Below are 260,122 nucleotides of genomic sequence, written 5' to 3'. Positions count from 1 at the left end.
GGGAGAGACTATGGACACAGTTTACGCTTAAACCAACTACCAAACACGTAAAAATCACTCTTAACCTAACCCTGACCCTAGCACCTAATTTTAATACATTCTTAAATGAACTATCGGTTTGGGCATCAGGCGTGTCCTTGTAGCCTTTTCTGGTCCGAAGCAGAAACACGTGAAGTTGATCGATCCCGGTTGAGGGAGTTGATTTTTTAAATAACTGGTCGCAGGATTTGAGAGAAGGGTGCAATCGCGTGATTGTTGGTAGTCTTAACAAAGAAACGTTGAAACAAAAGTATTCACCTCACACACATGATTAAGGGACTGAAAAAAAGAAGACACGTACCATGTCCAGCAGGATAATTACTTTGTTTGCTCTAACCTTACAAAAAAAGATTGCCGTTTTGAAACTGCAGTAAAAGTGCAGTAACTGCACCCGACTGTGGTATTTTCGACGCAGATTTGCGGAACTGTAGTTATACAACACTCTAACTGCAATATTTTTTTCGTGAGGGTATTCCCTGTTTATACATATACCTTGCTCCCATGATATACAGTGCATTTGGAAAGTATTCAGACCCCTTGACTTTTGCCAGGTTTTGTTGCGTTACAGCTTTCTTAAAAAATAGATTTTTTCCCCCCCCTCGTTAGTCTACACACAATACCCCATAATGACATCACAATACCCCATAATGACATCACAATACCCCATAATGACATCACAATACCCCATAATGACATCACAATACCCCATAATGACATCACAATACCCCATAATGACAAAGCGAAAACAGGTTTTTAGATGTAAAAAAAATATTACAGATAAAAAACAGAAATATCACATTTACATAAAAGTATTCAGACCCTCAATCGAAATTGAGCTCAGGTGCATCCTGTTTCCATGGACGCCTTAACCCCCAACACAGTCTCTGCTTCAGTTCACAGGGGTGCAGAGACAACAGATCAAAAGGACTCTGCACCACCTCAACACAACTAACCACTGGGCCCTTGCTACAAGGACAAGTCTCCACCCTGGACTTCCCAACCATGTGTTAGTTTGTCCTTAACCACATAAGTGTACTTGTAACGGTTAGAGTTCAGTTGATGTATTTTTCATCTGGACATGTCATAGGTTCTTATTGCTATGTCAGTACATGCCGATACATACCAGTTTCAGAGTATACAGTGCATTCGGAAAGTATTCAGATCCCTTTACTTTTTTCAATATTTTGTTAAGTTATAGCCCTATTCTAAATTGGATGAAAATATTTTTTCCTCATCAATCCACACACAACACTGTAATGACAAAGCAAAAACAGGTTTTTAGACATTTTTGCTGATTTATTACAAATAAAAAGCAGAAATACCTTATTAACCTTAGGCCTTCTACATCTAGCTACAGTACCAGTCAAAAGTTTAGACACACTTACTCATTCAAGGGTTTCTTTATTTTTACTATTTTCTACATTGTAGAAAAATAGTGAAGACATCAAAACTATTACATCTACTTTGAAACAAAAGTATTCGCCTCACACGCATGGTTATGGGCTTAAAAAAAGAGACCTGTGCCATGTCCAGTAGCAGTGCGTGGGTAAAAAATATATATATAAAAATTCTATGGGGATAATTGCATTGAAACTGCACTCGACTGTGGTATTTTGGACACAGTAATTGCTGAACTGCAATTATACTACACTCTGACTGCAATATTTATTTTGTCAGGCTCGACAATGGAGATCGGGAGAACATTTAATAAATAATAGACATGAAACAGGACAGGAACAGTGTCTGGAGTGGACAAAGTAACAACATCAATGCTGACACAGGGAACAAACAGACAGATAAAGGGGAAGCAATCAAATAATGATAGAGTTCAGGTGGGTCCAATGAGGCGCAGGTGTGCGTAATGATATATTTAAAAATATATATTCTGGACATTGTTCTACACGACCTCCACCAGCTGAAGCTAAGTAGTAACATTAACATGATGCCTTCTAATTGCAGTCGCTGTACTCATAATATACAGGAGAACGACCAAAATTATGGCGAGGATAGAAGTGCTGCAAGCCCAGCTTCAGACGCAATCGTTAGGCAAGGGTGATTTCAGTGTAGAGAAGGATGAAACACCGTCTGTGCCACCAGTAAGTACAGATAGTAGTATAAATCCCCTCACACGGTCCCCGCAGCCGGACAACTTTCTCATGGCTTCTGGGGGGAAATGCTGAAGGAATGCTCAACCGTTCTGGCCTTTCTAGGGAGTTTTTCCTAGCCACCGTGCTTCTACATCTGCATTGCTTGATGTTTGAGGTTTTAAGCTGTGTTTCTGTATAGCACTTTGTGACATCGGCTGATGTAAAAAGGGCTTCATAAATACATTTGATTTTGATTGATGAAAAAACACATGGAATCAAATGTAGTAACCAAAAAAGTGTTAACAAATCAAAATATATTTAAAATTCTTCAAAGTAGCCACTTTTTGCCCTAATGACAGCTTTGAACACTCTTGGCATCCTCTTAACCAGCTTCATGAGCTGCAGGGTAGCCTAGTGGTTAGAGCGTTGGACTAGTAACCGCAAGGTTGTGAGTTCAAACTCCTGAGCTGACAAGGTACAAATCTGTCGTTCTTCCCCTGAACAGGCAGTTAACCCACTGTTCCCAGGCCGTCATTGAAAATAAGAATGTGTTCTTAACTGACTTGCCTGGTTAAATAAAGGTAAAATTAAAATGAGGAATGCCTTTCCAACGATCTTGAAGGAGTTCCCACTTATGCTGAGCACTTGTTGGCTGCTTTTCCTTCAGTCTGAGGTCCAACTCATCCCAAACCATCTGAATTGGGTTGAGGTCGGGTGATTGTGGAGGCCAGGTCATCTGATGCAGCACTCCATCAGTCTCCTTCTTGGTCAAATAGCCCTTACACAGCCTGGAGGTGTGTTGGGTCAATGTCCTGTTGAATAACAAATGATAGTCCCACCAAGCGCAAACCAGATGGGGAAAGCCCATAAAATTGTCAGAGACTCCAGCCACCAAAGTCAGACTGCTTTCTCTGCTACCGCACGGCAAGCAGTAACGGAGCGCCAAGTCTAGGTCCGAAAGGCATCCTCAACAGCTTCTATCCCCAAGCCATTAGACTGCTGAACAATTCATAAAAATCACCACCGGACAATTTACCTCATTATTCTTGTGTTACTTTTTATTACTACTTCTTATTTTAGCCTACTTGGTGAATATTTTCTTCTTCTTGAACTGCACTGTTGGTAAAGGGTTTGTAAGTAAGCATTTCACGGTAAAGTCTATACTACGTATTCGGCGCATGTGGCAGATAAAGTTTGATTTGATGGCGTATCACTGCAGAATGCTGTGAAGCATTTATTTGGGCTGCAATCTGAGGTGCAGTTCACTCTAATGAACTTATCCTCTGCAGCAAAGGTAACTCTGGGTCTTCCTTTCCTGTGGTGGTCCTCATGAGAGCCAGTTTCATCATAGCGCTTGACGGTTTTTGCGACTGCACTCGAAGAAACGTTCAAAGTTCTTGAAATGTTCCAGATTGACTGACCTTCATGTCTCAAAGTAATGATGGACTGTCATTTCCCTTTGCTTATTTTGAGCTGTTCTCTCCATAATATGGACTTGGTCTTTTACCAGATAGGGCTATCTTCTGTATAGCACCCCTACCTTGTCATAACACAACTGATTGGCTCAAACGCATTAAGAAGGAAATAAAGTCCACAAATTAAGTTTTAACAAGGCACACCTGTTGATTGAAATGCATTCCAGCATTGCTAATTCAGAGAGATCCTTAATGAAAACCTGCTCCAGAGCACTCAGGACCTCCGACTGGGGTGAAGGTTCACCTTCCAACAGGACAATGACCCTAAGCACACAGCCAAGACAACGCAGGAGTGGCTTTGGGACAAGTCTCTGAATGTCCTTGAGTGGCCCAGCCAGAGCTCAGACTTGAACCTGATCAAAAATAGCTGTGCAGCAACGCTCCCCATCCAACCTTACAGAGCTTGAGAGGATCTGCAGAGATTGGGAGAAACTCTCCAAATACAGGTGTGCCAAGCTTGTAACATCATTTTATTATTTATTTATCTGTTATTTTACCCGGTAAATTGACTGAGAACACGGTCTCATTTGCAGCAACAACCTGGGGAATAGTTACAGGGGAGAGGGATGAATGAGCCAATTGTAAACTGGAGATTATTAGGGGATAGTGATGGTTTGAGGGCCAGATTGGGAATTTAGCCAGGACACCCCTACGATAAGTGCCATTGGATCTTTAATGACCTCAGATTCAGGACACCCGTTTAACATCCCATCCGAAAGACGGCTCCCTACACAGGGCAGTGTCCTGGGGAATTGGGATCTTTTTTTTTAGACCAGAGGGAAGAGTGCCTCCTACTTGCCCTCCAACACCACTTCCAGCAGCATCTGGTCTCCCATCCAGGAACTGACCAGGACCAACCCTGCTTAGCTTCAGAAGCAAGCCAGCAGCAGTATGCAGGGTGGTATGCTGCTTGCATGTAGGGCGGTATGCTGCTGGCATGTAGGGTGCAGACAGCATGTTCTGCATCAGCTGGGGGTTCTCAGAGATCTGCTGCATCAGACTCTGCATGCCAGGGCTACCAAACACACCGTTGCCCAGCCCAGAGACGTTGATGCTCAGGGGGTTGGAGGCACTGGGTGCAGTGGGTGCAGGGTCTGACATACAAATCATTAAAATCCAGACAGAAAATATTTACACAAGAAGCAACCTAACATAACAGTCAAACTCTCAGTCATTTAGTAAATTCACCATTCTGCGATTCTCACTGTTAAACATAAGATCATACCCAGGAAGACTCAATGCTGTATCAGTAAAGGGTCTGAATGCTGTATCAGTAAAGGGTCTGAATACTTATGTAATTGTGATATTTCAGTTTTTTGTTTTAATAAATTAGCAATTAACATTCTAAAAACCTGTTTTTGCTTTGTCATTATGGGGTATTGTGTGTAGATTGATGAATAAGGCTGTAACGTAACAAAATGTGGAAAAGGTCAAGGGGTCTGAATACTTTCTGAAGGCACTGAGTGTACACATTCGGAACACCTTCCCAATAATGAGTTGCACCCCATTTATAAATGCCAGCAATAGCATTGAAGTACTGCATTAAAGCTGACTGAGAATTTTAAGGGCTGCAAAATGAGCAGCAATACTCCTCTGTGTTTTGGAAACTAGAAGAGCACCTGAGTAGACTGTACCACCCCCCACTTTTTTTTTATATGACACAATGTACATAATTGTTTACGGTGCAGTATGTATTTCCAAGCGGGGAAAAAATAAATATATTATTTAAGTTGATGGGCCACTATATAAGGGCTGCAGAATGAGCAGTGACGCTCCTTGTGTTGTACACTTTGGATTTGGGAACTAAAAGGTACTCCTGAGTAAAATGGACCACCCTTCACTGGGACACAATGTACAGATTATTTTGTCCGTTACAATACTTATGTCCAGTATAAAAAAAACTATTGGATTAAGGCTGATGGGTTTGTGAGAGGACTTGAATAAAGGAACACCACATTCCATGAGAGTGAAAGGTTTATTAAACCAGTGTCAGTAAGGGTCTGATAACCTCTAGTTGTTTTTCTATGAACACTGATCCTCTCTTGACAAGACGTGGAATATCACCGGGAGGCAAACACATGTGCAATGATCTGGCACTTCACTGCCAAAGAAATACTGGCATACTGTCGGACAAAGTCAAGACTTCATAAACCTGTAGAGACTGTTCAGAACTTCATTTTTCACCTCTAGACATTGGAGATTTTCAGCAAACTTAACGTGTAAACATTTGTATGAACATAAGATTCAACAACTGAGACACAAACTGAACAAGTTCCACGGACATGTGACTAACAGAAATGTAATAAGGTGTCCCTGAACAAAGGGGAGGGGTCAAAATCAAAAGTAACAGTCAGTATTTGGTGTGTTCACCAGCTGCATTAAGTACTGCAGTGCATCTCCTCCTCGTGGACTGCACCAGATTTGCCAGTTCTTGGTGTGAGATGTTACCCCAATCTTCCACCAAGGCACCTGCAAGTTCCTGGACATTTCTGGGGGGAATGGCCCTAGCCCTCACCCTACGATCCAACAGGTCCCAGACGTGCTCAATGGAATTGAGATCTGGGCTCTTCGCTGGCCATGGCAGAACACTGACATTCCTGTGTCCAGACCTCGGTGTTATGCTCATTCCTTCAACGATAAATGTGAATCCAACCATCACCCCAAGTGAGACAAAATCGCTACTCGTCAGTGAAGAGCACTTTTTACCAATCCTGTCTGGTCCAGCGACGTCCAGCGACGGTGGGTTTGTGCCCATAGGTGACGTTGTTGCCTGTGATGTCTGGTGAGGACCTGTCTTACAACAGGCCTACAAGCCCTCAGTCCAGCCTCTCTCAGCCTATTGCAGACAGTCAGAACACTGATGGAGGGATTGTACATTCCTGGTGTAACTCAGTAAGTTGTTGTTGCCATCCTGTACCTGTCACGCGGGTGTGACGTTCGGATAAACCGATCCTGTGCAGATGTTGTTACACGTAGTCTGCCACTGCGAGGATGATCAGCTGTCCGTGCTGTCTCCCTGTAACACTGTCTTAGGTGTCTCACAGTACGGACATTGCAATTTATTGCCCTGGCCCCATCTGCAGTCCTCATGCCTTCTTGCAGCATGCCTAAGGCACCTTCACATAGATGAGCAGGAACCCTGGGTATCTTTCTTTTGGGGTTTCTCAGAGTCAGTAGAAAGGCCTCTTTAGTGTCCTAAGTTTTCATAACTATGACCTTAATTGCCTACTGTCTGTAAGCTGTTAGTGTCTTAGCGACCGTTCCATAGGTGCATGTTCATTAATTGTTTGTGGTTCATTGAACAAGCATGGGAAACAGTATTAAAACCCTTTACAATGAAGATCTTTGAAGTTATTTTAATTTTTACGAATTATCTTTGAAAGACAGGGTCCTGAAAAAGGTATGTTTTTTTGTTGTTGCTGAGTTTATAATTGGATTGTCACTGGTGTAAAGAGGAGTCAGTCGCAGATTTAGAACTACTGAATTTATTTAAGCACCATAGATCAAAGCGGGACGAAACCCAAACGCTGTTGTGCTCAAAATGTATCTTCATTAACAAAAAGGCACAGGGCGAACCCAAAGTGCAAAATATAATGTACTCGGGAAATAGTAGGAGAGACTCCTTTCAGGAAAACAAGTAACATTTACAATGACCTACAAATGGCAGAGGGAGTGTGTGTGTGTGTGTGTGTGTGTGTGTGTGTGTGTGTGTGTGTGTGTGTGTGTGTGTGTGTGTGTGTGTGTGTGTGTGTATATATACAGTGCCTTGCGAAAGTATTCGGCCCCCTTGAACTTTGCGACCTTTTGCCACATTTCAGGCTTCAAACATAAAGATATAAAACTGTATTTTTTTGTGAAGAATCAACAACAAGTGGGACACAATCATGAAGTGGAACGACATTTATTGGATATTTCAAACATTTTTAACAAATCAAAAACTGAAAAATTGGGCGTGCAAAATTATTCAGCCCCTTTACTTTCAGTGCAGCAAACTCTCTCCAGAAGTTCAGTGAGGATCTCTGAATGATCCAATGTTGACCTAAATGACTAATGATGATAAATACAATCCACTTGTGTGTAATCAGGTCTCTGTATAAATGAACCTGCACTGTGATAGTCTCAGAGGTCCGTTAAAAGTGCAGAGAGCATCATGAAGAACAAGGAACACACCAGGCAGGTCCGAGATACTGTTGTGAAGAAGTTTAAAGACGGATTTGGATACAAAAAGATTTCCCAAGCTTTAAACATCCCAAGGAGCACTGTGCAAGCGATAATATTGAAATGGAAGGAGTATCAGACCACTGCAAATCTACCAAGACCTGGCCGTCCCTCTAAACGTTCAGCTCATACAAGGAGAAGACTGATCAGAGATGCAGCCAAGAGGCCCATGATCACTCTGGACGAACTGCAGAGATCTACAGCTGAGGTGGGAGACTCTGTCCATAGGACAACAATCAGTCATATATTGCACAAATCTGGCCTTTATGGAAGAGTGGCAAGAAGAAAGCCATTTCTTAAAGATATAAAAAGTGTTGTTTAAAGTTTGCCACAAGCCACCTGGGAGACACACCAAACATGTGGAAGAAGTTCTGCTCTGGTCAGATGAAACCAAAATTGAACTTTTTGGCAACAATGCAAAACGTTATGTTTGGCATAAAAGCAACACAGCTCATCACCCATCCCCACTGTCAAACATGGTGGTGGCAGCATCATGGTTTGGGCCTGCTTTTCTTCAGCAGGGACAGGGAAGATGGTTAAAATTGATGGGAAGATGGATGGAGCCAAATACAGGACCATTCTGGAAGAAAACCTGATGGAGTCTGCAAAAGACCTGAGACTGGGACGGAGATTTGTCTTCCAACAAGACAATGATCCAAAACATAAAGCAAAATCTACAATGGAATGGTTCAAAAATAAACATATCCAGGTGTTAGAATGGCCAAGTCAAGGTCCAGACCTGAATCCAATCGAGAATCTGTGGAAAGAACGGAAAACTGCTGTTCACAAATGCTCTCCATCCAACCTCACTGAGCTCGAGCTGTTTTGCAAGGAGGAATGGGAAAAAATTTCAGTCTCTCGATGTGCAAAACTGATAGAGACATACCCCAAGCGACTTACAGCTGTAATCGCAGCAAAAGGTGGCGCTACAAAGTATTAACTTAAGGGGGCTGAATAATTTTGCACGCCCAATTTTTCCGTTTTTGATTTTAAAAAAAAGTTTGAAATATCCAATAAATGTCGTTCCACTTCATGATTGTGTCCCAAGTGTTGTTGATTCTTCACAAAAAAATACAGTTTTATATCTTTATGTTTGAAGCCTGAAATGTGGCAAAAGGTCGCAAAGTTCAAGGGGGCCGAATACTTTCGCAAGGCACTGTATATATATATATGTGTATATGTGTATATATGAGAGTCAGTGAAGGGCGTTTGCCAGCAGTAGGTTCGGCAGGACAGAAGGGGGAGCCAAGGCGAAGGCTTGTGTGACGGATGGTCAATCCTTGAATCCATAGTTCTATGAATTTGAGAGTAATTACATTTCTCCAGCCCCAACACTCAGATTTTTACGACCCAGGGGTGGGGAGGCCACTATGTTTTCTCGTGCTGATTGCCGCTTTAAATACAAAATGTATTCTAAATGATCATCAGTCGGGTTTCAGACCAAAGCACCAATGATGTTATTAAATTGTATGAATAGGAAGAAACATTGTGCAGCCATTTTTATTGACCTGTCTAAGGCTTTTGACACAGTGGGTCACTCATTACTTATTCTGAGGATTTCCTCAATTGGCAGAATCAGCCTGCGTGTAGCTGGTTTGAAAACTATTTAACGTACAGAATGCAGTGTGTATTTACCGATGTACAATAAGGTTTTCTGGACATAACAAAGGGTGTCCCCAGTGATTGATTCTTGGTCCAGTGCTTTAAATTTTTTTATTTTTTTACATAAACCAATATTGTTCATCTGTAAAAAAAAAAAAAATTTTTTAAAGATGACAGTATTGCGTATGCTACTGTCCCCACGGCTGACCAGGCTAGTTCAGAGCTCTAATCTGCCCTTATTGCTGTGAGGAAAGCCTTTGATGAACTGAAATTGGTACTTACTGTAGGTAAAACCAAGCATATGTTATTTCCAAAACATGTACAAATGTATCTGATGATTAGTGCATACAGTTGAAGTCAGAAGTTTACACACACTTAGGTTGGATTCATTTAAACTTGTTTTTCAACCATAGTATAAAAACTATAGTTTTGGCAAGTCGGTTAGGACATCTACTTTGTGCATGACACAAGTCATTTTTCTAACAACTATTTACAGACAGATTATTTCACTTATAATTCACTATCACAATTCCAGTGGGTCAGACGTTGACATACACTAAATTGACTGTGTCTTTAAACAACTTGGAAAATTCAAAAAAATTATGTCATGGCTTTAGAAGCTTCTGATAGGCTAATTGACATAATTTGAGTCAATTGGAGGTGTACCTGTGGATGTATTTCCAGGCCTACCTTCAAACTCAGTGCCTCTTTGCTTGACATCATGGGAAAATCAAAAGAAATCAGCCAAGACCTCAGAAAAAGAATTGTAGACCTCTACAAGTTTGGATCATCCTTAGGAGCAACTTCCAAATGCCTGAAGGTACCACGTTCATCTGTACAAACTATAGTACACAAGAATAAACACCATTGGACCATGCAGCCGTCATACCGCTCAGGAAGGAGACGCGTTCTGTCTCCTAGAGATGAACGTACTTTGGTGCGATAAGTGCAAATCAATCCCAGAACAACAGCAAAGGACCTTGTGAAGATGCTGGAGGAAACAGGTATAAAAGTATCTATATCCACAGTAAAACGAGTCCTATATCGACAAAACCTGAAAGACCGCTCAGCAAGGTAGAAGCCACTGCTCAAAAACCACCATTAGAAACGCCAGACTACAGTTTGCAACTGCACATGGGGACAAAGATTGTACTTTTTGGAGAAATGTCCTCTGGCCCCATGAAACAAAAATAGAAATGTTTGGCCATAATGACCATTGTTATGTTTGGAGGAAAAAGGGGGAGGCTTGCAAGCCGAAGAACACCATCCCAACCGTGAAGCACGAGGGTGGCAGCATCATGTTGTGGAAGTGCTTTGCTGCAGGAGGGACTGGTGCACTTCACAAAATAGATGGCATCATGAGGGAGAAAAATGTGGTGGATATATTGAAACAACATCTCAAGACGTCAGTCAGGAAGTTAAAGCTTGGTCGCAAATGGGTCTTCCAAATGGACAATGACCCCAAGCAAACTTCCAAAGTTGTGGCAAAATGGCTTAAGGACAACAAAGTCAAGGTATTGGAGTGGCTATCACAAAGACCTGACCAAAATTTGTGGGCAGAACTGAACAAGCATGTGCGAGTAAGGAGGCCTAAAAACCTATCTCAGTTACACCAGCTCTGTCAGGAGGAATGGGCCATAATTCACCCAATTTATTGCGGGAAGCTTGTGGAAGGCTACCCGAAACGTTTGACCCAAGTTAAACAATTTAAAGGTAATGCTACCAAATACTAAATGAGTGTATGTAAACTTCTGACCCACTGAGAATGTGATGAAAGAAATAAAAGCTGAAATAAATAATCTCTCTACTATTATTCTGACATTTCACATTCTTAAAATAAAGTGGTGATCCTAACTGACCTAAGACGGGGAATTTTTACTATGATTATATGTCAGGAATTGTGAAAAACTGAGTTGGAATGTATTTGGCTATGGTAAACTTCTGACTTCAACTGTACATTGTACAAAGGACATCCTAACATGCAGATATATGATGCAGGTTATTATTATTATTATTTTTTTTTTTTATCTGAGCACGTTGACATCAAAGTTTAGAACAATGTTAGATTTCACACTGCAGTACATGGAGTAATAAATGTGATGAATACAATATCAAACGCATTAGAAGTTAAATACTTTGGCATAAAACTAATATCCAAACGTTGGGGGAAAAATGTAACAGTAAAATGGCGCCACATGGTGGCATTACAAATACACTGAGTAAGTATTTATGGATATTATAGTTTTTGAAGTATTACTTTAGTGCCTTGTTGCAAACAGGATGCATGTTTTGGAATATGTTTTATTCTGTACAGGCTTCCTTCTTTTCACACTGTCAATTAGGTTAGTATTGTGGAGTGACTACAATGTTGTTAATCCATCCTCACTTTTCTCCAATCACAGCCATTAAACTAAGTAACTCAGCGTTTCCCAAACACGGTCCTGGGGACCCTAAGAGGTGCATTCTTTTTCTTCACTCAAATGGATATTCAATGTCGGCTTTTTTTTCTTCAATTTAAAAAAAAATGTATCTGCCAATAGGTGCCCTTCTTTGTGAGGCATTGGAAAACCTCCTTGGTCTTTGTGGTTGAATCTGTGTTTGAAATTCACTACTCAACTGAGGGACCTTACAGATAATTGTATGTGTGGGGTACAGAGATGAGGTTGTTATTCAAAAATAATGTTAAACACTATTATTGAGACATTTTTTACTCCTGAACTTTTTTAGGCTTGCCAAAACAGGAGGTTGAATACCTATTGACTCAAGACATTTTAGCTTTTAATTTTTTTTATTAATTAGTAAAATGTAGAGAAACATAATTCCACTTTGACATCATGGGGTATTGTGCTTAGGCCAGTGACAAAAAAATCTCAATTTAATTCATTTAAAATTTAGGCTGTAATACAACAAACAACATTTGGAAAAAGTCAATTGGTGCGAGTACTTTCTGAAGGCACTGTGAGAAGGGAAAACACAAATAGAATATGATGTCCATCTAAACTGCTGAAGGAAAATATTGTCCAAAAACTAAGTGGCACTGAGCCAACAATGATAAAGAGTGAATATGCGCAGTGTGCGCACTTATCGGGTAATGGCCGATGGCTCTCAACTGGTGCCAATAAGATATACTGTTGCTCGCTGAATTAAGTTGAGAATTTTGATTACTAAATTTAATTGTCTTCTCTTTACAGCAATAGCCATTTGCTTTCCAAACTATGCTATCCAGCGATTGTATTTTGAAATATTGCGATATTCCTGGCTAGGCCTCTACTTTTCACTGACAATCTATTTGGTATTTGCCGTGCTCGCTGCCTTTCCCTTTGACAGTAGGCAATGTGATTTAAAACAACCCACAACTTATTTTAAAGGGGGGGGGGGGTGGATGGGCCACGTGGGGTGTGGATGACCGGGAAGTTGTTTTGTTCTGCAGGCTGGACCTCCAGACAGGGTCTCTCCTCTAGAGAAGCTCCCCAACTCTGCTCCAATGGGCCACTGGTGCTAGAGGTGCTGGTGGAAAAAATGGGAGCAGGCCGTCTGTACTCCTCCCGGCTCATCTCTGCAACGGTGACGGGGTGCTTCTTGCCAGGTAGGTCTTTGGAGGAGGTGTCAATGGAGCTGGGTCCGGGCAGGGTGGAGGTCTGGCTGGAATCCAGGTGGGGTGTCAGTGGGCCATGCTCCCCTCTCCCCCGGACGCTGAGCTGGGCGCTCTCTCCTGGGACTGTTCCCCCTGAGTGTGGGGCTGCTCGGGGGTCTGGATGGCCATGGGGATGATGGGAAACTGCTGTGACGGGGTGGTGATGTTTCCTAGGGCTGGGGGTGCCTCTGGCTCCCTCTCTTGGCTAGTGCAGTTCCTCTGAAAGGAACATTGGTGGAGGAGATACTTCTGGAGGGAGGCTGAGCAGGAGCAAGAAATGGGAAGACAGGCCACGGTAGTCAAGGCTTTCTTGGGAAATGGTGCATCTCTCCCTTCCTTTTCATCCTCCAGCACGGTAACTATGGACCGGACCTACCTCCTACTTATCCTCCTCTATATTAGTGACTACCTGCTCCTGTGGTGGAGGGTTTCGTCTGGGTTCCTCTGTGGTGAGGGTGTCTGGAGTAGGGGTTTCTGCTTTGGGGGCTTGTGTGTTAGTGATATACACATAAGACACACACATACACATGGATGTTGTATTATAAATATGTGATAGTGGAGTAGTGGCCTGAGGGAACACACTAAATGTATTGGGTAAAGTGTTATGGAATGTACTGTAATATTTTTTATTGTATATAACTGCCCCAGGAAGAGTAGGGATCCTTGGGGAAAATGAGGATCCTTAATAAATACAAATATTAGGGTCTTCTGATACCTCAAGCTGCTCCACCTCTACAGTGTCATGATTAAGTAATAAAGTAGACAAATAATTTGCCTTCATTATGCATAGCTGAGGAAAGCTCAACTCCGTTCTCTTATAACACTATATCTACAAAGGTTTGTGGACAACCCTTCAAATTAGTGGATTTGTTGCTGGCAGGTGTAAAAGAAACACAGCCATGCAATCTCCATAGACAAACATTGGCAGTAAATGGCGTTACTGAAGAGCCCAGTGACTTTCAAAGTGGCACCGTCATAGGATGCCACCTTTCCAACCAGCCAGTTCGTTACATTTATTCCCTGCTAGAACTGCCCCGGTCAACTGTAAGTGCTGTTATAGTGAAGTGGAAATGTCTAGGAGCAACAACGGCTCAGCCACCGCGAAGTGGTAGGCCATACTATCTCACAAAACGGGACTGCCGAGTATGTGTGTAAAAATTGTCTGTCCTCGGTTGCATCACCCACTACTGAGTTCAAAACTGCCTCTGGAAGCAACGTCAGCCCAATAACTGTTAGTCGGGAGCTTCATGAAATGGGTTTCCATGGTCGAGCAGCCACATACAAGCATAAGATCACCATACGCAATGCCAAGTGTCAGCTGGATTGGTGTAAAGCTCGCCGCAATTGGACTCTGGAACAGTGGAAATGCGTTCTCTGGAGTGATGAATCACACTTCACCATCTGGCTGTCCAAAGGACAAAGCCGGGTTTGGCGGAGCCCAGGAGAACGCTCGCTGCCCGAATGCATGGTGCCAACTGTAAAGTTTGGCGGAGGAGGAATAATGGTCTGGGGCTTATTTTCATGGTTCGGGCTAGACCCTTCAGTTCCAGTGAAGGGAAATATTAAGACTTCAGCATGAAATGACATTCTAGACGATTCTGTACTTCCAACTTTGTTGCAACAGTTTGGGGAAGGCCTTTTCCTTTTTCAGCATGATATTGCCTCCGTGCACAAAGCGAGGTCCATACAGAAATGGTTTTTCGAGATCAGTGTGGAAGAACTTGACTGGCCTGCTCAGAGCCCTGACCTCAAGAAATTTGGCTTGTCACCAAAAGCACTCACAAACTTCTACAGATGCACAATCGAGAGCATCCTGGCGGGCTGTATCACCGCCTGGTACGGCAACTGCTCCGCCCACAACCGTAAGGCTCTCCAGAGGGTAGTGAGGTCTGCACAACGCATCACCGGGGGCAAACTACCTGCCCTCCAGGACACCTACACCACCCGATGTTACAGGAAGGCCATAAAGATCATCAAGGACAACAACCACCCGAGCCACTGCCTGTTCACCCCGCTATCATCCAGAAGGCGAGGTCAGTACAGGTGCATCAAAGCTGGGACCGAGAGACTGAAAAACAGCTTCTATCTCAAGGCCATCAGACTGTTAAACAGCCACCACTAACATTGAGTGGCTGCTGCCAACACACTGACTCAACTCCAGCCACTTTAATAATGGGAATTGATGGGAAATGATGTAAAATATATCACTAGCCACTTTAAACAATGCTACCTAATATAATGTTTACATACCCTACATTATTCATCTCATATGTATACGTATATACTGTAGTCTATATCATCTACTGCATCCTTATGTAATACATGTATCACTAGCCACTTTAACTATGTCACATTGTTTACATACTCATCTCATTTGTATATACTGTACTAGATACCATCTACTGTATCTTGCCTATGCTGCTCTGTACCATCACTCATTCATATATCTTTATGTACATATTCTTTATCCCCTTACACTGTGTATAAGACAGTAGTTTTTTTGGAATTGTTAGTTAGATTACTTGTTGGTTATTACTGCATTGTCGGAACTAGAAGCACAAGCATTTTGCTACACTCGCATTAACATCTGCTAACCATGTGTATGTGACAAATTAAATTTGATTTGATCTCCATCTAACACCTTTGGGATGAATTGGAGCGCCAGGCCTAATCACCCAACATCATTGTCCAACCTTACTAATGCTTGTGGCTGAATGGAGCATGTCCCCGCAGCAGTGTTCCAACATCTAGTGGAAAGCCTTCCCAGAAGAGTGGAGGCTGTTATAGCAGCAAAGGGGAGACCAACTCCATATTAATGTCCATGATTTTGTAATGAGATGTTCAACGAGCAGGTGTACACATTATTTTGGTCATGTAGTGTATCTGGCGCTAATAGTGTGAGGTTCTGTATTATGCACTATAGCCCGTTACCATATATGTGATTGAATATGATCTGCTGTTGGCTTGTGTGGATGTATGTGTTATGCAACATTGCTGACTTGAGACACTGTTAACAGTTTCAGGGCCATGGGCCTTTCTCATGATGGAAAAATACAGAATAACATGAAGACAGGAACTGTGCAATGAGTTGGGGGGGGCACATTCAGAACGTAGTGTTGCGAGAACAAACAGTCTTTTGTTAGATAACAGGAGCCAGGTGCCTGATAACTGTATATTCTACACAACTACGACTGGCCCCTGAAGCGCCCCGGGGGCCGGGACCAGCTCTGCGCACACAAACAACGATAGTCTAAACCAAGCCCAGTCTCTACTCTGACAGGCCGGCTCGGAAGCAGGAACTACCTCTGTCAGAGTATATTTATAATATCTTTGTCAGGAACAAGTCAGTTCTCTGTTTGCCCTGCGAGGTGGAACAGAGAGCCCGTATATACGAAAATTGCATTTACCACTTATTGCTTAGCTAGTAAAAAATACATAGTATACAATCGGTGACTCAGTGTCATACTTATCCTGATACCAGATTCGAATTGACGCAACCCTAACAATAGTGGAATGAGATGTTCAAATAGAAGATGTCCACATACTTTTGGTCATGTAGTGTATCTCAATGTAAACAGTTGCAGCAATAAGATCGCCCAGCATGAATCGCTAACAAATAAAACATTATAGAAATGAACATTAGCATCCAGCCTGCAGAATATTAGCGCAACAAGGGCACAGCCAATTTCACCTGGCACATTCAAGTTTAAAATGTCAAAGTTTAAGCATAACGTTTTCTACAGATCATGTCTTGCAAACACAGACACTGAAATGTCTTCACATCGATTAACTACTAGAGCATTCAATCAAATGAAACTTCCTCCGAAGTCCCTTCAGGAACAAAAATAATGGCCATTTACAATGCCAGACCTGCCGTGTGGTACTGGCACATGACGTGGGGCGCTATTGAGTCTCGGCAGCTAACCAAGCGAGGGTCATTATATACAACAGTTAGATCGATGGATATGTTCCCCTGACCAATTATAACGATGAACAAAATGTTAGGATTGTTTACGGTTGAACATTTGGAACTTGCTCCAGTGTAGGACCTTTGCGATTTGATATAGCGCTGAGCGTCTATTTAAACAATGAGGTCCAAGAGGGTGTGGTATATGGGTTATATATACCAAAGCTAAGGGTTGTTTTCACGCCGCAACGCGGAGTGCCTGCATACAGCCCTTAGCCGTGGTACATAGGCCATATACCACTAACCCCCAAAGTGCCTTATTGCTTTTATAAACCGGTTGCCAACACAGTAAGGCAAGAAACTACACATCTTTATTGAAAATGTTGCTTTAATAAATACATTCACAATAAATATATACTGCCAGAAAAAGTAGTCCGGACGAAAGTCTCAACGCTAAACTGGTTGCAACATAACCACAGGCTAGATGGCAAGCTTACATTAAATGCATGCAAAAACCGAGCATTAGCGCCCCTTTATAGAATGACTAACACATGACAATTAATTATTAACGTTGATCTGAATGTTGTCATTTATTGTGCACAAATGATTTTTTTTCCCCATGTTTGTTGGCTCCACGCTACTGTAAATGGATGACGGAGGTAGTAGTTTGTGTACATCTGTGACGAGCCAGCTATTTTTCAGGATTTTGGCAGCATTGTTGCGAGGGTGTTCACTCCTATCGGCTCTTGACATGTGTACCTTGAAACACAGGGGAAAACAACGTTAGCTAATAGTTAGGACTACAAAACGACCGGTTATATTGTCAGGGTACATTTAGATTGATGTAACTTGCTAACTAACAGTTACATATCATACGTATCCATTCACTGCTTTGTCGCACCCCTCTTCCTCAACTTTTTAATTACGCTGAGAGACGACACATTGTTGCGCGTTGTGATTTCGGTGTCATGTATATTCCATGCCAGACTGAGAGGTGTCATTGATATGTCGGTTCAAATCCAGCGGCAGTTTATCTGCTAATCCCATCTTTTTCGCCATTCATGTTTCTCACTTAACCATAAAAGTCCCGTAGAATGACTTTCGGCTCCATTTTGGTTGTATTCACAAACTCAGTGTATCCCTGTCAGGATACCGCACCAGTCAGTGAAACGGGTAAGTGCCCACTTTGTTTGTTTCACAATTCGTTTCGATTTCTCTCAAATTCATTTTAACGTTTATTTTCTACATCGGCATGTGGAACTATTGTTGCTGTATCCATTTTATCGAGGTGAAAAGGCGCAATGATATCATGGTGACCGTATACAGTCTCACATTCACACGGCTAAATGCTGTTTTTAGCCAATCAGCATCCAGTATGCAAACTACCCGGTTTATAAAGAGCTCTATACTAAGAATAACGCTTCTGACCGAGAGTGTCGCTTCTGACCTGTAAAGTTTCTGACTGAGGGTCCCTTTTATTCAACACCTCAGTTCAGATGAGGACAAGGAGTCATCCTCCAGTGAAGATGAGAGGACGATCGGGACAGACCGGACATCCTGGTACCTGGTCACATCCAGCTGTGACCTGTCAATCAAGGCAGGTGGGGCGGAGCTCCACCTGTTTTGAGGGAGGCCCAACATGTTTTGCATGTTATTCTGACATTAATACCTGTCACATATCAGTTTAAAAAAAAAAAATGAATAAAATAATTGACTTAATATAGCCACATACAAACTTGGTCTCTTTTTTGCTTTCTTGAGTAAGGCAGCTCCAAAATGCAGGTGTTTCAGCCTAGTTCAGTGCTTTTTGTGGTGGTGGGGCAGCCAGCGGAAAATGCGGAGCGAAGGGGTTGGTAATGTTCTCCAGTTGCACCGTGATTGGGGAATGTTCTCCAGTTGCGCCGTGATTGGCTCAGTGTTCTGTCTCATAGGGACACGACATCACCGCAAAATCTAAGTACCCATCCAAGTAGGCTCAAGGTTATTGGCCACAGATACAATGACGTCAAATTACATTATATCTACAGTAGCGTGGTTTTCCTATAGGAGGAAGCAGAATGCAGAGTACCTTTAATTTATATATATATATGGACTGGATTATATGTATATATATATATATATGTTGAGACTGGTGTTTTGCGGGTACTATTTAATGAAGCTGCCAGTTGAGGATACTAGAGGATACTCTTCTCATACTAGACACTCTAATGTACTTGTCGTCTTGCTCAGTTCTGCACCGGGGCTTCTCTTCTGGTTAGAGACAGTTTGCTCTGTTCTGCGAAGGGAGTAGTACACAGCGTTGTACAAGATCTTTTTAGTTTCTTTGCAATTTCTCACATGGAATAGCCTTCATTTCTCAGAACAAGAATAGACTGACGAGTTTCAGAAGGAAGTACTTTGTTTCTGGCTCTTTTGAGCCTGTAATCGTTTTGAGCCTGTTTCAGCTGTGCTAACATAATTGCAAAAGGGATTTCTGATGATCAATTAGCCTTTTAAAATGATAAACTTGGATTAGCTAACACAACGTGCCATTGGAACACAGGAGTGATGGTTGCTGATAATGGGCCTCTGTACGCCTATGTAGATATTCCATTAAAAAATAATCAGTTTCCAGCTACAATAGTCATTTACAATATTAACAATGTCTACACTGTATTTCTGATCAATTTGATGTTATTTTAATGGACAACATTTTTTGCTATTCTTTTAAAAACAAGAACATTTCGAAGTGACCCCAATCTTTTCAACGGTTATATATATTCATTCATTATTTCCCCCTAACCCTACCACCCCTCCTCTAATTGGAGTAAACTAATGGATAACTACACTTAGGCTTCTACTTCCAGCTTATACATACCATAGACATTTTATGGACACAGTATATTTTACAATAGTTACCTTTTTGTTTGTTTTTAGTCCCCTCCCATCTACAGTATCTCTGAAGACCAGCCAGTTTTGACTTCTGGATATTTTTCAACTGTGCTATTTCACAAAAGTTCTGAACCTTTCTATTCTCATCGTTTCCACAGATTGTAAAAACATTTTTTTTACTATAAGTAATATTATATTATTGATCGATTTGACTTTTTAAATCACCCAGCCGTACTATTTACAGAGTTAGCTCCAGGTAAATGTTAAAATTCTTCAGCCGTTCCTGAACCTGTGACCAAAAACCAGCTATATATGGACTCAACAACAAATGATCTAACGATTCTGTGTCTTCGCAGCATAATCTGCAGATCTGGGGTGGTTGTATTCCACATGTATAACATGTGGGATACAACCATGGTTGGACGGGACAGTGCATTTCCTCAAAATCAAGTTGATCCCTGACAGTTGGATGATGGACATGAGTGAGATCTTAGAATCATCCAGCAGCGAGGAGGACACGGAAGGATAGGAGAGTGAAGAGGAGGTGCTAAGGGTGGTTACACCATTGTGGTTTCCTACCTCCTCAACTACCCCAACAACATCCTGTTGGTCCCCGAACCAGACCTATCGCAGCTCATACCCCCCTCACATGACACCTCTCAGGTAGGGACCACTGATTTAATAAAAGACAAACAACTATTGTACTTCTACAAACACGTTTGTTTATTTGTCTGGATGGAGTTGTATTGACACCACATATTGATACCAAATATACTTTCGTAATATCTCCTTACATCTTACCTAACCCAAACAGGCTCCACAAATTACATTCCAAGCCCTGGCCATGGTGGTGCCTCGCTATCAGCCAGACAGAGTACCATCCAACATCGCAGCACCTCCACCCATCATCGCAAAAGTTCAGTCCAACAGTAAATATAGGTCTAACCCTGACCAAGTTGACAACTAGACACCAGCTGACTGCACAAGACATCAAAGCGGTACAGGTCATGTCCACTGTAATATTGTAGGGTAAAGCCTTGGCTGTTGTCTTGTTGGCTGTCAGGCGGCTCCAAGCAGAGGCTAAGCCCACTACAGGGGGGTAACTCCGTTGCTGCAGATGGTCCAGACTAGAGGTCGACCGATTATGATTTTCCAACGCCGATACCGATTATTGGAGGACCAAAAAAGCCGATACCGATTAATCGGCCGGTTTATTTATTTATAATAATGACAATTACAACAATACTGAATTAATACTTATTTTAACTTAATATAATACATCATAAAATCAATTTAGCCTCAAGTAAATAATGAAACATGTTCAATTTGGTTTAAATAATGCAAAAACAAAGTGTTGGAGAAGAAAGTAAAAGTGCAATATGTGCTATGTAAGAAAGCTAACGTTTCAGTTCCTTGCTCAGAACATGAGAACATATGAAAGCTGGTGGTTCCTTTTAACATGAGTCTTCAATATTCCCAGGTAAGAAGTATTAGGTTGTAGTTATTATAGGAATTATAGGACTATTTCCCTCTATACCATTTGTATTTCATTAACCTTTGACTATTGGATGTTCTTATAGGCACTTTAGTATTGCCAGTATAACAGTATAGCTTCCGTCCGTCTCCTCGCTCCTCCCTGGGCTCGAACCAGCAACACACCGACAACAGCCACCATCGAAGCAGCATTACCCATGCAGAGCAAGGGGAACAACTAACTAGCTAGCCATTTCACTTCGGTTACACCAGCCTCATCTCCGGAGTTGATAGACTTGAAGTCATAGACAGCGCAATGCTTGACACACAACGAAGAGCTGCTGGCAAAATGCACGAAAGTGCTGTTTGAAAGAATGTGTACGCGCCTGCATCTGCCTACCACCACTCAGTCAGATACTTAAATACTTGTATGCTCAGTCAATTATATGCAACGCAGGACACACTAGATAATATCTAGTAATATGATCAACCATGTGTAGTTAACTAGTGATTATGATTGATTGTTTTTTATAAGATAAGTTTAATGCTAGCTAGCAACTTACCTTGGCTTACTGCATTCGCATAACAGTGGAGTGCAACGAGAGAGAGGCAGGTCGTTATTGCGTTGGACTAGTTAACTGTAGGGTTGCAAGTTTGGATCCCGAGAGCTGATACGGTGAAAATCTGTCGTTCTGCCCCTGAACAAGGCAGTTAACCCACCATTCCTAGGCCGTCATTGAAAATAAGAATGTGTTCTTAACTGACTATAAAGGTATAAAAAAATGTTTTTTATCGGCACCCAAAAATACCGATTTCCTATTGTTATGAAAACTTGAAATCGGCCAAAATTAATCGGCCATTCCGATTAATCGGTTGACCTCTAGTTGAGAACCATGGCCTCAGGCTTAAAGATGAGCTTGGAGGGTACTATGGTGTTGAATGTTGAGCTATAGTCAATGAACAGCATTCTTACATAGGTATTCCTCATATCCAGGTGGGATAGGTCAGTGTGATGGTGATTACATTGTCTGTGGACATATTTGGGCGGTAAGCAAATTTAAGTGGGTCTAGGTTGACAGGTAAGGTGGAGGTGATAGGATCCTTGACTAGTCTCTCAAAGCACTTCATGATGGCTAGGGATTCCGTCTGGACCGGCAGCCTTGCGAGGGTTAACACGTTTAAATATCTTACTCACATCGGTCACAGAGAAGGAGAGCCCACAGTCCTTGGTAGCGGGCCGCATCGGTGGCACTGTATTATCCTCGAAGCGGGCAAAGAAGGTTTTTAGTTGTTCTGGAAGCAAGATGTCGGTGTCCGTGACGTGGCTGGTTTTACTTTTATAGTCCATCAAAGTCTGTAGACCCTGCCACATACGTCTCGTGTCTGAGCTGTTGAATTGCAACTCCACTTTGCCTCTATACTGACATTTCGCTTGTTTGATTGCCTTGCGGAGGGAATAACTACACGGTTTATATTCGGTCATATTCCCAGTAACCTTTCCATGGTTAAATGTGGTGGTTCAGGCTTTCAATTTTGCGCAAATTCCACCATCTATCCACTGTTTCTAGTTAGGGTAGGTTTTAATAAACACACTTGTGTCACGTTCTGACCTTTAGTTCCTTTGTTTTGTATTTATTTAGTATGGTCAGGGCGTGAGTTGGGTGGGCAGTCTATGTTGGTTTTCTATAATTTGGGTATTTCTATGTTTCGGCCTAGTATGGTTCTCAATCAGAGGCAGGTGTCATTAGTTGTCTCTGATTGAGAATCATACTTAGGTAGCCTGGGTTTCACTGTGTGTTTGTGGGTGATTGTTCCTGTCTCTGTGTTTTGCACCAGATAGGGCTGTTTAGGGTTTCACACGTTTCTTGTTTTTTTGTAATCAGTTGTTCATGTGTACGTTTACATATTAAAAGAACCATGGACACTTACCACGCCGCATATTGGTCCTCTGATCCTTTTCGCCTCTCCTCTTCGGAAGAAGAGGAGGAAATCCTTGACAACTTGGTACAACATCTCCTATACACTTCCTTATAAACCCAATCAGCGTATACGTCGATACTATTCTCTGAGGCTACCCAGAACATATCCCAGTCCGTGTGATTAAAACAATCTTGAAGCGTGGATTCCGATTGGTCAGACCAGCGTTGAATAGTCCTTGGCACGGGTACTTCTTGTTTGAGTTTCTGCCTATAGGAAAGGAGGAGCAAAGTGGAGTCAGGGTCAGATAGAAAACTATTAACTTTAAACTTAGAAAAAGGAATGAAGTGTGGAAGTATCATAATGTAAGGTGTATGTAAAGTGCATGGATGCGTGAATCTGTGTGTGTGAATGACTGAGTGAAAACTATGCAAAACCGGATGTACCTCTAAGCCAGATGCTTGATGTAAGTATGTGACAGATGCTGTATATAACTCTCAGCAGGTTTCTGGATATAACTCTCAGCCGCCTGCTGGATGTAACTCTGTGCCAGATGCTGGATTTAACTCTCAGCAGGATGCTGGATGTAACTCTGCGCCGGATGCTGGATGTAAGTCTTAGCCGGATGCTGGCTGTAACTCTCAGCAGGATGCTGGATATAACTCTCAGCCAGATGCTGGATGTAACTCTCAGCCAGATGCTGGATGTAAGTATGTGACAGATGCTGGATATAACTCTCAGCAGGATGTTGGATGTAAATCTGAGCCAGATGCTGGATGTAAATCTGAGCCATATGCTGGATGTAAATCTGAGCCGGATGCTGTATATTTCGTGAAGCAAAAAAGTATTTAGTCAGCCACCAATTGTGCAAGTTCTCCCACTTAAAAAGATGAGAGAGGCCTGTAATTTTCATCATAGGTACACTTCAACTATGACAGACAAAATGAGGAAAAAAACCCAGAAAATCACATTGTAGGATTTTTTATGAATTTATCAGCAAATTATGGTGGAAAATAAGTATTTGGTCAATAACAAACAAGCAAGATTTCTGTCCTCCACTCGTTACCTGTATTAATGGCACCTGTTTGAACTTGTTATCAGTATAAAAGACACCTGTCCACAACCTCAAACAGTCACACTCCAAACTCCACTATGGCCAAGACCAAAGAGCTGTCAAAGGACACCAGAAACAAAATTGTAGACCTGTGCCAGGCTGGGAAGACTGAATCTGCAATAGGTAAGCAGCTTGGTTTGAAGAAATCAACTGTGGGAGCAATTATTAGGAAATCGAAGACATACAAGACCACTGATAATCTCCCTCGATCTAGGGATCCACGCAAGATCTCACCCCGTGGGGTCAAAATGATCACAAGAACGGTGAGCAAAAATGCCAGAACCACACGGGGGGACCTAGTGAATGACCTGCAGAGAGCTGGGACCAAAGTAACAAAGCCTACCATCAGTAACACACTACGCCGCCAGGGCCTCAAATCCTGCAGTGCCAGACGTGTCCCCCTGCTTAAGCCAGTACATGTCCAGGCCCGTCTGAAGTTTGCTAGAGAGCATTTGGATGATCCAGAAGAAGATTGGGAGAATGTCATATGGTCAGATGAAACCAAAATAGAACTTTTTGGTAAAAACTTAACTCGTCGTGTTTGGAGGACAAAGAATGCTGAGTTGCATCCAAAGAAAACCATACCTACTGTGAAGCATGGGGGTGGAAACATCATGCTTTGGGGCTGTTTTTCTGCAAAGGGACCAGGACGACTGATCCGTGTAAAGGAAAGAATGAATGGGGCCATGTATCGTGAGATTTTGAGTGAAAACCTCCTTCAATCAGCAAGGGCATTGAAGATGAAAAGTGGCTGGGTCTTTCAGCATGACAATGATCCCAAACACACCGCCCGGGCAACGAAGGAGTGGCTTCGTAAGAAGCATTTCAAGGTCCTGGAGTGGCCTAGCCAGTCTCCAGATCTCAACCCCATAGAAAATCATTGGAGGGAGTTGAAAGTCCGTGTTGCCCCGCAACAGCCCCAAAACATCACTGCTCTAGAGGAGATCTGCATGGAGGAATGGGCAACAGTGTGTGAAAACCTTGTGAAGACTTACAGAAAACATTTGACCTCTGTCATTGCCAACAAAGGGTATATAACAAAGTATTGAGATAAACTTTTGTTATTGACCAAATACTTATTTTCCACCATGATTTGCAAATAAATTCATTACAAATCCTACAATGTGATTTTCTGGATTTTTTTCTCTCATTTTGTCTGTCATAGTTGAAGTGTACCTATGATGAACATTACAGGCCTCTCTCATCTTTTTAAGTGGGAGAACTTGCACAATTGGTGGCTGACTAAATACTTTTTTGCCCCACTGTAACTCTCAGCTGTATTCTGGATGTAAATCTGAGCCAGATGCTGGATGTAAATCTGAGCCAGAAACTGGATATAATTCTCAGCTGTATTTTGGATGTAACTCTCAGCCAGATGCTGGATATAACTCAGCAGGATGCTGGATGTAACTCTCAGCCAGATGCTGGATGTAAGTATGTGAATGATGCTGGATGTTAATGTAACTCTGAGCTGGATGTAACTCTGAGCCGGATGCTGAATATTGTAACTCTGACTTGGATGCTATTCTGGATGGAACATCCAGCTAAGTGTTACAGCTCCTACTGGATGTCAGGGCAGAGTGGGACGTATAATAATTTTTGTCGCCCACAACCATTTTACATTTCCACGTAGAGCCAACTGGCTCCTTCAGTTCGGGAAAATTTGATTTGATCTATAAACATTGAATTTGGAAAAGCAAAAAGTGGGATGATTGATAACCAATGACCGTCGCGATCTGTGGTAGTTTCCACGTACATTTCCTCTCCATTTGTCATTTCAGTCGGGTTGTTTATTCCACGAGCCTCGAAACAGGATCATTCCGTCGACATTCTCCTGCGTGGTGCGCAGTAAGTCAATGATTTATTTTTCTGTAGTTTTTAAAAACATTATTATCACGATCATCAATACAAGTCATAGCACTACGCTTTACGAAACCATTGTCTTATGTTGCCTGTTTGTATTTATTATAGCCGCACAGGACTCTTTTGTAGTCTTAAAGTTTGATACAGCCTATGCATTTGTGAACGTCAAATGCGCTCATGAATTGGTTGCATATGATAAAGACACAGTCGCCACACTTTTGTCAGAATTGGGAGCTAGCCTACTTTCATTTCGTGTAATAGACTCGTCTACTCTTTCTATATGCTGACGATTTAAAACTTAGGCCTACTCTGTGCCGTTTTTGATCATTTAAATTAGCCTAATGATATACCCATTTTGATTATTGAATAGCATACTAGATAATGCTCGATGATTTTAGCTCAACTGTTTAACCCCACCATTATACATTCCCCATGGTCTTAGTTCACCCCATCATAACCCAAATATTATGGCTTAGAAAAAAATAAAAACGAACTACCCACTGGGCTAACACTGGCTGAATCAACGTTGTTTCCATGTCATTTCAATTCAATTACGTTGAACCAACGTGGAATTGAAGTTGATTTGATGTCTGTGCCCAGAGGGTAGTTTCAAAATATGGTTAAAACTTTCATGTTTACCTAATGGACTGCTAGTCCTTGCATTCATAGCCATCTATGCATTTGAGATCGGTTACATGTTTTCAGCTCTATCCCTCAGCTTTATGGCAAATCAAGTGGCGAGGCTGCTCTTTTTTGTTTTTCGAGTTAAGGAGCCGGCCTTAAATTGAAGTTTCCAGCAGGAGGTCACTAGTCAGGCATGCCACTTTGTGACCGTGATGATATAATAGCTTTGGCTACTACACATAGACTAATGCATAGCCTACTTGGCCTTCTAATTTGCATGGTTGTCTTGCGTTGTACTTTTGCGTTAGTGGCACCTTGCAAAGCGGTAACACTTTTCTTAAAACTATTCTTTATCATTTGTTATAAGCAGTATGAGCCAATTATTATAAGGTTCATGATATGTAAAGTATCTATGTATCAAGACACAGGATTATAACCACATCATAATGCATAATACCTGCAGTAAAGTGTTACCATCTTGTAGACCCTAAGATTATTTTTATTTATCTCAGTGTATAGACAATGGCAACTGCTCTAAGTGGCCATAACCCAGGTGGACGCGGACCAAACCAACGCAAAGGTCGGATTTTAGGCATTATTGATGCCATTCAGGATGCAGTCGGACCCCCAAAACAGGCTGCTGCTGACCGCCGAACAGTTGAAAAAACGTGGAAACTTATGGACAAAGTGGTACGTTTGTTTCAATTCGATTGCATAATTTATGCTTCGAATGAGCTTATACCTGCAGTAGACTGACTTTTCCTCCCTATTTGATCGAATGCTTTCCAGTTTCAATAACGTAAACCTAAATTGCCTTTCCCCCTATGTGTGCAGGCAAATTAGGAGTTGTTTAATCATTCGGTTTTAAGCATTGGTCAAAATACAATGTTGTTATTTTAGTTAAGATTTAATATATTGGGATGAACATGAGTCAAAGGGAAATTGCAATTGTAGCTCAGTTAGGCAGAATGCAACAAACAGAATTAACATGTCTGAACTATCCTCCTAATAACTCATGGTATTGCAAACTTCTCTCTGCAGGTTCGTCTCTGTCAGAACCCTAGACTACAGCTGAAAAACAGCCCCCCATACATCTTGGATATCTTACCTGACACGTACCAGCATCTGCGGCTAATTCAGTGCAAATATGAGGAGAGCCAGAGACTGACTCAGCTCAGCGAGAATGATTACTTTAAGGTCTACATTGAAAGCCTAATGAAGAAATCGAAAAGGGCTATCCGGCTTTTCAAAGAAGGCAAGGAGAGGATGTATGAGGAGCAGTCCCAGGACAGGTAAGGAAAAGAAGGTCTACGTGTGTTTTGAGTATAAGTTTACCTTGCCTCTGTTTGGTGAATATCCTATGTTACTGTTGCTATTGGTGTTGTTTCCATCACTTGAGGCAGGCGCACATGGTGTAAATACAGAGCATTCAGAATGTATTTACACACATGGACTTTTTCCACATTTTGTTGTGTTACAAGGTGGGATTAGAATGGATTTAATTGTCATTTTTTTTGTCAACGATCTACACAATACTCTAATATCAAAGTCTAAGAAATTCTAACATTTATAAAAATAAAAATAAAACACAAATATGCAGTATCTTGATTAGATAAGTTGTCAACCCCCTGAGTCAATACATGTTAGAATCACCTTTGGCAGCGATTACAGCTGTGAGTCTTTCTGGGTAAATCTCTTAAGAGCTTTGCATACCTGGATTGTACAATATTTGCACATTATTAATTCAAAAATTATTCAAGTTCTGTCTGGTTGGTTGTTGATCATTGCTAGACAGCCATTTTCAAGTCTTGCTGATTTGACTCAAAACTGTAACGAGGCCACTCAGGAACATTCAATTAGGTTTCGGTAAGAAATTCCAGTTTATATTTGGCCTATTTGGTTTTAAGTTATTGTCCTGCTGAGAGGTACATTTGCCTCCCAGTGTCTATTGGAAAGCAGACTGAGTCAGGTTTTCCTCTAGGATTTCCCTGTGCTTAGCTCTATTCCATTTATTTTTATCATAAAAAAAACTCCCTTGTCCTTGTCGATGACAAGCATACCCATAACATGATACAGCCACCACCATGCTTGAAAATATGAAGAGTGGTACTCAGTGATGTGTTGTGTTGGATTTGCTCCATTCATAACGCTTTGTATTCAGGACATAAAGTTAATTTCTTTGCCACTTTTTTTTGCAGTTTTACTTTAGTGCCTTGTTGCAAACAGGATGCATGTTTTGGAATATTTTTTATTCTGTACAGGCTTCCTTCTTTTCACTCTGTCTGTCAATTTGGTTAGTATTGTGGAGTAGCTCCAATGTTGTTGACCCATCCTCAGTTTTCTCCTATCACAGCCATTAAACATTAACCTAATGGTGAAATCCCTGAGAGGTTTCCTTCCTCTACAGCAACTGAGTTAGGGAGGATGCCTGTATAATTGTAGTGACTAGGTGTATTGATACACCATCCAAAGTGTAATTAATGACTTTACTATGCTCAAAGGGATATTCAGTGTTGGCTTATTTGATTTTTTACCAATCTACCAATACAGTAGGTGCCCTTCTTTTCGATATCCAGCATCTGGCTACAACAATATGTAGAAAAAGTCAAGGGGTGTGAATACTTTCTGTAGGCACATTATATGTATGCAGTGTGATTAACACTAGCAGAGCTCGTGCACGTGTTTATATCGTGTGCGCATGCCTCAGATGATAGAAAGAAACCAGTAAGTGCCAGCGTTTTGAAATGTTGGTTTAATGATACTTTCCTGTGGATATTTTGTCTTAAATGTAGAGTAAGTTCTATGGACAGTGACAGGGAATATAGGCCTAAATTGGGAAAGGAAATACTGGTTTGAGCCAGTGGTCCACCACGTATGAGCAGTGTCAGCCACATGAATTGTTCTTATGGTATGTGCTATGCAAAAACAGCTCATTTGTGCATCGCACTGGGCACACATGGGTTTAATCAACGTTGTTTCCACGTAATTTCAATGCAATTATGTTGAATCTATGTGGAATAGACGTTGAATTGACATCTGTGTCAAGTGAGATGTTACCTCCCATAAATACTAAATTATTTAACTGGACTTCACTCCATGATCTGCAGTTACTAGTGAAATAATTGACAATTGTGTGGTGTAGGGGTTGACCGAACACACAGGGACACACAGGGACCATAAATAGGCAGGATGATAACTGCACAAATGCTATTGAGACAGGTTTCAGTAAAAAAGGCTTTAAATTAAAAACATAGAAATACACTACATGCTCAAAAGTGTGTGGACACCCGCTCGTCAAACTAATTCCAAAATCATGGACATTAATATGGAGTTGGTACCCCTTTGCTGCTACAACAGCCTCTTATGGGAAGACTTTCCTGTCTTAGGTCTCTCTTTATGTAGTGTTGTGTTGTCTCTCTTGTCGTGATATATAGATTTATTTTTAAATCCCAGCCCCCGTCCCCACTGGAGGCCTTTTTGCCTTTTGGTAGGCCGTCATTGTCAATAAGAATTTGTTCTTAACTGACTTGCCTAGTTAAATAAAGGTTAAATAAATAATGGGCACTGATGTTGGGTGATTTGGCCTGGCTCGCAGTCAGCGTTCAAATTCATCTCAAAGGTATTCGATGGGGTTGAGGTCAGCGCTCTGTGCAGGCCAGTTCTTCCACACCGATCTCGACAAACCATTTCTGTATGGACCTCGCTTTGTGCATGGGGGCATTGTCATGCTGAAACAGGAAAGGGCTTCCCCAAACTGTTGCCACAAAGTTGGAAACACAGCATATAGAATTTCATTGAATGCTGTAGCATTAAGATTTCCCTTCACTGGAACTAAGGGGTCTAGCCCGAACCATGAAAAACAGCCTCAGACCATTATTCCTCCTCCACAAACTTTACGCCAAACACAGATTAATCCGTCGGACTGCCTGATGAAGTGTGACTCATCACTCCAGCCGACGCTTGGCATTGCGCATGGTGATCTTAGGCTTGTGTGCAGTTGCTCAGCCCTTGAAACAGTTATTGTGCTGACATTGCTTCCAGAGGCAGTTTGGAACTCAGTAGTGAGTGTTGCAACCAAGGACAGACGATTTTTACGCGCTACGTGCTTCAGCACTCGGCGGTCCGGTTCTGTGAGCTTGTGTGGCCTACCACTTCGTGGCTGAGCCGTTGTTGCTCCTAGATGTTTCCACTTCACAATAACAGCACTTACAGTTGACCGGGGCAGCTCCAGCAGGGCAGAAATTTGATGAACTGACTTGTTGGAAAGGTGGCATCCTATGACGGTGCCACGTTGAAAGTCACTAAGCTTTTCAGTACAGGCCATTCCACCACCATTGCTTGTCTATGGAGATCGCATGGCTGTGTACTCGATTTTATACACCTGTCAGCAACGGGTGTGGCTGAAATTGCCGAATCCACTAATTTGAAGGGGTGTCCACATACTTCTGTATATATAGTGTACATGATTAAACTTCCCTTAAAAGGCCTAGCTCTGTCTGGGTATAAAATGACTTAATCATCAACACTTGACTCAAACACTAAAGTTAATTGAGCTGTGGAGAGCCTTCAGCAGGCCATGCTAGTGTTCTGGTGCCAAGCTCTCAGTGTTGCACAGGCACTGCCAACTTAGCCCATAACTAGGTCAGGTGACCTGTAGCACAAAGGATTATGGGAGCTGTAGCTGGTGGCCATCTTTGGTCAGACCCCCCCCTTGTGACACCACAATTGAAAATACTGAGAAAACAAGTGGCTTTTACTATGCACTTCAACCAGTCTTTACATCAAATAGACTTGTATCAATACAATTTCTTGCGGAAGAATACAAACTGTGTGATTGTATTGATCATATCGACCCTGATAGTCGTTACATTTTTTTGGGGGAAAACCAGGAGCAATTATTTTGTATCGGGGTCAGTGTGCTGGTAACTGTCCCATATGGCGCTCAAACCAGTGATCCTATGTTTCGCAACACACGTGACCTCCCTCCTTGACAACGTTCCAACTGGTTGAGCCACGCAAATTCTGCTTTGCAATTGTAACACCAGTGTTCCATTCCACTGGGCGGCAAATCTGTATGCAGACAAAACAGGCCTTTCGCAATATTTCAAATACAATCGCGGGAAAACTAAGGTTGGAAAGCAAATGGCTCCTGATGAGAGGTAAGACTCTAATCAGTGTGCTGTAGGCGATCAAAATATTTGATCAACTTCCAAATATTGTTTTACAAAGTAAAACAGGAGAGAGAGAGAGGCTTTTGTTTCGAGTGCATCGGCCATCACCAGCGAGTGAGCTGTGCATCACTGGAAAGCTTTTTTAAGACAATCATTTCCTCCTCATATTGTAGCCTACAATGTGTCTCCACACACCTAGGCCTGGGCTATTGATGGATTCAAGGCCACGTCGTTTTCATTGATCTCAGTTTCTTAGTGTCAAAGTTGTCTGTCATTTCGATGTGGGATATTGAATAAGATTCTGCGAAGGTCTCCAGTCGTGTAATATGACATAGAATTGCATGAAATGTGTTTAAAAAAAGATGTTCCCCGTGGTGTGCAACTTCTGGAAGTGCCACTATTCTATTGCTCTTTGGCACTACGCAAGTTTAATTACATGTATGCAATGTTTTATTATAAAGGCGATTTTTATCATACATTCCGGTACCTCAGAGCTCCCCAGGTCACCCCCTCTCACGCTCACCTTTTGTTCCGGCACCTACCGATTTACAAATTAAGCACTGGCTGGGTGTTTTTTTTTAAACGGTAACATCAACAAGCACTATTGCACACCTGTTCAGACCCATTTAGAAGTGCAACAGTAAGAGTAATATTATTTTGTTTTCTGGGGGGGTTCAACCAAGGTGCGCTTTGAAGAAATAGGTTTTCAGACATTTTTGGATGCTACTGTTCAAACCTGCAGCTTTCAAACATACAGCAGCCCTGAGTCTGCCTAGTGAGTGCATCATCTTGATCGCTAGGTGCTCCGTTACAGGGACATGAAGTCGGGTCTAGTATATTTTTAACCTCAGCAAACAAGATCCAATCGTGAAACAGGAAGCACCTGGCTGGCTGGGTAGAGAAAACTCCCAGCTAGCACATATCGTTCTGAGAACCATATGTTTCTTAGAGCTTGGTGATTGTCGGCTGTCTCATCATTGTTGGTTGTGGGTAATCTATGGTTCTATTTAAAGTTAAATTGTTCTGAGAACGTTAAGAAACAACATTCTGTGGGAATTTCAGTACTTCCACAGAACATTCCACACATGTTCTAAAGTGGTTTTAGTTTTATGTCATATTGTACTACATTCTGGGAATGTTCACAAAAATGGTGTGACTTAAGCAATGTTCTCAGAATGTTCAGAGGTTGTATGATTCTTGTTGGCAATATTCTGGGAATGTAAAAAATATATATATTCCACACAATTCACTTTAAAACATTTCTCAGAACATGAAGAAAACTTAATAAAAAATCACAAGAAAACTTTAATGATGTTCAAAAATGTTTAAGGATGTTATTTAAAAACATATACATTCCATTCTCAGCGTCAACAAAACTGTTCCCCTCATGTAATTTAATTCCTTTGTAAGGATCCCCATTCGGCAGCAGCTTCTCATCAAATCAAATTTCATTTTTCACATGTGCCGAATACAACAGGTGTAGACTTTACCGGGAAATGCTTATAAGAGCCCATTCCCAACAATGCAAACTTAAAAAGTATAAAAAATTTACCAAAAAGGAAGTCGTAACAAAATAACAATAACAAGATTTTATACAAGGACTACCAGTACCAAGTCAGTGTGCAGAGGTGCGAGGTAGTTGAGGTAATTGGTACAGTACCAGTCAAAAGTTTGTACACCTACTCATTAAAGGTTTTTCTTTATTTTTACTATTTTCTACATTGTAGAATAATAGTGAAGACATCAAAACTGTGAAATAAGTGTTATAATATATATATAATTATAATATATAATAAAGAATCAAAAAAATATATTTTAGATTCTTCAAAGTAGCCACCCTTTGCCTTGACAGCTTTGCACACTCTTGGCATTCTCTCAACCAGCTTCACCTGGAATGCCTTTCCAACAGTCTTGAAGGAGTTCCCACATATGCTGAGCACTTGTTGGCTGCTTTTCTTTCACTCTGCGGTCCAACTCATCCCAACCATCTTACTGGGGTTGAAATTGGGTGATTGTGGAGGCCAGGTCATCTGATGCAGCACTCCATCACTCTCCTTCTTGGTCAAATAGCCCTTACACAGCCTAGAGGTGTGTTGGGTCATTGTCCTGTTGAGAAACAAATGATAGTCCCACTAGGCGCAGACCAGATGGGATGGCGTATCGCTGCAGAATGCTGTGGTAGCCATACTGGTTAAGTGTGCCTTGAATTCTAAATGAATCACAGTGTCACCAGCAAAGCACCCCCACTCATCTGTTCACCTACTTTGCGTCTCACAAACACACAGCGGATGGAACCAAAAATCATCAAATCAAATCAAATGTATTTATATAACCCTTCGTACATCAGCTGATATCTCAAAGTGCTGTACAAGAAACCCAGCCTAAAACCCCAAACAGCAAGCAATGCAGGTGTAGAAGCACGGTGGCTAGGAAAAACTCCCTAGAAAGGCCAAAACCTAGGAAGAAACCTAGAGAGGAACCAGGCTATGGGGGTGGCCAGTCCTCTTCTGGCTGTGCCGGGTGGAGATTATAACAGAACATGGCCAAGATGTTCAAATGTTCATAAATGACCAGCATGGTCAAATAGTAATAAGGCAGAACAGTTGAAACTGGAGCAGCAGCACGGCCAGTTGGACTGGGGACAGCAAGGAGTCATGATGTCAGGTAGTCCTGAGGCATGGTCCTAGGGCTCAGGTCCTCCGAGAGAGAGAAAGAAAGAGAGAAAGAGAGAATTAGAGAGAGCACACTTAAATTCACACAGGACACCGAATAGGACAGGAGAAGTACTCCAGATATAACAAACTGACCCTAGCCCCCGACACATAAACTACTGCAGCCTAAATACTGGAGGCTGAGACAGGTAGGGGTCAGGAGACACTGTGGCCCCATCCGAGGACACCCCCGGACAGGGCCAAACAGGAAGGATATAACCCCACCCACTTTGCCAAAGCACAGCCCCCACACCACTAGAGGGATATCTTCAACCACCAACCTACCATCCTGAGACAAGGCCGAGTATAGACCACAAAGATCTCCGCCACGGCACAACCCAAGGGGGGGTGCCAACCCAGACAGGAAGATCACATCAGTGACTCAACCCACTCAAGTGACGCACCGCTCCTAGGGACGGTATAAAAGAGCCCCAGTAATCCAGTGACTCAGCCCCTGTAATAGGGTTAGAGGCAGAGAATCCCAGTGGAAAGAGGGGAACCGGCAAGGCAGAGACAGCAAGGGCGGTCCGTTGCTCCAGAGCCTTTCCGTTCACTCAATCAGACTACACTCAATCATATGACCCACTGAAGAGATTGGACTCCTCAGTCCAAAGGACATATTTCCACCAGTCTAATGTCCATTGCTCGTGTTTCTTGGCCCAAGCACGTCTCTTCTTCTCATTGGTAGTGGTTTCTTTAGTAGTGGTTTCTTTTCAGCAATTTGGCAATGAAGGCGTGATTCACCCTGTCTCCTCTGAACAGTTGATGTTGAGATGTGTCTGTTACTTGAACTCTGTGAAGCATTTGTTTGGGCTGCAATTTCTGAGCCTGGTAACTTATCCTGAAGAACAAGGAACACACCAGGCAGGTCCAAGATACTGTTGTGAAGAAGTTTAAAGCCGGATTTGGATACAAAAAGATTTCCCAAGCTTTAAACATCCCAAGGAGCACTGTGCAAGCGATAATATTGAAATGGAAGGAGTATCAGACCACTGCAAATCTACCAAGACCTGGCCGTCCCTCTAAACTTTAAGCTCATACAAGGAGAAGACTGATCAGAGATGCAGCCAAGAGGCCCATGATCACTCTGGATGAACTGCAGAGATCTACAGCTGAGGTGGGAGACTCTGTCCATAGGACAACAATCAGTCGTATATTGCACAAATCTGGCCTTTATGGAAGAGTGGCAAGAAGAAAGCCATTTCTTAAAGATATCCATAAAAAGTGTTGTTTAAAGTTTGCCACAAGCCACCTGGGAGACACACCAAACATGTGGAAGAAGGAGCTCTGGTCAGTTGAAACCAAAATGGAACTTTTTGGCAACAATGCAAAACGTTATGTTTGGCGTAAAAGCAACACAGCTCATCACCCTGAACACACCATCCCCACTGTCAAACATGGTGGTGGCAGCATCATGGTTTGGGCCTGCTTTTCTTCAGCAGGGACAGGGAAGATGGTTAAAATTGATGGGAAGATGGATGGAGCCAAATACAGGACCATTCTGGAAGAAAACCTGATGGAGTCTGCAAAAGACCTGAGACTGGGACGGAGATTTGTCTTCCAACAAGACAATGATCCAAAACATAAAGCAAAATCTACAATGGAATGGTTAAAAAATAAACATATCCAGGCGTTAGAATGGCCAAGTCAAAGTCCAGACCTGAATCCAATCGAGAATCTGTGGAAAGAACTGAAAACTTCTGTTCACAAATGCTCTCCATCCAACCTCACTGAGCTCGATCTGTTTTGCATGGAGGAATGGGAAAACATTTCAGTCTCTCGATGTGCAAAACTGATAGAGACATACCCCAAGCGACTTACAGCTGTAATCGCAGCAAAAGGTGGTGCTACAAAGTATTAACTTAAGGGGGCTGAATAATTTTGCACGCCCAATTTTTCAGTTTTTGATTTGTTAAAAAAGTTTGAAATATCCAATAAATGTCGTTCCACTTCATGATTGTGTCCCACTTGTTGTTGATTCTTCAAAAAAATACAGTTTTATATATTTATGATTGAAGCCTGAAATGTGGCAAAAGGTTCGCAAAGTTCAAGGGGGCCGAATACTTTCGCAAGGCACTGTATATTTAGATTTGTTTAACACTTTTTTGGTTACTACATTATTCCATGTGTGTGTTATTTCATAGTTGTGATGTCTTCACTATAATTCTACAATGTAGAAAATAGTACAAATAAAGAAAAACCCTTGAATGAGTAGGTGTGTCCAAAATTTGACTGGTACTGTACATGTAGGTAGGGGTAAAATTGACTTGGCAATCATGATAGATAATAAAGAGTAGCAGAAGCTTATGTCAATATGCCTATGTGTGCATGTTCTGTGTGTGGGTTTGTGTGTTGGAGTGTCAGTGTAGCATGTGTGGGTAGAGTCCAGTGAGTGTGCATAGAGCCGGTGCTAGAGAGTCAGTGCAAATAGTCAGGGTAGCCACTTGATTAACTGTTCAGGAGTCTTATGGCTTGGGGGAAGAAGCTGTTCAGTAGCCTTTACATGATTCTCCGGTACTGCTTGCCGTGCGGTAGCAGAGAGAACAGTCTATGACTTGGGTGGCTGGAGTCTTTGACAATATTTAGGGCTTTCCTCTGACACCGCCTGGTATAGTCCTGGATGGCAGGGAGCTCAGCCCCAGTGATGTACTGGGCCGTACACACTGCCCTCTGTAGTGCCTTACGGTCGGATGCTAAGCAGTTGCCATTCAAGCGGTGATGCAGCGGTCAAGATGCTCTCAATGGTGCAGCTGTATAACTTTCTGAGGTTCTGAGGGCTAGGCTTGGGCGAAATAATGTTTATACCCTATACCGGTGTATTTCGAAATACCGACGATATGATTTTCAATACCACAGGCTGTGGGGGTGCGTGCTATGCCACTGCTTCTAACTATATATTAAATATAACTATAAGAAGTCTAAGATAAATACATTATATCCAGCCCAGGGCTCCAGCTATGCATTTGGTTTGCTAACTTGCTAGATTAGTGTCTAGATGTCAAAATCAAGCTTCTTGTTTACAGGAGAGACCTTCAGTCCTCTCCTGGATCAAGATCCCTGTTGCTTAAACACTTTTGTCCATAAAAGAAAATGGTGAACCTTGTGTGTACATTTGGTAATACCGTATACCTGGTATGGTACAGAAACAGAATGACAATCTGGATACCGCCCAAACCTACTGAGAGTCCATGCCAAGTCTTTTCAGCCTCCTGTCGTTCCCTCTTCCTGACTATGTTGGTATGTTTAGAACATGATACATCCTTAGTGATGTGGACACTAATGACCTTAAAGCTCTCGACCCACTCCACTACAGCCCCTTCGATGTAAATGGGGGCGTGTTTAGTGCTGTTACGGTGACTGTATTTCCTCCACACCGGTGGTCACGGGTCATGATGGCAGTCAAATTCCATGTGACCGTTTAGTCACGGTAATTAGTCTTCTCCAAGCTCTGATGCTGCTGATGGTCATTAGTAGACTGCCAAACTTGCTAACTGCCTTGTACTCAGCACTCTATTGTCCCTTTAATCACTCTGACATCAATGCAAATGTAATCAAAAATCTAATCAAACACTTCATGAAAGCCCATGAATTCATGTTGCGCAACATTTCTATAGGCTATACAATTGTGTTAGGAAACAGAGTGATGGCCTCTTAAAAAGAGGAGGATCCTATCAGCTTTCTATAGGCTAGGCCTACTATATTTATTTCTCAACTTTCCTAATATTAAGCACATTGCTGCTTCTCTTTAAAACAGGAGTATAGCCTACCTGGCTGGCATGAAAATTAACCACGGGAACAGCGTCCTCCTTTCGCTATGGATTACACATCTTTTTTTCCCTCTGCCCCTGATTCGAGATACGTGCATGATAATGGTCCATTCAAAATCAAAACAAACTTCACACACATATTAATTAGTATGTGTAAAGACAAGATTCAATCAAGAATAGTGTAATTGGTGACAATATTAGCCTATCACTTGTGAAGGCAAACAGCGCATGCTTTTTCAAATCATAGTTTTCACACTAGCCCATAGGCCTATATGTTTTGATAAGGTTTGTATCAAGTGGCCAAATAACTTCTTAAAATAGAGCCCATTAATCCGGTTTAGAACGGGTGTAGAGTCTAGTCTGGCATACATACGCAGCGCGTGAGTTTCAAGTTTGGGCAAGATAATTTTCACCATAACAATGCCCCTTTTATAATAAAAGCATTACATGCATAATCACATTTGTGTTCATGGTGTTTTCCTGCTAATAGAACATTTTCTCTTATTGCTGTGTGGACATTGCTGCGCCTATTAGTTTATCAACATTTTAAGCTAAACGTTCCCATCTGTTGCGTCAGGCTCATTGCTTAAAATCGTTTTTTTTTATGCTAGTGGTTGTATTAATTCGGGATCTATCGGATCCCACAACTGTCCTGGACTATGTTCAGAATGTTAATTGTGTTCAGCCTGCGCAAAAAGCAAAGCAGAGCTCATGCCTTTCATGCAACTTTCAGATCATCATTAGAGTCGCATCATGCAGCCTTGCAATGTATTAAAAATCAGAAAATATAGCCCAGTGTTTGCTGAACAACTAAAGTTACATGAATAACTCTACATTAAGCATATAGGAGCATATAGCTCAATATACATATATAAAATAATGCCATGGAATTCTAAGCAAATCTGACATAGCCACATCAGGGCCTAGTATAAGGACAACTGTTCTTCTGAATTAGACTACATTTTCTTCGTATCATGTTTCTTTAGACCTGTCTAAAATAAATAATGGATTTATTGTGATGGTGTAGGCTATATTACATGGATTTATTAGAGTGCGACAGGCCATTTGTGACCTTCAGCATGTGACCTTCAGCATCAATCCAAAAATCACTTACTGATGTTAAACTGAGTTAAATGCAAATAAATGCAAGTTTATGCTGTACTCTAGGTCTTGCAAATAAATTAATTGAAAATCCTACAATGTGATTTTCTGGATTTCTTTTCTCATTTTGTCTGTCATAGTTGAAGTGTACCTATGATGAAAATTACAGGCCTCTCTCATATTTTTAAGTGGGAGAACCTTCACAATTGGTGGCTGACTAAATACTTTTTTGCCCCACTGTATCTACATATCGACAATACATAATTTATAATATCACCATACATAAGTGTGTGTAGAGTGCTTGTGCTAGCATGTGTGTGCCTGTGTGCTTGTCTCTTCACAGTCCGCGTTGTTCCATAAGGTGTAGTTTTATGTTTTTTTTAAATCTGATTTTACTGCTTGCAGGAGTTACTTGATGTGGAATAGACTTCAATATCAGGAAATATTTAGTCACGGCTCTGTGTAGTACTGTGCATTTCCATAGTCTGTTCTGGACTTGGTGACTGTGAAGAGACCCCTTGTGGTATGTTTTGTGGGGTATGCATGGGTGTCTGAGCTGTGTGCCAATTTGAATGGACAGCTCGATGCTTTCAACATGTCAATGTCTCTCACAAAGATAGGTAGTGATGCAGTCAATATCTCTTCTACTTTGAGCCAGAGAGATTGACATGCATGTTATTGATGTTACCTCTCTGTGCACATTTAAGGGCCAGCTGTGCTGCTCTGTTCTAGGACAACTGTAATTTGCCAATGTCCCTATTTGTGGCACTTAACCATATGATTGGGCAGTAGTCCAGGTGCGACAAAACTAGTGCCTGCAGGACTGTTTTGTTGACAGAAATATTGAGAAAGCAGAGCCGCGCTTTATTGTGGTTTGGTGAATAATTTGTCCCTAATATCAGGGCAAATGTTTTTCGTTTTTTAAATAATTAGGACTAGCTTATTACTTGCCACCCATTCTAAAACTGACTGCAGCTCTTTGTTAAGTGTTGCAGTGATTTCACTTGCTGTGGTAGCTGACATGTATAATGTTGAGTCACCAGCATACAGGGACACACAGTCTTTACAATAATTTTCCAAACCAGCAGAGATGTCACAAATAATGATAAAATAAATCACTTACCTTTGAAGATCTTTCTCTGTTTGCAATCCCAAGGGTCCCAGCTACACAACAAATGGTCGTTTTGTTCAATAAAGTCCTTTATATCCCGAAAAGTCAGTTTAGTTGGCGCTTTTGATTCAGTAATCCACCCTTTCCACTAGTTCAACATGCATACAAAGGAATCCCAAAAGTTACCAATAAACTTCGCCCAAACAAGTCAAACAACGTTTCTAATCAATCCTCAGGTACCCTAAATGTAAATAAATGATAACATTTAAGACGGAATATAGTATGTTGAATTCCGGAGATAAATAACGAGGTGTGCACCCTCATCCATGCGCGCCACAAGACTACAGTCAAAATGAGAGCCACCTTGAAAAACTACAACTACTAATTCATTTTTCAAAAAACAAGCCTGAAACCCTTTCTAAAGACTGTTGACATTAGTAGAAGCCATAGGAACTGTAATCTGGGAGCTATTTATTTGTATATCCCATTGACAAGCGGTGAAATGGACAGTGACTTAAAAAAATAAATTCTGGATGGATTTCCCTTGGGTTGTTGCCTGCAATATCAGTTCTGTTATACTCACAGACATTATTTTAACAGTTTTAGAAACTTCAGAGTGTTTTCTATCCAATGCTACCATTATATACATATCCTAGTTTCTGGGCCTGAGTAACAGGCAGTTTACTTTGGGCACGTCATTTATCCAAACTTCCGAACACTGCCCCCTAGCCCTGAGCGTAGAAAACCATCTGAGTTCCATTAGATAGCTCTCAATCCATGATACAGCAAAGTTACTCTGGGTTTTCTAATGATCAATTAGCCTTTTAAAATTATAAACATGGATTAGCTAACACAATGTGCCATTGCAACACAGGAGGGATGGTTGCTGATAATGGGCCTCTGTACGCCTATGTAGATTTTCCATAAATAACCTGCTGTTTCCAGCTACAATAGTCATTTACAACATAACAATGTCTACACTGTATTTCTGATCAATTTGATGTTATTTTAATGGACGAAAAAATGTGCTTTTCTTTCATTAACAAGGACCTTTCTAAGTGACCCCAAACTTTTGAACGGTAGTATATGTGTGTATGTATGTGTGTATATCTATCGATCATAAGCATTCCTGTCTATTCTATAGATGTTATATCCTTGTATTGCTACTGCTGTAGGAATGATCTAAGTGAGTCTCAGAAATGGCTAATATGTTAATGTTATCTCATTTGGTCAAGTTATTGATTATGAACCTTATTTCTGAGGCTACATATATTATGAGCTATTTTCAGCCCTTTCCTGGGTAGCTTCTCAGAGATCAACATAATATGGAAAAGAGCAAACAAAACAAGAGAAAATAAAACATACATTCTGCAGTCCATTCATCCGTTGGTGTGTGTGTGTGTGTGTGTGTGTGCAGCGGGGTTAAAGCTACAAACCCATAGGCTTGGCTCTCTCATCCCTTCCAGGCTTTTGGGAAGAAGGGTAGACAATGAGCCTGTCATATCGGATGGAAGTCTCATGTGGAGATTCTGCAATTCCGTCTACAATAATGTTGTTCCGCATTGATCGTTCCTCGAGATAATCGAATTACTGTCATTGTCATGTATTCACATACAGAACTGATGTCCTCTCTCAATGACTTACAGATTGCTGTCATCTTTCCGTTCTCCTGTTTAAACTCATTGATATGACCCTGGGAGAACTGCATTCTGTTCTTCAGGTCCTGGACCTCTCTGGTCAGGTCGTCCATTCTTTTATTAGTTGACTCCATCAGTATTTAAACAAAACACTATGTTCTTGTTGTTGTAACAACTGCTTGTGGAACTATTTTTGTTTGTTTAAAAGATCCTTCACCTGTGATAGAGAGACACCCCTGGGTACACACTTTCCTGTAGGCTTAGATTTAAGAGGTGGTAATATAGTCTGCAATCATCCTCAGAAATTGTCCATCCAAGTTGTCAGACCCAGTGACTTGTCATTGTTGATGGACGAAAAAAAATTCAGCTCTTCCACATTATACAGTGCATTCGGGAAGTATTCAGACCCCTCAACCTTTTCCACATTATTAAAAAATGGATAAAATCATTCCCCCTCATCAATCTACACACAATACACCATAATGACTGAGCAAAAACAGATTTTCAGAACATTTTGCAAATGTATTCATCTGGTAAAAATACACCTTATGGAACAACAGGGACTGTGAAGAGACACACACAGGTATGGACACATGCATACACATACAATGTGATATTGTTGTATGGTAGTGATGTAATAATGTTGCACTGTTTTATCTTTTGTCTTATATGTAATGTAAGTGCTTTATTATGTTTGGAACCCAGGAAGAGTAGCTACTGGCAGGAACTAATGGGGATCCATAATAAATACAAATATGCTATAGGACCACATGCCTGTCACAATCAACATGGATTAGTCTATTTGAAACTTTTTAAATAGCTAAGACAGAGGTTTCATAAGATTTCTGTTTTTACAATTTGTGCTGTTTTTCATTCTTCTTTAATATCTCAGAGACAGAAATGGAGTTAATGAAGGGGGAGAGTAGAAAAGCCGTAGTTACATCCTGTTCATGTGTTTCCTTTTTGCATTCACTCTCTTAATGATCACATCACAAAGAAGGGGCTGTACTGGGCCTCTGATCTGTCTCTTCTTCTAGAGTCTGAGGGACTGGTGCCTTCCTCCCCTGGCAGACAGAGCCAAACACCTCCCCCCTCCCATCATCAGCCACCCACCCGCTTATTTTTTTCTCCCAAAGGGCTATCTGCCTTTTGCGGAAGCCATCTAGATTGACCACAATACAAAAGCTCACACTGTAGACACATTTTGAAGAATGTATATGTATATCCCGTTAAGTAATGATTTATGTTGAGGTTTATTTGTTTCATGCTGGTGGGTTTTTTGAGTGTCATGAACATCGGTTCTCATGTCCTGCCCTCTTCCTTTTCGGGCTTTTCTAGCCGTCTTTCTTTCATTATCTTACTCCCCCCAACCCGCTAATCTATCAATTTCTCTGTGTCCTCAGTTTCAGGTACTCTGGGTTCCTCTTGTATTCATACCTCATGTGGGCGGATGTCATCATTATTTCCGTAGCACTCCAAACGTTAGTCTTTGAAACCTGAGAATACCTTCTTTTGTCTCGTGGGCCTTCGGTTAAAGCATTATCGCGACGTGTGTGCGCTCACTGGAATGTACAGTATGTTGGGGGTGAAGAAAGATGTCATTTTTTTATTACATTTCTAAAAACATATTTACACTTAGACATTATGAGGTATTGTGTGTTGAAAGTGACGACAAAATCTAAATGTAATTCGTGTTAAATTCAGGTTGTTACACAACAACATGTGGAAAAAGTCTAGGGTTGTGAATACTTTCTGAGGGCTCTGTTAAATGTTGACTGTGTCATCCATTCTTGTTGTAATTTTGTGGAGGGCTGTGAACCAGATTTATACATATACTTAGGAATTAACAATATGGTCAAAAATACTGCTCAACCTAAATCAAGGTCATGGGGACCAACTGTTGTCAAATAGACGTCTAGATGTGTCTGAGAACAATTAGCTCACTTGTATTTTATGAATGTTTAGGCTTGATGCCTTTAATGTTATAGTTTTCTCTCCCTCTCTGATGGAATGATACCCAACCAAGATCAGCGTGGCTTTTAGAATGTATCTTTAAAGTCTAAAGCAGGGGTTCCCAACTTTTTATTTTCCCGGGACCGGGATGTCCAGATCACCGTCAAAAGCTTTTGAGGTCCGCCATGCGCAGTTGGAATCGTGTAATCTTTTAAAATAACAAATCTTAAAGGGAGTCAAATTTACCAGTGAATTTACAAGATGAAAGGCCTATTATTACAGATCGATGTTTGTTAAATATTTTGCATTGTGAAAAGTAATGTATAAAATTGGTCATGATACCATTACTAATCCCAACTTTTATAGTTTTTCACACAAAAAAACTACTAATTTGTGGACCACCTGCAATAGTGGTCCGCGGACCACTGGTTGGGAACTGCTGGTTTAAACAAAAAGAAACTTGCAACAAGTGGACTACACAAAACGTTTGTCCGACATACTTTTGTATATATAGTGTATGTGGACACCCCTTCATATTAGTCGATTCGGCTATTTTAGCCACACCCATTGCTGACAGGTGTATAGAATTGAGCATACAGTCATGCAATCTCCATAGATGAACATTGGCAATAGAATGGCCTTACTGAAGAGCTCAGTGACTTTCAACCTGGCACCGTCGTAGGATGCCCTTTCCAACAAGTCTGTTCGTAAAATTTCTGCCCTGTTAGAGCTGCCCCGGTCAACTGTAAGTGCTGTTATTGTGAAGTGGAAATGTCTAGGCCACACAAGCTCACAAAATGGGACAGCCGAGTGCTGAAGCACGTAGCTTTACACTCACTACCGAGTTCCAAACTGCCTCTGGAAGCAACGTCAGCACAAAATCTGTTCGTCGGGTTCATGAAATGGGTTTCCATGGCTGAACACAAGCCTAAGATCACCATGTGCAAAGCTTTGGCTGCAGTGGTGTAAAGCTCGCCTCCATTGGACTCTGGAGCAGTGGAAACGCGTTCTCTGGAGTGATGAATAACGCTTTACCATCTGGCAGTCCGACGGGCAAATCTGGGTTTGGCGGATGCCAGGAGAATGCTACCTGCGCAAATGCATAGTGCCAACTGTAAAGTTTGGTGGAGGAGGAATAATAGTCTGGGTTTGTTTTTTATGATTCGGGCTAGGCCCCTTAGTTCCAGTGAAGGGAAATCTTAACGCTACAGCATGAAATGACATTCAAGACGATTCTGTGCTTCCAACTTTGTGTCCACAGTTTGGGGAAGGCCCTTTCCTCTTTCAGCATGACAATGCCCCCGTGCACAGAGGGAGGTCCATATAAAAAGGCTTTGTCGAGATCAGTGTGGAAGAACTTGAGTGGCCTGCACAGAACTGACCTCAACCCCATCGAATACCTAGGGGATGATTTTGAACGCTGACTGCGAGCCAGGCCTAATCGCCCAACATCAGTGCCCGACCTCACTAATGCTCTTGTGGCTGAATGGAAGCAAGTCCCTGCAGCAATATTCCAGCATCTAGTAGAAAGCCTTCCCAGAAGATTGGAGGCTGTTATAGAATCGTCTGGATTTAAAGTGCTGTGTTTTTGACTGGAAGTAGAATGTTGCTGTGGGGGAACAGGACTTGCTCTCTGTTTTGACCTCTCTCAAGGCTGACTGTGAAATGGCCGTATACAGTATAAACCACCCCCTACTCTGTGGCTTCAATAGGGAGCCAGTGGAATTCCAGTGTTTTACTGATTAAGTATGGGTCCAGGACTTTGTGTGACTGCGTCTATCTGTAAGGTTTCAACTAACACTAGAATTTTGAGTTGCAAATACGCTACTTGAAATAGCCTGCTAGGAATAACCCTTTGAAGTCTTGACAAGTTAATCCTTTTATTTTTTAAGTCACTGTCACAAATATAGGCAGTAGCCACATTTAGGAGAATGTCCACAGAGTATAATTTGTCAATTTTAAAGAGAGCCAGTGCACACTCATGAAATAGTGGTGTGGAAGTGATGGCAAAACACTCCTTTTAAGGATATCCCTTACATCAGAATATCCTCAGAATGGATGAATATTACTCTCTTCAGTATACTGGGCTTTCAGATATTCTAATTTGTAATCCTGAGAGGACTGATGTCATTTCCTGTGTTGTGTCCAGCTGATTCTCAATTACTTCATTGCAAAGTAGTTTATATTTAAGCTTATTAGCAAAGCTGTGTGCACAAGAGAACACAATATTTTACAGCAGCAAGGATTGTTGTTTGAATGCTGACAAGAATAGTAGGCAGAATGTATTGATGACATTCACCTATCCTAACAGTCTCTTGAAATGTACTTTACCTGTTGCTTCTGGGGAGATATTGTGGGACCAGAAGTGGAAGTGAGCGAGCCCAGCCAGGGCCCAGGATGCATAGGGGCGGAGACTCTTCTTACTCAATCCCTCCCTCGCACTCTGACTAAGGCCCCACGGTCGCAGTGCACTGTCTCAGAGTAGACAATTGCTCATAAATGCTGCACATAGACATTTTACTCCTACTCTTATGGGTAAAAATAAAAGCTATGTACGAAGCCTTTAGTCATAAGAGTCACACCTAGTAGACAGATATTTAGGACATGTCATGAGCTGTTCTAACCAGTTAAGCGTTACCAGCAGGTGTCTTGATTATAGAAAACGACAGCGAGTCAGTGGTTCCTGCACCATATACAGGAAATTGCTTTGGAGTTGGAAGAATATTTAGATATTTCTATATGGTCAACCCATAATTAATCTAGACCTACATGCAACAGTACCTCTTGCGCTTAGCCTCTTGCGCTTAATTCCTAATTCACATGATATATGCATAGATAACTTATAACCACTAGGCTAACAGATAACTACATTTTTCTTTCAATTATTTCATTAACCTACAGTACATCATGTTATCTTAAGCAGAATATCACCTTGTTAAAAAAGAAGCCTAAATTGGTTATTCCCAAGTGGGCATTTAAAAGCATTTCATTGTGTTCTGTAAAAATCTTATACCTTTCAAATGTTTTCTGCAACATTATCTGCAAGTAACTACTGTGTCAATTCAAAGTATTTTAGAGTTGTTTAACGGGAGTGATGAGTGTGTGGATATAATGGTAATATTATAAAAATTCTACTGTACGATTCCGTGCAAAATGCAGATCACATTATTCAAAATATCAGAATTGGTAACAAAGGTTATGCATGCCATATTAGGCATGAATTAAGAGTAGGCAAAATTAAAATGATATCCAACATTTTACCATTGCAATATTTGATTCACCATGGTTGTCTGAAATGTGATATAAATTTCACAGCTGGCGATGCCTCATTGCGATTGGTTATTCCCCATCATTTGCAAAATGTCAATGAGCGTCATCACTATCTTTCCTTTGCGGTACCTCAAACTGTTGTGATTACTAGTTAAGATAAACTTTTATGAGTTGATTTTACTTCTGGCTCAGTTTGTCTGAGCAGTGTCTTAACGTCATCCTAAAACCTATTCTGAGCTGGGAGTTTTTGTTGTTGTCTTAAAACTGGTTTTAACAGGATTCCTAGGACCTTTTCTGATATGCTTTGTGGATACGGGCACAGGCCTAAGGAATGAGTATCCCAATTCCCTCCAGCCATGTAGGAAACAGCAGGACTTTACCAAACATTCCCACTTACTCACTCTCACCAAAGCCATCTGATGACAAAGCAGTGGATCACTGCAAGCAGGCAATCCTAGCCTCACTCCCCACTTCACTGCTTTCCACCTCCTCATCCTCCTCTTACCTTTGCACATCATTGCAAATGGTCACCTATCCATTCATACCCCTAGACCAGTGGAGGCTGGTGACTTGAAAAATTGCGGACCATGGGAGACTGAACGCACGGAGACGACAAAGTGTGTTTAAAATAATTCGTCTTTGACCATTTTTGAATCTAAAACATTTATAGTACAATATTATGGGAACTGGAATGAGAGGGCTACTTACACCGTGTTGGAAAGGGATCACAGCAGTGATTGAACGAGGGTATGAGGCATGAGTTGAGGGGTTCAGAGGCTTGACCAGTGCAGGACAGGATTTGACTGGGAAGACAAAAAACAATAACACAACACACTATACAGTTAGACAAAAGAGCTAAGAATGAGTCCAAACAACGAGTAAAATCATTGACGTGTAATAATGACTGTGTTTGTGATTGACTCTACATACATTAATGAGAGATGATAGGTGTACTTACAGTGCTTGGAGGGGAAACATTCAATGTGCCAGTGGATAAGCGGGCACATGAGACGTGGCTTCAGTTCATGTCAGGAGAAAGTTGACAATGGTAGTGGAGGGGAGTAGTCATCACCTCTTAATCAGGAAACAGGAGGGGTCTTAGCTGTAAATACAAATCGCAGATACATTCCATTACAGTTGCGCCATCGTAGTTTTGGACAACAATTCTCACTTTGAAGTTAAACTCAAACATCTCAAAATTCATAAAGTCCAACACAGACCTCGCGTCTCGTCCACTTGACACATCAAAGTATCCCTAGAAATGTTCCTGAATAAAGCCCTGGTCATCCACATACCCGATGATAACTGACAACGGCAAGCAGACTGGTGGCACCATAGGTCCCAAAGCAATTTTTACCCCCTGGTGTCTGGATGTTTTCTTATGTTAACCTAACTAGGAAAACTCTGGACCCTAGAAGGCAGTGAGTAATGAATTGTAAAAAGGTTTTATATGGGCTATAACGGGACCAGTTTTTCATGATCAGGTCAAATGGTTTTAAAAAACTCCTGGCCCTGACAGGGATGAAAACCCTGTCAAACTACAGCTACCTTATATTTGTTCGTATAAATTATATTTAGACTAGATTAGGAAGGGGATTTCCTCTACCCAGACACATAGACAACAACTGACAGACAATAGAACCCACAGGGCTGAGCTTGCTTTATGCATGTTTGCATCATGCAGGCCGATGAAACTTTAGGCCTTATAAAACATTTACTCACATCTGTCATCACTATTATGTTGATTGATTAATTCCAGTTAATAATTTGGTATTAAAAACGTATAGGCAGTCAAGCCAGACCAATTTTGACATTCACATTTTCTCCTGACACACAAATGGACTATAAATACATAACGTTACCAATTAGTTACCCTGACCAGATGGACAGCGTGCATAGGCTGTATGCAGCTGCTCTTATTAGTAACCTACGGTTGATCAGACTGAAAAAATTGTATTATTTTCAACACATACAGAGCGTCAGATTTCTAATGTTTAGGTGTCCTAGGCTGCCGTAACATTTATGTCATGAGTTTTTGCTGGTCTCTGTCCAGAGTGATTGTGTTATCATATAAATAAATAGCAAAAAAAATGCTCCGCGTCAACCTCTCTCTTTAATCTTTTTAATTTTTTTAATTTAATTTTTGAAATTTTCTCCCCAACTTCGTGGTATCCAATTGTTAGTGGCTACTCTCTTGTCTCATCGCTACAACTCCTGTACGGGCTCGGGAGAGACGAAGGTTGAAGGTCATGTGTCCTCCGATACACAACCCAACCAAGCCGCACTGCTTCTTAACACAGCGCGCATCCAACCCGGAAGCCAGCCGCACCAATGTGTCGGAGGAAACACCGTGCACCTGGCAACCTTTGTTAGCGCGCACTGCGCCCAGACCGCCACAGGAGTCGCTGGTATCCCTACCGGCCAAGCCCTCCCTAAACCGAAAGATGCTAGGTCAATTGTGCGTCGCCCCACGGTCCTCCCGGTCGCGGCCCGGTTATGACAGAGCCTGGGCGCGAACCCAGAGTCTCTGGTGGCACAGCTGCGTCACCCGGGAGGCCCTTCTCTTTAATCTTTTAATGGATGATGCCTGGAAGCTATCAAATCATTCGGAATTGTTTTTGACAGAAAAGGCAGTCGAAAATTTGATATGTTCAGCAAGTAAAGCATCGTGACGTGCATTTACCTCTGCAAGCTCCTTGTATGTTGCCCTTGTCGGCAGAACTTTCCCTCTCGTCGTGTCCTCTAAAAGCAAATTATTGCATGCACAAAAACGCAGTGGTGTTGATAAGACGCTTGAGAACATCCCTGTTTCTTCTTACTTTCTCGTTGCGCAGTTTGAATACACAGACCTTCGTCATAATCGATGCACCTTTTTCCCAGAAGCTTGAATTTGATGTGAGCATTTTTATGCTCCATGCTTTTGTTTTGCCATTTAGCTGAACGATCGATGTTCTTCAGGTCACTGTACCCACCTTTCGACCAAGGCTTTCCAAAAAGCAGGCAAGGCCAGCAATACAGGTGGCTTGATGAAAGGTTCCCTGTTAACCAGATATACCTATATAGTTTTGATACCAGTTGGTATTGAACACCCTCACCTTTTCATCCTTCTTCATGAAACTGATCTCAGGCAGAGGTCGACCCTCGCTTTTAATTCACACCTTTTCCGTGTACCCCAGAGAATGAAAGGGGTTCTTAAACAAAAAGTCCACAACATTTTCGGCAGTGTTGACCATTCTGCCGGAGAAAACTGCACACTCGCACTGGTAGCTAGCTAGCTACTGAAGTTAGCAGGGCAAATTTCAATAAATTGCACTAACTGGACACAAAAATGAAGTTCTAAAACCAAGAAAATAATTTATAATATACCTCCTCCATCTCCTGTAATTTGAAAAAATTCATTTGAATGTATAATATCCAAAAAAAGGCTACACTTTCACTCTTAATCTCTATTCAACAATGTAAACAAGCTTCTCAACACATAGAACCCCCATAATGGTCTGTGGCACAATCCCAATACAACACACTAGGTTCATTCTCTGATCCTAAATATATGATTGGATGGACAACATATCAGTTCATACTGAAAAAGCTTTGATTGGTTGGAGGAGGTCCTCCGGAAGTGGTCCTAATTACCATGTATCTCTATAGAAGGGGGTCAGGCCTACGAGCCTCCTAGGTTTTGTATTGAAGTCAATGTAGCCAGAGGAGGACGGAAGCTATCTGTCCTCCGGCTACACCATGGTGCTTTCCCAGACAGTGCTGTTGAAGTTACTGTAGACCTTTAAACCTCTTAACCTGTTGAATCTAGGGGACACTATTTTCATTTTTGGAAAAATAACGTTCCCAAAGTAAACGGGCTATTTTGTCAGGACAAGATGCTAGAATATGCATATAATTGACAGCTTAGGATAGAAAACACTCTAAAGTTTCCAAAACTGTAAAAGTATTGTCTGTGAATATAACAGAATTGATATTGCAGGCGAAAGCCTGAGAAAAATCCAATCAGGAAGGGACTCTTATTTCAAAAGCTCTGCGTTCCTATGCGTCCCTATTGAGCAGTGAATGGGATATCAACCAGATTCCTTTTTCTATGGCTTCCCTAATGTGTCTAGTGTCACAATACATCATTTCAGTCTTTTATTTTGAAAAAATTAGCCTGAACGTCAACATTGCGTCAGTGGTCAGCTGGAGTCTCTCAGAGTGTTTTGTGTGTAAAATACAAATGCGGCCATTGTTTCTCTCTTTCCTACTAAGAAGCCACCTGTCCCGGTTGATATATTATCAAATAGATATTTGAAAAACACCTTGAGGATTGATTATAAGCAACGTTTGCCATGTTTCTGTCGATATTATGGAGCTAATTTGGAATATTTTTCGGCGTTGTCGTGACTGCAATTTCCGGGCGAATTCTCAGCCAAACGTGAAGAACTACAAAAATACTTGGCTACAAAAATAATATTTTTGGAAAAAAGGAACATTTGCTATCTTACTGGGAGTCTTGTGAGTGAAAACATCCGAAGCTCATCAAAGGTAAACGATTTAATTTGATTGCTTTTCTGATTTTCGTGACCAGGTTGCCTGCTGCTAGCTAGGCATAATGCTATGCTAGGCTATCGATAAACTTACACAAATGCTTGTCTTGCTTTGGCTGTAAAGCATATTTTCAAGATCTGAGATGACTGGGTGATTAACAAAAGGCTAAGCTGTGTTTCAATGTATTTCACTTCTGATATCAAGAATATTAATATTTTCTAGTAATATTTATGTCCGTCGCGTTATGCTAATTCGTGTCAGTTGATGACAACGCTCCCGGATCCGGGATGGGTAGTTACAAGAGGATCAGACCCTTTAAAAAAAAAATTGGCCTAAAATGACATACCCAAATCTAACTGCCTGTAGCTCAGGACCTGAAGCAAGGATATGCATATTATTGATACCACTTGAAAGTAAATGTAGGAGAATATAACACATTAAAAAGATAATACAAAGTAAAAAACATGCGTTTTCAACTTTCTGTTTTGTTCCAGTCATGACAGCTTCATTAAATAGTACCCGCAAACCACCAGTCTCAATGTCAACAGTGAAACAGGAGGGGTCTTAGCTGTAAATACAAATCGCAGATACATTCCATTACAGTTGCGCCATCGTAGTTTTGGACAACAATTCTCACTTTGAAGTTAAACTCAAACATCTCAAAATTCATAAAGTCCAACACAGACCTCGCGTCTCATCCACTTGACACATCAAAGTATCCCTAGAAATGTTCCTGAATAAAGCCCTGGTCATCCACAAGCCCTGGAGGCGACTCCGGGATGCTGGCCTTCTAGGCAGAATTCCACTGTCCCGTGTCTGTGTTATTTTGCCCATCTTAATCTTTTCTTCTTATTGGCCAGTCTGAGAATGGCTTTTCTTTTTCCTTCCAGGATACCCGGGCCAGGTCGATTAGAAAGGCCTGCTCGCTGAACTGTTTTAGGGAGAGTTTGACAGTGATGAGGGGTGGTCGTTTGACCGCAGACCCATTACGCACACAAACCCATTACGCACGCAGGCAGTAATCGCTGAGATCCTGGTTGAAGACAGCAGAGGTGTATTTGGAGGGCAAGTTTTTCAGGATGATATCTAAGAGGTTACGAATTTAGGGTTTGACCTGGTAGGTTCCTTGATAATTTGTATGAGATTGAGGGCATCTAGCTTAGATTGTTGGACGGCCGGGATGTTAAGCATGTCCCAGTTTAGGTCACCTAACAGTACGATCTCTGAAGATAGATGGGCGCAATCAATTCATATATGGTGTCCGGGGCTAACACAACGTGCTATTGGAACACAGGAGTGATGGTTGCTGATAATGGACCTCTGTACGCCTATGTAGATATTCCATAACAAATCATCCATTTCCAGCTACAATAGTCATTTACAACATTAACCATGTATACACTGTATATCTGATCAATTGTATGTTATTTTAATGGACAAAAAATGAGCTTTTCTTTCAAAATCAAGGCCATTTCTAAGTGACCACAAACTTTTGAACGGTAGTGTATGTGAGAGTGGAAAACTAAATACAGGCGCAGACTGTGTGGAAAATGATTTAAGACTGAGACTCTCTCCAATACCACCCAATATTGCAAAGTTATGTGCATCCTTTCAAGCACACCCTTCTAATTAACCTGTGGTGAGTTGTTCACAAAGGTTTTATATGTAAGATGGCTAAATGAAGAGCAAAAGGATTGATTATTATTATATTATTATTTATTATAAGAGGTCTTTGTCACTTCCCATGAGCCGGGTTGTGACATAACTCACACTTATGTTCTTATGTTTAATAAATGTATCATATAGTGTGTTTGTGGCAGGCTTGCAATGATGGCAAAAACAACATTTGAGAGTGCGCTGACCCTGGTGCTAGAGGGGGTGCCCAGCTGGAGTTTGAATGTTTGAAGGGGTACGGGACTATAAAAAGTTTGGGAACCACTGCCGTTAATTGCAAAACAGTGTATTTTAATCAATTATTTGGTGACATATGAATATATTTAGTATAGTTTTATCTAAAAAGGATCACTTTTTTAATGTTTCACAATAAAAAAAAAAATGAAAAATTGGATGGTCCTCCCCTTCCTCCTCTGAGGAGCCTCCACTGCCCTAGACCTTGGCTTTCATGAACTTGTTGAAATAACTAATATTTTTCATATATCATTAATATTGTAACCAAAAATACCATTCATGTATTTCCCATACATTCTATCAACATGATTATCACATATTTCATGGTCCCATTACGTCACTATTTTCTGCACTGTTGTATTGTGCTACACTGGTTGACATGGTATTTGACACCTGGCTTCACTTTTGATTAACTAACCAACTTTATGTTTTTTTTTTATCAATGGAGTGAACTACAATTTACCTCCTTCTCAAGGTAATTATGTGTTGGGGTTTTGAAGAGAAAATAATAGTATTGTTTCTAGATCTCTTACGCAAACTGAAGACCTACATTACCAAACAATAATTCACAGGTCTTTCTGGCAGGCGCATTATTGCTTTGGAATATGAACAGAAGTTGATTTCCTATCACATCAAGGCAGGTGGAGGTGTTGTTTTCTTTGCGACTTCAAGCTGTGAAAATGATATCCTGTTAATTCCCTACACTTCCTAATGCCCTCTCTCTCTCTCTCCTTTGCATTTGCAGTAGTTGCATTTCCTCTTGAAAAGCCATGAAAGCTTCCCCCTCAGTGAACATGAACTGATTCCCTACCCCCCTTCCCTGGAGTATTGTCAGAGGAAGAAGAGACTATATATTGTAGGATCCAGTGGAGCCATTTCTCTTGCAGACAATTAGCCTCCTATAAACGGTCATCCTCTGTGTTTGAATTAGTGTTTTTACAGCTCAGTCACAGATGAATATGTTGATAAAAGAGAGCAATGAATGAATAGTTCTCAATGAATACATAGTCCTGAAGAGTCCTGAATGATTCAAAGACAATAGTCCTAGGTTAAAGAGGTGGTTGAGTCAAATTGCTACTGTAAGCAGTGATGTAGTCAAGTCATTAAACCTCAGGTCCGAGTCGAGTCCTAAGTCCTTAGTATTTGATTCCAAGTCCTTTATTATTATTATTTTTTTAATTTTACCTTTATTTAACCAGGCAAGTCAGTTAAGAACATATTCTTATTTTCAATGACGGCCTGGGAACAATGGGTTAACTGCCTGTTCAGGGGCAGAACTACAGATTTGTACCTTGTCAGCTCGGGGGTTTGAACTCGCAACCTTACCGGTTACTAGTCCAACGCTCTAACCACTAGGCTACGCTGCCTCCCCAGCAGAGTGCGTGAGTGACGAGTCGAGTCATGACTCGCTTGAACCCGCCACAGATTCCCGCCACAGATTCTATATTTCTGTGTGGGTGGCTCTTGAAGGGATACTTTGCTTTTATTCAAATCAAATAAATGATGAATACAGCGGACTGGAGGTATGCACCCGGACAACCCAACAATATGGGGCTTGTTAGCATTAGCATCAGCTTTTTAGGAAAGGCTGGGAACATAATGAGACACATGAACATCGCTGAAAATGGTATATGACCTACATCATTGTCCGATTTATTTCCGTCAAAAGTACAAGTCAAGTCAACTATTGTTAGATTAGCATACATGAAAAGGTGGACCGTTTTTACAAATTTTGTATGACAAACGTCATTTGTTGTCATTCATCTGGCAACAGATGACTCCCAATAAATAAATAATTGTCTCATCCTCTTTAGTCGGAGGTCTGCAATATGACAGCCCTGTGTTTTCTGGGTCCTTATAATTTGGGGGTAAAAGTCAACATGGCCACACACGATGAATACTGGCTTTCTCCTCTTCGTTGCGAAAACAGTAGCCATGTTTTTTTTCTTACTCTCTCTTTCTCTCAAGCTTAGTGGGGTCACCTAACCTAACCACCATGTATTTATTCATCTTAAGTTCATGTTCACATTGACCAAAATAACTGACAGAGGCCCTTGAAGTATATCTGATACAGAAATGATTAAACCATGCACATCCCCCTGCAGATAGCTAATTGCTGTGGTGGCGTAGTGACTTTTCATTAATTATTCATATATAAAGGCCTGGTTTCTTCATTCACATTGATATTCTCTCATTCACAATTCTCTCTCACCCTTGTCTTTGTCTCACAACTGTCGTCACTTCCTGTTGACCGCTGAACGAGGGAGACCTCGGTTTGTTGTTTTGGGAAGTTTTGTAAGTCTATTGAAAAAGTTTGGTTACTAGCTAGCTACCTTTTGAGTTTGTATCCCGTGACGCTGCCTATCAAGCTGCAGGGTTTTGTGGTGGGACCGTGGACTATCTCTGGCTTGTGGCTGTCTAGATCCCTGCTGTTTGTTGTTGTTTTCAATCTTGCTTGCGACATGCCCTGTCTGGAACTGCGAGGAGTAGCAGCGTAACCTACATTGTTACCATGATAAAGACCAAAGCTGGGGAGAGTACCGTTGAGGACAGTGGGGTCTCTCGATCACAGGTGAAGGATATTTTAAACAAACAAAAATAGTTCTACAAGCAGTTGTTACAACAACAAGAACATAGTGTTTTGTTTAAATACTGATGGAGTCAACTAATAAAAGAATGGACGACCTGACCAGAGAGGTCCAGGACCTGAAGAACAGAATGCAGTTCTCCCAGGGTCATATCAATGAGTTTAAACAGGAGAACGGAAAGATGACAGCAATCTGTAAGTCATTGAGAGTGGACATCAGTTCTGTATGTGAGTCCATGATAACAATGATGGAGAAATCAGATTATCTCAAGGGATAATCAAGGTGGAATAACATGGTTGCGGACGAAATTGCAGAATCTCCACGAGACCTGGATGGACTTATCTCAGCCATCAAAGCTTCTAGAGCGCATGGGGACATTGCTTACATCCGCTATGACAGGCTCATTGTCCACCCTCCCTCCCAGAAGCCTGGAAGGGATGAGAGAGCCAAGCCTATGGGTTCGTAGCTTCAACCCCACAGCACACACACACACGTACACACACCAGGAAACTAAAAAGATTTGGCATGGGTCCTGAGATCCTCAAAAGGTTCTACAGCTGCAACATCGAGAGCATCCTGACTGGTGGCATCACTGCCTGGTACGGCAATTGCTCGGCCTCCTCGGCAAGGCACTTCAGAGGGTAGTGCGTACAGTCCAGTACATCACTGGGGCAAAGCTGCCTGCCATCCAGGACCTCTATACCAGGCGGTGTCAGAGGAAGGCCCTAAAAATTGTCAAAGACCCCAGCCACCCCAGTCATAGACTGTTCTCTCTACTACCGCATGGCAAGCGGTACCGGAGTGCCAAGTCTAGGACAAAAAGGCTTCTCAACAGTTTTTACCCCCAAGCCACAAGACTCCTGAACCGGTTACCCGGACTATTTGACTCCTGAATGGTTACCCAGACTATTTGCATTGTGTGCCCCCTCCCCCCAACCCCTATTTTACGCTGCTGCTACTCTCTGTTTATCTTATATGTATAGTCGCTTTAACTATACATTCTTGTACATACTACCTCAATTGACCCGACCAACCAGTGCTCCCGCACATTGGCTAACCGTGCTATCTGCATAATTTGCAAATAAATAAATAAAAAATCCTACAATGTGATTTTCAGGATTTTTTCCCCTCATTTTGTCTGTCATAGTTGAAGTGTACCTATGATGACAATTACCGTCCTCTCTCATATTTTTAAGTGGGAGAACTTGCACAATTGGTGGCTGACTAAGTACTTTTTTGCCCCACTGTATATGTAGCCTTAGAAATAAGGTTAATGAAATCAATAACTTGCTAACATCAGATAACATTCATATATTAGCCATTTTTGACACTCACTTAGATAGTTAATTTGATGATACAGCAGCAGCAATACAAGGATATAACATCTAAAGAGACAGGAATGCTTATGGGGGAGGTGTGGCTGTATATATTCAGAGCCATATCCCTGTAATGCTTAGAGAAGATCTTATGTCAAGTGTTATTGAAGTGTTGTGGTTGCAGGTTCACCTGGCACATCTAGAGCCTTTTCTTTTGGGGTGTTGCTATATGCCACCAAGTGCTAACTGTCAGGATTTGGCCAGGGTTGTTCCGGTTTTGGTCACTAGATGTGCTTTTGACCCTTTTGTTTTCCCTTGTTTCCAGTTATTATTTGCACCTGTGCCTCGTTTCCCTTGAATGTATTTAAACCCTTAGTTTTCCTCAGTTCTTTGCTCTGTGTTTGAATGTTAGCACCCAGCCTCAGTGATGCTGTGAACATTTGTTGCGCCTGTTGGACTCTCTTGTGGTACTCTGTTTTTGTTCTTGTTTGTTTATTTTTGATTATCTTTTGAGGCTTTTTTCTGCTGTACCTACCACCTTGTGGATTTACCTTTTTGACTTTGAGGATTACCTTTATTCTCTTGGAATTACTTTTGACGTTGTGGATTTATATTTTTGCCTGAAGAACTTTCCTTTTTACTTTATTAAAACATCGTCTCAAGTACTGCTGTGTCTGCCTCATTTTCTGGGTTCTGCCGACTATTCGTGGCTCAGTTTGCTAAGTGACTGTTTCTCACACCGGAGACCCGGGTTCACAACCGGGTCCTTAACAGTCAGTATCTAAATAATATGTGTGGGGTGTGTGATTTAAACAGAGGTCTACTTTCTTGGTGACATGAATATTGACTGGTTTTCATCAAATCCGCTCAAGAGGAAACTTCTCACTGTAGCCAGTGTCTGTAATCTGGTTCAGGTTATTAATCAACCTACCAGGGTGTTTACAAATACTACAGGAACAAGATCATCCACATGTATCGATCACATTTTTACTAACACTGTAGAACTTTGTTTTAAAGCTGTATCCATACCCGTTGGATGCAGTGATCACAATATAGTGGCTACATCCAGGAAAGTTCCAAAAGCTGGGCCTAAAATAGTGTATAAGAGGTCATACAAAATATTTAGCTGTGACTCTTATGTGGATTATGTTGAAAATATTTGTTGATGTGATAAGGAGAATCCAGACGCTGCACTTGATGAATTCATAAAAAAAAATCTTCACATTTTTGGTAAACATGCACCTGTTAAGGCTCCATGGATGATGAGCAATTTAAAAACTGTATAGTTGAAGGTGATGCGCAAAAGGAGTGGCTAATTATTCTGGCTGCACATCTGACTGGTTGACATACTGCAAATTGACAAATTATGTGACTAAACTCAACAAAAAAGAGGAGCTCTATTATGAAGCCAAGATCAATGATAAAAAGATTGATGGAAAAAACTTTAGAATACCTTAAATGAAATTATGGATCAACTCCATCTTTCATCCAATCAGACGGCTTATTCATCACAAAACCACTTGATGTTGCCAATTATTGTAATGATTACTTCATTGGCAAAGTGGGCAAACTTAGGCAGGAAATGCCAACAACAAACAGTAAGCAGTCATACTCATGTCTAAAAAAAAATTGTAATGAAAAAAAGCATTGCAAGTTAGAATTTTGTGAAGTTAGTGTGGGAGAGGTGCAAAAAGTATTGTTATCGATCAATAATGACAAACCTCCTGGCATTGACATCTTAGATGGAAAGCTACTGAGGATGGTAGGAGTGCCTATAGAGTCAGCTATCTGTCCTATCTTTAATCTGAGCCTAGAGGAAAGTATTTGTCCTTTGGCCTGGAGGGAAGCCAATGTAATTCCTTTATCCAAGAATGGTAAAGCGGCTTTTACTGGTTCTAACCGCAGATCTATCAGCTTGCTGCCAGCTCTTAGCAAAATTGTGTTTAATCAAATACAATGCTACTTCTCTGTAAACAAATGAACAACAGTCTTTCAACATGCTTATAGAGAAGGGCACTCAACCTGCACTGCACTGACACAAATGACTGTTAGATTTCAGTACAGCCTTTGAAATGATTGACCCTTAACAATAAGTTGCAGTCAGTTTGGAAATGGGTGGCCAGTAATAAACTGGTCCTAAACATCTCTAAAACTAAGAGCATTGTATTTGGTAGAAAATCATTCTCTAAATTCTAGACCTCAGCTGAATCTGGTAATGAATGGTGTGGCTGTTGAACAAGTTGAGGAGACTAAATTACTTGGTGTTAACTTAGATTGTAAACTGTCATGGTAAAAACATATAGATTCAATGGTTGTAAAGATGGGGTGATGTCTGTGCATAGTAAAGAGATGCTCTGCTTTTTTGACACCACACTTCACAAAACAAGTCATGCAGGCTCTAGTTTGGTCTTATCTTGGTTTATTGTCCTGTCATATGGTCAACTGCTGCAAAGAAAGACCTAGTTAAGCTGCAGCTGGCCCAGAACAGAGTGGCACATCTTGCTCTTCATTGTAATCAGAGGGCTAATATTAATACTATGCATACCAGTCTCTCTTGGCTAAGAGTTGAGGAAAGACTTACTACATCACTTCTTGTTTTTTTTAAAGAAACATTCATGTGTTGGAAATTCCAAATTTGCATAGTCAACATACATACAGCTCTGACACACACACTAACCCCACTAGACATGCCACCAGGGGTCTTTTCACAGTCCCCAGGACCAGAACAAATTCAAGGAAACGTACAGTATTAAACAGAGCCATGAGTGCATGGAACTCTCTTCCATCTTATAGCTAGCTGTCTCCATTGGCTTCAGCTAATAGGGATCCTAATAAATCAAATCAAATATCCTGTTTCCAAGGGTTCCCCAACTGTGTTTTATTTGAGCCCCTCAAGTTCTCTTTCATTGTTGGTCATAAAAGACTGTAAAAATACCAGGAGATCAGCTCCAAGTGATTTTGTTTCCAAGTATTCCCTTGCATATTAGAGAGACGTGAATGTGTACACTGTTCCAAAAGTTGTTCCTAACGGGTTCTTCGGATTTCCCCATAGGAGAACCCTTTTTGTTTCCAGGTAGAACCCTTTTGGGTTACATGTAGAACCCTCTGTGGAAAGTTCTATCTGGAACCAAAATGTTATCATAAGGGTTATCTTATGGTGACAGCCGAAGAATCCTTTTTAGGTTCTAGATACACTCTTTGAAAAAGGAGCTGTCAGGTTTTTAAGGTAAGACCCAAATGCAGACTGTTGAAGTAACAATGTTTATTACAGCAACAGGGGCAGGTCAATGACAGGTCAAGGCAGGCATGGGTCGGTAATCCAGAGTAGTGGGGCAAAGGTACAGGACGGCAGTCGGGGCCAGTGGTCAGGAAGGTGGGCTCAGAGACAGGACAGGCAAGGGTCAAAACCAGGAGGGTGAGAAAAGAGAGACTGGGAAAAGCAGGAGCTGAGACAAAAATGCTGGTTGACTTGACGAACAAGACGAACTAGCAACAGACAAACAGAGAACACATGTATAAGTACCCAGGGGATAATGGGGAGATGGGCGACACCTGGAGGGGGGTGGAGACAAGCACAAGGACAGCTGAAACATATCTGAGTGTACAAATGTAAGCAAGGTTTGAAATAATTATGTTTTAGCCAAACATATATGTTTGGGCTTCTTACGGTCAATTTGCAGTCTACAAATGATATGTAATTATGCTCCGGCCCCCTGACCATCTGCTCAGGAAAAGAAATTGGCCTGCGGCTGAATCTAGTTGATGATCCCTGCTCTATCCAATTGCCTCTCAAGACAGTATCGAGAGCACTCCTGATTATGTTTGGACAGTATTCAGTTATTTAATCAATGAAGCCATGAGCATGTAGTGTTTATGACATGTCTTCCCCTTTTGTGTTAATGAATGGAGAAGCAAATGAAACGTCAACCAATGTCTAAGAAGGCGTACAGTGAGCAGTCCCAAGCATGCCTTTCATAGTTGCACTCTCTGTCACAGCTTATGTAATGAGCTTGAAATGTCAAACATATGGTGAGTGTTGGACAGGGAGCTGTGGGGCAGCCAGCATCATCCATCCATCCATCGCCCTTGGGGACCATCCTACCTTCTCCACGTCTTCAATTAGGATGGCATTTAGCATGGTTTGGCACAAATAGCTTTAATACAAACACACACATAAGCAAACTAGCCCCATTTTGTTTCAATGTGATTGATTAAGCCGTCTTGCCAAGTGATAGTCATGTTGTTGCGGTTGTTGCAGAATTTGACAGTTAGTATTTGGGATGTGTTTGTATTCAACGTTTTATTTACTGTGACACGGTCGTGACCAAAATGAGGGCATTGTTTTTTAGACAAAACATTGGTGTGTGGATGAATATGTTGAAAGGATTTGCATATTTCTTGATATGCTCTGAGCATCTGAGGCATGTTATTTGCACGAGACGGAAATGGGTGAACATATTGTGTTGCCATGTGTCCGTAATCACCCAGATGTCTTCATGTTGTCAGAACTCCACAATGATGGACATCTGAAATGCCTGATCTGCCCACCAATAATACACTGTTGATGATAATGCCCATTTGTACTGGGGACTGGATTTCCCTAAAATGCAAGGGTAAGACTTATTTCAAGGTGTATCTATGAGTTATCCAGCTGACACGTGGCACAGTATCACTGAGAGAGGGAGTGTATTCGTCTGGTCTGGTGGAGGTGTATTGTTTCCAGCAAGAGAGAACCCAATGATTTCCTCTTCATACCCCCATTAATGGTCCAATGGTCCAGGCAGAAAATGTTTCCATTTCTCCCTCTTTCAAACTTGCTTAATATTTATTACAGTGGGGCAAAACAGTATTTAGTCAGCTACCAATTGTGCAAGTTCTCCCACTTAAAAAGATGAGAGAGGCCTGTAATTTTCATCATAGGTACACTTCAACTATGCCAGACAAAATGAGAAAAAAAATCCAGAACATCACATTGTAGGATTTTTAATGAATTTATTTGCAAATTATGGTGGAAAATAAGTATGGTGGGTTTGGCGACGAGTATGAAGCGAGGGCCAGCCAACGAGAGCGTACAGGTCGCAGTGGTGGGTAGTACAGTGAGGGGAAAAAGTATTTGATCCCCTGCTGATTTTGTACGTTTGCCCACTGACAAAGAGATTATCAGTCTATAATTTTAATGGTAGGTTTATTTGAACAGTGAGAGACAGAATAACAACAAAAACATCCAGAGAAACGCATGTCAAAAATGTTAGAAATTGATTTGCATTTTAATGAGGGAAATAAGTATTTGACCCCTCTGCAAAACATGACTTAGTACTTGGTGGCAAAACCCTTGCTGGCATTGTTGGATTTTTTGTTGTTGTTATTCTGTCTCTCACTGTTCAAATAAACCTACCATTAAAATTGAACTGATTGCCCCCCCGTCAGCACAGCTGGGGGCAGAGGGTGGTCTATAGCAAGCGGCAACAGTGAGAGACTTGTTTCTGGAAAGGTGTCCATGCACTTTGGATATCAAATGTGTATTTGCTGCAGCTGGTATCATATTACAATTTTCAGGAAGAGAAAGTGTGTGCATGGACAGTCATTTGTAAATAAAGTCGCTGTGTAAACATTGCTGAGCCATGTTTGATTGGGTTCCAGCCCCTGTTATCATGGGGGGGAATGTATGTCGCAGTGACCTCGTTGGGAAAATGCTAGTCACAGAGACTGGGTAGTGTCGTCTCACAGGTGACAGGAAAGCAGGAAAATATCACATCGACTGTTAAGCTACACCAACGCAGGTGTCACCGCGAGTGATGGTAAAGCGTTGTCTTGTATCGACTTAACTTTGAACCTCCTCTGACTCTCAGACAGAGGAGAACTTTGAGCTTGATCTGTACAACCCAGGTCAATGTGATTTGACTCTGAAAGCTAATTGGGCAGGTGGGACTAGGGCTTTTATGAGTCATGACCGCAGTCAAATTCCATGTGACTAGGCTTACAAACTTGCTAGCTTCCAGTCAGAAATGGCCTGGCACTCAATGCTCTATTGTCCCTCTAATTACTCTGACATCAATGCAAATCCATCGAGATTCTTATCAAACACTTGAGAGCCCTGGCATTCAGAGTTTGAGCAGAATAGGATCACCTGTTGCACAGCGAGAGACAGCTCCTCATATCTGGTTAATGCATGGATTTAAATACGTGTTCCTATAAGCCCAAGTTGCTTAACCTTTCTATACGATATGCTATAAAATTGTGTGAAAACCGTGATGGCTGCTAATAAAAGGAGGGTGATCCCATCAGCTTTCTACAGGCTAGGCCTACTATATTTATTTCTCAACATTCCTAATATTAAGCACATTGCTTCTCTTCACAACAGGAGTATAGCCTACCTGGCTGTCATCAAAATGAACAACAGGAAGAGCATCCTCCATTCACTATTTAAGTGTGTATTTATGCCCCTGCTCAGAGACAGGTGCATGAAAATGGTCCATTCTAAATCAAAACTAATCTCACATTTATTATTTAGTATATGTAAAGACAACATTCAATTAAGAATGGTCTGACGAGTGACAATATTAGCCTATCACTTGTGAATGATATAGTATCACTTGTGAATGATGTAGTATCACTTGTGAATGATGTAGTATCTCTTGTGAATGATGTGGTATCACTTGTGAATGATATAGAATCACTTGTGAATGATATTGTATCACTTGTGAATGATGTAGTATCTCTTGCGAATGATGTAGTATCCCTTGTGAATTATGTAGTATCCCTTGTGAATGATTTAGTATCACTTGTGAATGATGTAGTATCACTTATGAATGATGTGGTATCACTTGTGAATGATGTAGAATCCCTTGTGAATGATATAGTATCACTTGTGAATGACTTGTGAATGATGCCCAGCTTGTGTAGTAAGGAAAGAGACAGCTGTGACAATGGAGAAAGAAACAAACAAGCTAAAAGGTACAGTCAATATGATTGAAATTTGGAAGTTAATAAACTTAAAAAGGAGAGCATGTTTCTGAGAGAAGCCTTACTTGACATACAGACTAGATCTATGAGTGAAAATCTGGTGCTTTCTGGTATCAAAGAAAAAGAGGGTGAAGATCCTCGAACGTGTACACCGTTTCGGACAGAGGACAGAGATATGAGAGCCCAATCATTTCCAAATTTGCATTCTTCCATGATAAAATAAAGGTTAATAGCCTGGGTAAACGACTCGCTGGAACAAAAATAGGGATGAATGATCAGTTCCCGACGGAAATTGCAGAACGTCGCAGAGTTCTGTTTATAATAGATTCAAATGGAAACGTGTAGCTCTCATAGTCGATAAACTGTATCTTGATAACCATATGTTCCTAGACACCAAGACCACTCCATGGCTATTTGAAATACAGTGGGGCAAAAAAGTATTTAGACAGCCACCAATTGTGCAAGTTCTCCCACTTAAAAAGATGAGAGGCCTGTGATTTTCATCATAGGTACACTTCAACTATGACAGACAAAATGAGAAAAAAAATCCAGAAAATCACATTGTAGGATTTTTTATGAATTTATTTGCAAATTATGGTGGAAAATAAGTATTTGGTCAATAACAAAAGTTATATATACCCTTTGTTGGCAATGACAGAGGTCAAAAGTTTTCTGTAAGTCTTGACAAGGTTTTCACACACTGTTGCTGGTATTTTGGCCCATTCCTCCATGCAGATCTCCTCTAGAGCAGTGATGTTTTGGGGCTGTTGCTGGGCAACATGGACTTTCAACTCCCTCCAAAGATTTTCTATGGGGTTGAGATCTGGAGACTGGCTAGGCCACTCCAGGACCTTGAAATGCTTCTTACGAAGCCACTCCTTCGTTGCCCGGGCGGTGTGTTTGGGATCATTGTCATGCTGGGGGCTGACTAAATACCTTTTTGCCCCACTGTATTACAAAGTTCCCATAGAGGAGTTGAATAATGGAACACCCAATACTATCCATGGTAGGGATTGTAATGTCAAAATATATGGGAAAACCATCAAATACAAAAATTGATACATAGAAGGCACACTATGTGGGTATGAGTGGTTGTAGGTGGGGTGTGTGGTTTTGTGTTTGGATTATTGTGGAGTTAAGTGAGTGAAAAAGGATTATGGTGGCAAATCCCAGAGCCCATGTGTGTCTGCAAGCAGGGGTTGTGAGAGAGAGCTTTTTGTTCAGATATGGGATACACTTTTGTATTTGATTTGTTGTCCTATCATGATAGAATGGTCCCCAACCCTATACCCTAGACACCTACCTGAGAGACCCATACACTAAGGAGAAGTCCTTATCTGTTTTATGGGCCATCTGTAAGTAGCCTATATGCAGCCAAATCAGAAAGATGAATGTGGTCAGAGGCCTACTAAAGCAGTACTGCCCCCTCAAGATTCTGAGCCTGCCTGGCAGGGTTGATCCTACAAAGCCAAAGCCCCCTGATGGGAGAGCATAATATATTTATTTTGACCTTTTATTTAACTAGGCAAGTCAATTAAGAACACATTCTTATTTTCAATGACGGCCTGGGAACAGTGGGTTAACTGCCTTTTTCAGGGGCAGAACGACAGATTTGTACCTCGTCAGCTCAGGGATTTGAACTTGCAACCTTCCGGTTACTAGTCAAACGCCCTAACCACTAGGCTACCCTGCCACCCCAAAGAATATATAGGGCACTGCCACCCAGGTAGTGGCAGTGCTGGCAACACTAGCTGCAGTAACCCATGGCTAGGACTTCACATTGGTTAATCAAATTTCCCAATTTTTGCTAAACTTTGCAGGATGTCTCAAACAGTTGCAAGTGTATATGCATTCGCACATCAAGTCTTTTCTTGAGTTGGGCTCGTAGATGGAACCGTTGAACAGCTGAGCTTGTGGTTGTTTTTGGGGGATATGGGTTGAGTGTGAATGTGTGTGTGTGTGTGTGTGTGTATCCCACATCTGTTGCTATGGGGTAATGACTTTAGGGACAATATAGGATGAATCAGAATAACTGTTTGCTAATATCATGGTACAGCTATATGGACACTCAATCACTATGGTACTTTTTAATGGTAAGTTTACAAACATATATTATGATAAATAGATTAGAAACTTTAATCTCATTATGGTAAATCTTGAAAGTATAGTCAGTTATAATTGTAATGGCTTAGCAGATAATAAGAAAAGATGACCAGTATTTACCTGGATTAAAAGAGAAGGAATCTGATATCTATTGTTTACAGGAAACTCATTCAACAATTTTAGATGAAGTTGTGTGGAAAAAGGACTGGGGGTGAAATATATTTCTCCCATGGGCAAAGAAACTCAAAAGGGGTGAGGATATTCATGAACAATAATTTTGATCCGAATGTGCAAATTGTCCAACAGATCCTCAAGGTAGATGGATGATTTTAAATATGTTATTGGACCACAAACAGATATGGCTTATTAACCTATACGATCCAAATAATGATGATCCACACTTTTTTGAAAATAAATAATGTATCAACCCTACAAGCAATACAAAACTATTATTATGGTGGGAGATTATAATATGGTTTTAAATACCTCAATGGACCGTAAAGGAAATCACATTAAACTATCACCCTCATGCACTTAAGGAAATCATGAATGTCATGGATATAATAGACCTAGTGGCTATATGGAGGCTTAAATATAATGACCTAGTTAGATATATATAGCAGAGGCTCAATCAAGCTAGTCATCTTCTTTTGTCATTCTCGCTGGCACCAAAAGTTTAAAAAGTGTTTATAGGGGACAAAATGAGGTCGGATCAACAAATAATTGGCATATACATTACTCTTACAGAATTTCCACGTGTGCGAGGATATTAGAAATGTAATCAAAGCCTATTAGATGATAACTTGTTTATAACTAGGACAGAATCATCCATAACTGACTTTTTCCGACAACATAGGAACAACAGATCCCCTTACTGTATGGGACACTTAAATGTGTCTTTAGAGGTCATGCCATTCTGTACTCATCTCTAAAACAAAAGCACTTGAGGTCAAAAGAGACCGTATTAACAAAGGAAATGGACTAACTGAACAGATAGTTATAAAACTGTAGCATAGAGGCACAGAATAAGTTAGAGGAAAATCAAAAAGAAATGGAGGAACTTATTCAAGAAAGATCAAGTGTAATATCTTATAAAAATAAAGCGAACTGAATGAATGGAATATGGGGGAAAAAATGCACCAATTTTATTTAAAGTTCTTGTTTTTCAATCAACACATACAAGACATTCCACATTCACAGATTGTGGCAGACAAATAATATAAACAAAATATAAAACAAAACAAACAACAAATTTGCAGCAGCACTATCTGTGATCATGTTAGCTTTTTCCAGCTTTAGCTGAGACAACGAGCAAAGAATTAGCTTTTACAGCACCTTACACAACATACAGTTGAAGTCAGAAGTTTACATACACCTTAGCCAAATACATTTAAACTCAGTTTCACATTCCTGACATTTAATCCCACTAAAAATTCCCTGTTTTAGGTCAGTTAGAATCAACACTTTATTTTAAGAATGTGAATAGTAGAGAATGATTTCAGCTTTTATTTCTTTCGTCACATTCCCAGTGGGTCAGAAGTTTACATACACTCAATTAGTATTTAGTAGCATTGCCTTTAAATGGTTTAACTTGGGTCAAATGTTTCGGGTAGCCATCCACAAGCTTCCCACAATAAGTTGGGTGGATTTTGGCCCATTCCTCCTGACAGAGCTGGTGTAACTGAGTCAGGTTTGTAGGTCTCCTTGCTCGCACACGCTTTTTCAGTTGACGTGGGTCTAGGGTGTCAGGGAAGATAGAGGTGATACGATCCTTGATTAGTCTCTCAAAGCACATCGTTATGACAGAAGTGAGTGCTAAAGGGGCTATAGTCATTTAGTTTAGTTACCTTTGCTTTCTTGGGTACAGGAACAATGGTGGCCATCTTCAAGCATGCGGGGACAGCAGACTGGGATAAGGAGTGATTGAATATGTCCGTAAACACACCAGCCAGCTGGTCTGCGCATGCTTTGAGGACAAGGCTAGGGATGCTGTCTGTGCCAACAGCCTTGCTAGGGTTAACACGTTTAAATGTCTTACTCACGTCTGCCACAGAGACGGAGAGCCCACAGTCCTTGGTAGCGGGCTGCGTCAGTGGCACTGTATTATCCTCAAAGAGGGCAAAGAGGGTGTTTTAGTTTGTCTGGAAGCAAGACGGTGTCCTTCTTTTTGTAGTTCATAATTGCCTGTAGACCCTGCCACATACATCTCGTGTCTGAGCCATTGAATTGTGACTCCACTTTGTCCCTGTATCGACATTTCACTTGTTTGATTGCCTTGCGGAGGGAATAACTACACTGTTTATATTCGGCCATATTCCCAGTTATCTTTCCATGGAATACATTGTGTATTCCGAGTCACCTTTCCATGGAATACATTATGTGTTTACAGTCCTGTTTCAGCTGGTATTTTCTGAGATATTGTGTAGAAACAATGGGTACTTTTGGGTATTTACTTTCTGTATTAAGAATTCAATGCAATGAGTTACAACCTAGTAATAGGCCAGCACAGAATTGATTATTTGGTCATTATTATGTAATCATAATTGTACCACGTAAGTTTGACTTTCCGGTGTTCAAGTCTCAGACAAGGTTACTCATGTTAATATTTTACAGGGTTACTCATCTCTCCTTCTCTGTCTCTACTGACAGGCGTAACCTGACCAAGCTCTCACTCATCTTCAGCCACATCCTGGCAGAGATCAAGGCCATCTTTCCTGGGGGTCAGTTCCAGGGTAACACATTCCGCATCACCAAAGCAGACGCCGGCGAATTCTGGAGGAGATTTTTTGGAGAAAAGTATGTTTCATCCTTATATTATTTTGTTGTTGTATGCAAGTTATCAGTTCAATTACATAAATAAAACATCAAAATCTCATCCTCCATAAATGTGGTGTACCAATGGCAACAATTTGGTGACTGAAACTTTACCATTGGTTGTACCATTGGATTGGTTGTTTACACTAAAGGGTAAAAAAAATATGCTTTGAGCAAAATAGTGTTATTTAGACAACTTCAAACTTCAAGGAGAAAGGCATTCAAAGATTTGGTCTGATGGGAATCCGTGATGTCATCGGCCTCCCCCCTTGCTTGAGGAACAATAGAGGAGTAATAGAGAACTAAAGAGGAAAGGCCCACCCCCCCACTTGTGCTATGTCATGACATACCTGGACCACCTATTGAGATGTGCCTTTTGTGAAGTAAATGAGGTGTTAAATGAGGTGAAAAGGAGACTGGGTCCAGCGGTTCAGGAGAAGAATATGCGTAATGTAGTCAATATCATAAAAAAAACATCTAAATGACATCAAAAGCATATTGCTTGATATGGTTGATTTTGAGTTCTGATATTTGCCAAACGTGGTAAGGAGTACAGAAGTACCTCATCCTTGGGCGTTGTGTCCAATTTTTGCTGATGGTGGCACAGTGGGCCAACAGGTTGAACCCCCAACATTGCTGCTTGCAACTATATTTATTAGATGTACTTGCTGAAGGCAACATTTTCATTTTCGTCAAAAACAACTTTATATTGAACGAGTGCCTTTGATTTGACGGCCTGAACATGCGCAGTTTGGCCCGAGAGGACAGTTAGATCCAATGACGTGTTTCTGCGCATGAGCTTAGCTAGCTAATGTCGCAATGACATCCCTACACGCGTGAACGGGGATTTCTATTGGAGAAGCAGTTTCTGCATATCTTCATACTGTACTGTCTTTGGTATGACATTTGTCTACTTCTCTAGAGCCAACTAACATCTCTCTCATGTCTCGTCATTCAGCAGTCGAAACGGAGCTGTTGCTATGGATACCAATGCATTTGAGTGTGCAAAAAAGGGCGCCAGGTGCAGAACTTTTGATAAAAAAAGAGATATATTTTTTTATGGCCCTTTTTTGCACACTCAAATGCATTGGTATCCATAGCAACAGCTCCGTTTCGACTGCTGAATGACGAGACATGAGAGAGATGTTAGTTGGCGTTAGTTACCTACTTTTCGTCACTCAACTCCAACAAACAGCTGTAATTGTGATTGGTAGCAGATCATTTGGTGCAGCTGGCTTCCGGGTTGGATGCGCGCTGTGTTAAAAAGCAGTGCGGTTTGGTTGGGTTTCGGAGGACGCATGGCTTTCGACCTTCGTCTCTCCCGAGCCCCTACGGGAGTTGTAGCGATGAGACAAGATAGTAACTACTAAAACAATTGGATAACTACTAAAACAATTGGATACCATGAAATTGGGGAGAAAAGGGGGTAAAATGTAAAAAAATATATAAATAATTAAATGTTAAAGTTCTGCACCTGTCAAATGTGATCGACTGGTCGATCTCCAAGGCATTCCTAGTCGATCACCAAACATTTCAGTAAAAAAAAAAAAAAACGATAAAGCCTTGCTTTCCTAGTTTTTTGTTTCACACCGTTGGCGGTAGGTGCACTTGATTCAGCAACCCTATAGGCCTACCCCTGGCCCATTAGATAGCTAAGATATGCACCGTTTCCTCGAACCATAGACTTTAAAAAGAAGCCTTGAATGCATAGCAAAGTTGATACTGTGAGATTTCAAAAGTTTTCAAATTATGCCTAGAGAGAGAGTAAGTTCATGTTTAAGTTGTTATTTAGCACTGTCAACACTTTGTTCAACACTTGTATAAGCCATAAAAAGTCACTACAACCAGCATTGCAGCTGCAATGTAAACTAATCAAAAAAGAAACGTCCTCTCACTGTCAACTGTGTTTATTTTCAACAAACTCAACATGTGTAAATATTGGTATGAACATAAGATTCAACAACTGAGACAAACTGAACAGGTTCCACAGACATGTGACTAATAGAAATGTCATAATGTGTCCCTGAACAAAGGGGAGTGGTCAAAATCAAAGTAACAAAGAGTATCTGTTGTGGCCACCAGCTGCATTAAGTACTGCAGTGCATCTCCTCCTCATGGACTGCACCAGATTTGCCAGTTCTTGCTGTGAGATGTTACCCCACTCTCAGGCACCTGCAAGTTCCCGGACATTTCTGGGGGGAATGGCCCTAGCCCTCACCCTCCGATCCAACAGGTCCCAGACGTGCTCAATGGGATGGAGATCCGGGCTCTTCGCTGGCCATGGCAGAACACTGATATTCCTGTCTTGCAGGAAATCACACACAGAACAAGCACTATGGCTGGTGTCATGCTGGAGGGTCATGTCAGGATGAGCCTGCAGGAAGGGTACCACATGAGGGAGGAGGATGTCTTCCCTGTAAGGCACATCGTTGAGATTGCCTGCAATGACAACAAGCTCAGTCCTATGATGCTGTGACACACCGCCCTAGACCATGACGGACCCTCCACCTCCAAATCGATCCCGCTCCAGAGTACAGGCCTCGGTGTAACACTCATTCCTTCCGATAAACGCGAATCCGACCATCACCCCTGGTGAGAAAAAACTGCAACTCCTCAGTGAAGAGGACTTTTTGCCAGTCCTGTCTGGTCCAGCGACGGTGGGTTTTGCCCATAGGCGACGTTGTTGCCTGTGATGTCTGGTGAGGACCAGCCTTACAACAGGCCTACGAGCCCTCAGTTCAGCCTCTCTCAGCCTTTTGCAGACAGTCAGAGCACTGGTGGAGGAATTGTACGTTCCTGGTGTAACTCGAAGTTGTTGTTTCCATCCTGTACCTGTCCCGCAGGTGTGATGTTCGGATAAACCGATCCTGTGCAGGTGTTGTTACACGTGGTCTGCCACTGCGAGGATGATCAGCTGTCCGTCCAGTCTCGCTGTAGCGCTGTGTTAGGCATCTCACAGTATGGACATTGCAATTTATTGCCCTGGCCACATCTGCAGTCCTCATGCCTCCTTGCAGCATGCCTAAAGCACGTTCACGCAGATGAGCAGGGACCCTGGGCATCTTTTTTTTTTTTTTCAGAGTCAGTAGAAAGGTCTCTTTAGTGTCCTAAGTTTTCATAACTGTGACCTTAATTGCCTACTGTCTGTAAGCTTTTAGTGTCTTAACACCCGTTCCACAGGTGCATGTTCATTAATTGTTTATGGTTCATTGAACATGCATGGAAACAGTGTTTAACCCCTTTACAATGAAGATCTGTGAAGTTATTTTGATTTTTACGAATGATCTTTGAAAGACAGAGTCCTGAAAAAGGGAAGTTTCTTTTTTTGCTGAGTTTATACGGCAACGTGTTCCGATAAGCTTGCGTTGTTAGTGTTTTTATTCATATTGAGGCAGAGATAATCAAATCAAAGTTTGTCACGTGCACCGAATACAACAATGAAATGCTTACTTACAGGCTCTAACCAATTGTGTAAAAAATTTATTTGGTGAACAATAGGTAAGTAAATAAATAAAACAGTAAAAGACAGGCTATATACCTTAGCGAGGCTACATACAGATAATGCAGTGCAACTGGAATTTTGCCATCAGCTAGAAGACTGTGCCCCCTTTTCTTAGTGGAGAGAGGGAGAGCGGAGGGACGGTGAGAGGCAGCCTGTTATCTATTACAAGTGTGATCGTATACCGTTTAAAAAATATATATAATTTCAAAATGAGAAAAAACGCATTGGTAGGGCAAATCAAGAACAGCTAATATGCTCTGATAATGTATTGGGCTTATAGCCAATGGCACAAACCTTGTTGCTACAGAACTGTCTTTAATCGGTTAATGTTTCATAGGCGTTGGTTTTTTAAGTCAGGTAAAAATATATTTTGACTCAGAAAGTGATCTTGTACCATAGGGCGGCGCACAATTGGCCCAGCGTCGTCCAGGTTAGGGGAGGGTTTGGCTTGGCGGGGGGCTTTACAAGTAGGCCGTCATTGCAAATAAGAATTTGTTCTTAACTGACTTGCCTAGTTAAATAAAATGTTTTAAAAAATTATATCCTCTATTTTCACTACTTAAGCTAGCAACACCAAACCAATGTTAAGATGTTCAGACTGACCTTAGATTTTTTGTCAAAATATTTTGAATGCTAATAATACACTCTTTTAACTATAACCATTTAAAAAGTGTATAAAATGTCTTAGAAACTTTATTCTTGAACCGTTCAAGCTACAGGCACCAAACCGACTTTGACAAGTTCAGGCTATCCTAACAAAAATGTTTTTAAACTTGTATCAATTATAACTATATACAAGATAACCCACCAACAGTAACTCCACTGCTCTCCAAATCAGTGATGCAAACAAGATTTTGGAACTTCAGACTACCCTGGCAACTTTTTTTCAAACAGCACCTAGCAACAAATTTAGCTACTTTTAGAAATGTATTTGGAACTTTTAGCATCTTTTGAAAAGTGACTCAAATGCTAAAATGCACGCAATTTCCCTCTAAATGACACAAAAACGATGTTCTCTGTCACACACTCAGTCACAACACATGTGCCTGGCTGCAAAAATGCGTTGTGAGTGACGTCAGCAGCAGGCGCTCAGCTCATGCACAGGCAGCAGCAGGCCAGCAGCAATTTCAGCAAATTGCAAATCATTGTTGGCTGACTGCAGCAGCAGTACGGGTTCGACGAGCCAAACCCAATGAATATAGTTGCTCACGAATGTTTGATCTTGAACAGAATTTACAACATCAATCAACACGTCTCAGTCAAAATTGTACAGCCAGATGTACAGAAAAGAGTGGGAGTCTGTACCTGAACAAATGTCAAATCATATTTTTTGCCAAGCTGGCCAATCAATTTGAGTAACGTTATTGTGTATTCAACTTAATGACACAGTTTACGTTATCACGCAATGACATCACAACATCATTTACCAACAAATCAACCTGCCTCTAGCAACTTAACCTGAAAATTAGTTGGCAACACTGTATCCTATGCTACAAAAATACTTTCAAGGAGCTGAACAAGTCACAAAAATATTCATGGAAAATCACCATCTAGTTATGATTATATTTCTTCAGCCCACTCTAGAGCTTAAAAAGATTTAAGCTATCAACACGAAACTAACTTCCAAATGTCCAGACTGCCCCAACTTAAATTGCTTGAGAAAATATTTGATTTAATTTATACTTTTTGAACTACAATAATATTTAAATTAGCTCCCAATGCATTTCAGTAGCAAAAAAAGGCCACTAGGCTTGGTTAAAAAATGTGACAAAATTTGATAATCTATAGCCATCTTGTAATGGCCGTTGGTGGAAGAAGGTGAGGACCAAAGCGCAGCACGTGTTCGTCATTTATTAAATAAAACTGAACACTAAATACTAAGTAACAACCGAAACAGCTCCGTCAGGTACACAACAGAAAGCAACTACCCACAAAACCCATGTGGGCAAGAGCTACCTAAGTATGGTTCTCGATCAGAGACATCCATAGACAGCTGTCCCTGATTTGAGAACCATACCCGGCCAAAAACAAAGAAATACAAAAACATAGAAAAAGGAACATAGAATGCCCACCCTAGTCACACCCTGGCCTAACCAAAATAGAGAATAAAAGCTTCTTTATGGCCAGGGCGTGACACATCTCCTCTTTCACCAAACAAACGTTGAGATGTTCAAACTGACCCAATTTAGATTGCTTGCATTCAGAATTTTGATAACATTTATTCGTTTTTAAGTATAACCATTTGCATAAATTAACATGGGTTAAACTTAATTTTATACATTAGTATAAATTAGCGTAAAATTACCCACCAATAGTAACTATTGAATCGTTCAAGCTTGAGACACCAAACCAACTTTAACCTGTTCAGGCTATCCTCACGTCAAATTCTTCAAAACCTTTATAAAAGTTGAACAGTGGTAATTATCATAAATTAGTATAAAAATTCCTGGTTTCAATACCAAAAATAAGAACACAGTGGTAGACATTTTATATGTGACTGCTCTTCGAACATTTCAGCTACAAACATTAAAACAACATAAAAAAATGTAAACCTTTCAAACCATAAATACTTTAAAACAACACACTACATTTTTTTCAGGAAATTCACTTTTCTAGTTTGATTAGCTTTTGTTTAGCCAATTAATTTAGAATGTGTATCAAAGTGCCTTGGACATGGTCAGTAAGGCCATGATGTGTTTGGTGTACTACAAAGAAGTGTCTTGGTTAGTAGTGATGATGTGCTTAGTGTGCTGGGTGCAAATCAAATCAGAGTTTATTTGTTGCATACACGGATTAGCAGATGTTAAAGCAGGTGCAGTGAAATGCTTTTGTTTCTAGCTCCAGTAGTGCAGTAAATGTCTAACAATACAGTATATATAGTATTTACATATGAAGTGAGTAATCAATTAGTACAATTTTTCAGAGATCAAATTACATTTTAACAGAACAATCTAGCATTGTTTACGGTGAGGAAGCCAGCTAATAACAGATTAACAGTCTGATCGCCTGGAGATAGAAGCTGTTTTTCATTCTCTCTGTCCCAGCTTTGATGCTTAGTACACAAGAGGGTGCCAAAAAACACATAAGAAGCTGATTGAGCGTCTTTTAACGAGAATGCTAACAAAATGAACACATGTAATAACACATTTCCATGGAGGCTGCTAGCTAAATATGCTAACAAGTGCATAGGAAAAAAGAAAAAAATTTGAAAAAAATGAAAGGAAATCAAAAGATAGCAGTGTGTACAGATAACTCATCCAAAGGGCTTTGACTTCTCAAACATAGTAGAAAGCCAACACAATATGATGCCCCGTCATTAATTCAGCCACTTACTTAGATAACTAACAAGTTAAACTTAGGGGTCGTGTTAGTGCAGAATTCTTTGTTTTTCACACAGGAAAAAAAGATAAAACGCATGATAAATATCTTGCTGCTTCAATGCTTCTTATTGTAATTTCTGCTCGGCATCAGACAAATTCAATTCTGTGCTTCAGTTGCACTTCTCTACTCGGATGAGAATTCACGAACGGGCATTCAATCAGCAGACAGTAATCTGACTGATATGTAGCTACTTTTCTTGGTGTAGCCAGCCTGCTTTTCTATGGTAAAATGCAAGATTATACCCTGATGAAGACAGCTTGTCTGTCGAAACGTTGGACATAACTTTTTTGCATCTGTGCTTCTAGGGTATGCAGCTCTCCTTTATTTTTCAAAATGCAAGATTAACTTTAAGAAAAACATTAGGAAATGTAGCTGGCTACCTTCTGTCTATGATTAACATAAATATTATGGCTACGCATAGGTTTTGCAGAAATACCTTGCTTTTTCATTGTAAGCTCATTTAGCCTACTTGTGTGGCTGCCAGCCAAATATTTTGCACTTGTCATCTAATGAAAATGAAGCTATTTTCTGCCGAATGTGTTGCACTAATGTGTTTTCTGTGCAGGAAAACTATAGGTGTACGTCCCTGATCAATCTATTGAATATAAAACACTACCCCTGTCAATACACATCTGGAAAGCTCCCACTTTCTCCAGTTGTGCTATTTACAAACAAACATGTGATTGGTTAAACTGTTCTGGGGAATTACGGTAAGCTTCATGACACCAGGTACTGTAGATGTCCTGGAGGGCAGGCAGTGTGCCCCCAGTGATGCGTTGGGCCAACCGCACCACCTTCTGGAGAGCCCTGCGGTTGCGGGCAGTGATACAGCCGACAGAATGCTCTCGATGGTGCATCTGGAGAAGTTTGTGAGGATCTTAGGGGCCAAGCCGTTATACCTTCTTCACCACGGTGTCAGTGTGGAGGGACCATTTCAGGTCCTTAGTGATGTGAAGTTCTTTACCCTCTGAACTTAAAGCTTTTGGTCAATGTGGATCTGGGCATGCTCTCTCTGCTGTCTCCTGTAGTCCACAATCAGCTCCTTCGTGATTGAGTTGGAAACTTGCATAGCCAAGCAATCATGGGTGAACAGGGAGTACAAGAAGGGGCTGAGCATGCACCCCTGTGGGGCCCCCGTGTTGAGGATCAGCGTGGGCTACCTTCACCACCTGGGGTCGGCCCGTCAGGAGGTCTAGGACCCAGTTGCACATTGAGGGGTTGAAATCTAGGGCTCAGAGATGAGCTGTGAGGGCACTATGGTGTTGAAGGCTGAGCTGTAGTCGATTAACAGTATTCTCACATAGGTATTCTTCTTGTTCAGGTGGGATAGGGCAGTGTGAAATGCAATGGCGATTGCGTCGTCCATGGATCTGTTGAGGCAGTATGCAAATTGTAGTGTATCTAGCGTGTTTGGTAAGGTGGCGGTGATTGGGTCCTTAACTAGCCTCTCAAAGTACTTCATGACAGAAGTGAGTGCTATGGGGAGATAGTCATTTACCCTGAACAAAAATATAAACATAACATGTAAAATAAAATAAAATATCCCAGAAATGTTGCCTTCTCTCAAATATAGTTAGTGAGCATTACTCCTATGCCAAGATAATCCATCCACCTGACAGGTGTAGCATGTCAAGAAGCTGATTAAACAGCATGATCATTACATAGGTGCATCTTGTGCTGGGGACAATAAAAGGCCACTCTAAAATATGCAGTTTTGTCACACAACACAATCACGTACTCGCTGATGTACTCACGTGACAACATTCCACAGACCACAATCAACAGCCTGATCAACTTTATGCGAAGGAGATGTGTTACGCTGCATTAGGCAAATGGCGATCACCCCAGTTACTGACTGGTTTTCTGATCCACGCCCCTACTTTTTTTTTTTTTTTTAAGATATCTGTGACCAGGTATCTTTATTTCAACTGACTGATTTACTTATATGAACTGTAACTCAGTAAAATCTTTGAAAGTGTTGCATGTTGTGTTTATAGTTTTGTTCAGTGTAGTTTAGTAACCTTCACTTTGGTACAGGAACAATGGAGGATGTCTTAAAGCAAGTGTGAACAACTGAATGGGGTGGGGAGAGATTGAATATGTCCATAAACACCCGCTGTTCTGCACATGCTCTGAGGACGCGACTTGGGATGCCGTCTGGGTCGGCAGCCTTGCGAGGATTAACACGCTTGAATGTCTTAATCACGGCGGCCATGGAGATTGGGCACACACAGTCCTCATGAGTGGCGGGGGCCCAAGTCGGCGGCTAAGTGTTGTTTTCCTTGAAGCAGGTGAAGAAGGTGATTAGCTTTTCCAGGAGTGAGGCATCGATGTCTCTGACGTGGGCCTTCCCCAAACTGTTGGCACAAAGATGGAAGCACAGAATCATCTGGAATGTCATTGTATGCTGTATGCTGGCCTAGGCCGTACCATTAAAAACAGCCCAAGACCATTACTCCTCCTCCACTAAACTTTACAGTTGGCACTATGCATTGGGGCAGGTAGCGTTCTCCTGAAATCCGCAAAACACAGATTTGTCCATTACCAGGTGATGAAGCGTGGTTCATCACTCCAGAGAACGCGTTTCCACTGTCCGGAGTCCAATGACAACGAGCTTTACAGCCGACGCGTGGCATTGCGCATGGTGATCTTAGGCTTGTGTGTGGCAGCTCAGCCATGGAAACCAGTTTCATGAAGCTCCAGACAAGCAGTTCTTGTGCTGACATTGCTTCCAGAGGCAGTTTGGACCTCGGTATTGAGTGTTGCAACCATGCACAATTTTTACACGCTACGCGCTTCAGCATTCGACAATCCCATTCTGTGAGCTTGTGTGGCCTACCACTTTGCAGCTGAGCCGTTTTTGCTCCTACATGTTTCCAATTTCACAATATCAGCACCTACAGTTGACCGGGGCAGCTCTAGCAAGGCAAATTTTTTATGAACTGATATGTTGGAAAGGTGGCATCCTATGACCAGGGTTGGGTAGGTTACTTTCTAAATGTAATCTGTTACAGTTACCTGTCCAAAATAGTAATCAGTAACGTAATCTGATTACATTCAGTTACTTTTAGATTACTTTCTCCTTAAGAGGCAGTTGAAGAAGACAAAAATGTATGTTATCAATTGAACGACATCTATTACAGGATAAATCAATGTTAAAGTTTACATAGCTGGCCATATATGGATGTTAAATTTTACTTTATGGGTTGGTTATGTAGGCATCTTCTAACCCATCGCTTTATACTTATAATAATATAATAATACGATTAAATGATATCTTTACATTCAAAACCAAAGTGATTTTGTTGTCATGGACTGCTGATTATGCTCATTGATTCGAGTCTAAAAAAATACATGCTGCCCTCATGGAATGGCTTGCTTTGAGCACTAATGAAAAGTGCTATTTACATGTGAAAAATGAATGCCATATGCTGCATTTTCTAAAGGCCTATTGTTTACCTTTTTGTTGGCGACACTTTGATATATTGATAATATGCAGCTGTTTAAAGGGCAAATCCACAGATAAACAACAACAAAACGGATGCCCCTCCTCTGTTTTGGTAAAAAGCGGAAGGATGTGCCTGGACAAATGTAACCACTCACAAACCGAGCTATGGATGCAAGGACTGACCATCCATGATATCAAAATGATTGTTTTAACCATGTTATGAGGCTATACATTGTTTGTTTACATTTATAATGTTTACAAATATTAGAGAAAAACAAGCTTTTATTTTGGGTTCTCATGGAGTGTGACAGTTGAACTAAGCTCATGAGGAATTTATATTCTTCAAGAATCAATGGATATATATATATATGTCCAAAAATGGATGTAGCAACTACAGATTGCCCCTTTAAGTCTATCGAAAGTGTCTGAGTGTGAGCATGTGTCCATTAGGCCTATTGATTAAAAAAAAAGTGTATCACCATGAATTAGATTCAGAAATTAAAGCCCCACTTTTATTCTATAGGTTGGGATCCGCACTATGGAGCTGTTGCAAGAGCACATTTTTCACTTGTTGTCCACTAGTTTCAAAAACTATGACTGATAGGCAGCTTAAACTTCTTGAATTCAACCATTATTGGGTTCAAATACACATTTAGATTTGTGAACAGCCATCCACAACAAACACAATCCGTAAGGCGCAAATAGCTAAATGAGAGAGCAGCAGTGTGATTCACATCAATGCGCTATGTAGATATCAATAATAAGTGATATCTGTATCACAGTAGACTACACCACTGCTGTCATCCTTACCTCCAAGCGTTTAGTCAAGTTGGATAATCTTTGGATGCCGACAGCAGTCGCACCATTGGAAGACATAGCTTGGACTGTAGCCTACAAAAGCCTATTCCTGCTCTTTTCCCGCGATCTATCAAACACATTTAGTGTCATCATAGTGGTCTCTGACTTGTGGTCAGATTCGCTCAGGTGGAACAAACTTAAACTTGCGCCTTTTTTCAATGCTGATTTCAACGTCATTGAGAAAACAAGTGTCAATTACCAGAAACTGAATTTATAAGTAATCATCTAGTTTTTCAGAAGTATCTGTAATGTGATTACAATATTTTTTGCTGGTAACATAACGGATTAGAGTTACCGTTTTTTGTAATCCCTTACATGTTGTTGTTCCCCAACCCTGCCTATGACGATGCCAAGTTAAAAGTCACTGAGCTCTTCAGTAAGGCAATTATACTACTAACGTTTGTACACACCTACTCATTCCAGCGGTTTTCTTTATTTTTTTCAATTTTCTACATTGTAGAATAATAGTGAAGACATCAAAACTATGAAATAACACATTGAATCAGGTAGTAACCAAAAAAGTACAAATCTAAATATATTTGATATTTGAGATTTGTCAAAGTAGCCACCCTTTGCCTTGATGACATTTGTGCACACTCTTGGCATTCTCTCAACCAGCTTCATGAGGTAGTCACCTGGAATGCATTTCAATTAACAGGTGTGCCTTGTTGAAAGTTCATTTGTAGAATGTCTTTACTTCTTAATGCTTTTGAGTTAATCAGTTGTGTTCTGACAAGGTAGGGGTGGTATACAGAAGATAGCCCTATTTGGTAAAAGATAAAGCCCATATTATGGCAAGAACAGCTACCATAAGCAAAGAGAAACGATAGTCCATCATTACTTTAAGACATGAAGGAAAGTCAATCCGGAAAATTTCAAGAACTTTGAAAGTTTCTTCAACTGCAGTCCCTACAATGAAACTGGCTCTATTAAGAATGCCACAGGACAGGAAGACCCAGAGTTACCTCAGCTGCAGAGGATAAGTTACCAGCCTCCGATTGTAGCCCAAATAAATGCTTCACAGAGTTCAAGTAACAGCCAGATGTCAACATGAACTGTTCGGAGGAGACTGCGTGAATCAGACCTTCATGGTCGAATTGCTGCAAAGAAACCATTACTAAAGGACATCAATAAGAAGAAGAGACTTGCCAAGAAACACGAGCAATGGACATTAGACCAGTGGAAATCTGTCCTTTGGTCTGATGAGTCCAAATTCGCAATTTTTTGTTCCAAACGCCTTGTCTTTGTGAGACGCAAAGTAGGTGAACGGATGATCTCCGCATTTGTGGTTCCCATCGTGAAGCATGGAGGAGGTGGTGTGATGGTGTGGGGGTGCTTTGCTGGTACACTGTCAGGGATTTATTTATAATTGAAGGCACACTTAACCAGCATGGCTACCACAGCATTCTGCAGCGATGCACCATCCCATCTGGTTTGTGCTTAGTTGGACTATCATTTGTTTTTCAACAGGACAATGACCCAACACACCTCCAGGCTGTGCAAGGGCTATTTGACCAAGAAGGAGAGTGATTGAGTGCTGCATCAGATGACCTGGCCTCCACAATCACCTGACCTCAACCCTATTGAGATGGTTTGGGATGAGTTGGACTGCGGAGTGAAGGAAAAGCAGCCAACAAGTGCTCAGCATATGTGGGTCCGCCTTTAGTTTTTGTGGTGATTGTGGAGCTGAAATTGTAAATTATATTTTTGTTTGTTTTTATTGTGATTGGGAAAATATTTATGAAGTGTTGTCCTCGGGGCCCCATTGAAAATGACACCCTGGTCTCACTGGGTTCCCCTGAAAAATAAAGGTACAAAAATACAAATGTGCCTGTGAGCCTGCTGTTCATGTAAATTGAGGTTTACAGTAGTATTGACTTGGTTTTAAATGAAACTCTCATGTTTAATGATATAATGCCCTAATGTATGTATTCTAGGCAGTCTGAAAATAGTCTACATCTACAATAAAGTTGTGTTAGTTTCTAAAACAGTCATATGCAGACACAGTAATGTCTTCCCCCACACGCACACCCACATGCACCCCCTAAGAAAACACTGACTGTGGAGAAGTACTCATGAAGTATGAGTCAAAGAAGAAAAAGAACAAAGAGGATAAATCACCCAAATCTACAATGATGGTTTCACTGTGTACAGTCCCAGTACATAGATAATATGTTACCATACCATTTCCACCTCCCAAACAAATTCCACTTGGAAGAAAAAAGGAAGCAGGTCAACAATTTTGGCCAGTGGCCGTTGGTGTTGTTTTTAAAGGTTTTTTATATCAATATCAAATCAATTTAGGACCTTACTAAAATAGATTTCCATTAAAATGGGCAAAAATAGCTTTTGAGCTAATAACTATTTTTCAAGCAAGAATCTCCCAGTGTCTGTTAGAAGGCAGACTGAACCTGGTTTTCCTCTAGGGTGTTGCCAGTGCTTAGCTCTATTCCTTTTCTTTTTATCCTTAAAAACTCCCTAGTCCTTGCCGATTATAAGCATATACATAACATGATGCAGCCACCACCATGCTTGAAAATATGAAGAGTGCTAGTCAATGATGTGTTGTGTTGGATTTGCCCCAAACATAATGGTTTATATTCAGCACAAAAAGGTAATTTATTTGCCTTATTTGTATTCTGTACAGGCTTCTTTCTGTTCACTCTGTCATTTAGGTTTATATTGTGGAGTAACTTCAATGTTGTTGATCCATCCTCAGTTTTCTCCTATTTCAGTCGTTTAATTCTAACTGGTTTAATATGGCTATTGGCCTAATGTTGAAATCCCTGAGCGCTTTCCTCCCTTTCCGTCAACTGAGTTAGGAAGAACATCTGTACCTTTGTAGGTGACTGGGTGTATTGATACACCATCCATAATCTAATTAGTAACTTCACCATGCTCAAAGGGATATGCAGTGTCTGCTTTTTACCTATCTACCAATAGGTGTCCTTCTTTGTGAGGCATAGGAAAACCTCACTGGTACAAGTTTAGGCTTACCATAAGAAAGGAGTGGTATACTCATTGACTCAAGACATTACATCTTTTCATTTTTAAAATTAATTTTTTAACATTTCTAAAAACATAATTCCACTTTGACATGATGGGGTATTGTGTGTAGATCAGTGACACAACATCTAAATTAAATCAATTTTAAATTCAGGCTGTAATGCAACAAAATATGGAAAAAGTCAAATGGTGTGGATACTTTCTGAAGGAATTACAGTAAACTTAATTACTTCCACATAGCAGGGCCTTGTGTAGGGTGATTTGCCAAATGTGACATAATCCACTATGTCATCATATCCCAAAAATACTGCTTTATGACAAGTGAAATGCGATGCTGATGGTGACATATGTTACCTAGCTTTATTTAGAAGTTTTCCCAGGCAACCTTGACTGAATGAGACCCAGAGTATTCAAAGGCATGGGGTTTCATCATCTTAGTGTCCCTCAAAAGCCTGCATGGAATGACTGTGTCACTCAGTGGGTGCCACTCATTTTGAAAATGACTCCTGTGATCATAAACATCAGAAAAGACTCCTGGTGACAATTATGTTGTGACTTTCCCCAATGGCTGCAGCTATCCCTGGCTTAAATATACAGTGGGGCAAAAAAGTATTTAGTCAGCAAACAAGTGTGCAAGTTCTCCCACTTAAAAAGATGAGAGAGGCCTGTAATTTTCATCATAGGTACACTTCAACTATGACAGACAAAATTAGAAAAAAAATCCAGAAAATCACATTGTAGGATTTTTTATGAATTTATTTGCAAATTATGGTGGAAAATAAGTATTTACTCGTGACAAAAGGCTCAGTATAGGTGTGATGTTGTCTTGTTAGCTTCCAATTCCCCTAAAGGGGCCAACCACCGAAACCTCCCTTGAGGGTTGTTTAGGGTGTATTGTGAACTATCTTTCCATGCTCACACAACTCTGTATCTATTACACTGAGTTATTTGTCTTGTGACAGGAAGTGCACCTTTCTGTCTGTCTCACAGCACGCAGCCGTTTTACCTCACAGTTTTGGTTTTTGGTTCCCCTTGTTTTATTGCTGGCTGATTTAGAAAGGTCATAGGTGACTGTCGTTTTTTCATTATGTTGTTCTAAAGTGACAGCCATAGTGTTCAGCACGCCGAATTTTACTGTTAGTTTTTTAGGATGACAACATTCCCCCAATTTGTTTTTGTTAAGCAGTGAGGGGTGGTGCTGGAGAAATAAAATCACTCTCAAATTCATTGGTGGAGCTTTGGATGCAAGGGCTGACTCTATATTTGAAGCTATACACTGTTTGTATAATTCAAACAAGCTTGGGTTGTGATGGAGCAAGGCAGTTGAACTAAAGCTCGTGAGGCATTTATTTACCAGTTATTTTCTTCAAGAATCAATGTCTATACTATTAATTTAAAACTTTAATAAAAATGGATGATCAAGCCCATTTAATGAGGTTTATTATGGTCAGGGGTGAAAGTAGATTTAATTTCTTAAAGGTATGGGACACCCAAGTGTGTGCATGCAGTTTTTTTATACTACAAAAATGACAGGGTAGCCTATTCTGCTGACACTGACAAACAGATCAATAAAAACGATGATCCATTATTTGGCTTATGAAAAGGGGAGACACACATACAATATGACGTCCATCTAACCTGGAGGAGGAAATGATTGTCCAAAAACAAACAAAACTGGCACTGACCCAATGACAAAAACGGTGAATATGCACACCCACCAGGGATATGGTCGATATGATCCTCGGTAGCCAAATCATGCTTTCTGGTGTAGTAGCCTATTTTGAATGATTGTATTTATTTGAAGATTTCAAGTTTTCAAAACAATCGGTAATCGTCATTTTTGGACACGGATCATTGCGGATTGCATTGAACTCCACGAGGAGACTGCGTGGCAGGCTGACTACCTGTTATGCGAGTGCAGCAAGGAGCCAAGGTAAGGCGCTAGCTAGCATTAAACGTATCTTATAAGAAACAATCAATCTTAACATAATCACTAGTTAACTACACATGGTTGATGATATTACTAGTTTATCTAGCTTGTCCTGCGTTGCATATAATCGATGCGGTGCCCGTTAATTTATCATTGAATCATAGCCTACTTCCCCAAATGGGTGATTTAACAAGCGCATTCGCGAAAAAAGCACTGTCGTTCCACCACTGTGTACCTAACCATAAACATCAACCTCTTTCTTAAAATCAATACACAAGTATATATTTTAAACCTGCATATTTAGTTAATATTGCCTGCTAACATGAATTTCTTTTAACTAGGGAAATTGTGTCACTTCTCTTGCGTTCTGTGCAACAGAGTCAGGGTATATGCAGCAGTTTGGGCCGCCTGGCTCGTTGCGAACTGTGAAGACTATTTCTTCCTAACAAAGACAGCCAACTTCGCCAAACGGGGGATGATTTAACAAAAGCGCATTTGCGAATAAAGCATAATCTTTGCACGAATGTACCTAACCATAAACATCAATGCCTTTCTTAAAATCAATACACAGAACTATATATTTTTAAATCTTCATATTTAGTTAAAATAAATTCATGTTAGCAGGAAATATTAAACTAGGGAAATTGTGTCACTTCTCTTGCATTCATTGCACGCAGAGTTAGGTTATATGCAACAGTTTGGGCCGTCTGTCTCTTTGCGAACTAATTTGCCAGAATTTTACGTAATTATGACATAACATTGAAGGTTGTGCAGTGTAAAACTGAGGATGGATCAACAACATTGGAGTTACTCCACAATACCAACCTAAATGACAGAGTGAAAAGAAGGAAGCCTGTACAGATTACAAATATTCCAAAACATGCATCCTGTTTGCAACAAGGCATTAAAGTAATACTAAAAAAAATGTGGCAAAGCAATTAACTTTTTGTCCTGAATGCAAAGTGTAATGTTTGGTGCAAATCCAATTCAACAAATGACTGAGAACCACTCTCCATACTTTCAGCATAGTGGGGGCTGCATCACGTTATGGGTATGCTTGTAATAGTTAAGGACTGGGAAGTTTTTCAGGATAAAAAAGGAACGGAATGGAGCTAAGCACAGGCAAAATCCTAGAGGAAAACCTGGTTCAGTCTGCTTTACATGTAACGATTCTCGTTGGTGGAAGAAGGAGTAGACCAAAGCGCAGCGTGGTACGTGTTGATGATGCCTTTAATAAACTGAACACCGAATACAAATGACCAAAAGAATAAAGGAAAACCGAAACAGTCCCGTATGGTGAAAACACTGAAACGGAAAATAATTAACCACAACTCAAAATAGTAAAACAGGCTACCTAAGTATGGCTCTCAATCAGAGACAACTATAGACAGCTGCTTCTGATTGAGAACCATACCAGACAAACACATAGAAAAAGAAAACCTAGACCTACAACATATAATACCCACCCACATCACACCCTGACCAAACTAAAAATGGAAACATACAAAGCAATCTACGGTCAGGGCGTGACATTACACCAGACACTGGGAGATGAATTCACCTTTCAGCAGGACAATAACCTAAAACACAAGGTCAGATCTACACTGGAATTGCTTACCAAGAAAACATGAACGTGGCCGAGTTACAGTTTTGACTTAGATCTATTAGAAAATCTAGCGCAAGACCTGAGCATGTTTGTCTAGCAATGATCAACAACCAATTTGACAGAGCTTGAAGAATTTTTTAATTAATAAATTGCAAATGTTATACAATCCAGGTGTGAAAAACTCAGAGAAAGACTCACAGCTGTAATCGCTGCCAAAGGTGCTCATACAAAGTATTGACTCAGGGGTGTGAAGACATATTTCTGTATTTCATTTTCAATACATTTTCAAAAATGTCTAAAAACATGTTTGCACTTTGTCATTATGGGGTATTGTGTGTAGATGAGTGAGAAAATGTAATATATTTAATCAATTTTGAATTCAGGGTGTAACATAACAAAATGTGGAATAAGTCAAGTAGGATGAATACTTTCTGAAGGCACTGCACATAGCATGAAAAGCTCTGTCTTTATTGTGATATTCCACAGAAGGTCATTGCTATCAGTAAAAACTAGAAAACCCCATTTCTTATTATGAGCTACCACTCGGTTTATTTTGGTGACTTTAGACTGTTGTTTAGCTCCACTGACTTTTGGTTTGTGGTCTGGTTGTGCCCTCCAGGACCATCGTGCCTTGGAAAGTGTTCCGACAGTGCCTTCACGAAGTGCATCACATCAGCTCTAGCCTGGAGGCCATGGCCCTTAAGTCCACCATCGACCTCACCTGCAACGACTACATATCTGTCTTTGAGTTCGACATCTTCACCAGGCTGTTCCAGGTAAATTTCACTTTGTTAATTTTCTCGTGCTTTTTTAATACATATTTCCCCTCCCATGTTCTTTCTCTTTTAGTAGAATTCGGGAATGATCCTCCCCCTTTCCTCCTCCTCGGGTTACCCAAATAACATAAATAGACTGTCATAGCTATCTGAGAAAGATGAAAACTGAAACGAGGGTTCACTCCACACTCGCCTCCCCCACCCCATTTCATAAAGCAAGACAATAATGTATATAGATCAAAGCGACAAGCTGGGGGGGTTCAGAGAAACAATGTAGGGCCAATTGTATTCAAAGCGACAAGCTGGGTGCGTTCAGAGAAACAATGTAGGGCCAATTGTATGCCGCCCTTTGAGACTCTCGGTCATGGCCAGTTGATGACACAGCCTCAAATCATCAAATCAAATGTTACTGGTCATAAACACATGTTTAGCAGATGTTATTGTGGGTGTAGTGAAATGCTTGTGTGTCTAGCTCCAGCAGTCTAAAAATATCTAACAAGTAATATCTAAAAATCTCACAACAATACACACACATTTCGAGTAAAGGAATGGAGTTAAGAATCTATAAATATTTAGACGAGCAATGTCAGAGCGGCATAGACTAAGATAGAATAGATATAGAAAATCTATACATATGAGATGAGTAGTGTAAAATATGTAAACATTATTAAAGTGACTAGTGTTCCAATTATTAAAGTGGCCAGTGATGTCAAGTCTATCTATACAGGGCAGCAGCCTCTAAGGTGCTAGTGATGGCTATTTAACAGTCTGATGGCCTTGAGATAGAAGCTGTTTTTCAGTCTCTCGGTCCCAGCTTTGATGAACGTGTACTGACCTCACCTTCTGGATGATAGCGGGGTGAACAGGCAGTGGCTTGGGTGGTTGTTGTCCTTCATGATCTTTGAGGTGCAGTCCTGGAGGGCAGGTAGTTTTCCCCTTGTGATGCGTTGTGCAGACCGCACCACCCTCTGGAGAGCCCTGCGGTTGAGGGCGGTGCAGTTGCCGTACCAGGCGGTGATACAGCCAGACAGGATGCTCTCAATTGTGCATCTGTAAAAGTTTGTGAGGGTTTTTTTGCGCCTTCATCACCACAATGTCTGTGTGAGTGGACCATTTCAGTTTGTCAGTGATGTGTACGCCGAGGAACTTGATGTTGCGGTCCCGTCGATGTGGATAGGGGGCTTCTCCCTCTGCTGTTTCCTGAAGTCCACAATCAGCTCCTTTTTTTTGTTGATGTTGGGGGAGAGGTTACTTTCCTGGCACCACACTCCTCCCTCGCCTCCTCCCTGTAGGCTGTCTCGTCATTATTGGTAATCAGGCCTACTACTGTTGTGTCGTCTTTAAATTTGATGATTGAGTTGTTGGTGTGCGTGGCCACGCAGGCATGGGTGAACAGGGAGTACAGGAGTGGGCTGAACACCCATCCTTGTGGGGCCCCAGTGTTGAGGATCAGCGGGGTAGAGGTGTTGTTTACTACCCTTCACCACCTGGGGGAGGCCCGTCAGGAAACCCAGGACCCAGTTGCACAGGGCGGGGTTCAGACCCAGGCCCCAAAGCTTAATGATGAGTTTGGAGGGTACTATGGTGTTTAATGCTGAGCTATAGTCAATTAACAGCATTCTAACATAGGTATTCCTCTTGTCCAGATGGGATAGGGCAGTGTGCAGTGCGATGGTATCGTATGTGGATCTATTGGGGCGGTAAGCAAATTGAAGTGGGTCTAGGGTAAGGTAGAGGTGATATGATCCTTAACTAGTCTCTCGAAGCACTTCATGATGACAAAAGTGAGTGCTACGGGGTGATAGTAATTTAATTCAGTTATCTTTGCTTTCCTGGGTACAGGAATAAGGATGGACATCTTGAAGCATGTGGGGACAGCAGATTGGGATTGGCAGAGACTGAATATGTCCGTAAACACTCCAGACAGCTGGTCTGTGCATGTTCTGAGGACACGTCTACGGATGCCCTCTGGGATAGAACCTGGGTCTGTAGTGACACCTCAAGCACTGAGATGTAGTGACTTAGACCGCTGTGCCACTCGGGAGGCCCTTCTATGCACTATTATTAATAATTTGGCTTTCTCCCGGCTCCAAGAAATAGTGCCCTTGAAGTTGATGCATACTCTGTACAAGTGATCCTGGTTTAGTACACTATAAGAATGGAAGACAGGATGGAATCTGATGCTTCCTCATCACTTAAGTTGTCTTATTTGATAAGTTATTGTGTTATTTGAGTGGACCATCTGTGACCTCCAAGAATTAGGAGTCCTTGCATGCACAATGTTTTATTGTTGATACAAATGGAATTATCTGGGTGTGATGTGTGACTCCTCTCCTTATTCTCTCCTCCCTATCAGCCATGGGGCTCCATCCTGAGAAACTGGAACTTCCTGGCTGTGACTCACCCTGGTTACATGGCTTTCTTGACCTATGACGAGGTTAAGGCACGGCTACAGAAATACACCAACAAACCCGGCAGGTATGTACATGCCACAGGAAGGTGTGTTGGTGTGCGTGTGTAAACATGTGTGCTTGCGTGTGTGTTCTTAGGGACATGTGGTGAGGGTAAGTAGGGCTCTTATTGGAAACAGGTTTACGCTCTTTTAAATCTATCTGTTTATCCGTGATTGATTCTCCGGGCCTCTTGATTTACTCTCAGACAGACTACTCCTGCCTGAATTTTTGGCCATCAATGGGCAGGTGTGACATGGAAACATTTTCTTTTTGTAAAGCTTGGAAGTTTGGACACACCTACTCACTCAAGGGTTTTTCTTTATTTTTACTATTTTCTACATTGTAGAATAATAGTAAAGATATCAACATTTTGAAAGAACACATATGGAATCATGTAGTAACCAAAAATGTGTTAAACAAATATATTTTATATTTGAGATTCTTCAAAGTAGCCACCCTTTGCCTTGATGACAGCTTTGCACACTCTTGGCATTCTCTAAATCAGCTTTTCCAACAGTCTTGAAGGAGTTCCCACATATGATGAGCACTTGTTGACTGCTTTTCCTTTGCTGTGCGGTCCAACTCATCCCAAACCATGTCAATTGGGTTGAGGTCGGGTGATTGTGGAGGCCAGGTCATCTGATGCAGCACTCCATCACTCTCCTTCTTTGTCAAATAGCCCTTACACAGCCTGGAGGTGTGTTGGGTCATTGTCCCAGCTAGGTTCAATGTTAGCTAGCTAACATTATGCTATAACTAGCAAAGCAAATGGCTCTGAGATATAATCAACATTACTGCACAGATCATATACGTAACATTAGCTCGCGAGCCAGCCAGCTAACATTAGCTAGCCAGCTAACAGTACACTTTAACTTGAAATGAAAATGACTTTCTGACAAAATTAGGTAGCTAGACTCTAAATTAGCTAGCTAGACTCTCTTACCCATATACATGGATGGACGATTTTCCCTCTCTGTCACAGATGCTGTGTTTGCCCTTAGATTGAAGATGTAATCCGGGGATGCGAGCCTTGTTGAACACCTCCAGGAGGTCCTGGTATTCCGCGGGAATGGGGGAGAAATCCAAGCATTTACCAGAGCCTGCAGGAGAACGTAGCTCCTCATGTTTTTCAATGGTGGCTCCTTGCAGGGAGACAGCTTTGCGGAGCCGGTCCGAGGCTGCTGGGTCATGGCCAGTTTCACACTATAACAACACAGGGCGAGACCCAGATGCAGACACAGGAGGCAGATTGTTTGAGCCTCTGATATTTATTAGAATACAAGGGGCAGGCAATAGGCAGGTCGAGGACAGGCAGAAGTTCATTAACCTGTTGAGTGTAGGGGGCAGTATTTTGATGTTTTGATGAAAAACATACCCATATTAAACTGCCTATTTCTCAGGCCCAGAAGCTAGAATATGCATATAAGGATATAAGGTCAGATTAGGATAGAAAACACTCTAAAGTTTCCAAAACTGTCAAAATATTGTCTGTGAGTATAACAGAACTGATATTGCAGGCAAAAACATGAGGAAAGTCCAACTTGGAAGTGCCTCTTATTTTGAAACCTCCCTGTTCCATTGCATGCCTTCCCTCCATTTAAAGGAATATCAACCAGATTCCTTTCCCTATGGCTTCCACATGGTGCGAACACTCTTTAGACATAGTTTCAGCCTTTTATTCTGAGCGAGAATGATCATATCGCGTCAGTGGACGGCTGGGTGTCCCCAGAGTTTTACATGCGCCAACAGCTTGGAGCAGACATTTTTTCTCTCTCTCTTCTATTGAAAAAGCTACGGTCCGGTGGAAATATGATTGATTATTTATTGTAAAAACAACCAGAGGTTTGATGATAAAAAACGTTTGACATGTTTCTACGGACTTTACGGATACTATTTGGAAATTCATCTGCCCCGTCGTGACCGCTCGAGCCTGTGGATTACTGAACAAAACGCGCCAACCAAATGGAGGTTTTTGGATATGAATTGAATCTTTATCGAACAAAAGGAACATTTATTGTGTAACTGGGAGTCTCGTGATTGCAAACTTCCGAAGATCATCAAAGGTAAGCGATTCATTTAATTGCTTTTCTGACTTTCGTGACCAATCTACTTTGCTGCTAGCTGTTTGTAATGTTTTGTCTGCTGAGAAAGATGTCCTTACATTAACGCTTGGTTTGCTTTCGCTGTAAAGCTTTTTTGAGATCTGACACGCCAGGTGGATTAACAACGAGCTAAGCTGTGTTTTGCTATATTGCACTTGTTATTTCATGAAAATTCAATATTTTTTGTAATTTAATTTGAATTTGGCGCTCTGCAATTCAGCGGATGTTGACGAAAATGATCCCGCTAACGGGATGGGTGCGCCAAGAAGTTAACCAGGTCAGAGTCAACAGCCAACAGACTAACAGAGAACACAGGTATAAATACATGGGGAAGATGGGCGACATCTGGAGGCGGGTGGAGACAAGCACAAAGACAGGTGAAACAGTTCAGGGTGTGACAGTTTCCCACCAGAATGGGCTTTAGGTGAGGCAGATGAACCTGTTAGCCATATTACTTCAACAGTATTTAACACAAGATCCTCTCTAAGCTTTACAGGAAAGTGGTTCTGAATATGAATGGCCACACCTCCACCTTCTGTCTTTTCGGTAGATCTTATAACCATGTTTTGCTACCACTCTATCATCAAAGGTATTATCTAAGTGAGTTTCAGAGATATGAGAGACTATAAATGTAATCTGTTACTAGCAAATGATTGATTTCATGAACTTTCTTAAGATACATATGTTAACGTGGGCTATTTTTAGCACTTTTCTGGGATGCTTGATGGTTTTGTATTGCTTTACTGGGAAGGTAAAAAAGTTATAGGAAAACCCACCTCAGTCTTCTGAAAATCTAACCCTATGATAGAGGGTTACCCATATTGTAATGCCAAAGACACACCAGAATGGCTTTCCTGTCACGGTCTTCCTCCTCTTCATCTGAAGAGGAGAGGCGAGAAGGATCGGAGGACCAAAATGCGGGGTGGTATGTGTTCATGGTGAATATTTAATTAAAGAAAGTACTGAACACTGAATAGAAAAACAATAAAACAATAACGACCGTGAAGCTATAAATGAGATCTGTGCTGACACAAGCAACTAACATAGACAATCACCCACAAACAAACAGTGCAACCCAGGCTACCGAAGTATGATTCTCAATCAGAGACAACTAATGATACCTGCCTCTGATTGAGAACCATACTAGGCCGAAACATACAAATCCCCAAATCATAGAAAAACAAACATAGACTGCCCACCCCAACTCACGCCCTGACCATACTAAATACATACAAAACAAAGGAAATAAAGGTCAGAACGTGACATTTCCAGGAGGTGTTGATTGTTCCTGAATGTTCCAGTCTCCATTATGACTTAAACCTGCTTTAAAAAACAGAGACAATGTTTTAATATTGCTGTCCATCCATAATTCCCAAATTTACTGAGCTTAAGCAATTTTAACAAAACTATGTATATACTGTACACTGAAGGTATTACACATTAGAAACACCTTCCTAATATTGAGTTGCACTCCGTTGTTAACCTCAGAACAGCCTCCATTGGCCAGGGACTGGACTCTACAAGGTGTCTAAAGCGTTCCACAGGGATGGTGGCCTGCGACCAGAGAACGCGTTTCCACTGCTCCAGAATCCAAAGGTGGCAAGCTTTACACCACTCCAGCCAATGCTTGACATTGCTCATGGTGATCTTAGGCTTTTGTTCGGCTGCTCGGCCAAGGAAACTCATTTCATGAAGCTCCCTACGAACAGTTATTGTACTGACATTTCTTCCAGAGGCAGTTTGGAACTCAGTAGTTAGTTTTACAACAGAGAACAGACCATTTTTATGCGCTACGTTCTGTGAGATTGTGTGTCCTACCACTTCGCGATTGAGCCGTTTTTTCTCCTAGATGTTTCCACCTCACAATAACAGCACTTACAGTTGAACTGTCATGTTGGAAAGGTGGCATCTTATGACAGTGCCACATTGAAAGTCACTGAGCTCTTCAGTAAGGCCACTCTACTGCCAATGTTTGTCTATGGAGATTGCATGGCTGTGTGCTCTATATTTTACCCCTGCCAGCAACGGATGTGGCTGAAGTAGCCGAATCCACTAATTTGTATTTATTATGGATCCCCATTAGCTGCTGCTCTTCCTGGGGTCCGGCAAAATTAAGGCAGATACAATGAAAAAAATATTACAATACATTCATTACAGAATTCAAAGCTGTTTTATTCTGTTTGTGCACACACTAACAGATCAGTCGATAGATTTAATTAATCCTGTGCCAAGAAGAGACGAATTAGGCTATGTGTTCCACCGGTATGCTGTAGTCCATTGGGAGAACAAGCGAAAGAGCAGGGTAAAGTAAGCAGACACGTTGGGTTTAATTCAGACAAAGTGTGAATCTACACTCATAAAAGATAAATACACATATAAAATAATCTTTCATGCTTGTCAATTAATGGAGAATTAATGCAAATATGGCAATGCGTTCACAGGTTCAGACGCTGCCCGTTCTAATCAATGATAATAAAATCACATATCACCACGTATAATGTGCTCAAAATGTGTAATTCCAATTTAAAATAGATTTTTTTTGTTGAAAACATCAATGTTTTAGTGACGTGTGAATATCTGACCCAGAATGTTGTCAAATTATGAACTTTTTGTTGAAATAATGTCTATTTTTTCAGTTCTTTAAAAATGGCCTTTTTGGAGATACAAGGTTTCCATCCGACAGTGACAATATTACTGTTTTAATGTTTGATTTGTCTGACCTCCCTGTTTCCCATCTCTCATTCTAGCTACATCTTCAGACAAAGCTGCACACGACTGGGCCAGTGGGCCATTGGCTACGTCACCAACAACGGGAACATCCTGCAGACCATCCCCCACAACAAGCCCCTCTTCCTGGCCCTCATCGACGGATGCAGGGAAGGCTTGTACGTAAAAACCTGGGAATTAAGTTCTTCACATTACATTTTTCTGTAGCACAAGATGCATTCCATCTAAATTCTAATAAAATAAATCTAGCTGAAGCGTTCAAAATATACTGAAAACATCCAAATACATAATCTATACAGCTAAAAACAACAATGTGATGTCAAAACAAGTTTTCATTGAGTTTAAAGAAAGACTGCTTCGTCAATTTACCTGATTTTGATAACCGTTACTTTGGACAAAATCAAGACGTGAGTATTCTTGTATAAAAAATCTTAAATTTACGGCTCCTGTGATTAAGTCAATTAACTGTTTTTATCGTTTGACCGACCTAATTTAAAGACATGCATATTTAAGAATTTTATTTTAAATACTTATTTTCTGTGTATTTTCAAATATATTTTTGTATTTGTATTTATTATGGATCCCCATTAGCTGCTGGGGTCCAGTAAAAATTGTGGCAGTAATACAGTTGAAGTTGGAAGTTTACACGCACCTTAGCCAAATACATTTAAACTCAGTTTTTTTTATTTAATTCCTGACATTTAATCCTAGTGAAAATTCCCTGTCTTAGGTCAGTTAGGATCACCACTTTATTTTAAGAATGTGAAATGTCAGAATAATAGTAGAGAGAATGATTTATTTCAGCTTTTCCCAGTGGGTCAGAAGTTTACATACACGCAATTAGTATTTGGTAGCATTGCCTTTAAATTGTTTAACTTGAGTCAAACGTTCGGGTAGCCTTCCACAGGCTTCCCACAATAAGTTGGGTGAATTTTGGCCCATTCCTCCTGACAGAGCTGGTGTAACTGAGTCAGGTTTGCAGGCCTCCTTGCTCGCACACACTTTTTCAGTTCTGCCGTCACATTTTCTATAGGATTAAGGTCAGGGCTTTGTGATGCCCACTCCAATACCTTAACTTTGTTGTCCTTAAACCATTTTGCCACAACTTTGGAAGTATGCTTGGGGTCATTGTCCATTTGGATGACCAATTTGCAACCAAGCTTTAACTTCCTGACTGATGTTGTGAGATGTTGCTTCAATATATCCACGTTATTTTCCCTGCCTCATGATACCATCTATTTTGTGAAGTACACCAGTCCCTCTTGCAGCAAAGCACCCCCAAAACATGATGCTGCCACCCCAGTGCTTCATGGTTGGGATGGTGTTCTTCGGCTTGCAAGCCTCCCCCTTTTTCCTCCAAATATAACGATGGTCATTATGGCCAAACAGTTCTATTTTTGTTTCATCAGACCAGAGGACATTTCTACAAAAAGTATGATCTTTGTCCCCATGTGCAAACCATAGTCTGGCTTTTTATGGAGATTTTGGAGCAGTGGCTTCTTCCTTGCTGAGCGGCCTTTCAGGTTATGTCGATATAGGACTCGTTTTACTGTGGATATAGATACTTGTACCTGTTTCCTCCAGCATCTTCACAAGGCCCCCTGCTGTTGTTCTGGGATTGATTTGCACTTTTCGTACAAAAGTATGTTCATCTCTAGGAGACAGAACGCGTCTCCCTCCTGAGCGGTATGATGGCTGTGTGGCCCCATGGTGTTTATACTTGCGTATTATTGTTTGTACAGATGAACGTGGTACCTTCAGGCATTTGGAAATTGCTCCCAAGGATGAACCAGACTTGTGGAGGTCTACAATTCTTTTTCTGCTGTCTTGGCTGATTTAAAAAAAAATCCCATGATGTCAAGCAAGGAGGCACTGAGTTTGAAGGTAGGCCTTGAAATACATGCACAGGTACACCTCCAATTGACTCAAATTATGTCAATTAGCCTATCAGAAGCTTCTAAAGCCATGACATCATTTTCTGGAATTTTCCAAGCTGTTTAAAGGCACAGTCAACTTAGTGTATGTAAACTTCTGACCCACTGGAATTGTGATACAGTGAATTATAAGTGAAATAATCTGTCTGTAAACAATAGTTTGAAAAATGACTTGTGTCATGTACAAAGTAGATCCGACTTGCCAAAACTATAGTTTGTAAACAATACATTTGTGCAGGGGTTGAAAAACAAGTTTTAATGACTCCAACTTAAGTGTATGTAAACTTCCGACTTCAACTGTATCTTTGTTTCATAGTATAGTTTTTTCTTATTTGCTTAGTCACATGATTTCTTAATTTGCAGTATGTTTGCCAATCAGTTGGGCTGCCAGACTTATTTGCCATACCTTTTGCCTCATCTCTCTCATTATATTACATCTTTTATTTTACATTAAAATACATTTTTACAACAGATTTCACAATACATTAAGTATGTGCCCTCAGATTACTACTCTACTTAAACACACAATCCAGGTGTACATGTGTGTACAGTGCATTCTGAAAATATTCGCACATATCTGGGGAAGGGTACCAAAACCTTTCTGGAGCATTGAAGGTCCCCAAGAAAACAGTGGCCTCGATCATTCTGAAGAAGTTTGGAACCACAAAGACTCTTCTTAGACCTGGCTGCCCAACCAAACTGAGCAGTTGGGGGAGAAGGGCCTTGGCCAGGGAGATGACCAAGAACCCGATGGTCACTCTGACAGAGCTCCAGAGTTCCTCTGTGAAGATGGGAGAGCCTTCCAGAAGGACAACCATTTCTGAAGCACTCCCCCAATCAGGCCATTATGGTAGAGTGACCAGCCGGAAGCCACTCTTCAGTAAAAGGAAAATTACTCTCAGACCATGAGAAACAAGATTCTCTGGTCTGATGAAACCAAGATTAAACTCTTTGGCCTCAATGCCAAGCGTCACATCTCGAGAAAACCAGGCACAGCACATCACCAGGCCAATACCATCCCTATGTTGAAGCATGGTGGTGGCAGCATCATGCTGTTGGGATGTTTTTCAGCGGCAGGGACTGGGAGACTAGTCAGAATCAATTGAAAGATGAATGGAGAAGTAATGAGATCCTTGATGAAAACCTGCTCCAGAGCGCTCAGGACCTCAGACTGAGGCGAAGGTTCACCTTCCAACAAGACAACAACCCTAAGCACACAGCCAAGACAACGCAGGAGTGACTTCGAGACAAGTCTCTGAATGTCCTTGAGTGGCCCAGCCAGAGCCCGGACTTGAACCCGATCGAACATCTCTGGTGAGACCTGAAAATAGTTGTGCAGTGACGCTCCCCATCCAACCTGACAGAGCTTGAGAGGATCTGCAGAGAAGAATGGGATAAACTCCCCAAATACAGGTGTGCCAAGCTTTTTGCATCATACCCAATGAGACTTGAGGCAGTATTCGCTGCCAAAGGTGCTTCAACAAAGTACTGAGTAAAGGGTCAGAATACTTATGTAAATGTGATATTTCAGTTTTTGTGATTATGGAGTATTGTGTGTAGTTTGATGTGAATTTTTTTTAAAATCAATTTTAGACTAAGGCTGTAACATAACAAAATGTGGAAAAAGTGAAGGGGTCTGAATACTTTCCAAATAGTTCCATAGTGTGTATTTGTATCTGTTTTTTAAATTTGATTTTATTGCTTGCGTGAGTTACTTGATGTGGATTAGAGTTCCATGTAGCCATGGCTCTGTTTAGTACTGTGCACTTGTCAGCTCAGGGATTTGATCTTGCAACCTTTTGGTTACTAGTCCAAAGTTGCCGCCCGTTTTGGAGGTGTTCAGAACAAGGTTAAGGGGAGAGAAAGCTTGTTGGACACTAAGAAAGTTTTGTTGTAGAGCATTTAACACAAAATCCAGGGAGGGGCCAGCTGAGTATAAGACTGTATCACCTGTATATACAGTATATCACAAAAGTGAGTACACCCCTCACATTTTTGTAACTATTTGAGTATATCTTTTCAAGTGAGAACACTGAAGAAATGACACTTTACTACAATGTAAAGTAGTGAGTGTACAGCTTGTATAACAGTGTAAATTTGCTGTCTCCTCAAAATAACTCAACACACAGCCATTAATGCCTAAACCGCTGGCAACAAAAGTGAGTGCACCCCTAAGTGAACGAACGTCACTTCATGTGTACCTTTTGATAGAGGCGCGTAAACCAGAAAAGTAGCGTCAGTTTGTTTTGCTCCTGTATTGAACACAGATCATCCCGTCTTCAATTTGATCGATTATATACGTTTAGAATTACCTAAAGTTGTATTACAAAAGTAGTTTGAAATGTTTTGAAGTTTACAGGTAACTTTTGAGATATTTTGTAATGACGTTGCGTAAGTTGGAAGCAGTGTATTTCTGGATCAAACGCTCCAAATAAATGGACATTTTGGATAGATATCGACGGAATTAATCGAACAAAAGGACCATTTGTGATGTTTATGGGACATGTAGGAGTGCCAACAAAAGAAGCTCGTCAAAGGTAAGGCATGATTTATATTTTATTTCTGCATTTTGTGTCGCGCCTGCAGAGTTGAAATACGCTACTCTCTCATTGTTTACTGTTGTGCTATCATCAGATAATAGCATCTTATGCTTTCACCGAAAAACCTTTTGGAAATCTGACATGATGACTGGATTCACAACGAGTGTAGCTTGAATTTGCTATCTTGCATGTGCAATTTAATGAAAGTTAGATTTTTATAGAAATGTATTTGCATTTTCCCTGGCTATTGGCCATGTGGGACGCAAGCGTCCCGCCTGCCCCAAAGAGGTTAAGGCCATGCAACCTGAGTTGTAACCTGAGTGAGGTGCACATGTACAGTACATAAACAGATGCATGCGCCATATTTTTATGTGGATGCGCCATATATTTATGTGGTGGACACTTGATACTGTTAAGTTCTAATTTTCAGAGTAAATAACTCACGGACGCCTAGAAGCTTAACCAAGTTTAATTCTTCCCAAAGGGTTGATACCGCTGGATTCAGACAAACCGACATTTCACACAAGCACTGATATTTAATCCTTTCTCCTAAGATGAGTCTCCTCCTCCACAACTGAACAGCCAATGCATCTCTGTTGCTAGACAGAACCTTAGTGATTGATATCTGTTCTTCCTCACTTCATCTAACCTGACCTCTACCCCAAAGTGCTCACTCCTCCCCAACTCAAGGCTTTCATGTTTATTGATACCAGACTGTGTCTCTTCTTCTCCCAGAGTATCCCTGATGGCCAGCAATAACATATCCTGACATAATGTAAACATTATACATCACCCTCTCTCCCTCAGTGACATTGTTAGTTTCTAAGATCTCCACCCGTCTCCCCTTATCAATGCCTGCCACATGTAATCTCTTCCTTGCACTCAACACATTCCAAGCTTAGTGTAACAAACTTCTTCGTCTGATGAGGAGTAGGATAGATCGGACCAAAATGCAGCGTGGTATGTGTCCATGTTACATTTATTACAACTGAACACAAAATAACAAAATAACAACGAAAATCAAAACAGTTCTGTATGGTGAAAATACAGACACAGAAAACAACTACCCACAACCCATAGTGGGAAAACAGGCTGCCTAAGTATGGTTCTCAATCAGAGACAATGACAGACAGCTGTCCCTGATTGAGAACCATACCCGGCCAAAAACACAGAAATACAAAAACATAGAAAAAAGAACATAGAACGCCACCCTAGTCACACCCTGGCCTAACCAAAATAGAGAATAAAAAGCCTCTCTATGGCCAGGGCGTGACACTTAGTTGCACACACTATATACCTTCCTCCTATAACCCTTAACTTCTGGTGTAGACCCTCAACCTTAGCACTCCATCAGTGACATGAATAAGTATATTTTATATTCTCAGAACCCAACAATATGGTCACATGATATTGTTGTGGTATGTAACATAATCATGTTATGACCACACATATCAATATTCATTTTATATATCAATATTTTGCTAAGTCTTGCTAAGTGGATGGATCTCTACAGAAGGTGTAAATGGTACAGCCAAATGGTTACTTGCATATTAGCAATATCAGAAATAGATAGTGTTAAAATAATACACAGTACAAGAACAATATCAATAACAATATCAGTGATAGATGAGGTAGTTATATGCATACAGTCAGGGGAAAAGTGGCTGAGCAGCAGGATAAAACATAAAAAATAGTAGCAGCAATGTATGGTGTGCATGTTAGGAGAGAGTCATTTGAATAGAGGCACTGCAGATAGTGCTGATGACTGGTCCGTCAGAACCACGCATGAACAAGGGAATCTATATTCGGAGAACCTGTTTCTGTCCTGCCCTTGACTTTGGTGCAGGGCATGTGATGTCCATAGCCTCTTCATCGCAAAACTCCCTGATCTTCTCAAAAAGATAAGTTTGTCTAGCTGTGTCCAGTCCAGGTGGGGCTTGTACAGGCAGACCATCTATTTGGTGAAGAAATGGTGAATGGATGATCTCCGCATGTGTGGTTCCCACCGTAAAGCATGGAGTTGGAGGTGTGATGGGGTGGGGTGGGGGTGCTTTGCTGGTGACAGTCAGTGATTTATTTAGAATTCAAGGCACACTTAACCAGCATGGCTACCACAGCATTTTGAAGCGATACGCCATCCCATCTGGTTTGCACTTAGTGGGACTATAATTTGTTTTTCAACAGGACAATGACCCAACACACCTCCAGGCTGTGTAAGGGCTATTTGACCAAGAAGGAGAGTGATGTAGTGCTGCATCAGATGACCTGGCCTCCACAATCACCCGACCTCAACCCAATTGGGATGGTTTGGGATGAGTTAGACCGCAGAGTGAAGGAAAAGCAGCCACAAGTGCTCAGCATATGCGGGAATTCCTTCATGAGTGTTGGAAAAGCATAGTGGCTACTTTGAAGAATCTAAAATCTAAAATACATTTGGTTTGTTTAACACTTTTTTGGTTACTACATGATTCCATATGTGTTATTTCATAGTATTGATGTCTTCATTATTCTACAATGTAGAAAATAGTAAAAATGAAAGAAAAACCCTTGAATGAGTAGGAGCATCCAAACTTTTGACTGGTACTGTATGTTTGGACTGCAATTCAGGTTTTATCTGCCAGTGTTATACACTGTGACATAAACTAAACCTTATTATTTTGCTTCTACTACAAATCTGCAATCATTGACGGGGTAGGGAGGGAATTGGGGCCTGCAATGCAAGTGCACATTTTGGGAGGAAGGTGGGGAATTGGGATGTAGCCATATACACAGTCTTATTTCCTCTCTGTCTTGACTGCTCAGGCGACGAGGGATGATTACCTCTGTAAATGTAGTTTGATCTCTTTCGCCACACTTGAGTGGTTTCGGTTCAGAGTGCCTTTGGGATGCGAGCAAAGGTGGCCCACTTCTGCAAATATTCTAACGGAGGATTCCTAGGATACAATTATGCATGAAAGCACATTAGGCTCACTGCCTGTGTGTGTCGGTGGACAAAGCAGTCAGATCATGGGGACTCGATTTGGAGAGAGCACTTCATGACTTCACTCTTCATAGTGCTGTCATAAGAAATGTATTGTGGTAAAATACAAATTGCAGAAACAAACTACCTTGGGCTCCCGAGTGGTGAAGTGGTCTAAGGCACTGCATCTCATTGCTAGAGGTATCACTACAGACACCCTGGTTTGAATCCGGGCTGTATCACAACCAGACGAGATTGCGAGTCCCATAGGGCGTCGCACAATTGGCCCAGTGTCGCCCGGTTTGGCTGGTGTAGGCTATCATTGTAGAATTTGTTCTTAACTGACTTGCCTAGTTAAATAAAGGTCACAAATGCATTCATGTTCCATGCTCCATGAAACAAAAATATTTCTCCCAAAAAGTATTCTGTGTCAGGATAATGCTGAGTCTCTTTTAAAGTGGTCCTAATTTGAGATGCCATGCAATGTCATTTTTATGACTGTGTTATGAAGATGTTTGATAATAGATGTTAAATTTAGCTTGTTGTGCCTTCTGTGACATCTCTGAGTCGTTCTTAGTTTTTGTCAGCAGTCTGCAAGGAATGCTGGGATATCTAAGCTGTCTATCTTCTGTCCTCAGCTACTTGTTTCCTGACGGACGCAGCTACAACCCTGACCTTAAAGGCTTGTGTGAACCCACCATCCATGATCACATTAAAGTCACACAGGTCAGTGTGTGGGGTGTGTGTGTGTGAGAGAGAGAGAGAATATTGCATTTTTGCAAATTGCATTTGTGTCCCACCCAGCCGCGGACAGGCCGTTTAGATTCTGCAACAATTGTTTTCTAAAGCCAGTGTGACATGTTGAATTAGTTTTCTTCCTATGAATTTGGCTCTAGGGTTGGTTTGGGCTATTAGCTATTATGAACCCATCACTGAAAGCTAACACTCTCAGGAACATGTGTTGTGTTCTGTTTTCCTCTAAAACGCTCACAGGTCACACAGGACTCGTTAGAAGGGATAATCACACAAAATGACTGGGGGATATAAATTGAATGCAATTGTGATCTTGTTCCTATGAATTTGGTTATAGCGTTCGAAAGGGCTATTTAAGCAATAAGGCACAAGATGGAATGATGTATCAGGAAAACAGTCACAGGTAAAATGGTGTTGTGACTGTATTTACCTTTGACTGTATTCATGATGCAGCACTGACTCAAGTGCCTTATTGCTTTTATAAAACATTTACCAACATATTAAAACAACAAAAACCTTATTTTGATAAGTAAATTCATACAATTTCAATCTTCCATCAGAGGAAATAGTCTGGACAGGTCTTTAGTTTGTTTGGTCATGTTGCTGCAGACACGCTCCAGTCATTAATTATTTTTTTATTATTCTTAAAACCTCTCGTCAACAGCCAGTGAAATTGCAGGGCGCCAAATTAAAAACAACAGAAATTCCATAATTAAAATTCCTCAAACATACAAGTATTTTACACCATTTTAAAGATGAACTTCTTGTAAATCCAGCCACAGTGTTCGATTTCAAATTGGCTTTACAGCGAAAGCACACCAAACGATTATGTTAGGTCAGCACCTAGTCACAGAAAATCATACAGCCATTTTCCAGCCAAGGAGAGGGCTCACAAAAGTCAGAAATAGCGATTGAATTAATCACTAACCTTTCATGATCTTCATAAGATGGCACTCACAGGACTTAATGTTACACAATAAATGTGTGTTTTGTTCGATAAAGTTCATCTTTATGTCCAAAAACCTCATTTGAAATTGGTGTGTTATGTTCAGAAATGCATTGTCTCAAACAAACATCCGGTGAAAGTGCAGAGAGCCACATCAAATTACAGAAATACTCATCATAAACATTGATAAAAGATACAGGTGTTATGCATGGAATTATAGATAAACTTCTCCTTAATGCAACCGCTGTGTCAGATTTCAAAAAGGCTTTATGGCGAAAGCACACCTTGCGATTATGTTAGGTCAGCACCTAGCCACAGAAAAACATACAGCTATTTTCCAAAGAAGGAGAGGTGTTACAAAGGTCAGAAATAGCATTATAATTATTCACTTACCTTTGATGATCTTCATCAGAATGCACTCCCAGGAATCCCAGTTCCACAATAAATGTTTGTTTTGTTCGATAAAGTCCATCATTTATGTTCAAATACCTCCTTTTTGTTCGCACGTTTAGTTCACAAATCCAAACTCACGAGGCGTGGGCAAGTCCAGGCAAAAATTTCAGGCGAAAAGTCCAAAAAGTTATTTTACAATTCGGAGGAAGATGTCAAATTATGTATAGAATCAATCTTTAGGATGTGTTTATCATAAATCTTCAATAATGTTTCCACCAGACAATTCCTTTGTCTTTAGAAATGAAAAGAAACGCAACTACCTCTCTCAGCCGTGCGCATGATTTAGCTCAATAGGAACACCCATCCTGTAGAGGGCTGGTCTTCCGTTCTAACAAAAGTGGTTGCTATGCAGGCTGACTAACGTTCTTGTCACTCCCAACTTCAGCTAACTCCATCACGTCAAACATTGCACCTGGAATGACAGCCCACTAGCTGCATTTTCGTCTGTTTGAGCTTTTTTTATATTGTCATTTACTTGGATATATCCATAATAATGATGATGATGGGTGATTTCGGCCTGGCTCAGAAAAGGTTTTGTCTTGTCTGGACACCTCTCTATTGTATTTCTATTTGTATTTATTATGGATAACCATTAGCTCCTGCCAAGACTCTTCCCAGGGTCCGGCAAAATTAAGGCAGTTATACAATTTTAAAAACATTACAATACATTAATTACAGAATTCCCAACACACTTAAGTGTGTGCCCTCATGCCCATATTCCACTACCACATATCGCAACACAAAATCCATGTGTACGTGTGTGTATAGTGCGTATGTTATCATGTGTCTGCGCCTATGTTTGTGTTACTTCACAGTCCCTGCAGTTCCATATGGTGTATTTTTACCTGCTTTTTAAATCTGATTCTACTGCTTGCATCAGTTACCTGATGTGGAATAGAGTTCCATGTAGTACTATGCGCCTCCCATAGTCTGTTCTGGACTTGGGGACTGTGAAGAGACCTCTGGTGGCATGGATTGTGGGGTATGCATTGGTGTCCGAGCTGTGTGCTAGTATTTTAAACAGACAGCTCCGTACCTTCTGCTTCTCAACACCTCTTACAAAAACAAGTAACGAGGAAGTCAATCTCTCTTCCACTTTGAGCCATGAGAGATTGACATGCATGTCATTAATGTTAGCTCTCCGTGTACTTTTAAGGACCAGCCGTGCTGCCCTGTTCTGAGCCAACTGCAATTTTCCCAAGTCCCTCTTTGTGGTACCTGACCACACGAGTCCAGGTGCGACAAAACTAGGGCCTGTAGGACCTGCCTTGTTGATAGAGTTGTTAAGAAGGCAGAGCAGTGCTTTATTATGGACAGACTTCTCCCCAGCTTAGCTACTGTTGTGTCAATATGTTTTGACCATGACAGTTTACAATCCAGGGTTACTCCAAGCAGTTTAGTCACCTCAACTTGCTCAATTTTAATTACGAGATGTAGTTGAGGTTTAGGGTTTTGTGAATGATTTTTCGCAAATACAATGCTTTTAGGTATTGGAAATATTTAGGACTAACTTATTCCTTGTTACCCATTCCGAAACTAACTGCAGATCTTTGTTAAGTGTTGCAGTCATTTCAGTTGCTGTAGTAGCTGACGTGTATAGAGTTGAGTCATCCGCATACATAGACACATTGGCCTTACGCAATGCCAGTCGAATGTCGTTAGTAAAGATTGAAAAAAGCAAGGGGCCTGAACAGCTACCATGGGGAATTCCTGATTCTGTTGGAGAAGCTTCCATTAAAGAACACCCTCTGTGATCTGTTAGACAGGTAATTCTTTGTCCACATTATAGCAGGTGATGTAAAGCCATAACACATACATTTTTCCAGCAGCAGCCTATGATCGATAATGTCAAAAGCTGCACTGAAGTCTAACAAAACAGCCCCACAACCATTTTATAAATTTCTCTCAGCCAATCATTAGTAATTTGTGTAAGTGCCGTGCTTGTTGAGTGTCATTCCCTATGAGTGCTGAAAGTCTATTGTCAATTTGTTTACTGTATCTGGTCAAACACAAAGTTTACTAAGGGTTAGTAACAGACTGATTGGTCTGCTATTTGAGCCAGTAAAGGGGGCATTACTTTAGCTTCCCTCCAGGCCTGAGGGCACACACTTTGTGGTCGGGTCCAGGGGAGTTTGCATTTCAAAAGTGAAGCAAATCTTCAGAGGTCGGACAGGCAGCCAGCTTATATTACCCCAGCTGTACCAAACTAAATGCTAGGCTACAATCAAGGGGAAATAATGTGCGAGTTGAGATAAATAGAATAGATGCAAATTCTTATGATGGTGAAATTCTGATGGTAGTGCAATGATAATTGATGGAACTGTTAGCAGGCATAATGTGCCTGTAACGGCCAATACAGCACAGCTTGGAACGCTGCTTCTCCAATCAGCATCTAGGATCCAAACAACCTGTTTTATAATGGCAATTGTGACCGCATCGGAGAAAGCTAAGACTCTCAGGAACATAGTGCCGTGGAAAAAGTGAAAAAGTAATTGCCCCCTTGATGTTATATATATCGAGGATGCAACCGTCTCAACTCTGCAGATTTTGCTGCGAAGAGACAGAATCATTAGATAATTTGTGTTGGTACTCTCTATATGTAGCTTGTTTTTGGTTGCATGTTCAGGAATGGCTGAAGAATTGCAACATTTACCTGGAGTTAACGCAACAAATAGCTCTGCTGGATGATCTGAAAAGTCATTGTCAATCGACCAATAATATAATAATACTCTTAGCAAAAATGTTTAACTTTCATTTACAATCTGTAGAAACTATGAGAATAGAAAGGTTCAGAACGTTTGTGAAACATCACAGCACAATTGAAAAATATATATCAAATAGAATTCAAAACTGGATGGTGTTCAGAGATAGATGGGAGCGGTTTAATGGAGCTGAAGGATGGGACTAAAAACAAACAAAAGATAACCAATGTAAAATGTGACTGACTGGCTCAAATCAGTCTTATGTAGATCATTTTCACATTGGATAAAAGTAGAGACTCAGAGCTACAACATGGTATATCATAGACTACAGTGGAGGAACAATGGGAAAGGAATTCTGCTTTGAAAGTTGATAAAGTTGTAAACTCACTTTCGAGAAAATGTCCTTTGAATGTTTTGGTACTACTACTGGAGAGCACTTGTTTGTCTACACCCATTCAGCATCGTTCACACCCTTTTAAGGTTTAGCCCCACCCACTAACAATAGCAGTCAAGCACTCAAGCTAACTTGCTAGCTACTTCCAGACACAAATGAGAGAACAGCTCACTGAACATTACTCTCCCTAGCAGAGCTGGTTAGGCTGTTGGTGACTGCAACTGTAAGAGATGTTCAGTTTGTAAATTCAGAGCGTTTCGCTCTCTGAGTGTTCAGAGCACACACTGGACGCTCTGGCCGAACGTTCTGACCTCACAACGGCAGTCAAGCACTCAAGCTAACTGGCTAACATTGGCTAGCTTGCTAGCTACTTCTAGACACAATTGAGAGAACACCCCACTCTGACCATTTTACTCGCACTAGCAGAGCTGGTTAGGCTGTTTTCATGTTAACCGTGTTCCTGGCAACAATTTAGTTACCTTTTTTTGCCAATGTTTACTGACACCGGCCAGATTCAACGGACGTTGAGCGTTTGGAAATTCATCAGTTATTCTGCGCTCTGGCACTCAGAAAGCTTGCTAGCTAGGTAAACAATGTACCTAGCTTGGTAAACAAAGTGTAAGTTCACACATGTCACATAACGCGTTAGCTAACGAGCCAGACAGCTAACGTTAACTAGTCAAACAACAATGAATAGTGCTAACTATCCATGTTCAATGTTAGCTAGCTAACATTAGGCTCTAGCTAGAACAGCAAACGGCTCTGAGAAACAAATAATTACATCAGCTAGGGAGCCAACCAGCTAACGTTAGCTTGAAATGAAACCACTTCCTGTCAAAATTAGAAAACGTGTAATATCTGAAAATGTAACGTTAGCTAGCTAACGCTAGGCTTTCTTACCTGTATGCATCATCGTGCATGGATGTGTCTCCCTGTCAGGAATGCCATATCACGGTTGCCCTTAGTTTGAAGATGAAATATGGAGACAGGTGTTTCCTCCATCTCTTTAGCTATCATGCTATAATTCCACTGATTTCAAAACTTGAACCTCCAGAAAGTGGACGCCACACTTATGCAGCTCCACTACACAATACGCATTCGACTGGATTACCAACACAGACTGACAAGCTTCTACGGCAGACCAATCCGAACTCCTCTCTCGGCATGTCCAGCCCACTCATTATCTCAGCCAATCATGGCTAGTGGGAAGGTCGCTAATGTTTTCTGTGGCTAAACCAGCAAGGCTTGTAATTTAACAATTTTATTCATATTTACAGATGGCATACGAGTTTGTTAGTAAGGCACATGAACGTTCACATGTTCAAGAAGGCATTTCTGCACAAAAAACGCATTTTGATTAAAAAAACATTTTTTACGTTCAAACGACTCTCCTGTTAAGTCGTAACATGCGACATATGCCTAGTTTCCTGAATCGATGTGTCCAAACTTTTGACTGGTACTGTATGTAAATGTGATATTTCCGTTTTTCTTATTATAATTTTGCAAAAAAGTTTAAAAAAAATGTTTTTGCTTTGTCATTATGGGGTATTGTGTGTAGATTTATGAGGGGAAAAAACTATTGAATCCATTTTAGTGTACGGCTGTAACGTAACGAAATGTGGAAAAAGTTGAGCAGTCTGAATACTTTCCCGAATGCACTATACGTCTCACTTGATTCAAATTCACTTCCTTTAATTCAAATTCAATTAATATTCTGCTTCATGTGGAGTGTGACCAATTCTTATTTTAATTCATGAGTTGTGTGTGCTGCCTCATAACTGACCCCTCTTTGGTCCTAAAGGAGCAGTACGAGCTCTACTGCGAGATGGGCTCCACCTTCCAGCTGTGCAAGATCTGCGCAGAGAACAACAAGGATGTAAAAATCGAGCCCTGCGGACACCTCATGTGCACCTCCTGCTTGACTGCCTGGCAGGTAATCAAATAAAATGTTGACGGTGCATTGCAGAGTGTATTTTGTCATTGTGAGTAGGGTTTGAATCTCAGGTTTACATGACAGGGATGGATCATGTTACACTAGCACAATCTATCTTGGCATTGCATGCGTGCCGATTGCTAGGCTAGTGCACAGAAAACCAAACAGCCTTTCCCGTATTTGTTCGATTGAGCCACAATTTATTTGAGCATCTGTGGTGCAAACAAGGCATTTCTGTGTTTCCACTGTTAATGCTTTTCCAACAGTGTTCTTTATGTCTACTTAGTTGTCATGACTTTCCCTTCTGGATGAGGATCAGAGAGAGCCCCCCCTCCAACAGAGAGGAAGTTGGGGAAGTAGGGGAAGTTGGCCAATACCTTGCAGGGAACTCTCTTTCCCACTTTGCAGAAGTTACATCAGAGAGATTTTGCAGTAGTGTAACATCAAAAGGTTGGACATTGAAACAATATTTCTTACCTAATTAATATGGGAAATGGATGGTGGGGTCCAAACAATAATCATGTCAAACCAGTTGTTGTTTGGTGATATCATTAAAAATGTTATAACGGAAACATTGTAACTTTAAGAGCTTTCACAATATACATGTCAGAGTCACATCTAAATGTTATAAAACTTATATGATTAAATATGAAACTATTGTTGAGAAGATGTGATTTTAGCCTTCTAAATAAGATAATGGTTTTTCATATAGACTTTGAAACCGCCCTCCAAGGCGAGTGCTTAAAAGGACTAGCTGAAGAATTAACATATTAGACCAAAACATGCCGGGTTGCTGCCGGTGAGGACAGTGGTCATAGCTGTAACCTGAATAATCAACCATTTAGACCAGTACATGGCCGGGTTGCTACTGGCGTGTAAAATGGTTAGACTCTACCAAACCAGAAAATGGTAAGACCCTCAAACTCTCGACTTAAGAAGATAAAGGCTACATCGGAAAATTCAGTCTGCAGCTGTTTAAGTACTTTAGTCTAGTAAACTCGACTGAGGACCACCGCGTGTGTACCTCTGAAGGATCCATTCTAAGGAAGATGAGAAAATAACATTTTCCGATCAAACGACCATTAGTATGTCAGGTGCTACAGTAGGTGCTATTGATTAACATGGGTATCCGGAATCCCGGGACTGTCCCGGTAACACTCTTTACATTTCCCGAAAAAATAAAATGACAAGATCCGAGAAATTACAAAAACAATTATCCAATGTCAGCACTAATGCAGGCCCTACACAACATGCGCAACCTCAGATTAGCAACAAATAAAAGAGCACATTATCCAAACAGCTTTTTGCATGGAAACCTTTTACATCACACAAAGTCGCCATAAATTCAAAGCGCATGCATAGTTGACAATGCCGGACTGCACACGCGACCCAAATGCAATTAATAAATCCTACAGGGAACCCCTACAGTAGGCTTATAGCCTATAAAAGAACGTGCCTCTTTGAGCTGTCATTGTGAATTTTCACAAATTTGATAGGCCTATGCACAACTCACTGTCACATGAATTCTGTTATTAATTCAGAGAGTCATGAGGGAAAGTTATATCTTCTAACTGTCCTAGAGCCTAGGCTATTTTCCTATCCAGTCCCAAAATCTTGACTCATGTCTCGCATGAAAATTCTTAACTTTATTATGTAATCCAAAGGTTGCATTATCAGAGCACATCATTCGTGTATGCCTGTCAAAATACCGCTGTAACTATTTCCACTATTTCCCAGTTATTCGTGAGCTGATCTGCTATCTGTATAATCATCAACTCGATTTAGCCAAATATAGGAGATATTCTGTAATTCGTTGGAGGTTATCTAGCAAGTTTAGCAAGTTTGGTCTTTTCACTTTTGTTTTACTGAGTAAGAATGACTATACAACGCTATACTCGGAGTGCGCTCTTGTGCATTGAGATAGCCTACTGCTGAAATGCGCTGCCGAACAAAGATAGTTACTCTATCATTAGTAAATACCGTTTAATTTGATCTGAAATCATGGTGCAGCCAAGCCGACAGGGTGGCACAGCGCCCCTCTTATCTGGGGAGAACCCTGGCATAGTGACCATATCTTGATTTTAAACGCTTTAAATGGGCACTTCCAGGATAACTATGAATTATTACCGGTATTGAAACTTGGTAGATTTTCTGTGTGTATCAGATGGGACGGCAATGTGTGTATGTTTGTAATTACTGTCCTAATAAGTCTCTATTGGCCTCCTCCCGTAGTGGGACATCTGTGCTGCTTTTCCCAAGTAAACAATCTATTGTGTCATCTTATTGATCTTCAGCAGAAACACAGACTTGCTTACATGAGGCACTGTTTTGCACTGTTGGGTGTCATATATTTGTGGTGGATTCATGTGTTTATTTCTTTCAGCGATGTGTGTTAATAACCCTTTCATATTGGAGGTGGTCCTGATATACAGTAATTACAGATACACATCTATAGATACTGTACACATCACAAACAGACAGCTATGTATCATGTGCAAATACTGTAATATAAACCTATGAACTTGGTAATGCAGGAGATACAGAGATACATAAGAAATGATCTTGGGCACAGTTAGTTTTGTTCTGTTTTAGTACACAAGCCTTACCCATCTCCTCCCTGTATGTAAGGGCCCTATAAAAAACAGCTTTACAAAGAATGCGGACAGAATCACGGAATCCAGACATTAAAAACGGAATTCAACAATATTGAAAAATGTATTGAACTAAAAAGTGGTGTCCTGGAGAAGTTTAAGCATTGTTGTGGACATCCAATTTTGTTTTTCTATTAAAAATCTGAAAATCTGAAAAAACAAAGAGAAACAGAGAAAATATTCACCCAATTTTATAGGGCCCTGTGTATGGTTGATGTCAAGTTAGTGATGGTTTTAGAATGGTAGAATGGCTTAGCCTATCCCTTAATATTTCTCTGTCTATTGCTCCACCAGTGATTCTCATGGCTCCATCTGAAGTGGGGCCCAAGGGCACGTATATGTGTGTATGTGTGTGTGTGTGTGTCTTTGTCAGCGCAGTGATGTCAGGTGTGGGCCGTTTAAGTCATAGAGGGAACCTCCGTTCTCTCTATTTTATGACTAACTAAAAACCCCAGATATGTTCCAGTTGAGTCAAATACGGGGGGGTTACCCTCGTCACATTAACATACTCAACAAGGACTTCTGGTACTACTTATTTTTTTTTTAAATTAAAACATCTGCCATTACTCAAAGATTCTTGATCACATCCTGTTATTTGAACTTAAGAAAGTTTCTTAAGGCAGAAGGGGTGGGCCCTGGGGGGATTTGAATGGCCATTCTGTTTTTTGGAAAGGACGTGTTTGCAAGGCTTCTCTTCTGTTGTGATCAGATGTGGCTGTTTTTGGCCAAGAGCAGTGATGCATATATTTTTACACATTTACTGTAATGTACAGTATGTACATACATGGATCTGCAACTCTGAATCTTCTGATTTGATTGATCAGATGAATATCTAACCTAGGACCAAAATGTACATGTCATATGACTGGGATCATTTACTGACTGGGATCATTTACTATACCTAGGGTTGCAAAATTCCGGGAACTTTCAATAAATTCCCTGGTTTTCCAGAAATCGTGATTGGAGGATTCTGGATTTCCTGCTTATTCCCGCCTGATTACGGAACCCTCCAGTGGTGTAAAAATTACTCAATTGTTATACTTAAGTAAAAGTAGAGATACCTTAATAGAAAATGACTCAAGTAAACGTGAAAGTCACGCAGTAAAATACTACTTGAGTAAAAGTCTAAAAGTATTTGGTTTTAAATATACTTAAGTATCAAAAGTAAATGTAATTGCTAAAATATACTAAATTATCAAAGTAATAGTAAAAGTACAAATAATTTCACATTCCTTATGCTAAGCAAATTAGACTGCTCTATTTTCATTTTTTTTCTTTAAATTTAAGGATAGCCAGGGGCACACTTCAACACTTTGACAATCATTTACAAACAAAGCATGTGTGTTTAGTGAGTCCGCCAGATCAGAGGCAGTAGTGATGACCAGGGATGTTCTGTTGATAAGTGTTTAAATTAGACCATTTTCCGTCCCCGCTTAAGCATTCGAAATGTAAGGATGACTTTTGGGTGTCAGAGAAAATGTATGGAGTAAAAAGTACACTATTTTCTTTAGGAATGTAGTGAAATAAAAGCTGTCAAAAATATAAATAGTAAAGTAAAGTACAGATTCCCCCCCCCAAAATACTTAAGTAGTCCTTTAATCTACGCATTGTGTCCGATTTCAAAAAGGCTTTACAGTGAAAGCACAACATATGATTATGTTAGGTCAGAGCCAAGTCAAAAAAATACACAGCCATTTTTCCAGCCAAAGATAGGAGTCACAAAAAGCAGAAATATAGATAAAATGAATCACTAACCTTTGATGATCTTCATCAGATGACACCCATAGGACATCATGTTACACAATACATGTATGTTTTGTTCAATAATATGCATATTTATATCCAAAAATCTCAGTTTACATTGGCGCGTTACGTTTAGTAATGTTTTGATTCCAAAACATCCCGTGATTTTATAGAAATACTCATAATAAACATTACTTAAAGTTTTATTCACAGAATTAAAGAAACTTCTCCTTTAATGCAACCGCTGTGTCAGATTTCAGAAAAACTTTACGGAAAAACATAATCTGAGTACAGCGCTCAGAGCCCAATCCAGCCAAAGAAATATCCGCCATGTTGGAGTCAACAGAAGTTAGAAATAGCAATATAAATATTCACTTAACTTTGATGATCTTCATCAGAATACATTCCCAGGAATCCCAGTTCGACAGTAAATGACTGATTTGTTCCATAAAGTCCATCATTTATGTCCAAATAGCCACTTGTTGTTAGCGTGTTCAGCCCAGTAATCCATCTTCGTGAGGTGTGAGCACTTCGTCCAGACAAAAACTCGAAAAGTTCCATTACAGGTCATAGAAACAAGTCAAATGATGTATGGAATCAATCTTTAGGATGTTTTTAACATAAATCATCAAAAAGGTTCCAACTGGAGAATTCCATTGTCTGTAGAAAAGCACTGGAACGAGAGCCAACTCTGTCGGGAGCGCGCGTCATGAGCCTGAGACACTCTGCCAGACCCATGACTCAAGCAGCTCCAATCCCCCTCCTTTATTGCAGAAGCCTGAAACAAGTTTCTAAAGACGGTTGACATCTAGTGGAAGCCTTAGGAAGTGCAACTTGACCCCATAGACACTGTGTATTTGGTAGGCCAAGCTTTGAAAAAATACAAACCTCAGATTTTCCACTTCCTGGTTGGATTTTTCTCAGGTTTTCGCCTGCCATTTGAGTTATGTTATACTCACAGACATCATTCAAACAGTTTTAGAGACTTCAGAGTGTTTTCTATCCAAATATACTAATAATAATATACACATGTTCGCATCTGGGACTGAGTAGGAGGCAGTTCACTCTGGGCACGCTATTCATCCAGAAGTGAAAATGCTACCCCCTATCCCAAAATGGTTAAAGTATTTTTACTTAAGTACTTTACACCACTGGAATCCTCCAACCAGAATTTTGGGAAAACCAGGGAATCTATACTGCCAGAAACAATGTGTTGCGTTGTCAGCCGATGCTGAATGTGTCTTTAGGGCTGCCTGCGTGAAATGTGTCCGTGGATGGACAGGCTCACAGGAGGCCAGTTTTTGAGGACAGGGGATTTTTCTGCAGTGTCAGTGAGCCTGAGCAGCCTCCCACTCTAATTAGGATTGGTTTCCAAAAATGCTTTGATGCCTTTCGCAAGTCCCCAACCAGATATATGTCTGCCACAATCAGGCTTTTGTTCTTGTAAATATCGCCTGCCTTTGATTCACTAAAGTTGAAACAGAGGGAAACCTCATCATGAAAGATGGAAGCCTTTTATTTATTTATTTATTTTTAGTGCTGATTGTTTTCCTCTGCCATGTGAAATCTGTATTCGGGGCACTGAGGCTTGTAGATTGTCAAAATGGCTTCCTTCTTAATGTGTGTGCATGTCTTCACTTTACAGTGCTCTTTTTAAGGGGGGAAAGGAAAGATGTCTTACCAAGGCCTACAGGTTCTTCTGAATGAAACCATGTGTCCCAGCTGTCTACAATTGCCTCTCTTGCTTTAGATCCCACAGCGTCCGTGCGTGTGTGTGTTGTATGCCTGAATGTGTATAGTTTCTGGGCATGTGCATGTGGGATTGCATTTATTTGAATGTTTGATTCATTTACTTACTTATGTATGTAGGCCTATATATTACAGTGCATCTTTTAGCTGCAAATGTACTAAAGCTTGATGTGTGTTTCTCGACAGGAGTCGGACGGACAAGGGTGCCCTTTCTGCCGGTGTGAGATCAAAGGCACAGAGCCTATCATCGTGGACCCATTTGACCCGCGCAACACAGGGGCTAAGTGCTTCTTCCTGGATGAATTTAGCTTGCCTATGCTGGACCTGGATGACCTGGACGAGGATAGAGAGGACTTTCTGGTAATGAACAGACTGGCCTCCATCCGGAAGGTACTTCACACTCTTCATTTACTATCACTTTTAGTCAATCATTATACTCCGTAATTGTGTGAATTCATTTATTTGTTTGAAAAATATAAAATACATATAGAGTTGCCTCAGCCATGTGAGTACAACAAAATACACACATAAAACATTATAGAGGATTTAAAAATCAAGGTAGCGCTTCATAATAATGCCACGTAAATAAAGCATTTATAATGGATTAGTAAATCGTTTCTTTATCATGTATTAATCATTACTCCCACATTGGTAAATGCTAGTAGCGTAGTTATTCACACATAAACAACCTTTAAAGTATTTATGAATGATTCATAAGATCATTAATAAGATGTTTTATATAGGTCTTTACATTATAAACCATTTACTAACTAATCATTAATCAAGTCTTTTTGTGTGGCCTCATCTAAAGTGTGGGATATTTTTAGTTTATAAATACTTGAAATCAAATCAAATTTTATTGGTCACACACACATGTTTATCAGATGTTTTTGCGGGTGTAGCGAAATGCTTGTTTTCAATGACCAGTGTAATTTCATACAAAAATATGGATATGCCATTGGTAGACATTCAAGCAGTAACTGATGCTCCTAAAGGTCCCTTTGAACATATCAATGGTTAAACAATAAGCATACAATACAGAGGATGTCTTTGTTTTTATTCCTAAACAGTCACACTGTTGTAATAGTGTGATTTGTAACTTCAGACACGCTTAATGCTGAGTAAAACAATGTTTTAGTCCAAAAATGCTAACATAAGTGTTTCTTGACTGTGACTTATCTACCAAAACCAAAGTGTGGATTGCAGTCACGCTTTAGATCAGTCTAATCTTGGTTAACCCAGAACTAAAATATTGCGTCATTTGGTCAGCTGTATGATTAAGTTCTGGGTCCATACGTGTTAGAATCCTGGAGTTCCAGTTGGCAAAGTCTCCACCCTCGCGAAAGGAAACTTGCAGCACCCTCTACCTTAATCGCATATCAGTAGTAATGAAGGAATAGAAATCCACTGGAGAAAACTGTCCAGCCTAGCCAGCTGTTGTGTGTAGGCTACATCTCTTTCTGCGTTTTATGATTAGTTCAATTAGTTATTTAACTAGGCAAGTCAGTTAAGAACAAATTCTTATTTACAATGACGGCCTACCCCAGCCACACCCTCCACTAAGCAAGACGACGCTGGGCAAATTGTGCGCCACCCATATGGAACTCCCAAACACCGCCAGTTGTGATACAGCCCGGGATCGAACCTGTGTCTGTAGTGACGCCTCTAGCACTGCAATGCAGTGTCTTAGACCGCTGCTCCACTCAGGATCCCACACAGGTTGCTGGCTCGGACTCAGGTCTCAGGTAGAAGTGGTCAGGACAGGGCCATAGTAAACGCCATTGTCGCAATCACTTCAGCTGGTTAGAGGGGGTGAGGCTCACACTGTTCTATATCGATCCCTCCCATAGTTACCATCTGTTGTCACCTTCGCCATAACCTCGAGAGAGGAAACACCAGAACAACAGCTTAGTTTAGGGCATTTCTGATTCAAGATATCCAGATGAACTATTCACTGTCTGACAATATTACGTCTACCAATATTCTTACTACTAATGTCTGAGACAAATGTCAAAGAAAATAACAATACACAGTTGAAACCATTTTTGAAACCAAATTTGCTTATATTCCCCTATCATCTTGGCGATCTCAATGCAGAGTTCTGGGAGTTAGATGGCTAATCCTTAGGGAGAAATCCTGACCATCCAGCAGACCCAATCTGGTGAGATTTGTACTGAAGCAAGACAAAAAAAATTACAAACACAACAACAACACAAAAACAAAACACAACAAAACAAACAAAACAAGAACAGCAATACAGTCATTGCCAAAAGTTTTGAGAATGACACAAATATTAATTTCCACAAAGTTTTCTGCTTCAGTGTCTTTAGATATTTTTGTCAGATGTTACTCTGGAATACTGAAGTATAATTACAAGCATTTCACACGTGTCAAAGGCTTTTATTGACTATTACATGAAGTTGATGCAAAGAGTCAATATTTGCAGTGTTGACCCTTCTTTTTCAAGACCTCTGCAATCCGCCCTGGCATGCTGTCAATTAACTTCTGGGCCACATCCTGACAGATGGCAGTCCATTCTTCCATAATTAATGCTTGGAGTTTGTCAGAATTTGTGGGTTTTTGTTTGTCCACCCGCCTCTTGAGGATTGACCACAAGTTCTCAATGGGATTAAGGTCTGGGGAGTTTCCTGGCCATGACCCAATATATCGATATTTTGTTCCCCGAGCAACTTAGTTATCACTTTTGCCTTATGGCAAGGTGCTCCATCATGCTGGAAAAGGCATTGTTCATCACCAAACTGTTCCTGGATGGTTGGGAGAAGTTGCTCTCGGAGGATGTGTTGGTACCATTCTTTATTCATGGCTGTGTTCTTAGACAAAATTGTGAGTGAGCCTGCTCCCTTGGCTGAGAAGCTACCCGACACATGAATGGTCTCAGGATGCTTTACTGTTGGCATGACACAGGACTGATGGTAGTGCTCAACTTGTCTTCTCTGGACAAGCTTTTTTTTGGATGCCTCAAACAATCGGAAAGGGGATTCATCAGAGAAAATGACTTTACCCCAGTCCTCAGCAGTCCAATCCCTGTACCTTTTGCAGAATATCAGTCTGTCCCTGATGTTTTTCCTAGAGAGAAGTGGCTTCTTTGCTCTCCTTCTTGACCCCAGGCCATCCTCCAAAAGTCTTCACCTCACTGTGCATGCAGATGCACTCACACCTGCCTGCTGCCATTCCTGAGCAAGCTCTGTACTGGTGGTGCCCCGATCTGCCCCCCCCCCCCGAGCTGAATCAACTTTAGGAGATAGTCCTGGCGTTTGCTGGACTTTCTTGTGTGAAGCCTTCTTCTGAAGCCTTCTTCACAACAATAGAACCACTCTCCTTGAAATTATTGATGATCCGATAAATAGTTGATTTAGGTGCAATCTTACTGGCAGCAATATCCTTGCCTGTGAAGCCCTTTTTGTGCAAAGCAATAATGACGGCACGTGTTTCCTTCCAGGTAACCATGGTTGACAGAGGAAGAACAATGATTACATGCACCACCCTCCTTTTGAAGCTCCCAATATGTTATTCGAACTCAATCAGCATGACAGAGTGATCTCCAGCCTTGTCCTCGTCAACACTCACACCTGTGTTAACGAGAGAATCACTGACATGATGTCAGCTGGTCCTTTTGTGGCAGGGCTGAAATGCAGTGGAAATGTTTTTTGGGGATTCAGTTCATTTGCATGGCAAAGATAGACTTTGCAATTAATTGCAAATCATCTGATCAGTCTTCATAACATTCTGGAGTATATGCAAATTGTCATCATACAAAGTGAGGCAGCAGACTGTGAAAATGAATATTTGTGTCATTCTCAAAACTTTTGGCCACGACTGTACACTTCTTCACATAAAACACACTATCCTTTACGTTATCCTTTTCTCTGTCTGTAAGGTTACCTGCTTTGGTCCACATGACATAGTCTCAGCACTGTCTGATAACAATCCACATACCCAACAATCTGATACATTCTGTGGTACAGAGACATTACTAACTATTTGTAAGAAATGTTTGACCCGGGGAAAACCTCAATCCATTTGGAGTAACTGTCAACCATTACCAACATATATGTGACCCGTTTCAGGAAACTATTCGTATGTTGCGGGTCACTTCTTCACAGGAGAGCAGTTTGAACGTAGCTTTTTTTTTACAAAACATTTTTGGGGGCAGAAATGCCTTCTCGAACATGTGAACTTCCATGTGTCTTAAAATACCTCTTGGCGCACCGATCCCTTTAGCGGGATCATTTTCGTCAACATCCGCTGAATTGCAGAGCGCCAAATTCTAATTAAATTACAAAAAATATAAAATTTTCATGAAATCACAAGTGCAATATACCAAAACACAGCTTAGCTTGTTGTTGATCCATCTGGCGTGTCAGATTTCAATAAAGCTTTACAGCGAAAGCAAACCAAGCGTTTATGTGAGCACAGCTCTCTCAGCAGACAAAACATTACAAACAGCTAGCAGCAAAGTAGATGGTCACGAAAGTCAGAAAAGCAATAAAATTAATCGCTTACCTTTGATGATCTTCATATGTTTGCACTCACAAGATTCCCAGTTACACAATACATTTTTGTTTTGTTCGATAGATTATTTTTATATCCAAAAACCTCCATTTGGTTGGTGCGTTTTGTTGAGTAATTCACAGGGGCGTGCAGGCCACGATGAGCAGATGAAAATTCCAAATAGTATCCGTAAAGTTTGTAGAAACATGTCAAACGTTTTTTATATTCAATCCTCAGGTTGTTTTTACAATAAATAATCGATAATATATCAACCGGACAGTAGCTTTTTCAATAGGAGAGAGAGAGAAAATGTCTGCTCCAAGCCCCTCTCCCTCGCAAAACTCTGGGGACACACAGCTATCCACAGACGCGATGTGATCATTCTCGCTCATTTTTCAGAATAAAAGCCTGAAACTATGTCTAAAGACTGTTCACACCATGTGGAAGCCATAGGGAAAAGAATCTGGTTGATATCCCTATAAATGGAGGGTAGGCATGCAATGGAACAGAGGTTTCAAAATAACAGCACTTCCTGGTTGGATTTTCCTCAGGTTTTCACCTGCAATATCAGTTCTGTTATACTCACAGACAATATTTTGACAGTTGTGGTAACTTTAGAGTGTTTTCTATCCTAATCTGCCAATTATATGCATATTCTAGCTTCTGGGCCTGAGAAATAGGCAGTTTCATTTGGGCACGTTTTTCATCCAAACATCAAAATACTGCCCCCTAGTCTCAAGAGATTAATAACCAACTTGTATGCCATCTTTAAATACAAATATAATTTTTAAATTACGAGCCTAGTTGGCAACCTTCCCGCTAGCCATGATTGGCTGAGATAATGAGTGGGCTGCAGGCGTGAGTGGGCTGGACATGCCGAAAGATGAGTTTGGATTGGTCTGCCATATTGCACGCTTCTGTCTATTTGAGCTGGTAGGTAATCCTGTCTAACGCAGATTTTTTTTATGTCTCGCTTAGAAAAACTGCGTAAGTGTTGCTCTCCACTTTCTGAGTTTTGAAATCAATGGAATTCGAGTATGATAGCTAAGGAAATGGAAAAAACACCTGTCTCCGGATTAAATTTTATTTTTCACCTTTATTTAACCAGGTAGGCTAGTTGAGAACAAGTTCTCATTTACAACTGCGACCTGGCCAAGATAAGACATAGCAGTGTGAACAGACAACAACACAGAGTTACACATGGAGTAAACAATAAACAAGTCAATAACACAGTAGAAAAAAAAGAAGAAAAAAAAGAGTCTATATACATTGTGTGCAAACGGCATGAGGAGGTAGGCGAATAATTACAATTTAGCAGATTAACACTGGGGTGATAAATGGTGAGATGGTCATGTGCAGGTAGAGATACTGGTGTGCAAAAGAGCAGAAAAGTAAATAAATAAAAACAGTATGGGGATGAGGTAGGTAAATTGGGTGGGCTATTTATCGATGGACTATGTACAGCTGCAGCGATCGGTTAGCTGCTCAGATAGCAGATGTTTAAAGTTGGTGAGGGAGGTAAGAGTCTCCAACTTCAACGATTTTTGCAATTCGTTCCAGTCACAGGCAGCAGAGAACTGGAAGGAAAGGCGGCCAAATGAGGTGTTGGCTTTAGGGATGATCAGTGAGATACACCTGCTGGAGCGCGTGCTACGGGTAGGTGCTGCCATCGTGACCAGTGAACTGAGATAAGGCGGAGCTTTACCTAGCATGGACTTGTAGATGACCTGGAGCCAGTGGGTCTGGCGACGAATATGTGGCGAGGGCCAGCCGACTAGAGCATACAGGTCACAGTGGTGGGTGGTATAAGGTGCTTTAGTAACTAAACGGATGACACTGTGATAAACTGCATCCAGTTTGCTGAGTAGAGTATTGGAAGCTATTTTGTAGATGACATCGCCGAAGTCGAGGATTGGTAGGATAGTCAGTTTTACTAGTGTAATTTTGGCGGCGTGAGTGAAGGAGGCTTTGTTGCGAAATAGAAAGCCGACTCTAGATTTGATTTCAGATAGATCTTTGTTTCACAACTACTTCAGGAGTTGAGACACGTTCTTCAGGAATGACATTTTACGAAAATAATTTGGTCAGAGAATCCACATACACACACCTGGGGTCCCATTCCCCTGATTAGAGGGACAGAAAGAAGTTGAAAAATAATGATACAAATAAAAATAGTAACACCAAGAATAAAATACACAAGAATGAAATGAAATTGTATTTGTCACATGCATTGTGTAGACTAAGCAACATGTGGGACTTCCCAACAATGCAGAGAGATAAAATAGAAAAAGGAATAAATGCACAACGAAGACTAGCCTATGTACACACCCATCCCAACGACAACTTGCCTATATACACACCCATCCCAACAACAACTTGCCTATGTACACACCCATCCCAACAACAACTTGCCTATGTACACACCCATCCCAACGACAAGTTGCCTATATACACACCCATCCCAACGACAACTTGCCTACGTACACACTCATCCCAACGACAACTTGCCTATATAGAGATCCAACCCAACAACAACTTGCCTATGTACACAGCCATTCCAACGACAACGTGCCTATATACACACCCATCCCAATGATAACTTGCCTATATACACACCAATCCCAATGACAACTTGCCTATATACACACCAATCCCAATGACAACTTGCCTATGTACACACCCAACCCAACAACAACTTGCCTATTTACACACCCATCCCAACAACAACTTGCCTATATACACACCCATCCCAACGACAACTTGCCTAAATACACACCCATTTCAACGACAAATTGCCTATTTACACACCCATCCCAACGACAACTTTCCTATATACACACCCATCCCAACAACAACTTGCCTATGTACACACCCATCCCAATGACAACTTGCCTATATACACACCCATCCCAACGACAACTTGCCTATGTACACTTCCAACGACAACTTGCCTATATACACACCCATCCCAACGACAACTTGCCTATGTACACACCCATCCCAACGACAACTTGCCTATATACACACCCATCCCAACAACAACTTGCCTATGTACACACTCATCCCAACGACAACTTGCCTATATACACACCCATTCCAATGACAACTTGCCTATATATACACTATGTAGAAACTTTTCAAGGTTCTGTTGGTTCCAGACTTGGTGCATCGGTACCCGCTTGCCCTGTGGTAGCAGAGAGAACAGTCTATGATTTGGGTGGCTGGGGTCTTTGACCATTTTTAGCACCTTTCTCTGACACTGATGAATGGAGCTGTATACAGGCAGTACCAGATCACTGCGCAGTGTGTGTGTGTGTCTATGTGTTGTATCACTAAGCGTGTGTATGTTGTGCGTGTGTCACGCCCTGACCATAGAGAGCCTTTGTTTTTCTATGGTATAGTAGGTTAGGGCGTGAATGGGGGGTTTTCTAGTTACAGATGTGACAGAATATCCCATCAAACCAGGACCTAGCAGCATGCCCAAAGAGGGAAGGATTTCTGGACATGGAAAGAAGTGATGGGGAGATGCGAAACCCTTCCTTGGCGACAGACGGAAGGAGATTATGGAGGACAGCGACGACGACAGGGTTCGCGGCTACAGAAAGCCCAAGGACAACCCCAAGTTTTTTTTTTTGGGGGGGGGGGGCATGGAGCTGGCGGCTGAGCAGAGGGAAGAGCCAGAGACTGTCAGGGAGGCAATGGCGTAGTTGGGAGAGAGTGAGATGAGAGAGATGTTGTGCAAGTGTGTTATGCTCAACATCTGACCAGAGGATCCAGTTAGCTGTCTGGTGCAACCTGTGCCGGTTCCACGCTTCTGGCCTCAAGTGCACCTCTCCAGTCCGGTACGTCATGTGTCTCCTCCTTGCACTCTCCCTGAAGTGCGTGTTCCCAGTCAGGTACGTCCTATGCCTGCTCCTCGCACTCTCCCTGAAGTGCGTTTCCTCAGTCTGGTACGTCCTATGCCTGCTCCTCGCACTCTCCTTGAAGTGCGTGTTCCCAGTCAGGTGCGTCCTGTGCCTGCTCCTCGCACTCTCCTTGAAGTGCGTGTTCCCAGTCAGGTGCGTCTTGTGCCTGCTCCTCGCACTCTCCCTGAAATGTGTTTCCCCAGTCTGGAACGTCCTATGCCTGCTCCTCGCACTCTCCTTGAAATGCGTGTTCCCAGTCAGGTACGTCCTGTGCCTGCTCCTCGCACTCTCCCTGAAGTGCGTGTTCCCAGTCAGATGCGTCCTGTGCTTGCTCCTCGCACTCTCCCTGAAGTGTGTGTCCCCAGTCTGGTACGTCCTGTGCCTGCTCCTCGCACTCTCCTTGAAGTGCGTGTTCCCAGTCTGGTATGTCCTGTGCCTGCTCCTCGCACTCTCCTTGAAGTGCGTGTTCCCAGTCAGGTACGTCCTGTGCCTGCTCCTCGCACTCTCCCTGAAGTGTGTTTCCCCAGTCTGTTACGTCCCGTGCCTGCTCCTCGCACTCTCCCTCAAGTGCGTGTTCCCAGTCAGGTGCATCCTGTGCCTGCTCATCGCACTCTCCCTGAAGTGCGTGTTCCCAGTCAGGTACGTCCTGTGCCTGCTTCTCGCACTCTCCCTGAAGTGTGTTTCCCCAGTCTGGTACGTCCTGTGCCTGCTCCTCACACTCTCCCTCAAGTGCGTGTTCCCAGTCAGGTGCATCCTGTGCCTGCTCCTCGCACTCTCCCTGAAGTGCGTGTTCCCAGTCAGGTATGTCCTGTGCCTGCTCCTCGCATTCTCCCTGAAGTGCGTGTTCCCAGTCAGGTATGTCCTGTGCCTGCTCCTTGCACTCGACCTGAGGTGCGTGTCACCAGTCCGGTGCGAACTGTGCCGGCCCCACGCATCAGGCCTCCAGTGCGCCTCCCCATTCCAGAGCTTCAGGCGACAGTCCCCAGTCCAGAGCTTCCGGCAATGGTCCCCAGTCCAGAGCTTCCAGTGACGGTCCCCAGTCAAGAGCTTCCGGTGACAGTTCACAGTCTAGAGCTTCCGGTGACGAGTCCCAGTCCAGAGTTTCCGGCGACGGTTCACAGTCCAGAGCTTCCAGCGACATTTCACAGTCCGGGTCCTCCAACGACGTTCCACAGTCCGGAACCTCCTGAGACGGTCCACAGCCCAGAACCTCCTGAGACGGTCCACGGTCCGGAACCTCCTGAGATGGTCCACGAGCCGGAACCTCCTGAGACGGTCCACGAGCCGGAACCTCCTGAGACGGTCCACAGCCCAGAACCTCCTGAGACGGTCCACGGTCCGGAACCTCCTGAAACGGTCCACGGTCCGGAACCTCCAGCGACGGTCAACAGTCCGGAACTTCCAGTTCCATTCCAGCTCCATGGCCGGAGCCGGGATGAGCGGGTTCTTCGGCCCGCACCAGAGCCGCACCCGATGCTGGCGGATCCGCGGGATGAGCAGGTTCTTCATCCCGCACAAGAGCCGCCCCCGATGCTGGCGGATCCGCGGGATGAGCGGGTTCTTCGTCCCGCACCAGAGCCGCCCCCGATGCTGGCGGATCCACAAGCTGAGTGGGGGCTACGACCTGCACCAGAGCCGCCACCGATACTAATCACCCCCAAACCCTCCCCATTTGTTTCAGGTTTTGCGGCCGGAGTCCGCACCTTTGGGGGAGGCACTGTCACACCATGACCATAGAGAGCCTTTGTTTTTCTATGGTATAGTAGGTCAGGGCGTGACTGGGGGGTTTTGTAGTTATTATTTTCTATGTTGGTGTTTGGTATGATTCCCAATTAGAGGCAGCTGGCTATCGTTATCTGTAATCGGGGATCATATTTAAGAAGCATTTTTTCCACCTTTGTTTTATGGGATATGGTTTTGAGTTAGTGCACGTAGCACCTCTGTTGTCACAGTTCGTTGTTTGTTTCGTTCTTTCTTTTTTGTTTTGTGCGTTTTAAAATAAATATAATGTAGACACCATAACGCGCTGCAGTTTGGTCTGATAATTATTCCAGCGAACGTGACAGCATGTGTGTGGGTTTTGTGTGAGAGTGTCTGTGTAGTGTGTGTGAGTGTGTATATACAGTGCCTTTTCCCAATTTTTAAAATGTACTAAATCTCCAGAAATGTTCAAGTCCAGGCTCTGTCCTGGCCACTCAAGGACATTCAGACACATTCAGGACACTCCTGTCACGCCCTGATCTGTTTCACCTGTTCCTGTGATTGTCTTTACCCCCTCCAGGTGTCGCTTATTTTCCCCAGTGTACTTATCCCTGTGTTTCCTGTCTCTCTGTGCCAGTTCGTCTTGTATGTTTGTCATGTCAACCAGCATGTTTTTCCCCTAATCCTTTCGCTATTCTCTTATTTATAGTCTTCCCGGTTTTGACCCCTGCCTGACTATGGACTACTTTCCCACCTGCCTGATCATCCTGCCTGCCCTGACCTTGATTCTGCCTGCCCTTCGGTACCTTTTGGACTCTGAACTGGTTTTGACCCTTTTTCCTGTCCACGTTCATTCTCTTGCCTTACCCTATTGGATTAATAAATATTGTAAGACTCCAACCATCTGCCTACTTTGTCTGCATCTGTCATGATAACTCCTGCATTGTCTTGGCTGTGTGCTTAGGGTCGTTGTCCTTTTGGAAGGTGATCCTTCGCCCCCAGTCTGAGGTCCTGAGCGCTCTGGAGCAGGTTTTCATCAAGGATTTCGCTGTACTTTGTTCCGTTCATCTTTGCCTCAATGCTGACTAGTCTTTCAGTACCTGCCGCTGAAAAACATCCCCACAGCATTATGCTGCCACCACCACCATGCTTCACCATAGGGATGGTGCCAGGTTTCCTCCAGACGTGATGCTTGGAATTCAGGCCAAAGTGTTTAATATTGGTTTCATCGGACCAGAGAATCTTATTTCTCATGGTCTGAGAGTGTTTTGGTGCCTTTTGACAAACTCCAAGTGGGCTGTCATGTCAATACTTATTTTCATAAAAATAAATTCATTAAAAATCCTTCAATGTGATTTTCTGGATTTGTTTTCTTCTCATTTTGTCTGTCACAGTTGAAGTGTACCTATGATGAAAATTACAGACCTCTCTCATCTTTTTAAGTGGGAGAACGTGCACAATTGGTGGCTGACTAAATACTTTTTTTGCCCCACTGTATAGGCGTACAGGAGGCTAAGTTCAACTACCAGAGTCAGTTGGAGTGCCAGTATGCACTGCCTTCATAGGCCTGCAGTAGCTAAGCCTAATAATAGCCATACCACACCAAACCTTCACAAAGGTCGCTTAACTTTTAAGCACAGCAGGGCCGCCGGCAAACGTGTGGCGTGCCGGCATTTGCCCCACCACAATTGACTTGGTTTAATAAAAAATATTGACACAAAAGCGTTGGAAAGAGGGACAAAGTAATGGTGTTTAGATTTTTATGTTTTCATCCTTTCCAGGATTTTTTTTTTTAACCATTAGAACAATTCTGATCCCATCACAGCCTGTATAAAAGTTTTTTACAGGTGATTTATTCCTATGGCATACTTGGAGTTTTACTTGGATAGGTTAGGTTACCAGATAAGGAGAAACTCTGGTCCCCAGGAAAAACATGTCCCCCCACCACTCTGGTACTTGTTGTGCCACCTCTGAAATTACCAGACAATGTTAGAAATTAAAAAACATTCTATTTGTATGGTTTACTATCTCAGCATTTTGACTTACTGTTATGAATCCCTTTTGGCCTGACAGTCTAGAGGGGATGGTAATGAGACCCGTAACAACTCAGGCAAATTATAATAGTGACAAAGTAAAAGTGTGAACGAAATAACCAGGACAACTGAAATCTACCGTCAAACTCAAGGTTTATTTGAAAACACACGGTAATGGGGGGAGCAGGAAAAGGGGCTGAGCTGGACCCAAGGAAAGAAACAATAAGTATTCAAAAACACCCCTAAGCTAGACTAGCCTATTTCAACAACAGCTAACTAACTAACCAAAATACAGTGGGTGGTCCGCCCAGTTCTAACTAGTGTATTTAACAAAGTTTACCTACGGGTAGTGTATACCCATGGGCGACTTGTCTTGGTTTCCCCTTTTCCCACCAGCAATCAAACACAAACACCATAACCAAAAACAATACTCACAGGTGCGCACAAAGTGCTATGGAGGTGCTCAAACAAAAGAGAGGTTAATACACAAAGAGAGAGTGAAACACAGAGACCTAAAGACATGGTATTGATGATTGGATTGGTGACTGATTGGGGAGTGATGAGGGGAGAAGGAGAGAAAAGAACACAGGATACCTGTATCCGTAACACTTACGTATCTAAACATTTTTAGATAGTATCTGCATTTTTTAAAATGGTGGGGGAATATGGGCTTCCATAGTTTTACGTATCTCGGTGAAGCCTTCTGACAGCAGCTACTGTGACAATTTCAGAATGTAACAGGCTTTTACTGCACTTTCAGGTAAAACTATTTTAGCTGGTTCAAAAACATTGCTCTGCTATTACCATTTGTACTGTAAGAGTATTGCGTTTGACACAATTATTTTTACACTGGATGGGGGCGCTCAAGACGTGATCATTTCGCAAGTTCGCACAACAGTATTGTCTCTCCAAAATCGATAACTCTCGAGAACCTCTCGAAAATGGCCCTTTGCTATCGCCAATGTGAAACGGTCTAAAAGTGTGATCTTGGACAAAGTCTGTGTCACGCCCTGACCTTAGAGAGCCTTTTTATTTGGTTTGGTCAGGGTGTGATTTGGGGTGGGCATTCTATGTTTTTATTTTCTATGATTGTGTATTTCTATGTTTTGGCCGTGTATGGTTGTCAATCAGGGACAACTGTCTATCGTTGTCTCTGATTGGGAACCATACGTAGGAAGCCCTTTTCCCTCCTTTCAGTGTGGGAAGTTAACTTTGTTTGTGGCACATAGCCCTTAATTAAGCTTCACGGTTGTTTTTGTATTGTTAATTTTTTTTGTTGGCTTCATCCTAATAAAAAGGAATATGTACGCTCACCACCCTGCGCATTGGTCTACTTCATTTTACGGCCGTGACATTGTGACTATGGCCTCTGTGCTCACTCAACTTCACTCACATGCTGTCAAGTAGAATTACCCAGCGATTAATTAAATGGACTACTGACATTTATCTACGTATCTACTAACTAAATATGCAGGACGTTGAACTTGTGTGTCAGAATCACAGAAGAGGATAGTTGTATTTAGTGTTTTTTTATGCAGGTCTGGTCAAACTATGATGAGTTACTAAGCATTCTGTCAGTTCAATTGCTGTCTGGTATTAACAAAATGTAGTGTCAGTTCAATTGCTCTCTGGTATTAAAAAAAAAGTTAAGTCAGCGCAATCTCAGAAATGCCACATTTCAGGATTCCAAACAGTACTTGTCATGTCATGAAACATCATGCTGTGCCAGGAAGGGAAAGAATCCTGTTCAATGCTACAGACTCTGGTGATTAAGTGGCTAATGCTACAATTTGCTGATTAGCCATAGAGTAAGTGTCGTCCAACCCTGGAATGCCGAGTTTGCCTCAGCACTTACAGTACCAGTCAAATGTTTGGACACACCTACTCATTCCAGGGTTTTTCTTTATTTTTACTATTTTCTACATTGTAGAATAATAGGGAAGACATCAAAACTATGAAATAACACATATGGAATCATGTAGTAGCCAAAAAAGTGTTAAACAAATAAATATATATTTTATATTTGAGATTCTTCAAAGTAGCCACCCTTTACCTTGATGACAACTTTGCACACGCTTGGTTTATTATCATTATTATTTTTAAATTTCATCTTTATTTAACCAGGTAGGCCAGTTGAGAACAAGTTCTCATTTACAATTGCGACCTGGCCAAGATAAAGCAAAGCAGTGCAGCAAAAACAACAACATAGAGTTACACAAATGTACAGTCAATAACACAATAGAAAAATCTATGTACAGTGTGTGCGAATGTAGAAGATTAGGGAGGTAAGGCAATAAATAGGCCATAGTGGCGAAATAATTACAATTTAGCATTACCACTGGAGTGATAGGTGTACAGATTATGATATGCAAGTAGAGATACTGGATTGCAAAAGAGCAAGAAGATAAATAACAATATGGGGATGAGGTAGTTGGATGTGCGATTTACAGATTGGCTGTGTACAAGTACAGTGATTGGTAAGCTGCTCTGACAGCTGATGCTTAAAGTTAGAGAGGGAGATCTAAGTCTCCAGCTTCAGTGATTTTTGCAATTCGTTACAGTCATTGGCAGCAGAGAACTGGAAGGAAAGGCGGCCAAAGGAAGTGTTGGCTTTGGGGATGACCAGTGAAATATACCTGCTGGAGCGCGTGCTACGAGTGGGTGTTGCTATGGTGACCAGTGAGCTGAGATAAGGTGGAGCTTTTACCTAGCAAAGGCTTATAGATGTCAATGGAGCCAGTGGGTTTGGCGACAAATATGTAGCGAGGTCTAGCCAACGAGAGCATACAGGTCACAGTGGTGGGTAGTATATGGGGCTTTGGTGACAAAACGGATGGCATAAAAGCACATTTCACTCCAGCAGCAACCAATGAGCTGTTTGAGAAGCTGTAGCAGGAGCTCTCGTGCACATTATATAAACATAACGACTAACGAAAATACACACGCACCAATTTAATTCTAGTAAATGATGCAAATTAAACTATAGACCGATAAGCATGACCGGTCAAATGTATTTCCATCAACTGTTATTTCCATCAATGAATAGGCAACATTTTTTGATTTTGTAACATGATTTTTCCCTCTTTTTTTGGGACAATTGGCCAGCGGCAGTTTTTTAAAAATCTACTTTTCATAATTTTATAGGCCAAAATCCGGCTACCGGAAACCCTGTTATAAATGTTACATCCATGTATTTCAGTGTCTATGACTGCCACATGGGTATTATTAAAAACCTGAACTTGTTTTGTTCTTTCCATATCAGCAGTGTGCCGAACAGCAGAACTCCCCCGTGATGTCGCCAAACTCCTCCCCGGTGGCCCAGAGGAGGAAAGCCCATGGTGAGGCCCTCAGCATCCAGCACCTCAGCCTGCCCCCCGTACCCCCTCGCCTGGACCTCATCCAGAAGGGCGTCATCCGATCCCCCTCTGCCAGCCCCTCCAGCTCCCCAAAGGTGGGTCAGGGTTGTTAAGTTCTAAATAACAGGGTACAAACCGACGCTCAAACCAAGTTTATTCACCCAATGGGTCAGACAGCTGAACAGACAAAGAACATATTCACACAATAACTAGTATTTAACCCTTTCTCTTATGCTGAGCCCACTCCTTACACATCTGAACAGCCAATACACAGCTGTTGCTATTCAGAACTCTAGTGATATCTGTTCTTCCTCACTTCATCTAACCTGACCTCAGCCCAAATTTCTCACTCCTCCCCAACTCCCGGCTGTCCTGTTGACTTGTACCAGACTGTGGCCATTCTCCTCCCATTGGATCCCTGATGGTTAACAATAATATATCCTGGCAGAATGTAAATGTTCTACATTCCCCTCTCTCCCTCAGTGACATGCATAAGGATACTTCATATTTTCAAGTTTAGAACTCAGAACCCATCAGCATGTAGCATATATCTATGGGGTGTACAGCCTAAACCCCCTTTCAAACTGGTTTGGTGTGATCTATTGTTTCTCATTCAGCACACCAAAGAGGTACTGATTCAGATTCAGATTGTTTAATTGTCACATGTACAGGGTTGCAAGTGTAATTGTAGGGCACATCTGAAACTGCAGGTTTGCACTCCACATCGACACCCTTTTCATACTATTGTGCTGACCCAAACTCTTTTGGCTCACTTTTGTGTTCACTTTATCAACAGAATTTGACCAGGAAGTAGGAACCGGAAAGTTTGGACTGACGATACAGCGCTTTTTTTTGTTTTATACTTTTTAAAACACTTGAAATCCAGCTTTATTTATAGCGCACATTTCAGACATGAATGCAACGCAATGCACTTCACAGGAAAATACATAAATAAAAAACTGAAATATTTACTACACAAAAAACAAAAGAATAACAATAAAAACTGAAAGACAAAAAAAGCACCCTAACAAAAACAACGCTAAAGAGGTTTGTTTTAAGATCTCTTTTAAAAATGTCCACAGTTTCGGGCCCCCTCAGGTTCTCTGGTAGTCTTGGTCAGTACCCGTATGTTTTGTAGTTGACCAATGGCTTTCTTGGGTATTCTTGCACATGCTAGCTAATTTGTCCTATTTAGCTAGCTTGCTGTTGCTAGCTAATTTGTCATAGGATATAAACATTGAGTTGTTATTTTACCTAAAATGCACAAGGACCTGTACTCCGACAATTAATCCACACATAAAACGGTCAACCGAATCGTTTCTAGTCATCTCTCCTCCTTCCAGGCTTTTTCATCTATGAACTTGTATGGTGATTGGCATCTAAACTTTCATAGTATTGCCACGACGACCGGCAAAACAGTTTGTCTTTCAATCACCCACGTGGGTATAACCAATGAGGAGATGGGAGAGGCAGGACTTGCAGCGCGATCTGCATCAGAAATAGGAATTCTATTTTAGCCCTTGGCAACGCAGACGCAATAATTGAATAACATGGATTTCTACATTTATTTTGCAATGCTCACGCATGTGACTTGTCCGGTCTGGTCAGCATGTTACAGTAGTCAAGCCTTCTTGTAATAAAAGCATGGATGAGTCTCACTGTATCAGCCTGAGAGAAACGGCCGAACCTTGGCAATGTTCATCATGTGGCAAAAAGCTATTTTGGTCTCATTCCTAATGTGGGATTCGAAATAGAGTTCAGAATCTAAAATGACACCTAAGTTTTTGACCTGGTGTTTTATCTTTATTGCCTGTGAATTAAAATCTGCTGCCAGATTCTCTCTCTCTGTGCTTTGGCTACAACAATAAGTACCTCTGCCTTTAGCTGGAGGAAGTGAGACATCCAAGTATTTAGATCACTAATACAGTCTAATAATTTAAGTCTAATAATTTATCCGTGGAGCTGAAAACCTCTGGGGACACAGAAATGTAAAGTTGTGTAGCAGTGAAAGTCAATGTCATGCTCGCTGATAACACTGCCAAGGGGTACATATATAAACTGAACAGTATAAACTGAACAGTACCGGACCTAAAATTGAACCTTGCGATACCTTGCCACATGTGATATCTATTTTCTCTGGGTTATGTTCACAATTGGTGACAAAAAACTCTTGACCGGTTAAATAGGTCCTAAACCAATTTAGAACTGGACCGTAGAGGCCAACCCACCTCTCCAGTCTGTCCAGAAGGACACCACAGTCAACGGTGTTGAATGCAGCACTTAAATCAAAGAGTACTAGGACAGAGAGCTGTTTGGCATCTGTGTTGGCTTAAAGATAATTTACCACTTTAACTAAGGCTGTCTCTGTGATGTGGTGGGCATGAAAACCAGATTGGAATTTTTTACTTAGCTATATATTTTATATTTCTAACACTCGTACCTGTATACACGTTGAAAATGGCAGATTTGGGCACTTCTAAATTTGAATGTAGTGGCTGTACAGTAACATGCTATACGTGACGTCAGAGCTCTGGCTCTGCGCATCATCAGTGCTGTATGGGTTTTGACTGACACCCGTTCTGAACTTGAGCACCGCGCAGGACAACACTATACCCCACCCATAATTGAGGAAATTTTGAAATGCTGTAAATTTAGATGACATTATGTATTTTGTAAGATGAGACGTTGAGGATTATAAATGCTGCTTTGATATCATACATACAAGAAAGCCAAACACCCGTCAGTCCAGATGTGCACTTCACATTTCCAAATCAGAAAACTCATGTCATATACAGTGTTAACGTTTATTATCACTATGTTTTATGTACAGTTACAAGATGACATGGCATCATACCCTGATGTTCTGAATAGAATGAGCCTGTTTTTTTTATATTGTAAAGTAAATTCACCCGAATGCGCTCATGACTCCTTTCTATGCACACAACAATTCCCATCTGTTTCTCTGAATTGTAACATTTGTAATATCATATTTTACAACTTGGCTAGTTGTGTGGCAATAGAACACGATTTGCAATTATGCCCACCTGACCCAGATTGTGATTTATAATGGACTTTTTGGGGATTAAGTAAACAAAAACAGTGATTGTGTGCTGGCGGGGATAGAGGGTTGTGTTCCAAACAGAACAACTACAAGTGTGCTTGCTCTATTTTCTTAACAGCACAGTTAGGAGCGCTCAAAAAAGTAGATTGAAAAAAAGTAGTTTATCTTCTACTCAAATGTCTTTGTCTTATGTTGCACCTACCCCACATTTTCCAGAAATAGTCTTATCATGTTACTGAATGTATCCTGAGTATTTTCAGATTTCGTTATCAACAAATGTGGAGAACAGTACAGTAAATGTCAAACAGTGCAATGTTTGGATTCAGTCTTGTTTCAGGTGAATTGTTGTGGACTCACCTTTGATCTAATCATTTCCCCATTATTCCCAAACTGTTCCTTTCAATTGCTACCATGGTTATGTGTATGCATATCCTATTTATTCTGTAAGAAACTTTTCAATTTAGCCCTATCCATATTGGCCAATTCCCACAAGTGTAAAGGGATAAGTGATTCAGGTAAAACTAATTATATGTTATTTTTCAAAAAGCTTAAACATTTATCTAATGATTTATGCTTATGTATATTGGATTTATTGTGTCCCTGCTTATACATATCTGGGCATCTGGATTGACGAAAAGCTATCTTTCAAAAAGCATATTGATGAGTTAGTTGACAAGTGGCCTTCCTTTTATAGGAAACGTTTATCACATTTTATTACGTGTGATAGGTTCATTACACATCACTGCATTCTGTATCAGAAAGTATGTTGGCCCTCTTCAATCTCATAGATCAATGCGGGTGGTGTCAGGAATTTTCCAGGGCAGCTAGGCCCCTTACTTTTCTCAATCTTTACTAATGACATGCCTACTGGCCTTGAATAAAGCCAGTGTGTCTATGTCTGAGGATGACTCAACACTACACACGTCAGCTACTACAGAGAGTGAAATCACTGGAACACTTAACAAAGACCTGTAGTTAGTTTCACAATGGGTGGCATTGTATTTGAGACAAATCATTCACTAAACCCTAAACCTCAACTAAATATTGTAATAAATCATATGGAAAGTTGAGGTGACTAAACTGCTTGGAGCAACCTTGGATTGTAAAACTGTCACGGTCAAAATATATTGATACAACAGTAGCTAAGGTGGGGAGAAGTCTGTCCATAATAAAGTGCTGCTCTACCTTCTTAACAACACTATCAACAAGGCAGGTCCTGCAGCTGGACACTGTTCAGTTGTGTGGTCAGGTGCCACAAAGAGGTACTTAGGAAAATTAAAATAGGTTTAGAACAGAGCAGCACGGCTAGCCCCTAAATGTACACAGAGAGGTAACATGAATAATATTCATGTCGATGGCTCAAATTGGACGAGAGATTGACTTTATCACTACTGAGGATCCTTAAATACGAATATAAATACAAATGCTCTGCTCTATTTTCTATTTTTGTTTATAAAGCCCTCTTGTGCAAACTTCAGACATATGCGTCACCTGACCCGTTCATAGGGATGGCTAACTCTGGAGATCCCTTCAGTCTCCACTAAGTTAGGTAGATCTGCGTTATGTTTTTGTGGAATGATCTCCAGAAATCTCTAAAGTTGAATGTTTTGGTGCTGGTTGATGCCATCCCTCGGAGCCTGGTTCCTCTCTAGGTTTCTTCCTAGGTACCTGCCTTCTAGGGAGTTTTTCCTAGCCAGTGAGCTTCTTCCTCTGCATTGCTTGCTCTTTGGGGTTTCAGGCTGGGTATCCCCTAGAATCGATGTGTGCGCCCGGGCAGACATTGAATTAGCATAATAATAAAAAAATGCCCCAAAAAATCTGTCTTTTAAAACTAGTGATATCTGTTTGGTTTTTTTTTTCAATCTACCGCATCCGCCGATATCGGCCTTGCAAATTTGCGGTGGAAGGTGGCAAGGCTACAGCCGTGTTTGCCATACCAGGAGACATCACAAAAATGGTCCTTCCCACCTCAGACAGAGGACTGACACTTTAAAACATACTTCCTTTTGATGTATTTTTGGACTGTCTGTTTTTCCATGTATGAATCTGTTATTCAGTGCGTTTCTATGGGCTAATAGCAGTAAGGCTAAATCAATGTTTCATCCCCAAAATGTTGTTTTTTAACCTAAAGGGGTCCTAAAATTGTAAATCAATAGCTAAATGATCCATGGTATGATTTTTTCAAATCAATTCCATATGTTAGCTTAGTAGAACCCCCCCCCCCCCCCCCCCCCCCCCCCAGACTTTTTGGGGTTAGCACTTTGAGACAACTGCTGATATAAAAAGGCTTTATTTAAAGAGGCAAGTCAGTTAAGAACAGATTTGTATTTACAATGATGGTCTAGCAAGAGGCAAAAGGCCTCCTGTGGGAACAGGCACTGATATAAAAAAACAAAAAAAACAATGTCAGACAGAAATAACATAGACAGAAGACACTAGCAACAGCACAAATACAACAGCAGACAATCAAAGGATGTGTGTGTGTGCAGGCATGTGTGTGTGTGACGTAAAACAACATGCTTCCTTCATAAAATGCATTTGATTGATATGTCAGCCTGCTTCAACACTGTTTATTTCTGTGTAGTGTAAAACGAACACATGCCCTCCTCCCCAAGTCCTCTCCAGGGCTGGCCAGAAAACAAGACAAGCCTTTGCCTGCTCCCCCACCCCCCAAGAGGGACCCTCCACCCCCACCACCTCCTGAGCGCCCACCACCCATCCCACCAGATGGATGTGTCTCCTTGGTCCCCTCCTCCACCAACGGCGTGCCCTGTGACCCCACGCTACCCCCTGAGGCCTGGTGTCCCAAAGAGAGCCCCCTGGTGGACCCCCACAAAACGGGGACAGGGGCTGACCGCTTCTCCAAGCTGGCCCACTCTGCCCTCTCTGATGGCAACGGTAGACCACTCAGCTGGCCCTTGGCGGATGCAGGCATTTGCGGCTCGCATCCTAGAATAGAGGCCCTCATGGAGAACCCCAAGGTAAGAATCACTAGGGTTCTGTTAGCGCACATGTTATACAGCGTTTTTAAAACATTACAATACATTCACAACACATTTCACGCAACACATTAAGTGTGTGCCCCCAGGCCACTACTCTACTACCACATATCTACAACACAAAATCCATGTGTACGTGTGTGTATAGTGCATATGTTATCGTGGGGTTGTGTGCATGTGTCTGTGCCTGTGTTCGTGTCTCTTTACAGTCCCCGCTGTTCCATAAGGTGTAATTGTATCTGTTTTTTAAATCAAAATTTACTGCTTGCATCGGTTACTTGATGTGGAATAGAGCTCCATGTTGTCATGGCTCTATGCAGTACTGTGCGCCATTCACCACAACAGTGACTGTTCTTGCAAGTGTTGGGGTTTGTGAGATGACTGAGTTGATTTATGCATTTGCAACATAGAAAAGTGGTTTGCTGAATATTAGCTGATTTTCACATTTGTTCTGTGTGTCTCTCGCTCACTCATTTGAACTCTCTTTCTCAAATACACCCACAAACAAACAAATACATCAGAGGGGCATATTGTTGTTATTCTATCAATAGGTAACACTTTATAATAACTCCACATAATTAGTAAATAGTGGGTTATTGTAAAAAATTCACTTGATCCCTTTTTGCAGCAGCTTTCTGCCCCAATTATTGCAGAATCATTAACCTATATTTTTTAACTCCATTGTTTTCTGGGGTTATCCTTAAGATCTGGAAAACGGCGCAAGTCCTCCCCCTACACAAAGGAGGCAATCCTTCTGACTTGAATAACTACGGTCCAATTTACAAGTTATCTTGCCTTGTCAAAGTTTTACACTCCCATGCCAACTCTCAGCCAACTTTTTAAACTTCTTAATGAGCACCAAGATGGGTTTTAGACCTGTACGAAGCAGTATTTCAGTGGCTACACTTGTCTTAGATGATGTGCCATTATAGACCATACAAATCATTGTGCTGCCTTATTTATTGACTTGTCCAAGACATTTGAAAAATTTTACCATTTCTGACTTGTTCAAAGCTGGTCTGAAATAGGCCTAGATCAGGCATCTTGCGATTGGTTCAAGAACTATCTAACGGACAGGACAAAACGTGTGCTTACTGACGATATCAAATGTCATTTCCTCGATATTAGGAAAGGTGTGCCGCAGGGATGGATTTTGTGCCCTGTTCTCTTCACTATTTCTATAAATGATATTGGTCTATCTGTATCATTCATCTCTACGCGGATGATACAGTTATTCACTCCTGTGCCCCCTCAGTACAGCAGGTACATGAGTCTCTGTGCATTTAGCAGAAGCTCTTATCCAGAGTGAGTTACTGGAGCAAGTAGGGTTGAATGCCTTGCTCATCGGCTCGGGGATCGAACCAGTGACCTTTCAGTTACTGTCCCAATGCTCTTAACCGCAGGTCTAGTTTCAGCACCTGTATTAGTGGGGAGGGCTGCTGATGTGGGTCTGGACAATTTATTAATAACCAGAGAATTGTTTGGTGATTAAAATATAATACAACATAATTACAAAGCATTCATGTTTTATTTACCCCCACGTTGGTACCCCAGTTTGCATATGTCTGTTTCTCTGTGTCTTTGTGTGTCTATCATTGTTTGTGTGTTTGTGTGTGTGTGTGCTGGTCAAGGGCTAGTGTATGGGTTGTATGGAGCCTCTGGGGCAGAGATGCGTCCGGACATGCAAGGCCAGGGTGACGTCTGGTTATGAATCATAAACAGCTCAATGCTAGACGCACAATGAAGAGCTGCTGGCAAAACGCACGAAAGTGCTGTTTGAATGAATGCTTACGAGCCTGCTGCTGCCTACCACCGCTCAGTCAGACTGCTCTATCAAATCATAGACTTAGTTATAACATAATAACACACAGAAATATGAGCCTTAGGTCATTAATATGGTCGATTCCGGAAACTATCATCTCGAAAACAAGATGTTTATTCTTTCAGTGAAATATGGAACCGTTCCGTATTTTATCTAAAGGGTGGCATCCATTAGACTAAATATACCTGTTACATTGCACAACCTTCAATGTTATGTCATAATTACGTACAATTCTGGCTAATTAGTCGGCCAAAAACTGTTGCATATACCCTGACTCTGCGTGCAATGAACACAAGAGAAGTGACACAATTTCACCTGGTTAATATTGCCTGCTAACTTGGATTTCTTTTAGCTAAATATTTAGGTTTAATGATATACTTCTCTGTATTGATTTTAAGAAAGGCATTGATGTTCATGGTTAGGTACATATTGGAGCAACGATACGCACCGCATCAATTATATGCAATGCAGGACATAGATAAACTAGATAAACTAGTAATATCATCAACCATGTGTAGTTAACTAGTGATTATGATTGATTGATTGATTGTTTTTTATAAGATAAGTTTAATGCTAGCTAGAAACTTACCTTGGCTTACTGCATTCGCGTAACAGGCAGTCTCCTCGTGGAGTGCAATGAGAGGCAGGTGGTTAGAGCATTGGACTAGTTAACTGTAAGGTTGCAAGATTGAATCGCCCTAGCTGACATGGTAAAAATCTGTAGTTCTGCCCCTGAACGAGGCAGTTAACCCACCGTTCCAAGGCCGTCATTGAAAATAAGAATGTGTTCTTAAGGAGTGTGTAACAACTCACCTGCCGCTAATAGCGTTTCAAACGTCACTCGCTCTGAGACTTGGAGTGGTTTTTCCCCTTGCTCTGCATGGGTAACGATGCTTCAAGGGTGGCTGTTGTCATTGTGTTCCTGGTTCGAGCCCAGGGAGGAGCGAGGAGAGGGACGGAAGTAATACTGTTACACTGGCAATACTAAAGTGCCTATAAGAACATCCAATAGTCAAAGGTATATGAAATACAAATGGTATAGAGGGAAATAGTCCTATAATTCCTATAATAACTACAACCTAAAACTTCTTACCTGGGAATATTGAAGACTCGTGTTAAAAGGAAACACAATTTTCATATGTTCTCATTTTCTGAATGTAAAAGTTAAAAATGTAAGAACATAGCAATTATCAAAAAGGACAATGAACCACCAGAGGACCACAGAATAATACTGGATCTAATAAAACCTGAGATGAATTGTAATCGGTATAATGTTGAAATCAAAAAATGAGAAAATGACTCGAATAAGACATACTGTATATCAACCGGGACAGCTGTATTTTCAGTAAGACCGGGAGGAAAAATAGCTACCTCTGTCTATTACGCAATAATTACTCTGAGAGCCCTCAGCCGGACACTTACGCAATGTAGTCGTTTACGCTCATTCTTCAACATAAAGGCGTGAAACTACGTCAAAATGCTGTATACACTTTGGGGAATACGTAGAAAAAGGAATCTATCCCAGAATGGAATATTTTGGAATATTTATTTCTCGCACAGAATAGAATAGGTTGACTATTGTACTATGGGGGATAGTAGGTTGACATAGCTAGTGCTTTTGCTGTTCATTAGGCCTACTCATCTTGTTGGCTGACAAAAAGTAAATGTGGATGCACCTCGGAATTACTCCAAGATAGCGTAGCAGTGCAGACGTGGTTTGTCGTCCTCTCGTTTACTTTTGGTGATTTTTGTCTTTTTTGTATATATATATATATTTTTTCATTTTTCATTTAAATATGCATTCCAGTAACCCGCCTCACCCAATGTGACATGGATCCGCAATAATTTTTTAGACCTTATAGCCATAACCTCCATCAGAAGCTAACCATCTAATTAGCTACTAGCTATTTAGTCATTGTTAGCCACTGCTGGCGGCCTTTATCTTCTGAACAGACACCAGACGTTTTTTCAGCCTGGATAATACTTGCCAGCCTGCCTGTATCGGACTGTTTTCTCCACTAAAACCCTGGATTCCTGCCGTAAGCCCTGGACCATTACTCCTGATCATCACAGCTAGCTTGCTGCCACCGAGTGACCCAGCCCCGAAGCTAGCCCTGAACCAGGCCCACCTCCCGGCCTACTCTCTGATCACTCGGCTACTCAGCTGATGCCTCCCGGACTCTACCCCTAACACGGCTAGAATCGACTGTTCCACCTGATCCTTGCCGTTAGCTCTGGACCTTTCCATCGGATCATCGCTGCTAGCTAGCTGCTACCGAGTGGCTATAGTGGCTAATGCGAGCCAGGTGCATCTCCCAGCTAGCAAACGAAAGTACTACAACTACAATACCTCTTTCGCCATCTGGCCCGGACCCTATGTTGACACAGTGCCCCGCCATACCACCACAAATTTTCCGCCGACGTAACTCCATCCGCTGTGCCCTCAACAGGCCTTTGCTGGACGTCGGAGCAGATGCTTCTACTTACCCCGACCTGCTAACTTTAAACGCTGTGTCTCCCGCGTGCTAGCGTAATAATGACTACCCCGTGGCTTCCCTCTTCCCTGTTCCGTCTATTGCTGTTCACTGGACCCTATGATCACTTGGCTACATAGCTGATACCTGCTGAACTGTTCATTAATCACGGTACTCCATTTTGTTTATTTTTTGTTTATCTGTCGGCCCCTGCCTCGAACTCAAGCCCTGTGTGTAGTTAACTGACCCTCTGCCCATTCATCGCCATCTTACCTGTTGTTGTTGTCGTGGCTGATTAGCTGTTGTTGTCTTAGCCGTTGTTGTCTTAGCTAGCTCCCCCAATCAACACCTGTGATTGCTTTATGCCTCGCTTTATGTCTCTCTCAAATGTCAATATGCCTTGAACACTGTTGTTTAGGATAGTTATCATTGTTTTAGTTTACTGCGGAGCCCCTGGTCCCCCTCAACATGCCTCAGATACCTCCTTTGTCCCACCTCCCACACATGCGGCGACCTCACCCAGCTTAACTAGCCCATCCAGAGATGCAACCTCTCTTATCATCACTCGGTGCCTGGGCTTGCCTCCACTGTGCCCACACCCCACCATACCCCTGTCTATACATTATGTTCTGAATCTATTCTACCACATCCAAAAATCTGCTCCTTTTATTATCTGACCCCAATGCACCACACGACCAGTTTTGATAGCCTTTAGCCGTACCCTCATCCTACTCCCCCTTGTTCCTCCGGTGATGTGGAGATTAACCCAGGCCCTGCGTGCCACCAGGCACTGTCATTTGTTGACTTCTGTAACCGAAAAAGCCTTGGTTTCATGCATGTCAACATCAGAAGCCTCCTCCCTAAGTTAGTTTTACTCACTGCTTTAGCACATTCCGCCAACCCTGATGTCCTTGCTGTGTCTTAATCCTGGTTTAGAGAGGCCACCAAAAATTCGGAGATTTCCATTCAACATTTTCCGTCAAGATAGAACTGCCAAAGGGTGAGGAATCTACTGCAGAGATAGCCTGCAAAGTTCTGTCATACTTTCCAGGTCTATTCCCAAACAGTTCGAGCTCATAATAAAATAAAAAAATCTCTCCAGAAATAAGTCTCTCACTGTCGCCGCCTGTTATAGACCCCCCCCCCCCTCAGTTTCCAGCTGTGCCCTGGACACCATATGTGAATTGATTGCCCCCCATCTATCTTCAGAGTTCGTTCTGTTAGGTGACCTAAACTGGGATATGCTTAATACTCCGGCAGTTCTACAATCTAAAATAGATGCCCTCAATCTCTCACAAATTATCAACGAACATGGGCATCCTCATAGATATTATCCTGACCAACTTGCCCCCCAAATACACCTCTGCTATTTTCAATCAGGATCTCAGCGATCACTGCCTCATTGCCTGCATCCGCTATGGGTCCGCTGTCAAACAACCACCCCTCATCATTGTCAAACGCTCCCTAAAACACTTCTGTGAGCAGGCCTTTCTAATCGACCTAGACCGGGTATCCTGGAAGGATATTGACCTCATCCCGTTAGTCGAGGATGCCTGGTCATTCTTTAAAAGTAATTTCCTCACCATCTTAAATAAGCATGCCCCTTTCAAAATATTTAGATCTTAGGACAGATATAGCCCTTGGTTCACTCCAGACCTGACTGCCCTCGACCAGCACAAAAACCTGTGGCGGACTGCACTAGCATCGAAAAGTCCCCGCGATATGCAACTTTTCAGAGAAGTCAGGAACCAATACACTCAGTCAGTCAGGAAAGGCTAGCTTTTTCAAACAGACATTTGCATCCTGTAGCTCTAACTCCAAAGGTTTTGGGACACTGTAAAGTCCATGGAGAATAAGAGCACCTCCTCCCAGCTGCCCATTGCACTGAGGCTAGGTAACACTGTCACCACCGATAAATCCACGATAATCGAGAATTTCAATAAGCATTTCTCTACGGCTGGCCATGCTTTCCTCCTGGCTAGACCACCCCCCCCCGCAGCTACTTGCCCAAGCCTCCCCAGCTTCTCCAGATAGCAGATGTTCTGAAAGAGCTGCAAAACCTGGACCCGTACAAATCAGCCGGTCTAGACAATCTGGACCCTCTCTTTCTAAAATGATCCACCGTAGTTGTTGCAACCCCTATTACCAGTCTGTTCAACCTCTCTTTCGTATCGTCCGAGATCCCTAAAGAATGGAAAGCTGCCGTGGTCATCCCCCTCTTCAAAGGGGGTGGCACTCTAGACCCAAACTGTTATAGACCTGCCCTGCCCTGTCTTGCCCTGTCTTTCTAAAGTCTTTGAAAGCCAAGTTAATAAACAGATAACTGACCATTTTGAATCCCACCGTACCTTCTCCGCCTTGCAATCCGGTTTTCGAGCTGGTAACGGGTGCACCTCAGCCACGCTCAAGGTCCTACACGATATCATAACCGCCATTGCTAAAAGACAGTACTTTGCAGCCGTCTTCATCGACCTGGCCAAGGCTTTCGACTCTGTCAATCACCGTATTCTTATCGGCAGACTCAACAGCCTTGGTTTCTCAAATGACTGCCTCACCTGGTTCACCATCTACTTCTCAGACAGAGTTCAGTGTGTCAAATCGGAGGGCCTGTTGTCCGGACCTCTGGCAGTCTCTATGGGGGTGCCACAGGGTTCAATTCTCGGGCCGACTCTTTCCTCTGTATATATCAACGATATCGCTCTTGCTGCGGGTGATTCCCTGATCCAACACTACGCAGATGACACCATTCTGTATACATCTAACCCTTCTTTGGACACTGTGTTACCAAACCTGCAAACGAGCTTCAATGCCACTCAACACTTCTTCCATGGCCTCTAACTGCTCTTAAAACGCTAGTAAAACCAAATGCATGCTTTCAACCGATCGCTGCCCGCAACCGCCCACCCGACTAGCATCACTACTCTGGACGGTTCTGACTTAGAATATGTGAACAACTACAAATACCTAGGTGTCTGGCTAGACTGTAAAGTCCTTCCAGACTCATTAAACATCTCCAATCCAAAATTAAATCTAGAATCTGCTTCCTATTCACGCCGCCAAACATATACCCTCGTAAAACTGACTATCCTACCGATTCCCGACTTCGGCGATGTCGTTTACAAAATAGCTTCCAATCTGGATGCAGTCTATCACAGTGCCATCCGTCTTGTCAAGTCTGTGTTGCCCAGCAACAGCCAAGAAACATCACTGCTCAGAGGAGATCTGCAGGAGGAATGGGCCAAAATACCAGCAACAGTGTGTGAAAACCTTGTGACGACTTACAGAAAACATTTGACCACTGTCATTGCCAACAAAGGGTATATAACAAAGTATTGAGATAAACTTTTGTTATTGACCAAATACTTATTTTCCACCATAATTTGCAAATAAATTCATTAAAAATCCTACAATGTGATTTTCTGGATTTTTTTCCTAATTTTGTCTGTCATAGTTGAAGTGTACCTATGATGACATTTACAGGCCTCTCTCATTTTTTTAAGTGGGAGAACTTGCACAATTGGTGGCTGACTAAATACTTTTTTGCCCCACTGTAAGTAGCAGACATGAGGACATTTTTCTCTGTTGAGATCATTTCTTTATTATTTTTTAGCCAGATGTAAAATTTTCCTGTTTTGACTAATTTAATAGAGTGGGTTAGGTCTGCTCAAAACCATTTAGCATACCCCCTGAGTATCTTCCCAGTTTCACACCTGGTAGTTTGGTGGATGGGACTACTAGCTCTCTGTAACCTAGAGGGCAACCAGTGGGTCCGTCTCCTTTATACCATGTTTCTTGTAGGATGACAATGTCTGTATTTCTAATGTATTTGATGAGGTCTGGGTTCCTGCTCTTTAGGGCAAAGGCAGATGACCTCAGACCTTGTATATTCCAGGATGAGATAGTGAAAGCTTTGTGTTCCATAGTGTCTAGTGTTGTTTTTGTGTTGTTTAGGCCCGGACCATTACAGTAAGTGTGAGCAGAGCATATTGAGCATCTGATACATACCTCTTAGGTCGCAGGACGGGGCTTTGGCGGATGTAATAGTGGGGGTTGGGCCTGTTGCTCTTCTCACGGCCTGGTCATATGTCCTGCTGTCATAGAGGTCCTCGCCACAGGGGCGGGGGGCGTGGGGTGGGAAGAAGGGGCATAGGTTTGATATGTCTCTTTCTCTCATGCTCATATTATCTTTATTTACTGCCCTCATAGCCCCGCTCTGCTCTAGCCTTGCCCTAACTGAACCGGTGTGGATGGCAGCCAGATACTGCCTTATCCATGCAGGTTGTGCCAGAGTGACTGAAGTCCACCTCCAGCCAATTTTGCAGTGTAGAGTTCTGGCATCATTGCCAGAACGGTTGGTCAATTTAGACCAGGGTTGGTCAATTTGATTGTCGTCGGGTTGTCGTCGGGTCCATTTGGGTTCGGGTCTGATTATTCTCAGGTCTGTTTTGGTCCGGGTCTGATTGTCCTCTGGTCTGTTCGGGTTTCACTTTTTAGACCTAAGAAGATCTCTAGGTCAATTCCATTTTAACTATGATAAATTCATCAATTGAAAAAAACATAGAAAATAATGGCATAATATCAATTAGAAAATATAATTGTAATGATTCAACATTGACTCCAACCCAGGTGAGCACACGCCAGATGGGTTACTCAGAACCCATGGGGTGAAAATCCTGTAATTGGAGGGTAGTGTCCTCTGGGGTAGTGTGGGAGATGAGGTGGGCACAGTGTCCAAGAGTGGTTGTCTGCAGGGGGCATGCCAACCTCTGCCCAATGTGGAAAGGATTGGCAGGTTGGAATTTATTGGGAGGACAGCTCTGCAGGGTAGTCACTAGCTGGCACAGACACAAAGTCATAAAATCTTTTAAACCTTAACCACACTGCTAACCTTATGCCTTACACAAACCTTAAATTAACACCAAAAAGCAAATTTTTGTTGTCATTCATTTTGACGAGGGACTGTGGCCTGCAGTTTAAGGCCGGGATTCAATTCGGAGATCTCATTCCTGGTAAATTCTGCATATGTCAGCTCAATCAGATATGGTCTTTCAAAGCCGCAGTGGCTATAACCTTCAATGGGATTGAATCCTGGCTGAGTAGGTTTGGAAGCTAAAGTGGTGTCGAAAGTACATGACCAAAAGTATGTGGACACCTGCTCGTTGCACATCTCATTCCAAAATCATGGGCATTAATATAGAGTTGGTCCCCCCTTTGCTGCTATAACAGCCTCCAGTTTTCTGGGAAGGCTTTTTGCTAGATGTTGTAACATTGCTGCGGCGATTTGCTTCTATTCAGCCACAAGAGCATTAGAGAGGTCAGGCATGGATGTTGGGCAATTAGGCTTAGCTCGCAGTCGGCATTCCAATTCATCCCAAAGGTGTTCGATGGGGTCTGTCCTCGGTTAAGGTCAGAGCTCTGTGCCGACCAATCAAGTTCTTCCACACCGATCTCGACAAATCATTTCTGTATGGACCTCGCTTTGTGCACAGGGGCATTGTCATGCTGAAACAGGAAAAGACTTTCCCCAAACTGTTGCCACAAAGTTGGAAGCACAGAATCGTCTAGAATGTCATTGTATGATGTAGCGTTAAGATTTCCCTTCACTGGAACTAAGGGGCTTACCCCGAACCATTACCCCTGAACCATTATTCCTCCTCCACAAAACTTGACAGTCAGCATTACGCATTGGGGCAGGTGGTGTTCTCCTGGCATCTGCCAAACCCTGATTTGTCTGTCAGACTGCCAAATGGTGAAACGTGATTTATCACTCCAGTGAACGCGTTTCCACTGCTCCATAGTCCAATGGCAGCAGGCTTTACACTACTCCAGCCAATGCTTGGCATTGCACATGGTGATCTTAGGCTTGTGCACGGCTGCTTGGCCATGGAAACCCATTTCATGAAGCTCCGGACGAACAGTTCTTGTGCTGACGGTAGTGAGTGTTGCAACAGGCGATTTTTACGTGCTACGTGCTTCAGCACTTGGCGGTCCCGTTCTGTAAACTTGTGTGGCCTACCACTTCGCGGCTGAGCCATTGTTGCTCCTAGGCATTTCCACTTCACAATAACAGCACTTACACAGTTGACCGGGGCAGCTCTAGCAGGGCAGAAATTTGACGAACTTACTTGTTGGATGGTGTCAAGTTGAAAGTCACTGAGCTCTTCAGTAAGGCCATTCTAATGCCAATGTTTGTCTATGGAGATTGCTTGTATGAATGAAAATAAGTGGATTACCGTAGACTTTGTTCTTGTGCACTTTTGTATACTGGTGTTTCCTTCTTGTCAGTCTGTGTGTCTCTCTTGGTCTGTATGTCTGTCTGCAGCCTTACTCAAATGGTCTCCATGTCAGTGATGAGTACGACATTCCTCCTCTCCGACACTCCGCTCCCTTGCCCGCTCTCAACAGCAGCCACAAGTGAGTCTCTCCCGCAATACTGTCACACACACATACGTTGAAAGATTTACTATTGATTTTCTGTTAGTCTGTTCATTTTTGCGGGCCAGCTTTATGAATGGGTGTACAATATGTGTTTTATATATATTTTCACACTATGAGGTTGGAATAATACTATAAAATTATGAAAATTATAATAATGCCCTTTTAGTGTAAGAGCTGTTTGAAACACCGCCTGAAATTTCTGCCTGTTTTGGTGGGATGAAGTTTTGGCCTGCCTGCTGACATCACCAGGTGGTAAATTTGTTAATATACCAATAAGAAAGAGAGTTCCAAACCTTTGCCAATACCAGCTAGTTTTCAGTTTTCCCCTCCTAGACCACTACCAGACAGTTCTAGCAAAATTCTTGCTTGAGAAATTGCTCTTTGCTAAGAAGCTAAACAACAGGTGTAAACTAACAATGAAATGCTTACTTACATGACCATCCCAACAATGCAGAGAGAGAAACACATAGTTATAACACAAGGAATAAATACACAATTTGTAACAATAACATGATTATATACAGGGAGGGTGTACTAGTACTGAGTCGATGTACAGGGGTACAAGATAATTGAGGTAGATATGCCTTTTGTTTAGTTACAGCTTTATTCTACAATGTATTCAATATTTCTTTCCTCATCAATCAACACACAATACCCCATAATGACAAAGCAAAAACCGTTTTTTAAAATTATTTGGCAGATTTATAAATTCACGTAGCGAGTAAAAATTGTCTGTCCTCAGTTGCAGAAACTCACTACCAAGTTCCAAACTGCCTTGGAAACAACGTCAGCACAAGAACTGAATCTTAATGAAATCTTAATGAATCTTAATGAAACAAGCACACAAGCCTAAGATCATCATGCACAATGCCAAGCGTCAGCTGGAGGGGTGTAAAGCTCGCCGCTATTGGACTATGGAGCTGTGGAAACACGTTCTGTGGAGTGATGAATCACACTTCACCATCTGGCAGTCCGATGGACAAATCTGGGTTTGGCGGATGCAAGGAGAACGCTACCTGCCCAATGCCTAGCGGCAACTGTAAAGTTTGGTGGAGGAGGAATAATGGCCTGGGGCTGTTTTTCATGGTCGGGCTATGCCCCTTAGTTCCAGTGAAAGGAAATCTTATTGCTAAAGCATACAATAACATTCTAGATGATTCTGTGCTTCCAACTTTGTGGCAAAAGATTGGGGCAGATCCTTTCCTGTTTCAGCATGACAATGCCCTTGTGCACAATGCTAGGTCCAAACAGAAATGGTTTGTCGAGATCGGTGTGACGCAATGTTCTAAGGCACTTGCAGTGTTTGAGGCATCACTACAGATCCGGGTTCGAGCCAGGGCTGTGTTGCAGCTGGCTGCGAACGGGAAATCCATAAGGCGACGTACAATTGACCCAGCGTCGTCCGAATTAGGAGAGGGTTTGGCTGGCCTCGATGGCCTTGTCCCATTGCGCTCTAGCGACTCCTGTGTGGGCCGGCACATGCATGGTGACACGGTCGCCAGTTGTACGGTGTTTCCTCCGACACATTCGTGCGTCTGGCTTCTGGGTTAAGTGAGCAGTGTGCCAAGAAGCAGTGCGGCTTGGCAGGGTCATGTTTCAGAGGACAGATGGCTCTCAACCTTCGCCTCTCCCGAGTCCATGCGGGAGTTGCAGCTATGGGACAAGACTGTAACTACCAATTTGGATATCATGAAATTGGGGAGAAAAGCGGGTAAAAAAGTACCTTTAAAATAAACTTGACTGGCATGCATAGAGCCCTAACCTCAACCCTATCGAACACCTTTGTGACGAATTGGATGCTGACTCCGAGCCAGGCCTAATCGCCAAACATCAGTGCTCGACCTCACTAATGCTCGTGGCTGAAGAAAGCAAGACCCCATAGCAATGTTCCAACATCTAGTGGAAAGCCTTCCCAGAAGAGTTGAGGCTGTTATAGCAGCTGTTAACCAACTCCAAATTAATAATGCCCATGATTTTGAAATGAGATGTTGGATTAGTAGGTGTCCACATACTTTGGTCATGTAGTGTATGTCGGGAAAACTTTATCCTAATCGAGGAGTCAGGAAATCCATCAAATTCCAGGCCTTTTCTCTTACATCCTCTTCCCCTCCACTCTTAGTGTTTTGCAGCTGAAACACATGGCCTTGTACCAATAATGTAATATGGTTGCTGAAGGGTCCTGTCATGATTGAGAGTGGTTCTGTGAATGTTGGCTGCAGAATATCTAATTCCCTTTTAGCTGACAAAGACATTTGATTTGGTATTTTTCTATTGTGTTGCACAGTGGATGTTATGGGAAATAGTGCAGTGAAGCTATAATGGCAACTGCTGGACACTGAACAGTGAGGCCACAGGGTGAAGCTTTGTCTCCCTCCACATCTGTGCACACAAAACACACACACACACACACACACACACACACACACACAGCCATGGAACTGTTGAGGTCATTTCCCAAATAAGCAGCAATAAAAGCTGACACAGCAGGTTTAAGTCGTGAAGTTTAGTACCTGCAAATCACCAGTCTCAATGTCAACAGTGAAGAGGTGACTCCGGGATGCTGGCCTTCTAGGCAGAGTTGCAAAGGAAAGGCCATATCTCAGACTGGCCAATAAAAATAAAATATTAAGATGGGCAAAAGAACATAGACATTGGACAGGGGAACTCTTCCTACAAGGCCAGCATCCCAGAGTCACCTCTTCACTGTTGACGTTGAGACTGGTGTTTTGCGGGTACTATTTAATGGAGCTGCCAGTTGAGGACTTGTGAGGCATCTGTTTCTCAAACCAGATACTCTATTGTACTTGTCCTCTTGCTCAGTTGTGCACTGGGGCCTCCCACTCCTCTTTTTATTCTGGTTAGAGACAGTTTTCGCTGTTCTGTGAAGGGAGTAGTACACAGCTTTGTACGAGATCCTCAGTTTCTTGGCAATTTCTCGCATAGTCATTATTTCTCAGAACAAGAATAGATTGACGAGTCTAAAGTTCTTTGTTTCTGGCCATTTTGAGCCTGTAATCGAACCCACAAATGCTGATGCTCCAGATATTCAAGTAGTCTAAAGAAGTCCAGTTTTATTGCTTCTTTAATCAGAACAACAGTTTTCAGCTGTGCTAACATGATTGCAAAATAGTTTTCTAATGATCAATTCGCCTTTTAAAATGATAAACTTGGATTAGCTAACACAACGTGCTATTGGAACACAGGAGTGAGGGTTGCTGATATTGGGCATCTGTACGCCAATGTAAATATTCCATAAAAAATCTGCCATTTCCAGCTACAATAGTCATTTACAACATTAGCAATGCCTACACTGTATTTCTGATCAATTTGGTGTTATTTTAATGGACAAAAAAATGCTTTCTTTCAAAAATAAGGACATTTGTAACTGACCCCAAACTTTTGAACTGTAGTGTATATATTTGAGATTCTTCAAAGTAGCCACCCTTTGCCTTGATGACAGCTTTGCACACTCTTGGCATTCTCTCAACCAGCTTCATGAGGTAGTCACCTGGAATGCATTTCAATCAACAGATGTGCCTTGTTACAAGTTAATTTGTGGAATGTCTTTCCTTCTTATTGCATTTGAGCCAATCAGTTGTGTTGTGACAAGGTAGGGGTGGTATACAGAAGATAGCCAGCCCTATTTTGTAAAAGACCAAGTCCATATTATGGCAAGAACAGCTCAAATAATCAAAGAGAAACAACAGTCCATCATTACTTTAAGACATGAAGGTCAGTCAATCCAGAACATTTCAAGAACCTTGAAAGTTTCTTCAAGTGCGGTCTCAAAAACCATCAAGCGCTATGATGAAACTGGCTCTCATGAGGACCGCCACAGGAAAGTAAGACCCAGAGTTACCTCTGCTGCAGAGCATAGGTTATTTTAGTTAAATGCACCTCAGATTGCAGCCCAAATGCTTCACAGAGTTCAAGTAACAGACACATCTCAACATCAACTGTTCAGAGGAGACTGCGTGAATCAGGCATTCATGGTCGAATTGCTGCAAAGAACCTACTATTAAAGGACACCAATAAGAAGAAGAGACTTGCATGGGCCAAGGAACACGAGCAATGGACATTAGACCGATGGAAATCTGTCTTTGGTCTGATGAGTCCAAATTTGAGATTTTTGGTTCCAACCGCTGTGTCTTTGTTAGACGCAGAGTAAGTGAACGGAGGATCTCTGCATTTGTTGTTCCCGTCGTGAAGCATAGAGGAGGAGGTGTGATGGTGTGGGGTTGCTTTGCTGGTGACACTGTCAATTATTTATTTAGAATTCAAGGCACACTTAACCAGCATGACTACCACAGCATTCTGCAGCGATACGTCATCCCATCTGGTTTGCGCCTAGTGGGACTATCATTTGTTTTTCAACGGGACATTGACCCAACACACCTCTAGGCTGTGTAAGGGCTATTTCACCAAGAAGGACAGTGATGGAGTGCTGCATCAGATGACCTGGCCTCCACAATCACCTGACCTCAACCCAATTGAGATGGTTTGGGATGAGTTGTAACGCAGAGTGAAGGAAAAGCATCCATCAAGTGCTCAGCATTTGTGAGAACTCCTTCAAGACTGTTGGAAAAGCATTCCTCATGAAGCTGGTTGAGAGAGTGCCAAGAGCGTGCAAGGCTTTCATCAAGGCAAAGGGTGGCTACTTTGAAGAATATAAAATATATATATATATATATAAAATATATATATATTTTTTTAAATGGTTACTACATGATTCCATATGTGTTATTTCATAGTTTTGATGTCTTCACTATTATTCTACAATGTAGAAAATAGTACAAATAAAGATAAAAACCCTTGAATGAGTAGGTGTGTCCAAACTTTTGACTGATACTATATTTGTAGCACAATGGAAGTTTGTTAAAACCTGCGTGGTCTAAAATGTAAAATGGTTGCTTTGTCTTCCAGACACCTCAATCCTTTCACCACACCTGGTGTTGGGAGAGCAAGAGGAACAACCGAGCGTGTTGAAGACGAGTATCAGATCCCTTCATCCTACCCGGTGTGCCTATCCCATTCCCCAGTCTGCGTCTCCGTCCGGATCCCTAACAGGTACCAGCACAGACGATGCATCCCAAGTGGAACCCTATTCCCTAAATAATGTACTACATTTGCCCAGGGCCCATAGGGAATAGTGTGCCATTTGGGACGTAACTTTTTATTCTGGAATAGAGATACAATAAATAAGTGAAAAAGCTGCCAAATGTAGATTTGGTCAAACTTGTAGGAGTTGCATGAAAGGGAAGAATGAATTCCTGGATCAAGCTGGATTTCAACTGTTACTCAGCAAAGCGCAACCTGCGGGTGCTGTGCAGTATAAACAGTCTTGTGTTGGTAAAAGCCCCAAAATATATGGACAAATGTTAATGGGGAACAAATGTAATCTCTCTATGTTTTGCCTTTTTTTTAATCAGAAATCTGGAGAATGGGTCCTCGGAATCCTCTGCCGGGGAAAACAAGCACAAGCCCTTTGAGTATGGTAAGGCTGAAGTGGTGATGTCACGTTCTGGACCTGATCTACCAGTATTTGGCTCTGCTTGTTACTGGAAGTGTTCTGTGTGAAAGAAATCAAAGCTGACACGGTTGTTAATACTTAGGGCTCAGTGTCATCATCATCATCATCCCCACGAGTGTGTGCATGTGTGTGCGATCCACAAATGCGTTCTTGTGTCCATCCATTGTCCAATACCACCACAGAGTAAAATCTTAAACATAGAAAGAGGAGGTACCGGCCTAAAATAGTTTTGCTGCAGTGTGCTTTCGGGTTATGAGCAGTTGGTGCCTAGCCTGCCATTCCCGATCACGTTAACCTGTCCTTGTGATTCTCAGGTGGGCATTTTGAATCGGGGGTGTTGCTCTCTGGGGCAGCTCGTGCCACCCTCTGTCCCTTCCACAACAGGACGCCCTCAGACTACGACATTCTACTTCCCCCTCAAGGTAAGCTGAGGGTAAACTTGAATGTTATGGAAATTCTGTGCAACTTCCAGCGCGTGTATTTACTGTGAACCCTGAGGCTGTACACAATTTAAGTTACAGTTTTAACAGTGGCCAAGTAGGCTTCTGTGGCTATTTGATCATAATGTAGGTCTACCAGAGTGGCCTACCATCAAGAACAAAGGAGAAAATGCATCTCATAACATTTATCATGGAAATAGCTGTTCTGTCATTCAGCCTACAGTAGCAGCCAATGTATGGTGTTCAGTAATAGGCCTACATTCCATGACACTTTTGAAAAACAAACATGCAGGGCTTAACATTAACCTGTTTATCCACTTGTCCTTCAGACACAGAGGTGACTGAAAATGTTGTTGTGTTGTTTGATGCAAGAAACCACTTACAAATTAAAATGCATTATTATTCCCATACTATTACTACAGAGATTCAGACAAATTATGCTACCATGTGCCTATTGGCTACTTAGCTTATTCAAGCCTGTCTCAAAATACAACACTGTCCCTTTAAGACAAAACAAAGCTATTTACCTTCCTTGCTTTTTAAAAGTCTAGAAATGTACACGTTTTGTGCTTTTGTAAGAAGCAATCACTCCCCTGCTGCTGACTACAAATGATCTATGACTGGGCTAATAACTCACTAACTAGCAAAAGGATATTAACAAAATGTACACACCTGGCTTCATGCAGCCCTCACTTTGATCTCAAAACAAGCACATCTACTCATGACCGCCCATGCTGTAGTGGAAACACAGTCCAGTTCAAAGTAAATGGCACAGATCCATACTGTATATGGCAATGGTTAATTTGCATATAGGCCTACTGCAGCTCTGATTGGTTAAATCTGTCCTTCAATGGAATAGAATCCTACTTCAATGTGTTCTGCCTACAACAAAATATCTTACGTAGTTCGTTTTGTTTCGTGTATGTTGCATTGAAAGTGGGTAATATTGTGTTGATTTGATCCCAAATTGCCACAGTAAAGGGAAACGCTGATAGGGTTAACTAACCCTGGGGCGGCAGGGTAGCCTAGTGGTTAGAGAGTTGGACTAGTAACCGGAAGGTTGCAAGTTCAAACCCCCGAGCTGACAAGTTACAAATCTGTCATTCTGCAGTTAACCCACTGTTCCTAGGCTGTCATTGAAAATAAGAATTTGTTCTTAACTGACTTGCCTGAATAAATAAACAGGGAAAACTCTAGATATTGGGAGCTGATATTGGGAGCTGCACTGCAGCCTTAGGCTACTGCGTGCTTGCATTGATCACAATATATGTTAAATGCCTCTGGATTTTTAAAATTTTTATCCACATATTTGGTAAATATATTTTAAAATGTATTTGAAATGTTTTGTACAATATATTCCAATATGCTTTTAAATGTATTTGTAAGAAATATATTTTTGTTTTATGAAACTGTATGGCAAATAATAAAAACATAGCTGTTAGCAGCAATGATTGGGGTTCAGTTGGATAACAAAGCAGGCACTCTATGTATCTTCCTTTATGTGCAATCCGTAAAAGCATTGCCATGTTGATTAGTGTTCCAAAATACTTAAATACATAAATCTCACCGCTGTAATAAACTGTGCAAGCGGCAGGACGTACGATTTCTAATTAAAAAATATCCTATTTTTACTACGTTCAGACCACACAATAGGGCAACAATATGTGATTATACAGATATACTAATCACATCAAATGTTATTTGTTACACGCCGAATACAACAATGTAGACCTTACCGTGAAATGCTTAATTATGTAACGGCATTCCTCCTCCTCCTCCTCTGAGGAGTAGCGAGAAGGATCGGAGGACCAATAAGAAGCGTGGTAAGTATTCATAACGTTTATTATAAGATATAAACCGAACACTATGAAATACAAAACAATAAATGTGAACATGAACGAAAACCGAAACAGTACCGTGTGGCAACAAACACTCACACGGAAACAAACACCCACAACTCAAAATTGAAACCCAGGCTACCTAAGTATGATTCTCAATCAGAGACAACTAACGACACCTGCCTCTGATTGAGAACCATACTAGGCCGAAACAGAAACCAAACATAGAAAAACACACATAGACTGCCCACCCCAACTCACGCCCTGACCATACTAAATAAAGACAAAACAAAGGAAATAAAGGTCAGAACGTGACAAATTACAAGCTCTTAACCAAGAATGCAGTTCAAGAAATAGTTCAGAAAATATTTACAAAATATACTAAAGTTTAAAATACATATAAAAATGTAACACAATAAAATAACAATAACGAAGCTATATACAGGGGATACCGGTACTGAGTCAATGTGCGAGGGGAAAGGTTAGTCGAGGTAGGGGCACATGTAGGTCGGGGTAAAGTGACTATGCATAGATAATAAACAGCGAGTAGGCGCAATGTAAAAACAAGGGGGGGGGGATGTATCAATGTAAATAGTCTGGGTGGCCATTTGATTAATTGTTCAGCAGTCTTATGGCTTGGGGGTGGAAGCTGTTAAGGAGCCTTTTGGTCCTAGACTTGACGCTCCGGTACCGCTTGCCATGCGGTAGCATAGAGAACAGTCTATGACTTGGGTGATGGGAGTCTTTGACAGTTTTTTGGGCCTTCCTCTGACACCGCCTAGTATATAGGTCCTGGATGGCGGGAATCTTAGCTTCAGTGATGTACTGGGCCATACGCACTACCATTTGTAGTGCCTTACAGTCAGATGCCGAGCAGTTGCCATACCAGGCGGTGATGCAACTGGTCAAGATGCTCTCGATGGTGCAGCTGTAGAACTTTTTGAGGATCTGGGGACCCATGCCAAATCTTTTCAGTCTCCAGAGAGGGAAAAGGTTTTGTGCCCTCTTCACGACAGTCTTGGTGTGTTTGGACCGTGATAGTTTGTTGGTGATGTGGACACAAAGGAACTTGAAACTCTTGACCCGCTCCACTACAGCCCCATCAATGTTAATGGGGGGCCTGTTCGGCCCGCCTTTTCTAGTAGTCCACGATCAGCTCCTTTGTCTTGCTCACATTGAGGAACAGGTTGTTGTCCTGGCACCACACTGCCAGGTCTCTGACTTCCTCGATATAGGCTCTCAGATCAGGCCTACCACTGTTGTGTCGTCAGCAAACTTAATGATGGTGTTGGAGTTGTGATTGACCACGCAGTCCTGGGTGAACATGGAGTACAGGAGGGGACTAAGCACGCACCCCTGAGTGGCCCCAGTGTTGAGGATCAGCGTGGCAGATGTGATGTTGCCTACCCTTACCACCTGGGGGTGGCCGGTCAGGAAGTCCAGGATCCAAGGTCTCTTTTCCAGATGAGCTCTGTATAGCACCAAAATACACATCAAAATACAATAAACACATTAAACTAGACATTTATATACACATTCAAATACACGTTATTATGCACAACAATACGCAAAACAAAATGATAAAAAATGATTCAGTAAAAAGGTCTCCTAACCGTCTGAAATGCCCTAGATGCATTAATTCCTCCAGTTTTAAAGTGCATTGTAGATCATTCCACATGCAAGGCACAAGGAAACCAAAGGCTGTCCTGAGCTGCCAGAGTCGCCCATCTGTCCTGAGCTGCCAGAGTCGCCCGTCTGTCCTGAGCTGCCAGAGTCGCCCGTCTGTCCTGAGCTGCCAGAGTCGCCCGTCTGTCCTGAGCTGCCAGAGTCGCCCGTCTGTCCTGAGCTGCCAGAGTCGCCCGTCTGTCCTGAGCTGCCAGAGTCGCCCGTCTGTCCTGAGCTGCCAGAGTCGCCCGTCTGTCCTGAGCTGCCAGAGTCGCCCGTCTGTCCTGAGCTGCCAGAGTCGCCCGTCTGTCCTGAGCTGCCAGAGTCGCCCGTCTGTCCTGAGCTGCCAGAGTCGCCCGTCTGTCCTGAGCTGCCAGAGTCGCCCGTCTGTCCTGAGCTGCCAGAGTCGCCCGTCTGTCCTGAGCTGCCAGAGTCGCCCGTCTGTCCTGAGCTGCCAGAGTCGCCCGTCTGTCCTGAGCTGCCAGAGTCGCCCGTCTGTCCTGAGCTGCCAGAGTCGCCCGTCTGTCCTGAGCTGCCAGAGTCGCCCGTCTGTCCTGAGCTGCCAGAGTCGCCCGTCTGTCCTGAGCTGCCAGAGTCGCCCGTCTGTCCTGAGCTGCCAGAGTCGCCCGTCTGTCCTGAGCTGCCAGAGTCGCCCGTCTGTCCTGAGCTGCCAGAGTCGCCCGTCTGTCCTGAGCTGCCAGAGTCGCCCGTCTGTCCTGAGCTGCCAGAGTCGCCCGTCTGTCCTGAGCTGCCAGAGTCGCCCGTCTGTCCTGAGCTGCCAGAGTCGCCCGTCTGTCCTGAGCTGCCAGAGTCGCCCGTCTGTCCTGAGCTGCCAGAGTCGCCCGTCTGTCCTGAGCTGCCAGAGTCGCCCGTCTGTCCTGAGCTGCCAGAGTCGCCCGTCTGTCCTGAGCTGCCAGAGTCGCCCGTCTGTCCTGAGCTGCCAGAGTCGCCCGTCTGTCCTGAGCTGCCAGAGTCGCCCGTCTGTCCTGAGCTGCCAGAGTCGCCCGTCTGTCCTGAGCTGCCAGAGTCGCCCGTCTGTCCTGAGCTGCCAGAGTCGCCCGTCTGTCCTGAGCTGCCAGAGTCGCCCGTCTGTCCTGAGCTGCCAGAGTCGCCCGTCTGTCCTGAGCTGCCAGAGTCGCCCGTCTGTCCTGAGCTGCCAGAGTCGCCCGTCTGTCCTGAGCTGCCAGAGTCGCCCGTCTGTCCTGAGCTGCCAGAGTCGCCCGTCTGTCCTGAGCTGCCAGAGTCGCCCGTCTGTCCTGAGCTGCCAGAGTCGCCCGTCTGTCCTGAGCTGCCAGAGTCGCCCGTCTGTCCTGAGCTGCCAGAGTCGCCCGTCTGTCCTGAGCTGCCAGAGTCGCCCGTCTGTCCTGAGCTGCCAGAGTCGCCCGTCTGTCCTGAGCTGCCAGAGTCGCCCGTCTGTCCTGAGCTGCCAGAGTCGCCCGTCTGTCCTGAGCTGCCAGAGTCGCCCGTCTGTCCTGAGCTGCCAGAGTCGCCCGTCTGTCAGGAGCTGCGAGAGCCGCCGGTCAGTCAGGAGCTACCAGAGCCGCCGGTCAGTCAGGAGCTGCCAGAGCGTCCGTTACTCCGGTGCTGCCGGAATCGCCCTTCACTCCGGAGCTTCCGGAATCGCCCGTCACTCCGGCGCTGCCGGAAATGCCCTTCACTCCAGAGCTGCCGGAGTCTCCCGCCTGTCCGGTGCTGCCGGAATCTCCCGTACATTCGGGACCCGTTTCTAGGGTCCCCAGTCCGAGGTCGGCGGCGAGGGTCGCCGCTCTAAAGAGGCCACGGAGGCGGGTAAAGAGGCGGGCAAGGATTATGGTGGAGTGGGGTCCACGTCCTGCGCCAGAGCCGCCACCGCGGACAGACGCCCACCCAGACCCTCCCCTATAGGTTCAGGATTTGCGGCCGGAGTCCGCACCTTTGGGGAGGGGTACTGTCACGTTCTGACCTTAGTTCCTTTGTTTTGTCTTTGTTTTATTATGGTCAGGGAGTGAGTTGGGGTGGGCAGTCTATGTTCTTTTCTCTATAATTTGGGATTTCTGTGTTTGGCCTGGTATGGTTCTCAATCAGAGGTAGCTGTCAATCGTTTTCCCTGATTGAGAACAATACTTAGGTAGCCTGGTTTCACCTTTGAGTTGTGGGTGATTATTTTCTGTTCGGTGTTTTTTGTATTCACCGTTCAGGACTGTTTTGTTTCGTTCTTGTTATTTTGTTTTGTGTTCATGATAATAAATTATCAATATCAATATGGACACTTACCACGCTGCGTTACAGTAATGGAGCTAAGCACAGGCAAAATCCTAGAAGAAAACCACGTTCAGGTTTCAGCAGGACAATGACCTAAAACACAAGGCCAAATCAATAGTGCAGTAATATCTAACAACTTATACCTAACAATTTCACAATAATACACATAGCACACACAAATCTAAAGTAATGGAATGGAGTTAAGAATATATAAATATTTGGGTGAGCAATGTCAGAGCGGCATATCAAATCAAATGTATTTATATAGCCCTTCTTACATCAGCTGATATCTCAAAGTGCTGTACAGAAACCCAGCCTAAAACCCCAAACAGCAAGCAATGCAGGTGTAGAAGCACAGTGGCTAGGAAAAACTCCCTAGAAAGGCCAGAACCTAGGAAGAAACCTAGAGAGGAACCAGGCCGATCATTCAGAGTATCTCTACCATTCCTGCTGTCTGTAGAGAGTTGAAAACAGCAGGTCTGGGACAGGTAGCACGTCCGGTGAACAGGTCAGGGTTCCATAGCCGAAGGCAGAACAGTTGAAACAGCAGCATGGCCAGGTGTATTGGGGACAGCAAGGAGTCATCATAACAGGTAGTCCTGAGGCATGGTCCTCCGAGAGAGAGAGAAAGAAAGATAGAATTTCTAAATTAATTTACTTACTGACTTTATTGTCCCCATGGGGAAATTTTGTTGCAGTGTCATGTACACGTTTAAAGTGGCGTTAAAATACAAAACACAATTTGAAAACATCACAAAATCCATTTGGCCTATGTCATTTCATTTAGTCTCATTATGATACGAAAAATGTAGGCTAGTTCAAAAGAACAAAATATCATATTTTGAGTTGACTGTAAAGGATATTATACTTAAGATTCATCTGAGGTTCAACTTTAAGTCACAAGCATCTTTTAAAACTATTTTGATACTCACCTCATGTTTTTATGAATGAGAATTTAGTCCATTTTGCTTTGAAATCAGTATTTGTCCATCTCACCCATTTGTTCCAATTTTCAATCAAAAAATATGATATGCATGAGAGATTCACAAGACTATGACATTGGAATGTCGTAAAATGCTGCCCGGACACTCACATTCTAATGATTTTCACCTCTCATTGCTCCCATTGCAAAAACATGTCCGCCTAAGGAAATCCAAGGCCTGTCCAACGGATTTGGTTTGGCGCCGTCCCTGATGTATATCTAGTAGTGATATTATATCAACAATATGAGTAATGTAATTATTATGAGAACAGCAGATAACTGCACAGCTAGAAATGTTTGAACGACCTTCAGTTTTGTAAAGGAAAATATCATGTGTAGTGAATAGGGTTGCAAAGGGTCGGAAACTTTCCAGTAAAGTTCCGGAAATTTTCTGGAAATATTCCATGGGAAGTTAATCTTGACGCTACCCATCCCGTTAGCGGGATCATTTTCGTCAGCAACACTTTTTGGTCCTCCAATAATTGGTATCGGTATCAGCGTTGAAAAATCATAATCGGTCGACCTCTAGTGGACATTGAGGAGGTCCAGGGAGAAGACATGGAAGCCTGAGTGAAAGACAACCAAAGCTTTAGTTTCTAGACTATCATTTTACAGATGTATGTTGAAAACGTTTTTGGGAGATGCGATGGATCATTGGGGATCATTCAATATTCTCTTTCTTTTGTTGTTCAGTGAAATCATCCCATGTGAAGAGTCAAGTCATTTAGTTCAAGTTAAATTCGTAACTAAATGTTTTATTTGATTTTTATTGTAAGGATTTAATCATTTGCAATTATGTCTACTTATGATAAGGTAAAAGGTTTATGTTTCTGTCTCCATATGATAAGGTAAAATATCCAATGCAAAAGACATCAACATTTAAATGGTATTAATTTGCATATTTTTCCATTAATTCCCATATATTCCCGTTAATTCCCTTGGAAAGTTTCCAGCTCTGAATATTCCCCAAAATGTGCATCCATAGTAGTGAATGTATCTGTGACACTAAATGTGTAAAATTGGGAAATCTATTAATTACCCACGGGAAATCTTTAGATTATCTGTCACACTGTTGTGGACATTTCCCTTCACATTGGTAAAACTAAATTATCTAAGGTCTGAACAAGCCTTCACTGGAAAGTAACTGCATAAACCAAGGGTGTCAAACTGATGTCTCAGCGAGTCGGGTTTTCGCTCCTTGTTTGTTTTTTCAATTGAGGTAATTGATTAGTAAGGAACTCCCCTTATCTGGTTGTCTAGGTCTTAATTTACATTAATTGGGAGGAAATAACAAAAACAGCAGACAGACGGCCCTCCAGGAATTAAGTTTGGCCAATTCAATACGATCTCGCTTTGTCGTCTATGCTCCTTTTAAAGGTAATTTCCGATTAAGCCAACATATGCAGTGTTTACCAAGATGGTAACATTACCTTTTAACCCTAGCCCATTATCTGCTTGTCCTCTCACTATTGTGTCTCAGCACCAGAGGAGCTGTTCAACAACCTGCCTCCCCCACAGCCCTCGCCGCCTTCACTCGTCAGACACAGCTTCACAGGCCTCTCCTCGTCCCCCTCCTGCTCACGAGCTCCCCGGCCTGCCTCCGGACATGACCATTTCCTGTTAACCCCCGGTGAGCTGTTTCTTCCCTCCAAACTCGAGAATAGCAATAGAAAAGCAGTTTGAGTGCCAGAATCTGGTCTAGTGATAAAACTACCAACTCTGAACCACATATACCCTCAGGGTTAGATCCATCAGATGGCCACAAATCTGCCGCCTCCCTATTCCACTGTCCTATAAAAAAGCTTGCTTCTACAAAATGCATATCTCTGATACCAAACTCGGAAGTTCTCCTGACTTCAGAGTCTCGGGAGTTAGTTTTGATGTTGTCGGCACGAAGCCCCAATAATGAATGGGGCTCTGCTTGTACTGGTTGGTTCTTCCCTGTCTTTCTCACTCAAACACCCACACACAGACACACACAGACCCCCCGTTCATTACAACTGTTTGATTTTCAAATCTAAACAACTAGCGTTCTCAACTCCCCAGGAAAAAGATAACATTTGAGAGAACCAATATATGCATTTGCTTTGGAGGAGAACGGAATATGGAATTATAGCGACAGCATGTCCAGACCAGTGGGTCACAGCTCCTCTCGCTGTGCCACCTGGTCTGCACATCTGCCAGGTCTGTGCATCTATCACTCTCATACACTGTAATTTAAAAAATGAAAGTCCACAATTCTACGTGGATAGATGACAAACATGCAGTTATTGTTTGAAGTGTAGACAATCTTTTCCCCTCACAGTTGTAAATGGTTTGGTTTCAGATACTGTGTTTGATATGTTGAGCGCTGTGGCCCCTCTGCCCCCTGTGAGGAGACAAACGGGGGACAACATGAAGAGCCCTATCCGGACATCACAGTCCCAGGAGTACGACCCATTACCCCCCACCCAAGGTACAATTTAATACTGTAGGATTTTTTATTATTTAATAGTTTCACTTTTTGAATTATTTAAAATACAACAAACAATAATGTATGGGAAAAAACTGTTAAATATCTGTGGATTGATGAGGAATTGTTAGAAAATGTTATGGGTGAGAGGGATGAGGCAAAAGGAATGGCAAATAAGTCTGGCTGCATAACCTACTGCACATTTTGAAATCATGTGACTAAACAGAACAAAAATATGAAGAAACTATACTATAAAACAAAGATAAATTATATAAAGATTGATAGTACAAATCTTTGAAGCACCTTAAATAAAATTTTGGTCAAAAAGGCAAACTCAGCTCCATCATTTATTGAATCAGATGGCTCATTCATCACAAAAACCACTGATATTGCCAATTACTTTAATGATTTGTTCATTGGCAACTTAGACATGACATGCCAGCAACAGACGCCGAACCAACACATCCAAGTATAACTGACCAGATAATGAAAGACAAGCACTGTCGTTTTGAATTCAATAAAGTGAGTGTGGAAGAGGTGACCACCGGGGTCTGACAACTTGGATGGAAAATTACTGAGGTTGATAGCGGACGATCCTATTTGCCATCTCTTCAATCTAAGCCTACTAGAGAGCGTGTGCCCTCAGGCCTGGAGGGAAGCACAAGTCATTCCGCTACCCAATAATAGTACAGCCACCTTTACTGGCTCAAATAGCTGACCAATAAAGCATGTTACCAAACCTTTGTAAACTTTACATTAAATAAATGAACAACAGGCTTTCAGCCTGATTATAGGGAAGGGTATTCAACATGCACGGCACTCACACAAATGACTGACGTTTGACTGAGAGAAATTGATAATAAAAAGATTGTGGGAGCTGTTTTGTTAGACTTCAGTGTGGCTTTTGACATTATTATGCCGTAATTTTTGTCTCAGACCCGAGGAAGAGAAGCTACTGCCTTGGCATAATAAATACATATGCATGAATCCATTATTGATAATTATTTAAACTTTTTTGAATAGCTCTTTAAACCACTTATGCTAAAAGCCACTTGAAAGAAGCTTTTTACCTACCCATCATCCATTGACTTATCCATTCAATTTTCTTTGCAGTGGACGTAGATTATTTGCAGGCACCTGCCAGGCCGCCTAAGCCGCTCCCTCGGAAGACCCCTCCGGACATCCATCAGAGGAAGAATCATGGGCAGGACTCAGCCAGTGAGAGTACAGACGCCAAAATCGCCAAACTCATGGGAGAGGGCTATTCTTTCGAGGATGTGAAGAGGGCACTCATGATTGCTCAGAACAAAGTGGACGTGGCACGGAACATTCTCAGAGAGTTTGCTTTAGTGGCCCCTAGACTCAAACTATAACTCTGAGAAGGGGACCCAAATAGGAGACAACTTGTGCCTCTGTGTGCACTAGGGTAGAAGGAAAGGGCTTATTTTACCTTGTTATCCCTTGCTAGCTCGTTCTGACCAAAAAAAGATGGTAAGTTTGGAAAACACTGATCCGTGGACTGCATTTTTCCACAGATCGGGAGTCCATCCACAACTATCTGTTCGAAGCTAAATCGAATCAGAGAGACAGAGAACAGAGTTTGTCTACCAGCATGTTAATCCTGTGAAGAAAAGAATTCAGGCGAGCTTTGCCAGTGCTGGCCTCTACGTTACCCTTCTGCTCCTGCCACCACTGCTGCTGATCCCCCTCCCCACCTGCCCACCCCCCCAGCCTTTCATAATCAGCCAATCAGGGGTGGGGTGTCTGTAACAAACTGGCCTTGGCTCATGTTCTTCTATGTTTATTGCCATTGTTGCCTATGGTCCTTATTCCATCTGTCTCAAACACACAAAGACCCGTCCATCTCTCTCAATCCCCTAATTCTCTCTCTCTATCCTTCTCTCTCCATCTCTCTGAGAGGTATACTAGTGTGCAGTCCAGTAAAGATGGTGTTCATGGTGCCCTAGCTGAATTCTCTGCCTTAATGAGCTGCTGCAGTTGTTGTTGTTGTAGGAAGAGGCTGGGAGAGGGAGGCTTTTGAGTGTGGTTATCGACTCCCAGAAGCTCCCAGGTCGGTAGCAGAGGCACCATTAAGCCACTCTGGAGGTTAACTATTGCCTTCTACACTTCCTTCCTCCAGAAGCAACCTGGCGAATACACAATAAGGAACGGGGTGGGACAGTAACGTGACCCTTAACGGTTCCTCTCGTCTCAGAACCACAGATGAAACCAGATACAGCCTTGTGTGTGTGTGTGTGCGTGCATGTGCATACGTGTGTGTTTGTTTTGATTTCTTCAGTGAAAGACAACAACCTCACTGAAAGTATGTTAACTTGAGGGGGCACATGCATTCCCGAGACATTCCGCTCAAGGCAAAAACCGTTATTAGTACACTTTTGCTCTTAGATTCATGTGAAAAAATTAAGATAGAAAATGATACCACCGAGCCAATACCTTTGCGTTGACTGGTTCTACAAATTAATATACATTGTGTTAGTTAGTCAATATTATTTTGAAATCCGATTGTCCTTTTGTTGCCTAGTTATTGTACGCTGAAATATATAGACGCATTCCCACACAACCGGAGACAAACTGTACGTCCGAATTCCAGGGTGCATTGCTTTGACAAGGGTGTCTTTCAGAGAGAACCTGAGCAACTACGCTGCTCCTAATGTGACTCTTGCGTCGTTAGCCACAATCAGGAATTTTAAAGGGCTTCAAGTCGATATCAAGAGGAATGCCCCAAAAAGCCGTTAATAACAAAGGAGGCATTTTCCCTTCACTCCCCTGTGGCAACTACCTATTACGGTACCAACCCTGGCTTTGTCAGTTTCAATACAATAACTGCATTATTTCTCCTCTCCTCTTTGAAGCTTCATTTTGCACTGGTCTAATTCTTTTTCATCTTTAAACTTGAAAGTCTCAAACTGAACATGTTTTATTCCATCTGGCTCCTAAAAATGGATGGGGGAAGTGAAGTGGCCTTCATTAGGTTAGAAGGGGAGGTTTTCTCATTCTGTTTCTCTCTCTCCTGCCATGAATTTTGTTTGATGAAAATGAATTGTGGAACGTGTTAAGCATTGTGATGTGTGCAATTAACTTATACATTATGAAAGCCTTCACTTCATGATTATTGTCATTGTTCAGTAATTAAAGTAACCAGTGATTTGTTTTGTTTAAAAAAAAAAGTTTTTTCCATAAAAGCCAGTATTAACATGAGTCTTTCATTTTTTACATTTAACTGGGCAAGTCAGTTAAGAACAAATTCTTATTTACAATGACGGCCTACCCCGGGCCAAACCCTAACGACGCTGGCATAATATTTGAAGATCTGACTTGAAGTTGAAGCTTAAATTTGCTGTGATTGTCTGACTTGAACATATATGAAACGTGTAACCAGTGTAGCTTTAATACATTTAATTTGCATAGCGCTTTTCATTACAGCAAGAATCTCAAACAACAAAACATGATGGAAATGTGTTTTTGTTTAAATTGGTGCTGACATACCTTGGAGAGAAAAAAAACACTACTTAAAAATGTACACTTTATTCTCAACAAAAGTACAAAAACAAAATTCAGTATTCACAATACTTTTATGGCCTTCTCATCTTACCCTCTTTGGTTTCACTGTTGACCTGATTATACTAAATTAACTAAATGCATGGAAACACAACTTTCCTATCATCATCCTCACCGTTTCAATTACAGTCCTTCAGATCCTAAAAACAAAAACACACAAAAAAATCTGTTTTATACGCCCCTCTCTCCATGTAACTCTCATTCCACCATACAGTACATTTTCAACCGTTTAAATAATGCACGTTTGAGGTTGAAATCAGAATGTGGTGGTTCTAGTAAGCCGAAGTGCAGCTAACCTGACATGTCTCACACAGTATAAATAGAGCACAACACAAGCTGGACATTCACACCTGACGTATTTACAGTGAACCCCTTCAAACGGCAAAACAGAAACATGAATAAATACACTAGTAAATGGCCTTTCACTACAGTATGACACCGGAGAGGGAGACAACACCGTTTTAACTGAAATCTGAGAGAGATGCACAATAAAAAATATATTAGTGTTATGACTATATCTGATTTAACAGCTAAAAGAGGGGGCAATGTCAGCAGATTCATATGAATGCTCCATTTCTCACATTTCACAACAACATGTGTAACTCAAGTCAGGCAAAACCTTTCAGAAAAACAAAAAAAGGTAGCTACATTTTTGTGCAGAACGGCTGGCAAATCTGACCTGCAAATGTCTTGCATGGTTACTCCATCAACCAATTAGATAAAAGTGAGCTGATTTGCATTTTGTGGAGATGTTTGAGGCTAGCATCATTCAGTTTGTTGGTTCCAAACTTACAAGAAATTGGGATGAGACATTTTCCTCACCTTATTTAGTTTGTAGCTAGTGAGACCCAATGGCTTACGCTAAGACAAGTTGCACTAAAATAAAACACGTAAATTGTGATTCAGCCAATTTCTGATTGTCCAGCACAACAAAAAGTGTAACCCTAATAATTGAATTGGTGAGATTTGCAATTGGCCGCTAGACTAAAAGAAGAATGTCCAGATATTTCCATTTGCCACTTTCCCCCAGGGGGATAACAAAGAACATTTAAAAAAAAATTGAGTGCAAAGATTTGAAATGTAAGGGTAACAGCAGTGTAGAGCAGCTAGCTCACCTAAAAAGTGTACAGTGAATTTGACATTATTTTACTAAATTAAAACAGGAAAAAAAAAAGAAGACATAAACCCACCACACCATCACAATACGCTAAACAATTGAGCATTCACCAGGAACACAAAAAGAAAATGAGAAGCAGTCTTCAGTGCTGACTGAAAATCAATGAACAACACAAAATGTTTATCTTTTTTTCCTCTGAGACTGTGGGTGGGACTGTTAATCTGGATTATAGGAAGCATTCTGCAATACATGCTGCTCATTTGGAAGCCAATCAAATGCCTTCGTTTCGGTGTCGTTCCAAAGGTCAAGGGCTCTTCTACTTATTTCCTGAAACAGAAATCAATGCACTCATTTTTAACAGGAAAATAATCAAGCATCAAACTATGTTTGAGTCCGATAAAAACAAGATTTCTTATCAAAACAGAAAAACTTGTCTCGCAACCAACAAGGCAAGGTAAATGTCAAATTATATTTTAAAAATGATCAATTCAGTGCATTGTCAGTGCATACCTTCTTCGTCTCTCGAGTACAGCCCGGCTGTCCCTACACCTTAGCTTTGCACTCCTCCAGTTTCTTGCTCTCTTCGGACGTTCCGGCTTCCTTCTCTCCTGTTTTCCAGGTCCCTCGTCTGAAGAAGAGATTCACTTTACTTAAAACTCCTATTTTTATGTCATTCTTCCCTCATTGTAATATACTTATTACACTTTGGGCTAGACTTACTAAGCCAATGCACAAGGAGCAAAGTTTGCATTTACTTCAATGTCTTATACGTTCTCAATCTTTAATATACCTTTTTATTCTGTCCTCAACGTTTACATCCCTCAAGATTTAGGTTTGTAAAAGATAAGTGCAATATGCTTAATAAATCTGTCCTTTTTTGTTTTGGGCAGGAATATGATCATACTATACAACTAAAATATAATGATACGTGTAAGTGTGTACCTTGATTTCATAATGTAAAGCCAATAGAACAACCCCACAAGAGCAGCAGCTATGATGAGCCCAACAACAATGAACACAATCAGTAAAGCCTGGTCCGAACTGTCATCCTGTGCCCCTACAAACAAAAACAACATGTCAAACAGTGCACCAGCAAAAACACTGTCTACTCTCTCTATCTCACACACACACAAAGATGGATAGTACTGTATGAGTGGGCAAGCAAAACTAAATGAAGATGTGGGAGCCATGTTTGTATGAGCACTACTGCTGTTAGTTTGGTTGTTTATGGGGATGACAATTGAGAAGGGTTTGTCATGCCGGGCTGTTCAATCCCCAAGAGCGTCAACAAAGCCATCCAAGGCTCCCGAGTGGCGCAGCGGTCTAAGGCACTGCATCTCAGTGCTAGAGGCGTCACTACAGACCCTGGTTTGATTCCAGGTGGTATCACAACTGGCCGTGATTGGGAGTCCCATAAATAAGAATTTGTTCTTACGTGACTTGCCTAGTTAAATAAAAGGTTAAATCAATAAATAAAAGGCTCTCAGGAGTCTAGGTATCAGAAGATACAGTGTAATCCAGTACCAGATGCTTTCACCTCTACACAATAGTCAACAGGGTTGTTATCGCTTCAAATCAAGTAATACTCATAGAAAATGATGGGCTTTAAAAGGAAAATATATATAATTCACACCAACCCTGGTAGTTGGTGGCCCTGTATGGTTCAGTTTGTGGATTCGATTCCGAGGGCCACCCATTTGTAAAATGTATGTATGCATGACTAAGTCGCTTTGGATAACAGCGTCTGCTAAACGGTACCTATTATATTAGTTGGGCAGCCATTTTCAAGCCAAATAATTCAAATTGGGGGGTTAGGGGGATATCTTACCTTTTCCTGGTATTTTTTCGTCCTTAATTACTGAAATCAGATATAAAATGAAATTAACTTCCAATTAATAATATACATTATTAATTATATATAGAAATTAAACTGGGTACTGTTTCCATGAGTTGAAAAGCAGAAAAACTGTACCCGCTGAAATTGCTATAAAAAAAGTCAAACAAACCCTAACCATTCCAAATCAGCCAGAAGAGTGTAGATTTGGTGAGCAAGCAAGTGGAAATTAGGCACTTTTATTTTGCTTTGTATACTCTCGCAACAGTAGTCCATTTTGTCAGAAGTAGTGAGAAGGAAATGTAATGCAGCTTGACCCCGAGAGGAAGAGATAAGGGGGGACAGTCCAGCACCTTGACACCATAGAGATAGATAGAGGACTCATCTTTATATACAGTATGGGCAGTGCCATTGAGGTTACAACACATAGGAATCCCCACCCAGTTGACTACATTGACTATTTTAAAATGGTGGAAGCCCTCAATGACACTGCCCATGCTAAAACTGCCTTTTGGCCACTAGAGGCCTCTATCATTCTCTATGCTCGACAAAGACAAACCAAACCAAACCAAACCGATGCAGAGCAGAGCAGAAAGAGAGACAGTGAAGGAAAGAGAGAGAAGGGATGAGAAAGGAACAGCCAATGGCACAATGTTCAGTGGATGAAATTAATCTGTAAAGTCCAGCATTAGCCTTCAGCATACCTACCATGATGACATTAATCTAATCATCTTATGTTTAAAGAGCAACAAAAAAAAACCATTTAAAATGATCCTTCGCTTTACTTGGCGGTTGTTGATTGGTTTTTACTTATTTACCCTCTGTATAGGCCAATGGATCTACAAATTGACAACCAAGGTAAGTGGAAAGTCATGTGACGTTTTCAACTTCTATCATCCCCAAATATCAAACATAATAGGGCCCCATAAAGCCCCCTTTACACAGGACTAGAATTACTATAGAACATCGGTTATGTAATTATTACCCCAGCATGTCTGTTTTTCAAATGGACGATTCCCATGTGATTAGTTTCACTAAACTTTCACGTCACTAGCCTTCATTATGGATAAAGTCAAAATAACAATGCATACCAATAAGAACCATGAACAGTTTACAGACATTGAATTAACTGATGTAGTATACTCTTAAAAGAGAAGTAGCCACGGGGAAAGTTGACATTCATCTGTAGGCTTGCACTAGTCAAGTGGGAAGGGTGTTGTGTAGGCTACTGTAAGTTAGCAGTTAAGTGGGAAGTGGGCTGTGATTTAGTGTTAGAGAGAAGTGACCAGGAGTTAGTGTAGGTACAGTACGCTACTATAGGTTAGCGTTTGGCACTTGTTAGCTGCAGTCGCCACAGGTGCACTCACAGGAGGAGACGTTGAGGGCCATGAAGTGATTTCCCAGCTTGTTGGTCGCAATGCAGGTGATGGTCAGGTTTCCTGTGGGCACCACCGTGATCTTGTGAGTTGCCTTGCCATTGATATAGGAATTCTCCTCCTGATAGAACAAAGCCATTTGGGGCGTTTAGAAGGAGCACACACAGGCATATGAACAAAAGTCCAACAATAGACTTCGGCCACGCTTTTTCTAACATGTACGCACGTATGCCTACACCACATTAAAACATACAAATTTTAACTTTTAACAAATGTCTAAATCTACAGATGTGGTCAAATATATTGGCACCACAAATTAATAAAAAATGAAAAGCTTGAGTCAATAAGTATTCAACCCCTTTGTTATGGCAAGACTAAAATAAGTTCTGGAGTAAAAATGTGCTTCACAAGTCATGACTACCTACATGACTACCTCAACTCTCTACCCCACACATACAATTATAAGTAAGGTCCCTCAGTCGAACAGTGATTTTCAAGAAAAGTTTCAACCACAAAGACTAGTGATGTTTCCCAATGCTTTGCAAAGAAGGGCTCAAATTTAAAAAGCAGACATTGAATATCTATTTGAGCTAGTGAAGTTATTAATTACACTTTGCATGGTGTATCAATACACCCAGTCACTACAAAGATACAGGAGTCCTTACTAACTCAGTTGCCGGAGAGGAAGGAAACTGCTCTGGGATTTCACCATGCTTGGCTTGGCTCCATTCCGTTTCTTTTTTTATCCTGAAAAAGTCACTACCTTGGAAAATAGTCAATAGAAGGTGTCTATTAGAGACGGGAGTGAAGAAATCTAAAACACCCTGGACACCGATGAGAGAGGTTTGGGAATAATAACTACTGATATGGTGACATATGGCCCCGATTCTCCAAGCGGAGCTAGAGGATTTTAATAAAGCCATGGAAGCGCTGAAAGAAGCGCACAAGTATTCTACCAATTCGGCTCGAATATGGGTAATTAATAGATGTACTGAGCTACAAAAAGACTGGGTACAGGAATACATTGATAGAATTCGCACTTCGGCTTTGATGGCAGGTTTGAAACCTGTGATCAAATTGACAATTGTGGGGGTTGTGGATGAAACGGAGAAAAATGTTTTGAGAGTGGACTATAACTCCGGTCACTTCGCAGACGTGCGAGGGGTTAATACGGCCACAGTGAAAATCACTATCAGTGGTTTCAATGGCCAAGGTAAGATGAAGAAACATAGCAACAACAAAAAACAAATGTAGGGAGATAGTCCCACATCTAAAACAGGGAGTTATCGGATATTGGAAGAATGAGTGTAAGGTGGTACTGGAACCTGCTGCATTCGGAGGGAATGCTGCTATGCAAGTGTTTGCATTTTTCGGTTCAATCGAAAGTGGTTCATAGAGATTACAGTTTCTATGTGAAGGAAGACATATGCGATCACGTCTTACCCAACTTTTTAAAAGATGCCAGGATCAAATATCGCAGATTCCTTACGATGAGAAATTGGCTAAATTTGCCACAGGAAAAGTATTTTGGGTTGAAGAATCTAGGCAAAATGCCAGGGCAATCTAGAGGTAACAAATTTAAATGATTTGCAAACTCAGCCATGTTTTTTTTGATCTCATGAGACATTTTATGTTTTTATTATGAAATAGATTTACATCTTATGTCGTCTTATTCTGAAATAGATTTCTAGAATGTACGAAAGGGTGGAGGGCGCGGTGGTCATGGAGAATAGTACATGCTAAATAAAAGACGCATAAATGATGGAGTAGGCCATAAACGGAGTTCCAGATAACTGAGGCCTGTTCATGTGTTTTTTTTACCTACGGTTTACCACACACCAGAATACACACACAACTTATTGGTTATGAATATGCGTTAGTGGTGTTAATACTGTTCAAAAACAGAGTCTTTTCAATTCAGTTTTAATTTGGGTATGCAGAATGGACAGGGAAAGAAAAGGGAGAGGAAATATTTAATGGTGTCGAATGCCCTGTATCCTGACTTTCTGGTGAGGCCTGATCAAAACAGGTGGGATTTAATTATAAAATGAATGAGAAACACCAGTTTCTGTTTTATTTTTCCATTACTTTATGATATATTATTATTTTCTTATGGGGTTATCAAGAGTTGTAATTCTAAGTTGATTGGTTATCCGAATCTGTTTATTTTTTGATTTAACATGTTTTTGAATCACATGTTCAAAAGGGAAAATTACCAGTTCCCTGGAGTCATGGTCTTTGGGTAAATTTAAAATTCAAAATTCAATCTTATTTGCAGGTGCATGGCAACAGTTGAACAAGAAGGAAACCGCACACTGCTCTTGATAGTATCACTGATATTTAATAAGCTTACGTATCGGCCTCAGCTTTGCCGGCTGAATTTAACAATTCACCACTTATTGTGTAAAGGAGAGGTCGCAATTTACGCAATAAATTGGTTCATGCCAACAGTCTGCCACAAAAGAAAATCAGCCAGGCTCTTTTACGCCCTCTACCAAATGGTAGCTATAAATGCAGAGGATGTGCACAGTGCAACAATATGATGAAGTGTGAATATTTCTGCCACCCACATACAGGAAAACGGTTCCAAATAAATGACATTACTACGTGTTCCACCACCTATGTTATCTACATGATTAAATGTCCATGTGGGCTCTGCCATGTCGGTAAAACCTTCCGCTCTCTCAAACAAAGAATTAGTGAACATAAAAGTTCAATCAGGAGAAACGACAGGGATTATCCAGTCGCAGTACATTTCAATGACCTGAAGCATGACATTTCTACTTTTAGATTTTGTGGCATAGAGAAAGTTAAGATATCAGACGGGGGGGGTGGTGATATTAATAATACTCTGAGTAACAGAGAATGTTTTGGGATTTCCACCCTCCTGACATTATTTCCTAAAGGACTTAATGATGAAATGCCTATGTATGTTATGTTGCGAATTTGAACATGAATTATGTGCCTATTGAAGATTACTCTGATGTTTTTCGTACGATGTACCCAATGACTAATGAAAACTTGCCATGTCCTTGTGGTTTTAATCGTGTTTAATAAGTCTTATTTATACACTTTTGTAATATTTATGAAATACATAGTTATATTTGGTAGCACTTATTTGTTTTTCCTTTGCCTCCAACCCCCTCCGGCGTGTGGAACGGATGTGGGTGGGGCCAGGTCTACCTACATAAGGGTGCAAATGTAAAAAATTTCACAAATCTCTGACGTAAGCTTATTAAATATTAGTGATACTATCAAGAGCTTTGGGTAAATTTACAAATGTACTTTGTTCAGTCTGCATATAGAGGGAAAAATATATGTTAATAAGGGATGACAGTTGTTTTGTTTCAATACAAAGTTCGCCAGATTGGGACTACTGGAGTGTGGGATTCCTCGAGGGGAACTCCCTGATCTGGTCATTCTTCACCAGTAAAATAAGGGAGTATGAACCAAGTTTGAAAATGGTTTCAACAGTAACAGTATGTTGTTATGCTCTTTGACATTTGTCATAGAGATAATGTTATTAAGAAAATTGGGAATGTAATAATTTGTCATATAGTCAATGCTTGTCTGGATTTCCTGGAACAGAAATTAATTGAACTAAACTGTTGTTCTGATCTGTCCTCTCTTGAGGTTATCATGGAAGGTGATGTCAGATCGTGTCTTAATGCATGGTAGGAACAATTTGACCACAAACCAACAGTGTATGTGAACCTCAAAACCCTCCCTAACCGGCTGAAGAAAGAGCAACAAAGGCATTCAATGCGACAGTGACTTTTAACTCTCCCATCTGAGTCTGAGCCAAAACTGGGTATGGTCGGCAGTAGTGCTGAGACCGCGCGTATGGAGTCAGCGTGGAGAGAGATAATGGCTCAGGTGAGAGACTTGTGTACGTGGGAGAAACGGATGTATCTATTTGGATATTGAAATCGGGACATGATCAAGGGCCATCAAATGTGACCGGCGAGAGCTATATGTGCCGTTGGGAAGATGAACTGTAACGCTATCCGAAGAAGACACACTAGAATGATAAGTGCTGGGGGGGGGGGGGGGGGGGTTGGTCTACACACGGCAAACAATTTAGACTAAGAATGCATTGAGATACCGATCTTTCATTACCAGGCCACTCGCGACAGGATAACAGAGACAAAGGGGGGTTGTAAATGAGAAGAGTTATTGCCTTTATAAAATGTACCTTTTAACCAGGATGATGTGTGCTAGGTTGAGGAGCTGGAATTTGAGTCATACTCAAAATAAGCACTAAGGACTGACATTCTAAATTTGGGTTGGATCATTTATAAAAATGTTTTAGTTATGATTCGGATACAGCGAGAGAGACTTGCTTTCATACGGTGAGGGGTGGGGGCACTGCTAAAAGTTATTAGGCCTAGGGAGGCTCCAGAAACCTTATCTCTATCTCTCCTCCGACAGGGAGGTTTATTAGAGAACTCACTGGATGATGGCTTGGGTCAACCATGAAGGTCTTTATTTTGTTCTCTTTTGTTTTACTATATCATCAGAATGTTTATGTTAAATCACATCGATGCATAGAGATGGCTGGATGATGCGGTATAATTCATTGCATACAAGGCTCATAGTCTGTGTTTTGTAACAACACCCAAGGATGAAAATGAAGGAGACGGCATGGGAGACCAGCATAACATGGGTATTGAACATAACGGATGGACGGTTCTTTCCCAGTTTTAGTTGCATCAAGGGTCGTGTGATGTTATTTAAAAATGTACTTTTTTTCCCTTTCCTTTTCAAGTCAATATGTTTTTATGTTCCGTGGAACATCAGAGTGATCATTGTTCCAGAGGAGGGACTGATGTATATTGAGTAATTGATTTGAGAATGTGTTAGTATGTTTATAACTGTAGAAGTGCATTAGGAGTAGTGACTAGTGTGTTATGGGTTAGATGGAATGATATATGTGTAAATGTATCTGTAGCAGGAGGCGAGGTACACACGAGGCCTGTGTTTGAGACAGAATGTTTACATAAGGCTGTTAAGTGGGATGGAACGTGACTGCGGTGGAGATCTGTGGGGGCTCATAAATTAAAGGTTGTGGTGATAGTCTGGGAATGATACCACTATGTATATTGTTACAGGAGAAAGCTCATAGGAGAGGGAGGACAGCTAACTGTGCACAATATAGGGACTATTATAAAGTTAAATTGAACATTACTCATACCCAGATCATGGTTGAGAGTAGAAGAGATAGTGGTGGCATTTCAGACACTATGATACAATTTCAAGACACCTGTGACTCAGAGTTTTGTTAGGTTGGATATTCTTCCAATTTCTAACAGACAGCGAACACTTGACAGATTACATGCAGTAGTTATTCTCATGGCAGTCGCTGTAGGGAAAGTAATTGAAGGAGGTTATAGTCATGGGCCATGTTCGTAGTAGCAGCGGTTACTTTAGTAGCATTGTAGGGATATCAGTTTATGAGGACTCATGCCACATGGATGGGTAAGGGTTGGAGAGAAGGAGGAGTGCATCTAAATTGGAGTATATATACTTGTGTTGGTGGAAACGAAATGTTTTGTCTGGGAGAATAAACTTGCTTAAACTTCCATAGTGTCCGTTGAGGTTTTTACTCTGAAAATTAGAACCTAACAGTACCTTGTTGCAAACAGGATGCATGTTTTGGAATATTTATATTCTGTACAGGCTTCCTTCTTTTCACTCTGTCAATTAGGTTAGTATTTTGGAGTAACTACAATGTTGTTGATCCATCCTCAATTTTCTCCTATAACAGCCTTTAAACTCTTCAACTGTTTTAGTCACCTCTTTGGCAACTGAGTTAGGAAGGACACCTGTATCTTTGTAGTCACTAACGATAGGTGCCCTTCTTTGGGGCGGCAGGTAGCCTAGTGGTTAGAGCCTTGGGCCAGTGATCGATTGGGGATTCAAACTGTCGTTCTGCCCATGAAGAAGGCAGTTAACCCACTGTTCCTAAGCAGTCATTGTAAATAACAAATTGTTCTTAACTGACTTGCCTCAGGTAAAAAAAAATGTTTTAACAAAAATTGCGAGGCATTGGAAAACCTCCCAGGGATGTGGTTGAATGTTTAAAATTCACTGCTCGACTGAGGGACATTACGGATAATTGTATGTGGCGGGCACAGAGATGAAAAAATCATGTTAAACACTATTACACAGTGAGTCCATGCAACTTAATATGTGACTTGTTAAGCAAATTGTTAACCTAAATAAGTTCAGGAGTAAGGGGTTGTATACTTATTCACTCAAGATATGAGCTTTTCGTTTTATATTCATATGTAAATATTAAGAAAAACATCATTCCACTTTGACATTAGTGTTTTGTGTGTAGGCCAGTGACAAAATCTAAATGTAATTCATTTTAAATTCAAGCTGTAACACAACAAAATGTGAAAAACGTTAAGGGGTGGGTATACTTCTGGGGGCACTGTATTTCATTTTTGTCAGTAATGATACCAGAGTCTGACACATCTTGCTTATCATATCATATACACTGAAAAATATATAAACACAACATGTAAAGTGTTGGTCCCATGTTACAAGAGCTGATATAAAGATCCCAGAAATTGTCCATATGCACAAAAAGCTTATTTCTCTCAAATGTTGTGCACAAATGTGTGGTCCATGCACCTGAGAGGTGTGGCATATGAAGAAGCGGACTAAACAGCATGATCATTACACAATTGCACCTTGTGCTAGGGACAATAAAATGTGCAATTTTGTCACCCAATACAATGCCACAGATGTCTCAAGTTTTGAGGTAGCACGCAATTGGCAAGCTGACTGCAGGAATGTCCACCAGAGCTGTTGCCAGAGAGGTTAATGTTCATTTCTCTACCATAAGCCGACTCCAATGTCATTTTATAGAATTTGGCAGTACGTTCAACCAGCCTCACAACCGCCATGTATGGCTTCGTGTGGGCGAGCGGTTTGCTGATGTCAACGTTGTGAACTAAGTGCCCCATGGTGGAGGTGGGGTTATGGTATGGGCAGGCATAAGCTACGGACAATGAACACAATTACATTTTCTCGATGGCAATTTGAATGCATATAGATATCGGGCTCATGAGGCCCATTGTGAGGCCATTTCTTCTGTGAGGCCATATCAACATATGCATATCTGTATTCCCAGTCATGTGACATTTATTTATTTCAACTGACTGATTTCCTTATATGAACTGTAACTCAGTAAAATCTTTGAAATTGTTGCATGTTGAATTTATATTTTTGTACAGTATAGTTAGATGATATAATAAGAGAGTTGTGTCAGACTCTGTGGCCTTGTGGTTAGAGTGTATGTCCAGAGATTGAAAAGTTGAGGATACGATCACCGGCCGAGTCATACCAAAGACTTTAAAAATGGGACCTGATGCCTCTTTTCTTGGCACTAGCAGTCCTGTACATCAAGCTGCCTCATGCTACAGAAACAAGAGATAGGCTCCTGCCCCTATGGGCCGTTTTGTCTCAGACAAGGCTTCATTACCGGCTTCACTTAGTGGGACGTCACTACAGTGGCACAAGCTTGTCTGTAAATTACAAAACACACACGGCAGACTTACATTTGTGCCGTTGATGCTCCACTGGACACTGGGCCGGGGCACACCCTCGGCCTCGCAGGTCAGAACTTTGTGTCTGCCATCCTCGCTATGGTGCTCGGTCATCTTCTTGATGACTGGTGTGCCTGTTGGACACACAGCACCAGGTTGGTTGTGCACAGCTTACTGAATGACTTGCTTTCAGTTCAGTCCCAGAAAGTGGTTAAATGTTGAGATGTCACCACAAGTTCTGTTGTGTAAATTCACTTACAGTATATGGCTCATTTACATGACAATAACATTTTAGACACCATAGCATTTTTATAATTTTCAATAGTGCCTATCTTTCCATTTTTGGCACTGAGGCATACAGCTGAAACTACATAACAGATTGACATTAGGCCACCCTTGAGGTCTGAAAACGTGTGAGAGATCAATCACTTTAAACCAACTCAAACTGGAGGCAATGTCAACCTGGGAACCAATATCAAAAGAAGGAGAGAAAAGGGATGTGCACCTTCTACTACCAGTTGGAAGGACTGGCTGCGCTTGATGCCTGCAACGGACACCTCACAAACGTAGAACCCTGCATCAGCGTACGTCACATTGTCAAACCTAGGCGTTTCGTCCAGCTTTCTGTTGTCCTGGTAGAGTGAAGTGAACCCAGACTCATTAGATCAAGCAACAGTCAAATCCTGGCTTATACACACATTTACTTCATATATGCAGTATGTCGCTGGGCATAATCATGGGTAGTATTCTAAACTTTTTGTTTTAAATGTTACTTAGGGCTCGATTCAATCCATATCGCGGAAGATCCGTGCTATAGGATGATTGAAATGTAAAGGCAATATTCCCAAGCATTCACGGTAACGCTGTCTGTATATGTCAGCTCAATCAGAAAGGACCTTTTCATTTCCATCACACTATACCGTGGATCTTCCGCGACACAGGTTGAATGAAGCCCTTTTTTTGGGTGCAATTTGAATACTGCAAAGGCTGTTTTGTCGACAGAAGATGCCATTGTTAGTATGATGTTATTGGATTTCAGTAACTATTCAGCCTTCTAGCAAAACCTTTTTATTTTTATTTACCTTGGTCCATGACACTTTAGCATCGCCGGAGGCGTCCTGCTCCATTTTCACCAGCAAGGTGTCCCTGACCATCTTAAGGACCTTTCCTGTGGGGCTGAGACTGAGATCCAAGTCTAGGGAAAATGGGGGTGGAGAGGAGAGAGGGAAGGATTGTTCAGAGTTCCTTTACACAATTTTTTTTGTGCCCATCACTGATAACAAAGCCCCCACAAAAACACAGAGGTTATGGGTTCACGTCCCAGTGCCATGAGCAGTCCCGCAACTTGGTGACTTTGTGATTCAGGGAGGACACATTCCCTCAGAACCCTCTTCTCCCAGGACCCCTTCCAGCAAAGTTATTGTCTCTCCCTCACACACAATTTAGTTGTTAGGAGCGGGATATAAGCTTTTGCTAAAGATGAGTGAAATGTGGCGAGACGGGGATGTGGCTATATTCACAAGACAGTCTTAGCCAGGGCCCTTTTGAACTAAGGACTAAACACACCTCAGAAGAAGGGAGTAATTAAGTGTGTGTGTGTATATATATGCATAGTGGAGAAAGTACAGTGGGATTCGAAATGGTCATATATATATATATATATATATATATATATATATATATATATATATATATATATATATATATATATATATATATATATATATATATATATATATATATATATATATATACAGATCACCGACCATTTCGAAAAACCTTAAACCTTAAATATATATATATTTAAGGTTTAAGGTTAGAATTAGTATTAGAATTAGGTTTAGGGTTAGGAGCTAGGGTTAATTTTAGGGTTACGGTTTGGCGCTAAGGTTAGGTTTAGGGTTAAGGTTAATTAGTTCTTCCCACTGCCCACCCAAACTGCACTCCCCTCCCAGCTAATCCTCTTGAAGATATATTTGATTACCTTCCCTTGCTCCTGTGACTTCATTTACAGTGGATAAAGGAGCTTGTTAAGAAAGTGCAAAATAAAGATTGAAACACTGAAGATGTTGTCTGCTCACTCCTTTCAAGTCTCAGCGAGTGCTCACAACACTATCCTTGAAGCTTTGTTTAAATCCACAGGGCAACAAATATGTTGTCTATACTCACAGCTCACGACAACCTTTTCCGAGGCCTCCATTTTGTCATCGTCGACCAGCGAGCACTTGTAGTCTCCGGTGCTGTTGCGCGTAACGGCAGTCAGAGTGAAGGTGTCGGAATCTTTCACCGTCACTTTCTGGCCCTGTTGAGGATAGGGGGAAAGGTTTGCATTGTGTTACCACACCAAAATTTACAGGCAGAGAGCCACTAGTGAAAGAAAGTAGAGGGACAAGGAGTGGTGAGGGAAGGAGGGAGAAGGAGTGGAGAGATACAGGGAGAGGTGGGTGAAGGATGGTTAAGGTAACGGTGACAAATTCTGTCACGAACAGTGGGGTACTGTCCACATGGCTTGGCCCCACAGAATTAAATTGAACACAGAGATTTTCTATATAAATATTGGTATCTCAATCCTTGATCCCTCAGACACTACAGAGGGAAACCTGCCTTGATGCTGAAGTAGAAGCTGGTTGGAGGAGGGTTGCCGTCCGCATTGCACTTCAACGTCACGTTGTCGCCCTCTCTGATGGGAGTCTTCGCCAGTACCTGGAGACTCAACTTCTCTGTTGGATCTAAAAGCCAGATTCAGAGAGGTATAAAGGGAGTGGAGAGACCAGAGAGAGAGAAAAAAGAGAGATAGACAGAGTAAGGATAGAGAAAGAGAGGGGAAGAGAAAGATAGATTGAATATGCAACTTTTCAGGGAAGTCAGGAACCAATAAACACAGTCAGTTAGGAAAGCTAAGGCTAGCTTTTTCAAACAGAAATTTGCATCATGTAGCACTAATTCCAAAGAGATTTGGGACACCGTAAAGTCCATGGAGAATAAGAGCACCTCCTCCCAGCTGCCCACTGCACTGAAGTTAGGAAATACTGTCACCACCGATAAATCTACGATAATCGAGAATTTCAAGAAGTATTTTTCTACGGATGGCCATGCTTTCAACCTGGCTACCCCTATCCCGACCAGCAGCTCTGCACCCCCTGCAGCAACTTGCCCAAGACCCCCCCCCTGCTTCTACTTCACCCAAACCCAGATAGCTGATGTTCTGAATGAGCTGCAAAATCTGGATCCCTACAAATCAGCTGGGCTAGACAATCTGGACCCTCTCTTTCTAAAATTATACGCCGAAATTGTTGCAACCCCTATTACTAGCCGGTTCAACCTCTCATACGTATCGTCTGAGATTCCCAAAGATTGGAAAGCTACACGGTCATCCCCCTCTTCAAAGGGGGAGACAATCAAGACCCAAACTGTTGCAGACCTATATCCATCCTGCCCTGCCTTTCTAAAGTCTTCGGAAGCCAAGTTAACAAACAGATCACCGACCATTTCGAATCCCACCGTTCCTTCTCCACTATGCAATCTGGTTTCCGAGCTGGTCATGGGTGCACCTCAGCCACTTTCAAGGTCCTAAACGATATCATAACCGCCATAGATAAAAGACAGTCCTGTGTAGCCATTTTCATCGACCTGGCCAAGGCTTTCGACTCTGTCAATCACTGCATTCTTATCGACAGACATAAAAGCCTTGGTTTCTCAAATGACTGCCTCGCCTGGTTCACCAACTACTTCTCAGAGAGAGTTCAGTGTGTCCAATTGGAGGGCCTGTTGTCTGGACCTCTGGCAGTCTATGGGTGTGCCACAGGGTTCAATTCTCGGGCCTACTCTTTTTCTGTATTTATCAATGATATCGCTCTTGCTGCTGGTGATTCCCTGATCCACCTCTATGCAGACGACACCATTCTGTATAAATCTGGCCCTTCCTTGGACACTGTTAACAAACCTCCAAACGAGCTTCAATGCCATACAACACTCCTTCGTGGCCTCCAACTGCTCTTAAATGCTAGTAAAACTAAATGCATGCTCTTCAACCGATTGCTGCCCGCCTGCCTAGCATCACTACTCTGGATGGTTCTGACTTAGAATATGTGGACAACTACAAATACCTAGGTGTCTGGTTAGACTATAAACTCTCCTTCTAGACTCACATTAAGCATCTCCAATCCAAAATTTTATCTAGAATTGGCTTCCTATTTCGCAATAAAGCCTCCTTCACTTATGCTGCCAAAAATACCCCCGTAAAACTGACAATCCTACCAATCCTTGACTTCGGCAATGTAATTGACAAAATAATACTCTACTCAGCAAATTGGATGTAGTCTATCACATTGCCATCCGTTTTGTCACCAAAGCCCCATATACTACCCACCACTACGACCTGTATGCTCTCGTTGGCTGGCCCTCGCTACATAGTCGTCGCCAAACCCACTGGCTCCAGGTCATCTGTAAGTTTTTGCTAGGTAAAGTCCCTGCCTTATCTCAGCTCACTGGTCTCCATAGCAACACCCACCCGTAGCACGCGCTCCAGCAGGTATATTTCACTGGTCATCCCCAAAGCCAACACTTTCTTTGGCCGCCTTTCCTTCCAGTTCTCTGCTGACAATGACTGGAAAGAATTGCAAAAATCACTGAAGCTGGAGAATTATATCTCCCTCACTAACTTTAAGCATCAGCAGTCAGAGCAGCTTACCGAATACTGTACCTGTACACAGTCAATTAATAAATAGCACACCCAACTACCTCTTCCCCATATTGCTATTTTTTTGTTGTTGTTGCTCTTTTGCACTCCAGTATCTCTACTTGCACATTATCATCTGCGCATCCATCACTTCAGTGTTAATGCTAAATTGTAATTATTTTGCCACTATGGCCTATTTATTTCCTTACCGCCCTAACCTTGCTACATTTGCACACACTGTACATAGATTTTTCTATTGCGTTTTTGACTGTACGTTTGTTTGTCCCATGTGTAACTCTGTGTTGTTTTTGTCGCACTGCTTTGCTTTAACTTGGCCAGGTTGCAGTTGTAAATTAGAACTTGTTCTCAACTGGCCTACCTTGTTAAATAAAGGTGAAATAAAAATAAAATCAATGTAAGCCTACTAGAAAGTGTGTGCCCTCAGGCCTGGAGGGAAGCAAAAGTCATTCCTCTACCGAAGAATAGTAAAGCCCCCTTTACTGGCTCAAATAGCCGACCAATCGGCTTGTTACCAACCCTTAGTAAACTTCTGGGAAAAATGGTGTTTGACCAGATACAATTTCACAGTAAACAAATTGACACCAGACTTTCAGCACGCTTATAGGGAAGGACAATCAACAAGCACAGCACTTACACAAATGACTGATGATTGTCTGAGAGAAATTGATGATAAAATTATTGTGGGGGCTCGTTAGACTTCATGGCGGCTTTTGACATTATCGATCATAGTCTGCTGCTGGAAAAACGTATGTGTTATGGCTTTACACCCCCTGCTATAATGTGGATAAAGAGTTACTTTGATTTATTAACTAGGCAAGTCAGTTAAGAACAAATTCTTATTTAGAATGACAGCCTAGGAACAGTGTGTTAAGTTCCTTCTTCAGGGGCAGAAAGTCAGATTTTTTACCTTGTCTGCTTGGGGATTCGATCTAGCAACCTTTTGGTTACTGGCTCAACGCTCTAACCACTAGGCTACCTACCACCCCCTAATGTACTTGTCCTCTTGCTCAGTTGTGCACCGGGGCCTCCCACTCCTCTTTCTATTCTGGTTAGAGACAGTTTGCGCTGTTCTGTGAAGGGAGTAGTACACAGCGTTGTACGAGATCATCAGTTTCTTGGCAATTTCTCACATGGAATGGCCTTCATTTCTCAGAACAAGAATAGACTGGCGAGTTTCAGAAGAAAGTTATTTGTTTCTGGCCATTTTGAGCCTGTAATCGAACCCACAAATGCTGATGCTCCAGATACGCAACTAGTCTAAAGAAGGACAGTTGTATTGCTTCTTTAATCATAACAATAGTGTTTTCAGCTGTGCTAACATAATTGCAAAAGGGTTTTCTAATGATCAATTAGCCTTTTAAAATGATAAACTTGGATTAGCTAACACAACGTGCCATTGGAACACAGGAGTGATGGTTGCTGATAATGGGCCTCTGTACACCTATGTAGATATTCCATTAAAAATCAGCCGTTTCCAGCTACAATAGTCATTTACAACATTAACAATGTCTACACTGTATTTCTGATCAATTTTGTGTTATTTTAAAATGGACAAAAAAATGTGCTTTTCTTTCAAAAACAAGGACATTTCTAAGTGAACCCAAACTTTTTAACGGTAGTGTATATTGATAAATACATGTGAAAATATATTCCTTAATGCATTTCAGAATACATTTAATACTTTTTGGGATGCAGTTAACATATATACTGTGATAAATTGTACGTACATTTATGTATTTATATACATTCAATAATGTATTAAATAGTTTTGAAAAGATAATGTATCTGTCCAATTTTAAATACTTCACATGTAACCTATAGACATTAATCTAAACATATTTTTTTTTTCTCCCGTATGGGTCTTTTCCCATTATACTCAATTTTCGTCAATTTTGTTCCTACTGGATACGTCCCAGGGCTGTAGGTTTGATTAAAGCCTGTGCTGAATATACTAAAACAGACTATATTAATACATGATTATCACTCATTCTGTGACAGGTTCATGTACATCTACTGCAGGTCAAAGACCTCCAGGGGGCAGTGTGGTCCACTCACAGTGAATGACGAAGGTCTCAGGAGCAGACACCTGTGTTTCCAGGCTGTGTTTGGCTGTGCAAGTGAATTTGGCTCCCACGTCGCTTTTCACCGCTGTGTACTGCAGACCGGACGTGGTAGTGGACAGGCCCGTCGACGGATCCATCTTCACACTGGGCGTGATGATGATGGCTGTGAGTGCAAACAAACAAAGAGGATGAGTCACTGGTAGTAAGAGTTGTCACGGTCAGAAGAGGAGAGACAGATTAAGCATATGGGATAGCCTGAATCCAGACTGAGATTTACGACTGTCAATAGGTGGTGAATATTTGATCCTATTATTTCATATGTACAGTGCATTCGGAAAAGTATTCAGACCCCCCTTGACTTTTTCCACCTCATTCCAACAAGAAGAATTGGGCAATATTTGGTTGATATGTTGATCAATGAGATTACAATCTATTTTCACCCCCTCAAAAGGACAGATAAAAGTTTGTTGAATTTCTGAAGTGTTATCACTATGCTTTCAACCATCTAAAAGCATAACCAAATTCTAATGGAAAATCAACGTCAGATGTTTAATTTATTTTATTTAGCTAGGCAAGTCAGTTTAGAACAAATTCTTATTTACAATGACAGCCTACCCCGGCCAAACCCTCACCTAACCTGGACGAAGCTGGGCCAATTGTGTGCCACCCTATGGGACTCCCGATCACAGCAGGTTGTGGGTGCTTGCAGTCAGCATGCCAACTGCACACTCCATCAAAACTTGAGACATCTGTGGCATTGTGTTATAATACAATTCTGCACATTTTAGAGTGGCCAGCACAAGGTGAACCCGTTTAATAATCATGCTGTTTAATCAGCTTCTTGATACGCCACACCTGTCAGGGGGATGGATTATCTTGGCAAAGGAGAAATGCACCCTATCAGGGATGTACATTTTTTAAAATTTAACCAGGAAAGTCCGTTTAAGAACAAATTCTTATTTTCAATGACAGCCTAGGAACATTGTGTTAACTGCCTTGTTCAGGGGCAAAACAGATTTTTAGCTTCTCAGCTCGGAGATTTGATCTTGCAACCTTTCAGTTACTAGTCCAACGATCTAACCACTAGGCTACCTGCCGCATGCACAGAGTTTGAGAGAAATAAGCTTTTTGTGTGTATGGAAAATTTCTGCTATCTTTTATTTCAGCTCATGAAACCTGGGACCAACACTACATGTTGAGTTTATATTTTTGTTCAGTGTACGTATGGTGCCTTCGGAAAGTATTCATACCCCTCGACTCATTTTGTTGTGCTACAGCCTGAATTCAAAATGAATTAAAGCATTTTTTCCCCCTCACCAATCTACAAACAATATCCCATAATGACAGTGAAAACACATTTTTTTGTAATGTTTGCAGATGTGTTGGAAATTAAATACAAAAATCTAATTTACATAATTATTCACACCCCTGTCAATACTTTGTAGAAGCCCCTTTGGCAGTGATTAAAGCTGTGAATATTTAGAGGTAAGTCTATAAGAGCTTTCCATACTTGGATTGTGCAACATTTGTCCATTATACTTTTCAAAAGCTCTGTCAAATTGTTTGTTGATCATTGCTAGAGAACTTTCAGGTCTTGCCATAGATTTTCAAGTAGATTTAACTCAAAACTCAGCCACATTCACCGTCTTCTTGGAAAGCAAATCTTGTGTAGATTTGGCCTTGTGTTGTAGGTTATTTTCCTGCGGAAAGGATAATACATCTCAGTTCTGGTGGAAAGCATACTCAACCAGGTTTTCCCTTAGGATTTTGCCTGTGTTTAGCTACATTAAGTAATTTTTTTGTCCTGAAAAACTCCCCAGTCCTTAACGATTACAAGCATACCCATAACATGATGCAGCCACCACTATGCTTGAAAATATGGAGAGTGGTACTCAGTAATGGGTTGTACTGTATTTGCCCAAACATAATACTTTTCAAGACAAAAAGTTAATTGGCAATTTTTTTTGCCCTATTGCCATATTTTTTTAGTGCCTTATTGAAAACAGGATGCATGTTTTGGAATATTTATATTTTTTACAGGCTTCCTTCTTCCCACTCTGTCAATTAGGTTAGTATTGAGTAACTACAATGTTGTTGATAAATCCTCAGTTTTCTCCTATCACAGCTATTAAACTCCGTAACTTTTTTAAAGTCAGCATTGGCCTCATGGTGAAGTCCCTGAGCGGTTTCCTTTCTCTCTGGCAACTGAGTTAGGAAGGACGCCTATATCTTTGTAGTGAGTGGGTGTATTGATACACCATCCAAAGTGAAATTAATAACTTCACCATGCTCAAAGGTTTATTCAATGTCTGTTTTTTTTGTAAAACAATTTTTTTTACCTCTCCACCAATAGGTGCCCTTCTTTGCGAGACATTGGAAAACCTCCCTGGTCGATGTGGCTGAATCTGTGTTTGAAATGCACTGCTCGACTGATGGACCTTACAGATAATTGCCTATGTTAAAACACTATTATTGCACACAGTGAGTCCATGCAAGCTTTTTACATTGTTTGTCCTGAAATTATTTAGGCTTGCCATAACAAAGGGATTGAATACTTCTTGACTCAAGACATGTCAGCTTTTCATTTGTGATGATTTTTTAAAAAGTTTCTAAAAACATGACTCCAGACATTATGGGGTGGGGTATTGTGTGTAGGCCAGTGACAAAAAAAATGAAATGTAATCCATTTTAAATTCAAGCTGTAACACACCATTTTGAAAAAGTAAATGGGTGTGAATACTTTCTGAAAGCACTGTCATGCATAAATAATCAGATAAATGTTTGTGATTTGGAAAATAACATATACTTAGTTATACCTGCATTTAAGTACCAATTTCAGTTCAACAAAAGGCTTTGACAGAGCCTGGTCAGCTGTGGGGGCAATATCATACACCACATCCCTGTATGACACCCTTTGTTATGTCCAGAATAAAAAAATAAGTAATTTGTGATCCACAGAGTCGAAGGATAAGAACATCATTTTAAACCAAAGTAGCCGCCGAGATGGTGCTATGAAATGGTCTGACTGGTGTACATTTAGAATACATTTCGTAGTTAAAAAAGGATCCATGTTAAGTATTTACCAAGGATTCTAGAATCTTTACTAGGCAAGAGAGTTTGGAAATGGGGCGATAATTATTTAGGTCACACTGGTACCAGAAATAATTGAAAGGTTAAACAGATGTTTTAAAGATACTACAATCAGAGGAGCAGAAAGCTGCAGCAAGAAAGGATCAAGCAAATCAGCCCCGGTGGATATTTCTACATAAATCTAGCAAAAGGTGTCATAAGTAGGGAGTTGTTGAAATGAAAACAAATATTCAAAGACTGTTGTCTGACTGTTGTTTAACTATTTGTGCGGCTGTTGGTGGGACAAGACGTGATGACATACTCTTTCCATCAGCCACCAGCAGCTTGCCGTTTTTGGACCACATGATTACGGCGGCAGGGTTTGCATCTGCGGCCGTACACACGCCTAGCTGAAAGAGACAAAAAACAACATAACAAATCAAACCAAAAGCAGCTCCGTTATTAAGAACTGGTTCCCTAGACACAGATTATTTTGGAGATCTTTTGGAGATTGAGAATGCTTTTTAATCCAGGACTAGGCTACATTTGTGTCCGGGGAACCAGCCCTAAGATACTAAAGTGAAAGTGTACAGTCTATATATGGATGCACTGAGAGTTCATTGCTGAATCTCTATTCCTGGAGCCCAGTGGTTACTGTATGACGGTCAGAGTAAACAGCATTCAGGGGCATGACTAGAGAAACCGAGAGAACAAAGGAGACTAGTGCCTTTTAAATACTGGTGTCATGTGTCATTTCCTACCACACTGATAAAAGCTGAGTCATTGGTCCAGATAGTCAGATTCTTTCCACGTTATATGGTTGTTATATCAGTCTATAATCTGCATATACCTGTGTAGAACCTGTGTATCTGCCCATTGAAATGTTTGGAACATTTGTACTTTGGAACATTTCCTGGTAATCGACCACGGTAGGAATGTTGATTATGACTGTATGCATTTATACAGTGAGCTCCAAAAGTACTGGGACAGTGAATTTTGTTGTTGTCTTGGCTCTGTACTCCAGAACTTTAGATTTTAAATTATACAATGACTATGAGGTAAACAAAATTGTAAAAATGATTTTACCTTTATTTAACTAGGCTAGTCAGTTAAGAACAAAGTCTTACTTACAATAACGGCCTACTCCGGCCAAACCCTAACGATGCTGGCCCAATTGTGAGCTGCCTTATGAGACTCCCAATCACGGCCGGTTGTAATACAGCCTGGAATCGAACCAGGATCTGTAGTGACACCTCTAGCACTGAGATGCAGTGCCTTAGACAGCTGTGCCACTCATTAAAGTGCAGATTGTCCGCTTTAATTTGAGGATTTTTTCATCTATAATCGGGTGAACCGCTTAGAAATTACAGCTCTTTTAGAGTCTTGGGACAAATTCACTTATATGTGTAATAAAAAGTGAAGTATTTGTTCCCATATTGATAGCACGTGTTGGATGCCATGTGTTGGATGCCATTCCTGTTTGTTTTGGTTGAGTTTCAGATTATTTTGTGCCCAATAGAAAAGAATGGCAAATAATCTTTTGTGCCATTTTGGAGTCACTTTAATTGTAAATAAGAATATGTTTCGAAACACTTCTACATTAATGTGGATGCTACCATGATTACGGATAATCCTCAATGAATCATGAATAATAATGAGAAAGTTAGACGCACAAATATCATGCCCAAGACATGCTAACCTCTCACCATTACAATGACAGGGGAGATTAGCATTTTTTTAAACTTATGATATAAAGGTTTTACTACTTTAATACACATAACTAGTCCCTTAAAATGGGGGGGACGATGGGCAAAAAGTTATGTAATTTCTAAACGGTTCATCCGATGTAAGACAATAACTTCAAATGAAAGCTGCCAAATCCAAAATGCTGGAGTACAGCCAAATCCAAAACAAATGGTCACTGTCCCAATACTTTTGGAGCTCACTGTATATCTATAATAACAATCCTTATCGTTATCATGACAACATAAGGCTGTGATTACTTTTTTGATCGACTCCCCTACTATTACATTCCATTTTGGAAGAAAGTGGCCTGTCATTTCCTGGAAATGGGATGGGCTGTATACCTGACAGGTACAGCTAGCTCCGGTCTAACCATGAAGGTTCTAAATGTTCCACCGTGACAGTTGGCACCGGACTGCAGAGGCCTTATTTTAGCAACGCATCCCCTGCCAACCTGGATCGGATGGAGAAAAATGAAAGCGCAAAAAGTCTATCACAGGGAAAGCGTGAGCCTCATCAATAAAGATGTGACACGATTAGGTGATGTGCAGGCAACCGTGTGTGTGTGTGTGTGTGTGTGCATCCGCTAGGCAGGGGGATAAAGCTCAAAGTGGGTTGAGGAGTATTTGCAGGCTGTGTGAGCCACAGGTAGTGTAGGTATGTGCGGATGATGCATAGTTTCGGGCGTGTGGGGTGGCATGAGGAATCGAACCCCCCTCCAGAGGAGCGAGGCAGAAGGATGGAAGTGGGGGGCCGTCAACAGCAGATAATGGACAAGGCCCTAGGAAATAATCCTGCTACAATACATCATGCCACACCCCCCACCACTGGTGGCAGAGCTGCTGTTCACAACTTCTTTAATGTGTCTATCTGTCCTAAAGAAACCCACACAAACCAGACACTAACAAATAACAGACATTATACAGGGCAGTGGGGATCTCCATCTTCTGTGACACTTGGATACCATTTTTAGACAGCAATAAGTCAAGGCTGTGAACCCTCACATGGCAGTCATCTTTTGATGACACGCACGCACACAGTAACACCGTATATCAAGTCTGAAACTGGAATGTTTTGGCTTTGAAGTGACTCACTGCTCTCGAAGTAAGCTGTCTGAGAAGGCGCTCCATTCCGTATGCATGTGCATGTTAGAGAGAGCAAGAGAGAGAGAGAGAGAACGAGTGTGAAAGCAAGTGAAAGAAAGAGAGCGTGAGAGAGAGAGCCCTTTGAACATGACATACCTCAGTGGGCGTTTTCTCAAAACAGAGTCCCCCCCACCTTTTCCTCTCCTTGGATACCATCCCTGTCTCTGCTAATAAAAACACTGCAAGAAGTGGAACTACAAGTAAAGAGAGTCTGGAACCAGTAAGCATCCGCAACCAAATGGAAACCTCCAACACCACTGAAACCAGACACAAATCTCACAGGCACATGCACATTATAATATAAACTATTATTGTCAGACATAGTAACTAGGCACTACAATTTCATTGCATTCTTATGGACCTCAAGTTTCTTAGACAAAAGGACAATCTCTTTTATTCAGATGTTGCGTAGTACAGTACCCATTTCCACATCATTCAAAGTCCTATTTTTACTCTAACTTCTGTAATTAGATTGGCGTATGAACCCCGCATGCCTCACCCCTTTCACGGGTTATCAGTGTAGACGTCTTTCTCGCTCTCCCTCTCTCACACACAGACCAAAAGTGCAATAAGCTCTTCAATAATGTTTCAATTGATAGCCGAGAATAATAATAAAAAAGGCGACTCGAGATTCAAAATAAATGTACATTGCATTCTGGTGGATTGACTCCCAACAGTTTACATCTACACTGAACAAAAATAAACGCAACATGCAAAAATGTCAAAGATTTTACTGAGTTACAGTTCATATAAGGATATCAGTCAATTTAAATAAATTCATTAGGCCATAATCTATAGATTTCACAAGACTGGGAATACAGATATGCATCTGTTGGACACAGATACCTTTTTAAAAATGTAGGAGCGTGGATCAGAAAACGAGTCAGTATCTGATGTGACCACCATTGACTCAAGCAGCGCGACACATCTCCTTCGCATAAGAGTTGATCGGCTGTTGATTGTGGTCTGAGGAATGTTGTCCCACTCCTCTTCAATGTCTGTGCGATGTTTCTGGATATTGGCGGGAACTGGAACACGCTGTCGTACACGTCAATCCAGAGCATCACAAACATGCTCGTCCTAGAATTGCAGGAAGTGTAATTGCTGCCTCACCATTGTGTTCCTGTCTCTGTTATTTCAGGTCACAACTTGTAAACTTGTTTACGTGCTGCTGTGCGGTTTGTTGCTAACGTTTCTTTGCTACCTGCCAACTTTACGGTTTAAACTTTTTAATTATCGTTTTATATGGTTTTATTTTTCCCCTCGCTCAACCTTTTTCATTCAACTTTTTCATTCCGGATGCTTTATCTGGACATGGTTCGTCAGGACCTCCAAAGCTAAGTAGTAACATTAACATGATGCCTTCTAATTCGCTGTACTCATAGTATACAGGAGAACGATCGCCTTACGGCGAGGATAGCTGTGCTGCAAGCCCAGCTTCAGACGCAATCGTTAGGCAAGGGTAATTTCAGTGTAGGAAAGGATGAAACAGCGTCTGTGCCTCCAGTACAGATTAGTAGTATAAATCCCCTCGCACGGTCCCCGCAGCCGGACAACTTTCTCATGGCTTCTGGAAGGAAATGCTGTAGGAATGCTCAACCTGTGTCGCTCATACAGCCGACAGAAACTTTCTACCGGTTCTCCCCATTAAGCAATGAGTCGGAGTCAGAGTCCGAGTCTTCTCTGGTCTATCCTCCTCCCGTTACGGGGTCTGAGCCTCCCACCATTAGCTCTGACAAATTGAACACCCTAGTCATTGGTGACTCCATTACCCGCAGTATTAGACTTAAAACGTATAAAAGTATAGAGTATAGAGATATTGTTATCCACATCGGCACCAACAATGTTAGGATGAAACAGTCAGAGGTCACCAAGCTCAACATAGCTTCAGCGTGTAAATCAGATGTGTCGGCATCGAGTAATTGTCTCTGGGCCCCTCCCAGTTAGGGGGAGTGATGAGCTCTACAGCAGAGTCTCACAACTCAATCACTGGTTGAAAACTGTTTTCTGCCCCTACCAAAAGATAGAATTTGTAGATAATTGTCCCTCTTTCTCTTTCCCACAAATAGGACCAAGCCTGGCCTGTTGAGGAGTGACAGACTCCATCCTAGCTGGAGGGGTGCTCTCATCTTATCTATGAACATAGACAGGGTTCTAACTCCCCTAGCTCCACAATGGAATAGGGTGCAGGCCAGGCAGCAGGCTGTTAGCCAGCCTGCCAACTGAGTGGAGTCTGCCACAAGCACAGTCAGTGTAGTCAGCTCAGCTATCCCCATTGAGACTGTCTGTGCCTCAATCTAGGTTGGGCAAAACTAAACATGGCGGTGTTTGCCTTAGCAATCTCACTGGAATAAAGACCTCCTCCATTCCTGTCATTATTGAAAGAGATTGTGATATCTCGCATCTGAAAATAGGGCTACGTAATGTTAGATCCCTCACTTCGAAGGCAGTTATAGTCAATGAACTAATCACTGATCATAATCTTGATGTGATTGGCCTGACTGAAACATGGCTTAAGCCTGTTGAATTTACTGTGTTACATGAGGCCTCTCCTCCTACACCAGGAGACCATATCCCCCGTGCATCCCGCAAAGGAATTTATGATAGCAAATTTCAATAATTTCAATTTTTTTAAATTACTGCATTTTCGTCTTTTGAGCTTCTAGTCATGAAATCTATGCATCCTACTCAATCACTTTTTATAGCTACTGTTTACAGGCCTCCTGGGCCATATACAGTGTTCCTCACTGAGTTCCCTGAATTCCTATCGGACCTTGTAGTCATGGCATATAATATTCTACTATTTGGTGACTTTAATATTCACATGGAAAAGTCCACAGACCCTCTCCAAAAGGCTTTTGGAGCCATCATCGACTCAGTGGGTTTTGTCCAAAATGTCACAGGACCTACTCATTGCCACAGTCATACTCTGGACCTAGTTTTGTCTCGTGGAATAAATGTTGTGGATCTTAATGTTTTTCCTCATAAAATGGGGGACGATAGTCCAGGATTATTATGTTTGCAATTGCAACAAATAATCTGCTCAGACCTCAACCAAGGATCATCAAAAGCTGTGCTATAAATTCTCTGACAACCCAAAGATTCCTAGATGCCCTTCCAGACTCCCTCCACCTACCCAAGGACATCGGAGTACAAACATCAGTTAACCACCTAACTGAAGAACTCAATTTAACCTTGCGTAATACCCTAGATGCAGTCGCTTCCTAAAAACAAAAAACATTTGTCATAAGAAACTAGCTCCCTGGTATAGAGAAAATACCCGAGCTCTGAAGCTTCCAGAAAATTGGAACAGAAATGGCGCCACACCAAACTGGAAGTCTTCCGACTAGCTTGAAAGACAGTACAGTGCAGTACCGAAGAGCCCTCACTGCTGCTCCATCATCCTATTTTTACAACTTAATTGAGGAGAATAAGAACAATCCCAAATGTATTATTGACACTGTCGGAAAGCTAACTAAAAAGCAGCATTCCCCAAGAGAGGGTGGCTTTCACTTCAGCAGTGTTAAATTCATGAACTTCTTTGACGAAAAGATCATGATCATTAGAAGGCAAATTACGGACTCCTCTTTAAATATGCGTATTTCTCCAAAGCTCAGTTGTCCTGAGTCTGCACAATACTGCCAGGACCTAGGATCAAGAGAGACACTCAAGTGTTTTAGTACTATATCTCTTGACATATTGATGAAAATAGTCTTGGCCTCTAAACCTTCAAGCTGCATACTGGACCTTATTCCAACTAAATTATTGAAAGAGCTGCTTCCTGTGCTTGGCCCTCCTATGTTGAATGTAATAAATGGCTCTCTATTCATCGGGTGTGTACCAAACTCACTAAAAGTGTCAGTAATAAAGCCTCTCCTGAAAAAGCCAAACCTTGACCAAGAAAATATAAAAAACTATCCGCCTATATCAAATCTCCCATTCCTCTCCAAAAATGTTGAAGAAGCTGTTGAGTAACAACTCACTGCCTTCCTGAAGACGATGTATACAACAACGCTTCAGTCTGGTTTTAGACCCCCATCATAGCACTGAGACTGCACTTGGTCTACATGGACAAGTTCTGGCCTGGTTTAGATCTTATCTGTCAGAAAGATAGCATTTTGTCTCTGTGGATGATTTGTGTTCTGACATATCAACTGTCAATTCCGATGTTCCTCAAGGTTCTGTTTTAGGACCACTATTGTTTTCAATATATATTTTACCTCTTGGTGACGTCATTCGGAAACATAATGTTAACTTTCACTGCTATTTCGATGATACACAGCTGTACATTTTGATGAAAGACCCAAAATTGCCCTCCCTGGAAGCCTTTGTTCAAACATAAGGAAGTGGATGGCGGCCAATGTTGTACTTTTAACTCGGACAAAACAGAGACGCTAGTTCTAGGTCCCAAGAAACAATGAGATCTTCTGTTGGATCTGACAATTAATCTTGATGGTTGTACAGTCATCTCAAATAAAACCTTGGCGCTACTCTGAACACTTTTGCCGAACATATCAAGAATATTTCAAGGACAGCTTTTTTCCATCTTCGTAACATTGCAAAAATCTGTCCAAAAATTATGCTTAATAATTAATCCATGCTTTTGTCACTTCTAGATTAGACTACTGCAATGCTCTACTTTCCGGTTACCCGGATAAAGCACTAAATAAATACAGCTGCTAGAATCTTGACTTGAACCAAAAGATTGGATCATATTACTCCAGTGCTAGCCTCCCTACACTGGCTTCCTGTTGAGGGCTATTTGGTCCTGCCATACACACCTACACGTACGCTACGGTCACAAGACGCAGGCCTCCTTACTGTCCCTAGAATTTCTAAGCAAACAGCTGGAGGCAAGGCTTTCTCCTATAGAGCTCAATTTTTATGGAATGGCCTGCCTATCCATGTGAGACGCAGACTCGGTCTCAACCTTTAAGTCTTTATTGAAGACTCATCACTTCAGTAGGTCCTATGATTGAGTGTAGTCTGGCCCAGGGGTGTGAAGGTGAACGGAAAGGCACTGGAGCGACGAACCACCCTTGCTGTCTCTGCCTGGCCAGTTCCTCTCTCTCCACTGAGATTATCTGCCTCTAACCCTATTACAGGGGCTGAGTCACTGGCTTACTGGTGCTCTTCCATGCCGTCCCTAGAGGGGTGCGTCACTTGAGTGGGTTGAGTCACTGACGTGATCTTCCTGTCTGGGTTGGTGCCCCCCCTCTGGTTTGTGCTGTGGGGGAGGTCTTCGTGTGTCATTCTCTGCCTTGTCTCAGAATAGTAGGTTGGTGGTTAAAGATATTCTTCATGTGGTGTGAGGGCTGTGCCTTGGCAAAGTGGGTGGGGTTATATCCTGCCTTTGGCCCTGTCCGAGGGTATCATCGGGTGGGGCCACAGTGTCTCCCAACCCCTCCTGTCTAAGCCTCCAGTATTTATGCTGCAATAGTTTGTGTTGGGGGACTAGGGTCAGTCTGTTATATCTGGAATATTTCTCATGTCTTATCCGGTGTCCTGTGTGAAGTTAAGTATGCTCCCTCTAATTCTCTCTCTCTATCTCTTCTCTCGGAGGACCTGAGCCCTAGGACCATGCCTCAGGACTACCTGGCCTGATGACTCCTTGCTGTCCCCAGTCCACCTGGTCGTGCTGCTGCTCCAGTTTCAACTGTTCTGACTGCGGCTATGGTACCCTGACCTGTTCACTGGACGTGCTACCTTGTCCCGGACCTGATGTTTTGGACTCTCTCTCTACCGCACCTGCGGTCTCCAACTCTGAATGATCGGCTATGAAAAACCAACTGGCGTGTACTCCTGAGGTGCTGACCTGTTGCACCCTCTACAACCACTGATTATTATTATTATCTGACCCTGCTGGTCAACTATGAACGTTTGAACATATTGGCCATGTTCTGTTATAAGCTCCACCCGGACCAGCCAGAGAGGACTGGCCACCCCTCAGAGCCTGGTTCCTCTCTAGGTTTCTTCCTAGTTTCTGGCCTTTCTAGGGAGTTTTTCCTAGCCACCGTGCTTCTACATCTGCATTGCTTGCGGTTTGGGGTTTTAGGCTGGGTTTCTGTACAGCACTTTGTGACATCGGCTGATGTAAAAAGGTCTTTATAAATTTGATTGATTGATTGCTCAATGGGTGACATGCCTGGTGAGTATGTAGGCCATGCTAAAAACTGGGCCATTTTCTGTGCATTATCATGCTGAAACATGAGATGATTGCGGCGGATGAATGGCAAGACAGAGAGGAAGTGGATAGAGTCAAAGTTGCAGGACCATTATCATAGTCAGAGAGCAACTTGGCATATATAACAAGGCAATTAGAAATGCCAGACGGGCTCATTTTTCTAAATTGATCACTATTAATCAGAATAATTTGAGAGTGCTCTTCTCGACCATTGATGATCTGATAAATCCTACCCCATATTTCAGAGATAAGATAACAAACATTATGCTGGGTATCAGTCAAGCAAGACCTGATGAGAAGTTTGATGATATGTGCCCTAGCCTACCACGCAAAGGCGCTATGGATTTATTATCCCTGGTTGACACAAACATGTTCGGGAAAGTGATATCACATTCACAACTTAAGCCTTCTAGATCCGATCCCCACCACCTTCAAAACAGTTTTTACACATCTAAATAAGTGCAAGCTATTGTTAATCATTCTCTGTTCACAGGCACTTTGCCCACAGCACTAAAAACTGCTAACTTGAAACCCCTTCTGAAGAAAATTAATCTTGATTCTTCAGCTCTTAGCAATTTTCAGCCAATCTCCAACCTTCCATTCTTAAGCAAAATTCTGGAGAAATTGGTTTTCATACAGCAAAATTATTTTTTAAGTGCCAACTGTTTTTATTCCCAATCTGGTTTTCAGGCCCACCACAGCACAGAGACAGCCTTAAGTTAAAGTAGTAAATTATCTTTAAGCCAACACAGATGCCAAACAGCTCTATGTCCTATTGCTGCATTTGACACTGTTGACCATGATGTCCATCTGGACAGATTGGAGAAGTGGGTTGGTCTAAATTGGTTTAGGACCTATTTAACAGGTTGAGTCTTTTGTCACCTTTGGTGAACATAACTCAGAGAAAATGCATATCACATGTGGCATTCCACAAAGTTTGATTTTGGTTTGGGTACTGTTCAGTTTATATATGTTACCCCTTGGCAGCGTTATCAGAAAGCACAGCATTGATTTTCACTGCTACGCAGATACACAACTTTACGTTTCTGTGTCTCCTGAGGATTTTAGCTCCACGGATAAATTAGACTGTTTTAGTGATTTAAATACATGGATGGCTCACAACTTCCTCCAGCTAAATCAAGACACGGCCGAGGTACTTATTGTTGGAGCCAAAGCACAGAGAGAGAATCTGGCAGCACATTTTAATTCACGGGCAATAAAGATAACACCAGGTAAAAAAACCTAGGTGTTATTTTAGAACTACATTTCAAATCACACATTAGGAATGTGACCAAAATATCTTTTTACCACCTGAGAAACATTGCCTAGGTGCGGCCGTTTCTCTCTCAGGCTGACACAGAGAAACTCCATGCTTTTATTACAGCAGGCTTGACTACTATAATGCTCTCCTGTCTGGTCTACTCAAGAAAGCCATTGGTCAACTGCAAAACATACAGAATACTGCAGCAATGGTACTGATCAAGAACAGACAGAGAGCACACATTACAGTTTGTGTAGAAATGTTTTGGTTGTGCAAACTTAGTTTCATCAGCAAGACGGGTGGCTGGTCTCAGACCATCCCGTAGGTGAAGATGCTGGATGTGGAGGTCCCTGGGCTGGCGTGGTTTCATGTGGTCTGCAGTTGTGAGGCCGGTTGGACGTACTGCCTTATTCAATAAAACAACTTTGGATGCAGCTTATGGTAGAGACATTAACATTAAATTCTCTGGCAACAGCTCTGGTGGACATTCCTGCAGTCAGCATGCCAATTACACGCCCACTCAAAACTTGAGACATCCGTGGCACTGTGTTGTGTGACAAAACTGCACATCTTAGAGTGGCCTTTTATTGTCCCAAGCACAAGGTGCACCTGTGTAATGATCATGCTGTTTAATCAGCTTCTGGATATGCCACACCTGTCAGGTGGATGGATTATCTTTGCAAAGGAGAAATGCTCACTAACAGAGATGTAAACAAACTTGTTTACATTTTAGGGAAATAAGCTTTTGTGCATATGGAACATTTCTGGGATCTTTTATTTTAGCTCATAAAACATGGGACCAACACTTTTAACATTGTGTTGATATTTTTGTTCAGTATTTATAGTTGGTAAGTTGGGGCAAAAGTCTGCTATGTTCTGTGTTAAATGTGTTCTACTTACCGACGTCAGTTTGCCGTTCTCCAGCTCTTTGGCTTTGTCTTTTATCTGTGGTGGCAACGGCTTCTCTGCAAAAACGATAAACAATAAACCCGTGAATAATGTAAATGCTCTACTCAATGCTCAAATTTAACCAGTAATACTACTACATAGTGTAATGAGTGGATGACGTAGGCTGGACTTATGGTTGGTTGGCAATATGGCAACATGACAACAAGTTGCATAGAATTAGTACTATTTTCTCTATGGAAATAAATCCATCTATACACTCTCATCCTGCCTTCAGGGTGGTGTCTGACAACCCCATGAAACCAGGCCTGAAGGTTCCCTTGAAAAAGGTAATGTCCCTAACTCTGTAATGCTCCCCTGTGATTCACTGAGACACACACATAAGACAATGTTTCGATCAGGATCATATATTTGGTTTTTCTGCCTGCACCTATAGGCTATCCCCGAAGCGGAAGTGACCTCCCAAGGGAGAACAGGTTTGTCTAAGTGAAGCGAAACCGTGTACCTGTGCATCTCCATCAAAAAGTTTGTAACTTTTCTAGACTTTGAATATGTCATCCAGTGCCTAGGGAGACATGTTTTTACATTAAGTGTCATCACAGCTTCCACTTTAGGTCTGAGATTAAATGTTGATTTCAATCCACCCACTATTTTGAATCTTTTCAAAGGCTTCTCAAGCTCGTCACAACAAGGGGAAGCTGTAAGATACATCCATTTGATTTTGTACCTAATGAACATAACCCAGATGTAGCTACTACTTACTGTGGACCAAGACGTCGACAGGGTGCTCGTCCAGGTTGGAGCCGTACACAACCATGCAGGTGAAGGTCCTCTGGTCCACCAGGGAACCCCCCTGGATCATGAGGCTGGAGTTGGCCGCGATGGTCACTCGGTCCTTGTAGCCGTCCATGGCCTGGATCTGGGCCTGCTCCTTGTGCGCCTGCTTAACCAAGAGGTCTCCGGAGGTGCCGTCATCCATCTTCTAATTTGAGCAAAGCCACAGAGGACCGTCACGTTAAGTTTCACAGTCAGACTTCAGCAATTCATCAGACACTTTCATCTTGAGACAGATTTGTACACAGATGTGTTGACCTTGAGTCAAGAGTAGCCTTTACTGTAATTGTTTTAATGTATTTTATGTACAGTACCAGTCAAAAGTTTGGACACCTACTCATTCTAGTTAACGTTTACTATTTTCTACATTGTAGAATAATAGTGAAGACAAAGCTATAAAATAACCCATATGGAATCATGTAGTAACCAAAAAGGTGTTAAACACAAAAAAATATTTCATATTTGAGATTATTCAAAGTAGCTAGCCTTTGCCTTGATGACAGCTTTGCATACTCTTGGCATTCTCTCACCCAGCTTCATGAGAGTCACATGGAATGCATTTCAAATAAACAGGTGTGTCTTGTTAACTTCTTGGATATAGGGGGCGCTCTTTTAATTTATGGATTAAAAAAACGTGCCCGTTTTAAGCGCAATATTTTGTCACGAAAAGATGCTCGACTATGCATATAATTGGCAGCTTTGGAAAGAAAACACTCTAAGGTTTCCAAAACTGCAAAGATATTATCTGTGAGTGCCACAGAACTCATGCTACAGGCGAAACCAAGATGAAACTTCAACCAGGAAATGGGAAGAATTTTTGAAGCTCTGTTTTCTATTGTCTCCTTATATGGCTGTGAATGCGCCGGGAATTAGCCTGCCCTTCCTATCGTTTCTCCAAGGTGTCTGCAGCATTGTGACGTATTTGTAGGCATATCATTGGAAGATTGGCCATAAGAGACTACATTTTCCAGGGGTCCGCCCGGTGTCCTTTGTCTAAATTGGTGCGTAATCTACAAGCTGCACGCATTCATCCAGTGATTTAGAGGAGAGAGGAGGCTTTCAACGAACGATATATCATGAAGAGATATGTGAAAAACACCTTGAGGATTGATTCTAAACAACGTTTACCATGTTTCAGTCGATATTATGGAGTTAATTTGGAAAAAGTTCGGCGTTTTGAAGACTGAATTAGTTTTTTTTTGGTAGCCAAACGTGACGCACCAAACGGAGCGATTTCTCCTAAACAAATAATCTTTCAGGAAAAACGGAGCATTTGCTATCTAACTGAGAGTCTCCTCATTGAAAACAGCTGAAGTTCTTGAAAGGTAATGATTTTATTTGAATGATTTTCTGGTTTTTGTGAAAATGTTGTCTGCTGATGCTAACGCTAAATGCTACGCTAGCCGCGCTAGCTGTTACACAAATGCTTATTTTGCAATGGTTGAGAAGCATATTTTGAAAATCTGAGATGAGAGCTAGCATATTCATTTCATTTGCGATTTTCATGAATAGTTAACGTTGCGTTATGGTAATGAGCTTGAGGCTGTATACACGATCCCGGATCCGGGATGGCTCGACGCAAGAAGTTAAAAGATCATTTGTGGAATTCCTTGCCTGGTATACAGAAGATTGCCCTATTTGGTAAAAGACCAAGTCCATATTATGGCAAGAACAGCTCAAATAAGCAAAGAGAAACAACAGTCCATCATTACTTTAAGACATGAAGGTCAGTCAATCTGAAAAATTTCAAGAACTTTTAAAGTTTCTTCAAGTACAGTCTCAAAACCATCAAGCGCTATGATGAAACTGTCTCTCACGAGGACCGCCCCAGGAAAGGAAGACCCAGAGTTACCTCTGCTGCAGAGGATAAGTTCATTAAGAGTTACCATTAAGAGTTACCAGACTCAGAAATTGCAGCCCAAATAAATGCTTCACAGACAATCAATCAGATTCTAAACGCTCCACCATGGCCAAGACCAAAGAGCTCTCCAAGGATGTCAGGGACAAGATTGTAGACCTACACAAGGCTGGAATGGGCTACAAGACCATCGCCAAGCAGCTTGGTGAGAAGGTGACAACAGTTGGTGCGATTATTCGCAAATGGAAGAAACACAAAATAACTGTCAATCTCCCTCGGCCTGGGGCTCCATGAAAGATCTCACCTCGTGGAGTTGCAATGATCATGAGAACGGTGAGGAATCAGCCCAGAACTACACGGGAGGATCAGCTGGGATGGGACCAAAGTCACCAAGAAAACAATTGGTAACAGTCTGCCGTGAAGGACTGAAATCCTGCAGCCCCCGCAAGGCCCTCCTGCTCAAGAAAGCACATATACATGCCCGTCTGAAGTTTGCCAATGAACATCTGAATGATTCAGAGGACAACTGGGTGAAAGTGTTGTGGACAGATGAGACCAAAATGGAGCTCTTTGGCATCAACTCAACTCGCCGTGTTTGGAGGAGGAGGAATGCTGCCTATGACCCCAAGAACACCATCCCCACCGTCAAACATGGAGGTGGAAACATTATGCTTTGGGGGTGTTTTTCTGCTAAGGGGACAGGACAACTTCACCGCATCAAAGGGACAATGGAACAGTCAAATCTTGGGTGAGAACCTCCTTCCCTCAGCCAGGGCATTGAAAATGGGTCGTGGATGGGTATTCCAGCATGACAAAGACCCAAAACACACGGCCAAGGCAACAAAGGAGTGGCTCAAGAAGAAACACATTAAGGTCCTGGAGTGGCCTAGCTAGTCTCCAGACCTTAATCGCATAGAAAATCTGTGGAGGGAGCTGAAGGTTCAATTTGCCAAATGTCAGCCTCGAAACCTTAATGACTTGATGAAGATCTCCAAAGAGAATATTGGACATAATCCCTCCTGCGATGTGTGCAAACCTGGTGGCCAACTACAAGAAATGTCTGACCTCTGATTGCCAACAAGGGTTTTGCCACCAAGTACTAAGTCATGTTTTGTAGAGGGGTCAAATACTTATTTCCCTCATTAAAATGCAAATCAATGTTTAACATTTTTGACATGCGTTTTTCTGGATTTTGTTGTTGTTATTCTGTCTCTCAGTGTTCAAATAAACCTACTATTAAAATTATAGACTGATCATTTCTTTGTCAGTGGGCAAACATACAAAATCAGCAGGGGATCAAATACTTTTCCCCCTGACTGTAGATGGGTATAATTACTTTTAGCATAGACATTGCCATTTAGATCTTCCAATATTTAAAAGTCAACTGGGTGGGGATTCCTATGGGCTGGAACTGCTCAGACAATGCACTCAGAGAGCATAGGGGCTAGGGGCTTTATTTAATCCGCAAATACATTTAAAGGCAGAGTGCATTCACGATAAACACTGCATGTCGGCTAAATCGGAAATTATCTTTACATTTCTATCACGGAATCTAACACTTCAAGACCAAGATTTATACCAGGACATTGGTCCCAAAATACAAAGCCAGACTCAGTGAGTTGAGACCATGACAAGTTAAATACTAAATTGATGTGGTCTCAAGAGTCCATCGGCCCTTCAATTGTAAGAAACTCAAGTAGAGTAAACTTGAGTATAATACAGTACAGCACAGTAAAGTACAGTAGAGCACAGCATTTTTTTGAGAAAGATGTTTAAAAATAAACATTATCATTCAATGTAATAATAGAAGAACTCAAGATGTTCTATTGAAATTTTTAAAAAATATTTAAAAAAAAATATTTAAAAAATTATGAATTGCTTCATTCTCAATAATGAATTTTAGGAGTTAGGGTTTGGGACAGCCACTTCCTAATATAAATAGGTGTATAAAAAATGACTTTGGATGAAATTTTTTAATGTTTAATGTATGTTATTGCCTTGGATTGAATTACAACATGAGATTTAACCGTTTTTTAAAATAGTTTTTGGGGGGGTGGAACAGGGTTTCAACCACCAAAAACGTGTTCCGTCTCTAGGCGCTGTCTAGACCGCCTCATTAATGATTCATTACGGTTGTTGTCATGTTCTCTTGGATAATAATCATGTGGAATGTGTGTGTGTGTGTGTGTTAAATGTGCTGGTTTAAAATCTGTTTGACTTCAGTTTCTGGATGACCTACATCTGCATCTGGAACAGACAATGAGAGACAAATGACAGTAAAAAGACTTACATATTTCCATTTAGTGAAGATAAGATCCTCTGGCTTGGCAGCTCCATTATTGCACGGCACTTCGATCGTCTCTCCGTACAAGCCTATCACAGTTACTGTGCTACGAACTGGAAAACAAAAAATTTAAGAATATGTTGAAAGTGCAACACAGGATTTTCCACAAAAAAATGGCATTGTAATTTCAGAAAATATCCATAATATACATACACTATATATACAAAAGCATGTGGGGACCCCTTCAAAACAGCTGATTCAGCTATTTCAGCCACACTCATTGCTGACAGGTGTATAACATAGAGCACAAAGCCATGCAATCTCCATAGACAAACATTGGCAATAGAATTGCCTTACTGAAGAGCTCAGTCACTTCCAACGTGGCACCGTCATAGGATGCCACCTTTGCAAAAATAACATTTGTAAAATTTCTGCCCTGCTAGAGCTACCCCGGTCAACTGTAGGTGCTGTTATTTGAAGTGTAAACGTCTAGGAGCAACAGCAGCTCAGCCTCGAAGTGGTAAGCCACACAAGCTCAGAACAGCACCACCACGTAGTGCGTAAAACATTCTGTCCTCCGTTGCAACACTCACTACGAAGTTCCAAACTGTCTCTGGAAGCAACGTCAGCATAATAACTGTTTGTAGGGAGCTTAATGAAATGGGTTTCATTGGCCAAGTAGCCACACACAAGCCTAAGATCACTATGCGCAATGCCAACTATCGGCTGGGGTGGTGTATAGCTTGCCTCCATTGGACTCTGAAGAGGTGAAAACGCTTCTTTGGAGTGATGAATCGCGCTTCATCAGCTGGCAGTCTGACGGATGAATCTGGGTTTTGCATAATGGCAATTGTAAAGTTAAGTGGAGGAGGAATAATGGTCTGGGTCTATTTTTGATGGTTCGGGCTAGGCCCCTTACTTCAAGTGAAGGGAAATCTTAACACAATTCTGTGCTTCCAACTTTGTGGCAACAGTTTGGGGAAAGCCCTTTCCTGTTATCGGGATGAATTGGAAAGAAGACTGCAAGGCTGAATCGCCCAAAATCAGTGCCCAACTTCATTAATGCTCTTGTGGCTGAATGGAAGCAAGTCCCTGCAGCAATGTGCCAACATCTAGAGGAAAGCTTTCCCAGAAGAGTGGAGACTTATAGCAGCAAAAGGGGGACCAACTCCATATTAAATGTCCATGACTTTGGAATGAGATGTTCGACGAGCAGGTGTCCACATACTTTTGGTCATGTAGCGTATCTGGCGCGAATAGTGGAATGATAGTGTTTCACAGTATTACTTACCCACCAGTGTTGTGATTGGCTGTGATATTCGCCTATTGATTTATCCTGCCGGAGCGGCATCTGCTGTCAAACTGGGAAAGCTGTTCTGACTTTGGGGCGGTGTTATCTAGTGGAAATCACAAATTTCCTGGTTGCAAAAATTCTACACTGTTCGCTCAATTTCAGTGAAGGGAATCATTGTACCATCATTGTACCACCTGTAAAATATCTTTCCAATAACAAATATAGTTTTAACAGCTGTTTGAAGCTGGTGGACAAAAACCACTGTGGAAGCTGGTGGACCTAAACCGAAAGTAACTTTCGTTTTGCTCCCAGATTGACAACAGATACCACTCCGGCAGTAGAAATCAATAGGCAAATATCACAGTCAAACAGTACACTGGCTGGTAAGTATTACTGTGAAACAATATAATTTAATGCAAAAATTGTGTGCGCAAATCCTATGTGTAGCACCTTTAAATTGAGCTCTATGGGGATCGCATAGTGTTAGATAACTGTGAGGTACCTGGACAAGGTCATGCAAAACAAAGCCACCTGGGAAGGCAAACAATGCAAGCAGGGGTCCTGCAACTGAGTAACATAATACTAAAGGTGCCGCATCTTTGGTGAAGAACTTCCCAACCAAACAGTTTCCATTTCAAAGTGCTTCTCTGTGAGTCATTTGTGACAGTGGTAAGCTAGGGTCCAACACCATGACGAGGCAGCTGAGCCACACTGCCATCCCTAACCATTTCATTCCAGAAAAACAGAGCAGGCCCTATGGTAGAGGTTGCCATGGTGACAATGAGGCCCCACCAGGCAGTGAGTTGGACAGCTTTAGGAGAGGAGATAAATGGCACAGGTCACAGGGAGCAGGACTGGAGGGATCTTCTCGCTCCAACCACTTCTATAGGTTCCTTGCTGTCTTTGAGCTTTTATGCCAAAGAAGCAGAGCAAGGCAGAGTTCAAATTCTGGTCATACCAAAGCAATAAGCTATTGGAAATCCCAACACAAATCAACAGTACACAGACAAAGTGGCATTTGCATGTGCCTAAGTAGCCTCATGTTCCCATTCTATTTACACTCTCAATATCCCATGCGTAAGTGTATTATGGTGCTGATGAAGAAAATAGGCGCATGTGATTTTGGTCACTTAATATAAGACACGAGGTACAAGACAATTCAGCACAGAGCTTATAGTTAAGAGTACTCTAAATATAACTGCTAAAATGCACAAGAGTCAATTGAGGAAGTGGTGTGAGTGTCTGACTCAAGGTCCCTTCAATAAGTTCATTGTTTGAGTCAAAGATATACATCAAACTTTATTGCTTGGAATTTGAGAAGACGCTAACCTTTCAAAGTGAGTATGTGAGAGGGACTCAAAATGGATTTTAACCAACTGTTTTTCTCCTAATTCCACTTACACAAAATAAAACGTACTTCACAAAATGGAAGACCTTGACATTTTCCAGACCTGGCTCAAAAAAATGTTCTTTCAAAATACTTTAGGTGCACTTGATGAATGCAGCGAACCGGGAATGCTGGTCTGGTTTGAACAGCCCAGTCTCATCCGAGAATTAAATGAAGCTGCCCTCTGATAACCCCATGCTGAGCTGTCTGGAATTGGAGGGAAAAATCTCCCAAGTATGATAAGAGCAGCATGTGCAGTCAGCCTACTGCTCCATGTAGCCCATGAAAGTGTGTCCGTTCAAATAAAAAGAAAAATACTCTTGACTAGTAACTGCCCTTCCTCAAAAACAAACCCTGGCAACTGATTCTGACCTGCAGCAATGGGGTTGTTCCCACTGGTTTAAAACGGGTTGAATCAATGTTGCTTCCACGTCATTTCCACGTGTGATGACGTTAAATCAACGTGGGAAACTAATAGGATTTGTAAAAACTCAAACGTAAGGGCATTTGTCTTTTTTATTTTTTTACCCAACGTTTAACTAAATCCAATGACACGGTGAAGTGTTTTATTCATTTCACGTTGAACTTACGTTGACAACTCAACCAAATGTAAATCAAAACTAGACGTTGAACTGATGTCTGTGCCCAAAGGATTTGCTCTGGCTGAGAAGTGCTATGGTTTTTATCTTGTACAGGTGATTGTGCAACCTAACAAATGAATGCTTTTGACCAGGGAACAGATGTTTATTTGCATGGCCTATACCCTTTAAACTATTTCCTCAAGCGCATACTATACTTGTACTATGAGGAAAGTGTCGGTGGACAATCTTTCTTTGCTGTCAAATTACAAGTAAACTATATGGATTTGTATAAAGAACTAGAGTTTAACTCATTCCATGCTTCACGCACATCTAATATTAATGTTTCGTGATTTCTTAGAACTTATTCAGAATGATGATACTGAGAAATGTACTTTGACAGCTTTTGAATAATTTAATTACAAGCTCAAAATGATGGAAGTTTGCCTTCATGTGGTTGTGCAGGTGTGCGAATAATTAAAAACACGAAGGAAGATAAGTCTGCCTTCAGGTGTTCAAGGACTGTGAAAAAAAACAACAGCTTGGTGTGAGGCTAACATTTACAATAAATTCACCTGTCAAAATCAAAATATGTCTATTTGTGGAATAAGGGATTAGCTGCATAAGGAAATTACACATTTAAAAACATTAATATTGTTCTATCAAGCACTATCACAAACCATTCCAAAAAATCTTATTTGAAACAAGAGGCATAAGTCATGAATGGTTATAATGGCACTATAATACAATTAGTCTTCAGTAAGGTTTCTTCAAATGTGGCCAACATTATCAAACCGAGGCAAGTAGTCAGACTACAGCATAAACTTGCAATGTAAATGTGACCCGTTTCAGGAAACTATGCATATGTCGCAAGTCACAACTTCACAGGAGAGCCATTTTAACTTTCTTTTTTTGGTAGAAATGCCTTCTGGAACATGTGAACTTTCATGTGCCTTAATAACAAACTTGTATACCATCTGTAAAAATGTTAAATTACAAGCCTTGCTGGTTAAGCCACAGAAAAAGAGGCAATCTTCCCACTAGCCATGATTGGATGAGATAATGAGTGGGCTGGACATGCCGAGAAAGCAGTTCAGATTGGTATGCCATATAAACTCAGCAAAAAAAGGTCCATATTTGTATGAACATAACAAGATTCAACAACTGAGACATAAACTGAACAAGTTCCACAGACATGCGACTAACAGAAATGGAATAATGTGTCCCTGAACAAAAGGGGGGGGGGTTAAAATCAAAAGTAACAGTCATCTGGTGTGGCCACCAGCTGCATTAAGTACTGCAGTGCATCTTCTCATGGACTGCACCAGATTTGCCAGTTCTTGCTATGAGATGTTACCACACTCTTCCACCAAGGCACCTGCCAACAGGTCCCAGACGTACTCAATGGGATGGAGATCCGGGCTCTTCACTGGCCATGGCAGAACTCTGACATTCCTGTATTGCAGGAAATCACACACAGAACGAGTAGTATGGCTGGTGGCATTGTCATGCTGGAGGGTCATGTCAGGATGAGCCTGCAGGAAGGGTACCACATGAGGGAGGAGGATGTCTTCTCTGTAACGGACAGCATTGAGATTGACTGCAATGACAACAATCTCAGTCTGATGATGCTGTGACACACTGCCTCAGACCATGACGGACCCTCCACCTCCAAATCGATCCCACTCCAGAGAACAGGCCTCGGTGTAACGCTCATTCCTTCAACGATAAACGCGAATCCGACCATCACCCCTGGTGAGACAAAACCGCAACTTTTTGCCAATCCTGTCTGGTCCAGCGACGGTGGGTTTGTGCCCATAGGCTGGGCACAAACCCAGTTACCATGGGTTTGTCTGGTGATGTCTGGTGAGGACCTGCCTTACAACAGGCCTACAAGCCCTCAGTCCAGTCTCTCTCAGCCTACAGTCTGAGCACTGATGGAAGGATTGTGCGTTCCTGGTGTAACCTGGGCAGTTGTTGCCATCCTGTACCTGTGCTACAGGTGTGATATTTGGATGTATCGATTCAGTGCAGGTGTTGTTACACGTGGTCTGCCACTGCGAGGGCGATCAACTGTCGGTCCTGTCTCCCTGTAGCGCTGTCTTAGGCATCTCACAGTATGGACATTGCAATTTATTACCCTGGCCACATCTGCGGTCCTCATGCCTCCTTGCAGCATGCCTAAGGCACGTTCAGGCAGATGAGCAGGGACCCTGGGCATCTTTTTTTTTTGCTGTTTATCAGGGTCAGTAGAAAGGCCTCTTTAGTGTCCTAAGTTTTCATAACTGTGATCTTAATTGCCTACCGTCTGTAAGCTGTTAGTGTCTTAACGACCGTTCCACAGGTGCATGTTCATTAATTGTTTATGGTTCATTGAACATAATGGGAAACAGTGTTTACACCCTTTACAATTAAGATCTGTGAAGTTATTTGGATTTTTACGAATTATCTTTGAATGACAAGGGTCCTGAAAAAGGGACGTTTCTTTTTTTTGCTGAGTTTGTCTATTTTAGCTGGTCAGTCTGTGTTGGGTAATCCTGTCAAATGCTGCTTTTTTTGTATGTATTGTGTAGTGGAGCTTTACAGATAAGTGTTACTCTCCACTTTCTGGAGGATCAAGTTTTGAAATCAGTGGAATTAGAGTATGATAGCTAAAGAGATGGAGAAAACACCTGTCTCCAGATTACATCTTCAAACTAAGGGCAACTGTGGCATGGCATGGAATCCGTGACAGGGAGACACGGATGATTTTGTATACAGGTAAGATAGTCTAGCTTTAGCTAGCCACATTTTCAGAATAATTTTGACAGAAAGTGGTTTCATTTCAAGCTAAAGTGTACTGTTAGCTAGCTAGCTAACGTTAGCTGGCTGGCTCCCTAGCTGACATTATTTGTATCCCAGAACTGTTTGCTTCGCTAGTTAGAGCCTAATGTTAGCTAGCTAACATTGAACCATGGATGGTTATCTCCCATTAGATTCATGCAGCGGAGTAACGGCATGATTTGGCACTATGTTCATTGTTGTTTAACTAGCTAACGTTAGCTGGCTGGCTCGTTAGCTAGCGTTACATATTCTTTATCTAGCTAGGTAGCTACATGTCTTAAGCTAAAGTGTACAACATGCGTTGGATATGGAAGGTGTCAGTAAACGTCTGCAAAAAGTGTAATAAAATTGTTGCCCGCAGAGCTGGTTAGGCTGTTTTCATGTTATCTATAGGTACACAAATCAAGTGTGCGCTCTGAACGCGAAACGAGATGGGTGGGGCTAAAGCTTAAGAAGGTGTGAACGATGCTGAATGAGTGTAGACAACGAGGAGCTCTTCAGCAAATCCCAAAACATTCAAAGGCCATTTTCTCAAAAGTGAGTTTACAAGTTTATCAACCTTCAAAGCAGAATTACTTTCCCATTGTTCCTCAACAATGCAGTGTATGATATACCATTTTGTACTACATAAGACCGAATCCAGGTGGTGAGTCACATATGGAAATAAAATGTAAATTTCTAAGGGGTTTTCCCTGTCCTCCAACACTCAAAGTAGTTTCAACCACTTTCCTTTGCATGCCGCCAATAGACTCACAGGATGCCCTCTATAATGCTGGGTCAAACCGTTCCACAAAGAGAAATCTTTCAGCAAAAGTTGCAAGACCATTACCGACATAAAGACCCTCTTCCCTGCCATGCTTTTGTTGCTGAGATCAAACTAAGAGAGAGGAGGATTGCTAAGGTTGGACACAAAATAAAAGAAACATGAGTTAATTATGGATACAAAGTATATTGAAAGCAGGTGCTTCCAAACAGGTGGGATCTTGAGTTAATTAAGCAATTAACATCTCATCAACAAGGGACATTTATAAACATTAACAGTTGCCCATTATTTTGGCTACCATGGCTAGAAGAGATCAGTGATGTTGAAAGAGGGTTCTCAAAGTAGCATATGGGGTTTAAATGGTGTGTGTGTGTGTGTCAGTCACCAGATCTCAACTGAACACTTATGGGAGATTATGGAGCGGGGCCTGAGACAGCATTTTCCACCACCATCCCTCCAATAGTGTTCTAGACACTTGTAGAATCTATTGAAGCTGTTCTGGCAGCTCGTGGTGGCACAACGCCCTTAAGACACTTGATGTTGGTCTTTCCTTTATTTTGACAGTTAACTGTATTATCACATTTCAGTGTCCTGACACTAGTTCGGATAGACTCTAGCAAGTCAGTCAACCATCTAGCCTGCAGTCCTCTCTGTAATTACTCATATCTAACGCTCAATCCAAATTAACTTCAGAAGTTCTGAAAATCCTCCTCTGGCCCCCATTTGACCATTAGCATAATGACAGCAACAAGCACCAAAGAGCTGCTGGAACTGTTGGAAATGTCCTCACCTCTTGCATTGCAGCAGACACACATAACGAGCAAGAGCTTCCCCGCCTGAGATGGAGCTGGAAATGTATCGCAAATTGGGAAAATCAACGCTTTCCCACTTTTTTCCATAGCAGAGTGTGTGTTTTTTGTATTTTTTTGTATTTTTTATTATTTCACCTTTATTTGACCAGATAGGCTAGTTGAGAACAAGTTCTCATTTACAACTGCGGCCTGGCCAATATAAAGCATAGCAGTGTGAACAGACAACAGAGTTACACATGGAGTAAACAATTAACAAGTCAAGAACACAGTAGAACGGGGAAAAAAAGTCTATATACATTGTGTGCAAAAGGCATGAGGAGGTAGGCGAATAATTACAATTTAGCAGATTAACACTGGAGTGATACATGATCAGATGGTCATGTACAGGTAGAAAAACTGGTGTGCAAAAGAGCAGAAAAGTAAATAAATATAAACCGTATGGGGATGAGGTAGGAAAATTGGGTGGGCTATTTACCGATAGACTACGTACAGCTGCAGCGATCGGTTAGCTGCTCAGATAGCAGATGTTTGAAGTTGGTGAGGGAGATAACGGTTGAAAAGCATGCATTTGGTTTTACTAGCGTTTAAGAGCAGTTGGAGGCCACGGAAGGAGTGTTGTATGGCATTGAAGCTCGTTTGGAGGTTAGATAGCACAGTGTCCAAGGAAGGGCCAGAAGTATACAGAATGGTGTCGTCTGCGTAGAGGTGGATCAGGGAATCGCCCGCAGCAAGAGCAACATCATTGATATATACAGAGAAAAGAGTCGGCCCGAGAATTGAACCCTGTGGCACCCCCATAGAGACTGCCAGAGGACCGGACAACATGCCCTCCAATTTCACACACTGAACTGTGTCTGTAAAGTAGTTGGTGAACCAGGCAAGGCAGTCATTAGAAAAACCGAGGCTACCGAGTCTGACGATAAGAATACGGTGATTGACAGAGTCGAAAGCCTTGGCCAGGTCGATGAAGACGGCTGCACAGTACTGTCTTTTATCGATAGCGGTTATGATATCGTTTAGTACCCTGAGCGTGGCTGAGGTGCACCCATGACCGGCTCGGAAACCAGATTGCACAGTGGAGAAGGTACGGTGGGATTCGAGATGGTCAGTGACCTGTTTGTTGACTTGGCTTTCGAAGACCTTAGATAGGCAGGGCAGGATGGATATAGGTCTGTAACAGTTTGGGTCCAGGGTGTCTCCCCCTTTGAAGAGGGGGATGACTGCGGCCACTTTCCAATCCTTGGGGATCTCAGACGATATGAAAGAGAGGTTGAACAGGCTGGTAATAGGGGTTGGGGTAGTAGGGGTAATAGGGGTAGCTGCGAGGGGGGGGCGGAGCTGTTGGCCGAGTTTGGATTAGCCAGGAGGAAAGCATGGCCAACCGTTGAGAAATGCTTGTTGAAGTTTTTGATAATCATGGATTTATCGGTGGTGACCGTGTTACCTAGCCTCAGTGCAGTGGGCAGCTGGGAGGAGGTGCTCTTGTTCTCCATGGACTTTACAGTGTCCCAGAACTTTTTAGAGTTAGAGCTACAATGCACTATTTCTGCCTGAAGAAGCTGGCCTTTGCTTTCCTGACTGACTGCGTGTATTGGTTCCTGACTTCCCTGAACAGTTGCATATCGCGGGGACTATTCAATGCTATTACAGTCTGCCACAGGATGTTTTTGTGCTGGTCGAGGGCAGTCAGGTCTGGAGTGAACCAAGGGCTATATCTGTCCTTAGTTCTGCATTTTTTTGAACGGAGCATGCTTATCTAAAATGGTGAGGAAGTTACTTTTAAAGAATGACCAGGCATCCTCAACTGTGTGTGGGCACCATCTGAAGAAGACTGCCTTGCAAGTGATCAAGCCCCGACTTATTGCTGGTAGCCGAATGGCACAGAAGGTCATGATCCCCACTGTTTGTTTAGTCTAGCCCTCATAGCCAGAGACAGGGGAGGAAAAATAACAAGGTCTATACCACAAGGGTACGAATGTTACATTTCCTCCCTCCAAATGCACAGAACCTGCCCGGTGCTCTGCATAGTGTCTGGTATTTGTCTTTTTAATATGTGCACTTAGCAATGTAGATGCTCATGCACACACACATGCTCACAAGCACACACAAAATGAACATGCGTTAATGAAAAAACTGAGAAAGACTAATTTCCTGCACGTCTTAACTTATGGGCCATGGATTTTCTGAATTCAAAATGTAGGCTTTAACACTTAAACTGCCAGGCCTCGTTACCCCCCTTACTACTACATCAATGAGTAGCCATTTGACTGCAACATTCTAAAAGTCAAACAATTATTTTATATCTGCTATCAGAAAAATTGTCCTTTGGTTGTGTTCATGAAAGACTTCGGTAATATTAGAATATGAAAAAAAAAATAGCTTTCAAAGAACAACACTATTACAATTAGTTTATGTTACTGTAGGTGATGCTGCTGCGTGCTCACACATGGGTCGCAAAGGAACAGCGGTTATGATATTTTGACAGAGCTCATCTCTTCCATTTTTATTTGGCAAAGGCACGTGTTTTGGAGACCTCAATCTGCTCTTTTACACTACACTGAACAATAATATAAAAGCAACATGCAACAATTTGAAAGATTTTACTGAGTTTCAGTTCATATTAGGAAATCAGTCAATTTAAGTAAATTCATTAGATCCTAATCTATGCATGTCACATGACTGGGAATACAGACATGCATCTGTTGGTCACAGATACAGTACCTTTAAAAAGAAGGTAGGGGAGTGGATCAGAAAACCAGTCAGTATCTGAGGTGACCACCCTTTGCCTCATGCAGCGCAACACATCCCCTTCACATAATGTTGTCAGACTGTTGCTTGTGGCCTGTGGAATGTTGTCCCACTCCTCTTCCATGGCTGTGCGAAGTTGCTGGAGATCAATGGCTGTGCAAGGTTGCTGGATCTTGGCATTTATTATGGATCCCCATTGGCTGCTGCCAATGGAGCAGCTACTCTTCCTGTGGTTCAGCCATATTAAAGGCAGTTACACAATTTTAAAAACATTACAATACAGTGGAATCCAGGGTGGTGCTGCTGACTTTTCTCACAGAAAAACTGGATGGAAACGTAGTTATTGAGAGAGAAAAAAAGAAAAGAAAAACATGTTTTGGGTCAGTAGGTGCCCAACATAGCAACAGGTGGTGGTGTGTTGGACAGTCACTCACATAGATAATAGAAATCTATAGAGCCTGTCTGCATTGCTTATTTCTGTAACCATTAGCTTACCTGTGTAATACTGACATGAGCTCAGAACCACTTTTGTAAACATGGTCCTGTTTTATCAATTGCTGTGCTGATCAATTGACAGCTCATTACCTCTGTCAAATTAATATGTAGTCTAAACTTATGTATTTGTTTTTGCAAAATAGATGGTGATGCTACATCAATACACATTTAAAATAGGCCTACAGTATTTTACTGTAAGAATATAAACATAATAAAATAGAAATGATATTTTCCCCAAATGGCTATTGCTGATTGTAGCCAGTACTCACATGAGGAACACCTGGAGCCACAGTTATTCTAGGAAAAGGTTATATTTTGTTCTTTGGCAAAACTAGGTTCATTAGGAACCTTAAAGCCTGCAATCAAAATGTTTGGCCTCCATGGACCTCTGTAGGATGCTTTTAGGTAAGCTCCGTTCCCTTTACCAACGCACGGCTGGTCATCAGTCTCTTCATTGTCAATTAACAAGTCACCCATCAGACTATTATCAATTTTATATTTTCTTTAGGCCACATCTATTCTTATTATTTGTGTGAAATTAGTTTCAATAGGCTATAATTTAGGTGTAGTTTGGAGTTGTAAGGGAAGCTTGATTGTGTTTACTATTATATGACCATGCTGGTCATTTATGAACATCTTGGCCGTGTTCAGTTATAATCTCCACCCGGCACAGCCAGAAGAGGACTGCCCCCCCTCATAGCCTGGTTTCTTCCTAGGTTTTGGCCTTTCTAGGGAGTTTTTCCTAGCCACCGTGCTTCTACACCTGCATCGCTTGCTGTTTGGGGTTTTAGGCTGGGTTTCTGTACAGCACTTTGATATATCAGCTGATGCAAGAAGGGCTATATAAATACATTGATTAGCTTGGCAGGCAACTGTTGTCTTATACAAATCATAAAATACACTATGGTCTTATTTTAGAATTTACAGTCTAAGCGATTCTGGATCAATCAATATATTTTAGGACTGATTAGAATTTACATTTGGTGTCCTGAGGTTTCTTATGAAATATTTTAACACAAATGCATACATTTTGTAATTTATTATTATGGAATACACAATTTAAATATTAACAGTCAGAATGACCGACATGGCCATTCTAGTAGTTATAGAATTCTGGCGCTCTGAGTGTTTAAAAAGAGTGGATAGGTTTATAAGTGCATTGTCAAGACCATGCCGTTAGTAATTGTGAGAGCTTGCAGTTCTTTTAGCACCAAGCGAGCTCTGTCTCGGTGGGATCCACAGTGTGGCGTGTAATCGCTGCCCTGTCATTGGTTCGCCTCGCTCTCTCATGTCCAGTCATAACCAAATCCTACATCCTAAACGCTTTAGTTACCATGCTTTGCTGGTATGAATCGGCACTTGGAAGAGCAATTGATCCACAGCGTTTAGGATCCCCTTTCAATGGGCTTGTTGTGGTAGTTCCTTTCGCTTCCGCTCTCGAAATCAATTTTTGCGCATGCACTCTCACGCACAGAGGCACACCTCAGCACCCCTGGCAGCCTGCACCGAGCACCATTAATCGAAACGCCTGTGGCCTAGCCGCTTCTTCGCTCTACTAAATTGTTAAGACAGTCTTTTCTTCCTACTGTGGGAGATGCTGAGGAAGAAAGGCACTTAAAAACCGAGGCAGAGGAGGAGGACAAGGGTGGGGGAAGGATAGTGCTGAAAAAAATTGTGTTTGCTGTAGACTGGTACCAAGCACTAGAAAGGGCTGAGTCATATAGGGTCACTGCATCAGCGCCACTCTGTCTCTACCTTTTGCCATAAATCTGGATAATGGTGAACTACTGTCAGCCACCCCCATTACCAAGACCACAATGGCTCCTGAATGATCTTCTGTTTGTTAGCTACGGATACTCCTCGTATGTTTTGAGAGGGGGTTTGATTGGTATACCACACCCCTGGTTTGGTGCTTTACCCGTCAACAGGCATGCGCACAGATAAGGGTATAATATAGTTTATCTTCTCTAGGGTAGGGGGCAGCATTCAGAATTTTGGATGAAAAGCATGCCCAAATTAAACGGCCTGCTACTCGGGCCGTTATATGCATATATGGATAGAAAATTCTAAAGTTTTCAAAACTGTTAAAACAGTGTCTGAGTACAAAAGAACTGATTTGGCAGGCGAAACCCTGAGAAAAAGCCATTCAGGAAGTATTTTCTTTTGTTGTTTTTTTTGTCAATTTGCAGTTCCTATGCCTTCCACTAGATGTCAACAGTCTTTAGAAATTGTTTCAGGCTTGTATTCTTATGAGGGAGTAAGACCAGTCTGAATGAGTGGACCCTGATGTGTCACAGAGCTTTTTCATGAGCAATCCCGAGAGAGTGCATTTCTTGTTTACCTTTTATATTGACGACGTTATTGTCCGGTTGAAATATTATAGATCATTTAGGCTAAAAACAACCTGAGGATTGAATAGAAACATCGTTTGACATGTTTCTATGAACTTTACAGATACAATTTGGATTTGTCTGCGTTTGAGCCTGTGGATTACTGAACAAAACTGAGGTTTTTGGATATAAAGAGAGTTTATCGAACAAAAGGAACATTTATTGAGTAAATTAATGTCTTGAGTGCAACCATAGGAAGATCAAAGGGAAGGGATTAATTCTATTTCTGAGTTTTGTAACGCTTCTGCTTGGCTGGTTACTGTTTATAATAATTTGTCAACTGGGCTATGTTCTCAAATAATGGTACGGTATGCTTTCGCCGTAAAGCATTTAAAAAATCTGACACCGTGGTTGGATTCACAAGAAGTTCATCTTTAAACCCATGTAAAATATGTTTTGTTTTCTGATTTTTTTATAATGAGTATTTCTGTATTTGAATTTGGCGCTCTGCAATCTCACTGGATGTTGGCCAGATGGGACGCTAGCGTCCCACATACCTTAGAGAGGTTATAGTAATATAGTTCGCCAACTGCCCTGTACGGAGCTTGCATGCAGCCGGTTGTGCCCATTTCCCCAGTCTACCCTGTACGGAGATTACACCCGCCCGGTATCCAAGGTTGGAGGTAACACAGGTTGGAAAGCAAAACGCCCCTGATGAAAAGTGAAGACTAAATATTTTTACAAACTTCCAAATAGGCCTATTGCGCAAAAAGAAGTAGGCTTTTGGCACGAGCGCATTGCCAGGGAGTGAGTGAACTGCGTATCATTGGGTGAGTCAGTGAAACTGGGAAGCTTTTCGGTGTGACAGTGTCAAAGTAGCCTGTCATTTTGATCATTAGTGCGGTATTTAAAAAATCAGCAGTCATGTAAAATTACACAGAATTGCATGAAATGCATTTATAAAAAAAGGGAGAAAAAATATTCTGAGGTACAGTTTAGAAAACAGCTGGCGCGTTGAATGCTCTGATGAAGCGCGTTAGCATGCCCGGACGAAAATAAAAAGGTGAATGAGGTCACATCTTTTAGTGTTATTATTTATTTTAATTTTGAAATGACGCAGTTTCCAAATGTTCTTGAACTTGGGATTTAATTTAAAGTTGGCGTGTTACTTTTCCCAGGACATGTAAAACAACAAGGTCCACACAATAAAAAAATAACCAACGGTAGCAGTGAAGAGCCTCTGTCTGACAGTGTTTTCGACGAGCACCTACTCAGACAACATCAGCTCACCCTCCTTATTTTCCACATGGTTGGCAATACAGGTGGGGGGGGGGGGGGGGGGGGGGGGCAGTTGGACTTTAAGGGAGTCCTTTTCTCCACCGCACAGAACATCGAGAAGGTGCTGCTATGCATGACTAATCGGGCGTGTAACAAGATATGCAAATGTACACACATACAAACATGAATGAAGTAGGAATGCTGTGGTTACTTTCACCACACCTTAAGAGAACACACAGATGTGACCTCCTCGGTCCTTTCCCCCTGCCCTGAGGAGTAGTAGAATACCCAGGAGTTCATTTATACTCTGCCAAGTGCAAGTTGCCTTCAAATGTCTAGGCACCAAAATGTCTGGACACTAATGCGGATCTGCAATGGGACACGTTCTGCACATCATTTACGAGAAGAAAAAAAAAATGTGAAACCTGAATGCTCTCCAATTACCATTCGGCCTCTTATTCTTCAATGAGTGCTTGAAACTGACAGAGGATAGGAGAGAGGAGTAGACAGGAGAGGGGAAAACAAAGTTGAACACACTGGGCATTATTTTGGTTTATCACCTCGAGAGACAGTGACATGCAAAACACTCATGGCACCACGCAGATTTGTTAGGATAGTTCGAAGCAGAGGAGCCTATATCAGGATGTGATTAATATATACCGTCCGGGTGGTGTAGAGAAAGTCAGAAAGTCGCCTGCCAGAGAAAGTCGTGAGTGCCTCGATCTGGAGCTATAATTATGAACTCGATACCTAGCTACATAACCTTCCTACTATCTACCTTAGAAGCCACCCAAACAGTCTAAGGAGAGCCATATATACTGTCTCTGTGGTGACTTCTAATTAGTCATATACACCCTGGAAACTTCTCCTCTGGGAACACTAGGGTTAGTTTGTTTGTGTGCATGCATTTAAGTGTGTGTATGTGTTTGTATGTGTACCCATGGGCATCCGCCCAGGGGAGGGGCCATTACGGGAAGGGGAGAGGGCATCGAGAGGGCCAAAGCACTCATGCTAGCGCTCCATGTTTATCTGAGTGGATATTAATGGGCAATGGGCTGCCAAGTGATGCTTTCCAGCAAACGAGCAAGAGGTGAAAGTGCTTCCTGCACTGGCTGAGGGCTGAAGCCGCTGACATGTTCATCGTCAGACAGACACTGAGCCCCTGGCCAGAAGGAGGGAGATACGGGGGAGCTCAAACAGTCTACTTGACCTATCTGAGCTGTGTGCAGTTGTTAAAGAGCCTAAACAGAGCCTAGATGTTGAGGAACAAGCGCTTGTCATTGCGGACAGTGGATGGTTCTCCTCAGAACTCCCACTCAGACTTCAAATCAACTCGGCAAGAAGCTCCAGCCCTTAGGACCTGACAACCGATAACAAACAAGGGACTTGAAAGACTACGGGGGGGGGGGGGGAAATGTGTGTTGGTTTCTTTTATTTTTATACCAAATTGGGTGTGGAGGGTTACTTTGAGAAATCTTCCTCTGGAGACCACATCCATCTTAGCAGAATGAAAACGGAATGAAACGTCCTGCAGAGAGAACAGCCGTCCTTTCCCTGCTTCCCTGGTAGAAGATTAGCATTGATGACCATGTCAGAATGAGATCCCCCCCCACCCTGACAAAATGTACGAGCAAGAATATCACTCAGTCCCCACAGTTAACGATTCCAAAAGCCAATCCCTGTGATCGTGCGGCCAAGGTCAAAAATCCAGACTCACACCAAAGTTGAGATGAGAACCACAGATTAATCAGATGACTCCCTATATCAAATGAACTAATGGAGCTGGGGAAAAAGCTGACAATATTTGTATCTATACCCAGAAATTCAATCTCAATCTATTTCAGGGTGCATTTGTCTGTTCACACCTCAATCTAAAAACAAGGGCATGCTTACAGTGAGAGGTCAAATGGGAGAGGGAGGGTGTAGTGACGAGGGGAATATGACCCCTGCCCCAGACAGTGCTGTCACTGAGGCCCATAAAGGAGCCTTTGAGAGGGACGGATAAGACAAGGACGGAACAATGAGAGGTGTGTGACTGACGGAGGCCTTGCCTGGACGCCATGAATGAAATCAGTATTGGGAGGTGAGCGGGGTTGTCAGGGCCAGCTGATAGTTGTCCAGGCTTCAGTTCTAAGTTCAGATGCCCACCTCTGTCTGGACAAGGGGCGTTGAGGGGACAGGTGTGACTGACACTGGCCAAAGCAGCCCTGTGTGTGTGTGTGTGTGTGCGCACATGTTGATGACAGAGGTCATCCAATCGCCAAAGTACCCGCCCCTACCTCCCTGAATCCCCATAACCTCACACCCAACCCAAGTATACAAATCCCCTACCCCAGTCCCACTGATGATAACTTATCAGGGGACAGAGGTCCATCAGAATGGGCCATCTGCTCACGCTGACAAAGACAAACCCATGGAGGCCTGGGAAAAGACCCTGGGGGACCCAGGGACCCTGGGAAAAGAGCCTCTTACCACCCAATGCAAAACTTCACATCCACATTTTAGTCATTTAGCAAAGGCTCTTATCCAGAGTGACTTGCTTTTTTCATACTGGTTCCCCGTGGGAATTGCAAGCGCCATGCTCTACCAACCGAGCCACACGGGACTGTACTTGAGAACACAGGGAGATAAAGCTCTGCCAACGCCCCATGAAATGGCGTTAAGGCAAAGTGGAGAGAGTTGGTGGTTCTGGTAACAAGGGGTGGGTTTATATTCGAGCTCCCACTCTTGAATGACTCAGGGTCTATGCAAAGGCACTCCCCCAAATATAATAAAGATATGCTAATGAGATGTTTATATCAAACATGCCTGAGTCAATTAAAAGAAGGACTGTTTCCCCAACAGCCTGCGATAAATTGCAACAGGACTCACTCAAAAGTGTTGCATTTATTAAATTAGAGTGCACATTCAAAAATCTATGACATAGATGGCTGCCTCTTCAGGCCTAAACAGTCTTCATTATGGGGCTTGTGTCATTGGACATTTTGCCTCAGATGCATTGACTACGTTTACATGCACACTAATAACTCGATATTAAACTGATTATGGCTGAAGGCCAAGTATGGCAATACTTCCTCTGCTTTTCTTAATTGGTGTCATAATCGAAGTAAGCATACACCAATTAAAACACCTGATTTTCTGAGCAATCTTTTTTTTTTTTTTTAAATGGGCATATTTTTTTTAACCTTTATTTAACTAGGCAAGTCGGTTAAGAACAAATTCTTATTTTCAATGACGGCCTAGGAACAGTGGGTTAACTGCCTATTCAGGGGCAGAACGACAGATTTCTACCTTGTCAGCTCGGGTGTTTGAACTTGCAACCTTTTGGTTACTAGTCCAACGCTCTAACCACTAGGCTACCCTGCCACCCCTATAAACAGCTTAAACAGCCTTTATCAAAAGTCCCTTCAGTAGCCTGATTTGAGATGTGTCCATGGAAACAGGATTATTAGGGAAATCCTTCTTCTTGCAAAGCATGTAAACGTTTTAAACTATTATATTAACTTGACTATCCACAATAATCACATTATCGTGTGCAAGTAACAGTACTCATTGAGTCCAAGATAAAATCCTAAAAGACACCTATACCTGATACAGGTGAGCGTCATTCCCAATGAAAGATTGTGAAAGTGAGAAGCGACATATGAATCAACCCTCGGGAAGCTGTGGGAAAAAAAACACTAGTCATTGTTAGTTGACAGGAACACGTTTTAAATTCTAGGTTTGCAAACAGGATTTAGCGAAGGAGCACCAGGGAGAGTCTGCTGCTGACCGGCCAGTGAAGAAAAACTCCCTGGAATCTTACAATGCGAGTCAAGGACAGGGAGAGCTGGGAAGATATGCTCAGAGTGTGATAACATGAGTAGTGAAGTGGCATTGAGTTCATGAATTAAAACTGGTGGCATACCAACATAGATCCAAGGTAGAGCTATATTTGATATGATATGAAGACGACATTTGTGCTGGATCAAAAGAGGTACTATTGGCATGCATTAATTATTGCTAACATTTTTTAGAGGAAATATAAGCCTTCACTAGCAGTAGTTCATACTTACTTTAGAACCATGCACAAACACACACACTCACTCACCAATAATCCCCCTTTGACCATCCATCACCTTATCTCATCACAGACCCCGTTCTTCACTCATGCATGTCCTCAAACTGATTGCAGTATCTCCCAACAACAACAAGGCCATGTCGATAATAATAATAATAATGTGTAAAAAAAATAAAGCACCTCGGCCTTTGATATGGGATGCAAACATTCTTACGCTGACCAGAATATTATTCCACGACAGAGCTGGGTCTCCCAAGTCAAGCAATTTGGCATCAATTGGTATCAATTGCTAATTAAAAATATGAATGCATGCGGCGGTAGATTACTTTGTGCCACACAATGTTCTAGGGAAGATTTGCAGAAGTATACAGCATCATTTTCTCCATGTTGGATGCAGAGTGTTTGAAGTAGTATTCTACCAACTTGAACCACCTTTGGACGAGCAGTCTCCATGTAAAGTGGTGGCACCACTTCAGTTGCTAAGAAGTATCCAAAGAAACAAAACTGACAGCATTAGCAAAACAAGCATATCGTCTCTTGGCCAAATTGGAGGATTCAGAGTGAAGTGAGCCGAACCAAAACATTTCTTGCCTTGGTGGCTGTGTGAAGACATCTGAAAGCATGAGTGTTTGGCTTTCCAATGTGTGATGACTAATAGCACCCAGCCATACACAAACAAGCACACACACACACGCTGCAACCATTTACAGTTTGATGTATTGCCTCTGCCAGGACTATTTATAAGCAAACTAGCTTGGGAAGACAGGAAGACCGGCTCAGAGGGGTATACTACAAAGCAAGATCAATGAGTTAGTCAGCTAACTTTGATAAACAACCAGAAATAAACTATTGATTTTCTGGTTCATTAAGAAAGATCAACTTTGATATGCGTTTTGGTTGTTGAGTCAATTAGAACATCCCCAGTTCAAGCTTATCTTTTAACATTGTTTTATTTCATAATATTTGGGCAATTTAGCTGGCTAACGCATAAGTCCTGCTTTGTAGTATACCTCTTTGGAGAAAAGCAGAGCCAGTTCACAGCTCTGCTCTTCACTCCAGGATTCTTTGGAAAAAGATGAGGAAAACCAATGAGACTTATTTCACTGGGAGGATATTTCATGTTAAATAATCCACAAAGATAATCAAACCCCTCACTTGGAATGAAATGTGCAACGGTGGAGGTATCTATGAATCACAGTTTATTGCCCACAATTTCTCCTCCAGCCTTAACAGGAAAGACGGGAAAAGGAATGATTTTGTAATGGCTCGTGGCACATCCAATACTCAATATGAAATGCCCAAAGGTTTATTAGGTGTGCTTGCTGAGTAATCAATCGATCTTTCCATCTATCTATTCTTTGCCATTTAAGCTACAAGGAGGTATCCTAACTTCGAATTCTTTAAAACCTTTAGAAACCATAACCATCTTTTTCATCTACCTACTTTTTCCAACTATAAAAATCAGTCACTACCATTACAACTTATTTCACAACCATACAGTGGGGGAAAAAAGTATTTAGTCAGCCACCAATTGTGCAAGTTCTCCCACTTAAAAAGATGAGGCCTGTAATTATCATCATAGGTACACTTCAACTATGACAGACAAAATGAGAGCGAAAGAAAAAAAAGAAAATCACACTGTAGGATTTTTAATGAATTTATTGGCAAATTATGGTGGAAAATAAGTATTTGGTCAATAACAAAAGTTTCTCTATACGTTGTTATATACTCTTTGTTGGCAATGACAGAGGTCAAACATTTTCTGTAAGTCTTCACAAGGTTTCCACACACTGTTGCTGGTATTTTGGCCCATTCCTCCATGCAGATCTCCTCTAGAGCAGTGATGTTTTGGGGCTGTTACTGGGCAACAGACTTTCAACTCCCTCCAAAGATTTTCTATGGGGTTGAGATCTGGAGACTGACTAGGCCACTCCTAGACCTTGAAATGCTTCTTACGAAGACACTCCTTCGTTGCCCAGGCGGTGTGTTTGGGATCATTGTCATGCTGAAAGACCCAGCCTCGTTTCATCTTCAATGCCCTTGCTGATGGAAGGAGGTTTTCACTCAAAATCTCATGTTACATGGCCCCATTCATTCTTTCCTTTACACGGATCAGTCGTCCTGGTCCCTTTGCAGAAAAACAGACCCAAAGCATGATGTTTCCACCCCCATGCTTAACAGTAGGTATGGTGTTCTTTGGATGCAACTCAGCATTCTTTGTCCTCCAAACACGATGAGTTGAGTTTTTACCAAAAAGTTATATTTTGGTTTCATCTGACCATATGACATTCTCCCAATCTTCTTCTGGATCATCCAAAAGCTCTCTAGCAAACTTCAGACGGGCCTGGACATGTACTGGCTTAAGCAGGGGGACACGTCTGGCACTGCAGGATTTGAGTCCCTGGCGGCGTGGTGTGTTACTGATGGTAGGCTTTGTTACTTTGGTCCCAGCTCTCTGCAGGTCATTCACTAGGTCTCCCCGTGTGGTTCTGGGATTGTTGCTCACCGTTCTTGTGATCATTTTGACCCCACGGGGTGAGATCTTGTGTGGAGCCCCAGATCGAGTGAGATTATCAGTGGTCTTGTATGTCTTCCATTTCCTAATAATTGCTCCCACAGTTGATTTCTTCAAACCAAGCTGCTTACCTATTGCAGATTCAGTCTTCCCAGCCTGGTTCAGGTCTACAATTTTGTTTCTGGTGTCCTTTGACAGCTCTTTGGTCTTGGCCATAGTAGAGTTTGGAGTGTGACTGTTTGAGGTTGTTATCAGTATAAAAGACCTGTCCACAAGTTCAAACAGGTGCCATTAATACAGGTAACGAGTGGAGGACAGAGGAGCCTCAAAGAAGTTACAGGTCTGTGAGAGCCAGAAATCTTGCTTGTTTGTAGGTGACCAAATACTTATTTTCCACCATAATTTGCAAATAAATGTATTAAATCTTACAATGTGATTTTCTGGATTTTTTTTCTCATTTTGTCTGTCATAGTTGAAGTGTACCTATGATGAAAGTTACAGGCCTCATCTTTTTAAGTGGGAGAACTTGCAATTGGTGGCTGACTAAATACTTTTTTGCCCCACTGTAAATACTTTAAAAACAAGCTAGCAAGCATACCACAATTTCTTCAGGAAATGTACTTTTCTAGATTTATGCTGTGCTCTCTCTCATATTGAGCTGCCATTTCATATGCACCAAAATGGATTCAGTGGAATGTTGTGTGGAGCAACATGTTCCTTCCAATTTGTTATCCCACGGTCGGGGCTGAACCATGCCGAGGCTATGGCGTTGGTGTGAGTCTTTTGCGGCACCCAGGCACTCCCATAAGAGGGCAACACAGTCAATAGCGGAGTTAATGGTTGCCAAGGCCCGAAGTGGGATTGAGATCGGCAAAAGGCACATCTAATTTTCCGCATTGCAAATAAGGTGCCATGCATCGTATCCAGAACACGTCCCTTTTGGCCCTGCATTTAATAACTCTGTCAGTCATTTCTCTAATGGCACTGGTACTTAAACATTCTAACAAAGACCATTTTAGTCAGAAAGTGAAAGAGGACCAGTGACATGTAAAATGCGCAACAAGATAGGAGTGCATGGCTACGATGGCAAGAATGTAGCAGTACAGGTATTTCTGGTTAGAGAACACATTTAAAGCATGACTCATGACAGGAAGGTGAAGACAATGAGGTAATCCAAGGTACTTCCAGAAAGGTCCTAAGGTGACGACACTTATTTCAAAATGCCTCTTCAGCGTGACAGGTTTACAAAACTTAAGGGTTTGCTCAAAAACAGCTTAGAAACAAAATAAGTGTGCTCAAGACAAATGAAAAAGTTACAAAAGTTACAAAACCAGAGTGAGGCCCTGTACACACATATACAGTCTAGATAATGTAGACTTGTTTCAAGACTTGTGGCTGAATGTGCCTGGCTGCAACCCTAAAGAGACTTTCGCAACAGTAATATGACAGGATAATGAGTCACACACAGCCTCTGATAAACGCTCATTTCAGTCCAGCTATTTACAGAGACAGGACTGAGACAGGAGTTCTGAGAAAATTATGCAGCAACGATTCTTCAAATTTCATGAATAATTTACGAGAAATTCACGAGTAAATAATTTCTGACTTTGGTGAATTTTTAACACACTCATAATGAGGCCGTAACAAGCATGTGGTTTAAAAGGTGCCCACTTCATTGGCTTTCCGTGTCTTACAGACATAAGGTCTCTTGCTCAGAGAAGCGGATGTGGACAGTGTGTATAATTTATGATTTGTCCGACCATGTAAAAATCAAGCAATCAAAAGTAATCTAATTTTAACAGTCATAGAGAGAGGAACAAAAACAATTGTGTTCTAAGGTGACTTCAGACATGCTGAATTGTACTGTCTAGTCCAATTGCACTATGGCTAATTACCACGCCGATGTAAATACATTTTCTTTTAAAAAAACGTGATAAGTGTAATTTACTGGTTGTGCATTGCAATCCCCACATTTTACCAAATCAGAATTTAATTTGAAAACAGAATAAACACATCGTTGTCATTTTTATATCACTGTCCCAAATGATGTCACCTCAACACGCACTCTCATTCAGACATGTACACATACACTAAGTGTACAAAACATTAAGTACACCTTCCCAATATGTGACTCCTTTCAGGAAACTAGGCATATGTCGCGCATACTTTTTATTTATACATATTTTTTTTAAGTATAAAGAATTGGTACTTTACCACAATTTCGTGATATCCAATTGGTAGTTACAGTCTTGTCCCATCGCAGCAACTCCCGTACAGACTGGAAGTCATGCGTCGTCCAAAACACGACCCTGCCATTCTGCACTGCTTCTTGACACACTGCTCGCTTCACCGGAAAGCCAGCCGCACCAACTTTTCGGAGGAAACACCATACAACTGGCGACCGTGTCAGCATGTATGCGTCCTGCAAACATGCATCCTGCCCGCCACGAAAGACGCTAGAGCGTGACGTGACAAGGACATCCCAGCCAGCCAAACCCTCCCCTGACCCGGACAACTGAGCCAATTGTGGTTCACCTCATGGGTCTCCCGGTCGCGGCCAGCTGCGACACAGCCCGGGATCGAACCCAGATCTGTAGTGACGCCTCAAGCACTGCGATACATTGCCTTAGACCGCTGCGCCATTCAGGAGGCAGTGCGTCACTACTTCACAGGAGAGCCATTTGAACATAAACTTTTTTGGGGCAGAAATGCCTTCTGGAACATGAGAACTTTCATGTGCCTTAAACGTGTACGCCATCTGTTAATACGAATACATTTGTTAAAATTACGAGCCTAGTTGGTTTAGCCAAGGAAAAAGATGGTACCTTCCCGCTAGCCGTGATTGTCTGAGATAAATGGATGGACTGGACATGCCGAGAGAGGAGTTCAAATTGGTCTGCCATGTAGCACGCTTCTGTCTATAACATGAGCTGGTCAGTATTTGTAAGAATTCATTTCTAACGCAGCTTTTTTTTTTAAGTGTTGCAATCCACTTTCTGGAGGACCGAGTTTTGAAATCAGTGTAATTAGAGTATGACAGCTAAGGAGATAGAGAAAATTCCGGCCTTTGATTGCAAATACGCAGAGAGAGTCGAAAAGAGAACACACTGAAGTCTATAAAAATAACCTGTCTCTGGATTACATCTTCAAACTAAGGGCATCTGTGACAGAAGGAGAAGCGTCCATCCATGAATACGGGTAAGATTGTCTGGCTAGCTACATTTTCAGATATTACACGTTTCTAATTGTCAGAAAGTCATCTTTGTTTCAAGTTAAAGCGTACTGTTAGGTAGCTAGCTAATGTTACGTGTATGAGCTGTGTAGTAATAAGATTTGTATCTCAGAGCCATTTGCATTGCTAGTTATAGCCTAATGTTAGCTAGCTCACATTGAACCTGTTTGGTTAGCTACCTGCAGATTCATGCTGGGTAGTAACATTATGAATAGGGATTATGGGTCATTGTTTAGCTAGCTAACTACATGTCTAAACAAAAGACTCCACAATGCAACTAACCATTTCAATAGAGAAATGTGTCTTACAAAGGAGTTGTTTAATCTAAATGCTTAACTGTTTCTGTACATGGAATTGTATGTTTTCTTTTTACTATTTCTTTTCTAATCTTTACAGGAAAATGCCATCTGATGTGTGGAGACAGCTAATGTAGAAGGAAAAGCTGTATACATCTGCAAATACTGTGCCAAATCATATGTGAAGAATGCAACAAAGATGCAGAATCATCTGACCAAGTGCCTAAAGTTCCCTCAGTGCTCACAACAAGCAACCTCTGACAAAAGTCCCTCTACTTCTATTCGAGGTGAAAATGATGAATCAGACACCTTATCGATAGCAACAGCTCATGGTTCTCTTGAAATCAGAAGTTTTTTGACTCAATAGAGGAACGTACTCAGAAATGCTGATGAATGTCTTGCTCGAGCTGTGTATGCAACTGGCTCACCTCTGATGTTCACAGGCAATGTGTATTGGAAGAGATTTCTGAATGTTCTTCACCCAGCATACACCCTTCCAACCAGACATGCTTTATCTACTCTTTTGCTAGATACAGAGTTCAACAGATTTCAAGTGAAGGTCAAGCAAATCATTGAGAAAGCAGACTATTGCAATCATCTCTGATGGGTGGTCAAATGTTCGTGGGCAAGGAATAATTAACATAATCATCTCCAACCAGTATTCCCCTCAACCAGTATTCTACAAGAGCACAGACACAAGGGACAACAGACACCGGTCTCCACATTGCAGATGAGCTGAAGGCAGTCATCAATGACCTTGGCCCACAGAAGGTATTTGCACTGGTGACAGACAATGCTGCGAACATGAAGGCTGCTTGGTCTAAAGTGGAGGAGTCCTACCCTCACATCACACTCATTGGCTGTGCTGCTCATGCATTGAATCTGCTCAAGGACATCATGACACTGAAAACAATGGATACACTATAAGAGAGCCAAGGAAATGGTTAGGTAAAATAGCAAACAGCCGGTGCCAGTGGGCCATTGAGTTGAGCAGCTATAGCCCCATTAATGCATGTTCAGAGTAATTGGGTGCTTAGTGATCAATGGTAATCCTCCAACCCTACCACATCAATACATTTATATTACCTGGCCTGTAATGAGCTAATAGATGCTTTTACAAGCCTGTATGCAGGGCACTTTAAGTATGTAGCCACTGACTAGAAACTTCCATGTAGGAAGCTTTCAACAGAACTCCAGTCCTGAGTCTGGAAACGTGTGCGTCGCTGGCCTGCTGAGACTGACAACATGACATGGAACACAGAGAGAGCAGTACTGTTGACTGCCTGTCAGTCTCATTAGGATCAGTGTGTGGCAGGTGCCTCATTAATCCCACTCAGTTCAAGAACAGCTCATAGCAAGCTCACCCGTTGATTGACGTCTAAGACTGTGATAATCACCACTTTTTTCACTCCAGGAAGTAGTAAACGCCCTTTCCCTCCCCGACAGCACGGGAGTCCATGTCCAGTTTAGATTTCGTTGATGGCTATTGATTTCCTTTTAAGTGCGCTGACTTTCGGTTAAAATGCTCCACCAAGAAGCACTATTGGTGGAGGGGGGGGTGTACCGGTTGAGCATCACCGCAGATGAGTGTGTGACATAGCCAAAGAAATTCACTATAAAAGCCTTTGATGGCCCTTTTTGCCCAGAAGCAATTCAATACTCAAATCAAAATGAGGTGGCATGAAAACATGAGCACATTCCACTGCCTCCATTCTGCTGCTGGAGCCTGAATTTCCCCACGGAGTCGCTTCTTGGCATGGTGGACTTAAGCAAAGCTTAGTCTCCAGAGACATGAGCAAACAAAGTGTTTCACTTCCCCACTTTGATACAGTCACTTGTTCCTAGGCAGTCAAATGACATTTTACCCATGACATCACCGGAAGTAAACTGTCGCTCTGAATGGAAAACCAAAGTGCATTCCTAGTTTGCTACTGGTGAATCATGCGTTTGCTCACATGAAGGGAAGGGAAGAGGGAGGGTTGCCCATACCTCTAGTTATTCCCCTTTCTTACCAGGAACATGACATCAATAGTGGTTTTTCGACAAGATAGTGACCAAGTTGGTTGTGGTTCCCCAATTGTTTAAGAACATGGAACAATTTGAGAGGCCAGAAACTATTATTTCTAAGTCCTGTGACAGACAGCGCTTTAGGAGGGTGCTTCAAAAAGACACTAAACTTTCCAAGAGGTGCTGGGAGTTTAAGGTAAAATACCAGCACACCATCAGACGAACTGCCCCAGTGATTGATGGAAACTCCCCCACTGTCCTGTTTAGCATTAATAATCAGTCATTGAATTCATCAATAAGTACATCGATGACGTCGTCCCCACAGTGACTGTACGTACATACCCCAACCAGAAGCCATGGATTAGAGGCAACATCCGAACTGAGCTAAAGACTAGTGCTGCCGCTTTCAAGGAGTGGAACTAAACCGGCAGCATATAAGAAATCCCACTATGCCCTCCGACGAACCATCAAACAAATCGTCAATACAGGACTAAGATTGAATCGCACTACACCAGCTTTGACACTCGTCAGGTGTGGCAGGGCTTGCAAACCATTACAGACTACAAAGGGAAGCCACCGCACATTGACTCTGTACCAGTAACTCCCTGTATATATTCTCACTATTGTTATTTTACTGCTGCTCTTTAATTACTTGTTTCCTTTATTTCTTATTCTTATCCATGTTTTATTTTATTTTTTAAACGGCATTGTTGGTTAGGGGCTCGTAAGTAAGTATTTCACTATAAGGTTGTATTCAGCACATGTGACTAATAACATTTTATTTGATTTCTCTCCGGTAACGGAAAACCAATGCCATTTTACATGTCTGGGCGAGGTGGCTGGCGTTACCAGCACTCTTTCCACCTGAGGCTAAAGCAATTGGCGGTACAGTAAAACGCAGCCGGATAACACACCCATTATCTTGTCAGCTACAACATATCACCAGCAGCCTTGTCAAGTGAAGTTTTATTCCATTACATTCAACGAGACACATCTGTGACTGTTATGCAACATATTTCCACTAACACACATCCCAAAGGAATTGTAGTTATACTTTTTCCAGTTTCAATGGAAAATGCAACCACCTCAGTGTAACATAAAATGTCATGTCAGTCAATTGTCATTTGAACTTATAAATACTGTAAGGCACTACGCAACTCTGTAACTTAACAGATCAGGCCAGTATGCCATGAAACTTCTCAGCAACAACAGCAAAAAAGAAAGTACAATGACTTGACCATTTTTCTATTACTATTCTTGAGAGGCTCGACTTCAAACATCAAACAACTTCAAACATCATCCATCATGTCATCAGTGGCCTGGTGTGGCTTTCAGCATAGCTTAAATCAAACCAAAATAATTCTGGTGCCCACCTTTCATGGGTCAGTTGGTTAACCAGATAAGTCAAATGTCCAGAAAACCCCCTCTCCCTTTAACAAAGAGCAGTGCTGTTAACAGCAGGAGTGTGGAATGACAGATGATGCCAATGATAAGGGATGGAAAATAGGTGCTGTAACTCTTTTTTTCACAAAACAAATGGGTTAGGACTAACGTATTCAAATGGATTCGTCTCCATGACACACTGTTGCATGCCTCATTATATTGAATGCTATTAGAAAAATATATCCTCCTTTCCAAAAACACAATGGAGATATGAACACGCACAAGTGGCCGCAACCAAAAATAGCCACACTTAATAAAATATATAAATAACGATAAATTATCGACAGATTGAAATAAAGTTCTAAATTACATGTTGATTTGCTCACATCAACATCCCAAAGTAGGCTTGCGTTAGAACAGAGTGCGCCTATATACAAGTCTGATTGCAAAACCTTAAATGTTGATTCTTTCAGTATAACGTCATTGTTTTATCAAGGCGTATCAAAGGTGATTCGCTTATAAATGAACGTATGTTAGGCCAACTCGCTTCACTACAGTAGTGACTGACAGCCCCGCTTCCCTGCGGTATCGGGTTACACATGTACAGCCATGGGAGGCTCGGGAGTCCATACATTTGTGGCGAAACGGTACATATCAGGAAAACAAGTCAACACAGCGATATGGAAGACGTCCCATCGTTTTATTTCGAATTTAAAAAATTAATAACGCACACAATTTTAAGATCTGAAACAAAACCAGTGTTCATTACAGGAGGGACAAACTTGATATTAGATGAAAGCTCAGATCGAGACGAATCTAGCCAACTCTTGTACGTTCACAGAGCGATAGACAACAATGAATGAGAGCAGTCCACCAGGAATGAAGTCGCATTAGGCATTACTAGGTACTGTTCATGGCCATCTAACATAACATTTAACATTCAGTCCACTTAACCGTAACGTTCAACAATTAGACCCCACCACAAAATGTGACGAGTGTGTCTCGTATCAGAAGTTTATTTCATCAGTCGACTAGCCTAGGCTACATAGGCTTCCTATACAGGCAACACACGTGCACTCCCGCTGGTGTTCAATTGTGGTCGACTTTCTGCTATGTATCACTTTGTCTATTATAATCATCGTTATTAGGCCAAAAACAATGTTTCATTTAAAAGTTCAGAAACGAAAGTGATTTTTTTTTAAATGTCAATTCAAATTGCTATATTTTTTTAATGGTCCGACTACAAAACGTTGATTCAACGTGTGATGTGTCACTTTGGACAAAAACGTATTACACCATGTTGTTTGTGTTCAGATAAGTTTCATATTTGATGTAGCCTGTGTAAGTCGCTCTACATACCTTGTAGAAAAGTAGCAGCAGTGACGAGGGAAAGCAAGAACCGGCCAGTCGAATCCATCCTTCGAAAGATTTCTTCCTCTTGAATTTACCTGTGATACCCAAGAACGCTTGACGCTATAATAGTAATAAGACTAGGTTTTTCGTCGCATATGATCTGGTTTCTCTACACCAGAAAAGAGAAGCGCTTGATACACGTATGAATGAGCAGGTGAAAGTACGAGGGGGTGTTTTGGGAGGGCTGGCTCCCATGACGAAATTGACGCTAGACGTCTTCAGCCAAGTAGTCTGAGAAAAATACTAGCATGGAAGGAAACGTACCTGTTTATAACGTCGTAACGAGTCCTGCAAAACATGTTAGTTCATGATGAAGCATATGTTTTTTTAAATCCTTATTTAGCAAGCTAGCTGACTAGCTAAAATTAACCAGCTATCTAGCTTTATGGGTGTTGTGACACGAGTATAAACTTGTAATTCGTGCAGTTTCATGTTTTTGGGACTCCTCAGAAAACCAGGCTGTTGTCTTGTAAAATAGTGGATGTGAAGAATCTAAAGCATTTACTGCAAATCTAAGGTACAATTTTGTGAACTTGCTTTGCTGATATTTGCCATGCAATGCAGATAAATGTAGTAACGTAACTATTTTCTAGCTTATTGTGCAGTGGAGGATACAAATACCTGTATGCCTATGGGTGTGGTGTGTAGCTAACGTTAGCTATGTAGCCGATCTGTGTATGGACCGTAAAACGTTTGGCATACATATTAGTTCAGAACCTAGTTAAGAACCTCAGCTATCATAGCCAGTTGTATCAACTTCAAACCTGTCTGAATGGCATTAATGAAGCCTATGGATTGAGTAGAATATAATATAACTTTGTGCCAAGGATGCAACTCGTAGTTATTACCAAGCATACCCACATTGTAGCCTGTACATTTAATATAGTCACTGATCATGTACTCTACTTTGGTAAATAAAGGTGCAGTTCAGATATGAATGTCTGAGAGACATCATTTTTCAGTCATATCAAATATTAGGAGTTGAGGTTGACCGATTGATTTTTCAACTCCGATACCGATTATTGGAGGACCAAAAAGCCGATACCGATTAATCGTCCAATTTATTTTGTTTGTAATAATGACAATTACAACAATACTTGAACACTTATTTTAACTTAATATAATACACCAATAAAATCAATTTAGCCTCAAATAAATAATGAAACATGTTCATTTTGGTTTAAATAATGCAAAAACAAAGTGTTGGAGAAGTAAAAGTGCAATATGTGCTATGTAAGAAAGCTAACATTTCAGTTCCTTGCTCAGAACATGAGAACATGAAAGCTGGTGGTTCCTTTTAACATGAGTCTTCAATATTCCCAGGTAAGAAGTTTTAGGTTGTAGTTATTATAGGAATTATAGGACTATTTATCTCTATACCATTTATTTCATATACCTTTGACTATTGGATGTTCTTATAGGCACTTTAGTATTGCCAGTATAACAGTATAGCTTCCGTCCCTCTCCTCACTCCTCCCTGGGCTCGAACCAGCAACAACAGCCACCATCGAAGCAGCTTTACCCATGCAGAGCAAGGGGAACAACCACTGCAAGGCTCAGAGCGAGTGACGTTTGAAACGCTATTAGCACGCGCTAACTAGCTAGCCATTTAACTCCGGTTACACCAGCCTCATCTCGGGAGTTGATAGGCTTGAAGTCATAAACAGCGCAATGCTTGACGCACAACAAAGAGCTGCTGGCAAAACGCACTAAAGTGCTGTTTGAATGAATGTTTATGCGCCTGCTTCTGCCTACCACCACTCAGTCAGATACTTAGATACTTGTATGCTCAGTCAGATTATATGCAATGTACGACACGCTAGATAATATCTAGTAATATCAACCATGTGAAGTTAACTCGTGATTATGATTGATTGATTGTTTTTATAAGACAAGTTTAATGCTAGCTAGCAACTTACCTTGGCTTACTGCACTCGCGTAACAGGCAGTCAGTCTCCTTGTGGAGTGCAGTGCAACAAGAGGCAGGTCGTTATTGCGTTGGACTAGTTAACTGTAAGGTTGCAAGATTGGATCCCCCGAGCTGACAAGGTGAAAATCTGTCGTCCTGCCCCTGAACGAGGCAGCTAACCCACCGTTCCAAGGCCATCATTGAAAATAAGAATGTGTTCTTAAGGAGTGTGTAACAACTCACCTGCCGCTAATAGCGTTTCAAACGTCACTCGCTCTGAGACTTGGAGTGGTTATTCCCCTTGCTCTGCATGGGCAGTTAACCCTCCGTTCTTAGGCAGTCATTGAAAATAAGAATGTGTTCTTAACTGACTTGCCTAGTGAAATAAAGATAAAATAAAGGTGTAAAAAAATATATATATATACGATTTCCGATTGTTATGAAAACTTGAAATCGGCCATTCCGATTAATCGGTCGACCTCTAATCAGGAATATCAAACACCATTCTTTGAAATGATGCTGCTGCGTGTATGTATTACAATTATACACTTAAACGGTGTTTACCAATCCTGGCCCTGGGACATCAATGGTTACACATTGTAACTATGCAATAGACTAGAAACAGGATTGAACTAGTTAAAGGCTGATTTGTAATTCATATATACAGAAATATAATTTTAAAACAGTACACTACACTTCCTATGCATCATGTAAATACTCTAAAACCGGTTCATCTCAATATTTAACTCCATCTGCATTGATGAGGCTCCCAAGTGAGGCAGCAGTCTAAGGCACTGCATCTGTGGTAGAGGCGTCACTACAGACACCCTGGCTCGAATCCAGGCTCTATCACAACCGGCCATGACTGGGAGTCCCATAGGGCGGTGCACAATTGGCCAGTGTAGGCCGTCATTGTAAATAAGAATGTGTTTCTGGATGACCAGGGACATCTGGGACTGACTGAATTCAGGCATGTGAAGGCTACCTGTGTCCTGCATAACTTCATGATGGACACGAGGACCAGGAGGGGCTCTGCAGCTTCCTGCAGTGTGCCAGAGGAGAAGTCTGCAGCTCTGCAGGATGTTTCAAGGATGGGGTCCAACAATGCAGCAAGAGAGGCAATCCATGCGATCTTCACCTCCTACTTCTTTGAAGAGGGTGCTGTTCCCTGGCAACACTATGCTATCCAAGGACCTCTATACCAGAGGAAGGCCCTAAAAATTGTCAAAGCCACCCTAGTCATGGACTGTTCTCTTTGCTACCGCACTGGAGCGGTAGCAGGTACTGGAGTGCCAAGTCTAGGTCCAAAAGGCTTCTTAACAGCTTCTACACCAAGCCATAAGACAGCTAATCAAAGGGCTATCCAGACCCCACTTTTACGCTGCTGCTACTCTGTTTATTATCTATGCATAGTCACTTTAACTCTACCTACCTACATGTACATATTACCTCAACTAACCGGGTTCTCCCGCACATTGACAGTGTACCGGTACCCCCTGTATATAGCCTCGCTAGTGTTATTTTACTGCTGCTATTTAACTTACTTTTTACTTTACCTTAAAGGTTAAGGGCGTGTAAGTAAGCATTTCACTGGAAGGTAATACCTGTTGTATTTTGCTCATGTGACTAACATTTGATTTGACTCTTCCATTTACTTAGCTATGTCAACTGCAGTTACTCAATTCCCAGTTTCTCTCCCTTTAATTTCTACTTCTCAGGTGAGGGTGCTGTTTAGGTAAGGATGTGATGTCTGTCCAAAAACAAAACAGGCTGTTAAGATTCACCCATATTGAATAAATGTAGAACAATTAGACACCCTATAACCCACACACTCATGTATCAATCTGATTGATGGATTGTGTTGTGCAGGTTCAGGTGTATAACTGTGGCTCCTTCCACCTTCAAAGAATATGCAAGAGGGTCAACTATGGAGAATAGTAAGACACTTCATTATTTCTACAACTACGCTATATTGTTTGTCCTCGTGTGTCTGTGCATGTTTTCCGCAAAAAAATACTCACATTCCTGTTGAACACTTTCTCTTTAACTACCTTTATTTCTCAAGAACAGTCTCCTTCACATCCCTCTCTCTCCCCTTCTCCCTAAATCCTCTAGGTTGTCGGTGAACAGCATCAACTCCCGAAAATCAGCAGAGGTGTTAGCTTTGCTGGCTGAACACCAGCAATTAAACAGAGACTCTTTGTCCCTTGCAAACTCAACAAACATACAGTGAGGTTTTTATTTGTGGTTCCTGAAGCACTGCCTATAAGCTTCAGGCACCAACTCAGAAGCCCAAAACACAGTAGTTTTAACTGTATCGTAGTGTAAATTGTCTTCCAGGGAGAGAGCAGCTACTACCTCCTGGACTTTCCCAGACAATTTACATCACAACAGGAGCGGCCAAACCTCGATTGGCCAATGCAGCGCAGTGGCAGTGCAGCGCACTCAAACGCAGAGAAATACGAATCAACTCCCGGAATGGATGGACTAAAGCTATATTTTTACTCACATCGAGGTGGGCTTGATGAGCAGGTTGTGGAGTCGCACTGGAGCCAGCATCTAGCTCCAGTTGTCAGATCCTAACCTCCTTGTCGATTTCCATTTTCCTCATTTCTAGATCAAACTGCATCCGTCTATCTTTTTGCTCCATTTCTAAAGGGGCCAGCCTCACCTTCAGCCTAACGGTCCTGTCTGAACGACCCGAAGCAGAAGATAAAGGGTCAAATCGGGGCAATGTAAAGGGGGTACGAGCAACTCCTTCCTCCGCCCTGTCCTCCGACTTGGCATCGGAAGGTCTATCAGTCTCCTCTCCTGAAGCCTCACTCATCTTTCAATGGGAGAATTCATTAACTCACTAAACCCTCCCTGACTAGCACCAAAAGCTCAGCCTTTAGGGCTTTCGCAGGGACGAAGAGTCCATAATGGTCAGCTATAGCGACAAGGTCTACTTTCCGCAACCCCACCAAACGATCAACAGATGGCGCTTCAATAAATTTGGAGATGGCCGAGGCAGCCATTTTGTACACTGCAGTCTACTGAACACACAAACTATACAAGTCATCCAAACTCACAACCTACCATCCCACCACAATCACTAACCACAGAGAGCTCAGCGCAGCAGGGTCCGGTGGGTTTAAAGGAATTATCCCGGATGAGCCCCCATTATGTTACATATGCCTCTAGGAAGAGGGAACGCAACACCCTGCTACAACTCAACTCCCCATGGTGTGGAAGAGGTATAGGACTGTAGGTGCGAGTAAGGATGACAAAGGCAGAGAATGTACCGCTTACAGGGAATTTATTGATTCCTTCACACGGTAAATTTGAGGAAAAGGGGCTGGACGGAACCAAAGCAAAGAAACTAAATGTCAAAGCCCACGCTCCTACCTTACCTGCCTACCCACGACTTACTGAACTCAGCACCACCTGGTGCACTAACCAAAATACAGGGGGTGGTCCGCCCAGGCCTTACCTAGTGTGCATAGAGAGTGAATACTACAGGTTATGTATGCCCGCAGGCCTCTAGCCTAAGCACTCCCTAGGTGCATTCACCCCCTAGGAACAAAAGCAGAATAATTACTAATCATAACAGTCCTTTTGGCATACACATACCTTTGCAGAACCAGCTACAAAATACTATACACAAACTATTTGAGCAACAACCAACACAAGACATAACAATAAGCTCTTTCTAAGAAACAACCAACACAGGCTATCACCCTCAGCTCTCTTAATAACAACAATCAACACAGAACACACTAATCATCGCTCTTTTGAGCAACAGAACACTGGCTTATATAGCTTCAGAAGGAGTCGGTAATTGAAGACAGCTGTTTCTGACAAGAGGGCGGGGTCAGCTCCAATCATCAATGGGGCTGACCAATCAGCTGCTTGGGGGAATTTCAGGAAGCCATCCTGAAACACACACATACAAACAAAACCTCAACACAGAAACGGGTACGTCACACAGATCAATGCAGATGAAGGAAATTAGATATTGAGATGAACCGGTTTTAGATTATTTACATGACGCATAGGAAGTGTAGTGTACTGTTTTTTAAGTTACATTTCTGTATATATGAATTACAAATCAGCCTTTAACTAGTTAAATCATATTTCTTGTCTCTATTGCAGTTACAATGTGTAACAATTGACGTCCCAGGACCAAGATTGGTAAACACTGTTGAAGTGTTTAATTGTAATACATAAATGCAGATACAGCATCAATCAAAGACTGGAATTTGATACTCCTGGTATTGGATATGACTGAAAAATAATCTCATTCACACCTGAAGTGCACCTTTATTTACCAAAGTAGAGTACATGATCAGTGAATGTATAAAATGTACAGGCTACAATGTGGGGATGCTTGGTAATAACTACATGTATATACGAGTTGCATCCTTGGCACAAAGTTATATTATATTCTACTCAATCCATAGGCTTCATTAATGCCATTCAGACAGGTTTGAAGTCGATACAACTGGCTATGATAGCTGAGGTTCATAACTAGGTTCTGATGCCAAAAGTTTTACGGTCCATACACAGATCGGCTACATAGCTAACATTAGCTACACACCACACCCATAGGCATACAGGCATTTGTATCCTCCACTGCACAATAAGCAAGAAAATAGTTACAGTAGCTAGCTACGTTACTTCATCTATCTGCATTGCATGGCAAATATCAGCAAAGCAAGATCACAAAATTGTACCTTACATTTGCAGTAAATGCTTTAGCTAGCTAGATTCTTCACATCCACTATTTCACAACAGCTTGGGTTGCTGGTTGTTTCAGGAGTCCCTAAAACATTAAACAACCAGAATTACAATTTCATACTCATGTCACAACACCCATTAAGCTAGCTGGCTATCTAGTCAGCTAGCTTGCTAAATCTCGATTTTCCTAAATTAACTTTATGACAACAAAATATGCGTAATCGTTTGTCTCCACATTAACTAACATATTCCTGTCATGTTTTGCCTGATTCGTTATAACGTTGTAATCACTTACACTTGCCTCCGTCCCATATTGACATAGTTTCCTTATATACATGTTATTACATTTGATACTCCTCTGGAGTGAATGTAACATTGTGTGTTCTAATAAATTCTGGATAATCATATAGTTGTCCAAAGTTTGTATTTTTCACCGCTTCCCGCCGACATTTGCAATGCAATGCAGCTGAAGTAACGTAGCTAGGTAACTATTTTCTAGCTTATTCCCTTCAGGAACAAAAACAATGGCCATTTACAATGCCAGACCTGCCGTGTGGTACTGGCACATGACGTGGGCGCTATTGAGTCTCGGCAGCTAACCAAGCGAGGGTCATTATATACAACAGTTAGATCGATGGATATGTTCCCCTGACCAATTATAACGATGAACAAAATGTTATAATTGTTTACGGTTGAAAATTTGGAACTGGCTCCAGTGTAGGCCCTTTGCGATTTGATATAGCGCTGAGCGTCTATTTAAACAATGAGGCCCAAGAGGGTGTGGTATATGGGTTATATATACCAAGGCTACGGGTTGTTCCACACGACGCAACGCGGAGTGCCTGCATACAGCCCTTAGCCGTGGTACATAGGCCATATACCACTAACCCCCAAAGTGCCTTATTGCTTTTACAAACCGGTTGCCAACACAGTAATGCAAGAAACTACATATCTATATTGAAAATGTTGCTTTAATAAATACATTCACAATAAATACATACTGCCAGAAAAAGTAGTCCGGACGAAAGTATCAACGCTAAACTGGTTGCTATGCAACATAACCACAGGCAAGATGGCAAGTTTACATTAAAATAATGCAAAAACCGAGCATTAGCGCCCCTTTATAGAATGACTAACACATGACAATTATTTATTAACATTGATCTGAATGTTGTCATTTATTGTGCACAAATGAAAAAAAAAATCCGTGTTTGTTGGCTCCACGCTACTTATAAATGGATGACGAGGTAGTAGTTTGTGTACATCTATGACGAACCAGCTATTTTTCATGGTTTTGGCAGCATTGTTACGAGGGTGTTCACTCCTATCGGCTCTTGACATGTGTACATTGAAACACAGGGGGAAACAACGTTAGCTAATAGTTAGGACTACACAACGACCGGTTATATTGTCAGGGTAAATTTAGAATGATGTAACTAGCTAACTAACAGTTACATATCATACGTATCCATTCACTGCTTTGTCGCACCCCTCTTCCTCAACTTTTTAATTACGCTGAGAGACGACACATTGTTGCGCGTTGTGATTTCGGTGTCCTGTATATTCCATGCCAGACTGAGAGGGGGTCATTGATATGTCGGTTCAAATCCAGCGGCAATTTAGCTGCTAATCCCATTTTTTTCGCAATTCATGTTTCTCATTTAACCATAAAAGTCCCGTAAAATGACTTTCAGCTCCATTTTGGTTGTATTCACAAACTCACAATGTATCCCTTGTTCGGCGAACCAGTCAGTGAAGCGGGTAAGTGCCCACTTTTGTTTGTTTCACAATTCGTTTCGGTTTCTCAAATTCATTTTAACGTTTATTTTCTACATCGTCATGTGGAACTATTATTGCTGTAGCCATTTTATCGAGGTGAAAAGGCGCAATGATATCATGGTGACCGTATACAGTCTCACATTCACACGGCTAAATGCTGTTTTTAGCCAATCAGCATCCAGTATGCAAACTACCCGGTTTATAAAGAGCTCTATACTAAGAATAACGCATCTGACCGAGAGTGTCGCTTCTGACCTGTAAAGTTTCTGACTGAGGGTCCCTTTTATTCAACACCTCAGTTCAGATGAGGACAAGGAGTCATCCTCCAGTGAAAATGAGAGGACGATCGGGACAGACCGGACATCCTGGTACCTGGTCACATCCAGCTGTGACCTGTCAATCAAGGCAGGTGGGGCGGAGCTCCACCTGTTTTGAGGGAGGCCCAACATGTTTTGCATGTTATTCTGACATCAATACCTGTCACATATCCGCTTTTAAAAAAATGTGAATAAAATAATTGACTTAATATAGCCACATATACAAACTTGGTCTCTTTTTTGCTTTCTTGAGTAAGGCAGCTCCAAAATGCAGGTGTTCAGCCTAGTTTAGTGCTTTTTGTGGTGGTGGGGCAGCCAGCGGAAAATGCGGAGCGAAGGGGTTGGTAAAGTTCTCCAGTTGCGCCGTGATTGGGGAATGTTCTCCAGTTGCACCGTGATTGGCTCAGTGTTCTGTCTCATAGGGACACGACAACACCGTAAAATCTAAGTACCCATCCAAGTAGGCTCCAGGTTATTGGCCACAGATACAATGACGTCAAATTACATTATATCTACAGTAGCGTGGTTTTCCTATAGGAGGAAGCAGAATGCAGAGTACCTTTAATTTATATATATGCACTGCTCAAAAAAATTAAGGGAACACTAAAATAACACATCCTAGATCTGAATGAATTAAATATTCTTAATAAATACTTTTTTCTTTACATAGTTGAATGTGCTGACAACAAAATCACACAAAAATTATCAATGGAAATCAAATTTATCAACCCATGGAGGTCTGGATTTGGAGTCACTCTCAAAATTAAAGTGGAAAACCACACTACAGGCCGATCCAACGTTGATGTAATGTCCTTAAAACAAGTCAAAATGAGGCTCAGTAGTGTGTGTGGCCTCCACGTGCCTGTATGACCTCCCTACAACGCCTGGGCATGCCCCTGATGATGAGGAGCCAACTCCTGGACAGTCTGTGGTGCAACGTGGCGTTGGTGGATGGAGCGAGACATGATGTCCCAGATGTGTTCAATTGGATTCAGATCTGGAGAACGGGCGGGCCAGTCCATAGCATCAATGCCTTCCTCTTGCAGGAACTGCTGACACACTCCAGCCACATGAGGTCTAGCATTGTCTTGCATTAGGAGGAACCCAGGGCCAACCGCACCAGCATATGGTCTCACAAGGGGTTTGAGGATCTCATCTCGGTACCTAATGGCAGTCAGGCTACCTCTGGCGAGCACATGGAGGGCTGTGCGGCCCCCCAAAGAAATGCCACCTCACACCATGACTGACCCACCACCAAACCGGTCATGCTGGAGGATGTTGCAGGCAGCAGAACGTTCTCCACGGCGTCTCCAGACTCTGTCACGTCTGTCACATGTGCTCAGTGTGAACCTGTTTTCATCTGCCAATCTTGGTGTTCTCTGGCAAATGCCAAACATCCTGCATGGTGTTGTGCTTACAGCCCAACACCCAGCTGTGGACGTCGGGCCCTCATACCACCCTCATGGAGTCTGTTTCTGACCGTTTGAGCAGACACATGCACATTTGTGGCCTGCTGGAGGTCATTTTGCAGGGCACTGGCAGTGCTCCTCCTGCTCCTCCTTGCACAAAGGCAGAGGTAGTGGTTCTGCTGCTGGGTGGTTGCCCTCCTACGGCCTCCTCCACATCTCCTGATGTACTGGCCTGTCTCCTGGTAGCGCCTCCATGCTCTGGACACTACGCTGACAGACACAGCAAACCTTCTTGCCACAGCTCGCATTGATGTGTCATCCTGGATGAGCTGCACTACCTGAGCCACTTGTGTGGGTTGTAGACTCCGTCTCATGCTACCACTAGAGTGAAAGCACCGCCAGCATTCAAAAGTGACCAAAACATCAGCCAGGAAGCATATGAACTGAGAAGCTGTCTGTGGTCACCACCTGCAGAACCACTCCTTTATTGGGGGTGTCTTGCTAATTGCCTAAAATTTCCACCTGTTGTCTATTCCATTTGCACAACAGCATGTGAAATTTATTGTCAATCAGTGTTGCTTCCTAAGTGGACAGTTTGATTTCACAGAATTCTGATTGACTTGGAGTTACATTGTGTTGTTTAAGTGTTCCCTTTATTTTTTTGAGCAGTGTACATTATTCATAACCTTTACATGAAATTGTATACACATTACTACATGATAGGAATACCGTTTGATACACTGTATCCCTCATGGGACCTTTAGTGACCAGAGGTGGGCCAACCGTTTAAAATCTTCTTTAATTTTTATTGAGGAACAGTGCATTGTTAGTTAGAGTACTTCAACATTATTACAATGAAATGAATGTTGTAAAAGTGTATGGTGTAAATTAAAGTGATCCGTCTTTGAATTTACTTCATTTTGGTTAATTTCAGCAGCATATTCCTCTTTGGCATTTGTTTGTCTGTCTGTTCCCCGTTGGTGTTCATATGTCTTTGTGCCCACAACTTGAAATGAAAGGCCATAGTATGAGTTATAATACCCATAAAACCTAACGGCCAAACAAGAATATCGTTCCAATCTTTTTTCCACCATTAATTTTTCCCGTAGGGTATTTTAGAAACACTTAAAGTAAGGGCTGTGTTTTGTGTAGGCTTACCCTGTCGTGACGTTTTGATAACCGTCAAACACAACGTAGCAGCCAAGTAGCATACTACAGTGGGGAGAACAAGTATTTGCAACACTGCTGATTTAGCAGGTTTTCCTACTTACAAAGCATGTAGAGGTCTGTACTTTTATTTCATAGGTACACTTCAACTGTGAGAGACGGAATCTAAAACAAAAATCCAGAAAATCACATTGTATGATTTTTAAGTAATTCATTTGCATTTTATTGCATGACATAAGTATTTGATCACCTACCAACCAGTAAGAATTCCGGCTCTCACAGACCTGTAAGTCTTTCTTTAAGAAGCCCTCCTGTTCTCCACTCATTACCTGTATTAACTACACCTGTTTGAACTCGTTACCTGTATAAAAGACACCTGTCCACACACTCAATCAAACAAACTCCAACCTCTCCACAATGGCCAAGACCAGAGAACTGCGTAAGGACATCAGGGATAAAATTGTAGACCTGCACAAGGCTGGGATGGGCTACAGGACAATAGGCAAGCAGCTTGGTGAGAAGGCAACAACTGTTGGCGCAATTATTAGAAAATGGAAGAAGTTCAAGATGACAGTCAATCACCCTCGGTCTGGGGCTCCATGCAAGATCTCACCTTGTGGGGCATCAATGATCATGAGGAAGGTGAGGGATCAGCCCAGAACTACACGGCAGGACCTGGTCAATGACCTGAAGAGAGCTGGGACCACAGTCTCAAAGAAAACCATTAGTAACACACTATGCCGTCATGAATTAAAATCCTGCAGCGCACGCAAGGTCCCCCTGCTTAAGCCAGCGCATGTCCAGGCCCGACTGAAATTTGGAAATGATGATCTGGATGATCCAGAGGAGGAATGGGAGAAGGTCATGTGGTCTGATGAGACAAAAATATAGCTTTTTGGTCTAAACTCCAATAGCCGTGTTTGGAGGAAGAAGAAGGATGAGTACAACCCCAAGAACACCATCCCAACCATGAAGCATAGAGGTGGAAACATCATTCTTTGGGGATGCTTTTCTGCAAAGGGGACAGGACGACTGCACCGTATTGAGGGAAGGATGGATGGGGCCATGTATCGTGAGATCTTGGCCAACAACCTCCTTCCCTCAGTAAGAGCATTGAAGATGGGTCGTGGCTGGGTCTTCCAGCATGACAACGACCCAAAACACACAGCCAGGGCAACTAAGGAGTGGCTCCATAAGAAGCATCTCAAGGTCATGGAGTGGCATAGCCAGTCTCCAGACCTGAACCCAATATAAAATCTTTGGAGGGAGCTGAAAGTCCGTATTGCCCAGCGACAGCCCCGAAACCTGAAGGATCTGGAGAAGGTCTGTATGGAGGAGTGGGCCAAAATCCCTGCTGCAGTGTGTGCAAACCTGGTCAAGAACTACAGGAAACATATGATCTCTGTAATTGCAAACAAAGGTTTCTGTACCAAATATAATATTAAGTTCTGCTTTTCTGATGTATCAAATACTTACAGTGCCTTGCGAAAGTATTCGGCCCCCTTGAACTTTGCGACCTTTTGCCACATTTCAGGCTTCAAACATAAAGATATAAAACTGTATTTTTTTGTGAAGAATCAACAACAAGTGGGACACAATCATGAAGTGGAACGACATTTATTGGATATTTCAAACTTTTTTAACAAATCAAAAACTGAAATATTGGGCGTGCAAAATTATTTTTTCGTTGCATATATAATTATGCATAACTTAACACATTATTAATACTCGTTATGTTTTGTATTTCTTTTTGGTTTTCAAGTTTTGTGCTTTCAATCTCTTAGGAACCCGATGGAGGAAATGGAGGAAGTCAAAAGCTCCAGCTGAAATGGAGGAAGTCAAAAGCTCCAGCTGAAATGGAGGAAGTCAAAAGCTCCAGCTGAAATGTCATTATCAGTTGTCCGACGAGAGATGGAAATAAGAGTGTACATAGTGTGATTATAGATCAGAGGGCATAAGTCTCAGAGGGGTAAACCTAATCATCAACTGTGAATATGAATCATATTTTATTTCTTCTTCGTGCTTTATTTTTTTATTTCCAAGTTTATATAATGTTGAACAGCATGGAGTTAATGTTCAAAGGGGGAACTGATGAGTTCTAAATATCCTTATTCATGTTACTGAGGGAGGGAGGGGATTGTAGAATGTTTACGTTCCGTCAGAACATGTTATTGTTAGACATCAGGTATTCTATGGAAAGGAGAAGGGTCACAGTCTGGTACAAGGACAGCCGTGAGTTGGGGAGGAGTGGGGAATTTGGGCAGAGGTCAGGTTAGATGAAGTGAGAAAGAACAGGCATCACTAAAGTTCTGTCTAACAACAGAGATATAGTGGCTATCCCGATGTGTAAGGAGGAGACTCAGCATAGGAGGTAGGTTTAAACACCAGTGCTTGTGTAAATATGTTTTTGTCTTACGCAACTGTGTGACCCAGTGGGTGAATCAACTTGGTTTGAGTTTTTAATCTGTTTAATGAAGACATAAAAACAATGCAATAACTCATATAGAATCATGTAGTAACGAGAAAAAAAGTAAAGCTTCTGAATTAGCAGTGAGTGATCAATAGTATGGAAAGCCTTTGACAGGTCAATGAAGAAGGCAGCAGAATGTTTTATCCATAAAGTTAACCACATCCCTAATTGTAATTAGGGATGAGGCAGAGATAGTGCTATGGCCTGGTTGAAAACTCGACTGATGTACATTTAGAAAAAATTTCACAGATAAGAAAGATCTTAGTTGAGAATGAATCAAAAATTCAAATATTTTAGCTAGGAAAGAAAGTTTATAAAATAGGCCAATAATTATTTAGGTCACAAGGGTCACCACCACAAGGGGGAGTACATTGGCCGCTTTCCAAACTTGGGGATAGAACCAATTAATGATGCCTGAGCCTGTTATATTTTATATTGTATAGGCTTAGGCCAATTTTTTGAAGTTGAGGAGGCTCATAGCATCTTATACGAATAACATTTTCAAGAAATAACGTTATTTCTTTATTATTTTTTATTATAAACACTTAAAAATGTTATTATAAACACAACAATTACACAGTTACTATGCCAATCACACTTTCACTCGGCATTAGTTGTACCAGGGATTTACAAACTTGTTCCTGGAGAGCTACAGTCTTGTAGGTTTTCACTCCAACAGGTGAGCTTGTTTAGGGTTGGATTGGAGTGAAAACCTATGGGACGGTAGAGCTCTAGGTACAAGGTTTGAGGACCGTGGGGTCATAGAGACAGAGTGGGCTGATTCGAATATGCTGTGCCAGAGCACCGGAATATAGCAGCATGGTGCATCATCCAGAAACATATTTTCCATAAATTATATGTTTGAATTTTCTAAATACTTTTCATTGGGAAAGCAGATCAAGCTTTTTAATAAAAAGTAGTGCTTTGGCGGTCACAACATTTCGTCAGCCAGTGTTTGTCAAGCAATTATAGTGCTGCATTGTGCCCTTCTCCCTGAGTGTGCTGCGCAATCTGATACGTCTCTCACTCACACAGCTCTCTGTCAGGTCTTTCTTGCAGGCTACAAGTGAAGACAGACACATCAGGGACGCAACTGCGCACGTCCTTATCCAATTCCGAGGTGCATATTGAAGATATTGGAAGAACCGTCCACATTTACTTTTTGTCAGCCAACAAGATGAGTAGGCCTAACGAACAGCAAAAGCACTAGCCAATGTCAAGCTACTATCCCCCATAGTACAAAAGTCAACCAAAAGTCAAGTATTCCAAACATAGTCTGGGACAGTTGTGGGATGTGATAGATCCCAAATTAACACAACCACTAGCATGCAATGTGGCTGACACAACAGTTCAGAACATTTAGCTTAAAATGTTGATAAACTATTAAGCTATTTCTTCACATTATAAGCGCAGCAAAGCACTATAAGCACAAATGTTCCATTAGTGTGCAACACAGTTATCAAAAGTGAATGCAATTATGCATGGAATGATTTTATTATAAGATGCTTTTTTATGGTGAAAATTATCTTCCCCAAACTTGAAACTCACACACTGCTTATATATTTGGGCTCCTGAGTGGGGCAGCGGTCTAAGGCACTGGATATCAGTGCTAGATTCTTCACTACAGACCCTGGTTCGATCACGGGCTGTATCACAACCGGCAGTGATCGGAGGTCCTATACGGTGGCGCACAATTGGACCAGTGTCATCTGGTATCAGGGAGGGTTTGGCTGTCATTGTAAAAAAAAAAAGTTCTTAACTGACTTGTGTAGTTAAATGAAGGTTAAATAAGAAAAATGAAGGTGCATTTTTAGGTGAAAATTATCTTCCCGAAACTTGAATCTCAAGCGCTGTGTAGGTATGCCAGTTAGGCTCTACACCCCTTGTAAAGCTGATTAATGTGCTTTATTTTAAGAAGTTATTTGGCCAATTTAGTTGTGATACAAACCTTATTAAAACATATAGGCCCATGGGCTAGGCTACATGAGGTGTGCAACTGATTCGTACAAGTCGCAAAAAAACACATTGTTTCTTATTCTTATCATTCACAAGTGATAATATATAATTCACAAGTGATAGGCTAATATTGTCACCCATCAGACTATTCTTGATTTAATATTTTCTTTACATATACAAAATAATATAGGTGTGACATTTGTTTTGATTTAGAATGGACCATTATCATGCACGAAACCGGGACAGAGGAAAAAAATGCCTCTTTGCTTGACATCATGGGAAAATCTAAAGAAATCAGCCAAGACCTCAGAAAAATAATTGTAGACCTCCACAAGTCTGGTTCATCCTTGGGAGCAACTTCCAAATGCCTGTAGGTACCGCGTTCATCTGTACAAACAATAGTACGCAAGTAAAAACACCATGGGACCACGCAGCCGTCATACCGCTCAGGAAGGAGACGTGTTCTGTCTCCAAGAGATGAATGTACTTTGGTGCTAAAAGTGCAAATCAATCCCAGAACAACAGCAAAGGAACCTTGTGAAGATGCTGGAGGAAACAGGTACAAAAGTATCTATATCCACAGTAAAATGAGTCCTATATCGACGTAACCTGAAAGGCCGCTCAGCAAGGAAGAAGCCACTGCTCCAAAACCACCATAAAAACTGCCAGACTACGGTTTGCAACTGCACATGGGGACAAAGATCATACATTTTTGGACAAATGTCCTCTGGTCTGATGAAACAAAAATAGAACTGTTTGGCCATAATGACCATCGTTATGTTTGGAGGAAAAAGGGTGAAGCTTGCAGGCCAAAGAACACCATCTCAACTGTGAATCACGGGGGTGGCAGCATCATTTTGTGGGACTGCTTTGCTGCAGGAGGGACTGGGGCACTTCACAAAATAGATGGCATCATGAGGCTGGAAAATTGTGTGGATATATTGAAGCCACATCTCAAGACATCAGTCAGGAAGTTAAAGCTTGGTCGCAAATGGGTTTCCAAATGGACAATGATCCCATGCATACTTCCAAAGTTGTGGCAAAATGGCTTAAGGACAACAAAGTCAAAGTACTGGAGTGGCCATCACAAAGCCCTGACCTCAATCCCATAGAAAATGTGTGGGCAGAACTGAAAAGGCGTGTGCGAGCAAGGAGGCCTACAAACCTGACTCAGTTACGCCAGCTCTGTCAGGAAGTGGGCCAAAATTCATCCAACATATTGTGGGAAGCTTGTGGAAGGCTACCTGAAATGTTTGACCCAAGTTAAACTATTTAAAGGCAATTCTACCAAATACTAATTTAGTGTATGTTAACTTCTGACCCACTGGGAATGTGATGAATAAATCATTCTCTCTACTATTATTCTGACATTCCACATTTTTTAAAGTGGTGATCCTAACTCACCTAAGACAGGGCATTTTTACTAGGATTAAATGTCAGGAATTGTGAAAAACTGAGTTTAAATGTATTTGGCTAAGGTGTATGTAAACTTCCGACTTCAACTGTAGTAGGCTTAGCCTATAGAAAGCTGATGGGATCCTCTTTTTATTAACAGCCCTAACTCTGTTTTCTACCGCTATTGAATAGCCTATAGAAATGCTGCGCAACATGAGCTCATGGGCTCTCATGAAGAGTTTGATTTAGATTTTCGAGTTTGATTAGAAAAAAAACAATGCTGTCCTCAGAACGCAACTCAGCCTAGTGCGGCACCTCCAACGTAGCGTTGTGGACTGCTCCACTGACAATTAATAACATCCGCCGGAATGCAGAGAATGCACATCAGACCGTTTCCAGGATGGTCTGGAAAAGTGTAAATGTGCAGTTTATTTGTATCTGACCGCGACATTGGCCCCGGGTACAAGGCACTTCATTTTGGCCAACATTACTCAGCTACTCGACTACTTACGTTATTTGCCTTTCTTTGCTTCAGCGATTACTAACCGCTAGTCTAGCTAGTTATCATCTCTTTGTTTGCGTTCTTTCATTCAGACTTTTTTTCTTGAAGACCAATAGTAAGATGTTCCTCCTTTGTCCCACCTCCTATAATGATCAATCTTAGAAGCACAAAGAACAGTATCTACCGGATTACAGACGATTTGGAAAACTTAAAGGTCTTTGTTTTAAAAAATACTTTTAACATAAGAAAAACACTTATTTGGAAATTCAGTGGCAAGACACCAATTGTTGCAACTTATGCAACAATAAGTACATTGTTTTTAATACATTTTAGGTCATTTCAGAAAGTCAGCATTTTTCTATAAAAATACAGAAATCTAAAATCTCAAACAATGGACCTAAAAACTGTCAGGGGTACTGACAAACGGCCAGGCAAGTGTTATAAAGGGCTCATAAGTGTTTTGGGGTTAACTTTGTAACGGCGTTCTTCGTTTGTCGAAAGAGAGTCGGACCGAAATGCAGCGTGGTGGTTACTCATGACTTTAATGGAAAAGTGAACACATGAAATAACTATACAAAAATACAAAACAACAAACGGAACGTGAAACCTAATTACACCCTATCTGGTGAACACTACACAGAGACAGGAACAATCACCCACGAAATACAAAGTGAAACTCAGGCTACCTAAATACGGTTCCCCATCAGAGACAACAAGAATCACCTGACTCTGATTGAGAACCGCCTCAGGCAGCCAAGCCTAACTAGACACACCCCTAATCATTAGCAATCCCAAATCCTATAAAACCCCAATACGAAACACAACACATAAACCCATGTCACACCCTGGCCTGACCAAAATATATAACGAAAACACAAAACACTTTGACCAAGGCGTGACAAACTTCCCCTTTAAAGTAACTTGAATGTTTCTCATAAGGATGCATGAAGTAAACAAAACATATTTCAATTTTTATTTAGAAGATTTCTACAAACACACACACACACAAGATTACACAATTAAATATGAACAATTAACACATTTATAATTTTAGATATCTTTAATCTGATTGGCACACAACACACGTTGTTTCGCTCGCTCAGAAGCTTTATTGTCATGAGCTTGAATACCTCCTGTGCCTCGACCTGTTGTTTCAGCCTGTTGTTTCTGAAGTTTTAGTTGTATATTGTTCATAATTGTTTGTGTCAACACCTACTACCAACTAGCTAGTTAGTTTGTCCAGAAAAATATTGACAATCCGGAGTGCCAATGCGGCAATGCTTGCGGAGGATTACAGGAATGAGGTGGCTTTCCTTAGCAAGCAAATTTCAATTCTGCGCAAACTTATGGGGAAAACGCAAATTGGAAGTTTATCGTCCTCATCTGCTGTGGCTGGACACCGTGCGGGCTTGATGGATTTACAGTGCCCGTCAAAAGCTTGACACACCTACTCATTCAAGGGTTTTTCTTTATTTTGACTATTTTCAACGTTGTAGAAAAATGGAAGACATCAAAACTATGAAATAGTACATATGGAATCATGTAGTAACCAAAAAAGTGTTAAACAAATCAAAATATATTTTTTATTTGAGATTCTTCAAAGAAACCAACCTTTGCCATGATGACAGCTTTGCACACTCTTGGCATTTGCTCATCCAGCTTCTTGAGGTAGTCACCTGGAATGCATTTCAATTAACAGGTGTGCCTTGTTAAAAGTTAATTTGTGGAATTTCTTTCCTTCTTAATTTGTTTGAGCCAATCAGTTGTGTTGTGACATGGTAGGGATGGTAGACAGAAGATAGCCCTATTTGGCAAAAGACCAAGTCCATATTATGGCAAGAACAGCTCAAATAATCAAAGAGAAATGACAGTCCATCATTACTTTAAGACATGACGGTCAGTCAATCCGGAACATTTCAAGAACTTTGAAAGTTTCTACATGTGCAGTCGCAAAAAAACATCAAGTGCTGCTGCAGAGGATAACTTCATTAGAGTTAACTGCACCTCAGATTGCAGCCCAAATAAATGTTTAACAGACATATCTCAACATTAACTGTTCAGAGGAAACAGGGTGAACTAGGCCTGCACTGTATAAGCCTTAAAACTGTACATTTCTACTGTCAAGCTAGTATTTGTCCTCTCTTGTCTTTATGTAACTTGGTCACGCGACCAAAGACAGAGAGCCTCTGAGAGTTACCAGTTTTTGGTCCATCCTGTTATTTTTTGTATTTTTCAAGGGCACAGAGCTGTGTGGAGATATGAAGAGAACAGAGGCTAGCTTGAGCAGCAGTGACAAATCTATCAGCAGAAAGGAGTGAAAAAACTGGCATTATCACTTCTTTGTACACTATGATCTTACACACCTGCTAAACTGCCTCATAGACAGATGTTGTATTTTCCAATAAAGGCTGAGACCCATCTCTTGTTTGTTGGGCTCTTAACACTGCACTGTTTGACTGATTGTTAACCAGCTCCAGATTTGCAAATCTTATAATAAAAAGTTGTTGTGTTGAAGAATCTGCAGTCTCTCTTCCTTTTGATTAGAATTTCCATGACAATTCTTGGTGACGAGGATGGGATGGCTAAGTTCGCTTTCTGATTGATCTCGGGGACACTGAGGTTAACTGTGCACAGGGTCTACATTATGCGTGACTCAGGGAGCCCACACTCCAGAAGGGACCAGAGTAGGACCTGGCAGGGAGAGTCAGTGTGCGGATACACCATTCCGAACAGACAAAATAAAATAAGGGTGAGACTGATTTTCTTTCAAACATCATAGAAAATCCTGTTCTGGGAACAGGTTGTGCACACTAGGTCTTTGTTGAAGCAAAGACACCCCTAGTTAGTAACTTTGTTGTAGCAGAGTTATTTCTGATAGGGGAAACTCTGTTGGAACAGAGATATCTTGTATTAACTTGTTGTAACTCCCATCCCGTGAACGGGATTATTGTCATCATCTGACACTAATTAGCATAACGCAACGGACATAAATATTACTAGAAAATATTCCTATTCATGAAAATCACAAGTGAAATATATTGAAACACAGCTTAGCCTTTTGTTAATCACCCTGTCATCTCAGATGTTCAAAATATGCTTTACAGCCAAAGCCAGACAAGCATTTGTGTAAGTTTATCGATAGCCTAGCAGAACATTATGTTCAGCTAGCAGCAGGTAACTTGGTCACGAAAATCAGAAAAGCAATCAAATTAAATAGTTTACCTTTGATGAGCTTCGGATGTTTTCACTCACGAGACTCCCAGTTAGATAGCAAATGTTCCTTTTTTCCAAAAATATTATTTTTGTAGGCGAAATAGCTCCGTTTGTTCTTCACGTTTGGCTGAGAAATCGATTGGTCACGACAACGCCAAAGAATATTCCAAATTAGCTCCATAATATCGACAGAAACATGGAAAACGTTGTTTATAATCAATCCTCAAGGTGTTTTTCAAATATCTATACGATAATATATTCTATATCCATAGACATTTGGTTTTTCAGTAGGAGCGAGAGGAAAAATAGCTACCTCTGTCTATTACGTAATAATTACTCTGGGAGCCCTCAGCCGGACACTTACGCAATGTAGTCGCTTACGGGTATTCTTCAACATAAAGGCGTGAAACTACGTCACACTGCTGTACACACCTTGGGGAATATGTAGAAAAAGGAATCTGGTTGATAGCCCATTCACTGCTCAATAGGGACACATCGGAACGCAGAGCATTCAAAACATGAGTCACTTCCGGATTGGATTTTTCTCAGGCTTTCGCCTGCAATATCAGTTCTGTTATACTCACAGACAATATTTGTACAGTTTTGGAAACTTTAGAGTGTTTTCTATCTTAAGCTGTCAATTATATGCATATTCTAGCATCTTGTCCTGACAAAATATCCCGTTTACTTTGGGAACGTTATTTTTCCAAAAATGAAAATACTGCCCCCTAGTCACAACAGGTTATTAAATGAGAAATTCTGGGACGAGTTGCCCTGTTGGGGCAGGGACATCTCTGACTAGGATCTTTGTAGGGGCAGGGATCATCTTGTCAGAGACAGGGGTGAGTTTTCACTGTGCGTGAAGAAGACCTTGTATTAGTGACAAGGAGGGCTCTACTGTGTGTGGAGGAGAATTCACTGTGTGTGAGTTTCACTGTGTGTCAATAGAAACCAGGTCCAGAGTATGGCCGCGGGTATGGGTGGGCCCAGTACAATATTGGAAAAAGTCCAAAGAGCACAGAATATTCATACATTCAATGGCCTTGGAGTCAGTCTCTTTGTCAACATGAATATTTAAATCTCCCAACAAAATGATTTTATCATACTGTAGTTCTCAACTGCAAAAGATAATTGTTCATATAAATCAGTAAAGAAAGATGTGCAGTGCTTCAGGGCTATGGCCAGCAATGGTGGCTGACATTTAAACAGTATAGCATGATGCTCAAAAGACCAAATGAAATGACCTTACAGCTGAGAGCATTAGTTAAAATAAAGGCTGTCCCCTAACCCTTTTTCCATTTTCTGAGCTGTAGTCCGGGGGAGGCTTCAATAAGAGTAGGGCTTTGTTAACAAAAAGGGAGTAATTCATTGATCTTCATTGAGGGGTACTTCTAAGCTAACATATGGAATTGTTTTAAGATGGTCATACCAAGGATCACTTAGGCATTTGAGTTAGATTTTTTGGAACCTTTTAAGGTACAAAAAAACAATATGTATATATTCTTTGATGAAACATTGAATTTGGCCTTATTGCTATTAGTCCATAGAAACGCACTGAATAACAGATTCATACATGGAAAAACAGACAGTCCAAAAATAAATCAAAAGGAAGTATGTTTTAAAGTGTCTGTACTATATCTGAGAGATATAAGAAAGATCAGGAAATATATATGATTATATCTTTGCCCATATATAAAAATATATATTTGACACCAAATGACTTCCATTCACTAAAATACATACTTCCATTCCTTTTTTCTTAACTAGTACCGGGCTACCTTCAGACGAGTCTTGTGAGGCTTATGGGTGTCCTGGAGCAAATGTATGTGTTTGTGAGAGTTTTACCCTTCCATAGACTGGTCATATTAGTTTGTAGGCCAACCTGTTCCGACGCTACAGACGTTTTCGTGAGAAGACCAATTTACGGGATGTCTCATGTTCTGACCTGTAGCTCGGCCACCTTCCACCGCAAATGGAGTTAAAGTGGATAGAGACTGAGCCCATGCAAAAAACAGAAATCTCTAGTTTATACAGACGGATTGTTGTATTATGCTAATTAGATTTCAGCGGGGGAGTGGACATTGGCTCAAAGCGTTTTTAAATGTCTTATTCTCCAGAACCGCTAGACCGATCGATGGATGCATATCTTCAAACTCAATATTTCCAAAGACGCTAGCTCAAACAATATGGCCGGTATGAGCTTGATGAATGTTTTTGCCTGTCCAACAGGCCACCACGTGGCCAAAATTAACCATACTATACATGTTAGCTACACTCAAATAATTGAGTTTGCGTGCCAAATTTCATCACTGACTCAAACAGATCAAGAGATATAAATATGTGCCCATTATAGTGACCCCGTGTGGACGATCTGAATGTGCTTGCATATGTTGAGGCTTTAAAAGTGTTTGAACAAGTTTTGTTACAATATGAAAATCCGTGACTGATTTTATATGCATTTATATGGAGGCTATGCCCACGTGAATGCTTTTTTATTTTTTATTATTTACAAAAAAAATGTAGTATAGAGTGCAGTGATGTGTCCTATAAGGAGCATTGATTGTAAATCTGATGGCTGAATGGTAAAGAACATCTAGAAGCTCGAGAGCACCCTTACCTGCCGATCTATAAATTATGTCTCTGTAATCTAGCATGGGTAGGATGGTCATCTGAATCAGGGTTAGTTTGGCAGCTGGAGTGAATGAGGAGTGGTTACGATAGAGGAAACCAAGTCTAGATTTAACTTTAGCCTGCAGTTTTGATATGTGCTGAGAAAAGGACAGTGCACCGTCTAGCCATACTCCCAAGTACTTGCATGAGGTGACTACCTCAAGTTCTAAACCCTCAGAGGTAGTAATAATACATGTGGGAAGAGGGGCATTCTTATTACCAAACCACATGACCTTTGTTTTGGAGGTGTTCCGAACAAGGTATAACCAGAAATCTTTTAGAGAAAGCTTGTTGAACACTAAGGAAGCTTTGTTGTAGAGCATTTAACACAAAATCCGGGGAGGGGCCCTGCTGAGTATAAGACTGTATCATCTGCATATAAATGGATGAGAGAGCTTCCTACTGCCTGAACTATGTTGTTGATTTAAATTTAGACGAGCGTGGGGCCTAAGATTGAGCCTTGGGGTTCTCCCTTGGTGACAGGCAGCGGCTGAGACAGCAGATTTTCTGACTTTATACAATACACTCTTTGAGAGAGGTAGTTACCAAACCAGGCCAAAGACCCCTCAGAGACAGTAATACTCCTTAGCCGGCCCACAAGTATGGAATGGTCTACCGTATCAAAAGCTTTGGCCAAGTCAATAAAAATAGCAGCACAATATTGCTTAGAATCAAGGGCAATGGTGACATCATTGAGGACCTTTAAGGTTGCAGTGACACATCCATAACCTGAGCGTAAACCAGAGTGCATACCCAAGAGAATACTATAGACATCAAGAAAGCCAGTCAGTTGATTATTGACAAGTTTTTCCAACACAGGACAAACAGGACAAAATACAAATAGGCCTATAACAGTTAGGATCAGCTTGTTCTCCCCCTTTAACTAAAGGACGAACTGTGACTGCCTTCCAAGCAATGGGAACCTCCCCAGAAAGGAGAGACAGGTTAAAAAGGTTGGAAATAGGCTTGGCGATGATAGGGGCAGCAACCTTAATGAAGAAAGGGTGTAAACCATCTGACCAGATGTTTTTTGGGGGTCAAGTTTAAGGATCTCCTTGAGCACATCGGACTCAGTGACTGCCTGCAGGGAGAAACTTTGTAGTGGGGCAGGGGAAAAAGAGGGAGAAGCATCGAGGATAGTCGCATTAGAAGGGGTGAAGGATGAGGAAATGTTGGATGGGCAGGGAGGCATGGCTGGGTCAAATAGGAATCCTGACTTAATTAAGTGGTGATTAAAGAGCTCAGCCATGTGTTTCTTGTCAGTAACAGCCATCATCAACATTAAGTGACATGGGCAGCTGTGAGGAGGAGGGTTTATTCTCCAGGTCTTTAACTGTTTTCCAGAACTTCTTGGGGTTATTTGAGATACTAGCGTGGAACATATTGTGTTGAGAGTTTATACTGATTGTCACAGTGGTTCCAGAGGAGATGTGTTTTACACCAAATTCAAAATGGTGGAAAATCTATCACAGCGGGTCCTGGAGGCAAATTTGTTTCTTGTGAGGAGAGGGACCTATGTAATTTGTTTACTCTAGGCACACGGGTGAGGGGTGTGAACTATCAAAGTTTGCATTTTAAATCAACTGTTATGGGGCTAACATGTGGCCAATTGGCATGGAATTGCCCATAAGCGCCACCATCATGAAAAATTGGATACATTGCCCTAGGATGAGCTTCTCCTGTATTCCTCACCACGCTTGCTAAATATTAGAACTTTGAACAGATTAAGCAATATGCTTTTGATGTATTTTGGACCATTTTCAATGCTGTTGACTATTTTAAATGTCTTCTTCTCCAGAACCGCTGGACAGATTGGTATCAAATTTGGCATATGCTGCTGAACCCCTAATAATCAATGCCAACAAAAACACAACAGGGTTTCACCAGCTTCGCTGCTAAACCCCTAATAAATAAATAAATATATTT

General features: G+C 41.7%; 2 protein-coding genes and 2 long non-coding RNA genes across 9 annotated transcripts; 2 read left to right on the top strand and 2 right to left on the bottom strand.

Moving 5' to 3' along the window:
• Positions 1-17,330: 17,330 nt before the first annotated feature.
• On the bottom strand, positions 17,331-17,937 carry LOC116355070 (uncharacterized). The gene is made up of 2 exons (XR_004204289.1): positions 17,824-17,937; positions 17,331-17,721 (listed from the first exon to the last, which is right to left on the bottom strand). It is a non-coding gene; the product is annotated as an uncharacterized LOC116355070 (long non-coding RNA).
• Positions 17,938-25,848: 7,911 nt separating this feature from the next.
• cblb (Cbl proto-oncogene B, E3 ubiquitin protein ligase) lies at positions 25,849-166,979 on the top strand. Of its 3 annotated transcripts, XM_031798321.1 has the most exons (19): positions 25,849-26,185; positions 27,337-27,514; positions 27,866-28,116; positions 69,606-69,752; positions 88,121-88,277; positions 90,634-90,755; positions 95,580-95,717; positions 103,631-103,718; positions 110,042-110,173; positions 116,503-116,706; positions 131,730-131,918; positions 137,500-137,865; positions 148,502-148,593; positions 153,541-153,684; positions 154,047-154,111; positions 154,462-154,569; positions 162,794-162,943; positions 163,640-163,768; positions 164,879-166,979. In XM_031798321.1, the coding sequence occupies exons 2-19, from the start codon at positions 27,347-27,349 to the stop codon at positions 165,136-165,138; spliced, it is 2,910 nt and encodes a 969-aa protein (XP_031654181.1). In that variant the 5' UTR covers positions 25,849-26,185; positions 27,337-27,346; the 3' UTR covers positions 165,139-166,979. The 3 variants fall into 3 exon arrangements, 2 of the variants coding, with proteins under 2 accessions (XP_031654181.1, XP_031654182.1); XR_004204288.1 differs by lacking the exon at positions 148,502-148,593 and having other exon boundaries at positions 25,862-26,185; XM_031798322.1 differs by lacking the exon at positions 137,500-137,865 and having other exon boundaries at positions 25,890-26,185.
• A 179-nt stretch (positions 166,980-167,158) lies between these two features.
• Positions 167,159-234,871, bottom strand: alcama (activated leukocyte cell adhesion molecule a). Of its 2 annotated transcripts, XM_020452210.2 has the most exons (16): positions 234,637-234,849; positions 205,283-205,389; positions 201,063-201,282; positions 200,295-200,359; positions 189,384-189,471; positions 185,985-186,155; positions 181,835-181,959; positions 181,400-181,532; positions 180,313-180,425; positions 179,736-179,862; positions 179,243-179,364; positions 171,663-171,792; positions 170,290-170,319; positions 169,404-169,518; positions 168,972-169,089; positions 167,168-168,788 (listed from the first exon to the last, which is right to left on the bottom strand). In XM_020452210.2, the coding sequence occupies exons 1-15, from the start codon at positions 234,692-234,694 to the stop codon at positions 169,005-169,007; spliced, it is 1,689 nt and encodes a 562-aa protein (XP_020307799.1). In that variant the 5' UTR covers positions 234,695-234,849; the 3' UTR covers positions 167,168-168,788; positions 168,972-169,004. The 2 variants fall into 2 exon arrangements, with proteins under 2 accessions (XP_020307800.1, XP_020307799.1); XM_020452211.2 differs by lacking the exon at positions 170,290-170,319 and having other exon boundaries at positions 167,159-168,788; positions 234,637-234,871.
• A 3,101-nt stretch (positions 234,872-237,972) lies between these two features.
• On the top strand, positions 237,973-243,938 carry LOC116355069 (uncharacterized). 3 transcript variants are annotated; one of them, XR_004204287.1, is made up of 4 exons: positions 237,973-238,536; positions 238,715-238,828; positions 238,940-243,079; positions 243,397-243,938. It is a non-coding gene; the product is annotated as an uncharacterized LOC116355069 (long non-coding RNA). The 3 variants fall into 3 exon arrangements; XR_004204286.1 differs by having other exon boundaries at positions 238,715-239,114; positions 239,217-243,079; XR_004204285.1 differs by having other exon boundaries at positions 238,715-243,079; positions 243,397-243,937.
• Positions 243,939-260,122: the final 16,184 nt, after the last annotated feature.

Source organism: Oncorhynchus kisutch, linkage group LG19, assembly GCF_002021735.2.
Source record: "Oncorhynchus kisutch isolate 150728-3 linkage group LG19, Okis_V2, whole genome shotgun sequence".
NCBI lineage: Eukaryota > Metazoa > Chordata > Actinopteri > Salmoniformes > Salmonidae > Oncorhynchus > Oncorhynchus kisutch.
The sequence above is the reverse complement of the archived record's forward strand: the minus strand, read 5'-3'. Positions and strand labels throughout refer to the sequence as shown.

Bases quoted from the DNA above. Each gene is read 5' to 3' on its own strand.
- cblb (XM_031798321.1), top strand. From the start codon at position 27,347: ATGGCAACTGCTCTAAGTGGCCATAACCCAGGTGGACGCGGACCAAAC. The intron at 69,753-88,120 runs GTATGTTTCATC...TGTGCCCTCCAG, and splicing joins AGGAGATTTTTTGGAGAAAA to GACCATCGTGCCTTGGAAAG. The intron at 95,718-103,630 runs GTACGTAAAAAC...TTCTGTCCTCAG, and splicing joins GACGGATGCAGGGAAGGCTT to CTACTTGTTTCCTGACGGAC.
- alcama (XM_020452210.2), bottom strand. From the start codon at position 234,694: ATGGATTCGACTGGCCGGTTCTTGCTTTCCCTCGTCACTGCTGCTACT. The intron at 201,283-205,282 runs GTAAGTCTTTTT...TGCTCAAATTAG, and splicing joins TCTTCACTAAATGGAAATAT to AAGATGGATGACGGCACCTC. The intron at 169,519-170,289 runs GTAAGATATCCC...TTTTGTTTGTAG, and splicing joins CGAAAAAATACCAGGAAAAG to GGGCACAGGATGACAGTTCG.